Source organism: Syngnathoides biaculeatus, chromosome 7 (genome assembly GCF_019802595.1).
Source record: "Syngnathoides biaculeatus isolate LvHL_M chromosome 7, ASM1980259v1, whole genome shotgun sequence".
Classification (NCBI taxonomy): Eukaryota; Metazoa; Chordata; class Actinopteri; order Syngnathiformes; family Syngnathidae; genus Syngnathoides; species Syngnathoides biaculeatus.
Genome location: NC_084646.1, coordinates 6,391,891 through 6,669,285, shown reverse-complemented (window position 1 = coordinate 6,669,285; position 277,395 = coordinate 6,391,891). Strand labels below are relative to the sequence as shown.

The following is a 277,395-nucleotide window of genomic DNA, read 5'->3' as shown; positions in this document are numbered from 1 at the left end:
GCGGAAAAGCTAAGAGTGAGACCGGTGGAATATATGTGCCGAGGAAGTGACTTTTACCGGTCCGGCCATGTTAGCGCTGCGCTAGCGTGTCACTGGTGTGTCTCAGTGATTTTTACCGTTATGGTTTTTTTTTTTGACCGACCCTGTTAGTGTGGCGCTAGCGTTAGAGTTAACACAGCGTCAGTGTTAGCGCAGCAGCGCTTGCATTAGCGTGGCGGCGCTAGTGTTAAACTCTCTCTGTACTCAGCTAGCCTGTAGCTGCTGCGGCTGTTTTTTTTTTTCTTTTTTTTTTTTACCAGTATGGTATTTTTTTTTACCAGCCCAGTTCATGCTCCCATGTTGCTAAGCTAAGGTATTAAAACTTTGAAAACTCTTCCTGTGTACCGTCTTTTTTTGTAAATATCTCGTGTTTCAATGTGGGCACTTGCGGCTTTTACGAAGCTGCGGCATATGTATGTAACAAATGGTATTTCCTTTACAAACATACTGGGTGAAGCTTATAAGCAGGTGCGCTCTACAACCCGGTACAGTAATTTGTTTCTCGAGCGTTCCGAGACGAACATCAAATATACGGCATTATAACACCCACGTTAGATTCTGTAGGTAAAGAAGTGCGACGATTTCGCGTCGCCTGTCCGTCTGGCCAACCTGAGTCCAACTCATTTGGACGAATTCCCTGGTAGGAATTGGTCAAAGTACGAGCCCTGGAATTTGCCCGAAATGGCCTGCGTCAAATCAAAATGGCAGGCTTGTTGTTCACCTTCACAAACGTGTGCATTTTCGTGCAACCAATCCATCCATCCATTTTCTTTGCTGCTTATCCTCATGAAGGTCACAGGGAGTGCTGGAGTCTATCCCAGCTGTCAACGGGCAGGAGGCGGGGGACACCCTGAACCGGTTGCCAGCCAATCACAGGGCGGATCGAGACAAACAATCGCACTCAGAATCACACCTAGGGGCAATTTAGAGTGTCCAATTAATGTTGCATGTTTTTGGGATGTGGGAGGAAACCGGAGTGCCCGGAAGAAACCAATGAAGGTACGGGAAGAGCATGCAAACTCCATAGAGGGAGGACCGGGATCGAACCCGGGACCTCAGAGCTGTGAGGCCAACGCTTTACCAGCTGAATTGATCTACCATTTCCCCAAAATGGCTGCTTGAAAACAAAAAAATGGCTGACTTTCTGTTTAATTTAGCGCGAGGGTCCCGGAGACTTTTTTTTGCGTGCGGGCAATCATGACAAACTGAGCCGCTTATCCTCACAAGGGTCTCTGGAGCCAAGCTTAACTATCTTTGGGCGGGAAGGACGGGACTTCCTGAAATGGTTGCCAGCCAATCGCGGCCACTTCAAACCAAAATACCTCCACTCCAAAGTTTCTCCACTTTATGAAACCTATTTATTTACATGTCATTTCATTATCCAAGCCCCTTATCCTCACAAGAGTTGCGGGAAAGGTTAGAGTTACACCCTGAACCGGTCGCCAGTATTGACAGTATTTCCATTCTCTACAATTATGTTGTTGTTTTTTTTAATATACGCTGTGTTGGATTCACGGCATTTTAATTCATTTCAACGGCTGAAAACTGAGTACCTCGATTAACGACATTGGTCAGAAGTGAAATCCATAAATCAAGGTCATTTCTCAGTTGCCCAAAAGCAACAAGGCCTAGATGGGGAGTGTTATTATTCTCACAGACGCACACGGCCTGGCATGCACTTGGGTACACAGTGTTCCCAACAGTCTGGTGGACTAAAATGGACGCGCCTGACGCAGAGGCTTCTCCAACAGATCAGCAGGGCATGATGGGTACTCGATGGGATGGACGCGCATTTTGCACTCAGCGCAACCGCAGCCAATCTTCAGCTAAGCGTTGGGATGATGACGACATTTAAGAAACTGTTAAATTATTTCGTGTCCTTTTATTCTATGTGTCTTTTGCGGGATGGGAAAATTGCTCTCTGAATGTTCTGAACTTCTGTTTCTTTGCAGTGGACGTAGTGTTAATCCACACTAGCTAACGGTTGTAAAAAGGCAAATAGCATCCATCCATCCATTATTGTTTGCCGCTTATCCTCACGAGGGTCGCGGGGCGTGCTGGAGCCTATCCCAGCTGTTAACGGGCAGGAGGCGGGGGGTCGCCAGCCAATTGCAGGGCATATGGAGACCAACAGCCGGACTCACAATCACACCTATGGGCAATTTAGAGTGTCCAATTAAAATTGCACGTTTTGGGGATGTGGGAGGAAACCGGAGTACCCGGAGGAAACCCACACAGGCACGGGGAGAACATGCAAACGCCACAGAGGCGGGTCCGCGATCGAACCCAGGACCTCAGAACTGTGAGGCCAACGATTTCCATCTGAACCGCCGTTCCACCGGCATTCAATAGTAAAAACAGTATAACAGATTAAGTCAATTCAATAATCCCATTAAATAAATGAGAACTCCATTACATTAATACATATTCTATTAAATGATTACGATTTCCATACAAAAAAATATAAAATGCCTCATGAATCCCATCAAATAAAAAAATTTAAAAAATGAATACAAATCGAAAGAAACAATTACACATTAAATAATTCCATTAGATACATAAAAATGTGATTGTATTAAAAAACTAAATCAAAATTCCATCTTTACAAAAGTCAGGTATGTCGTTGAATAAATTAAAAAAATCCAAAGAAATCCAAACTCCATAAAAATATAAAAACAATTCAGGAACACCGTGAAATAAATAAAAAGGTCATAAAAAACAAATTCAATGAAAATTTTAAATCACGCCAATAAATACATCTAAATTTGGCAGAATGATTACAATTAAATCATGCAAACAAAATTAAATAGTAATGTGAATATTTTATTACATATATAATTAAACTAACTAACCCTAATAGTAAACATTTTCTATTTTTAAATAATCTACAATACAATCTTTTCACATTTGAATTCATTCGTACTTTCATTATATTTGTATAACTGTCTTGGCATTTATACAATTTCAGCGCAAAAAAAAAAATACATATTTATGACCTATAAACATTGACTCAAAAACGAAGATTCATATAATAAGATTTTGTTGCGTAATGGCAAGCGCCGGCATAACATCGGCGGCGTCACTCTGAGGCAGCGCAACGCCGCAAACTTCAAGGCCAAATGCGACCGGCAGCCGGCACGCAAAATCAATCGCCGCGACTCGAGTCACTCGCAGCTCAGCGCCACCGACTAAGTGATGCGTGGGAACTAGAAACAATCATGACTTAAGTGCACGTACACAGCGCTGACCTCATTTACCGAAAATAATGTCAGTAAAAGCTTATGTTCGACTTTGCGTGGTCCTCTTGATGGAATCGAACCGTTCTAAAAAAACAACAGTGTGGTAAAAACAGGTCACTCAGCAGTCCGCATGCTAAAAATGCTAAATTGGTTTTGACGAGGGGGGGTGGGCGGGGACATGATATTATGGTGAGGATCCGAAAGAAGGTGCAAGTGCAAAAATAATAACGCTAATATATTATAAACTCCCACTACTGAAGCTAGCGCAAAGCTGTACTGCAATTGCCTGTAGATGCCGCACAATGACAACAAAACATTACCGTGATTTCCGGCACCTGATTATAAGCTTCACCCAGTACATTTGTAAAGGAAATACCATTTGGTGCACACATAAGCCGCGCCTGTGTAAAAGCCGCAAATGCCCACATTGAAACTGAAAATAAAGATGGTACATAGAGAAAGTTTTCAAAGTTTTAATACCTTATCTTAGCTTAACTTAGCAACGACACGGTAGCATGAACTGGACTAAAAAAAAAAAAAAATAGACAACTGCGGCAGCTACACAGTGGCAACATGGTAGGACAGCACTAACGGGGCCGGTACAAAAAATATATATATACCTAAATCACTGAGACGTGGCAGTAACACAGTAGCAACGTGCTAGCATGGCGCTAACGCTAGCGCGCCGCTAACAGATAAAGTTAAAAAAAAAAATACTGGTAAAAATCACTGAGACACAGCAGTAATGGCAGCAACAGGCTAGTGCAGCGCTAACAGGGCCGGTTAAAGAAAAACATACCTAAATCACTGAGATATGGAAGTAACACAGCGGCAGCGTGGCGCTGATGGTAGCATGGTGCTAACGCTAGCACGACGCTAACAGAGAAAGTTTAAAAGAAACATACTGGTAAAAATCACTGAGACACAGCAGCAACAGGCTAGCGCAGCGCTAACAGGCCCGGTTAAAAAAAATATACCGGTAAAAGTCACTTCTCCGGCACATATATGTCACTCTTATCTTTTCCGCTCGAGTGCCCCCCTGCGGCCTTTAGAAAAAATCCACAAATTAGCCGCATCACCGCATAAGCCGCAGGGTTGAAAGCATGTGAAAAAAGCTTATAGGCAGGACATTACGGTACTTTTGCCCAAATGAAACTCCTCAACTCACTTCAGCAGTTCCTTGGCACCAAGTTTTCACCAGATTGCACCACAGCAAGACTTTTATTATGTTGGCTTGAGCACCAAAAAAATAGCAAACAATTGAGTATCTCAGCAAAAAAAAAAAAAAAAAAATGGAGGATCTTCTTTTTCTTTCGGCTTGTCCCGTTAGGTTATGTTGATAAAAAAATAATCAGCAAATATCCAAACTTGTGGGTGTTCACTATACAGTAAAGCTGCATGTGTCACTAGATGTAATCAAACCATCTATGTAATCTACAACAGTGTCGAAAATTTGGCATGCTTGGAAAAAAAATAATCCTAAATTTTAAAAAAAAAAGGCATCACGGAAAGCCTATCAGAAGAGCTGAACAAGGTTAATTGGGGAGATTTTAATTATTGGCAGGTGTGTGCTGGCTCTTTTTAAACATGGGTTCGAACGGGCTTGTTCAACTCTGAATACAGCCACATTTTAGAGGGTGTGAACACTTATGCAACCACATTATCACAGTTGTTCTTACGTCCCCTCTATAAAATACATTCTTCCTAATTATGCTGTAGAGGTTCTAGGTCACATTAATGATGGAAAAAGGTGTGAAAAGATTGCTCGCCTTATTATTATTATCATCACAAAAACCTGGCATCGGAACAGGGGTGTGTTGACTTTTTATATTCACTAGAGTTCGATACTGTTGGATGGATGGATTGGTGGGTGGCTGTACGGGTAGAAAAACAAGCCTATTATGAATGATGACACACGCATACAGCATTGTATTCCCAGCGTGTTTTTTTTGTTGTTTTTTTTTGGGGCTAAACAACAACATGGCGGCCGTCTATAGGAACAGAGCTTGTTGACCCACTTTTCTTGCCATCCCCGTGGAGAGCACGCACGTTAATGAAGCTTGATGCTCTCGGAGTGCCGACGGAGCACACGCGGCGTGTCCGGCTACCTTTGCGCAAACGCGGGATGCCGTGCTACTAGTTTAGTATTTCAGTGCTTGTGCTAGTTCTGTACCGCAAATCAAATTTCCCCATTGAAATCAAGGGAAATGCCATTAATCCATTCCAGCCCCACTATTGTATTTATTTATTTTGACGTGACTTTGCCTCTCATTTGCTCACATATTATCATAACTTAATTGCGGTATGAAAAAAAAATCCTACTTAAGTTACTAGTTGTAGCTCAAATTTTGACTCGCAAAAAAAAAAAAAAATTAATAATAATAATAATATTGACCATATTGGGTGTGAAAGTAATTGAAATTCAGGGGCCACTAAAGCCGAATTAGATGTCAAAGGGACCGGACCACAAAAATCATAATAAATATTTTCTTCCCCCTCTCTTTTAATCCAAAATGAAACAATTACATTAGAAAAATCTAATGATTTAAAAACAAAAACAAATAAAAACAACATGGATTTCTTGAAAATTTGTGTGCATAATATCACGGTAATTGTATGTTGTATGTATTTTAAGGCCACAAAACCGATGCCTCGGTTCTCAACCACAATCCTTTCCAGAAAACGCTTTGAGAAGTGATTAGTTCGAAAACCGAATCGATGTTTCCCATTACAATGAATGGAAAAAGAAATAATGCGTTCCAAGCCTAAAAAAAATTTGTTTTTTAAAGCAATTTTTTTTAGCTTTTCCTCACATTAAACTGCATAGCAGAAGTACATGTATAGTTTAAATACTTAATAATAAAATAATTGAAGAAATATATATATTTTTAGCTGAAAATGTATGGTTTAGTAGTAGAGTAGGCTCGGCTGGGAGTGCATTGCCGTATCTATAAGTGACTTGGCCCCCAGCCTTGTAAACTTTTTTTATAAACAAAAGTGCAAAATAACTTTAAACAAGCAACTTGCCTTTGGATTAGGGGTTAAATTTTTTTTTTTTTTTTTTGGGGGGGGGCGTTCGAATAGACAATAACAAAACGCGTCATGGGTGGGTCAGCCGCTTGCGCCACGCGCATTATGTTATTTCCGGCCTTTTTTTTTCGGGGGGGAGGGGGCGTGGGAATTCACAACAAAGCGCGTTGTCGGTCAGCTGGTCTGGCCGCCCGCAATATGTTATTTCTGGGTTTTGTGGGGGGAGGGGGGGGGTTGAGTACCGATTTTCGTTCGACAACAGAAGCAAAAAAAAAAACAATAAATAAATCGCAAAATTTTCGTTCAAAAACTGATTTGTTCGAAAACGGGGACGTTCGAGAACCGAGGCTTTACTCTATTTGGAACTGAAAAATGCAGTACAATATTGGACTTTAAAATTAAGTCAATCTTTGAAGACCCAAGCAATATTATCATTTCATTTTCTAAATAAACATAATAATTCTCAAAATGATTTTATGGATTTTTTTTTTTAACTTTTTGGGGGGATGTTTTGTACTGAATTACTGTCATTACAAGGGAGGTTTATAGTCAAACTCGTTGGATTTGTACATTTTTATGACTTGAAAATGTTTTGCCTCTTTCTTTCCCCCTCTTTGTGCGTAAAACGTGTAAAATCCATGGCAGGAAAATGAGACTGTGGCTTTTTTAGCCACTTAGCATTTTTTTTTTTTTTTTTAACACCAAATGTGCTCCATGGAGCGATTTGGAAGGAGCGGGTTCAAGATGTCTGACGCACGTCTCTTTTCCTTCGTCGATGCCAATTCACGCGAACAGTGTGTGCGTCGTACGGCGCGTACCCTTCGGGAACAACTGGCACACGCCGACGCCGGCCCCCGGGGGCTCCTTAGCCCCTTACTGCAGTTTCCTACTTCAATGCCAGGTTTCCTAATGGAGCCCGGCGCCAAAATTGCGGTGATAAGAGCATGAACGCAGCGCGAGAGTGGGCTTAAAAGTGCACGACCGGACAAAATATACAGACTGTGATTTAATGTGTGTGTGTGTGTGTGTGACGTGGAGCATGCTTAACAAAGTGTGTACATTTGATTTGGTTTGTGGATGGATGGATGGATGGATGGATGGATGGATGGATGGATAGGTGAGTAGATGGGCGAATGGATGATAGATTGGTAGATGGAGCAATGGATGGATGGATGGATGGAGGGAGGGAGGGAGGGAAGAAGGGAGGGATGGATGGATCATTGAGAGGTGAGTAGATGGGCGAATGGATGATAGATTGGTAGATGGAGCAATGGATGGATGGATGGATGGAGGGAGGGAGGGAGGGAAGGAGGGAGGGATGGATGGATCATTGAGAGGTGAGTAGATGGGCAAATGGATGATAGATTGGTAGATGGAACAATGGTTAGAATGAATGATGGTTCAGTAGATGGATGGATGGATGGATGGATGGATGGATAGATGTGTATCAGTAGAGATGTAAATACGGCTAGATGGATGTGTTGGTAGATTGACGATGGGTTGGTAGATGTTAGATGGGTAAATCATAGTTGGATGTGAAGTTGAATGATGGATGGATGAGGGATGAGTGGATGATAGATGGATGGGTAGATAGATAATAGATATAAGGATGTCGGATGGTAGATGATCGTAAATAATATTTGGATGACAGATGGCTATCTATACATACAGTAGGTAACTAGCTAGCTAGCTATCTAGCTAGCCTCTCTAGCTACCGAATAGATGGGTAAACATCTGACATAGCCGTGTAGGAAAGATTTTGGCTTGTTCCTATTTGGAAGCAGGCACCAAGATCGCTGGGCACGGGCCAGAATGTCGGCGCCTGAGCGGGTCCGGAGAGGGCGGGCGGTGGTTCGGGGCACACGTGCATGGCAAACAATGCCAGGCACTCGGACAGGCAAGTTCATCATCTGAGTCCGGTCGAGCATGCGCTGACCTGAGGAATGAAGCCAACACATTCTTTGGACGCAAATGCAGCGATGCCTTCACTTGTCACTTCAATTCGGCTGCTCTTGATTTCAAATCAGCCGTGGATGAAATCAGTTTTCCCGATTTAAACGTCATCACGGAGTGACTCTGCGTATTTGCGAAAAGTATTCATTTTGTCGGCCAAGAAACTGTGTTGAAGTGAGGGGAGGAACTTCATTTAGTTCATAGCGGTTTCCCGCCATCTTGTGGCACCTGCACATAGATAACTGTAAAACAGTTTAAGGGGCGCGTCACTCTGTACAGCCAATCAATGATATTTTCATTTAATAATCTATAAAAGTGAGTTCGGACACGGTACCTTTCAGAACAAAATCCTCCGTCCGCTCTTTCTCGGCGGCGGAAGCAGGCCCGAATCGTCGTACGTGCCCGCCAGATAGGTCGCGGCGAGGGGTGGGTTGGGGGGGGGGGTCGTCTGGATCGTGTCGCGCACAATAAGGCGAGGCGGACGCGAGGGCCCGCCGGGCATAAACTGTTTGTGTAAGACGACGACGCTCGTTCCTGGCGGGTGGGAAAATGAAGCCGTGTTGAGGCTGCCGGACGTGTAAAAAAAAAAAAAAAAAAAAAAATGGAATATATCTATTTTTTTAAATAATTTAAAAAAATACAAGTAAATCTTACAGTAACTGATTGTCTTAGTCAAAACTATTCTATGGAAAGCCAAAATGAAAATAAATAACAATGAGCATTTTTGCAGTATTTTTTTTTTTTTTTGGGTGGGTGGGGGAATTCATTCTTTGCTGTTAAAAGAATCCCCAAAAAAATGTAACCCACAAAGAGAACTTTGTTATTAATGATTTGGTGGGGCAGTAGACCACTTGCCCCTGACGCAAACTCTTTCACCAATGACAGGCGCATTTTTTTCAAAACAGTTTTCACAAAGAAGAAAGACATTTAATTTTACCACCTTGTGTTCAACATAAAAAATAAAAAAAATCCCCCCCCCCCCGTGTTATTTCCTGCATCTGCTTGCCCCTAACTGAAATGAATTCATTACTCGACCATAAATGTAAAAAAAAAGAGGAAAATACTAACTGGAAAGTTAAATTAGACATGATGGTTCTCTTTTTTTAATTCAATGTAAAATGAAGTAAATAAAAACAATAATGGAATAGCCACCCCCCACCCCCCACCCCCCCAAAAAAATGGTGTTGTCATTTGCTGGAATTGATGGGCTACTACCCCACTTGCCAGTCATCCAAAATCCACTTCTTGTAACAAAATAATTTCAAAACGATTGATATTTGATTTATCATTTTGTATTATTCATGAAATAAGGCGGCTGTGTGGAGTTTGCATGTCCTCCTTTGTGGGATTTCTCCGGGCACACCGGTTTCCTCCAACATCCCAAAAACATCCATCCATCCATTTTCTTTTGCTGCTTATCTCCCGGGGAGAACACACAAACTCCACACAGGGGTGGCTGGGATCGTACACGGGTCCTCAGTACTGTGAGGCCAACGCTTTACCAGCTGATCCACCGTGCCGCTCATCCCAATATCATGCAACATTAATTGGAGACTAAATTGCCCCTAGGTGCGATTGTGAGTGCGACTGTTTGTCTCCATGTGACCTGCGATTGGCTGGCAACCAGTTCAGGGTGCGCCCTGCCTCCTGCCCATTGACAGCTGGGATTGGCTTCAGCACTCCATGTGACGCTCGTGGGGATAAGCGGCAAAGAAAATTGATGGATCGATAGAAATTGCCGGCAGGTGTGATTGCGAGTGCGGCTGTTTGTCTCGATGTGCCCTGCGATTGGCCGGCAGCCAGTTCAGGGTGTACCCCGCCTCCTGCCCGTTGACAGCTGGGATAGGCTCCTGTAGTCCCGGGACCCTCGTGAGGATAAGCGGCTAAGAAAATGGATGGAAACTGCCCGTAGGTGTGATTGTGAGTGCGTGTGTTTGCCTCAATGTGCCCTGCAATTGGCTGGCAACAAGTTCAGAGTGTACCCCACCTCCTGCCCGTTGACAGCGGGGATAGGCTCCAGCACTCCCCGTGACCCTCGTGAGGATAAGCGGCTTCATGGATGGACATCAAATAAACACAAAAGAAGGGTATTTGCCTCCGGACTAGTTGCTGTGGGACGGTAGCGCAAGTAAAGGTGGGTCATGACATTGTTGTTCCGCCCAGGGCTGTTCCACGCAGGTCTTGTGCCAAAAAAGCCGAAAAAGTCTTTCCCTCATTTGAACCCTGAGAATGGAATGCGGAACAACGCTGCAAGCTGACAGCGTTGCTCGCGTCTCGGGTCTCGAATGTTGAGAGTACTTCTTAGGTAGTAGGCCAAGAAGGAAAAACCAACCACACGACTTCAGCGTCCAGTCTGCCTTTCGACACCCGCGGACAAAACCGGAACGTCTGCGATTCATTAGGAAACGTGCTCACCGGGTCACAGCGATGTAACTTTTGTTACGGGGCAAAAGTATGTTTTCACTTGACTCCAGCGGCGGTGCGAGTTTGTAAATTTGGGCCGGTGACGTAAATAAAGTCAATGAATCGTATCGAGAAAAAGTCACAGGTGACGACGTCAACCGCCGCACCTCGATGGCTTCCTGGTAACGTCGCATCACGTTCAGGCTGCCGCTTGTTGCTCGACGGATGACGTATGGCGCAAATATTTCGAGACGTGGGCCGATTGTCCCACCCGAAAAAAAAAATGAACAGTTAATAATAATAATAATAATTATTCCAACATTCATTGAACTGTTTCCCACTCTTGTAGCTCACCACGTGATAATAAAACAAAGCGTCGACGGGAAACAGGATTAATCTGACAGTTTATCCATCTGTCCATTTTCTTAGCCGCTTATCCTCACGAGGGTTGCAGGAACTGCTGGAGCCAATCCCAGCTCTCAACGGGCAGGAGGCGGGGTACACCCTGAACTGGTTGCCGGCCAATCGCAGGGCACATGCAGACAAACAGCCGCACTCACAATCACACCTACAGACAATTTCCATTCATCCATCAATCAATTTTCTTTGCCGCTTATCCTCACAAGAGTCGCAGGGAGTGCCGGAGCCTATCCCAGCTGTCGACGGGCCGGAGGCGGGATACACCCTGAACTGGTTGCCGGCCAATCGCAGGGCACATCGAGACAAACAGCCGCACTCGCAATCCCACCTCACGGCAATTTAGAGTGTCCAATTAATGTTGCATGTTTTTGGGATGTGGGAGGAAACCGGAGCGCCCAGAGAAAACCCACGCAGGCACGGGGAGAACATGCAAACTCCACATAGGCGAGGCCAGGATCGAACCCGGGTCCTCAGAACTGTGAGGCCAACGCTTTACCAGCTGAGCCCACCGCGCCCGCCGCCTTGCAATATCTCAATGTTATCATTTATAATATGATAATTGGAATGTTTAGTACACGTTTTTTTTTTTAAATCATGGAAGTTGATACTGATAATTTGCCTTCGCGGGCCACATAAAATCATCCGGCGGGCCAAATCTGGCCCCTGGGCCTTGAGTTTGACACCTGCGGTTTAAAGTCTTAAAAATGTTAACCCTACGCGTCACATGCAGAGAAAACGCTCCCTTGCGTCTTCTGCTATTGCCGCAACACGAAGCGCTTTTAATCAGGCGGGGGGTGCCCGCAAACGCACACACAGAGGATAACTAGTACGCCCGGGCACGTGCACGACGGGGCCCAATTATCCGCCGCCGTGCCAGAGATCATCTCGCGGAATGTAAACAGGCGGCGTGGCATGAATGGAGATTGAATCTGGATTGAGATTTTTTCTTTTTTTAAGTTTCCTCGCAACTTTGACGGGGGAGGAATTCCTCAGGTGGGAGGTGGGCCCGTGTGTGTGTGTGTGTGTGTGTGTCAGCGGTGGGAAAAGGACTCGTACCAAAAGATTCTGCTGAAAGTACAAGTACTGGTTCAACTCCTGTACTTAAGTAAAAAAAAAAAAAAAAAAAAAGCACTGTAGATATCATTTAGTACAAAAGCAAACACTAAAGCGCTCGCTATCTTACAGACGTGCAATGCAAAACGCCTTGGACGTGCTAACAAAACCAGCATCACTGTTGCAGCTGTTTTAACACTTTAAGCAACAATATAATGACACTCAGACCCACATATTTTTTAGTCTCTGCATAAAGAAAAACAAAAAAAAAAACTTATATCGCTACATCTTTTCGAGTCCCGTAGTTGTGACTGTTTTCTTTGTGCTTTAGCTACGTGGAGATCCTCCCCCAAGTGGAGGAGTTCAAGTATCTTGGGGTCTTGTTCGCGAGTGAGCGAAGAACAGAGCGGGAGATTGACAGACGGATTGGTGCGGCGTCTGCAGTGATCCGGACTTTGTATCGGTCCGTTGTGGTGAAGAGGGAGCTAAGTCGAAAGGCCAAGCTCTCAATTTACAATTTATTTCTACGTTCCTACCCTCACCTATGGGGATGAGCTGCGGGTCGTGACCGAAAGAACAAGATCCCAGATATAAGTGGCCGAAATGAGTTTCCTTCGTAGGGTGAACCTCGGTCATCCGGGAGGGGCTCAGTGTCGAGCCGCTGCTCCTCTGCATTGAGAGGAGCCAGATGAGGTGGCTGGGGCAGCTGATCCGGATGCCTCCCGGACGCCTCCCTAGTGAGTCCCACCAGAAAAGAGACCCCGAGGACGACCCAGGACTACGTCTCTCGGCTGGCTTGGGAACGCTTCGAAGTGGCTGGGGAAATGGAGGTCTGGGTATCCCTGCTGAGGCTACTTCCCCCGCGACCCGACCCTGAAAAGCCGAACATAATGGATGGATGGATTGCTACGTGTGTCAGAAAAGTTTCGGGACTGGAGTATCTTTTATCTTTATCTATCAAACACAATCTCCAAGAATCCCCGTCCTGTATGCGCAAGCTACTAGTGAGCGGCCATTGTCATTCACACCGAATGACACCCCCCCCCCCTTCTCCTCCTCTTGCTGTTGTTGACATTTCGAGGCATGCAAATGGGGAAACGTGAGGCATTTTCGCATGTCAATCCGAACCACAACAAACGGCCTTTTTGCCTTTGCCACAAGAGGTGATCATCTGCGATATAGAGAACGCGACCGTATAAAAAAATATATATTTAAAGCCTTCCCGCACGCTTTAAACCAGCGGTCTCAAAACTGCAGCCCGCGGGCCAATTGCGGCCCCCGACATGATATTTTATGGCACTTGCCTGACTACGAAAGTTCAATGATAGTGAAAAGAAAAGGAACTAGGAAAGTTAAATGAAAAAGCACTTGGAGTACGAATACCCTCGGTTTCTGAAGTGCTTATGTAAATTACCGATGTGGTCTTTGTGAGTAATACACGCATTACGACTACTTCAATGTCCCCTAACAAGTAAAACCAATCAAACTAAACAATGAGGACGATAAGCATCCGTCATGCGCCTTCGGGCTCATGGGATGGATTCCAGTAGCCCGAGGCAGCGTCACGCTGAGGCTGGGATGCCTTCGAACTTCCTCACGTGTGTCGACAAGGACATCCTTTTGTAACCCCCTCCCCATACAAAAAAAACTTAAAAACAAACAACCCGACCCCCCCCCCCCTTTTGGATTTCACCTGAGTGCTTGCCTTCATCCCGCTAAATTATCCTCACATTCCATTTGCAAGGAATACCGCCGATGATCCTTGACAATTGCCCTCAATACAGCTAAATAGCCCCCCCACCCCCATTCCATATCGACCCCCCCCCCACCACCACCACCACCACTAACAGGCCTCTTTAGTCACATCGTTCAGTGTGAGTGACCTTCTAATGGTCTAGAGTAGAACCTTTTAGATATCATGCTGGAATGTTGACTGAGCTCCAAAGTCATGTGTGTCTGCCCCACTTGCCCCGAAAGGAAAATTAGCTCCTAAGGTCGTGATTCCGCAACAATGCCCAGTAGATCTTGAGTTGAATCTCACAGAATCAAAAAAATTAAATATGTAACTAAAACTAGATCAGTACTCTGCACTCAATTTAATCGAGAAGGCGTGCTAGTCCCGTTAAAAACATCCAGTGGGGCATTGCCCCACTTGCCCCGAAAGGAAAATTAGCTCCTAAGGTCATGATTCCGCAACAATGCCCAATAGATCTTGAGTTGAATCTCACAGAATCAAAAAAATTAAAATATGTAACTAAAACTAGATCAGTACTCTGCACTCAATTTAATCTTAATCGAGAAGGCGTGCGAATCCCGTTAAAAACATCCAGTGGGGCACTGCCCCACTTGCCCCGAAAGGAAAATTAGCTCCTAAGGTCATGATTCCGCAACAATGCCCAATAGAACTTGAGTTGAATCTCACAGAATCAAAAAAATTAAACATGTAACTAAAACTAGATCAGTACTCTGCACTCAATTTAATCGAGAAGGCGTGCGAATCCCGTTAAAAACATCCAGTGGGGCACTGCCCCACTTGCCCCGAAAGGAAAATTAGCTCCTAAGGTCATGATTCCGCAACAATGCCCAATAGAACTTGAGTTGAATCTCGCAGAATCAAAAAAATTAAATATGTAACTAAAACTAGATCAGTACTCTGCACTCAATTTAATCGAGAAGGCGTGCGAGTCTCGTTAAAAACATCCAGTGGGGCACTGCCCCACTTGCCCCGAATGGAAAATTAGCTACTAAGGTCATGATTCCGCAACAATGCCCAATAGATCTTGAGTTGAATCTCACAGAATCAAAAAAATTAAATATGTAACTAAAACTAGATCAGTACTCTGCACTCAATTAATCGAGAAGGCGTGCGAGTCTCGTTAAAAACATCCAGTGGGGCACTGCCCCACTTGCCCCGAATGGAAAATTAGCTACTAAGGTCATGATTCCGCAACAATGCCCAATAGATCTTGAGTTGAATCTCACAGAATCAAAAAAATTAAATATGTAACTAAAACTAGATCAGTACTCTGCACTCAATTTAATCGAGAAGGCGTGCGAGTCTCGTTAAAAACATCCAGTGGGGCACTGCCCCACTTGCCCCGAATGGAAAATTAGCTCCTAAGGTCATGATTCCGCAACAATGCCCAATAGATCTTGAGTTGAATCTCACAGAATCAAAAAAATTAAAATATGTAACTAAAACTAGATCAGTACTCTGCACACAATTTAATCGAGAAGGCGTGCGAATCCCGTTAAAAACATCCAGTGGGGCACTGCCCCACTTGCCCCGAAAGGAAAATTAGCTACTAAGGTCATGATTCCGCAACAATGCCCAATAGAACTTGAGTTGAATCTCGCAGAATCAAAAAAATTAAATATGTAACTAAAACTAGATCAGTACTCTGCACTCAATTTAATCGAGAAGGCGTGCGAGTCTCGTGAAAAACATATGGTGGGGCACTGACCCAATTGCCCCTCCTTTAAAAAATTGCAATACAGAAATGATTCCCCAGTGGAATGTAACTCTCTATTGAATATAAAAAGATATCTTCATAAAAGTAGGATGCCAAGATTTTTTCCACCTTAGAATTCGAATTACTGCTCTGTATTAAAATAAAATGACCTTTTCCTCATGGTCATAAGGACCTTCGGGCGCGGTTCTCGCTTTTCATCGGCGCTCTTATCGGAATCGCATACCAGAGCGTGACCATCGCCGGGGGGTGGCAACACCGACATCGCTCGGGGAACCAACGCGCGAAAGGCGGACGACTGCGAGCGAGCGGCGGGAGGCCAAATAACGCAGACGCGCGGGGTCACGTTTACGTCCCGCAAATCCGAAAACTTGGGATTTCAAAACGCTTCGTCCAGGATTATGAAATACCTGTATGTAGTTTTTGCAAGTGATTTACTCTGTATTAGAGAATCTATAATAATCTCTGTATTAGAAGCGGAGTACAAAGATGTTGGGTCGATTTGGTGTTTCACAAAATTAGCAGTAAAATATAAAAAAATAGGGCGGCACGGTGGGGCAGCTGGTAAAAGCGTTGGCCTCACAGTTCCGAGGACCCGGGTTCGATCCCGGCTCCGGCTGTGTGGAGTTTGCATGTTCTCTCCCGTGCCTGTGCGGTTTCCTCCCACATACCAAAAACACGCAACATTGATTGGACACTCGAAATTGCCCATAGGTGTGATTGTGAGTGCGGCTGTTTGTCTCTATTTGCCCTGCGATTGGCTGGCGACCGGTTCAAGGCTGTACCCCGCCTACTGCCCGTTGAGAGCTGGCCGCGACCCTTGTGGGGATAAGCGGCAAAGAAAATGGATGGGTGAATTGATGGATATTAAAAAATAGAGGTTTATTTAGTTTTAGTTTTAATAGCAATAGTATAAAATAATAATAATAATATTAAAGGTTTTACTCTATTTGATATTATCATTTTACGATGTTACCGTATTTAGAAAAAAACATCATAATGTTACTGCTTTTTATCTAGAAAAAAATGTCTTTGTTGAGACCTCCCCCACTGCCCCTAAAAAATTAAATATTCTTTCATTCCTACTGGATTTCGCCTATTTTCAGTTTGCCAATGACAAAATTTCACATTTGCATTGTTTTATGGGGAATTTATCATCAGCTAATTGCTAAAAAATGTCACCGATTTCCGTCATCTCGGCGGAGTTTTGGGCTCGATACGTCACAATGTGGCGCAATAATAATAATTGGTGTCAAGGAAGTACAGCACACGAACAAGTACCGCTTTATTTAAAAAATTGTATACATGTTGGTTTTTGGTATGCGCATTGTTTTATACAATTTTAACCTTGATATTTCAAGAGTTCATGAAGGGCAAGAGATTGTTATTTTATTTTGTTTTTGTTCAGCTGCCACCTGTCGGAGCGCGAAGTGGGTGGAGCTTTCCACGGTGTGGGCGGAGCCAACAACAAGACGCGACTGCCCCAAGTCAGCCAATCAGAAGGAGGCTCCTCCGCCGGTCCTATAAAAGCCGCGAGCTCCCCTTCCCCGCTCAGTCCACTTGGAGATTTCTTGGCTTTTGTTGTTTTTGTCGCAATTCGCTCACAAAAAACAAGATTTATTTGTTTCCACCACGTGAAGCCGCTTGGCTAAGAGCTTTAAAACCCGCGGACGGTTAACAGAGTGAGGAAAAGGAGCCGAGGAGAGCGGGAAACATGCGTTTAATCCACAACATGACGACCATCGCGGAGTGCTCAACGCCGGACTGCTCGCCACCCAACCGGGCGATCAAAATCGCCGTGATCGGAGGTGGCGGCGTGGGCAAAACCGGTAAGCGACTAAACTTCCCATTCGAGTCAAATGTGACGAGTGAGTGGCGAGTGGCATTAAACAGCCGCTTGTGGTGACTTTTTTTTTTTGGTTTGTTTTTACAGCGCTCGTTGTTCGCTTCCTGACGAGGAGGTTTATTGGGGACTACGAGAGGAATGCTGGTGAGTTCACGAGCGCCGAACTGGAGTCGGACATTTGGACACTCCGGTGCTTTTCTTTTGGGGTAGAACTTTTGTTTTGGTTTTGTTTTCATGTAAAAGCTAGCAAATACGTATTTTGTGTGTGCATGTATATATATGTGTGTGTGAGTGTGTGTGTGTGTGTGTGTGTATATATTATATATATATATATATATTATATATATATATATGTATGTGTGTATATATATATATGTATGATTGTGTGTGTGTGTGAATATTTTGCGAGAGAGACAGAAACATGCATTCCAAATAAACTATTAATAAATTCATTCAGTCCAAAACATTGCAGACTTAATTCTAAATTAAAGTACATGTGGATTTTGGGGAAAAAAAATGCATTAAGAATTTTACTTAATCATATTCCTTTTTTAAATAATACATTTCACATATTTAATTATAAATGCGTGCATTAAAAATAGCATCATTGAAATAAAATATCTGGAAAAAAATCGTTTAAAAAAATTAATGTTATGAAAAATAAATGCAGTGAAATAAAAAAAAAAAAAGAATTAAAATTACCCCCAATTTTTATTTCTATAATCAGTTAACTTTTCAAATATTTTAAGTATATTTCAAATATAATTTTATTTTATTAAAAAGGAATGCATTAAATAATCTTACTTCCATATACATTCATTTCAAGTTATATAAAATATTTTGATCTATTTTAATACAAAAATCTTTGCATTAGAATAAATTCAGCGTATTCATATCACACTGTAAATATGAAAAATAAATGGATTAAAATAAAGTAATGTAACACTGCAGGCATTAATAAGCCTAAAAGTAAGATAGCTCAAAGAGACAGAAAAACTTGTCCAGTTGAATAAAAGTGTCATTTTTGTGTGTGTGCGTAGGCAACCTGTACTCCAGAGAGGTCCAAGTGGACGGCGAGCAAGTCAGCCTCCAGGTTCAGGACACGCCCGGCGTTGAGGTACCGACCGACGCCATCCTCAACTTTTCTCGACCTGTTGACCTCTGCCCCCAAAGTCGTAATTGGCGTCAAGGCTCGGATAGGAATGTTTTAGGCTTTCAAGATGACCCGAAAATGCGCCGCAACCTTTACAGGTGAACTTAATTTGACCTTCGCGTCCAATTCTGTAAACTCTTCTTCTGCGGTTAGCTGCGTTACGGCGAGTCGTGAGCATTTTGCAACTCATATACCAAAATGAACCATTATGATTAATTCAAATGGACTAGTTAGAGTGGGCGGGGTTACTGGACACCTGGGAGTTCTGCGAGAGTGGGCTAACTTTTATTCGCGACTCATCTTTTTGATCAACTCGCTTCAGTTTCATAAATTGGATCCTGGTCAAGCTCACCAGTGTATCGCAACACGGCGTCACGAGTGTTGCGGGAAAGTATCCAATTTCACTCAAGTTGTCTGCAAATTATTACTCATCAATTCGTTATCTACCTATCGATGCCAGCAACATGTATTGACAATTAAATCCTATTTCGTTGCCGCTTCATCTCAGTCATGTGATGTGACTGACGTCAATTGAGACGTTTGGTCCCAAAAATAAATGACAAAAATCTGCCGGTACAACCAATATACGTGAAAATACAATCTTTTATCTCAAAATCTTGCTAAAACTGGAAAGAAGATATGTTAAGACACAGGTGTCAAACCCAAGGCCCGGGGGCCAGATGTGGCCCCGCCACGGCAAATCCCGTGTATCGACTTCCGTGACTTTCGTTCAAATCTGGACCGAAATTTCAAATTCCGAACGATCGACAATAGTTGAAAAACGCATTGACCTTTGATTTCTGAATCCAAAGTCGGTTGATAAATTTAACGTGTAAATATGGTGGACCGATTTCAGATTTTCATGGTTTCAGTCATCATGGCCCTCTGACAGAAACCGTAAGTACAATGTGGCGCGCGATAAAAATGAGTTTGACACCCCCGCGTTAAGATATCGTGTATTTGTCATCTGTCCCACTGACGAGGTACAAAAACCCCAGTCTAGTTCTCAGGAGCTCAGTTGGTGTCGGGATTGATCTATAAAAAATGTTTTGGGGAATCCAAGTCCAAGTGTCCCTCAAAAGGGAGTTAGCCCACTCTCGTTCTCAGGGGCTCATGCGGGTTTTCCTCGGGACCCCAAAAATGTTCGCCAAGACCTGCTCGAAACTGACCTGGTTTTTGTTTTTCCAGATGAGCGACAACGGCGCGGTCCTGTCCGACCACGTGTCGTGCTCGCTGCAGTGGGCCGACGCGGTGGTGCTGGTGTACTCCGTCACGGACCGCCGCAGCTTCGACCTGGTGTCGCAGTTGCATCAGCGGGTGGCGCAGTGCGGTAGCGGCGGGCCCCCCGTGGTCCTGCTGGCCAACAAGGCGGACCTGGTCCACCTGCGGGGCGTGGACCCCCAGCAGGGCCCCCTGCTGGCCGGCGCGCTGGGCTGCGCCTTCTACGAGGTGTCGGCCAGCGAGGACTACAGCCAGGTCCACGAGGCCTTCCACCGGCTGTGCTGTCAGCTGGCCAAGCGGCGCCCGCCCGCGTCGCAGCCCGCCGAGAAACGGCGGCCCAAGTCGCCCAACATGCAGGACCTGAAGCGGCGCTTCAAGCAGGCGCTCTCCGCCAAGGTCCGGACGGTCACATCCGTGTGAGGGATTTTTTTTTTTTTCCTTTTCCTCCCCCCGTTTTCTGAGAAGATGCTTCTCAAGTGACGTCCTGAACGAGGACGACCACGACGACGAGTGTGGGGCGGTCTTCCGGTTTTGCCTCTGGAAAGGCGGCGGGCCGTTCCTCCGGACTGCTCCGCCACCACGCACGCGAACACGCACACAAGGTGGGACACAAAATGGCGGCAGGGCGTAGTAGCATGGCGGCGTTGCGATCACTGATGCACTTTAAACACTGTGGGGCCCAACGGCCTGTTGTTGTTGTTGTCGGTGGCGGTTATTTATTTGTCGACGGTTCACATGGTTTGTGTTCACAATAAAAGGATGAATATTATGTTGTCTTTTCTTAACCTCTTTCAACACTCACCATTTAAAAAAAAAAAAAAAAAAAAAAAACAAACAAACAAATTGATTTCATGAGAACTGTTTTGAATATTTTGGGGGTAAACATGGACACCAAAATACTCGAAACGGCACAGTGCGGTGTTTTAATACCACAATTAAAAAATAAATTAAATAGTGAGAATGACAAATGAGCATTATCTATTTTTATGTATAAAATACCCATTTTTTTTTGCGCTCTTAAAAATATACATTCTGGAAATATTAAAAAAAAAATTCTTATTAAAAAATATTATTTTTTTTACCGTGACAATACTCTACATATAAAACGATTAAATTTCTATATTTTATTAAAATCTACTGCTTTAACCTTAATAGAATTGCAACTACATTCGACTATAAATATGTATTAAAAATAAAAAAGTCTTTCAGGAACAAAAAAAAAATAGACCCAACATGTATTGAAAATATGTTTAAAAAAATTAAAATCACATTGAAAATATGCATTAAAAAAACATTGTAGGTCAATTGAAGATTGCGATTGGCTGGCGACCAGTTAAAGGGTGGACCTGCCCCCCAGTTGTGCCCGCATTTAGTTGAGATAAGATCCGTAATACCTACAACCCTGGTGAGGATAAGTGGCTTAGAAAATGACTGGATTTAAAAAGACGCAAACATGTAAAAACTTTATTTGATTTAAAATCTAAAAAACAGGTCTTTTTGAAATCAGTTAGTCATATTTTCATGTCTTTTTATTATTCCAAAGAATGTTCAGACAAAAAAAAAAAAAAAATTCTGTAAATTTTTTTTTTTGAAATAGGTGAAAGGCATGAAATGTATCCGGGCTGGGGGACCTTACATAAGTTCCCGTTACCCAAGTTGGCGGCGGCGTCCTTGGCTCATTTTTGCGACGAAGATGACGTGTGTCTTTTGACAGACGGCAATTTTGCGGCGCTGACCTTGTTTTGTGCAAAAGGTGAACTCAGAAGACGCCGACGCCGACAATCGGAACCGAGTTTTGCCCGAATGCGGCCGTGCCGCGGCAGCTCCACGAAGGGGCCCCGCAAGGATTTGCTGAAGGACAAGACTTTATTATTTGAGGCGCCGCTAAAATTGATTTGAAAGTGTTGACAAGTTTTGAAAAGGAGCAGCGAGAAAGCAGCCAACTAAATCTTTGGAGGGCTTTGTACTTATGTCTTAGGATTTTTTTCATTTATATTTTCTATTTTTATTATGAAAATCTGTTTTGATTGTAAACATAGGTTTAATATTCAATATATAATATTTATTTCTAACCATTGATTTAGTCTATATAGTATTTTTATTTTGCCATTTTTAAATGGTTATTGTAAGTTATTTTATTCATTTCTTCTTCAGAATGAAACAAATACTTTAATATACATTTTATTATGCTGTACTATTAGTTATTTGTATGAGTAAATTATTTGATTGATTGTTTGTAGAATGAATATGCCACTTGTATTTTTCAAAATTTTTTGTATCATTTAAAAAATAAAATTACTATTGTTTTTCATTAGAATTTTTGCATTTTTAAAAATTACAGTAATCATAATTATAATTAAAAACTATTATGACTTTTTGATAAATTGTGTTATGTATTGCCTTTATTTTTCATTCTAAAACACAATGTACATATTTATTCCACATTATTTTATGTATCCTGTTATTTAGAATGTCGTCATTATCTAAGTTTAGATTTTGATTGGTTTTGATTTAATAGTATTTAATTTTGACAAATTACAATTTGATAAATTAAAATGGATTTTTTAATTGTAACTTTGTATTATTTTAAAAAAAAAATAATATTGCTACTGTGGCAATTATTTTGCTGTTTGTCTTAAAAGATGAAATTATTTATATGGATAATCTATTGTATTTTTACTATGCTGTACGATTAGTGATATGTATTAGTAAATTTTTTTTTGGTCATAGGAATATGCCATTTGTATATTTTAAGATTTTTCTGTATCATTTAGAAAAATCTAATTACTATATTTTTTTCATTAAAATTTTTGCTTTTTACCTTACAATTATTATTATTACTATTTTGTTGCCTTTATTTTTCCTTCCAAGACAAAATTTACATTTTTATTGCACATTATTTTATGTATCCCATTATTATTTAGAATGCAGTCAATATTTGAGTTTAGATTTTGATTGAATTTAATAGTATTCATTTTTGACAAATTAAGTTTGCTAACAAATTAAAAAGATTTTTTAAATTATAATTTGTATTATTTAAAAACATTTCAATATTGATACTACGGCAATTACTTTGCTGTTTGTCATAAAAAAATTAAATCATTTACATGAACAATTAATCTTGAACTGCCATCTTTGAGATCTTTCCCCCCTATTGTTTATGTAAAAAAAAAAAAAAAATACATTTTTTTTTTCTTAAACAACACCTTAGTTCTAATTTTTTGGGGCGTGGGAGGTGGTTCAGATGTTTCTGACGCGCCTGGGACTACTTTTGACCCTTCTCTGATTTTGTGTGTTTATGCTAATGCTAATGCTAATGCTAATGGCGTGGCCTTCTTCTATTCGGGCGAGCCGCAACCTTTATCGCGCCGCGGCACTTATTTTACATTTAAAAAAATCTTCCCGGTACGCCCACCTGACAAGAAAAATGTAACAAAAAGTGATTCGACATTCCAATGACATAATTTTGCCATCTAGATGAATATTTATTTGTTCCGTCTGTCACTCACTATACGTCGCTGACGTAGATTGAAGAACAAAGATACATCGTTTGTTGTGGAAAAAAAAATATGAAGTGAAATTGAGGAGTTCTCATTGGCACAGCGGTTGAGAATCATCGTCCAATAACATGGCACCGTTAATAATATTAATTGTACTTGCTTACTTTGTACTTTAGTTAATGCACAGTTCAATGCGGGAGTCAGTACTGTACTTTTACTCAAGTACGCAGTGTAAGTACTTCTTCGGCCCGGCACCTCACACTCCGATGTCGGGCGTCAACCTTTGGGTCGCGAAGAGCAGCTCGGGAACGTCGGCGGGCCTCAGCAGTCTGGTGGACACGATCAGAACCTGCGGCGGCGGCGGAAAACACATCAGCGACACACTCGGAGATGCCAGGATTCAATTTGAGGTGGTGGAGCGAGAGTTGCACTGGATCACACTGAGAGATGATTTCAGTAGTCCGGCCCTCTTGGGGCAAAAATAAATCAATAATAATAAACCCATTAATTGGACACTCTAAATTGCCCCGAGGCGTCATTGTTAGTGCGGCTGTTTGTCTCCATGTGCCCTGCGATTGGCTGGCGACCAGTTCAGGGTGTGCCCCGCCTCCTGCCCCTTGACAGCTGGGATAGGCTCCAGCGCTCCCCGCGACCCTTGTGAGGATAAGCGGCGAAGAAAACGGATGGATGGATGGATGGATTATAAACCCCTTGCAAAAAACAAGGGATTGTTCTCGGACTATTAAAAATGAGCAGTACTGGCCTTTGTTTGTATAAAGAAAATGAAAAGATTACATCAAAATGTTTAATTGTATTCATATTATTTATTTATCATTATTTATTCATTTGTATATAACTCCTAAAATATATATTTTCAATGTATTAAAATATACTCCATTATGCGAGTTTTATCCATCCATCCATCCATTGCTCCATCTACCAATCTACTTATCTTCCATCCATCCATCCATCCATCCATCCATCCATCCATCCATCCATCCATCCATCCATCAAGCCATCAAGCCAATAATCCATCTTCCAATCTACTTATCTACCATCCATCTGCCCACCTACTCACTTATCCATCCATCCGTCCACTTATCCATCAATCCATCCATCCATCCACTGATCCATCATTCCATCTAACTATTGCTCCATCTTCCAATCTACTTATCTTCCATCATCCATCCATCCATCCATCCATCCATCCTCCATCCATCCATCCATCCATCCATCCATCCATCCATCCATCAAGCCAATAATCCATCTTCCATCTACTTATCTACATCCATCTGCCCACCTACTCACTTATCCATCCATCCATCCACTGATCCATCATTCCATCTAACCATTGCTCCATCTTCAATCTACTTATCTTCCTCCATCCATCCATCCATCCATCCATCCATCCATCCATCCATCCATCCATCCATCTACTTATCTACCATCCATCTGCCCACCTACTAATCCATAAATCCATCCATTCATTCATTTCCTGAGCTGCTTATCCTCACGAGGGTCGCGGGGAGTGCTGGAGCCTATCCCAGCTGTCATCGGGCAGGAGGCGGGGTTTTACAAAACACCGCAAAACCTCCCCACAGGAAGGCTGGAGGCCAGATCTAATCGCTTGACCACCGTACTAACCACTTAATCACCGCGCTGGCGGGGCTGATCAGAGGTAACGGGAACACTTTTGGAGGGGGGGGGGGGGGGGGGGGGAGAGAAGACGTTCTTCATTGCCTTCCAAATGGCGCACGGCATTCACCGACATGGCTCTTTCACATCGACCACATCATTTTTTCATATTTTGCTCATATTTGCTCGCATTTGTCACGTCGTGTTGCGGACGTTCCCGTAGCAACGCTGATGTCATTTGCCGTGAATTGGAGAAATCCAGAGTAGCGTTGTGCTGCGGCGGGTGCTCGAGTCCTTTTAAGGAGAGCTCGCTTCAATCCGAGTGATTGTTTTTGCTTTTTTTTTTTTTTTTTTTTTTACTCCCACAAAATAACCACCCCACACCCCCAAAAATGATTCATGTTCAAAAATGCACATTTTATAATTGGCTTAATGTTGCAAACATTTTTCGTAGCCCGACTAGGAAGATCTGCAGTGTAAAATTGAGAGTACAGACGACACTCGCTAGTACTACAATTCAGCGCACTACTAGAACGACTAAGGCACACTAGTAAAACAATCGCATGGTACTAGCCAGGCAAAACTGTGCACTAGCTGACATCTGCACACTGCTAGTAGTCCTAGTGAATGTTAACGAGTAGAATATAAAAAAATGTCACTAGCACGCTATGCAATGCAATTTGAGCATTTATCCAATATTGTCGTTTATGTACCATAATTCCCGGCCTACAGAGCGCACCTCGTTACAAGCCACACCGAGTAAATTTGTAAAGGAAATACCATTTGGTATACATACATACGCCGCAGCTGTGTAAAAGCCGCAAGTGCCCACGTTGAAACCCGCATTGAAACATGAGATATTTACCAAGAAAGACGATACATCGAAAGGCTTCAATGCTACCGCGCCGCTAACGCTAACAAGGCAGGTTAAAATAAAACTTACCGGGAGATATCACTGAGACACACCAGTAACACAGCACCAACACGCTAGCACAGTGCTAACACTAACGCTAGCCGCGCTAGCGCTAACGCTAACAGGGCCAGTTAAAATAAAACTTACCGGTAAATACCACTGAGACACGCCAGTAATACAGCACCAACACGCTGGCACAGCGCAAACGCAGCGCTAACAGGGCCGGTAAAAGTCACTCCGTCGGCACATATATTCCACCAGTCTCACTCTTACCTTTCCCGCTCGAGTGCTCCCTTGTGGCCGTTAGAAAAAAAAAAAAGTGCACAAATGAGCCGCATCACCGCATAAACCGCAGGGTTGAAAGTGTGTGAAAAATGTTGTGGCTTGTAGGCCAGAAATTATGGTAGCCGTTTGCTCTTTGTCCTCACTAGTGCAGTAAATTTAAAAAAAAACTGACGACCATAGTGAGGATAAGCGGCTCAGAAAATGGATAGATGGGCTTAGGCACAATACTAGAAGTAGTAGTAGTTTCATAGTAGTTGCTACGTCCCCCCGCCCCACAACTCTAACATTTCTGCACGTTACACATTAACTACACTAATTAGTGACGTTGAATAAAAGCCGTTTGAGCATTTATTTAATACGCATTAATGTTGCACGCGTAGGCAAAAGAAAAAAATGCTACTAGTAGCACAGTCGTTCTACTATGAGGACAAATAGTACCAGTACATGGACCTTAAAATGGATATGAAAGATATGGGTTAAAAAATAAACCCTCAAGTGGTTTTACATGTGTACGCAGTATTGGTAGTACGAAAGCGGACGCTTTGTGTTTTGACAAAGCTGTTGCAGTAAATATGGCGTGAGAAAAAGTTACAAAATGCGTATTTTGTAATGAGAGTCCCTGAAGCTTTCAAAGCTCCGCTTGCCGCCGACCTCGCTCGCCTTACAACAAGCCCCACAAGGGCCGCATCCAACTCTGCCGTCGCCCGCGCCAGCCTCGCCGCTCGGCCTCATTCGCCATCTGGGTAACGCACGTGCGCTAAGCGTCGCCAAACTGGGAAATTGGGGCTGCGAGGACGTCGCATTGTGGGCCAAAGGGACTGGAAGTGCTGTAATGTGCATGCCGGGCCAGTAGTTGGCGATGTCTACGCTGCTAGGCCCACGCGCTCAATGTTAGCAATGAAAGTCTTACACAGTGCGATGCCACGCTCTCGTTTTGGCTGCGACGCGTCACAGGGTCTGAACGAAGTATTTTTGAGACCAGTTTATCCATGATATCATATGTAAAGTTTCAGTGACTAGTTCGGATTCAGCATGATTATTAGTAAATGTATGACTTAATTTAAAAAGATTTTCCTGAGACCACAATTTGATACAGTTGCCGCCATGTTTAGCGTGCGCAAAGAATTATGGGAATGATGATGTAGAACGCAGCGTCTGCGGTGAGGCGGACTTTGTATCCCCCTTAGAGATAGGGTGAGAAGCTCGGTCATCAGGGAGGGGCTCAGTGCCGCTCCTCCGCATTGAGATGAGCCAGATGAGGTGGCTGGGGCATCTGATCCGGATGCCTCCCTGGGGAGGTGTTCCGGGCATGTCCCACCGGAAAGAGACCCCGAGGACGACCCAGGACACGCCGGAGAGACTACGTCTCTCGGCTGGCTCGGGAACGCCTTGGGATCCCTCCGGAAGAACTGGAAGAAGTGGCTGGGAAAAGGGAAGTCTGGGTATACCTGCTGAAGGTACTTCCCCCTACATTCCCCTTACGTTCCTACCCTCGCCTATGGGCACGAGCTGAGGGTCGTGACCGCAAGAACAAGATCCCGGATACAAGCGGCCGAATGAGTTTCCTCCGCAGGGTGTCCGGGCTCTCCCTTAAAGATAGGGTGAGAAGCTTGGTCATCAGGGAGGGGCTCAGTGTCGAACCGCTACTCCTCCGCATTGAGAGGAGCCAGATGAGGTGGCTGGGGCATCTGATTCGGATGCCTCCCGGACACCTGGCCCACCGGAAAGAGACCCTGAGGACGACCCCTGGACCCGCTGGAGAGACTATGTCTCTTGGCTGACTTGGGAACGCCTCGGGATCCCAATGGAAGGGCTGGAAGAAGTGGCTGGGGAAAGGGAAGTCTGGGTATCCCTGCTGAATCTACTTCTCCCGATGATCCCCCTACGTTCCTACCCTCACCTATGGGCATGAGCTGTGGGTCGTGACCAAAAGAACAAGATCCCGGATACAAGCGGCCGAAATTAGTTTGTTAGAAGAGAAGCTCGGTCATCGGGGACGGGCTCAGTGTCGAACCGCTGCTCCTCCTCATTGCGAGGAGCCAAATGAGGTGCCTGGGGCATCTGATTCGGATGCCTCCCAGACGCCTCCCTGGTGAGGTGTTCTGGGCATATCCCGCCAGAAAGAGACCCGGAGGACGACTTAGGACACACCGGAGAGACTATGTCTCTCGGTTGGCTTGGGAACCCCTCGGGATCCCTCCGCAAGAGCTGGAAGAAGTGGCTGGGGAAAGGGAAGTCTGGGTATCCCTGCTGAAGCTACTTCCCCCGCGACCGGACCCAGAAAAGCAATAGATAATGGATGGATGATGAGGAATGTCTGCGGTTAAACCGCTACGTTGGTGCTATCTGGGGAGGTAAGCTAGCCACTTGCAGAGAACTTCTATGGTCAGCGAAAAGAGTTACAAATGCCGTACTGCTCCGCTTTGGGATGCGATTTCCAATCAGGACGGAATGCAAAAAGGAGGTAAGCATTCAGAACTTTCCAAAAGAGGTCAAGTTGAGGAAACGACGAGAGGACTTGAGCTGCAGTTGTCCGAAGCCTTCAATGGGCCCCCGGCCCGTGGGAAAGCTCACCGGTGGGCGTGGATGTAAACGGCGGCTCCGATCCAATGCAGTACCGAATAGTTTTCCTCACAAGGAGCCTCGACGGCCCGCGTGTGACGTTTAAAAGCCGAGCAGAAAGACAGGAAGCGTATCTTGATCGGCCCACTTGAGCGGCAGCTGCAGCTGTCGTAAACAAACCATCGCCACCGGATACCGAGTTAGCAGTGAAACGTACAAACTCGAAACAAATAAAAACGATGCCAATTGAGTGGGTAACTTACACATTTACACATCTGTGTGGGCACCATTAAAGCTGAAAGCTACATACAGGTTTTGGAGACACATATGCTGCCATCCAAGCAACGTTTTTTTTTCATGGACGCCCCAGCTTATTTCAGATAGACGATGCCAAACCTCTACGGGCTACAACATGGCTTCGTTGTAAAAGAGTGCGGGTATAAAAGTGGCCTGGATTATGAAGCGTAAAATATGAGGGAGACCCCGGACGGTTGAACAGCTGAAGCGGTACGTCAAACAAGACTGAGGAAAGAATTCCACCGACAAAGCGACGGAAATGAAACGGAAAACAACAGGTGGCCTATTTTGAAATGACAATTTCGAAAAATACATAAATCTGGGAGTGATTATTGAAAGTAGCGCCTTATTTTTATTTGACGAAGTGGAAACAGATCATATATTACAAACGTTCACTTTAAAACAAACGACGTAGACTACGGATAATAGAATTTCCTAAAAAGAAGCACGTGAATGTCGTCGGCTCACCTGACTTTCCGGTTTCAAGGTGGCCAAGGTCTCCTTGACGAGGCGGAGCTCCGAGGGCGTGACTCCGCCCACCAGGAAGAGGAAGACCAGCGGGTTGTCGCTGGGATGTGGGCGGCTCACCTGAGGATGGGGAGTGTATTAATACGCATAAATGAAGCAATCCCGGCACAAAATGTTTGGCGCAATTTGATTTGCTTATTGTCACAGGTGTCCAACTCAAGGGCCGGGGGCCAGCTCCGGCCGGCCGCATGATTTTATGTGGCCCGCGAAGGCAAATCATGTGTGTCAACTTCCAGGATTCTTGATAAAATCTGTACAAAATTTCAAATTCTTACATCATAAATGATAACGTTGAGATATTGCAAGCATTTTTGTGTTTCCAAACATCAACACAAGTTGAAAAACCCATTCCCCTTGATTTCCGATTCCAAAACTTGTGCATAAATTTCATGTGTAAATATGATGAGGGGATTAAACAATTTTATGGTTTCACAGTCATAGCGGCCCTTTGACAGAATACATAACTACAATCTGTCCCGCGTGATACTGGATAATGTCATTTTTACAATTTTTGAAGACATTTTTGAGGTAATTTTAATCATGTATGTTTTTGTCACCCCCCTTTCTGTAATTTTCACAATTTAATATCAGATTTTTTAAATTTTTAGTCATTGTTTTTGTCAGTCTTGTGTCCTTTCTCGGTTTTTGTATTTATTTTTCCTAAAACTATTATTTATTTACATTCGTTATCATGAAGGAAAAAGGAGTTTTGTCATATTTTTGCCAGTTTTCCCCTGCCTGACATTTTTGCCCTTTTCTTTAGAAAACAAAACAAAACCTCCAAAAGCAGGCTTGCAGCAATTGTGTTTTTGTTTATTATTATTATTATGAAATATTAGCAATATTAATCAATCATTATTAGGGCGGCACGGTGGATCAGCTGGTACAGCGTTGGGCTCATAGTTCTGAGGTCCCAGGTTCGATCCCGGACCCGCTGTGTGGAGTTTGCGTGTTCTCCCCGTGCCTGCGTGGGTTTTCCCCGGGTACTCCGGTTTCCTCCCACATCCCAAAATCATGCGACATTAATTGGACACTATAAATTGCCCCAAGGTGTGATTGTGAGTCCGGCTGTTTGTCTCCGTGCGCCCTGCGATTGGCTGACGACCAGTTTAGGGTGTGCCGACATGTACTCCCAAGCCACTTTTGCCCAGTTTGTTTTGTAACTCGCGTTCGTTATTAATATTTTTTGCCGTATTCCCTTCATCTTTTAGTCTGTTCTTTGTCAGATTTCTGTTTCATTCAAGTTTTTGTCATCTTATTTTCCCATGTTACGGTGATATTTTTGGTCCTCTTTTTGATGTATTTTTCTTCCGGATTTGTAATCTTTTACGGTTAGGGTTAGTCACCCGAATTTCGAGTTCACGTTGAGAATCACCTGGCGGCGTTCCACCTGGCGCCTCTTACGCCCCCCAACCGCATGCTTAACGCGACCTGGGCGGGAAGGCGAGCGCGGGTTACCGGCACAAGGCTCCAAAACAAAACCTGGCTCTTCGCACCCTGCTGCCATGACACGTGGCTCTCATATAACACAAACATGAGGCGCCGGCAGACAATCGACGGTATTGTGCGACGCGCCACTTCGAGGTATATTTTTGGAGCGCGGGGGCTGCGCGCCATTGGCCGAGGCGGGCCGGGGCGGCGGTACACGTGAAGCGACAGACGGCGGGGATGAGTCGACATGTGTCGCCGGCGTGTTGCGCTCTCTCGCTTTGAGCGTGTGTGTCGGGGGGCACTCGGCGACACGCAACAGCCATGTGCGGGCGTACGAGCGTGACCATGTGCGCCGCCATGAGAGCTGCGGGGGGGACCTGCAGAGGAGGATGCGAGGGGGAGCGCGATACGCCTTCCCGTCGTCATTCACGCCATGTCCTTGATGTTCTCTCACTACATAAATGAATGATTGTCTGGTCTGCCCCACCGTCCTGACATCCCAGGTTCAAATCCGGGCTCACGTGTGGAGTTTGCATGTTTTCTTCTACCGCACGTCTGGGTTTTCTCCGGTTTCTTCCCCCATCCATCCATCTATCTATCCATCCATCCGTCCTTCCGTCCGTCCGTCCATCCATCCATCCATCCGTCCGTCCGTCCGTCCGTCCATCTATATATCTATCTATCTATACATCCCTACGCACGATGATTACACTTTTCATGATGTCTTATTTTTATTATATAATATGCAAAAAAATGTGACCTATAATATTTGTCAATTTTTGTATTTTGGCTATTTTATATTGTCTAATATTTTCACTTTTGTATTTTTGTGGTATATTTTTGTATAATGTTGTTTAAAATGTTTTATTTTTTTTAGGATGTTAGTTTTTTGTAAAATTTTGTATTAGTATTTTTTATTGCTTTGTATTATGATCTGTATTTTTTCTGATATTTTTACACTTTTCTTCTAAAATTTTTCATATTTTCTTTCCAATATATGGTAATTTTTTTTAAATACAAAACCTGCACTTTTTTGGATGCCGAAAGTCACAATCACATCATCAGGTAAGATTTGTGCACACAATATTTATCTCAAGTCGTTAACTTATTTCTATACTTGCAGTTAACTCACAGTCACAGAATTATTTCTGTCGTCCAAAAAAGATGATGATGATGATGATGATAGATGATGCCAAAAATCCTCCCTCCCAAACCAGATTAATTCAATTTCCACCGTAGACAATGGAAAAAAAAAAGAACTACTTAAAGGTAAAAAAAAAAAAAAATTAGCGGCGGGGGCAAATCCCACGGTGTGCTTCATGGATGGAAATATAAGAGACTTTTTGTGTTGTGTCAGCGTCCGACGCGGCCCCAAAGTGGGCCCGGCGAGCACGTAACGTGCTGACAAAAGCTTTCACTCGGTTTAAGATGACGCTTTGAGCAAAGCTCCAGCAGCTCTCCAGAACTACGCACTTCACGTGCTCGAGTAGATCCAGTTGAATAGAGAGACGAAAGTAAGTACAGTACTGAAGCTTAAAGGTCAAGTCTCATCCCTACAAACATTCTAAAATAGATATTGAAATGAAAAAGACACTTAAATAAATATGAGCGGAGGACGTGCCATGAATCCATCGCCATATTGGCTGCATCCCCTGCCCGTGACGTCACCCCGGACAGTCGCCACTGAAAACACACTGTGGCCCCTACTATGGGAGTCGAACACACCCCTTCAAATATGGAAGCTCTTCTCGAAGAAGAGAACACCTCACAATCGAGTGAAGTGACCGGCGCAATATTACCCTATCGTTTTGAGCCATATTTAGATGATATGCGGATCACTTCCAACTAACAACACATTCCTAGACAGTGTGTATGAGCCAGCCCAGCCGAAGCCGTGCTCGTCCGCGAGGCACGACGCGGAAGCCGTCCGACGCGCACATCGACACATTTAGCGGCGCTGTTATACGTACGCGGATCTTTTGTTACGTTACGAGAGACGGATTGCGAACTCCCCCCCAAAATATGATCTTTTTTAGTACCTGTATACACACCTACCAATAGAGGCCCCGTAGGTCAGTGGTTAGAGCACTGGTCATTTGTAACCCACGAAGCTCTCGTCCTTTGAACCCGTGCAATCCATTTTTCACGACGAACCGGGTCTCTCGCAAACTTATGAAGGCTAAATCCGTCCTCCCAAGTATTCGCGCAATATCCGGCAATGCAACGAGCCGCCATTTTGGCTAACACGAAGGAACAACGAGTTACCATCCCGCAGGTAAAACTAATAGACACAAACGAGTCCACTTGAGGGCGGTCCTGCCATGTACGTCACTTCCTGCTTCCTCGAAAAGCCATTTTCGTCAAAATCACGTTTAGTGGTGAAAAAAAAAAAAAAACAGATGGGTCCATACCGGCTGCCATTTTTTTCATTAACAACACACTAAAAATCATCCATTTCACGACACTTGACCTTTAAAAAGGTTCCTTGTCGTTACCGTATTTCACATCTCTGAGGGTTGCCGTCGCCCTCGCTCGTTTAGCTCACTGTAATCGTTACATGAAACATTTCCCATCGTTTCATCTCGAACTGAGGATGTGGTTAAAAAAAAAAAAAAAAAAGAACGTTAACTGCCGCGTTTTAACGGCATAAATCGACCCAAAGTTCACTTTTCCACCTTTAGCCAGCCCGAGCGGGTCCAAGTCTCTTATTAATTTGCCGAAAATCAGGCCAGAGTTATGTAAGCGCTCTAATTCGTATTCCCCGAGGGTAATCATCACTCTAAGCGGGCCCAGATGTCGGGATAAACACGCCGCGGACGGGTTTTTATTTCCCACCGGGGACGCGGTTCCATGTATATTGCGGGAAAACATCGGTGGCAAGAAGAAAAAATATTAACACAACCCGCGAGTTGAGGTCTGCGCCCCCCCCCCCCGGGGGGGGCCGTCGTGCTCCAACACAACATGGAGGAAAAACAGGAATAATCAAGGCAGGGGGTCGAACGGGGGACTCGTACTTTGAAGAAAACAAAGACGTGTTGCTGTGTGGTCTCATTGTGCATCTTTCAAATAGTAATATTTTATGTTGATTCAGGTTTGAAGTATTTTTGTACCATTCACAGAAATGTAGGGGGTGTACTAGAAGGAAACTAACAAGTGTCAAGTTTCCATTTTTGGGATCACGCTCACATCGCTCAACAAATCCATATTTTCACCAGAATGAACGCAAAATTGGACGGTCAAATGTGATTTTTTTTTTTTTTTGCCAACATTAGTACAAAGAAAATTTCATAAGGCTTTTCACCTAGCTAAAACGGCTGCGTCAAACCAATATGGCCGACTTCCAGTGTCTTTTCAAGGCACGGGTTTTCGAGATTTTTAATCGCGGTCACTCGCGTTTGAAAAATGTACGGGTGTGGTCAGTCGTGCCCGCAGATATAAAGTTGCGGGTGTGTGTTCTGTTTGTAATTATGAGCATACCCCTTTAAGAGCAGAGGGGGGCGGTGTCAGGTAAACTAGGAAGTAGAAGTAGGCCGAAGAGAGACCGTGCAACAAGTGCGAAATTGCGCAGTTGCGCAGCTTCGAGGGAACATCAAGACTACACAAAATAAGCGACGCCTTTCAATACACGTGTATTTCTACTCGTAACAAATTTTACGCACGTGATTTTTCATGCTCGATTGCGCAAATTTGCGAGTGCGACGGCGCCAGACAAATCACAGTGACCGTAATCGGTTAAGTAAAGAAAAACAACCCCGCCAAAATTTCATTGTGAAGTGAAACTGGATTCGCGGGTGCCGTCCAACTCCATTATCTGACCTTCATGAACATGCTGAAGCCCGTCTTCAGGAGATCCGTGAGGCCCGCGGACATGTGCTCGATGTCGAGGCACTCGTGCCTGTCGGGGTGGAAGACTTCCTGCAGGAGCTGTCGCAGGAAAGGTCGATAGGTGGCCTGCAAAACGGAGAGACGGGAAAACGGCAACAAAACACAATGAGAATGCACGCTGAAGCCACGGGTGGCGCTATTTAGACGCCGGCAATAGCAACGGTGGAATCATGTGCCGTAATTTCCGGCCTATAAACTGCGACTTTTTCCCCACACGCTTTCAACCCTGCGGTTTATGCGGTGAGGCGGGTAATTTGTGCATTTTTCCTAACGACCGCAAAGGGCCACTCGAGCGGAAAAGGTAAGAGTGAGACCGGTGGAATATATTTGCCGAGGAAGTGACTTTTACCGGTCCAGCCCTAGCGTGTTACTGCCACGTCTCAGTGATTTTTATCAATATGTTTTTTTTTTTGACTGGCCCTGTTAGTGTGGTGCTAGCATTCGTGTGGCACTAGCGTTAGCATTAGCTTTAAACTCTCTGTGTGCCGTCTTTCTTTGTAAATATTTCATGTTTCAATGTGGGTTTCAATGTGTGCACTTGCGGCTTTTACACAGCTGCATCTTATGTATGTACCAAATAGTATTTCCTTTACAAATCTACTGGGAGAGTCTTTTAAACAGGTGCGCTCTGTAGGCCGAGATTTACAGTAACTGGCGTGATCGTGAACTGGTGTGGCGCAGTGTGCTAGTTCAAATTTGGATATAAAAAGGTGAATGATGTTATTGTAAATTCCTCAACTCTCTTTAAAACGGGAATAGATTGTGAGCAATCCAAAGAGTCCGGATTAAAGAACTTTCTCGAGGAAAGATTTTGGAACACAAAAATTTCAAGTTATGCTGACCTATAAAAAGAAACTTTTTTCCCCAAAAAGGGGTGAGGGATTATCACCAACAAAAACCCCAAAACTATTGTGTGAAAATCTGCGCTAACGTGGGGGGAACGAATGACGAACCGCAGTATCGCAGAAGTTCAGTCCATTCCAAAAATAAAGTCCTTGCCTCTTAATAAACGCCTCTCCCCAACGACGGTTCGGTAAATAAAGCCCTCGGCAGTGTAATGAAGGCGAAGGATGTTTGAAATGACAACATATGCATATTTCTCATCTTGTAAGCAACGCAAGCGTCCTACTCATCAACGCTTTCCATGGCTAATTATATCAACTAGCACTTAGCGACGTTGCAGAATAGGTCAAAAGGCTCCTGCTAAGTGGGAGGTAAACAAAACAACGCCAACACCACAACAACATCAGTACTGCTCAAGTAATATCCCGATACCCCCACCCCCACAAAAAAAAAAAAAAAAGCCACACAACAGTAACATTAAGGACTCCCATCGGTTTCTGTTAGCAGCATGTGAGCGCCCGTTCGTATCGGTTTTCGTCCCAAGCAGGATACTTCTTGGCGCACAGATACGTTGAGTGGTGAAATTAATTCAACAAAAACAACCCATTACATGAATGCAATAGCACAGGAAAAATGTTAGGGAATGGAATGTTCCAAGAGAAAATGGAACACGGTTGACATCCAGACAAGCTACAACTTGGCTACGGTTAGCACCTGTTAGCATAATGACAAACTAGATCCCCGCTTTAGCGCACGCTGCTAAAAACCCTTTTATGAGTAAAAATAGCACTGTAGTGAATAAAAACAATAAAACAGAATGTAAAGAAAATAAACAGGTTTCAAAAAAAGTAATTTGTGTACAACCTCAGAAAAAAAGATGCCATTTTGTATGTGTGGAATTAACGGGCGGGATGTTAAGTTAGCGCTTGGAACTAACGGATATTCTCGTGTAGTAAGATCGTTAGCTTGCTTTGACTTCGAGAAAGAAAAGTTTACTTAGTCGATAAGCCGACCTAGACACTTGTAAAGTGAAGTTCGAGCTCAAAAGTACCTAGAGCGCTCGCGTTGTACGCCTGCTAGCTTGTTTTGTTCAGTGTCAAGACGACCTGCGGGCTAGTGAAGTTAATTTAGGGCTCAAAACTAACTAAAACCCCGATGCATCTAGTTTTAGGTGGGATAAAAATTCATCTGGAGCCTATTTTTCTTTTTTTTTTTTTAAGTTAAAACAAGGACAAACAGAAGCCTGGATGCAGTTAGTTTGTCTATGTAACATTTACGTAAGATGTGACTCAACGTTTACCCACACTAACCTCCACGTAGCAAGACCGCTTTTGTCTGTGAAGCATTTACAATTTTCAAGGACTAAATGTTTTTCTCTCACAATTGTTATATAAACAAAAAAAAAAAGGATGACTATGTAGATGTAAGACCAGGAGGCTGTTGAACTGATGCAAGCAGAAAATAATGGCATGACGAATATATGATTAAAAAGCGCTTTAAAGGGAAATTCCGGTGGGTTGGATGAACAATCTATCCAATAGATCATGTCATATGTAATCTACCTTGATAATGTGATGTTAATCATCTCTCGTTTAATGTTTTTTTTTGAGAAGGTTTTTATCGGCAATTACAAATTTACGAAAAGACGCTGCAAACCGGCACGGGCTTCTTCGTTGCCGCGCCTATTACGTCACATCCGCCCAAAATGGCGGCGCACATGAAAATTAGTAGTTGCCGATAAAAATCCATCGATTAGCCCTAGTAGCCAAATAAAATTGTGAAATATAGGCAATGAGTACACTTTATTTGTTAGATTTTTCTGTGTGTAATTTCTTAGTTAACTGTAGTTGGATAGCGCATAGCGCGCTGTTGGTCCACTTCACACAGTCGGCCACTTAGCGTGAGTGGGGGGGGGGGAGCATTCATTCATCATTCGAGGTAAAATTTTTCCATTCGACACCTTCGACAGGACGATGACGAACTTGAACTTGTCAGAGAAATTTGCGTAGCTACTCGTGTAACTACCTAGGTATCAGGATACTAAACTAGCTTCATGCTTATTTGCCTAGCTACCTAGCTAGCTAACAATCTACCTAGCTAGCTAAAATGGCTGACAATCAACCTAGCTAGCTAGCTGAGCTTTTTTTTTGTGTGTGCAAGAATTAACTACATTAGAAATTAAAGTTCAGATGTTCTGTTAATGTATTTTATTTTATTTTTTTGCGGAATAATCTGAAACTGAGAGTAAATTTGCAACAATAATCTGTTTCGGAGCAATTGATCAATAACTAATTTTCCAAGGAACGCCTCTTTTTCATCGCCAAAATCGATACGACGCCACGTCTTGTTGTGACGCCAGCGTTGGAAATCGAGAACAAATTTGCTGCGGTCGCTGTGGGAAAAAAAAAAAAGATTCTATTGCAAAACACAATTAAATGGGAGAGTATTAATATCATATTGTCAAGGTATAGTACATATGACGCAATCTATTGGATACATTGTTGATCCAAACCACCGGAATTTCCCTTTAATGCGAGAATGTTCCGGGACTCGCCCCGTTTGGTACCTGGTGGACGCCGTCGCTGGCCGTGTAGACGCGACGCAGTTGCTTGAGGTGATCTCGGGCGTGGCGCAGCCCGCGGAGGGTCTCGAATGCGCGCTCCATCGCCGAGTGGACCCGCTCGGTGCTCAACTCCTCCGCCTGTGTGCACCCTGGCAAAATGAAACACATTAATTAACATTTGTTTGTTATCGAGGGAAAAAACAAGTAGCTTTTTAATGAAGTTGTATATATATATATTTGAGAAAATGATAAGAATATGTATAATTTGGAGAGTTATTTGTCTTGTGACCATTTTATTATTATTTTTTTTTTTTTAGAGAAAAAAGTTGGATAGTTTTTGGAAATGCAGTTTTTCTTTTGCAAATTAAAGTCAGATGGTTTGGAGAAAAAGAAATCTTGAAGAAAATCTGAGAATTTTTTGGGGGGGGACGTTATCGAGAAAAAGATACAGTATATTTTTGAGAGGGGGGGGGGGGAACTCATGAGAATCAAGTCAAAGGAGTATTTTTGAGGTTGTTGAGGTTTCGACCGTTCTCCGAGTCACAGGCCGTTGGCCGGGACTTCCTGGTCCAGAGGCAAAAATACCGCCCGTGTTGTGTTAACCTTGGCACACACACAAAAAAAAAGCTACCACATGCAAGAAAACATTACACTGGCAAAAAAAAGTTACCAAACTAATTATGGACTAAAAAGATGCAAGCGAGAGAGGACAAGAACGCCTTTTCATTCACAAAGCAAAAACGCCGCACGAAGGAATCTGATGATGTTGGAGGATGACAGAAAAATATGCACCGGAATAAATTACGACCAGGTTTAAGGAAAGCGATTTCTTTTTTTCTTCTTTGCTGAGTGGCGTTGGCAGGAGTCAAACGAGCAATTAAAGAGACGCTCAGCTGTGTTGCAGTTTTTATACGACATCAGTAAAAAAAAACAACAAAAAAAAAAACTGCACGCTGCGACTGCGTCAGCATGTATTCAGAGGGGCTCGCAAGCAATCAGAATACTGGTGATTGCGGCGTTTCGGCTGCCGAGAGTACACAACGAGCGGGCCTCTTGACTTGATATATCCATCCATTTTCTTAGTCGCTTATCCTCACGAGGGTCACGGGGAGCGCTGGAGCCTATCCCAGCTGTAAACAGGCAGGAGGCGGGGCACACCCTGAACCGGTTGCCAGCCAATCGCAGGGCACATCGAGACAAACAATCGCACTCAGAATCACACCTAGGGGCAATTTAGAGTGTCCAATTCATGTGGCATGTTTTTGGGATGTGGGAGGAAACCGGAGTGCCCGGAGGAAACCCACACAGGCACGGGGAGAACATGCCAACTCCACACAGGCGGGGTCTGGGATTGAGAGCTCAGCACTGTGAGGCCGACGGTTTCCAGCTGAACCACCGTGCTGCCTTGACTGACATAGCTTAAAAAAAAAAAAAAAAAAATAGATATCTTTTTAAGGAAAAATATCTTAACATTTTGAAGGAAAAAGTAGTAATATGGTGTTGAATATTTTCAATATCCAAAAATATGAGAGAAGTTGTGTATTTGAAATGAAATTCAGTTTTTTTTAAAAATCAAAATTATTGATATATATATATATATATATATTTATTTATTTTTTGATAAGTTGTATAGTTTAGGGTAAAAAAAAACACTAAAAAGCTGAATATTTTCATGAAAAATACTCAATTTTAAATTATTTCAAGATTTTTTTTCCAAACACAATTACAAATTTGCTATAAAACAAGCAAATCACACACACAAAAAACTATATATATTTATTTTTTTTATTTAAATCTCAGCTCATATACAACGTATTAATGAATAGCTAGTTTTGAAATGAGAAGTCGAGGATAATAGTTTGTTCAGATATTCGTTGACGTGATTGGAAAAGGGGTTTCAAATATTTGCAATATCAATGTTATCATTTATTACATCGGACAATTTTCAATTTTGCGACAGATTTGGCCCCCGCCCCAGGCCTTGAATTTACCACCTGTGTGTTTGAGAATAAAGTTGTACATATATATGACAAAAAAAGTTGTGATTTTTATTTCGAGTGAAAAAAAAATAATTAAAAAAAAAAAAAAAATATATATATATATATATATATATATACACACACACAATATACACACTCACACAATAAATGTATTTGGTCTTAGAAAGTTGCATATTTCCAAGGAAAACAAATTGTAATATTTTTTGCAAAAAGAGGTAATAGTGTGTTGAATATTTTCAATATTCCAAATTGTAAGAAAAGTTGTGTATTTGAGATGATATTCAGATTTTTTAAAAATCAAAATTGATGTATTTTTGAGAATTTGTATATTTTAGGGTAAAAAAAACCACTTTAAAAAGCTGTATATTTTCAAGAAAAACACTCAATTTTGAATCATTTCAGACTTTTTTTTTTCCAAACACAATTACATATTTTCCAAAAATAAAAAACCCAACAATAACCTATATCTATTTTTTTTAATCTAAGCTCGAAATGAGAAGTTGAGGATAACAGTTTGATAATAGTTTGTTCAGATATTTGATGTTACTGTAAAAGTGATTCAAAATATTTGCAATGTCAATGTTATCATTTATTACAGACAATTTTCAATTTTGCTCCAGAATTGCCCGCATTGGGCCTTGAATTTACCACGTGTGTATGAGAATAATATTGTATATAGATTTGACAAAAAAAGTAGTGATTTTTTTTGAGTGAAAAGGAAAACAAAAGCTTAATCTTACAAGAAGCGTGCAGTGGAATTAAAGTTGCCACAAGGGCCAAAGAAAAGGAATTTTTTTGTTCTTCTGCCAACATTCACGTCAAACCTGAAATGAAATTGGAGCTTACATAACGTGAGCTCACGCTAAAAACATCTTCCTCCTCAGAATATATGCAACATAAACATAAAGTACATGTGGTGTATATCCAATAGCGGCAGATAAGATCGGAAACGCTGGCAGGGGACGGCGAGACATCATCGACACCCCCTCGCGCAAGGTAAAGAACGCTTTCATAACCCCCCCCACCCCCCACCCCCCACCCGCCTTCACAAATACTCTGCCTCATTTTATTCGGCCGCCGACGTTTGTCAATGTCGGCGCGGTTAGATAATGCACAGCCTCGCAACTTTGGCCTCGTCAGCCTTTAATCGGGCCGGTTTGTTCCTTTGCCTCGACGAGGTCCGACTGAACGCGGCCAGGCTTTGTTTTGAGTGGCCGCCTGTCTCTAGGAATGCCAAGCGTCTGGCAACCGCGCGCCCCCCACCCCCCCGCCCTCCCCTGACGGCTGCAAGGTAAACTTTAGTCTGGGGACAAAGTGCAGGGCGAGACCGTGGCGGGCGTTCATTCGGATGTGGGTCTTATCTTAAAACATTCGCACCCATCCGAGCGTCCTAAAATAGAAGCGGGAGTTGCACCTCCGCCCTTCTCCGAAGTTGCGTGTGAGTGCAAATGAAAGAAGGAGCGCCACAAAAATAACACACAAACCTCACGTATGCTATAGGAGGCAATAGTGCAAACTCAGTGCTCAATTGATTGGATTTTGAGAGTTAAATATGATGACTTTATTCCGGAAGTTTATGTATTTATTTATTCTGGAAGTTGTGGACCAGAGCGGTTGGGTGGCGAATTTCTGTCGAAATTTGCAAGAAAATATTTTCAATTTACCGTAATTTAGAGGCTAAAGAGCGCATCGGATTATAAACCTCACTCAGTGCATTTGTAAAGGAAATACCATTTGGTACATACATAAGCTGCACCTTTGTAAAAGCCGCAAGTGCCCAGAACACAGTACATAGTTTTAATACCTCAGTTTAGCTTAACATAGCAACAACACGGTAGCATGAACAGTGGTTTAAAAAAAAACAAAAACATACCGGTAAAAAAACAAAACAAACAGCTGCGGCAGCTACACAGTAGAAACACGCTAGCACAGCGCTAACAGAGCCGGTAAAAAAAAAAAAAACATAACTTGCCAGGTACCATCTGTTTTGACGGTTTCACAACCGAGCTAATTGAGCGAGCAATAAGACCGGCGGCCCGGTGGGTTGCGTGTCTGTGCGTTTGAAAACCTGCCAGCGCATACACGGCGCAGGCGTGGCCGCCTTGTTGACAGCGAAGTCAACCGAGCCTGAGCGAGGCCGCCAGGTGCCGATCCGGGAGCGCCCCCCCGGCTTGGCTGCCGGCCCCCAAACACCTGCAGATCAACTCATCTCCGCGCCATCCACCGTGTCGACCCAAAAGGCGTACGCCTCCCTCTGATGTCTCTCACGCAAGCGTTCGCCGCAATGGGTTCGACCAGCGAGGCCCAAAACGATCACCACTGATCCACAATTTGAACACCAGTTCCGTGAAATGAGCGAAATTAACTCCCAACTGTTTATTTCTCTTCATTTCTGATCCAATCCAACCTGTTATGTCCTGTACTATTCTAACATATTTCTCCGCCACACCGGACTTGCGCATGCAGTACCACAGTTATCGTCAGCGCCGATTTCTCGGATTTATCCTCATCTGATGAAGAAATAGCAATATCGGTTGATCGGGAAGACGGAGGAATACGACCATACAGATTTGAACCTGTGGCTGTAAATAATGTTGAATATTCGGATGGTTCTTCGCACTCGAAGGACGCAAGTCTGACGAGCAGGCTCACCCGCCGAATCTCAGCTAACGACGTCCCTGGATGCCGAAGCTTGGCTAACGGCCTCCACCACCGCCAAGGGTCGGCTAACGGCCGCCGCCACCGCCAAGGGTCGGATAACGGCCTCCGCCATTGCCGAAGCTCGGCTAACCGCCTCCGCCGCCGCTCGGCTAACCGCCTCGTCCACCGCCGAAGCTTGGCTAACGGCCTCTGCCACTGCCAAAGCTTGGCTAACAGCCTCCGCGGCCGGTGAAGCTCGGCTAACGGACTTCCCGGACGCCAAAGCTCAGCTAACGGCCTCCCCCCGCCGCCAAAGCTCAGCTAACGCCATCCCCCGCCGAACCTCGGCTAACGACCTCCCCCACCGTCAAAGTTCGGCTAACGACCTCCCCCGCAGCCAAAGCTCGGCTAACGGCCTCTGCCGCCGCCAAAGCTCGTCTAACGGCCTCCGCCGACGCTGAAGCTCGGCTAACGGCCTTCTCTGACACCCGAAGCTCGGCTAACAGCCTCCCAGGCCACCGAAGCTCGGCTAACAACCTGCCGCCGGAGCTCGCTCGTCAGATTGCGCCATTCCCGTCCGAAGAACCATCCGAATATTCAACATTATTGACATCCACAGGTTCAAATCTGTATGGGAGGCCGCGATATACATACCATATACCATATACACACCGCCATACAATTATTTCCAGTATATAGTCCCCACCTTCCTCATATTCTTCGATAAATATTGATCCTGAACCGTCCCGGATGGCGCAGTCTTTGCGTTTTTTTTTTTTTTCATTTTTCCGATAAAGGCCGCATCAAGCTCGGTTTGACGGGAAATCGCAAGTGAGCGCACGCCGCTCGATTGCCTCACCCCGCCGAGTGTATAAAAAAAAACAAAAAACATGTCTGCACGCGACCCTGATATGACTCAACGCAACAGCAATCCATTTTTGGGGTGAAATTAAAGGACACGCTCATCGCGTGTAATTGAAATACGAGGTGGCAACTTTTGTGTTAATAAGGACGACCGTCAGGAGCCCGGTTGGAGCAGTCCGAGCTCGTTGGCCGACGCGCTGCGCTTGTAAAGCTCCATTTAGCGACTGATTACACACGCTTGAGAAAACAAAATCGGAAGTAAGAAAGTCATTACGTCGACGAGAATTTTGGGTCGGCCACGCGGCTTTGACGGCGGAATAAAAACGGGCCGTTTCCTCAGCAACCCTCAAAACACGGCACCAAATCTGTGGCGGCTGCGCTTATCAGCGGAATGCATTTATTATAAATACGGCTGCCTATTTGGATGCCCGATCAAAAAAAGGGGGAAAAGAATGAGGGTCCGCGAAACAGTCACAGTCGGAAAAACGACTATTAAAAGCCTTTTTATCAACCCCCGTGAAAACCTGTCGAAGGCGGAAACCCGGGATGCGACGCTCCACTTCCACATGGCGCTAGCATGAGGCTGACGTAAGCCAAGCGAGCGCTTCTTATGTCACGCTTTAGTCCACCTCGGTGGCTTCAATTGTCTGTTGGGGGGGGGGGGGGGGGGAAGAGACCACTCAATGCTAACGCTACATAAAAATAGCACGAGGGGAGTACAGTTATCGTCAAAAGGAGTCGGGTATGATTTCTGGTTGGCGTGCGGAAATAGAGCGAGACTGCAAGCGGGCTAAAAAAAAAAAAAACGCTAATGCGGATTGAGGGTCTTTTTTTTTTTTCATATCCAAAATGAAAATATGTAAAATGTAAACATGCTAACCAATTTACACAATAACAGTATAACGAGTCGAGAAAGTGCTAAAGTAGATTGAAAGATAAAATCATTCCTGTTTTAAATTTCAAATGAAAATGAGGCGGCACGCTGAATCAGTTGGTAAACGTAGACCTTGCAGTTCTGAGGTCCCGGGTTCGATCCCGTACTGGTTCGTGTGGAGTTTGCATGTTCTCTGGATGGATGAGTAAAATACTAACATGCTAACACTTCTCATGCTAACGACTATAACACCATTGAAAACTCAAGTAGTGAAAGTGTCAATTCTGACAAAGGCTTTTCACATCATACATCCATCCATCCATCCATTTTCTGAGCCGCTTATCCTCACAAGTGTCACGAGAGTGCTGGAGCCAATCCCTGCTCTCCTCGGGCAAGAGGCGGGGTAGACCCTGAACTGGTTGCCAGCCAATCGCAGGGCACATGGAGACAGATAACAGTCGTAGTCACAATCACACCTATGGGCAATTCCCATCCGTCATTATCCAAGCCGCTTATCCTCGCAAAGTGTTGCGGGAAAGCTGGAGTCTATCCCAGCCAGCTTCGGGCGAAAGACTGACTACACCCTGAACTGGTCGCCAGCCAGTCGCCGATATCTTCAACATCACTGAGCGAAAATCGATCCCACGCTGCCCGCACCAAAGGCAGGCGCGTGTACCACTACACCATCAGTGACTCTATGGGCAATTTAGAGTGTCCAATTCATGTTGCATGTTTTTGGGGATGTGGGATGTAGTAACCGCAGTGCCCGGAGGAAACCCACACAGGCACGGACGGGGGAGAACTCCACACAAGCGGGGCTGGGATTCGAACCCCGGTCCTCTGAACCGTGCTGCCATTTTCACAGTTTTTTTTCCTTTTAAATTTCAAATAAAAATGAGTAAAATGCTAACATCTGCGATTGGCTGCTGGCAACCAGTTCAGGGCGTACCCCGCCTCCTGCCCGTTGACAGCCGGGATAGGCTCCAGCACTCCCCGCGACCCCCGTGAGGATAAGCGGCAAAGAAAATGGATGGATGGATGCTAACAGTTTCTATTTTAGACTTGTCGCTCCGTGGAACTGGTGTACCTAATAAAGTGTCTGTTAGAAGAGCGCATTGCTTGAATTCAAGGCCGAGCTGAACTCGGCTCAGTCGTCTTTAAGAGGAATAAAAAAAAAAATAAATGTCACAGTGCCCTTTTTTTTTTTTTCTTCATAAAAAAATGTAACATCTGAAAGGCGAGACCCCGCATGACTCGTCTTTCACCTTCACTTTGGCCGGTGCACGCAAGTGTGTGCGCCGCATACTTTCATGGTAGATCAGTGAAATGTAAACGCTCTTGACTCCGCGGACTGGGAAAAAAAAAAAAAAAACGAGGACTTTGCACGCAAACCAACTTGAGACTTCTGATCCACATGCGAGGGGGGGGGGCGTGGGGGAATATTATGGGATGTGACCCCCCCCATCTTTTTTTTTTTTTTTTTTTTTTTTTAAGCACACCAGGCCCGTCTGTACAGTGTGTCGGACTTCCTGCTCGGGTTTTGGGCAGTTACATAAGCGCACCGTGGCGGAGGGCCGAGTCATGATCAGCGAACACACACACGGCGCAGGAAAAGGATCAAAACGTCGAAAGTGTCAAGAGAAAAATGTGGCTCCTAATATTGCATTTCTGGGTATGTGCTGACTTCTTTCGTTCTCGCTTTCCGAGAGTTGCGATATGAATTAGGCGACGATGCCACGAGCTGATGGGAATAGAAATAGAAAAGAAATATCGGCAATATTTCACATAAAGAAGATTCCACAAGTCATACTCAAATCCTCAGTCTGGATTTACAAACTGTAAAACCAAATTTAAGATTAACATTTTACAGGGTAGAGAATTGTTGATTTGCTTAAAAAAGTTAAAGGATATTTTTGAAAATAATTTTTTTCCTTGAAAAGGCTTATTTTTTTTATATTTTTTTTTACTAAATATTTTAAAAGTTGCATATTTTAAATGTTTTTGGGAAAAAAAATTAAAAGAAGCAAGAATTTTAGTATTTTTTTTCACTGAGAATTTTAGTATTTTTTTCAAAGAAAGAAATGAGCAATATTTCTTATTTCAAACAGAAATCAGAACATTTGCACAATTAAAAAAAAATCCAGTATTTTCAAAGAAAAGGTTATTCACCTCAAAATATGAGTTTTTGACAAGGAAAAAAAATTAATACGAGTTTGAGAAAAAAATGTTTTTCCTGTGACAAAACATAGCATATTTTAAATAAAAAGACGGTATATTATTAAGAACGATACTGTATATTTTAAAGAAAAAAGAACACTTACAATAGAAAATTTGTATTTTGGGGAAAATTGATTATTTAGTTTCCAAGAAATGTTGGCGACCCCTAATGGAAAGTTTGACAAAAATGTTGCACGTTTGTGAAATGGGAAACATATTAAGAAACAAAGCTGTGCAAACAAAATTGCATATTTTACGAAAATACCAGCGGTAGCATCGCATCCTTTAGATGCCGGAAAGTTCGACTCTGCCAAATTCCGAAGACCTCGCAGTTCATCCCGAGCGTGTACGACCGGCTTGTTCCTCGACACCAAGCGCCAAAGTATGAGCCGTTAAGTTCAGCAAACATCTCATAAATTGATGAATGATACTCGTACATTTACAAAATACTTTTATACAGGTTTACAGCAAAATTGGTTTAAGTTCAAGAAAAAAAAAGCAAGGACAAGGAGCTGTTGTGAGCCACAACCCACGAACAGAGCTTCACACGGTCCAGGGAGGTTGCTATCAGGCCACGCCCCTTAAAGGCACACATCCAAGACGTTGAGCCAGTAAAGCTCGCAAGTTCACACTTTCACATTTGCTGATGTTTAAAAAAAAAAAAAAAATTAATCTTGTTTTTTAAGAGATACGGTGACGCGAGATGCGTTTCATTTAGTCATAAGTAGCGCATTGGTGCCATCTTGTGGCATCCGTGGGCAATTCCAAACCTTTACATTATTGTACAAAATGAGAACACTTGCAAGGAGCTGCTGTGGGCCACAGCTCACGGACAGACTGTTTACACGCCGACTAGCCTGGCAACCTGAGTCCCGGCTGCTGATGTCACTCTCTAGGCCACACCCCTTAAAAATCATCCATCAATCCATCCATTTTCTCCGCCGCTTATCCTCACGAGGGCCGCGGGGAGTCCCGGAGCCTATCCCAGCTGTCAACGGGCAGGAGACGGGGTACACCCTGAACTGGTTGCGAGCCAATCGCAGGGCACATAGAGACAGACAAACAGCCGCACTCACAATCACACCTACGGGCAATTTAGAGTGTCCAATTCATGTTGCATGTTTTTTGGGATGTGGGAGGAAACCGGAGTGCCCGCCCGGAGAAAAGCCACACAGGCACGGGGAGAACATGCAAACTCCACACAGGCGGGTCCGTCCCATTCCCATTGATACACATTGCCGGTGGCACGATGGATCAGCTGGTAAAGCATTGGCCTCACAGTTCTGAGGACCCAGGTTCGATCCCGGACCCGACTGTGTGGAGTTTGTATGTTTTCCACGTGCACTCCGGTTTCCTCCCACATCCCAAAAACATCCATCCATCCATCCATTTTCTTTTGCCGCTTATCCTCAGGGTCTCGGGGAGTGCTGGAGCCTATCCCAGCTGTCAACGGGCAGGAGGCGGGGCACAACCTGAACTGGTTGCCGCGGAGACAAACACTCACAATCACACCTTGGGGCAATTTCGAGTGTCCAGTTCATGTTGTCAGTTTTTTTGGGATGTGGGAGGAAATCGGGAGTGCCCACCCGGAGGAATCCCACACAGGCACGGGGAGAACATGCAAACTCCACACAGGCGGGGCCGGGATCGAACCAAGGTCCTCAGAACTGTGAGGCCGACGATTTACCAGCTGATCCACCGTGCCGCCCCCCCACCCTTAAAATCACCACCAACCGAACACAATCAGCCTACATTACTTTATAAAATCACTTTATTTCTTCATGTTCTTTCTTAGGCTACAACACAATACCATTTTTCTGTATAAAAGCATTCAAAAACCATCTATCCATTCATTTTCTTAGCCGCTTATGCTCACAAGGGTGGCGGGGAGCATTCAAAATACCAGTTGTTTTTTTTTTTTTAACGAGGTCCGGACAAGATGAATGGCATTTTAACTCGTTTCAATGAGCAAAATTTGATCCGATGTAGTAGTAAATTGCCTTACAAAGTGGTCATCAATTTTCGACAAACTAAATTCATCTTTCCTACCGGCGAAAAAGTTTTCAAAGGTGGGGGCGGGGGTTAATTGGAGGCGGAGTCCAACGTGCTCGGGTCAACGCGAAACGGGAGCGCTGGATAAACAACGTGGCGGCCTAATCAGAACGCTCTGATTTGCTTTTCAGGAGCCAAACTTAATCTTGTGATGAATTGACGGCTAAATCAAATCAAAATGTTACGCAAGACGTCTTACACAACTACGAAAGCATTCCACCGCTTGAAAATCAAACTTTTCAATCGCAGTGTTCAGCCATATTTTTCAATATATTGTTTTTTGTTCAGTGGGTGTCAATCATCAATTGTTTTTTTTTTTTTTTTTTGTTGCATGTGTGCTTGTATTTTTGTGAGTGCGCGTGCAAAGGAATGTCATTAGCCTCGTGATGACTGAACACGTACGTGCGCGTTTGCTATGTCGCTATTACAGTGATATGATTATATGCTGGAGACCCACGTTGGAGAGCAGGCCGACAGGTGTGTGTGTGTGTGCGCGCTAACCGATCACAGAACCTTTTCAACACTCCTCAATTCCAAATCATTCCCGTGGGCCGACGTCAGCCGGCCGCAGACATCAGCTCATTCCTCAGCAAAAAAAAAAAAAAAAAGAAAAAAGATTTCAATTTCAATCTGTTTTAGATTTGAAATGTGGTTCATAGAGGAATACCGTTTACTTGTTTTCCAGACAAAAATTGAAAAGAGAATTTTTTTCTTTTTTTTTTAACTTTTCTCACGCAAAAATATTCATTTTCCTGTCTAATAACACACAACTTGTTAACTATAAAAGGTTTTTTCTTGATTATTATTTAAAATAATAATAATAAAAAAAATATATGGATTTTTTTCCTCAAAACATGAAGCTTCCAGTTTGTTACTTCACATAGTTATGAAAATATATTTATTCCCGGAGAGAAAACTTTTTTTTAAATATACAGTTTTTATGAAAGTATGCAACATTTTTCCAGGATTATTTTTAAAAAATACTCAATGACTTTTGTGATGTTGTTTTCATCAAAATTATCCAGAAAATCAAAAACTTGCAATTCTTTTCAGAGAACTGTACAAATTTTCTCAGAAACAATTTCTTGCTTTTAAAAGATGATTTCCCCTCCACCCTCCAAAAATATGAAACGTTTAATCTAAATATTTTGATGTAAAAACTGTGCTCTCAAAAATATTTTCCTGAGTCCCCCATTGCCGGAAACACCTAAAAAGAATACAGTAGGTGACATTATAAAAAAAGTTCTTGTTTGGTATCTTTAAAAATATGTTCTGTATTTTTCCATAAATAAGTGCTGTACAATAAGTAGAACTTGTTTTTTTTAATCTACTTTTTTCTTCAAACAGACGTTTTCCTTAAAATTATACAGATTTTATCCTATAAATGAATCACTTTTTAGTCTCTCAAAGTGGGCTATGCTTGGTAAACACAACAAAAGTAGGATAGTACTGCCCTCCCGAGGAGGAATGGAGGTACTACGCTCACCGCCACATTTGAGACGAGTAAATGATGAATGGCAAGAGCGCCCTCGCCCGGTCAAACAGAGACTAACGCCTTCAAAGGCAGCCAGACTAACACTACTTTCTACGTCAAGATACAATCTTATAAACAACACACAAATCAATAATTACGATCGGAAAATGAATCGGAAACGATTTAGGCAAAGAATCAGTTAGTTTTATTTTTATAGGATTTTATTTTCATTTTAAATAAACTTTTTCGACGAGTGTATGTGAGCAATGTAATAATTATAATGCATATTATAATTAACTACGAAGAATAAGAGTATTTGAGTAAACCAAATTTCATTTCAATCCAATTAATTTCAAACACTGTTTAAAAAACAATTGATATAGAAAATGGACACTTCAGCCATCGAAATTGAAATTAAGAAAAATAATTTACATTATTTAAATAACTTTTCAATTGTATTCACAATTATTGGATCATATTTAAATGAACAATTATTTGATATAATACCTTTTTAATCACGTGTGTAAAATGGTTTATTTTGTAAATGTCTCAAAAAATTATTTTGACTAAACCACATAACTAGTTGCTTCATGAGATATATTAACAGAAAGTAGACACAAAATAAATACATTTTAATCAATCAATTTTAGGGAAAAACACGATTGCTAAATCAATACAATAAATATCAAAGGACTCTTAACCGTGTAAAAATACTCAATGGGGCCGAATAACGAATGGAGCAGATCTTGTGAAATATTGAAAACATTTTTTTGTTATGAGTAATAACATGAAGTTATGAACAAGTGGTACACAGCATATAGTACTACTCATACGTACATACATTCTTTATACTTTATACGCAACAAAAATTATTGCATCTTAGTTAGAAAGTTTTTTTATCGTGTGTTTCATCAGCACACGTGGAGTCGTTACTTCATTCTCAAAATATAGTTATTATGAAAATATGTTTATTCCTAGAGAAAACATTTTTTATATATACAGTTTTGATTTAAGTATGCAACATTTTCCCAGGATTATTTTTAAAAATACTCAACTCATACTGAATGATTTGTGATTTTGTTTTCATCAAAATGATCCAGAAAAGTATAGTATACTGCCCCCAAGTGGCAAACGTGTGCACACCAGAAATAGCAGCACAATGCTCATGAAATGATCACAAGGCACAAACTGTATCATTCTTAACATTCTATTTACGGCGATTGTGATTACTGCATATTTTTACACATCCACTAGACATTAGAATACTATACAGTGGTATTTTCCTAAAAAAAAACGGGGGGGGGGGAGTGGAAGGCGGAAAGATGATTTGATAGATGCGTGTTTTGCGTTACGAGCGTGGTCAGCAAATGAATGAATCATTTAAGGCAAGGCACCGCTGACGATGGTCAGTGATAAGGTCAAAGGGGGGGGGGGGGGTCGTAGTGTAAACAAGAAAAACTTCCTCCCAGAGGGTCCAAACGTGCAGCTGCACATTGCATCACCGGTGCAGATGCGCACACACACACAGAGGACCCCAAAAGTACCTGGGGGTTCGAGCCCCGCGCTCCCTGGAGTGCTGCCACACACTGGACTGGAGGAAGGGGGCCATCAATCAAAGAGGCCGCTAAAAAAAAAAATGCCCCTTTGGACAAACCAAAAAAAAAAAAAAGCAAAACTTGTCTGCGAGGCATCCTATGAGTGGCCAAGATGGAGACCAAAGTGTTTATTTTCTGTTCTAAAGTTACCACCAAACGTTGACTTTTTGCCAGATCACTGTACCCTTTTGTGGCAGTGGGGAAAAAAACAAAACAAAACAAAAGAGCTCATTTTTAAGTGGTCACAAGGAATAGGGGCGGAGCCGTGCCGCGGATAGCAAAAATCTGCAAATAACTGCGTGCGGATGCCACCAGACCGCAGCAAAAGCGCCTATAACGGAGATGATCCTAAACTTTAGAATGTGCACAATTATGAACCCATGTTACATAAACAACCATTCAATGAGTAGATTATTAAACACAAACAAGCTACCATCACAAAACGCTCATTGATGTTTTATTTTTTGTTGCTGAATTAGCCACACACCACAGCGCGCTGCCATTTAACCTCTCTACCTAACACGTACTAGTGTGGAAGTCTCCGGAATGCTCTCCGTTACCGTTTGTGTTTCACGGGCGTCTCGGGACTAACCCTTCTCGACGCTGCTATCGCGCTAACAGGCTTTGACCTCAATCGTCGTGTCGCCGAGCTAAGCTAACGATCTTAATCGATACGCTTTTCAGAAGGCCAACATTACAGTTAAGATCCTTTTTTTGTTAAATTTGAGAATTTTGTGAAATACTGGATTTGTTTATTCTTTTGTCTTTCTGCCGTTGTCATCAAATTTTACACAAATAATAAAGGTTTTGCTTTGCTTGTGGCTAACTAATATACAGGTTGGGATAAATGGAGTTTGCCTCGATATTAAATAAACTAATATTCTGACGCCTTTCATTTTCTGTATTAGCATACAGGTAAGTGCTCCTCCTTCGTAATTTCTGTCACATAGACTATAAAAGATCAAGGGCACAATACTTCAATCCCATGATGCGCGTATGCCAGCTAGCCTAATAGTCAGTCTGGGCTCGATGTGCTATCGGTCGCGTCCTCCATAAATGCAGTGCTTGCGTATTAAAGACTATTTACCATTTATTGTACCTTCATTATCTGCTTAAATATGACCTTCTACATTTAATCAACAGATAAAGTGTTGTCCATTTGCTAATCAGACAAGGATGTGTTGTTAAGCGCGGTGCTTGTCCTAGGACCAGACTGGTGGTGGTGGTCATGGGGGGGGGGGGGGGCACTTTTACCATGGACCCATACATATAAAAACTTTGTGTTACCGGGCAGATTTTGTCTTCTTCTTGGACTAGCCTGCCAGAAGAAACGCGTCTCGTGTGCGGCAGATACCTAGACGGACACCTGTATTCCATATTCTTTTGTAATAAATCACGTTTCCTCGTCTACTATCTTTGGCCATCTCTTCCCTGATCCGTGAACACGAGTAGGGTCCAAACTCGCAAATCTCTACAGTATGTACGAGTAACAGGAGCTCAGGGATCGAAAAAGGCCGCCATTCGAGGCGGCACTACGGGTGACGTGAAAACAAACCATAGTGCTAGTAGCTAGCTAGCTAGCATAGCAGCCTAAACAACGCACAGCACAAACGGGTGTTGACGTGAAAAACGCGTAAACATGCACAACAGCACCTTACACACACGGTGGTAAGGCATTAAACTCACCCATGTTTTGATATTTAACTACATAAAATAATAAATGTTAGAGAATACAAGCAAATTGTAACAGGAAAGTAGACTGACAGAGAGGAGCAGAAATATACTTGAATTATTATTTTTTAAAACATCCGCGAGGTGCACTGGGGGTCCGACGGCGGGGGCTCTTTTCAGCGCCGCGGCTGCGAAGTTTTATTTCGACCGTCCGGGAAGCACGTGTTTGTTTTTCCGAGTAGAAACATGCGAACATGTGTTTGTTGCTCGTCGGGCTCGAGTTGCGCAGCAGAATGCGTTGGTTGACACGTGAGCTCGGCGGGGCGCGCACAAGAGGCAACAATAGGGGTACAAACAAGTTGTTCATCTCGGGGGCACGACGACGACTTTGTCCCCCCCTCCCGCAAGGAAAGACGCTAGCGTGTCGCGCTAGGCCGAGCGCGTCTGGTGACTGTCAAAACACGTCTTCTAGTTGCTGTGCAAGTCTAAGAATTTAACGCAGACATACCTAGATGGATTTGGAACATAATGAAAATGTTATTTGGCCAATGGAGTTGAGTTATGCGCTTGCTCGTGGAACAAATTGAACCTCAATTTGTTCTCGCCGTCGCTCTTCACGGGTGCAGCTATCAAAACGGCCACTAGGCGGCACTGTTACACAACACGTAACCCGCACCCCCACCCCATCAATTCACCCTTCCGACTCCCCATCCATTCAAAAACAGACCTCACTCTGCCAGGAGGACCGAGAAGCCGTTTTTTCACGCTCTCCTGAGGGGGATAAGCATCTTGTTTTTTTTTTTTTTTGTAGCAGTCCAGATGTGAGGCACCAAACCTGCTCAGATTAAAAAAAAAAAAAAACAACCTTCCCTCCTCCTCCACCTCCTCATCTTACTCTGCAACTATTCTGTCCATTTTTTTAACACAAGTGTCCAAGTTTTAAAGCGGATATCGCCCTCCGCCCTTCCTCCTTCTCCTTTTTTCTTTCTTCGGCGGTGTCGCGCGTTCCGCTTTTTCCAAAATAAACGCTCTCGAACGGGCGACACGTGAGGTGGAGAACAAAAAGGCAATAAAGTGAGACATGAAGACGGGGAAAAAAAAACCATGCAGACGAGTCACAATCACACAGACGCATCCTCCACTTTTCTTCTCAAGATTATTGTTCTGCTCGTAAATTCTCCGCGTGTGCGCAAACAACATTTGTCAACGCGCATCTGGATGGAGGCAGGGGCGTGGCAGCGACGAAAATCCATACGGCGGAGAAAATATTTTGAGGGGGAAACACGGCAGAAGCTTTTATAGCGCGTCCGGCCCCCGAGGATAACCGGGACGAGCCGTGCCGAAGTGAATTTGGGATTTACGAGGCAAGGCCGCGACTCCGGTAGGTGTGCTGTCTGCGTGGATTAGCCCTCGGTTTTTTGGGTTGGTTTTTTTTCGCCACGTATGAAACGTTCCCTCTAATTTTTGACGTGTCTGAGGAAACATACGCACTGAGGTCATTTAGCGTCATCCATTGAAGTTACGTGGCCCATTATAAAAGAATATTTTTCAAAACAATTTTCTGTTTTGGCTAAGTTACACTGAAAATGTCGACAAACGAACAAAAAAAAAATACATTGCTAACGAAAACAAGCTAACTATGAACTGTACATTTGAAATGTGGCCTCCAACTTTGTTTCATTTCTTTTTTTTTTTAAACCCACAATGATATCCCCGCCTGTTTTTCTTGGTGTAGAACTGAATTATTGCTTGCAGAATATGTTTAGCAATGCATGTTGGAAGCTGAATGATGCTCCCAAAAAGTTTTTTTATGATGTCTCCTATATTTAGAATACAGAATTAGCTTTTTGGGCACTTTATCGTCTGTGCTTTCATCCTCGATCAGGCTGCGCCAAGGTGGAATTTTAACATTACCCACCATCTCATCCTGTACTTTCTACTTTGGGTTCAGAACAGACCTTTTTCCCTCAAAAAGAGAGAAACTCTCATCCAGTTTCACCACTTTTTCTTCATTACTATCATTATTATTCACATCCTCCGACAGTCATTAAAGCTTGGGTCACCAACGCGATGCTCGTGGGCACATGGTTGCCCGTGAGGACCACATAAGGGGCGCGCGAGGCGTGTTCCAAAAATAGCACGGGTCACAAATTGTTATTAATATTTGTACTTTAAATTTGGAACCTGACTTGCTTACATTAATGACATTTTCAAAATTCAACTGACTGAGGCAACCATTTGTAGCCATTATTTTTATGATCATCATAGTGCTATTTGGATCACAAAAAAATATGCATTTTCACATAACTTGGGTTCATTTTAATTTTAAAACTTATAAAACGTGGAGTATCATTTTCCTCAGTACACCACAGAAATATATGAATATTTAAATAGATTGGTATTGACATCATAAACTTGATACATGAAAACCACAGCGCACATTTGTTGCGAGATACGGTCACTAACGGGATGTACGGCTATGCTAAACCACATTTGCCAAACTCAAGGCCCTGGGGCCAGATCCGGCCCACCGCGTGATTTTATGTGGCCCACAAAGCTAAATCACGTGGATGAACGTACGAGATTATTGTTGAAATCTGTACCAAATTTTTAAATTATGATGAGAAGGCAAAGATTAAGTAATGGCCTAACGAGGGAAACCGGAACTCTAATGCGGCCCACCATAAAAACGAGTTTGACACCCCCGTGCTAAACAGTGACAAAACTTTGAAGAGTGTAGTTAGCTCTGATGCTAACATCACGAGCTTGTCAACAACTATAAAACTAAATCAACCAAAGAGCCTCATAAATAACAAGTTAGTATTTGAAAGTCAGTCAGAGTAAAAAAAAACCCAAAAGGCAAACAGTTTCGGGCAAACGCAAACGCACGATAATGCGATAACATACACGGCGGCCGAGCAGCCTCCGGTAAGGCCTCGCCGCTGCTCCGAGCTGCCACGCTATACGGCATGCGAACGAAGAGCTGCGGGGGGGGGGGCAAACTGCGGGCGTGGCCCACTGACCAGCTCGTGCTGCCCCAGCGTTCATTTCGCTTCCACGCTTGGTTGTAACACCAAACGAATGAACATTGAACACAACGCCAAAGAAGACTTTTGAGCGTAAATAGCGTGATATCTTGGCGGGGGTCCAATCGTCATGACTAGCAACACATTAAAACCTAAATTCTAACACCCAATTATTCTAAGAAATTATATAAATCAAACCTTTTGTCTCTACAGATAATTTGTCAAGTATTCAAGTAATCGCCAGCCCCCAAGTTATGATGATTATTTTTTTTTAACTACTAACTTGCATGTTCTCATTTATGGAAGCTGGACTTCTATCTTTAAAGCGCATTAGGTTGGTGCCGGGTGCATGGTATGAACTGTACAAAATTCGAGATAACAAAATCATATTTTTAAACGGTCAATATTCACGATTGACATAACACCCTAGCGATTAGCATCTTAGGTAAAAACGGGAAAAAAACAACCGCTAACTACCTTCAGCTCATTCATACGTCACATAATATGTACATTACACATTTAATAGTCAGAAAAATCCAATTTTTGGAAATGTTTTTCCACCGGCCCAACAGTGCGTGCGTCTGCAACAAATGTCCCTGTGGTAAACAGACTGTGGCCAAATGGTTCCAGGTCAAGCAAACAAGCTTTTTATCAATACTTTTTGTTGGCTCGAGGCGGAATTTTTGTGTCAACCAAATTTTGTGGTTGCCTTGGCCAATTTTTTTTTCGCAGCCCTTATTTATTCCCAACATGTTTTCATTTCATAGCGTCTCTCTTGTCTTGTGAACGCGAGATGTTTCGGCCAATCAGATTTCAGACGCTACGTATTGCTATGTGAACATGATCAGCCAAAGGCCTTCAGGATCAATATCGAACTGTTTCGTTCATCAATCAAATTTCAAATCCTGCCCTCAACGATTATTTTTAATACCCTTGTTAGTGAGTTTATGTAAAACTTTTTACACCCAAAACTTTGATGAGCAAACCGCACCCAATCTGCACGCATTACCACATTTAATTATCACCAGCTTTGATTATCCATCCATCAATTTTCTTAGCCGCTTATCCTCACTAGGGTCACGGGAGTGCTGGAGCGTATCCCAGCTGTCAACGGGCAGGAGGCGGGGTACGTCCTGAACTGGTTGCCACCTTGGGGCAATTTAGAGCGTCCAATTAATGTTGTATGTTTTTGGGATGCGGGAGGAAACCCAGCCAGGCACGGTGAGAACATGCAAACTCCACACAGGCAGGGCCGGGATCGAACCCGGGACCTCAGAACTGTGAGGCCAACGCTTTCAAGTTGATCCATCGTGCCGCCCATTTTTGATTATCTATACATCCATTTTCTTCACTGCTTATCCTAACGATGGTCGCAGGGAGTCCCAGCTGTCAACGGGCAGGAGGCGGGGCACACCCTGAACTGGTTGCCAGCCAATCGCAGGGCACATCAAGACAAAGAGTCGCACTCACAACCACACCTATGGACAATTTAGTGTACAATTAATGTGGGATGTGCTAGGAAACCGGCGTGCCTGGAAAAAACCCACGCAAGCATGGGGAGAACATGCAAACTCCACACAGGCAGGGCCGAGATCGAACCCGGGACCTCAGAACTGTGAGGCCAACGCTTTCAAGTTGATCCATCGTGCCGCCCATTTTTGATTATCTATACATCCATTTTCTTCACTGCTTATCCTAACGATGGTCGCAGGGAGTCCCAGCTGTCATCGGGCAGGAGGCGGGGCACACCCTGAACTGGTTGCCAGCCAATCGCAGGGCACATCAAGACAAAGAGTCGCACTCACAACCACACCTATGGACAATTTAGTGTCCAATTAATGTGGGATGTGCTAGGAAACCGGCGTGCCTGGAAAAAACCCACGCAAGCATGGGGAGAACATGCAAACTCCACACAGGCGGGGCCGGGATCAAACCCGGGACCTCAGAACTGCGAGGCCAACCATCTTTGATTAGTATTTCTTTATTTTATATGACAGCGGCAGCATGAAATAGTTTAGTGTGATTTGCGTAACCCTCGCCCATTTCAAGGCTTTCAATGTCAACGATTCCCCCCTCCACGCCAACCAAATTAATAAATACTTCTCTTTGGAGTCAGTGTGGGGGCTCAAAAACAAAAAAAATGGGGGGGGGGGGGGCTCAGAGAACCCCGCTCCCTCTCTTGTTCATTCGCAACTTCACACACACACAAAAAAAAGTATAAGCCACAAAACGGCGACGGCACTCAAGAGATGTCGTCACTCGGCGCGTGAATCACGTTTTACGACACTTCAACCAGCCAACGGCAACAATGGCGAGTTGGTGAGAGGAGAAACAATGGCGGAGCGCAACGGACACAGCCGTTAAGACGGGAGGAGGGCAGATGGAAGCGAGGGTGGCGCCGCTGATGAAAAGACACCAGTAACCTTTGATCCTCACTCACTTTTTGTGTGTGTCAGATGATAAGCGCGCTATGTGCACTGGCGCTCCCGAGAGACACAGATAACCGTGATGCTGCTGAGATAGGTTGTGATGTTCTGCCCGTCTGTGTGTGTGTGTGTGTGTGTTAGGTGGGGGTCGAGTCACACAAAAATAAAATCTACCCAAAAATCCAAATGGTGAACTTTCAGGATTCGCTTAAAATGCACTCAGTACTATTCAATTCAAGATATATATATATAATATATATATATATATACAGTATAATTTTGTGTACACGTGTGGCTGCACCATGTGCGTTCAAATATAAATTGCTTAAAGCCCAAGTGTCATCCCTATAAACATTCTAAAAAAGACATTGAAATGAAAAATGCATATAACTTATTATTATACTATATATACATTATCGGATCACTTCTAACTAACAACACACTACCAGACGGTATGTATGAGCCAGTTGTTACATTCTGAGAGGATTACAACCCCCCCCCCCCCCCCCCGGCCCCAGCCCCCCCCAAACTATTACTTTTTTTTCGTAGCTGTATACACACCTACCTGTCATTTGGAACCCACGAAGCTCTCGTTCTTTGCACCCGTGCAATCCAATTTTCACGAAGAACTGGGTCTCTTGGAAACTTATGAAGGCTAAATCCATCCTCACGAGTGTTCGAGTCCAGCAATGCAACGAGCCGCCATTTTGGCTAACATGAAGGAACAACGAGCTACCTTCTCGCACGGAAACGTAGTAGAAACATGCTAGAACACTTGATTGTGCGACTGCCCTTAACGTCACTTCCTGCTTCTTCTCGAAAACGAATCCCTCTAGAGAATTTTCATGGCGGCAGTTACAAAAAGCCGTAAACGTCAAAATCATATTTTGTGGTGAAAAAAAACGGATGGGTCCATACCGCCTGCCGTTTCTTTCCATTAATAACATACTAAAAATCATCCATTTCATGACAGTGGACCTTTAAGGTGGGTCACAACGATACTTGGAAAGCCGAGTATTTTTTGGGAGGTAGTACTCGGTGTGGCAATGTAAGAAGCACAGGCGATAAATGCTACTTTTACAGTGTTGGAGGTAGTTTCAATTCATCTTAAAAACTTCATCAAATTTGCAATCAGATCACTGTGAAGGACATTCGCTTATTAAACAAAACGGATTTTACAGTTGAATTTATCATGCAAGCGTACGTTGAACTTTGTTGGGGACGCAAAGTGAAGACTAAACTCAACACGTGTTGAGATAAAAGTCCCTGACTCACACATAATGTATAGAGCTCGTTTGTTTACGTCGCCATATTTCCGGTCAAGCTAAGCAATGCTCAACGCTAAGTCGGTTGGAGACGACACGGAAATATGTCTTGTAGCGCGACGCCCAGAGTCTTGTCCGATACCGTCAGACATTTAGAAGGTGAAAATAAACGACGGTACGGGGAAAAATGAGATAAACTCGGCATAGAGGACCCGTATTTAACGCCGAAATTGATGTTTTCGCTGATAAGAAAGTGGACTGTTAATTTGCTTCGGCTTGCAACTGGATATCCGCGTATCTGGTGAGCAAGTCGTCAAGATTTACACGGAAACGTTTGAAAGCGTACAAAAATCTGGACGCATACGAATACTTTGTTGCTGGATCTGTTCTCATCAGGAATAAATCCCACATAGTGACGGTTTTCATTGCTCGTGAAGGCGGAAGTGTGTCCGGCCACACGTTAACCTTTGCCGGAATCCGTCGATCTTTTCAGCTAGTATTCAATACAAATACCAATATTTAAATAAATCACCCATGGTTTTACACAAATTTGCATTCATTAAATATGATTGAAAAAAAAAAAAAAAAAAAAAGAAGAAGACGGAGCCGTCTCCATGGAACGTACACAGAAGCGATTGCGGCCACGCTTAACCTTTGCAAACCTCTGCGACAGACATTTTTTTTTTTTTAATACGCATTGTTCTCAAATGAGCCAATTTGGCATTATAAATACTTCTTGGTAATTTGAGATTGATAAGAATAATTCCTACTTGAAATGAAGCGATCGCTACACAGTTTAATTGCCAAAATCCATCGATATTTTCCGCTCTTTTCAGCTGAGTGACGTCTTTGAATATCTGTCTTGTCTGTTGTGACGACCAACAGCACAACAACTCTCGCGTATTGTAAATATTCTCCTCCGGTTCAATGTCAAGCAGCCCGGTTTGACCGGCAATATGGCGCCGTGAAAATGGTGACGACACGTGCACGAGCTCGATATAAAGATCTACGTTTCTTTCCAGCGAAGCAAATCATTCAGCGAGTTCCGCTGCGAGAACGGAGGACTCGAAACGAAAGCTGCGATGAATGAGCCGGCCGTTCCGTAAGCCCGCGCTCAACAAAGTGCAGGACCGACAAGACGAGACATCTTTTTGCAGTGTGCGACGAGCTCCCGACCGAAAACACATTCTTGTCATGATGGAGCATCTCTTCTTCATGCACGCGAGGCGGCGCGCACGCAAACGAACGCGAGAAGGAGACGGCGGAGGAGTCCGAGGCAAGACCACAAAGAGATGATGTTTCGCCTGGTTGTTTACATGAACGTGGATGTGGTGTTGACCGTCACGCCAAATGGATACAAACGCCGATGTGCTGCCCGATTATAAAATGTGTTGTTTGGATTTTATTTTAGTTATATAAACAGATAAAATTATTTTGTTTGTTTGTTTCAGATGTTTCCATGAAAACTGATGTAGTTCTGATCATTTGTTTGCATGGAAACAGCATTCTGGGTGTGTGTTTACATGGAAATTGAGACGAGCAGTGATTCTTAATATAAATATAATAATAATATAATATGAAAAGGATACAAACTGTGTTCTTTTGACCATTTTGTTTACACGGAAACATATACAAACGGTCTCATTTTTATTTTTGTTTGCACGAAAACAGATTGAAACCGTTGGTTTAGACTGTTTATATGAAAACGGTTTTCATGAAAGTCCATCCATCCATCCATCCATCCATCCATCCATCCATCCATCCATCCATCCATCCATCCATCCATCCATCCATCCATCCATCCATCTGTCCATTTTCACCGCTTATCCTCACGAGGGTCGCGGGGAGTGCTGGACCATATCCCAGCTGTCAACGAGCAGGAGGCGGGGTACACCCTGAACTGGTTGCCAGCCAATTGCAAATTGTTCTTATTTGAAATTTAAAAGAAAAAAAAAAAAAACAATGTGAAAATGGCAGCTCAGTTCTGAGGACCGGGGTTCGAATCCCAGCCCCACCTGTGTGGAGTTTGCATGTTCTCCCCCGTGCCTGCGTGGGTCTCCTCCGGGTACTCCGGTTTCCTGCCACATCCCCAAAAACATGCAACATGAATTGGACACTCTAAATTGCCCATAGGTGTAGTGGTTCGCGTGCCCGCCTTTGGTGCGGGCAGCGTGGGATCAATTCCCGCTCAGTGATGTTGTAGATATCTGCCCTGCGACTGAGTGGCGACCAGCCTTTCGCCCAAAGCTGGCTGGGATAGGCTCCAGCTTTCCCGCAACCCTTTGTGAGGATAAGCGGCTTGGAGAATGACAGCCGCACTCACAATCACACCTACGGGCAATTTAGAGCATCCAATTAATGTTGCATGTTTTTGGGATGTGGGAGGAAACCGGAGTGCCCGGAGGAAACCCACGCGGGCACGGCGGAGAACATGCAAACTCCGCACAGGCGGGTCCGGGATTGAACCGGGGACCTCAGAACTGTGAGGCCAACGCTTTACCAGCTGAGCCACCGTGCAGCCCTTTAACAAAAGTGTTCCACAACAACGGCGTACGCTTCCATGAATTCTATTTTTCCACAATTTCCAACTGGAAAGATTCCGAGAATCCCGACCATATTGGAGGATTCCATTGTACACGACCAGCGACGAGATACGGCGCCGGCTCCTCCCATCGAGGGAGGAAGCGCCCTATCGCAGGAAGTCCGATCCTCCTAATCGTGTCTCCATTTCCTGTTAGGGTCCGAGAGCTTCTTCATCTGCGGGCCCAAGAAGCCACGCGGGCAGCCGTCCCACACAAACATGCATTCATGCTGGGCTGGCGGCACGAGTGAAAGTGGATTACAGGGCGGGCCGCCGCTAGCAGACGTAGCACTTAGCGTATTATACGCAGACACCGACGTTGGGACTTAAAAAAAAAATAGCTAAAAACTGTCTCTGCAAACTATAATTTAATAGTTTTCATCCAGTCTCTAATTAAAGAGGGTGCGCGTGTGTCACGTTCCAGGTTTGAGGGGTGACGCCGGGCCAGACAGTCAACCGCCGAAACCTCTGATGATGAGATGCTAACGCGTAGCATGACACAAATAACACACACGGCCCGGCTGAAACGCGCAAACTCTGATCGTGCACACGACTCCCACACACGCTGCGACACAAGCGGAATGAACTCATCAAAACATTACAAATAATCGGAAGCAATAAAAAAATTACACTGAATCTATATCGCGGTCCATCGCGCTCATGTTGCTATTAAGCTAACAAAGTTTTATTACACAAATATACTGGCGGTGGAATATCCAATATTTCTGTTTTGTTACACACAGACAAATAGATAGACGGATATTTTATTAATCTACAAGTGGACCCAGACAGTCCAAATTACTGATAACATTAAAATATGGAAAAACAATCACATTTATACAAGTCTTTTCTTTGTTTTGTTTACCCGAACAGAGGTCATAATCCCAGTCCCGCTACTTCCGATATGAAGTCCGAAGTCACTTCGCTGATGAACCACCTTGTTTATATTCGTCAGTTAGTTTCCAACCCTTTACTGCCATTGACAGGTATACACGTCAAAGGAACGAGCGGGAGCGAGTCTGCGAAGTCCGGTTTGTAAACCACTTTAATGACGAAGACGGCGGTGTTGCATTGCTTTGGATTTGAGCTCAGAAAAGATGAAGATTTGAATCTCATTTTGTCATGTCAATTACGAGAAAGAGAAATACCAAAATGTTGGAAAACGATATTCTGCGGCTCTTGAAAGATCAGCCAAAATAGTTGGCAAGACGGGGAAAACCGTTTTGAAAGTGGCAGGCAGTGACTGAGTTATAATAAGTTGTGATGAAATGCGATACAGCCGTGGTGCGTGGTTTACTGTACAATAAAAATGTAAACACTGGAAAGTTTCATTGTTTCTGGCGGAGCTACGCAGGAGATACGAACCGACGTATTGGGACAGAAAACGATGTCGGACCTGAGAGGGGTTGGCATCTCCATTACAAGTGATTTTACTGTACTCATCTGCTCCATTGCGAAAGGCTTTCAAGATGGCCGTGCTTCCACTGCAGAGCCTGCGGTTTGCGCTGCGGGTCAAGGTCTTAGGTCTTGTCGAGACAGACCCACATGAGGGCCAAGTCTCGCCTTAGGGCAAGGGCCAACGCTCGTCTAAGGTGTGTGTGTGTATGTGAGACGTTAATCTGTTTATTTTCGGAGGTCGGCGGGGTTGGGGCTGGGGGGGGGTACAGACCGCCATTATCGCGGCACACGTACGCACGATAACACGAGCGACAAGTCCCTTCAACCAAAACGTTTCCCACGAGGGGAGAAACAGTGCTTCATTCATGCCCCCATCTCGGCGCGTCAGACACGGAAAGTCTGGTTGGACTCGAGTTGAAAGTCGTTGAGTCGACGCTCAAAGAACTGAACGGTCGTCATTATAGAAAGTCCAGCCACTCATTTTCTGAGCTGCTAATCCTCACAAGGCTTGCGGGTGTATCTCTGCTCTTTAAAGATGTGGTTCTGTTGGCTTCATCAAGGCGTGACCTTTGCAGTGGAGTGTGAAGCGGCTGGGACGAGAATCAGCACCTCCAAATCCGAGACCGTGGTCCTCAGTCGGAAAAGGGCGGCGTGCCCTCTCCAGGTCGGGGATGAGATCCTTCCCCAAGTGGAGGAGTTCAAGTATCTTGGGGTCTTGGTCACGAGTGAGGGAAGAACGGAGCGGGAGATCGACAGACGGATAGCTGCGACGTCTGCAGCGATGCGGACTTTGTATCGGTCCGTTGTGGTAAAGAGGTAAAGAAGCTCTCAGTTTACCAGTTGATCTACGTTCCTACCCTAACCTATGAGCGTGAGCTGTGGGGTCGTGACCGAAAGAACAACATCCCGAATACAAGCGGCCGAAATGGGTTTCCTCCGCAGGGTGTCCGGGCTCTCCCTTAGAGATAGGGTGAGAAGCTCGGTCATCAGGGAGGGGCTCAGTGTCGAGCCGCTGCTCCTCCCCATTGAGAGGAGCCAGATGAGGTGGCTGGGGCAGCTGATCCGGATGCCTCCCGGACGCCTCCCTAGTGAGTCCCACCAGAAAAGAGACCCCGAGGACGACCCGGAAACGCTGGAGAGACTAAGTCTCTCGGCTAGCTTAGGAACGCCTCGAAGTGGCTGGGCAAAGGGAAGTCTGGGTAAAACCTGCTGAAGCTACTTCCCCCGCGACCCGACCCGGAAAAGCGGTAGATAATGGATGGATGGATAGAAAAACTCTATTATAGTTCTTCTTTCTACATTGACACAGTTACAACAAAACTGCGGCTTTGTTAGCATCTGCGCAAACAAAAATTAATTCCCAACAATACGCGCCCCCACCCCCCCGCACACTTAAGTGTTGTCGTGACAACCCCATAATAAGTAGCGCATATGATAAACATACACAATGTGTTCTCCCCTCTCCGCTACATGGAAACCAAGCCGTGGACACAAACCGCCGAGAAAACAATCGAGTAAGTACAAACATTTGGCTCCGTAGTCCAAGATAGGGGGACGGGGCGGGGAGTGGTTGGGGGGGATTTGGGGGTCGTTGGGTTTTTGGGACTCTTCATCCCTTACTATCTGCCTCTATCTTTTGGCTTGGACCTGCATCTCTCTAACGGGGGACACTTTGATAAGACCGAACATTGGCTTGGGGCTGATTTACGACGTAAGAAACTGAAAAGGGACGTTGGAAAAGGGGGCAAAAAAGGGGGGAACGGGCTGGGGGGGGGGTGTTTTTGTTCGCTGATAGATGAGGGCGTGCAGGAGAACAAGGAGGAGGAGGAGGAGGAGGAGGAGGGGGGGGGTTCGGGCGGGGTAAAGGGGTGGCGTTCCCGCTGGCTCGGGCCTTGATTAACACCAGGCCTCCTAACAGGAAATGACCGGGCCGGCTCAGAGCGCCAGGAGAGCTTCCATCTGGTACGGCGCGAGAGCCTTGGACCGATCCCCCGCCCGGGAGAACTCAGACGAGAACAAGACGTCTGCGTACATATCAAAACCTCTGCGGCCGTTCGAGGGCACCGCGGCAATGTCGACGTCCAGTCGTTCAAAAACGTTACTTTTCTCTACGGTGATCATTTCTCAAATGAGTTTTTATAATACACGTGAAGTTGCATGACTTTGTTCGTGTTTACATTTACCATATTCGTATTAATAACATCCATACGTGTATTTAACTTTGTGCGAAGACGCCTGTCATAAAGAAAACTCTATTTTAGCAATTTCAGCTTCACACAATCCATCCATCCATCTTCCAAAATCCTCACAAGTGTTAGCGTACCGTAGCATGCACAGAAACTCCGCTATCCCGTTTTCCGTGTCGGTCACGTGGCGTTCCGTATATAGCAGATCACAGCAAAATTGATGCTAATTTCTGTATATTTGTAAATTATTGGAAGAATTTTCCTTAGGTGTGAATGGGTGTATGTGCCCCGTGTGGGCTGGGTACACACAGGGGAAGGGTGCACCCCACCGCTCAGCACCCCCACGACACTAATGAGGATGGGCGGGATACAAGGTGGATGGGTAGACATTTGGTTCTTGAAAATTTTGATTCATTTATTCATTGGAGGAAATTTAAATAACACTTGACATAATTGTTGACGTTACTGTTATTGTAGTATTTTATTTTGAAAACAAAAATCAGTATTTTGAGGGATTTATCCTGATTTTTATAGTTTTTATGTTTTAGTTATGACAAATTTATTTCTCATTATTTTTTAAATTTATTAGCTGTGTCACTACAGTTTGAGTTATATATGGGGAGTATATAATGTTGGATGATTGTTTCATTTATTTAATTTAAAATGCATAGTTCTTAAGTACTACTATTATTAACGCATCTTTTTTCACTTTTTTAAATTTAGGAATTATACAGATATTTTTTTAATGTGTCTTTTTGTTTTATTTAGTTATGATGTTGACAAAACAATGTTTTGGGCTTTTATTTTGTTACCGTTTTATTTAATGCATTTATCACAAATTGATCATCCATTCGTCTTCCAAACTGCTCATCCTCACCAGGATTGCAAGTATAATTCATCTATCCATCCATTTTCTGAGTCGCTTATCCTAACGAGGGTCACGGGACTGCTGTAGAGCCTATCCCAGGTTTCCCCCTACACCCTGAACTGGTTGCCAGCCAATCGCAGGGCACATCGAGACAGTCGCACTCGGAATCACACCTATGGGCAATTTAAAGTGTCCAAATAATGTTGCATGCTTTTGGGATGTGGGAGAAAACCCACGCAGGCACGGGGGAGAACATGCAAACTCCACACAGGCGGGGCCGGGATTTGAACCCAGGTCCTCAGAACTGCGAGGCCAACGCTCGACAGCTGCCCCACCGCGTTGTCTATATGAATTCAATTTTAATGTTTTATTTATTTATCAACAATTGATCAATTATTGCAAAAAACAGACCAGAATAAATCAATTAGTATTCTTGCGTACCGTTTTAATTATTTATGCATACGTGGTAATGTATTTCAGATCGTTGCGCCAAATGTATTTGCGAGTGTACGCGCGCACGTGGGCTGCCGTCCGCCGTCTATTTCCATCGACACGTCCCCGCCGAGTGACGGGGGCGTTTTATGACGAGCATTTCTCATCGTAAACAAGACACCGAGGAATTCTAAAAGCAAACAGAGGCGTCGACTGCACGCGAGGCGACTGCCGAAGCCCGGACGCGGCGGACGAGGTTTTCTGGAACGTCGTCATGTTGGATTTTCAAACTTGGGGGCATGCCGTTATGACGGGGTGGGGGTGGGGGTGGGGGAGGCTACCATCAACTATCATCAAAACTTTCATGATTTAGTTACACGTTGTTGATTCCCAAGGAATAACCCCACTCCTTACGTCGCAGGTGTCAAACTCAAGGCCCGGGGGCCGCCACATGATTTTATGTGGCCCGCGATTGTGTATTTTTCATTTCAATATCTATTTTTAGAATGTTTATCGGGATGACACTTGGGCTTTCAGCATTTTATATTTGAACACAAATGGTGCAGCCACACGTGTACACAAAATTATACTGTAAATATATATTCCACAAGGTGGCACAAAAGCACTACATTAGTGAATTGAAGCGCTTCACCTCACCTCACCTCACCTCACCTCAACTTGTTTCCTTGGCATCAGCCTGTTATTGCTTCGGCCTTCCTGGGAATAACAGAGGCTAGATAAGAACAACAACAAAATTTGCAGGAGTTCACTAGATTCGGTACAAACCCTTAAAAGTGAGCTTTCAACACACACGCAGAGCGATTTAACGGTAATCTTTTATCAAGACACCTGGGAACCGCAAGAAATCGCAAAAATAATTACATCAAAACATCGGCCGCACAGTTAATCGCGGTTTTGGGATGCCCCCCCCCCCCCATGGGAAAGCGGACACGAAAAAGGGAAGGCAACCGCGGTGACCGCAGTGGAGCCACGACCGCATAACTCGCCGGTTGGGGTCTTTGTGGGGGGTGGGGGGGACCACAGCTTGCTGTGTGGTCAGAGTCCGAGAAACTGGACGAGTCAGCGACGGGCCTCCATTTTTTTTAATTACAGCCCGTGCTCCGTGTCACCGGCTTATCTGATCGAGTCAACTAGCGGGAACGAGGCTAGCGGCCGCTTTGCCAACGCGTGTGCGCGTTTATGCACGACGTGCGTCTGCGAGAGGAAGTGAAAGAACGACCGCCAATTAAAAATAATTGCGACTAATTTCATAAACAAGGGTAGCATATATTTAATCAGGCGCGATCCTTGGACCGACTTCTGCCCGACTTCCTCCAGCGACGGAGGGCCCCCCCGCCCCGCGGACACTTTTCGGGGCAAAGAAGAGGAAGTTCCGTGCCGGCGGAGGAGGAGAAAAATAAAAAGGGTGCGAGCAGACGCGGAAAAGGAAACGAAGGAGAAGAAGGAAAATAAAGAGGTGGGGAAAAAAAAAAGAAGAAGAAGTTCGAGACGTAAGCAAAATAAAAAAAATTTCAATGTGACTCCTTTCATGTCGCCCAGTCGGCCCGTGCCAAGGCAAACAGCGGCCCGGGGGAGGTCCGGGGACCTCGCTGAGACGAGCCCCCTCCCTCGCCTTTACCACCCCCCACAGTCTTCCTTACAACACACACGAGACAGGATGAAAAACAAAGTTACTGTTGAATCAGCGCTAACTTTGCATCACTTTCTTGCGCATATGAGTTTTTTTTCCATATTTTGCAGGGACAGGCCGCTTCCGTCGGGGGCCAGGCGGGGCAGTGACCCACCAGATGGATCTGAAAGGTGAATTGCGTCTATTTAGAGGAATGATACGACCATATACAGTGAAGAAAATAAGTATTTGAACACCCTGCTATATTGCGAGTTCTCCCACTTCGAACTCATCGAAGGGTCTGAAATTTTCATCGTTGGTGCATGTCCACTGTATGATTTTTTGAACGTTTTATTTGTGTAATACAGCAGCAAATAAGTATTTGAACACCTGAGAAAACCAATGTTAACATTTGGTAGAGTAGCCTTTGTTTGCAATTACAGAGGTCAAACGTTTCCTGTAGTTGTTCACCAGGTTTGCGCACACTGCAAGAGGGATTTTGGCCCACTCCTCCACACAGATCTTCTCCAGATCAGACGGGTTTCAGCTCCCTCCAAAGATTTTCTATTGGGTTTAGGTCTGGAGACCGGCTAGGCCACGCCAGAACCTTGATATGTCTTACGGAGCCACTCCTTGGTTTTCCTGGCTGTGTGCTTCGGGTCATTGTCATGTTGAAAGACCCAGCCGCGACCCATCTTCAACGCTCTGGTTCTGGTTCCCCAAAATCTCACAATACATGGCCGCAGTCATCCTCTCCTTAATACAGTGCAGTCGTCCTGTTCCGGTGTGCAGAAAAACACCCTCAAAGCATGACGCTACCACCCCCGTGCTTCACAGTAGGGACGGTGTTCTTTGGATGGAACTCATCATTCGTCATCCTCCAAACACTGTTAGTTGAATTATGACCAAAAAGTTCCATTTTGATCTCATCTGACCACAAAACCTTCTCCCACGACTCTTCTGCATCATCCAAATGGTCATTGGCAAACTCAAGACGGGGTGTTCAAATACTCATTTTCATCACTGTAGTGTCTCACATTTATTATTTTACTATTACATGCCAAGCACGACTGAGCAAAGTTGCACTCCGGTTACTTTGAGGCACACGGGGGCAGCGACCCGCTCGATCCAACAGGTGGCGCTGTGGTGAAAAAAAAAGTCTGACCTTGTGCCAATCTCCTGACTCGTACTTTTCCCCATTCCCATCTAGGGAGCGGGCATTATATTCCCCATTCCCAGCAGTCAAAGTACGGCCTCATCCCACTGAGCCCGCATCCCCGGGGGGTGAGGAATTACAAACGTTTTGCTTGGCACGCTCGCCCCCTCTCTTGCCGAGAAGAGAATCTCCAAACGGAGGACGTTTGAAGGCGCACCAAAGACAATAACAAAAAAACGCGACCGCGGCTGACAGGAAACACATCCGCGGGGGCTCTGCGACATCAGCGCGCAGACCGCAACGACGGCAATTCGCGCGGCGCGGCGACGGCCGATCCAGAGACCCGGATCCAGAGAAGGATTTATACACTTTCTAAGGATCTATACTTGGGGAGGGAGGAGGTCACTTCCAGGTAAATTCCCAGGCTAACTCCTCCAAGCTAATTCTTCCAAATAAAGCAGGGATACTAGACGGATGGGTGACGCTAAATTACCAAGCTTTTGGCTGCGACCCCACTTATCAGTTTGGCACAAAACTGGGGGGGGCGGGTCTATCATACCATGATGTCGTGGACCCTAAACCGAAACTGAAGAGGAAGTCCACCATTTTGGACGAGTTCAACGACGCGTACGAGGACAAACACCTGCTATTGCTCTCATGATGACCAGGTCGCATTTGACGTCTGGTTCTGATTTTAGGGCTTTAATTTGGGGGTGGGGGTGGGGGGGAACTCCATCATACAACGATGTCTTGGACCCTGAACCGAAACTGAAGAGGAACTCCACCATTTTGGACGAGTTCCACGGCGAGTACGAGGACAAACCCCTGCTATTGCTCTCATGATGACCAGGTCGCATTCGACGTCTGCTTCAGATTTTGGGGCTTTAATTGGGGGGAGAGCCTGGAGTGGGTTTTTTTTTTTTTTTTGGGGGGGGGGTAAGTCTATCATACAACGATTTCTTGGACCCTGAACCAAAACTGAAGAGGAACTCCACCATTTTGGACGAGCTCCACGGCGCGTCCGAGGACAAACCCCTACTATTGCTCTCATGATGACCAGGTCGCATTCGACGTCTGCTTCTCATTCTGGGGCTTTAATTGGGGGAGGGGGGGAGCCTGGAGCAGGGGGGGTGGTGCGAGGGGATGGTGCAAAGGGGGGGGGGGGGGGCAATGTCACGATCAATGTTTTTCCTCCAAGAGCGTAGCGGGACGGCCGCCCGCCTCATGTTACTTCATAAAAACTCACTTTGCCGCATACTCATGGTTCCAAAAGCAAGGTCCATGTACACCCCCCCCCCCCCCACACACACACACGCACACGCAGACACGCGTACATGCTGACAAGAAACACAGCTGGCACACCACGATGGGGTCACTTGCAATGAAGTGTTTATAACGGGGGGAGTCGGCGGTTTCGACGCGCGGGCCCCTCACGGAGAACAGGAAGTCGGGACGACTTGTACGAGGAGGAAAAACAAAGAAAGGGAGAGAAGCGAACGACACGCCTTCATTAGAACTTGACATAGATTTAGCACTCCTGTATTGCAATATGAGAAGTGTGTTATTCGAGGGTGTGTCCAAAGGTGGACGGCGAGGCCACGACTCCAAGTGGCTGTAATTATGAGGCGGGGCTTTGTGTTATTGCAGTGTGGCTGCAGACAATCCATCCACCTACGTAGTCCTCCGCCAAAACCAGACTATAAATATACACTCTTTTGCAAGCGGACGGTGCAGGTATATCCCGCGCTCGTCACTGCGCCAATCGAGGGATTGTCGTTGCTAAGTGAAAGGGTATTCTGGGGCGTACGCGCATCTTTTCATTATATTCGCCCGGGGTGTTAAAAAAGAAGAAACGGGTGTGAAGGCCTAATGCAGTCCAGACACCCAACGCTTGTAAAAAGGTGACATTTCTTTTCTGTGCGTACCTCTTTTGAACAGCATGAAAATGCACCGTCTTCACATTTGTGTTTGAAACAAAAAAAGAATCAGTTAAATGTATAATCTTGAAAGAAAAAAAGTTCATAAAATAAATTAATTATACATCAAAATGAAATTTTGATCAATGAAGTCTGTGACTTTATTATGTATTTCTTTTAAAAATAAAATATACTGTGACATAATGCAAAAAGTAACTTATGAGTATTTGTGGAAACACTTAAATTTAAAAAAATATTTTTATAATCATGGAATAATTTTCCATCATTGCAACTTTCATTATTTTAACTACATGTTAAAATTAAAATAAAATGAACAAAATAAATAAATACAACTTGATGGATGGATAAAACATTCAAACAAGATAAACTACTGAATTATATTTTGATTAGATTATTTTCACTATTAATATTGCAATGCTATATTACATACAATAATAAATAAATAAATACATACATACATAACACTACAATGAATTGACAAAATAAATTGCTTACATCGTAATCCGTCATTTTAAAAATACTTAATACTTTTTAAAATGGAATTGTAATTAAACAACTACAAACATTCTGATGTATTTTTATTAATGTTAAAATAAAAACAAAATCAACAAGAAATATAATTTTAAATAATTTAGGATTTATACTTTTTTACTTATATACTTTATTATTCTGATTACATGGCATAAAATAAAATACATTTTAATTCAATACTTTTATCATTAAAATATAAAATAGATATTAAATTATACTAATACCTTTATAAAAAATAACTACTTGTCAATATCATTTTATCACTACTTATAATAGTAGTTTAACTGAAAAAGTGAACTTGCTTGATGGAACAGCTCCTCACTTGACTTAAAAGGTAGCGAAACAAACAAAAAAAAAATGGGGTTCACACACGGCAGTAACACGCTAGCGCAGCGCTACCATGGCCGGACCGGTAAAAGTCACTTCCTCGGCACATATATTCCACCGGTCTCACTTTTACCTTTTTCCGCCGCGCAAAAAAAACACACAGGAAGTCTGTCGCTCACCTGTGAGTTTTTGCATCATGGGGCTGAGCGTCGCCTCTCTGGTGATGGCCAGCGTGAGCGCTCCGATCAGCTCCCTCTCCAGCTTCTCCAGTTCTTCCTCCGGCCGGACGTCCTCCCGCGCCGGCGGTTGGGCCTCGTCGGCCAGCGAGTACAAGTAGACCAGCAGCAGGATCAGCTCGTCGGGCCCGCATTCGTCCTGCGCGAAGCCGCCGCCGCCGTCCTGGCTTCCGCGGGGCTTCGTCAACGGCAGCATCTGACTCAGCACCGCGTGGAAGTCAGAGTCTCCGAGAGCCTGTTGATGCCAGCACACGCGTGCACGTTAAAACTGTCATGAAAATATGATAAATCAGTCGAGTGCAGACCTCCACCAAGGCCGAAACTTAACGATAACACTTCCAAAAGTTGGGAAATTATTGTATATTCTTAATAGCGGGGAAATTTCACAACATGCACTCCCGCCACCCTCGTGAGGATGAGCGGCTTGGAAAATGGATGGATAGGTTTGCAAAACGTAAACAATAGTTTTTCACCATAAAGGCCACACGATTCTTAAATTTAGGCTAAACAATGCGCATTCAGTGCAAATTATAGCGTGTCAAGCCACTCAAGTGACTCGTCATTGTTTCCCGTTCTGTCGGTTTCGCAGGGCCGCTGAGCAAACTCCTTCCGGTGTCAACGTTTCGGACCAGCGAGCGGATTTTCGGGAGGCGAGAACTTGAGTTGAGCCAGGGTCCGGTGTGCCGGACTGTAGATCAGGCAGACTGTTTTGTAAAAGGCTGAGCGCTCGCCGCACAACGAGGATGAGCTCATAGGGATGGGAACACAAAAGGGTGTGGGGTTGAAACTGTCGGAAGGGGGAAGTAGGCCTGAAAGAGGCAAGAAAGAACTGAAGCAGATAAGAAGCCAAAAAAAAAAAAAAAGTCAGTCTTGACTAGCTTTTTGTAAACAACGGAAGAACAAATGTCAGAATCTGGTTGATGCCACGAGCGTGCTTGTCACTTTTGATCAAAAGTTATCGCGTGTACTTGTGTCATGGCATCAAATTTGTTATGATGGAGTCGGTATCGGCCAGATTTTGTCCTAGTAATCAAAGGACTACCTGGCTAGCTTGCTTGTCAGTTGTTATCAAAAGCACTTTTTGCACATGTGTTGTGTTATAATGTTTTACATTACAATAGTTGGGAATTTTCAGCCGGTATAGACCAGCTTTTTGGAATGAGAAGCTTGTTTGTGATCAAAAGGGAAAATGTTTTATGGATGTTATAAATTACATTAGTGGTGGATTCTTAGTGACAGTCAGTATTGGCCATCTTTTTGTAAATAATAGATTAACTCGGTTACCTTGCTTGTCAATTATGATTAGAAGGCGGGCTTGGATGTGTGCTAGATTGTGTTTTCTACGACATTCCTGGTGGATTCTCAGCTGTAATCAACACGTTCTTTGTAAAAGATGGAAAAAAAAAAGGGTTACCGTAATTCGCGGCGTACAGAGCGCCACCTGGTTATAGGCCTCACCCAGTACATTTGTAAAGGAAATACCATTTGGTACGTACATACGCCGGAGCTGTGTAAAAACCGCGAGTGCCCACATTGAAACATGAGATATTTACAAAGACAGACGGTACACAGAGAGCTTAACGCTAGCGCTGCCACGCTAAAGCTAACGGTGGCACCGCGCTAACAGGGCCGGTAAAAAAAAACAAAAAAAAAAAACAAACATACCGGTAAAAAAAAAAAAAAAAAAATCACTGAAACACGGCAGTAACATGCTAGCGCAGCGCTACCATGGCCGGACTGGTAAAAGTCACTTCCTCGACACATATATTCCACCGGTCTCACTTTTACCTTTTTCCGCCGCACAAAAAAAAAACCACACAAATCAGCTGCAACACCTCATAAATCGCAGGGTTGAAAGCGCGTGAAAAAAGTCGCAGGTCATAGGCCGGAAATTACAGTAACTGGCTCCTTTTTAGCATATTAATGTGAGACTGGTTAATTTATACTCATATTTGTGATTGTTAAAAATGAAATTTCAAGTTGCGCATTACCGCTGTAAGGACATAACAGCGTTTACATGACAATGTGCATGTGTTGAACATATTCACAGCATTTCATTTGTAACGCGAGCAAGCAGCTTTTGCGAGAGTGCTCGGACGCGGCGGGCGGGGGCGAGATCCAGTGTCTGACCCAGATGAAACGTGCATAGAGCCAAAGAGGATGGAGGGAGGCCAAAGCCCGACTGGCCGACTGACTGACCCTCATGAAGAGAAGTCACGTGAAAGCCAAGTCATCCTTTCCAAGGTCATCTCTCCGGCATTGCAACGCGCCATACCCCTCCAAAATGGACGCCAGCGATGGGGGAATTTCCAGTGAGTCAGACAATGAATAAAAAAAAAAACAACAAAGTACTACGAAATGCTAAGCGTTGGTCCAAAAACACGAGTCTGACCTTTTTCACCAAAGGCTCTGAAGTACGACTGCATAAAAAGTTCGTCGGCTGCACCTGTCACGTGAGACTTTGGAAAACCTCGCGAGACTTAGTCAAACAGACGCTAATCTTCCGCAACATTAAAGTAACTTTTTATACTGTGCTTAACGTCCTAATTTCCCGCACAGTTAAACGGCAGTGAAGAACGCGCGGTTTGTGCGGTTGATAAAGGTTTTCGTCACGGCGACAGCGGAGTGACGAAGGGCAGGAAGAGGAACCGCGTGGTGAGGAATCTTTCAGTCATTCGTCAGCCGACGCTCCGAGCGCCGTCCAAAGTGTTACTTCCTGAATACTCCAAATATTTAATGTGCGCTCCACATTTGACATATCGCCCCGCTCCAGTTCATAAGGACGCAACGTGTGCGCCTCCACACAAAGCTGTACAAAGGTTGCGGCGTATTCGTATTCTTGCTAGCATGCGCGCGCTCAGCCTGCAATCCGTTTTAAGTAGCCGTTTATTCGTCCGCCCTCGTTCGATGTAAGCCGCGGCCGATCCAAAAAGACTTGGGCCGAGAGAAATTTCACACACCCTGGATTGGTCGCCGGCCAATCGTCATGGCGCACATAGACAAACATTCACGTTCGTACCAAAGGACAATTTAAAATTTTCAATGGACATTTAACGTCGTTAACGGATCCAGTAGTGAGATGGAAACGGTAAATTTATGCTACGTTTAAAATCGGATCAAAATAATGTATTATTACCATAATAAAAGTGACTATTATTTTTTCAATGATTGAAAATACATTATTGTAATACAAAATGTTCATTTAAAAATGAAACAAAAAGAATGTAATGTAAATAATGTGACAAAATTGATAATGTGAGATATAAATACAGCACAACCTCGGTTCTCGACCACAATCCGGTCCAGAAGTCGGTTCGAGAACCGATTTGTTTGAAAATCAAATCGATATTTCCGGAATTTTTTTTCGATATTTAGAGGCTGCGTCATACAAGGCGTGTCGTGGGTCAGCTTGTAGGACCGCGCATATTGTGTTATTTGCAGGTCTTGTCGCAGGTGTTCGTTCGAGTACCGATTTTCGTTCGAAAATAGAAGCAAAAAAAAAAAAAATCTTGAAATTTTCATTCGAAAACCGAGTATTCGCCGTACTATTAAAATAACTAACAGAATGAAAGCAAAAATGAATTTTGATATTGTACACATTAAAGCTGAAAGGAAAAAAGAAATATTTTTAGTTTATATTATATTATATATAATAATATATAATATTTGAGATTTAATGATATTTGAAACAATAATACTTCATGAAAAAAAATAAAACTTTCAGATCCCCAAATTACAAATATATATTTTAGAATATTTTCAGATTTTTTTTTGTATGCACATATCTTTTGTTATTCTGCATCTACTGTATATCAAGGCTTAAATATTTCAAAGCATATTAAAATAATTCCTCAAGTAATTTATAATGTCATTTCTTTAAAAAGTGTTTTCTGAAAGCTGTATTTTTCCTTTGTCTGTGCAGATTGTCAATCATCCAGGTCACTACAGCCCCAAAAAATGTAATCGAGGCAACTAGACTCGTCTGTTGAGTATGTTTATTTTTATTTTTTTTCATTTTCCATAAACATAAAAGAATGACACAAACAAATGTGCTATTAGATTAACTTTTTTGTTGTTGTTTTAATCTATTCTGGAATTGGAGCACACAAGAGGTCCATTCTCGATAATAAATAGAGTGCCAGATTTCTTTGATTGTGTCGGTTTTTGTCTGATCAACGCGCACCCCCGTTCTGGCTCCCTTCAGCAACTTAATAAAAGCCGCCGTCAGCGCGGCCTGGCGTGATGGCGCCGCGGCGGGAAATTGGACGCATTTGGTAGAGCGAAGCCAACTGGAACCCGAGAGGAACCGACCTCGTTCCAGCCCGGCAACGGCGCAAAAATGAACGCGGACTTAAACGCGTTGAAGGTGTTCTGCTGGGAAGCGCCGCTTACCCACTTCGGATCGCGCAAATCGGGCTTTCGGGCTTACAATGTTTGCGTTTTGCACCGGGGCCAGTCGGGTGTTCGGGTTAGCCGGTTTTGCGGACAGTAAACCAGGAAGACTATTGGGACGTGTGGCCAGAACAGGAAGTAACAACGGACACTGGGAACGGAAAAGGGCTCATAACGAACCCTTGAAATGAGCATGTATAGTACTGGTTTCTAAAATGGGTTTTAAAAAAAAAAAAAAAATCCGATACATCTGCTCGTTTGGATTCTAGAAAAGTGGGTTGCCGCTTAATGAATTGAAGCGATTGTTCGGAATAGTTGGAAAAGGAGATGACATACGCTGAGGCGGCCATTTATTGAACGCAGCGACAACAAAAAAACACAAAGGACATTAAAGCAGGATCTGCTGTGGGCCACAGCTCACGACCACACAATTACCGTCATTATTTATAAAATGTTATAAATTACAGCAACTTTTTTCCCCACACGATTTCAACCCTACGGTTCATGCGGTGATGCGGCTAATTTGTGCATTTTTTTTTCCTAACGGCCGCAAGGGGGCAGTCGAGCGGAAAAGGTGAGAGTGAGACCGGTGGAACATATGTGCCGAGGAAGTGACTTTTACCGGCCCTGTTAGCGCTGTGCTAGCGTGTTGCTGCCGTGTCTCAGTGATATATACCGGTAAGTTTTATTTTAAACGGCCCTGTTAGCGTTAGCACTAGCTTTAGCTCGGCACTAGCATTAGCGGTAGTAAACTCTTTCTGTGTACCGTCTTTCTTTGTAAATATCTCGTGTTTCAACTTGCGGCTTTTACACAGCTGCGGCGTATGTATGTACCAAATGATATTTCCTTTACAAATGTACTCGGTGTGGCTCGTAACCAGTTGCGCTCTGTAGGCCGGGAATTACGGTATACGGCATCCCAACATGTCCTGCCTCTTAAAGACACACAGACAGTACAATATTAAATATAGATTCTGTGCTTGCAATTTTTTCTGTAGGGGGGGGGTGTTAACATTTTGATATAATGTGTGTCACTCATTTAAATTTGAACAGTTTTAATCTATCACATGTTAATGAATGCTTTAATGATACCCATATATCAACTCTTTAAAAAAATGTATGATATTTTAATGGCAATTGATACAAGGCTATTGACTCATTCCTGTAATAACGAGAATTATGTACTATTATAAATTTGACCATGCTATGTTGTAATGTGGTCATTACGTGCAATTATAGAAAAACAATGCTAAAACTGGAGCTTAAATGACTCAAATTTAAAATAATGTTAGATGCAAATTGTAAACGACGTCCAAGCTCAGCTTCTATGAGATTTTATCTACGTGCCCCATTGGCTCCGTGGGCCAATCATAATCATCCGTCCGCATTGGAGGTTTTCGTTTTAAACGTGCGCGCGGCTGATTGACCGACCGCCGTTTTCGCCCTCGTTCCCATCCCGGGGTCCATCGAAGCTCAGCGTGGCCCAATCAGAGCCAGGCTAGCAAAAAAAAAAAAAAAAAAAGAATCCCCCCCCCCCAGACAGGAAACCAGCTCCAGATGCAACCCCTGGAGGAAGGTAAGCGTTTCACATGCAGCGCTAACAACAAGCAGGCCTCGCTTGCCGCCTTCACAATGAACCTTTTTCTGGCTTGCCGGGTCATTTTTGGAAAGGTGGTTCTGTCGGTCGGGCTTGTCAGTCAAGTGCCAAAATGCAAAGTTGCATTCTTTGCCGAGCACTCCGCGAAGCGCTTTAGCGCAGATATGTAATCATACCCGCCAATCTGGAAGCCATACACGAGACCTCGGGAGACGGGCCGTAAATCTGGATGTCGGACTCGATCGTGAACTGCAGGGCTGCCGTTTTTGCTCGACATGTGACACCAGAGTCGTGGGCGTCATCACAGGTGGCGAAAAGCTGCTCACGCTCTCTACTTAAGTAGAAGTATTGATACAAACGACTAAAAAAAAGTAGCGATTCAACTCTGTAAGGTACAAAAGTAAAATTGAAATTATGCTCTCATTTAATGAGTTTGAACTACCAGTGATGAATGCGAGTGGGACGACACCAAAACACTTTCACGCAACTTTAATGCTCGCAAAGCATATTCCTCTAGATTTTCAAATGTTGTGAACTGGCTAAAAAAAGAAAAAAAAGCCAGTAAATTCGCTAATTGAAAAAAAGTACACCTTACTTTTTTTTTAAGATGAAAAAATACAGTTTTCATTGAATTACCGGAATTTCCGACTTATAAGGCTCAACTTTTTTTCCACACACTTTCAACCCTTATGCGATGATGCGGCTAATTTGTGCACTTTTTCTAACGGCCGCAAGGGGACACTCGAGTGGAAAAGGTAAGAGTGAGACCGGTGGAATATATGTGCAGAGGAAGTGACTTTTACCGGTTAGCTGCGCTAGCATATAACAGCCGTGTCTCAGTGATTTTTACCGGTATTTTTTTTTTTTTTTTTAACCGGCGCTGTTCGGGCTGTTAGCGCAGCATTACCTTTAGCGTGCTGTTAGCAGTAGCGGGGCGCTAGCATTAAACTCTCTGTGTACCGTCTTTCTGTGTAAATATCTCGTGTTTCAATGTGGGCACATCGCAGCTTTTACACAGCTGCGGCGTGTGTATGTACCAAATGGTATTTCGTTTACAAATGTACTGGGTGAGGCTTCTAATACTGTGCGCTCTGTAGGCCGGGAATTACGGTAGTTGCCTGGCACAAAGATACCTCAAAATGACGGCAAAATTAATCTGCACAGAATACAAAACCAGTAGAGCTCTCAGATTGTGTGAGATGGGTGGAATATATGTGCAGAGGAAGTGACTTTTACCGGTATGTTTTTTTTTTTTTTTTTTTTTTTTTTAACCAGCCCTGTTAGAGCTGTGCTAGCGTGTTGCTCCTGTGTTACTGCTGTGTCTGTGATTTTTACCGGTATGTTGTTTTTAACCGGCCCGTGTTGTTCCTATGTTAAGCTAAGGTAACGCAAAGCAAATTTATTTGTGTAGCGCATTTCATACAACAGGTAACTCAATGCGCTTTACACGATTAAAGGCATTTGAAAACAAAGAGGTAAAACATTCAAAACGGGATAAAAACAATAAAAATGTCAAACAAAATATTACAAAAAAGGTATCAAAACTCCAGACTGGTGGAATATATGTGCCAAAGAAGTGACTTTTACCAGTCCGGCCCTGTTAGTGCTGCGCTAGCGTGTTACTGCCGTATCTCAGTGATTTTTATCAGTATGTTGTTTTTTTTTTTTTTAACTGGCTCTGTTAGTGCATTAGCAAAGAAGCGCTAGCGTTAGTGTGGCGGGGCTAGCATTAACGTGGCGGCGCTAGCATTAAACTCTCTGTGTACCCAGCTAGCCTGTAGCTGCCACGGCTGTTTTGGATTTTTTTTACCGGTATGGTATTTTTTTTCCAGTTCATGCTAGCACGTTGTTGCTATGTTAAGCTAAGCTAAGGTATTAAAACTTTGAAAACTCTTCCAGTGTACCGTCTTTCTTTGTAAATATCTTGTGTTTCAATGTGGGCACAGCTGCGGCCTATGTATGTACCAAATGGTATTTCCTTTACAAATGTACTGGGTGAGGCTAATAACCAGGTGCGCTCTGAAGAATGACTCCATTTTTTTATGTTTAAGTTTCAAATCCTCAAGATCTCAATCAATCAAAGATGACTTTGCCTCTCTACCTGCTGTCCATCTTTTTTTAACGTCATCATCATTTAAAGATATTGGAAAAAGTAACAACCCTATTTTGACAAAGTATGGAGCAGAAAGGACACAGATCTGTTTTTCCCAACGTAGAGAGTAAAAGTAAAAACCCTCAAATGAAGTACAGATGCCCGAAAAATCTACTCAAAAGTCAAATTTCTGCCAAAAGTCGTCGTCATCGCGGCCTTTACCTGCCGAAACGACAATTGATGAATCCGACAGTCGGGAGCTGGCGTTCCATAAAAAGAACGTTTTCTTCCCAAAGTGGAGCGCCAACGGAAACGTAACGTTTACTTTACGCCTATGAAACTCCAGTGATGGACAACATCCCCGGCGCGGGCCACGGCGGAAACGTGTGATTTTAAACAGAAAGTGCTGCGAGTTATAAATCCGAGCAGAATTCCAAATATCAACAGCGGAAGGCCAAAAATTAAACACATTCTAACGTAAGTGTCAGCTCAATTTTGATTTATTATTATTATTTTTTTAGACATTCGCCCGTGAGAACTGTTCCCCTGCAACTCATCTAGTAAAAAAATAAAATAAATAAAAATAAAAAAATATTAAAAATTAAAATGAAAAAAAAAAAAAAGACTTAGAAGTGACAATTTAGGCATTTGTAACTAATTTCATACTGTCAAAAGTTATTGTTTCTTTAGTTAATTGTTCATTTTTAGTGTTTCTATCCTGAAAAGCACTTAAAAGTAAGTAAGGTGACCTCTTGTTACGGCTCCGTCTGTGTGTAAAGTCCGACATAAATCTCCTTTAAGGGTGGCCTGACCCGCCACACAGAGCGGGCGCTCACTCCCGTTGTGCGTCGGATCACGGCGCGCTAACGCGTTCAGCGGCGCCCACGAGCGCCGGTGCACTGGGACGTTCTCGCCCTGCACTTCCCTCGCTTCTGCGTTCGATAGTTACTGTATAATTTCGAAGCGTCTCACAGACACAAACAGCGGTCGCTGTGGCTGGAACATCTGCTTGGCACACGACCGCCCCACCCCCATCCTACTGCCAAGTGGTACAGTCCAGTTTAGTTCACCCCCCCCCCCAACACCACAGTACGGTCTGGAGCGCTAAATCTTCATCTATCTTGTGTTCGCAGACGCTATAAAATGTGTGGCTTTTTTTATTTTATTTTAGTAAGACTATAAATACAGTGATACTCTAGTTTGACTTTGAATTTGCTGTGGGAACAAGGTTGTAACTCAATTTATTCATCTATATTTATAAAAAAAAACTTAATTACTCTGGCACGGACATTGAAAAAAAATTAACTGGTTTCTCATTGTAATGAGTAACTTTCTCATGAGTAGGTTTCTCAATGTATTGAGTAACTTTCTCATTGTAATGAGTAAGTTACTCATAAGTAACTCGCTAATAAGTAACTTACTTATTACAATGAGTAACTTACTCATTACAATGAGTAACTTACTCATGAGTTAGTTGCTCATTGAGTAAGTTTGTCAGTCATGTAATGACTAGGTTTCTCATTGTCATGAGTAACTCAGTCATTAGCATGAGTAACTTACTCATGAATAAATTTCTTATTGTAATGTACGTTACTTGTATTTATATAGATCTCCAAAGGCAAACCAAAAATAATTTCTTACAATGAATAACTTACTCAATGTAATGAGTCATCACAATGAGTACAATAGTAAAATGAGTACATGAGTAGGTTACTCATTACAATGAAAAAGTGTCAAAAAACGGCTACGTACTCTGTAATTCCCGTGCTTAGCGGAAAAAAAAAAACCGTGACAGTTTCTAAAACTCATATTACTCATTACTCATGAGCAAGTTACTCAGTACAATTTGTACGGCACTGTTTTGACACTTTCTCATTGTAATGAGTAACTTACTCATGAATAAATTTCATATGTTAATGTATGTCACTTGTATTTATATAGATCTCCAAAGGCAAACCAAAAATAATTACAATGAGTAACTTACAAATACGTTACGGATTACAATGAGAAAGTGTCGAAAAACGGCTCTGTGAGCTGTAATTCTCATGCTTGACGAAAACAAACTCTGACAGTTTATAATTCAAAAAAACTTGTAGTAAGTCAAGGTGCCAATGTGATATTCAAACATCTTTCAGTCCTGGAGGAAGGCACACACGTGTGAAAAATGTCATTTTTAGCCATGTTAGAAGGCATATCATTGGTCAGAAGAATCCCAATAAACGGAGAAAGTCTTCGCATCACGAACCCGACGGCGGATCGACCCATTTCGGTGGCCTTCCCAACTTTTGACAACGGAAACCCCTCTCGGGAAAACGCACGGCCGCCAACTGCAGCACTTTAGCTCCACTCCGTAGCTACAAAGAAAGACAGCCGAGTTGTTTTGCGGTACTTCACGAGCCGATATATTTGCCACGGAGCGCTGGGACACATGACAGCGACCGACCCTTCCCCTTCCCTTCCCTTCCCTTCCCACGTACGCTGCGGGAATCTGTACGGCTCATCAGTAAACAAGCTGCCAGGACAGTTCCTTGCCATCCTCGAAGTGAGTCAGGAGGCTCCAGTGTGGGGGAAGAAACATCCGGAATCGGTAAACACACGCTTGATTACAATAAACACAACAAGAAGCCAACATGCAACATTCTCAACTTTATTTTACAGTTTTTTTTGGGTTTTTTTTTTTTTTACAGTGTACCGTAGTGTAAATCCAAGTGGCCAATTTGAATTTTATGCCTATAATCTAATTATTATTATTAAGGGTCACATTTGACTTTTTAAAAGATGTGGTAAAAATAAATAGTCTATGTAAGGAAATATACATACAATTGTTTATTTTATAACAAAACCTTTAACTCACATTTTTATTTTTTTATCTATAATTCACATAATAATGATTAACAAATTGTGGAATAAAATAAATCCACAAATATATTGTTCACACATATATATATATATTATTTTCAATACAGTTATTAACAATGACTTTGTGCACCTCTACTGGATTGCGGCCTTTAAAAGGAGTTTTGAGTATCGCTGTTGGCTCTGCATGTGTTGCTCCTCCATTTGTGTTAAAAGAGCAGTTGTTTTGAAGGGTAATAATTACTGCAGGATATTTACTAGCCCATCTATGCCATTTAGCATGACATGTCAGAATTGAATCAGCAGACTTGCATTCCATAAAAAGTCATGATTTGATTGACCAAATTGGTGTGTCAATATCCATCCATCCATTTTCTTTGCCGCTTATCCTCGTGAGGGTCGCGGGGAGTGCTGGAGCCTGTCCCAGCTGTCAACGGGCAGGAGGCGGGGTACACTCTGAACTGGTTGCCAGCCAATCGCTGGGCACATAGAGACACAGACAACAACCACGTTCACAATCACACCTTGGGGCAATTTAGAGTGTCCAAATAATGTTGCATGTTTTTCGGATCCATCCATCCATGCATTCATTGTCTTAGCCGCTTATCCTCACAAGGGTCGAGGGGGAGTGCTGTAGCCAATCCCAGCTGTGGCTCCTTCTTGTATGTACGAATTTGCCACTTGAAGGCAGTATAATAGTTATTCCGACAGCTAGGAAGAAGACTTTTCACAGTTATGTTGTATGACTACATGAGTTGCTGCACCGTTTGTTCAAATATCCGTTGCATTATAACATCCATCCATCCATTTTCTTTGCTGTTTATCCTCATGGGGGTCGCGGGGAGTGCTGGAGCCTGTCCCAGCTGTCAACGGGCAGGAGGCGGGGTACACTCTGAACTGGTTGCCAGCCAATCGCAGGGCACATAGAGACACAGACAACAACCACGTTCACAATCACACCTTGGGGCAATTTAGAGTGTCCAAATAATGTTGCATGTTTTGGGGGTGTGGGAGGAAACCGGAGTGCCTGGAAAAAACCCACGCAGGCACGGGGGAGAACATGCAAACTCCACACAGGCGGGGCCGGGATCGAACCCGGGTCCTCAGAACCGTGAGTCCAACGCTTTACCAGCTGACCCACCGAAGTGACAAATCAGCATGAAGCAAACCCACTTTTCCTCTTATTTGGAGAACTGTGATCTTTTCATGTCCTCAGACTTGTAATGTCTTGACACAAACAAATATTGTGCTCATTCAACGACGGCCACCCCTCCAATATGGCGTAATTAGGCGGCATTTAATCGTCTATCTTTTTTGGGTCAATGGGTGCTTTTCAGTGAGTTTATTTGTAGCCGTTTGGACAGACCCCAAAGTCATTTTATGAACTGTGCATCCGTGTGCCGGACTTTTATCCATATTTGGAAGAGGTCAGACTGATCTGAAGATATCCGATTCCACGTCCCCCCCCCCCCCCCATTTCTACGCTTCCATTGCACATCTCAAATGTGCCACTTGAGAGCCAAATAATCAGAATGATATCCCCCGAATCATGCGACGGAAATCCAGTCGATGAATTCTTTTCAAGTGCGTGCTTAATTAACAATTGTGTATTTTGAGAGACGAAATGAGTTTATGAGTCGCATGTGAAAAGCAGAAGGAGAAGGGTGGAGTAACCAAAAGTAGGCCGAAAGGGTGGTGGGGGGGTGACGAGAAGGCATATTCAGAGTGATTTCATTCCCCAGGACATCACGCGTGTGTGAAAGGAGATTTTGTTTTTTTTTTTGCAAGACTCCTTATTCAAACATTAGGGGGCAGTGTTGCACCACATCAAAGCCCACCGAAGTCCGCAGGGCTTTGTCGTCCGCTTTCTTTCCCCCTCCAAGAAAAACGGCTTTCGGAGCGTTTCGGCCCATTAGCTGTACCTTAGGTGCGTCCCAACTGTGTTGTTAGCCATTCTGCAGTGCTGAGAACAGCAGGCGCTTGGAAGCAGGGCGCCCGTCGCCATCTACGATCGTGTAATTGCGACAACATGGAGGTAAGGCGCACATCTGGTTGAAATCAACGCGGGTGTGAAAGACGGCTGGTTGGAGGCAACCGAGTACAAATACTTTTTTTTTTTCTTTTTACTCTTGACCAAGTTATCAAAACAGGTCTTCTAGATAACTGACAGTAACCATTCATTCCCTTATTACTTTTTCATTTTAGAGTCTGTACTTTTTATTACTTAAACGTAAATGAGTCGAATCAGGAAGGCCCGCCGCACATTGCACGACGTGCTTAGCACCCGATTGGACTGGACCGGATTATTACGCAAAAAAAAAAAAAAAAGGATCGACGGTAAATCCACACTCGCACACTGGATTTAAAAAAAAATATATATACTTTATATACTGTCCATATTTAAAAGTCTTGGGGGCAGCACGGCGGCCATTCTGTCCCTCGCTTGTAATGTATTTTTGGCATGCGTGAATGCTTACGTGCATTTTGATGAGCTAGCTGATACATCGCGCAAGGGCGATTTAAATTGTGGGGCAAAGGCAGCGGCCGACTGATCTGCCACTCACGAAAACAGTTGCCAAATGGTGGCAAAACACTACTTTTGTCAGAATAACCCTCTCTACCCTCTTCAAAGTAGTTCCTCGGGGCACCATGATGCCATAAGATGGTGGCAAAGCACTACTTTTGCGGAAATGAAGCTCCTCAACTCTCTTCAACCTAGTTTCTTTGGCACAAAGATGCCGAATGATGGCGGCAAAGAGTTTCGCCTTGATGATGTTCTGAATCATTTCAACATTGTTCCTTGGCGCCAAATCCCAGCTAATTGGCGCCAAGTACCGTAATTTCTGGCCTATAAGCTGCGACTTTTTTTTCCCCACACGCTTTCAACCCTGCGGTTTATGCGGTGATGCGGCAAGGGGGCACTGAAGCGGCAAAGGTAAAAGTGAGACCGGTGGAATATATGTGCCAAGGAAGTGACTTTTACCGGTCCGGCCCTGTTAGCGCTGCGCTAGCGTGTTACTGCCGTGTGTCAGTGATTTTTACCAGTATGTTTTTTTTTTAGCCGGCCTTGTTAGCATGGCGTTAGTGTTAGCGCGCCGCTATTGTTAGGATAGCGCTAGCGTTAGTGCAGCGCTACCATTAGCATTGCAGCACTAGCATTAGCATTAAACTCTCTGTGTAGCATCTTTCTTTGTAGATAGCGCTCTCGTGTTTCAATGTCGTTTTTAATGTGGGCACTTTCGGCTTTTACACAAGTGCGGCTTATGTATGTACCAGATGGTATTTCCTTTACAAATGTACTGGGTGAGGCTTATAACCAGGTGCGGTCTGTAGGCCGGGAATTACGGTCATACTTTTTTTCCTTTTTGTTTTTGAAACAAGTATTTGTATTTCTCCTGAAGTCCAAAGTGTGATTACTTTTGCCACCACTGGCGAGGACGCACTGTTTACTCTTTTTTTCCATAGGACTGTTATTCCGTGTGTACACCCTCCGTATCAATTATCCCGACGTCTGTCCCCCGGCACGGACAAAACATGTCGCCTACACACAGCTGAGTTTCCCCCAAACATTTAGAAAACTTAATGTGCAAACACGTATTATGGAGGGAGGGGGGGGGGGGGGAATCTGCCTGGAGTAGACACCTGGGGGGAAATGGATTTCGTGAAGAACGCCAAAAACCACAGGAACTCTCAAAAACTAAACAAAAAGAGGACAGAAACGGGGGGAAAGTCATCAAGTTTGGAATGATGGGAAGAAGAATTAAGATGGTATCACTCCCGATGTGTGTGCTGTGATTCAGAGATGTTCTATTACAAGCCAATTACACATCAATTAAGATTATTTACTGTCTGGGACTGAGCTAACAAGCCGGCCGTCCGTGTCAACATTCAACGGATGATACGATCCCAAAACAAATTTCCAAGACGTACAGTTAAGTGTCATACATCCATTTTCTTCACTGCTTATGCTCACGAGGGTCGCGGGGAGTGCTGGAGCCTATCCCAGCTGTCAACGGGCAGGAGGCGGGGTACACCTTGAACTGGTCGCCAGCCAATCGCAGGGCACAAAGAGAAAAGTGGCAGCACTCACAGTCACACCTCGGGAGAATTTAGAGTGTCCAATTAATGCCACATGTTTTTGGGATGTGGGGTTAAACCGGAGTGCACCCATCCATCCATTATCTTTGCTGCTTATCCTCACAAGGGTCGCCGGAGTGCTGGAGCCAATCCCAGCTGTCAATGGGCAGGAGGCAGGGTACACCCTGAACTGGTCGCCAGCCAATCGCAGGGCACATGGAGCCAAAAAAAAAAAGATCCCACGCTGCCCGCACCAAAGGCAGGCACGTGTACCACTACACCTATGGGCAATTTCGAGTGTCCAATTAATGTTGCATGTTTTTGGGGATGTGGGAGCAAACCGGAGTGCCCGGAGGAAACCCACGCAGGCACGAGAAGAACATGCAAACTCCACACAGGCAGCGACCGGGATTGAACCCGGGGGACCTCAGAACTGTGAGGCCAACGCTTTCCCAACTGAAACACCGTGCCGCCATCCGGCATTCAAGACAGCTAAAATCTTGTGTAACATCAATAGTCTGTTGACTATTTTGCAATTTGTAGCATCAATAGTTTGTCTTCTTCTTCTTCTTCTTCTGGAAGTGAAATCCTTGGATTTTTCATTTTTCCAGATATGTGCAACAATGGTTGCTAGAGATGGGCTCGCTCTGGTTTTGGTACTTTTTAAACAAGACTCCTCGACCGCGCCGCCAAGGAAGCGCCAAAAAAAAAAACAAACAAACAAAAAAAAAAACGGCTATGGCAACATTCGTACGCCGCATTTCAAATCAATCTGACAGTCGGTATCTCGGTCAAATCTAGCGCCACCACCTGACCACGTGCGGGGGCCCTGTTATCCATTCCTCGGCTTCCTGTCCCGATCTCGGCTTCCGGCTCGCGGCGCAACGCGATCCGCGGCGGAAGACAAACAATGACAATAAGCCAGGAAAAACACAATGGGACTCTGCGAGCCGCCGCGGGGCCTGGAAGAGCCGGCGCACATACATGCGCGCGCAATTAAATAAAGGCATTAATCACGACGTGTAGGCATAATAAACACTTGGGATTCATTTTCCCCATCCTGGTTCCACACACAGACACACACACAAAAGATAGCAAAGGGGAGGAACCAGTCAAAATTTTAAAGAAGTGAATTCACGATTTCTTTCCCACATTATTTCCATGATTATTTGCCAGGGGGTGGGGGGGATGTTTGACCTTTATTCCCAGCACATTTTTTTCACACATGAATTCCCCCCCCTATGATGAAGCGTATCACGTCAACACGGGGTTGCTCTCCTTCGGCTCTTATGAGACTTAATAACGCCGACGTGGTGGCATTCCGTGCGCACACAGCGGGCTTCTGTCGCGCTCGCACGCCCACCGAAACATTCGGTCCGACGCGCGCGCGCACACAAAGATAGATGTGTTGCGCTGGTGTTTACTCGACTGTCGCGGAGCGAGTGGACACGACACGCAATGAAAGAGTGCACACACCCGCCGTAATCCTCCTGCAGCCCGCATGTCTGCACTTGTGCACTGCGAGGATTATTAAAATAGTGAATTATTAAGGCCTTTTTGTCTCATATTTTTTTTAATAGGCTATTTTTAACGGTAGCTCTGCTAACGAACAGGAAATACGTGGCTGTGTTGGAACATTTTTAAGCGGTGGATGTTTGAATGCAAACGGCGGGGCAACATGTATCTAGACGTCAGACAACACAGGCATATTTTCCTTATCCTCTGCAAAAAACTACAAAATATTACTGCAGCTTACAGAGTCACAGTAGTTCTTTGTGCCAGTGTGTATTATACTGCCCCCAGTGGTCATGTCAAACCAGAAGCATCAGCAAAGTATGATGCACAAACTGTTAATTAGATTTGTTATATCGATGTAATAACGCTATTCTGGATGTCTTTATAAAATACAGTGAGTTTTCGATTCGATTTTTTTTTTGCTTCTGTTTTCGAACGAAAATCGGTACTCGAACGCCTTGCGACAAAACCCGGAAATAACACAACGCGCGCGGGCCGACCAGTTGACCCGCGACTCGCTTTGTTGTGAATTCCCACGTCGCTGAAAAACCCAGAAATAACATAACGCGCGCGAGCCGACCAGCCGACCCAAAATGCACTTTGTAGTGAATTCCTCCGCCGCCAAAAAAACTGGAAATAACGTAACACGTGTGGCCCGATCAGATGACTCACGACGCGCGTTGTTATTTTGAAGTCGCACGCGCCGCGAACAAACATGGAAATAACATAACGTGGTCCGACCAGCTGATCTACGACGCACATTGTTATTGTGTATAACGCAGCCTCTGTACACGGACGTGGGAAATATCAATTCGGTTTTCGAACAAATCGCTTCTCGAACTGCCTTCTGGAACGAATTGTGGTCGAGAACCGCGATTGTACTGTACACAACTATTGAGTGCTAACATAACGCGCGCGGCCCGACCAGCTGACCCACAGTGGGCTTTGTTGTGAATTCCTACGCCGCCAAAAAACCTGGAAATAATGTAACAAGCGCAACCTGATCAGCTGACCCACGATGCACTTTGTTATTTTAAATTGGAACGCACCGCGAAAAAACACGGAAATAACGTAACGCGCGTGACCCGACCAGCTGACCCACGACGTGCGTTGTTATTGTGAAGTTGAACGCGCCACGAAAAAACACGGAAATAACATAACGCAGTCCGACCAGCTGATCCACGACGTGCGTTGTTATTGGGTATGACGCAGCCTCTGTACGCGGACGTGGGAAATATCGATTCGGTGTTCGAATAAATCGCTTCTCGAACCGCCTTCTCGAACGGATTGTGGTCGAGAACCGCGATTGTACTGCACACAATTATTGAGTGCTAACATAGCGCGCGCGGCCCGACTAGCCGACCCGCAACGCGCATTGTTGTGACTTACCACACCGCCCAAAAAATCCGGAAATAACATAACGCACGCAGCCCGATTAGCCGACCCACGAGACGCTTTGTTATTGTGAATTTGAACGCACCGTGAAAAATCCCAGAAATAAAATAATGCGCGCGGCCCGAGTAGCTGATCTACGACGCGCGTTGTTATTGGGTACTGTATAACGGAGCCTCTGTACACGGACGTGGGAAATATCGATTCGGTTTTCGGACAAATCTCGAATCGCCTTTTGGAACAGATTGTGGTTGAGAACCAAGATTTTACGATACACAATTATTGAATGCTATCTTAATATACATTAACATTTTTTTGTAGGGAGTCTGGAACAGATGAATGGCAATTCCATTAATTTCAATGAGGAGAGAGGATTTGCAATTCGAACGTGGTCACGCTAAACCATACAGCTCCGCTTCTGAAAGTCACATAGATGTACGCAGACACGATTAAAACCTTTCCACGCTGGACTTGATTGACGATGGTCCCACGGTCCAAGGTTGGCTATACTTGGAAGTCCTTGCGTAAAAGCCAACTAGGCTTTTACAAACTAATACTGTGGCTTTTCATGCTGGTTGGTCTATTGTTGTTAGCACTGTAGTCTGAAATCCCTTTGGCAGACATCTTCAATTGGATGCGGCTTCTGATGTCACCGCAACCGCGCTCGAGTTAAAAAAAAATTTAAACGCCTACTTTGCTGAAGCGCTGTATTCCGGCCAGCAATGAATGGGGTTGTTGACGGAATGCAGTATAAAAAGGCGTACAACGTTTTCTACATGTTCAATTAGTTTTTGGGTTTTCAAATATATCCACAATATTTTTTAAAAAAAGTTTTAAATGGTTTAAATATTTACAAAAAATGTTTAAATGTGTTTAAAGCAGAGGTGCCGCAATTATTCATTCATCAACATTTAAATTGCTAAACAAGTTAAACGATTATTTAGAAAATAGCCAAAATAGTCATTTGCAAACATCTGCTTTCACTTCAGAAAAGAATCAACAACATATTTTCCCATTTTCTGACACATATTACGGACCAAAAGAGGAAGTAAATCATCATCAATTCATGTTTGTGCATTTTCTGAACTGTGAAATTGGAATGACCTATTTTGCAATAAGTGGATGGAAATTAAACATTTTTTAAAATCCATTTATCTATTAATTAAAATATATATATAAATATATAAAAATAATTGTCAGCTGCAGCTCTAGTGTAAAGCATGTCGGATTTTTTTTTTCAATTTATTAAATTCCATTAAAGTCTATTTCACAGGGTTTTTTTTTTTTTTTTTTACCTATTTCGAGTGATTGTGGAACATTTCCCCTGTCATAAATCGGGTTGAACTGTAAACTCATTTTGTGATTTTAGGATGGCGCCACAAGGCACGTCAACCGAACAAGTGGGTTCATGAAAAAGGGGGACGTCAGGATGCAGACGAGTCGGCTGATAATTGCACGGGTGATTTTCCAATGTGTGAAAAGAAAACAGGCTCCTGTCATGTCGATAAAGGCTCAAAACACACAGACACACAGACACACACACACAAACACACGCACATGATGAAGTCGAACAATACAAACAACATCAAGCGGAGCTTTCGCTATACAAACAGTCCCAGAGTCATAAGCCGGGTAGGCTCAGCTAAACACACGATAGCGGGAGGGAACGTCCAGGCGAATTTAATGCCCCAAATCCACCTTAACACATCCATCCTTGTGACTGCAACTGTCCAACTTTCCCCCAGATTTATCGTCTACTCAAACACAATGTCAGGAGAAGTGAAGAAAATACAAATACGGGAAAAAAAAGCACATCAAATAAGCCCGTCACTGAGTCCAGTACCCATCACAAATCAGTGCAAACAAAATCGATACATTCAGAATATGCGAGCGACTCAAACAAAGCAGTTCAATTCAAAGGGGCGTGTCGTATCTAGCTATTATTCATATCTACGATGCATGTGCTTGACCATACTATTTTCAGTTTCCAATTTCATTCAGGTTTTGACCAGTGTACTTTTACGTTGTCTACAAAGCCACCAGAAAAATAAACACTTAAGTACAGATACCTGAGCAATCTAATTAAGTACAGTAAGGAAGTACAATACTCTGAAGTAAAACAGAGTATATGTGCATGAATGAGAGGAGCGGAGGAGGAAGAGTGAAGCGATAGCGACGGTGGACGACTTCAAATACTTGAGGTCAACAATCCAGAGCAATGGAGGTAAGGAAGTGAAGAAACGGGTCCAAGTGGGGTGGAACAGTTGGCCGGAGGTGTCTGGTGTTCTATGTGACAGAAGAGTCTCCGCTAGGATGAAGGGCAAAGTTTAGAAAACAGTGGTGAGGCCGGCCGTGATGTACGGATTAGAGACGGCGGCACTGAAGAAAGAACAGGAAGGAGACCTGGAGGTGGCAGAAATGAAGATGTTGAGGTTCAACAAGTAGTACTCCAGTCTTTCAAAATCCATTGCTGACAGTTGATTCTTTCACACTACTCCACACTTTTAAGTTCCACTAGAAAAACCTAGATTCGTCTTCTTCTACGCACAACTGAGGTAGATTCACCTTCTTCTACGCGGATTGAAAGTAGAATCTTCTTCTTCTACATATTGGAGGTGTCTGCCCATGCCCAAACTCGAGTGCATTATAGAGAACGGCCATCTTTTCACCATTTTGTTCAAACAAGTTTTTGTTGTACTTTTAAACTCACAACCGCTAGCGACAAAAAAAACCAACATTTTGTCCGTTAAATATCCCGCAGAGTTGAAAGCGCCTGAAAAAAGTAGCGGCTTGTCATCTAGAAAATACGGTAAATTGTTCTGTGCGGGTACTCGGTGCACCTCTTTACCGTACCGAATATTCCTCTGTGAAAAATCCAGATCCATGTACTGTTATAATATTAATAGATATGATCCTGAGAAGTTTACATCAAATTTTCAAAATATTAGCTCGACAAAAATTTCCAATTGTGAGGATTTGTTGTATCTTTCTGCGCGTATAAATGGTGAGGGCTCTTTTATCCTTTCGGTACAGTTTGACAGCCTTATATAATTTCCTTCAATCTATAAAGGGAAGCATAAAAAAAGTTTTGGATACAGCTGTTTCCTTCCACTTCCACTGTAGCAATCATTGCAAATCAAAAGGCAAACTAAAGGACGCTTACAGAAACAGGTGTGCAGATTCCCTTCCTGTGTTGCGATGATATATTCGTCGAAAAACTGCCATTTTCCTGACTAAATCAAATTTTCTTCAACACCCATATATAATGCCAAACAACTCCAACAAAAGACAGTTTTATAAGTCCTGTAAGACGAGAGGCGCGGATGCCTCGTTGGACTGATCGTGGCAGCAAAGATGGATTGCGGCATCAAATTCTGGGCAGGCAAAGCTCATTCCTCCCCGTCTTCAGACTTTGTAATCCCTCGAGTCTAATGGATCACCTCCTCTTCCTCGGACCACAGACTATACCAACTGTACACGCCGCCAGCGTTATAAAATATACCTTGGCAAAGCTAACTCACATTGACTTCCATGAGGACGTATAAAGAGGATTACAACCGGCGGGCGTAGGATAGTAGTCTTAATAAATCAGGCACATCAGACCAAAGGATGAGAAGATTGTTTGAGTACTTCAAAATTTGGCACGAGTACTTTCTAAAAACTCTGATTAGTTGTACAGATTTTAATAGCAGTAATTTGCTGTCACTATTTACAGAGGAGATGGTTGTTGCTTTAGTTTCCACTACTGAGTTACACATACAAAAAGGGTTTTGAAATAATTATTAACATTTCTTTCCATTATGATGAAAATTGGTGACATAATGTCCCGGGGCTGCTATGCTGAATCCATCTTAGTTGCAATGCCAAATGAAATCTGGAGACTATCGAGGAATTTCGGAGCGAAACGTGCACCCAAGGTTCAGAAAACCAGGCCTCAGCCTCAGGTCACGGGTCCTCCACATTGTAAAGACCCAAAATATACAGCAAAGAAAACGTTAAAAAATGGCGACACCGAAGAGTACCCTGATTGAAACCTGACAGAGCTGAAAAAAAATGCAGTCTGGAGAAGGTCCACTTCAAACCCGAGACAGCTGCAGTGTATTAAAGAAAGGGGGCCAAATGACAACATAGACTAAGTTCTGGGGCACCTTCCCTCCATCCTGCACAGGCCGTTTTGAATATGTGATGCGTATCATGAAATCTCAAGACTGTTAAGCAAAACGGGGTGCTGAAAAGTCAAAAAGCTTGGTCTCAACTCCCAGTAAACAGGATAAAGTCCCTTTGGTCCTGGTTTGCTACACATAGCAAAGATCGTCTTGAACCTGTGCAGAGTACAATGAATGACTATTGAGGTATTCTGAAGCAAAATGCAGTACCCAGTGTCAGAAACTTTAGCCTCAGCCTCAGGTTATTGATCCTCCAAGAGGATAAACATCCAAACACACACAGAAGCTAAAAACAGTCAATGTTGGCTAAGAACAAAAAGAAGAGCCCCCTCAAAAGTAACGCACCCCCCCCCTCCCCGATCATAACCACTCCCCATGTGAAACCTTCCCCCTGCCTTTGCGGGGGGTTCAGGTCCCAGGTGGCTGCCGTCATGAAACAAGTCAGCGTCACCGACACTCTCTGACCCGTGTTCTAAATGAAGACTGTCAGGGCCGCAACAGAGGTAGCGTCGCTGTTTGACTCTCCCGAGACGTGATGGATGACGTCTCGCGGTAAAGCCTCGGAACCTTCTCCCGGTGCCTCTCCTCCCGTTCTTGCCCCTCTTCCATCACGGCCTGTCCTTCCCGAGCAGATGGTTAACGCATCGCTAATGCCTCGGCTGTCTGCTTGCCTAACGCCTGATGCGGCGCAGGAGCCCCGGCCGCCAAACGACACCAGGACGTCGTCGCCGCGTGCTCGAAAAGCGCCAAAGTGCACCACTTAGCGTACGAATGCCACTTGTGAGAATAATTCATTTTCACACGACCGCTGTTTAAACCACTCAGACAGGCGTCGTTGTATTAAGCTGTCTGGCTTGTGGAGTGCTTGCTTGAGTTTTTCCCGACTTACAAGCCACCACTTGGTTCACTTTCAGATAGAAATCAGAGAGATGGGTCGAGCTTCAGATCCGCCCGCCGCTTGATTGATGCCATTTAGCAATTATGGCGCTGTGGTGCTCTCCAACGTGGGCAAGGACAACTTTCGTCGGCGATGCATCTTCATTTTATTTGATTGTTTTGAACAGGACAATGAAACAAACCAATCCAAAAATGACAACACTCGGAAGGAGCTGCCGTGGGCCGCCGCTCGCATCCGGATCCTGACGACCAACCTGACTTCAGCTCCTGATGTCGTTTACGTCACGCCCCTTTAAAGGCACACGTGAAATTGACTTTTTATAAAATAAGGCGCTATTTTTCTTGATTAAAAATACAAAACAAAAAGTGTATATTCATTTCAATTAATTATGAGTTGTCTCACGGAATGGGCTCAATTTGAAAAGCACGGTACCATGACTTTATGACTCTTTGTCGAAATATAAAAACACGATTCAAATCATAAAAACAGTTAAAATTCAATCATTTCACCAAAGGTTTAGACTAAAAACTATGCTTTTTCAAATTATTTTCCACAGATACATAGCTATAAATAAATAGTGACTATATTTCCTTGATTCCCGATTTAAAAAAGTAAAAGGCATTTAATGGAAAATGTTTTAATTTATTTTCTTTTACATTAAAAAAATAAACAATGGAAAATATAGTACTAAAACTGCCCCCCAAGCCCCCAATCATGTGTAGCAAAATTGATAAAAAGTGAATCAAATGAAAATCTGCTCACAATTCATCAATAATTCCTAAATCATAAAATTCTACTGAATTTTTGCGGTTAATGAATTCATTGATGATTATTTTAAGTTAGCATGGTGAACTAGTGAAGGAAAGCGAGGTTCTGGTGAGGTTTGCATCTCCGACCATGTTTAGTTAATTAAATACTTATTCGCCCAGACAGTGTCGATAATTGCGCGAGGAAATGATTGCGTACATTTGCTCTGCGAACGGCCAGCAAGCAGTACTGCGTGTACCTCACCTCTCGGTCACAAGCTAAGCAAATCTAGCTCCGCGTAGTCTTTGGGTCCCAGACGACGCTTTTAATGCTCGTCGCATGGGATAACAGCTGCGTCTGGTTTTGCGCTCAGCCTTTAGCTTTTAGTCACCTTGTACTTCTTGGGATCCACAAAGTATTAAATAAACTAAGTTCATATACCCGCAGTATGCAGATGCAGTCAGTGTAGACGACAACCTGGGACATCAGGTCAGGTCTGGAGCACCAAGCCAGGAATTTTCTCTATATTTGCTATATGAATCAGTAATCTGGATCGTCGTTATGAGTCTAGGAGCTTTGAACCAAACATCTTCAAAGGGATATTTGGGGTGAGCATGCCACTCCTCTTCCCCCTTCCCTTTCAGCTTGAAACATTAGGGTGCCTATGAGTCTAAAAAGATGCCCCCAGGCTCTCTGCCAAGGTCTGGAACTGGTTGAATGTTTCTCGTATTTTGAGTTATTACTAAGTTTCAGAAAAGTTTACTTAAGTCATTGTGACGACAACTGATCATAGGAAGTTCTTGCGCCTTGACCTGGAATATTTTAACGTTTTATCCACTAGGAAATTTCTTTCGAGGAGACATTTGATGGAGAATTTACTTTTCAATGGTTGTATACAAGTACAGAATCTCAGAACTGTACAGCAGACGTGGGAAGAGCTAGGTCATAGTTTGTAACTCACACAAAAACCCTGGAGTCAGCAAACCGGGAGCCCCAAATCACATTATTTTACCTGTTTGTATTTAAAAGAAACGGGGGACTTTTGTAAAGGGGGCCTGAGACCAATTTCGCTGATGTGAAAGCACAGGCATCGAGAAAATATTCAAAAGCGAACGTGCTAGGGAGCCCTAGCCCTAGCTGCCAGAAAGCTGCGTTCGCTTAGCGCAATTACAACAAATGGAGACCAAATGCGTTCACGTCCGTAGACGAGAACACATTTCAACGGGTAACACGTCCGCGGGATCCTGTTCCACGATAAACACGTGCACGCCGAGCTCTGATTGGCCCGCCGAGGTTTGCTGATCGATTTCCACGGTCACGGTGCGCACCAGTCGGAGCCAAGACGCTAAGCCGATCCAGCTCGCGGCAATACTTTTTCAATCTAACTCCTGTCTTTCTATCTGTGTATTTATATTTTTTCGCTTTCATGTGGGGGGCAGGCGGGGACCTCATATGTCCCGCTTCTTCTTCTTCTGATCGGCTAATGTTGTTTGCTCGGTCCTAATGGGGACACATGTGGCTCCGTGCCTTCAAGAACAGGGAACGAAAGGAATCCAAAAAACAAGCACAGATACTAAACGACGAATAATGAGCAGGAGGAGGGACACACATGCTCCCAAATCGCCATTTTGTCATTCCTTCTCGCTGTCATGTCTTAACAGCCCATGAGCAACACAGACTTTATTTACATGCTGCCTATTGTGTGTTTATGAAACAGTAAATCGTGTTAATTGCTGTTAGCAAATCAAATCAGCATAGCAAGAAGTACCCGACAGTATACACGTGCAATACGTAGAATTTAGCATTCTGTAGTTAGAAGGAACTGACGGTTTAGACCGTCGTGAGACTGGGTAGTTTTACCCTCCTGATGATGAATCGCCGCGATAGTAATCCTGCGAGTACTAGTACTAGAGTCCTTGTACGAGAGGAACCGCAGGTTCAGACATTTGGTGTATGTGCTTGGCTGAGGAGCCAGTGGTGCGAGGCTACCATCTGTGGGATTATAATTTTACGCCTCTAAATCAGAATCCCACCTAGGCGCTAGGGTATCGCCGCGGCGCCCCGGCTGGGCAGAGCCGCTCGAGACCGGGACGGGGTGCGCCTGGACGATGGGCGCCCCCTCTCCGACCTTCGCACCGCATGTCCGTGGGGAGCCTGGTGCTAAATGACTTGCAGACGACCTGATTCCGGGTCAGGGTTTCGTGCGTAGCAGAGCAGCTCCCTTGCTGCGATGTATTGAAAGTCAGCCCTCGATCCAAGTTTTTTGTCAGCCGGACCTGTGGCGGTCGGTGCTACCAGGGGCGTTGGCCGGCCGGGATCCGAAAAAGTAGCAAAGTCGGACGGTGCTACCCAGGGGCGTTGGCAAATACTACGATAGAACAATGAAGAACATCCATTCATGAATTCCCTATCACGCTTATCCTCATGTCTTCATCAGGATGGTCAACAGGTTCTAAATGGGGTTTGTGTCAGGGGATGATGGTGGCCACATTGAGCTTTTCTCTGTTTGTCTATCCTTCCATGTATTTTTCTTTATACCGAGTTTCCTTACATACAGTTAAGTTGAGCTTGAGCCTGTCCAAGCTCTCTTTAGGGTAAGAGTCGGGGAATACCGGGGACTGGTCGGCAGTTAAATGCAGACAAGTGACTGCCAAGTGTCAATGAAGGTATCGTTGGGTCAGGTGTGAATGACGGTATCGTGTTGGTCAGGAAAAACACTCGCCGTTTTTTTTCCACGTCATTTGTGGTGAAGATGCAACGTATGCCGAAAGGCTCACGAAAAGTATAACATATCACTCAAATCAATGCACTTAGAAGTTTTACAAAACCGCTTTCCCCAACTTCCAAATTGTCGGAACATCGACACAATCAAACACGACGAACCTCCCCTACTGTTGAGCTATGAGGTTACTAGTAGACCGATGCCTCCAGGGAACGCATGGGTAATTAATGACAGAGCAAGGATAACCGGAGTCTGTGTCCGATTGACCCAAATTGACCCTCCTGGGTTTGTTGCCATGGCGATGAGCTATCCTTCTCTCTGGGTGACTGGTCGGATCCCTGGGGCAACAAGGTGGGCATGAGGGCGGTGGGGGACAGGAGGCTTCAGATGGGTACAATTACACGCTTAGCAAAGAGGAGTCCTTGTGTCACCTTTGCTTCACGACCTGAGGGAATTCAACCCCCCGCCCCCCCCCCACACGCCCCTTTCATCTCTACCGATGCGAATCAATGCTAACCCTGGGCTATAGGGGGCACCGTCAGACTACTGAAGCTACTGTACAGAGAAGCGTTCATCACTCGGCCAAGCACAAACTGACATGCAGCCATCACTCCGTGGCGGGCTAATGGTGGTCTACAACAGCAGTGTTTTGGACCCTGATGACATAGACCTCAAACAAACTTTGCCCCGTTCACGTAAAACTTTTTTTAAAGCATTACTTGTAAAGTGGTGCCTCGGTTCTCGACCACAATCCCCGTTCCAGAAGGCGGTTCGAGAACCGATTTGTTCGAAAACCGAATGAACCGCCGCGCAAGTTATGTTATTTTTTTTTCGGGGGTTCGTTCGAATTGACAATAACATACCGCGTCGTGGGTGGGTCAGCTGGTCTGGCCCCACGCGTTCTGTTATTTCCGGGTGTTGTTGGGGGCGGTCGAGTACCGAGTTTCGTTTGAAAACAGAAGCAAAAATTTTTGGGCTCAAAAACCGATTTGTTCGAGAACCGAGGCACCACTGTATATACAAATACCCAAAACAACTTAAAAGTGATGCTAAAAGATGTAGCTAAGCCTTTGGTCATACGTGGCGCTGTAACAGTACCACAAAAAATTGCCGTTCCTTAATCTAATACTGCAAATAATAACACATTGAATCTACAAACAAATAACCATCCAGCTCAGTCTTTGGCTAGGGTATGTCAAATTTATTGATATGCTTTGGCAGCATGTCAATCTTAATAACTTGCTCGACCAATAAATGGTCATGTATTCATACACCTTTTTTCAAATCCAGTACTTAACTTTACAAGTACAGTACATTTTTAAATCCAATTCAAATGTATTCAAAATTTGACAGCAATAACTACATGTGTATGTCATGTTTCACTGTATGTTTAAATGCAATTTTTACATCACTTTATGAGGAACATTTCATACACTTCCACAGTGTAATGCTCACACTGCATAATATGACAGTGGCGTACAGTAATATACTTTTGAAGGAGTAAAACATTTTATTTTTGAAGAACATTTAGGCCTATTATGTTAGTATATTTTAATGTTATCATTATGGTGGTATAAGAATTATTCTCTTGGGCGGTGCTTGGTGTAAAATGTTTGTGAACCAGGAGTGTAGATTATTTGTAATATTTAATTTCAGTTAATATTTAATAGAGTATATTGGAAAATTCAGTACTATTTGTAGACACAAAAGAAAAGCACTTTTACAGATGAAATCAAGCCAATCTAAATAATGGCCCGAGCTCTGGATGTACCCTTAGAAGACCCCCAAAAATCATTGTCAAATAATTTGCTTGATTTTCAAACAGTTAAATATTGTTCATTGTGTAGCAAAGTGGCCAACGAGTGTTTTAAAACGTTAAGGAGACAGTGAGGGACGGCATTACTACTACCTCGGCTGCAATCTGCGTCACAAAAAACACGCAATTATGTCACGTGAATTTCTTCTTGGAGAGCGGAGCGAGGCTGGACTTTGACGTCACAACCACTCTGGATCTAAAATGCGCCTGTATCGTTATCTAATCTGACGAAAAGAGACAGTTATCGTTGTCGGAGTGCTGGAATGCCGCCGTCTCCGTTTCAAGATGGGACACAAAGACGTGTCCTACGGTCGGCTGACCTTTGCCGGCCGATTGCTCAGCAGGTAGTGACAAATGAGCTGATAGGTAATCTGTCCTGAGGTGGAGCTTTCTCGGGGGGACGACACAGAGGCCTTGTTTGTGACAACAGGAAGTTGAGCCCCCAGTTAGCAGCGTTAAGCGCGTTAAAAGGATGACTGCACGTACGCACACGGGCCCGCCCGCACATGCGAAGCTGAGCAGGGGTATCGTACTTCAAAATATTTGTATGGAGATATGACAGGGAAGTAAACAGCACAAGTAACAACTGACAACTGTTTTTTTTTTTAATGCTTTGTGTCGTGAGACAGAATTTGAGGTACAAGCAACCTCGAAAAAAAAAAAAACTGCCTGAGAGGTGAAAAAATATGAGAAATTAACTAATTTCCCACTATCAGTTTTCAAATTTCCTTCCTTTTTTGCTAGCTGTTTATGATTTTGACTGATGCATTCAATACTGTCTTGTGATAATACCCACCTAATGATTGTTTACCAGGAAAAAAAAAAAAAGTGTACTTCATCTACTTCAGGGGCGTCAAACAAAAATTTCACAGTGGGCCAAACTTTTAAATCGAACAAAGCCGCGGGCCAAGGTTGAACAAATCAACTTTTTAATATGTAATCAAACAAGTGTTGAATACTTGGAATACCGGCGGGCCAACTGCTATATTAATTTGAAATTGCCTCACGGGCCAAATATCATGACACCAAATTTGGCCCGCGGGCCAGAGTTTGACACCTGTGATCTACTTTATTCCATTTTTAATAATCAGTTCCTTTTAAGAAATCTGACAAAAAAGCAGAAAAAAGAGCTTTTGCGAAAAGAAATTTTGAGCAGAGTCGTGACTTTGACATTTTTTTTTAATGAAAGCTCACATTATATAACAAAAAATTAATACAAATAATAATTTTTTGATGGCAAAATAAAACTGACCAGAAACAGAATTATGAAATTACATGTTGAATCTCAGCGGCTGTTTTTTGTAAATGTGTTCATTATTCACTCGAACTGAGAACTGTCTTGGTTTTTTTTCCTCATGACTGTGACACACACTTCCTATTACCTATAATGACAATTCTCTTCATATCATAATTATGCCTCATCTTTTTGAGTATCAGGAGCCAAAAGGTGTCCAACTTCCAACAAGTTGGGATTTCTTTTGGTCACGATAAACATAAGCCACAATTCACACATCTACCGTAATTTCCGGCCTACAAGCCTTTTCACACGCTTTCAACCCTGCGGTTTATGCGGTGATGCGGTGCTCGCGATAGCGTTAGCACGGCCCTAGCGTTAGCAGAGGGCTGGTGTTAGCACGACGCTAGCGTTGGTGCACCTGGTTATAAGCCTCGGTACACAGAAAGATCTTAACGCTAGCACAGCGCTAGCATTAGTGCGAGACTAGTGTCAGCACAGGGTTAGCGTTAGCACAGGGTTAGCATTAGCGGGGCGGTAGCCTACTGAGGCCTATAACCAGGTGCGCCCTGTAGGCCGAGAATTACGTTAATCTTCTACTCAAAAGCTGTCCTGATCTCAATTCCGAAGCGATCTAACGCCCCCATCTTCAGGGATAGGTAACGTCATTATGGTGCTTTACAAACCTATACTATTAATATTCACTCATATATAATAATACTAATATTCGTAATACTAATACTACAACTAATAATAATAACATTCACAATCAGAGTGGGCGAGACCCTCCTCTCCAGACCAGTCCATTGGAAAACGTAATTTACGAGACGTGCGTATTTGTTGATGGAAGTTAATGATTGGATTCCAGTTCTACTCACTTGAGACCTAACAAATCTGACTTGGACTTTTCCAATAGCCCGTTTGTTTCTTAACATTCTCCGATGTTTTGTTAACATTTACACAGTGTTATGTTTTCGGGACAGATGAATGGCATTTTGATTGATTTAAATGGGGGGGGGGAAATGAGTAAATTAGATTAGCAGAACGGTCAAGCGAGGGGACCACGTCCGACTGGTCAGTTCTGTTCAGAACACTGAGTCATTGTAGGGGCTTTCTCGCTACCGAGCCTTTTCTACGGCATCTCAAACGGTGAATGCTCGGCACTGTGGGAGTTTTGTAATTTTTTTTTTTTTTTTTTTTTTTTTTACATCCCAGAAGTCTGCGGGTGTCTTCTTGGAGCGCGCCCAAATGGAGCCTGACGCCACCAGGCCGAGTGAACAAACCACACTGACCCGATTCACTGAGTACGGAGAGCTCTGCGAGACCCTCCCCTACGACCTGCCGAGACCACCTCGTGCAAATACCACTCGGTGCCGCGGAAATATTACATGCACGGTTGATGCGCTTTTGCTTTATGGTGCCGACCGTTGTTGCTGCTTTTTTTGTCATTCTGCACATATCCGATGCGTCGTATCATATTTCCATTTTCAACTGCTCATATAGACACATTTCGAGTTTATCGCTGTAGACAACACAGACTATCGACAGTTTGTGGCACTTTTTGATCATAGTATATTTTTTCCAGATGTTTATTTCAGTCTCAACCGCTTATACAATATTTAGACTACTTATTGACACGTACAATTTGTTTGGAAACAAAGCCGCCGCAATCCGTGTCGTATGCATAGTACAGTACAACTGATGTGTTTATTTCTCAAATACAAATACATGACATTTATATTGTTTTGGTTTATTCATACGGTAAATTGTTGATGTACAATCACACTGACAAATTTAGCTGCTTTTGCTCATATCTACATGTATCATGCGCAAATGTTTCCAGTTATAGTTTCTTTGTAATTTAAATGTGGACTGTTTATTCATACTGTAAATACATTTTTTTGCAACATAGTATAGCTTCTGACTCTGCTTGCTCCTTTTGATTACATCTGCGTAGTGTAGTACAGTACTGCGGGTATCTATTTCATTAATAAACTGCTTATATAGAGCCCATTTTATGATCCTTTCTTTTGGATACATACAACTGCTTCTGTTCAAATACACGTCCATAAAGATCATATACTGTTTTTTTTTTTTAATCATCCATAAATCGGTCACTCACATTTGAAAAATATACGGATGTGGTCAGTCATGCCCGCAGATAAAGTTGCGGAATGAAATCTCAAGACTTTAAAATAAATGACGAGATTAACATAACTGTAAATTAAAAATTAAAATAAACAAATACATCACTAAAATAGAAAACAAAAATTTCAAACTGAGAAATGATCATTTCCAATTTCAACTGATATTAGTAGAACATGATATAAAACGGGGCGGCACGGTGACTCAGCTGGTAAATAATTGGCCTCACAGTTGAGGACCCGGGTTCGATCCCGGCCCCGACTGTGTGGAGTTTGCGTGTTCTCCCCCGTGCCCGCGTGGGTTTTCTCCGGGTGCTCCGGTTTCCTTCATGCGCTTTCGGCCTAACTTCAGTACGGTTAACTTGCATTTCCTGTTTCCGGGTGAATATTGATTGTTTAGGAGCAGGCTTGTTTTGAAATAATAATGTTATGAAATAAACACGTAAATTAATGCCAAGACTGCACAAAATAAGCAGCGTCTTTCAATATCTATTTTTTCTACCCGTAACAAATTTTACGCGCGTGATTTTTCGTGCTCGACTGTGCAGATTTGCGACTGCGAAGGTGCGCGAGCGTGGTCGCGCTCGTCAAGACGTGAGTGACTGCATATGTACATGTATCATATGCATACGTTTTCAGTTATAGCTTCTTCGTAATCTAATTGTAGGATGTTTATTCATACTGTAAATTGATTGTTTTTATAATTTTTTTTTTACTACATACAACTGCTTCTATTCACTCACTTCCATAAATATATTATAGTGTCTTTTTAGTCATCCATAAAGTTCAACTTTGTCGCATTGTCTGTTGTTGTAAGTATGCTAGTGAAATGTACGCAGATTTACGGATTTTGGATATCATCATACTCGCTGCTACGACCCACTTTACTGCTGTGAAAGAATTCCCCCCCCCCCCCCGCCCCATCCATCCATTTTCTGTACCACTTATCCTCACTTGAGACCAAACATATTAAAGGCTTATTCGATTTTATTTGAAACGCCATAAAGAACTTTGCCTCCACAGCCGCCATAAAATAGAATGGACATTTCCAACTTTATACAAAACAATGCAGAGAGCGATGGAGCAAAAAAAAAACAAAAAAACAAAAAAAAATGCTGCTTAAGAGTGTGGTGGCATCCAATTAAAGCTGTATTGCCTTTCGCAAAGCTAAAACTCAATTCAACAGCTATTAAAACCGAAGCAATTCCCACACGGTTTCAGTTCGGCGAGGCGGGGAACCGGGCGAGATTAATAGGAAAGACGCTTAGCGGAACAATTAAAACGCAAGCGCATGCAAATGACAATCGAGTCGTAAAGTGGTTTAATACGGAGCCGGTTGATTGACTCTCGCGTTCATTGATTTTTACCGGGGGACACGAAAACAAGTGCGCATCACTGCCAGCGGGACGGCGAGGCGATTAGGGATAAGTAATACAGAGAGCGCGGCAAGCAAGGTAATGATAACAGGAAGTGAGATGAGTTTGTCTTGCCCCCCCCCGGCCCGCCGATCCATCACCTTTGTTAAAAAGGATCCCCCTCTTATATAAACAGCCGTCTCTCTGCCTATTAAACAGATAGTACATTAGGCCTGAGCGGCGCTGAACAAAGTAAACACAGCCGTCTCAAGGTAACCGGGGGGATGTGAGGGGCGTGGGAGTAGGCGGGGGTTTGAAGAACTGGTTTTCCGGGGGTCTTCCTGGGGAGTGAACTGCATCAGCTGTGATCATCTCTGGCCAAAACACAGGAAGGAAGACAAATAAGTCGCTTTCTTGATAAACTTCTTTCCCGTTTTTTTTAGTATGGGGCGCGGTGGGGGGGGGGGCTTTAAACAGATGGTGGGGATGTGCAACAGTTGCTGCAATGTGCACGAAATTGGACAAAGGAAATGCAGAATCATACGAGAAAGATTTGAATAAATTTGAACGGGACACATTATGAAAAACTGAATTATAAGTTGAGCGTCTGGAGTGTCGGCCCACACGCCAAGAGTGAAATTAAACAACCAAATTTGTCCGAACGCGTGTTGGCTGCATCCGCCACACGCACGGATCTGCACTCTAATGGACGAGCGCAATTTGGCAGCTTGGGGATGAAGCGCTGCATTCAGTGAATTAATTGGTCATTAATATTCACCTTCGATAATGTAAAATCTTTGCTACTTTATGCATCTCAATTTTTCAAGCTTTCTGAATAGTAAAAGTGTAAAAAGAAGTACAGTGGTGCCTTTGTGATATGAGTTTTTCGACATACAAGTTGGAGTTCCTCTGATTTTTTTTTGCTTTGACTTGCAAGCACTGACGTGAACTTCACTTTGGCAGATAGTGATCAATTCTTCAAAAAAACAACCTTCAAGTTGTTTGTTGCGGCTTCCAGCTGAAGTTAACGGCAAACTAAACAGCAAATAAAGAGAATTACATGTTGTGCATTTAAAACAAAAACATAACTTTGCCTTATAGTCCGATAGCCGAATGCTAACACATCATGGAAAACGCTACAGACGGATAGCATCGGTAGTCGCCTTGAAAGTCATGGCTATTCGAAAACAAACAGAGGAGCAACACATCTAGAGAGACAATCTAACTATATTCTTCTTCTTTTCCTTTCGGCTTGTCCCGTTAAGGGTCGCCACAGCGTGTCATCTTTTTCCATCCAAGCCTATCTGGTGCAACTTCCTCTCTAAGTCACCCACTGTCCTCACGTCCTCCCTCACAACATCCATCAACCTCCTCTTTGGTCTTCCTCTCCCTCTTTTGCCCGGCATCTCCATCCTCAGCACCCTTCTCCCAATATACTCACTCTCTCGCCTCTGCACACGTCCAAACCATCGAAGTCGGCTCTCTCGAACCTCGTCTCCAAAACACCCAACTTTGGCTGTCCCTCTAATGAGCTCATTTCTCATTTTCCTATCCAACCTGATCACTCCGAGCGAGAACCTCCAAATCGTCATTTCTGCCGCCTCCAGGTCTCCTTCCTGTTGTTTCTTCGGTGCCACCATCTCTAATCCGTACGTCATCACCACTGTTTTATAAACTTTGCCCTTCAACCTAGCAGAGATGCTTCTGTCACATAGAACACCAGAGACCTTCCGCCAACTGTTCCAACCTGCTTGGACCCGTTTCTTCACAATCTAACTATACTCAATATTAGTGTAGCTTCCTTAAAATCATTGTTGTGTCTGCATGACTGTATCATAATGTTCCAAAGAGAAAGCTTGCGTCCATTCCCGTTGACTGGATGAGAGACAGCAAGTCAACCCACAGTCGCTTTACAACTCATAGCAGCTAAAGCTTCAATATAACAAATCATTTGGAGCACATTTTCAGAGGCAAACTAGGACGAGACAGCAAAGTCATTGACATGGGTTTAACCTTTCAGGCTTCTTTAAGTGGGACATTGTAGCTTGGGGGCTACAAGGGGATAAAAACAAGAGGTACCAAATGTGGAGGGACTGGGGGAGACAGTCACTTGTGAGGTTGTTAAACAGTGGGGCGACTGGAGGAGGTCAACTCTGGACAACTCGAGCCCTGGAGTCATTTACGCTCCTTTCTTGCAACAATCCAAGTTCCAAGCCGGGACGCTACCGTGATGGAGAAGTCCAGGGAATGTCTGAGCTGCGGGGACAGACTCCGAACCCTGGGGGTTTTACAGACTTTAAACCCCTCCCCTCCTGCGTGACTTCTTTTGTGGCATTCCGCTCAGATAAGATGAAAGTTAACTTTGGAACAATATCAACATTTTCCCGTGTCACCCGTCGGAATTATGCGATCCAGATGCTTCATATGCGAGCAGGCGGGCGCAAAGCGTTCTGGACGATAGCCGCGACCTCGTGAATCTTGAAATAACAGGCCCAGTGACACGGGGGTTTAGCGTCAGTCGGGAAGGTTGCTGGGTGTATACCGCAAGACTTTTATAGGTCAACGTCGGACCAGGAGAGAGGCGCAAAGGAGAAAGGTGAAGGGTCAGGCAATTCCCCGGCAGAATCCCAAACATGTAATGTGTTTTTTTTTTTTTTTTTTTTTTACAACACTCTGTAATAATACACCATAAAGAAGCATAGAGTAATCACAGATAATATTTCACGTCAAATATTCAAATCTGAGCGAAAATTAATGTAAGAATTATTAGACTACAAAATGTCCCCCCACCCCCCCCCCCCAACCAAGGAGGACACCCTACGTATTATTTTAAAAACATTCAAGATTTTGGAAAGCTACGAAAGGAGCGGCAACGTCATTATTGAGAAAGCATTTACAGATTGCCGTTTGTGATGTTGATTATCAGCAAAGCAATTCGTCACGCAGACGACTCCTTCCGAAGGCTAACGGTCCGCGGAGGTCACGGAGGCGCTCAAATCCGAGTAATTGATGACTTCTCCGGGGCGAGAGTAACAGTTTGAGTTGATTTTGGATGCTTCTGGCTGAGACTTTCCAGGAGTTTTTGGTTCAGATAGACATGTTGGATGGGAATCTAGGTTGAGACTAGAGTTGGAGAGGACTGGAAATTTCTGGGAGGTTTCTGGTAGATATTACAAACTGGAAAAGTTCCTTGGGAATTCTGTGAATTTATTGGAATGCAGAAGAATTGAACTACCATTTAATGGAAAGGTGTCACATTCGAGAATAAATACAGTTTCAACATTTTGGAGTCAAAAGCAGACATCCACGCAAAATATATTGCGCTCCTTGCTCTTAAATGGTTCGTTCAAATTTTGGCTTACAGGGCAACCCCCCCCCCCCAAAAAAAAAAATAAAATAAAAAATTGACCAAGCATCAGCTCATCACTGGAAAAACTCGTAAATTGAGACAAGGAATCACTGTACTTGAATAATATCTGGTTGATTAAGTCAGGATTGCAAAATAGAAACTAAAAAGTGTATATAAAAAAATATGGGCGGCATGGTGTGGGTAAGCTGAAAACCGTTGGCCCTCACAGTTCTGAGGTCCCGGGTTCGATCCCGGACCCGCCTGTGTGGAGTTTCCTCCCATATCCCAAAAACATGCAACATTAATTGGACACTCTAAATTGTCCCTAGGTGTGATTGTGAGTGCGGCTGTTTGTCTCGATGTGCCCTGCGATTGGCTGGCAACCGGTTCGGGGTGTACCCACCCTCCTGCACTCCCCACGACCCTTGTGAGGATAAGCGGCAAAGAAAACGGATGGATGGATGGATCTAAAAAATATTTCCCCCATGTACAATATATTGTACTTCCATAATAGACAAATTTTAGTCTATTCCAGTTAATTCCCACGTAAAATTTATAAACTATACTGCACATCGACATATTTTCAAATATTTTCAAAGGACGCTTTCACCAGTTGGTGATATCACCTTGCCTTTTTTCTCATTTTTACAGGCATAATGTAGACATGAGAACACTTTGCAAAAATACAAAAAAAGAAACTTGTATGGAAGTAAATAAGTGCCACCAGGATTTGAAATTGAAACGTAAAGTGATCACATTTTCAATAGTTGTATTTCAGTGTAAATTTTCAAATGTTAACAATTCAACTGGCCACAATTTGCTATCTGAAATTCAACCAGGTACAATTTGCCGTCTAAAATTCACCGTCTGTACAGCGTAACTGGATTGGCTGGGTGTTCGGTCCGGACCTGAAGTCACCCTCCTTGGTGGTACGGACGGTGAATTTTAGACAGCGAATTGTAGCCAGTTGAATTGTTAACATTGAAAAGTTCTACTGAAATACAACTATTGAAAATGTGATAACTTTAAATTTCAAATTTAAATCCTGTTTTCTGTGGCATTTTAAATTCAAATCCTGGTGGCACTTATTTCCATAAACTTGTTGACGCAAACGCACCCTTAGATAAGATGAAGGCTGCAGAGCTGCCGCTGTTTTATTTCCCCGGTTTTGGCGCGTATATACACAACATTTCATGTCAAACACAAGACAGGCAGATCAGAGCCAGGCGGGCGGTTAGCGCGACCCCGAGGGAGACGAGGCGACACGGGGGCCTGTGCAGCCTTGCGTCTGTTGCTGCGCAGTGACCACTAATAACTCTTGAGCTTGAATGTTTGCAGAGGCACGCTCCCCTGCTGATCCCGGCGGAGTCGTGCAAGCGGCCGCGGGCTCAGAGGTGAGCTCGTCTCCACGCGTTTGGAGACGCACTCACACCAGACGTGGCGCAGAGTACTTGCGCTTTGTACTTAAAGGGCCACTGTCATGAAATGCACGACTTTTTTTTAGTATCTTATTAATGAAAAAAACGGCAGCCGGTATGAACCCAGCTGTTTTTTTCACGTATATGGCTTTTTGTAACTCCTGCCGTGAAAATCCTCTCGAGGGATTTTGTTTTCGAGAAGCAGCAGGAAGTGACGTACAGGGCAGTAGTGCACTCAAGCGGTCTCGTCTATTTATACTAGTTTTACCTGCGGGAAGCTAGCTCGCTGTTCCTTTGTGTTAGCCAAAATGCCGGCTTGTTGTATTGCTGGATATTGTTCGAACACTCTGGAGGATGGATTCGCTTTTCATACTTTTCCAAAAGATCCGGTTCTTCGCGAAAAATGGATTGCACGGGTGCAAAGGACGAGAGCTTCGTGGGTTCCAAACGACGGGTAGGTGTGTATACAGCTACTAAAAAATAATAATAGTTGGGGAGGGGGGGCGTAATTCGTAAATAGGGGTGCTAAATGTGTCAATGTGTGCATCGGAAGACTTCCGTGCAGCAGCTGCTAAAGTCCGGCCTCCGCAGGCCTTGTGGATCGCCACCGGCCTTGTCGACACGGCTTAGGCCGGAGTGGCTCGTCGCAGTGCCGGGCTGCGGTGGCTCATCTCCGCCACGGAAGTGGATTCCACGGGGAGGCGATTTGGCCGCGGCGTAGTCGTCCCTCGCGGGCAAGCGGCGTTGTTTTTATCACCGCCGCGCGGAGGTGGATCGGGCCGAGAGGTGGGTGGGCCGTGATCCGCATATCATCTAAATATGGCTCGAAACGATACGGCAATATTGCCCCGGTCACTTCACTCGATTGTGAGATGTTCTCTTCTTCTTCGAAAAGAGCTTCCGTGTCAGAAGGGGCGTGTTCGTCTCCCATAGTTACGGTGCACCGCGTGTTTTCATTGGCGAATGTCCGAGGTGACGTCACGGGCAGGAGACGCAACCAATAGGGTGAGCGCTTGGATATCGAATGACACTTCCGCAATTTTGCGCTTGGAGGACGCACTCTTTGCTCATATTTATTTTTTCGTTCAGACATTGAAGTGAATAATGTTATATGTATTTTTCATTTCAATATCTATTTGAGAATGTTTATAGGGATGACACTTGGGCTTTAAAATCTTTGTCCAGCAAAAGAATGAATATGTCCTCTAAATTTGACAAAAATCACAGTGAAAAGTTTTCACAGCACTGCCATATTTTAATGTGAAAAAAAAAATTGACGCACTCTTTGAATGCGGTGGCATATTCACAATAACTTTGTCTTTTGTTTTGATGTGTAATTACTGAAGTGAGGTGGGGGGGGGGGCAGCGAAGCTGATACAAAAGATGAAGTTTCCACCCCAACCTTTGGTTTCGCCCAATGTTTGAACTTGTGGTGTGACCAATAAACACAAACAAAAACTAATCACCAACACCTCACTGCATAAACTGAGACTAGGTCCTTCTTTAGTAAAGCAAAATAATGTTTTTTTAAAAAAAAAAAAATCATCAAGCAGCTCATAATGATCTTCCACAATCGAACCTCTATGTGACATTTCAGGTTCGATAGATTTTCTGAACACCCGTTTTTTTTCCTGCCTCATAAAAACCCAAGATCCCAATCAATAAATATTTCAACAGCGCTTTAACTTTCCCTCTCAACCTTTTTTTTTTTGACATTTTTTTGTCTCACCATCAAGTTGAAAAAAAAAAAAAAAAGCAATGAGCCTATTTTGACAAAGTAAGGAGCGGAAAGTACAGATATCAGTTTTCAAACTTAGGGAGTAAAAGTAAAAACAAAATCAAAGAAATCAATTGAAAAAGAAATACCGAAGTAAACTGCAGACACCTGAAAAGTCTACTTAAGTGCCCGCCGCTGGCACACGCAAATCTGATGAAGGGTCAACGTCTTGCCCGTCTGCGCTCTGTGGGTGGCTTGTTGCGGTCGCGCGTGTTTAGCTTGGTGAGCTCCGGGGAGCGCAGAACGTTGATGGGAAGCTCGGTATCGCGTGCCCTGCGGTGTGCCGGGAATTGGAGAAAGAGTGCGTCTGTTGAGTTTCAACCCCAATGGCCGTGCCACCAAAGACAGGCAGGGATCCGCCCCACCCTCCTCAATTCCAGCCTTTCAGACCGTGCCCTCGTCTCACGGCAGTCCCGAAGAACTGGGGCTATTTACCAGGAGGCCTACCGGAATAAACACGATCACATTCACGTCTCAGGTCACCCGGCACGCCGGAACCGGTATGAGCTCACAACAGCATGAACCACGACTCCAAATCTCGTTTTGGCGTTGAAATATCCAATTCATAATTCTTTTTTGTTCTATGTGTGATTTTGACAAACTTCAAATGACACAAATAGCCTTGCCTCCTATGATATTCTCCCGTTTCTTCATAGTGAAAGTGCGATAACCGGCACTAAGGAATACGGTACAGCCTCGGTTCCCGAACGTCCCTGATCCTGAACAAATCGGTTTTCAAACGAAAATTTCCAGATTTGTTTTGCTCCGGTTTTCGAAAGAAAATCGGTGCTCGAACACCCCTAACTAACCCGGAAATAACAGAACTCGTACGGCCAGACCAGCTGACCCACGACGCGCTTTGTTGTGCATTCCAACCCCGTCGAAAAACTCGGAAATAACAGAACGCGCGCGGCCCGACCAGCCGACCCACCCATGACGAACTTTGTGATCGTCAATTCGAACAAACCCGCGAAAAGAACCCGGAAATAACATAACTCGCGTGGCCGTTGATTTGGTTTTCAAACAAACCGGTTCTCCAACCGCCTTCTGGAATGGATTGCGGTTGAGAACCGAGGCACCACTGTATTTAAAAAGGCCCGACGGTTCATTCGGTTTTTGAACAAACCGGTTCTCGAACAGCCTTCTGGAACGGATTGTGGTTGAGAACAGAGGCACCACTGTAGTTTAAAAGGCCAGACGGTTCATTCGGTTTTTGAACAAACCGGTTCTCAAACAGCCTTCTGGAACGGATTGTGGTCGCGAACAGAGGCACCACTGTAGTTTAAAAGGCCAGACGGTTCATTCGGTTTTTGAACAAACCGGTTCTCGAACAGCCTTCTGGAACGGATTGTGGTCGAGAATCGAGGCACCACTGTATTTGGAAAGTGTAAGTTTTAATTTTTTTAAAGTATTTGGGGGGGTGGGGGGTGGAGATGTGGAATTTGTGATTTGGATTTGGGAAAGAAATCCATGTTAGTTACCTCTTTGCTTGGTGTTTTGCTCCATGTTGGAGCAGGTTTGCAAAATAGAAGAGGGTGTAACTCAAATCCAAGCACTGAACTTGGTGGCCCTTTGCGTCAGCGGCTCGACATGCCCGCTGCACGGCCCAGAGCTGGCGTGGCCCCGAAGGAACTCCCACCGCCCAGAAGGACCCGAGTGGCAAACGCACGCCAACAGCCAGGCCCGCAATTTTGTTGTGCGATTAATCCCCCGGCACTCCTCAAAACTACCGCGCGCGCACACAACTCATTACCGCTAATAAGGGAGGCCAACGACAGCTTCTCACATTGCGAGATTGGATTTGCGAAGCACGACCGACGGCTAAAATGTTCTATCGCGGCGAGTTGGGCTGAGAAAGTTGAAACTCAGGTAGCGCAGGCAGCCAGCCATGGAAGAGAGGATCAAAGTGGAGCCACGGAGTTAATGGACGCTGGAACTTTAAGCCCCGGAGTCTTCCTCCTCGTTTTAATAAAAAGAGCCGCGGCCTCGAGCTGAGGGACGGGAAGGTTTTTACGAGCGTGTTTTCAAATTTCGACTTTTGGCACCGGGGCCTCTTTATTTTTCCGTGATGTACTTTGATTAAGTCGGTTAAGTGCGCCTCAGCCCCGCGTTAGTTTGAGAAGAACAAGACGAAACAAAAGGAGAAAAGGTTTTCGGGATGAGTTCAAGTCATAACGGGCCTTACGCGAAACATCATTGGACATTTTTCCTCCGCAGCGGTGTTTACTGGATGTGAATGTTTTCCTTCCAAAACATCCTTGGTGAGCAGGAGCGCAATCAGCGTTTGTCCCCCCCCCAACTCCCTCAGTCAACACGTTAGCCACCGGCGAACAAAACCGCAGACACCCACTTACCTGCCTGGAACGAGGCACTGCTAAATATTTACTCAAGCAGAAGGTGTGAATAGCTAATTGCAGAAATTAATTACAATTTGCTGCTGGTTTGTTGGTTTACTCATAGTGGCATCTTTAATGCCCTTCAGTGTGGGCTTTTGACATAAATTGGACCAAAAAGGACCAAGCATGAGATGGAAAAATGGTTTGTTTATTTGAACATTTCGGGGTTTGTATATCCCGTAATTCCTGGCCTACAGAGTGCACCTGGTTATAAGCCTGACTCAGTAGATTTGTAAAGGAAATACCATTTGGTACATACATATGCCGCAGCTGTGTAAAGGCTGCAAATTCCCACATTGAAGTCCACATTGAAACAAGATATTTACAAAGAAAGATGGTACACAGAGTTTAACGCTAACGCTAGCGCCGCGCTAATGCTAACGCTAGCATCACGCTAACGCTAGCGGCACGCTAATGCCAACAATTGCACCGCGCTAACGCTAGCAGGGCCGGTTTAAAAACAAAAATTATATATACACACAAACCGGTAAAAATCACTAACACTAATGCTAGCGCATCGCTAATGCTACCGCCATGCTAATAAGGCCGGTTATAAAAAAAAAACATGCTAATGCTAGCGCCATGCTAACAAGGCCGGTTATAAAAAAAAAAAAAAAAAAAACATACCGGTAAAAATTACTGAGACACGGCAGTAACACGCTAGTGCAGCGCTAACAGGGCCGGACTGGTAAAAGTCACTTCCTCGGCACATGTATTCCACCGGTCTCACTCTTCCCTTTTCCCTTGAGTGTTCCCCTTGCGGCTGTTACAAAAATGCACAAATTAGCCGCATCACCGCAGAAACCGCAGGGTTGAAAGCGTGTGGAAAAAAGTCGCGGCTTATAGGCCGGAAATTATGGTAAAATGTTCAATACTCTGTCTGTGTTTGCTGCTTTATATGCGCTAAAGCAGGAGCTTTTTAAGGCTTACAATTATGGCAACATCTATCCTAATTCTGCTTAACCTGTCTATGGCATTTTGTGATTTATCTTAAAATAAAACTGACGGACTATCATTAGACAAAATGAGATGGTTTGGCCGAACATTTTAGTGTTTAAATATACCATAATTAATACTCTTTTGTTATAGGCTCTGTATAAATTGTTGCTCGTTGTATGATAACGTAGCAGTTTTTTGAAGAGCTACATGCTAATGTCGGTAGCCAGTCTTTGACATCTTGAGCATTAAGTTTGCAGACTTTCAACAGAGTGTATTTTAATGAGTTTAAGTGTATTAAATTTGTTTGGAAGGGGGTAAAACTAGCAATAACTAAAAATCATGGCCACTATAATGTGAATTTCCACCCATCGCCGGTGGTTCTGAAACGGATCCCCCGCGATAAAATGAGGTTCACTGTCGAGTTCCGAGGTGAGCACTGACTGACCTGCAGCAGCAGCCTCTCAAAGGCCAGACAGGCGTCCCAGCGGGGTAGCAGGGGGTGTCGGAGGGTCTGCGCCGTGGCCAGGCCCAGCTGGAGCACCCCGCAGTGACTCTCTAGCGCCCCCGCCTCGCCACGGAACAGCCGCGCGTAGGAGCACAGCTGTTCCGGGGTCACCCGGCCTTGAGAGAGGGAGGGAGAAGACGGTGTTATCGCTGCAGCATATACATAATCCGCAACTTTGTGCCTTGGAAATAAACAGAGAGGCACAAGGATGGAGAGGACACACAAGTCGGGTAACGGATCCTGATGGGAACAGCGGCGTGTGGTCACAGTACAAATACATACAAAGGGGGGGCAAGCGACACCCCGCGCGCAAGTGAGTCAACACAATGCCGAGGTGCACTAATAAGAGTGGGACTAATACGCATGAAGCTGAGCCGCTTTTGGATTATTTACAGAGTCCCGCGAAGACATGCAGGGACGCGAGGGGATGGACGGCGAGGCCCGGCGTGTACGAGGACTGGGGGGGGCGCAAAGCGACTCCCCCCCCCGTAAAGACCGCATCTTCATGTTGATGCTCTGAACCAGCACCAGATGTGGGAGTATTTCCTGTCGGACTCGGGCCGGCCAGTGTTTTCTTTAACGGGGCCAAACACATGCAGCACCAGGACACATGGAGGAGAACCTTCCAGAATGCTGAAAACACGCAGGGTCCGTACAGCTCTTCGGCCAGCGTTGGGTTTGGTCATTTTGACCATATGCGGTTATCTTTTACATATTCACTGTTAAATCGTCACAAATTGTCATTTTTGAGATGGCACCAACGTATGGCTGGGTCGCACGTGACGTCACGCTTGTTCATCCGGGTACTTGACCGCCATTGCTGCAGACAAGCAGTCGGCTGTCCGCCGTCGTCGTGCCAGATTTTTGTCGCGGATGTGGAAATCGCGGAAACGGAGACATTGGGAAGCGATTTTTCCGTGTTCTAAAGATTGGATTGCATGAAGGAGACGATACGATTGAGGTATCGATAAAAACGACACAAAAAGTGGCTCTCAAATATCCGACGTGCGGATATGAACCAAGCTCGAGTACACAAGGCAAATAGTTAGCTGAAAGTCCGTTCGGTAGCGCTATGAACGTGTATTTCTAGTGTCCGGATATTCTACTTCAGGGAAATCTTTCAGATCCTTTGAAAGTACGCCGTTGTGGCGAGTATACGGATCGATATCGTCACAGAGTTTCATCTTCTGTACATATCTGGCTTTCGCGACATCATCGAGTGAATTAAAGTAGGCAGAAAACATCCGCCGCTTACGCGTGGGTCTGTGGACATTGCCATGGTGACGTCGTCTGCAACGCCTAGCTTGTCTGTCGAAATGGCGGCGAGTGTCACGTGACTGCAACCCAAGCATGGTAACGGTTTGCCTTTAAGAAGGTATATTAAAGACTGACAGGGTTTGTATGTCGGGGAGGAGCTGGCTTTAGCCTGGGTTGTTAATAGGAGTTGAACTGTTTAGTCGACCTTACCACTCAGCAATGACGGTTATCGCTTGAGGTCGATTAGGTTAAGTTTCAGTTCTGAATGTCTGCAGGCCGTGAACGGATCCCAATCTGATTGAATGAGTGAGTGTCTGAATGAGATTATATAATCGCACGTTATGATGATGACTGGGAAAAACATAAATGGCATCATCGATCCGTCAGATCAACCATCATCGCCTTAGCGTTGGCTATCAAGGAAATCTAAAGTCGTTAAACCCTGAGTAGTAACTGTCAATATCTTCATCGATGGCGGACATTAATCGTCAACTTCTGAACCCGTTCAAACTATGTTACCAAAACAGCAGCACCAAAGCAAGCAAACACCCTCTTGAGATGGGAATGGGGAGTTGTTCACGTTGTAAATGAATTTCCCATATCCATATCAAAGAGAAAGAAAAAGAAAAAGAGTCTCTACCCATAATTACCGATTAGTATAATTAGCACCAATTCCAAAAAGATGAAACAACATTTTCGAAAAATATTAAGCACCTCTGTGGGAACCTGGAATACGTGACATTTCTGATTATGTGGGCCCGAGAGAATACTTCAATTTCCTGGACCTAAATGGGGGCATAATTATGAAAATAATTTGTTTTACAGCAAACTGACAGAAAAAAAAAAAACAACACACTTTCCACTGAAACAATCTGTGCGTTTTGAGGCTAAATATGGGCGTCTACAAAAGGTAAGCTGAAGTTTCGTGCTGAAATTAAAGCATTTTCACATAATAAGCTTCAGTGGGAGAGCCTGAAAAGCTCTATTGTGAACATATCCCCCCCGTTTAAAAAAAAAAAAAAAAAAAACTCCTTGGCAGCGTACGCCGGCCTTGATGTGCCAACCATAATTCAAGCACAGAAATGCATCCAGCGCCAGGGCCAAGCAAAACTCCGCCGGCTAATGGACGGCTAAAACGGTGCGCTGTGTGTCGAGTAGAATCGACCTTTACCGGCGAGACCCCGGCCGACGTGTGCAAAACTTCCGCTTATCACAGACCTCGCGGTGAACCGTCGCGCTTATCTGTGCTCGTGAGCGTTCCGTGCGAGTCACTTCGGGGTGACTTTCGGAGAAAGTATCGAGGTTGAGGAAAAACTGAAGCGGGGAAAAGTGAGAAATAAGTCAAAATAAGCACAGCAGATATTCGTTGCCCCCCCCCAAAACTGATTACCGTAATTCCCGGCCTACGGAGCGCACCTGGTTACAAGCCTCACCGAGTACATTTGTCAAGGAAATACCATTTGGTATATACATACGCCGCGCCTGTGTAAAACCCGCAAGGGCCCACATTGAAACCCACATTCAAACACGGGTTATTAACAAAGAAAGACGGTACACAGAAAGAGTTTAATGCTAGCATGGTGCTAACGCTAGCGCTAGCACCAAGCTAACGCTAACAGGGCTGATTAAAATGAAACTTACCAGCAAATATCACTGAGACACGGCAGTAACACAGCAGCAACACGCTAGCACAGCACTAACGCTAGTGCAGCGCTAATGCTAACGCCGCGCTAACAGGGCCGTTTAAAAAAAAAAAAAAAAACACACCGGTAAAATTCATTGAGACACGGGGGTAACACGCTAGCGCAGGTCACTTAAAGGTCACTTCCTCTGCAGATATATTCCACCGGTCTCGCGCTTACCTTTTCCGCTGGAGTGCCCCCTTGCGGCCGTTAGAAAATACGCACGAGTTAACCGCATCACCGCATAAACCGCAGGTTTGAAAACGTGTGAAAAAGTCGCGGCTTGTAGGCCAGAAATCCCGGTACATTTTCCAGGTGAAGAGTAAATGCACTGATTGTGTTTTCACTTGCGGAGGAAGCACCTCATCCCCAAATTGCTGAAAAAGGTGAATTTTAATAAGGAACAGAGCATACTGGTATATTGTACCATCGTAATAAATTAATGTAAAATATTTATTGGTGCATCATGATTCATTTTTTTGTGACTCCTTCTTGTATGTACGAATTTGCCAATTGGTGGCAGTATAATAGTCACGCCGACAGCAAGGAAGAAGAGCTTTCACAGTTATATTGTATGTCTACATGAGTTGCTGCACCGTTTGTTCAAATATTGGTTGCATTCTAACATCCCTCCATCCATTTTCTTTGCCACTTATCCTCACAAGGGAAGTGGGAAGGGCTGGAGCCTATCCCAGCTGTCAGGGGGCAGGAGGCAGGGTACACCCTGGACTGGTCGCCAGCCAATCGCAGGGCACATCGAGACAAACAATCGCACTCACAATCACACCTAGGGGCAATTTAGAGTGTCCAATTAACGTTGCATGTTTTTTGGGATGTGGGAGGAAACTGGAGTGCCCGGAGAACACCCACGCAGGCACGGGGAGAACATGCAAACTCTACACAGGCGGGCGCGGGATTGTACCGGAGACCTCAGATCTGTGAGGCCCATTACTGTTTAATAATGGAAAATCCATTTTTATCCAATTAATCTGGATTTAGTGAATACTTAATTCTAAAAAAATATTCAATAGCGTTAGAGTTACCAGCTGAGCTAACGTGCCGCCTACATTATAACATTGCCACATATATGTTATTCATTAGCCTGTCTATGCCATTTAACATTATGCGTTTGTGTTAAGGTAGCGGACTTTAAAGCAAAATGTGATTCTTTTTAATGCACGTGTCATTTTTGTTTGTTTTCTGTTTAGTTTGATTGCAAAATACAACCGGGAGTGGCAGTAAACAGCTTGATGCCCCCTTTTTTCATTTTTAGAAGAATTGTTTAATGTCGTATCTCAAGGCACCACCGTACACATTGCTTAATACTTTTTGTTTGTTTGTACTTTATCGTTCAAAAACTGTTTACTATGAGATTTTATTATTATTCTTTATTACCTTAACTAGGTATAGGCACCACAATACACCGCCAGCTTCTGGAGACGCCCCAGAATCGCATGTACATATTGTAGTATTTACGCAAGGGTTGTGTTCCTTTAAGGGGCGGGGCCTTGTGAGTGACTTGCGGGACTTAGGACTCCGATTGGCCCATTCAACTGCGTGTGACCGTGAGTTGTGGCACATAGCAGCTCCTTTGTGAGTATTCAGTCAGTGTTGGGTGTTTGACCCTAATCCTGTTTGTACAGTACAGTACAGTGCCCACATGCAACAGCGTTACAGTCCGGCATATCTGAAGATTAAGAGCTGGCTCGTGACACCAAGCCAAAAAAAAAATCACCAGTAAAACGAATCTGTGTATTGCGCTGTAAATAAGTTGAGCAGCTGGATGTGCAGAAAGAACGAGCGAGGCCGAGTCTACAATCAAAAGTCTTGAGGGACGCGGAAGGGGGCAGAAGGGCAAGCGATGATTTAGTCCAGCTACTTCAAAACGACTGGAGGTGAGCGAGGGTGAGTTTGAGGCTAAGCGATGTCGGCTGTCTGCGTGCGGTGGGGGCTGCGGGGGGCGGGCATTGCGGGGTGGGCGGTTGGGCGTTGAGTTGTGGCCCACCTTAGTGGCTGGACATCGGGAAGAAATGAGAGAATGCGGGGGGGGGGGGGGGGGGGTCCAGCGTGGATACAGTTCTTCAGAGTTCTGTGTTTTGGTTGTTGTCTGGGACCTTGCTTTTCATCATTGGAGTCATTTCGTGACTGAGCAACAACAGCACCACCCTCCAATGAGGGGTGTGCCAATTTGAGCGAGTTGGCCTCCGTTACCATGACAACTGAGGCGGACCAACTTGATTCGGAGGAGTGAATGGTAAAGCACGCGCAAGCGCTCCGTTTGAAATGGAAAATTACGTTAATTATTGGAGTTCAGCAGAAATGTGCACGTTGCACCAAAGAAGGCAAACGATTGAGGTCGAATTTTACTTACATGAATATCAAAGATTTATGTCGCACTTTCCGAAAAAGACAAGGTACCGTTGTTGCACTTTTTTGAGGTCACATCAACAAAGGAAATGATTAAGATGTTTCACACATTCATTTAGATCCATCCAGCCGCTTTCTTTGCCGCTTATCCTCACGAGTGCTGGAGCCTATCCCAGCTGTCAACGGGCACACCCTGAACTGGTTGCCAGCCAATCGCAGGGCACATCGAGACAAACAGCCGCACTCACAATCACACCTAGGGGCAATTTAGAGTCTCCAATTAATATTAATATGGTCCGGGATTGAACCCGGGTCCTCAGAACTGTGAGACCAAAGCTTTACCAGCTGATCCACCATTCCGCCTTGTTTTAGTTTATTTCATATTTGTATTGATTTATTTTAAATGTCTTTACATTTGTTTACACAAAAGAATGAAGAAGCAATTTCACACGTTGCATTTGGTCCTCTCACTTGTACACTCTGACCTTATTGTTACCGATATACTGAACTGTGATTCTTGGCCTAGCGTTACACCCCTAATAAATCCACAAGATAACACAAGCGCAAGCGGATACGGACATATGGACAAATGATGATATAGCCGTTCCAGAAAAGTTCCCAAAAGCAATAGATGAACACCGGACACGACTCGGTCCGCGCACACACAAAACACACAACGTACAACACGGCGGGGGAATTTCATCATCCGATTGTGCAGCGAGAAAGCTGACGGGTCAAGCGCGGGCTCTGAGAAATGGATTATTTTCCCCGTTCTCTCGGTGGATGATCTTATCCCGTCGAAACGACAACGAGCCAAGTTGGACCGCAGTGGATGTGAGAATGTTGGCGTACCGTGTAGTAGTTAGTGAGTGGAGAGCCCCCCCCCCCCCCCCCCGCCCCATTTCTTTCTTTTATGACTGTAGAAATATGACTGATGCTTGAAAGCATCTAAGGACTAATAGAAACGTCCGCGTGTGAACATGCACATTGTTTTTCTCAGTCTTTTATCATGTGTTTGACAAGAGATATTTTTTTGCTTTGTTTTGTTTCAGATTTTTGTTCGATTTTCAATATTTCTTTGTCCGGATTTTTTATTTTTTTGGGCTTGATTTTTGTGTCGCTTCGGTTCGCTGCTTTGCTAACCGGTTCATTAAGGCACCTTTCAAAACATCAAACCGTTACGTCAGGACGGTTGGAAACTGAGGAACATGCGTGCACTCGCAAATCTGCACAGTCGATCACCAAAAATCACGCGTGTAAAATTTAGAAATTCATAGATATTGAATGACGTCGCTTATTTTGTGTAGTCTTGACCTATGTTCCCTCTAAGCTGCGCCACTGCGCAATTGCGCACATGAAAACTGATCCAGCGCAGTGAATCTAACCTTACCTGACACCGCCCTCCTCCGCTCTTAAAGGGGTACACACATAATTACAAACAACACACACCCGCACTGATGTTGTACACTCCAAAAAAAGAAGACAAATGAGAAATAATTGATTTTACACTTTTTCTAAATAGATTTTTTTTTCTTGCATGTTCCTAAAACACAATTAATGTTGAACGATTCTAAAAAGAAGACAAATGAGAACTAATTGATTTTACACTTTCCTATAAAGAAGACATTTTTTTTCTTGCACGTTCCTAAAAACAAGAAACTACTGAACCGATGTTACACTTTATAAAAGCAGTTTTGTTTCTTGGCATTTTCTTTTATGATGTTGTAATACAATTTAGTGCAATTTTTTATTTATTTATGTATTTATTTATTTGACTAAAAAACAATATTGCCATCAGTTTTTTAAGGGGTATAACAGTTTGCTGGCATTTTAATTAATTTCGATAAGGTATTTGATGAAAGAGAAAATAAAGTTACAAGTTGTTGACATGGAACAAATGATACATAAACCGTAATAAAGAATGCTTCTTCATTGACGCACGTTAAGCGTGGCAAAACTGCTCCGGTTCATCCCGTTATTATTATTCTGCTGCTCGCCCGAGAGGAGATTTGCGTCCGATGTAAATTGACTTTTAAACGGTGAGTTTCACCCCCGGGGTTAGCGTCTGTTGGCATCTTACATCGCCGTCCTCCCACCTCATTGATCGGTGTTAAATGTTCAGGTGGACCGCAAATTGCGCCTTTAAGCACACGCGCGCGTGCTAGCTCCAAACAAATCACCCAACCTGCTTGTTACCAGACACTTTTTTAACTTCAACATTACAGGAGCTGAGGGACCAAAGAGGGCCCTGCCCGTTTTTGTGGCAGATCCTAAATTCTCACCAAGTCCGAATGTGTGTGCATGCGATGTGAGTCAGAAGGTTGCACAAAGGTGAACGTGCACGGTGGGACCCGTAGACCCCTTTTGTGTGCGTGCGCATGTGTGAGCTGACTTCATTTTTGCATGCCAATACACATTTTTAGCCCTCACCTCCGCCTCCTTTGCTTCATTAACCAAAAAAAAAAAAAAAAAAGTTTGCAAACACACATGCGTGCGCATGTCACCGTTCCAACATGTGGTTCACGTTTCCTCCACAGCCACATGTGCAAACACAAGAATCCCCGGCAAAGAATTCGGCTTTGGCTCAGTGGGTGGCGCTACGGAGCTATAACAGGGGGCGACGCGGCTTCTCTTTTCGACTGAATTAGAATTTCGTACCTGACGGATTCGAACTGGGCTGGGCTGGGCGAACTTGGTTAGCACGTCTGCCTCACAGACGAGAGTTCAAATCTGGTTTTATCCACGAAATTTGACTTTCTGCCACATTTTAAAAACATGACTTTTAGGCTTGTAAAAAAATTACCGTAATTCCCGGCCTGCAGAGCGCACCTGGTGATAAGCCTCGGTACACAGAAAGAGTTTAACGCTAGCGCACTAATGCTAACGCAGGGGTGCTAACGCTAATGCAGCGGTGCTAACGCGGTGCTGTTAATGCTAACGCGGCGGTGCTAACGCTAAAACGGCGGCGGTAACACAGTGGTGCTAACGCTAGCGTGGTGGTGCTAATGCTAACGCGGCTGCGCTAACGGTAACTAGCAGCGGCTGCTTGTAGGCCCGGAATTACGGTAACTTGCTGTAAGTTGCGAATGCGAGTGTGAATACCCTGAAAGTCCTCAGTGTACCCAGATTCTTTCCACCCAATTTCCAAAGAACTACAGAACTTTAGGACCCAAGTACTATAGAATTTCTCTAGAAAATCATAGCCAAAGTTCTATAGAACAAGTTGAATTCTATAGATTTCTATAGACTTTCTAAAGAAAACTTTTAGCAGGGCAAAATCCTTCATTCGTCCATTTTCTGAGCCGCTTATCCTCACGGGGGTCGCGGGAGTGCTGGAGCCTATCCCAGCTGTCATCACCCAGGAGGCGGGGTACACCCTGAACGGTAGGGCAATAGAGACACATAACAGCCACACTCACAATCACACCTCGGGGCAATTTTAGGGTCTCCAATCAATGCAGGTTTTTGGGATGTGGGAGAAAACCGCAGTGCCTGGAGAAAACCCGCACAGGCACGGGAAGAACATGCAAACCCCACACAGGCGGGGCTGGGATTTGAACCCTGGTCCTCAGAACTGCCACAGCTGCCCCCCCATGTGGGCCCTCACAACAGACACTTCAGTGAAAGAGAACTGCGATAAGACATCCCAAGCTAGGGCGAGCAAGCGCTACAGACAACGGCTAGATTGATGGAGACATTTGTACCCATGCTCATCTTGATCGGCAGGTTCTCCTTGCCGGCCGCTTCCACGAGCTGCCGTCGGACCTCCATGACGCCTTCCTTGTGCTTGCCGGTGAGCACGGCGTCCCACAGGGAACGGGCTGCGGGTAACCTGGCAGCAAAAGAAAAAAAAACAAGGTTGTCAAGCTTTTTGTCACAGTTTGGAATTGCAAATCTTGATCGTCGTGTGAATTGTGCTTGGAGATCAAATTCTGACAATGTGGCCTCCAACTTCAGAAACTATCGGTATTTTCTTCTTTTCTTGTGACTCGATTTTATTTGATATTTTTACCATGTAAAACACCTAATGGGTCATTTCTGTGATAAAGGTACCACTAAATTAAAGACCACATTCTAAACAAAGAAACATTGGATGCCTGCTATTTGTGGCGTCCCAAAAGGCTCGATTCTTATTCACAATCTATATCTTGGGTGTCCAAACTATGGCTCTGAGCCCATTTGCGGCCCATTGTTCATTAAGAGCTCACAGCATATTTTAAAATTAAAAACTGGCACACCCCGCGTTAAAAAAAAAAAAAAAAGCTAGAGGTGGTCAACCGAAAATAGACCCCCAAAAAATTCCATCCATCATCCTGTCATCCATCCATTTTCTGAGCCGCTTATCCTCACGGGGGTCGCGCGAGTGCTGGAGCCTATCCCAGCTGTCATCAGGCAGGAGGCGGGGCACACCCTTAACTGGTTGCCAGTCAATCACAGGGCAGGTGAAGACAGACAAGAGTTGCACTCACAATCACTCCAACGGGCACACAACACCATTTGTACAAGTTTTTTTTTTTAAATTTGGTCGTCCATACATACCGGTACATTTTCTATCATGCTAATCCTCATTAGTGTGTGGTCGAGTTTACCTCAGCTGTCTTAAGAGAGGCTGGATACACCCTGGACTGTTTATTCGCCAGTCAATTACACCGCACAAAACCATTTGTAGACATATTTTCACCTAACCTTCATCTGCTTATACACTGAATTCCGAGTAAATTGTCGAATCATGAGCGCAAATGTAGAGTAGAATGATTTCACATTTTGCACGGATGTGAAATTTAACGCGGAGTGTGCGCGGAGCAAACTGGATGAGGCGGAATCTTGTCCGTCTGATAATCGGGGAAGCGTCGACTCTCCTGCGGGACCCCCGCACAGGAAAGAGCGAGCGTTAACACTGACTCAACATTTGGAATGTTCTTCCCCATCTATGTTAATCCTGTTGTTGCTCCGGAGAGCAAAGCTCCTCCTGATTGCATCTCTCTCTCTCCCTGGTCTCCTTATCTCCTCGCTTGCGGAACACTCTGATCCGCCTCGCTAATGGGACCTCAGCACTGGGGATGTTTGCGCGACAAGATCGACATCTGGCAGAACCAACATCTGAGAATGTGATCAAGCGTTAGCCAGGACTGGCCGATTAATTGAAATGTAATGCTGATTACCAGTTTGAAAAATCATGAACACGATAAGAAAACTAGAAGAGGAAAAGTACTCCAGTTGGAGTTTATTATAAAACGATGTACAACAAAAAGATTACTCAGATTGAATATTTAAATTCAAGACGTATTTTTAGAAATAGACGGTATGTGCGATCAGTCAATGGAAAACGCTATCGACGGGCTAGCTAACAGTAGAATTAGACCACAGCAGGGATTTTACCTTCAAATACACAAAAATACTGTCGTAACATACACAACAAAACATGGAACAAAACTCACGGGCGGATATTTTTCTTCTAAGCTACACAAAAAAAAGCGAGTTAAATAAAGTTTTACTGCTACTTTCTTCTTCTCTTTTTGAGTTTACGGTAATATGCAGCTCAATGCATGTACTCCACCACACTGCCCCCAAGAGGCCAAGGTTCGTGAAGCAGGAACAGCAGATGGAGTCACGGCTTTGTATAAAAAAAATGCCCCCCCAGCCAACGCCCTTTATTGTCTGACATGAAATCAGAAAAAAAGTGTTAATTAAGGTTACCAACATTATTTCTATCTCTCTTTTTGCTAAATGTCAGAATATGACGACTATTTTTTTGGGCGGCACGCCGGAGCGTTGGCCTCACACTTCTTAGGTCCCGGGTTCAATCCTGGCCCCGCCTGTGTGGAGTTTGCATGTTCTCCCCGTGCCTGCGTGGGTTTTCCTCCCACATCCCAAAAACATGCGACATTAATTGGACACTCTAAATTGCCCCTAGGTGTGATTGTGAGTGCTTGTCTCCATGGCAACCAGTTCAGGGTGTTCCCCGCCTCCTGCCTGTTGACAATTGGGATAGGCTCCAGCACTCCCCGCGACCCTTGTGAGGATAAGCGGCTAAGAAAATAGATGGATGATTTTTTTTTTGTAACACACAAGAACACACAGATGGATGGATGGATGGATGGATGGATGGATGGATGATGGATGGATGGATGGATGGATGGATGGATGGATGGATGGATGGATGGATGGATGGATGGATGGATGGATGGATAGATAGATAGATAGATAGATAGATAGATAGATAGATAGATAGATAGATAGATAGATAGATAGATAGATAGATAGATAGATAGATAGATAGACACACAAAACATATTCCCCGCAATAAACAATTTGTTCCCCCTCCATCTTGGCGAAAGCCAAGTCCAAATCGCACCTGTCAATTCCAAGCAAAATGACTCCGAAAGGACCCCAAAGATATCAAAAGGCACTCGATCTCATCCGATTTCATTCGAGCCGCAACGACTCGTTTATTGCATTTCTCCCCCCCCCCGCACTGACAGTTTGTTGTCGAGGGAATACACAAAAGACGCTTCCCGCCTTTTGCGTCTGTCTCTCTTACGAAATACTCCGAGATGGCGGCGAATGCCGAAAGAAGCGGACACAGTGAGCAAGCGAAGGTGGATGGAGGGGCGGTGGGGGGTGGGGGGGGGACCGCTTGTTGACAAATGCACTGCCCTTTTTTTTTTTTTCCTTTTCTTCGTCATCTTTTGTGCTTTATAACTGCTGCCATGTGTTTAATATCAGATGTAATCTGTTCCAGACCTCGGGGCTGAATGAGGAGGAGACTGGGGGGGGGGGGGGTTATAGCGTTGGGAGGGCAGCCATCTTTACAGAGGAGTAAATAAATAAATAAATGGGGGGGGGCACAAGCTGTTCAGTTGTTGCGGAAAAAAAAAAGCACGCAAATATCGACAAAGCTATTTCTCAACAATAATACGCATGTTTGCCTCAATTGTGGGGAATTCCAGACGTCGGTCCAGACACCATGACGATGACACGATTTCATTTCTGGAGAACATTTTTCTTTTTTTTTTTTTTTTTGGGGGGGGGGTGGAGATCATGAAGTAACAATCCCGCGTGCTTGACGTGTTTGAAATGCTACGCTTCGACCGCGTCCGTGTGCATCTTCTTCCCTAAGCGTGTTTGCAAAACATCTGAGTGTGTGTATACGTGAGCGTGTGTGTGTTCTCAGAGGACTAAAGGAGCGAGTGAAATATGGTTCTCATTTGGCTCTGTGCCCCCCCCAAAAGAAAAAAAAAACCCACCGCTTGACGCCTTCCCTGCTGGGCCATTTGGTCAGACAGGAGGCGGAGTTTCGGGTCATTCTGTTCCTGAACTAGGTGAGCAACACTCAACTTGGGAACACTCGGATCGGGGTTTGCGGGGTTGGGTGGGGGTGAGGACAATACTGGATGCAACTGCCTGAAGGGGGCACTCTTGCATTCCTACTCACTTTCTCGGAGCTGAGATTGTGTGTGAGAGAGAAAGAGAGAGAGAGAGAGAGAGAGAGAGAAAGCGCGACAAAGACAAAAGTAGCTAACATCACATAGCAGGCGGCAGAATGAGCAGGCATATTTAAGTGATGAAATAACAGATGACTGTCTGCATGCATTAATGAGTGAGTGGGGGGGGGGTCGTGGGGGAAACGAGGGTGGCGGTGCTGGGTCGGGGTGGGGGGGTGGGGGATTTGTTCCTGGAAGTGGGATGAGAAGGCAAAGAAGTATGTTTCTGTTTCCTGTATGCGTGAGTGTGTATATATTGTATTTGTGCAACATTTTTTTCTTTTTAGTACAGTGGAACCGCTAAGAATAACTAACCTACGATTTGGTCCGATTTCAAAACAATTTTGAAAAACTGTGTGGAGCATTGGGATGCGTTTGCGCTAAGCAATTTGTATTGAATTCAAGCACATTGTTTGGAGTGGGCCTCAAGAGTTTGCGAGTTTGGGTTAAAAGTTAGGGTTACGTTTAGGATGAGGCTCCATGCTATGATCGTGCATGGTTGACAGCTAAAATCTGGATTGTATGACTAATATTTACGGTTGGTCATATGGATAAAGTATTAATTGGGGTTAGGGTTTACATTTGGTTGAGGAGTTTGGAGTAAGGTTAGGGGCGAGCGTCAAGTTGAGCTCAGAATTTATATTGTTGGACTAGGACTTGGGGTTAGAAGGGTGCGTGACATAATGAGAGGGGGGGGCAGGGGGACACTACCATGAACACTTTTCATCCACCCATCCATTTTCTTAGCCGCTTATCCTCACGAGGGTCATGGAAGTGCTGGAGCCTATCCCAGCTGTCAACGGGCAGAAGGCGGGGTACACCCTGAACTGGTTGCCAGTCAATCGCAGGGCACATTGAGACAATCATCCGCACTCACAATCACACCTACGGGCAATTTAGAGTGTCCAATTCATGTTGCATGTTTCGGGCATGTGGGAGGAAACCGGAGTGCTCAGAGAAAACCCACACGGGGATGGGGAGAAGATGCAAACTCCTCACAGGTGGGTTTAGGATTGAACCCGGGACCTCAGAACTGTGAGGCCAACGCTTTCCAGCTGAGCCACCGTACCGCCTGAACACTTTTCATTATTAAGTTAAATCCAGCCAGCAGATGAAGCTAATTTGACTACCGAGCACACAAGCACACACAACGAAAATGATGTAAATTTTAGCGGAAAAAAGTTTATTCTTGGTGGCTTAGTAAATTCAGCAGTGGAATTTTTCTATTGTAAAATTGACCACTGCAGTAATGATTGATCATTGCAAGATAAGCCCAAGAATATTTATAGAAAAACTGTGTGTGTGGGGGGTGGGGGGTGAATCAAAGTTTGCGAACCACTGGGTTAAGGTAAGGATTATGGGTTAGAGTGCATGGTTAGGTGTAGGCCCAGTAGCCATTGCCTCAGGGCCTACATCGAACCATCGAGCGGCGGTTGAAGACGCGATGGTCGGCTGCAAACCGGTCGCCAACCCCCGAAGTGGACAAAACCGAAACCGATCTTCCGCGGGCCACAAGATCCAAACTGTCGCAACTCCGCTCCGGACGAAGCCGCGTGCTCAACGACTATACGGCTCGTATCGACAATCCTGTTGTCAACCTCTGCCCGAAACGCGGACGCGGCCCTCACGATACGCGGCGAGTCTTCAACTGCGCAACTACTGACCAGTGACCCGCTAAATCATTTGACGCCTGTAGTTTGAATTATCCGACCGGTACTTCAAGTTAGGATTATGGGTAGGCGTTGGGTTTCTCTCTGTTTTAAGCACAGTTGACACCTAAAGTCTGCATTTTGATGCATTCTGATTATGGGTTAGCATGATGGTGAAGCTGCGTACTGTGCTCAATCACAGTTGATCAAGGGTCCAGAAAGCTTGACTAATGTATGGATGGATTAGGAAAGACCTGTTGGTCAAATGTTCCAATAGTTATTTTTTTCTCCTGATGGGAAAATCATCAATTTGAGGGAGGCATTTATTTTGTCTTCTATCAAACGATGCGCCAAGCAAGAATGACAGAACCACGGCAAGGTGCTCTAAATCCAAGTTTAAACCTAAATAGAGACTTACAGTTTGGCTTTTATGGGTATTTGCTCGAATTCCGACGACCGTACGACATGAGAGGCATTCGGACTGTCTTCGTTTATGTATGACGCGCCCTTTTACTTGCATGCAAAGTTCATGTCATGATTCATGAGTGAGTCACGGCGCATAAATACCATCCCTAAACACTCGATTCAAATTTCTCGTAGGGGTCCATTAGCTTTCATTTTCCCGCTCACCTCTAACACAATAACGTTGTCCGTTTGGCCGCGCTTTCTGCCGCAGCTGTAACACGCAATTAAGTTTCCGGCGTTTTCTTTGTAACAGGCAACAGAACACGACGAGGAAAAAAAAAAAAAAAAAAAAAAAACAAGGTCCAATAAAAACCATAGGGGGAACCGCAGCTGGAGTGAGAACATGTGTTTGTGCGAGTCCCGTCCAAAAACAACACAGCGTTTACATTGCCTTTCATTTCAGACAGTTGTTGACCTGTCTGTTGTTGACAGCTGGGAGAGTTCAGAGAACGGCGCTTAAATCAGGGAGGGGGGCAGGGGGGGTTGGAGCGTGTCAGCACCTACGTACGTCACACCTCCCGAATCCTGACCCCGAGTGCGCGCTGATGCAAATTTAACACAACTGACTCTGCAGCAAATGTTCCGGATGAAGCCGCGCTCTGAAGTTTGTGCAACGGACGTGTCACGGGCGGGAAGACGAGAGGCAGAAACCCCCCCCCCCCCCCCCCCCGGCCTTGAGTGTCTGTGTGTCCTGGCAGGAACGACAGAAAAATGACCGAGCGGATTTATGGAGGGAGGGAAGGAGGGAAGGAGGGAGGGGGGTGGAGCAGGAAGTGAGGAGGAAGACGCAACTACAAATAAAACAAATGCACCAGGCCTCGTTCCCCCTTCTTCATGGCGAATCCTCAAACATTGGAAGGTTTTCAACCATTTGTCCATTAAAGCTGCTTCTGACAGGGGACTATTTGGTCAAATTCCCTTTTCGGAGGTCGTCGGAGCCCGAGAATTTGTCCACAACAGCTGCTTGAAATCAGAATGCCGAATTTTCGGTTCGATTTCAGGCACGGGTCCTTGAGACTCGTTTCTGTGTCTTGATAGACGCGCACCCAATTCGATGTCAACCAGTAAAACTGATGATGACTTTCCCGAACATTAATATGCTCAAAACGAGCAAACTTTGAAGGCAAACCTTGCCCAAATTAGAAGCAACCTTGACAATTTAGTTGTTCCCATCTAGCGAGGATACCTGTTCCCGATTGGGGCTCATTTCAGCAAACTCTCTCGTTGCAGTTTGTCAAACTACGAGGCCTGGAATGAGCCCAACAAGGCCGCTTTAAACTGAACTCTGACGTTCTTTTCAATTTTGAGCATGCGTCTTTAAGAGAATTTCTGCATCTTGTTAAATGGAAATTCCGGTGGTTTGGAGCAACAATGTATCCAGTAGGTCATGTATTATGTACTGTATTTTGACAATGTAATGTAATCCTCTCTCATTTAATGGTGTTTTGAGAATATATTTAATCGACAATTACGAATTTTCAGGGGCACCGCCATTTTGGCGAGTCACATGACCAGGATCGGGAAGACGGAGGAATACAGATTTGAACCTGTGGCTGTAAATAATGTTGAGTGTTCGGATGGCTCTCCGGGCGGAACGACGCGGAGTCTCGACGAACGAGCTCCGCCGAGCGGCGGGGCCGTGAGCAGGTTCAAACACAGGTGTCAAACTCAAGGCCTGGGGGCCAATTTTGGCCCGCCGCATGATTTAATGTGGGCCGCGAACGAAAATTATGACTTCCATGATTTAAAAAAAAAATCTGTACTAAACTTTCAAATCATCATATCATAAATGATAACATTGAGATATTGCAAACGATATAATGTCCCCAAACAACAAGAATAGTTCAAAAACCCATTACCCTTGATTTGTGATTACAAAACTAGTTCATAAATTTAATCTGTAAATGTGATGAGGTGGAAGATTTTCATGGTTTCGCATTCAAAACGGCCCTCTGAGGGAAACTGTAACTACAACGTGGCTCGCGACAAAAATGAGTTCGACACCCTTGCCCTAGAAAGCAGCAAAGACTGGAGCGGACAGCGGACGCCACTGGGGACAAATTCGAGGGCCCTCGGCAATATCTGCAATCCAGAATGATCACACAAAGCCATTTTTTAAATAGTTTGACCCATCCCGCGTGCTTTAAAAATGTCCAACCTTTTTAAAACACACTTTTAAAAATATTCCTCACCGCCGGTTTTCACTCTCGCGCTCACCTTGCTCTCCAAACGAGAGGCAGGACGCTAGCTTCAACCATTTGTTCCTGAAAAATTGACGTTTACTGTAAAACTAACAACAAAAGGGAATTAAACATTGCATCTAGTCATGCACCAAACTGGTCCATCAAACCAAATAATTTAATCAAACGAAACTGCTGTCTTAATGCTAACATATAATGCTAAATGCCATAGATGAGCTAAGGTAAATATCAAACTTCATGCAACTGCTGCTTTAACACACATGGAGCAGCAACACATGCAAACAGCCACATCATTTCTGTAGTCTACGGGAAAAATAACTCGAACTGGAGCCTGTTTATAGACCTTCTCTGGCTTTTCTTCTAAATTACGACCCATCTCCGTCAGTTGATCTCACTGCTGTCCGGCACACCCGTTAAAAAAGGGGCACTACACCGAAGGAATGTGAAAGTCAATTCCGACTTGACGTTACACGGTAAAACCCCGTTAAAAAATACATAAAGCAAAGAGGCGAATGATGGGCCGCGATACAGCCATCCATCCATTCGCAGTACCGCTGGCGGCCACCCGGGTGGCGGCTGTGCTGGTGGCTCATTGTAGATGCAAATAAATGCTACGATCAATGTCAATACAGACACAAAATGAATAAAAGAATGTTTTATTGTCAGTACTGCGCAGGAAGCAAAAGGATGGCTTTTAGCATTTCAAATGCAAGGCGCGGAACAGTGTGAGCTCTTTGAACGAGTCGGCCACGAGGATCTGAAGCATTATCTGGGCGGATGTTTGAGCAGCGCGTTGCTGAATAATCGCGCAGTGTCCTTTGGTGGAAACGCAATAAAAGCATCAAACGCACGCAGACCCACACACACAAAAAAAGGTTACGATTATCTCGTCCTTGACAGAAACAAGCTGTTCAAGCGAAAGTCGTCCACCGGCTTCACACGTGGTGGACGTCCTCAGCGTGCGAGGAGACGACTGCGGCGTCCATCTTTTTCACATTTTATAAATCGGTCTCGTCTGAAATTGAAGCCATCGCTGTTTATGAAATCCCTGTGATAAAATCTTAAAAGCTGGCACGGGTTCTCCGTTGATACGACGAAGGGAGGATTTTATGATTAAAGTGCACTATTTTTGTTTAATACGTACCTCTATTTATGACAAAGACTTAAGGGACGCTTACAAATATGAAATCATAGATGGAAAATGACACTGGAGGACGACAGGACATGACAACCTTCAGTGGATTAATAATTTACAGTTTCAAAAACTTTGTTCAGCCAATTCACACAGTCCATCATCAATCCATTCATTATCTGGGTTGCTTATCCTCACAACTGTCGCAGGAGTGCTGGAGTCTGTCCCAAATATTTTTAGGCAGGAGGCGGGGTACACCGTGAATTGGTTGTCAGCCAATCGCAGGCCACATAGAGACCAACAACCATAAGAATCTCACAATACTCATAATAACACACAAGGGCAATCTAGAGTCTGTAATTAATGCACGTTTTTGGGACTTGGGAGGAAAACGGAGGACCCGGAGAAAACTCACGGGGAGAACATGCCAATGCCACACAGGCAGGGCCGGGATCTGAACCTTGGTTCGCTGAACTGTGAGGCATATGCTGTAACCCGCCGTTCACTCTGCTCCGCACATCTAAAATATCACAAAAATCTATATACAGTGGTAGTGCCAGGAGATACAAGTGACCCGAGTTTTCCAAGATACGATCTATCACTTGGTCTTTTTCTTGATTTGAAATAATGGCGCGGCGAAAGGACCGCAATCCCCTCGCGTGCAGGTTACAGTTGCCGACGCACGTTCAGTTCTTGATCGAATGGAACAACCAGTGAATCAAATACAAAATGCGAAAACTTGCAAGTAGATGCTGTAGACCACGACTCGAGGCCAGACCCTCACACGCAGACTAATCGGCCGACCCAGCTCCAGTTCCTGATGTGGCTCACGAGGCTACACACCTTCAAAACATGAATCCAACACACGAGTACTACAGCATGGACTGTATTTACACTTAGACTTGCTGGACTTTCATAAAAAGAAGACAAAGTTTTGATCATACATTTTTTAAATCTATTTCTTTACATTGTCTTCTTTTATGTTTTTATACATTTTTATGAGAATGTCATTTTTCTTTGTTAAAAACTCCATCCATTCATCCATTCCCTAGCGCTTCTCCAGGTCGGGTCGCGGGGGAAGTAGCTTCAGCAGGGATACACAGACTTCCCTTTCCCCAGCCACTTCTTCCAGCTATTCTGGAAGGATCCCGAGGCATTCCCAGGCCAGCCGAGAGACACAGTCTCTCCAGCGTGTCCCTAGTCGTGCCCGGAACACCTCACCAGGGAGGCGTCCGAATCAGATCCCCCAGCCACCTCATCTGGCTCCTCTCAATGCGGAGGAGTAGTGGCTCAACACTGAGCCCCTCCCTGGGAGAGCCCGGACACCCTGCGGAGGAAACTCATTTCGGCCGCTTGTATCTAGGATCTTGTTCTTTCGGTCACGACCCACAGCTCGTGCCCATAGGTGAGGGTAGGAAGGTAGGGGGAAGTAGCTTCAGCAGGGATACCCAGACTTCCCTTTCCCCAGCCACTTCTTCCAGCAATTCCGGAGGGATTCTGAGGCGTTCCCAAGCCAGCCGAGAGACATAGTCTCTCCAGCGTGTCCTGGGTCGTCCTCGGGGTCTCTCTCCGGTGGGACATGCCTGGGAATCAGATGCCCCAGCCACCTCATCTGGATCCTCTCAATGCGGAGAAGTAGCAACTCGACACTGAGCCCCTCCCTGATGACCGCGATTGTCACCCAATCTCTAAGGGACAGCTGTTAAAAACTCACGAAAAACTATTTTTTCTTTTTTCCGTCGGCTGGAAAAGATGAATGGCATTTCAATTCATTTCAGCAGGGAAAGATGTTTATGACTAAATCGCTGACATGATTTCTTTATCCGATCACTGGATGCGTCAGTTTCCCATTTCTGGGGTTCTGTGTAACAGGCAAGTGCGAATAAACACCAGAACTTCTATTGCAGTTCAGATGTGCTTTTATCCAAACACGCACTTTTTTTTTGTGGGGGGGTGAGGGACTGCGTAACATAGAATGAGTGTAGCCCGTTTTCCTTCACCATCCTTCATTAGCACGTCTACCTCTTCTTTACATCCCACCAACGCTGCAATCTTTCCTTTTTCTTACACCAGCACGTGTACGCCAGCGTGGGACAGAAATAGGTATTTTTCACCCTGCGTAATGTGCCAGGCGGATTTGAGGGAGATGGCAGCTTCACCGTGTGTTTTCTCATGGCTAGGGTGCGGTCGGATACATGGAACCAGATCTCCCCCTTGGCCACCCGTGCGACTCACAAACACGCACTCCCCCAACAGGATCAAGGTCCGAGGAGGAGCCAGGTTAGGGGGAAAACTCTGTGCCCTCTTCCGATGGGATTCAAACGCACCACACAGGGCGAGGAAAGAACTTTCGGAGCCAAGCACAGCACAGACGTGGTGGCAAAGGTAGCCGACCGCAAACATTTATTAAACCCTGCGCTCCGGGTTTATTCAACAGCTCAGGAAATGTGAGAGAAGGTGCGCAGAGACTCGGTAGCGGGAGGACGAGAACCGCAATGTCAAAGGCAGGGTCGGCGCGGTCCTAACAACCCCCCTGGCGGGTTAGAGACAAAAACAATAAGACAATAATTGAAAAGTAAGTGCGGAGTCCAGCAACCACCCAGCGAGTATTTGGAGACGGAGGCCACGCTAATCGACGCAAAATAACCTGGAATCGCCCGAGAGAAATATCATGCTACGCTAACCTAACACGTTTGAGGCGCTTTGCGCAATAGCAACGACGTGAAAGCCTCCATCAAAACACGGCGTGGTTTAAAAATAACCCGACAAATCATACTGTAGGTCCGTCAACGTGCAGTGGGAGGAAACGCTTCGTGGAGACTCGGAGACGGCGACTGGGTTTAATAATGCGCGGCGGTCCATACAATTTTTTTTTTTGTTTCTCTTTCTTTTGCGGAGTGTAGACTTAAGGCTGAAAAGGAGGCCCAGAGAGTTGTTGATTTCTAGCACCCAGCAAATACCGAACAATACGGAGCAGTTAATCTACTTTTCTAGAAAACTGTAAGTAACATCGATACCATGTTCCTTTGCAGGAAAGAGCAAAAACTCATAGTTTGTCTTCATTTTGTTTTTTGTGAAACTATAACATGCATAGCTGAGCTTCTTTTTAAAGGAAGTGCAACACCAATTTGCAACATCCATAATTAGAGTTATTTTTCAAGGGCTATGTCAATGGACCTTTCCGACTTGAGCTCCGCCCCCTTAGTTTACAGTTGCATGTTGGCAATCGATGCAAAAAAAGTGCAAAATCCAACAGGATAAAAGAGTTGGAATCGTACTGCGAATGTAAACCAGGGTGAGTACTTTTTACTTGTTACTTGCTTGTTTGTTGATATTGTCCACATTTAGTTGTACGTGCGCTCTTCCGCGAGCCTTAATCCATCGCAGACACTTCGTCAACTGGATTTTAGGCTTTGGAAAATGAATCAAGCGGGCCCCTTGTAATCTAGACGGATTTCTTTCTTCAGAATTGCACCTTCCCCAAGCGCATCTGAGGACCATTTTCTTCGTAACATGAACTTTTCCAAGCGCCCGCTACTGACAACCAGCATTGCTTGTGGGACAATATGGCGAGAGGGGCGTGTCAAGACAATTCGGCTATCTGATTGGCTATTATTGTACGAGTGGTTGACAGGTCGGAAAAGTCGATCGTCTGTCTTACGTTTGAGAAAGTGACTCGTTGGACTTCTTTTTATGGAAGAGTAAAGTGAAAAGTTTGTTTGGGGGGAAAGTATAGTATATAAATTGTAAGTGATGTAAGTGCAGCATTAATATCTCCACTTTTTCTCAAATTGTACTATCAGTTGTCTTCTTTTTAGGAAAGTGCAACATCAGCAGATGGCCTGTTTACGAAAGTTCAAGTTTCATTCTCTTCAAAGAAAAGTACTACATCAATTGTTTGTCTTCATTCAAGCAAAGTGTAGCACGAATAGTTTGTCTCATTTTTTTTTTTTTTTTAGAAAAGTGAAAGATTAATGGTTTGAGTTCCTTTTTAAGAAAGGGCAAAATCAACAGATCTAGGTTTTTATTTTGGGGGGGGGGAGCAGGCATGGGGACAACGTGAAAAGAATTAATTTGTTTCATGTCAACATGAATGTCGACGGAAACAAAAGCTGCTGCCCCTTTTTTAAGGATTTGCACGAAAACATCAAAGCGTATCGCCTCCGAGGCGGCACTCGATTCAAATCGGGAAATCTGCGTCTCATTGCCGTGTTTTCTCCGCCGAACATCTGCGACGAGGCACGTCGGCGACATCTGCTCTGCAAAACGCGAGGCCGTAACATTCTCGCTGATGGCTCAGAACGGCTGCACACGCCACTGCTTCCTTTGAGTAGATTGGAACCGCCGAAATCATCGCTACGTCCTCGACCATTTACTCGGCTTTGGAATGTGCGGAGGTTATGACAACAAAAAAGTGACAATAACTCAACACGAGAGAAAATGCACTATTTGGGAGGTGATGTATGAATATGGCTGCCCTAGACTTGATCCTGCCTTACTGTTTCTTAAGAGCATGCTAATGCTAATGTTGCAAATTTCTGCACGGGTCCAATGTAAACAAAAACAAAAAGACACGGCAAATAATGAGGATGATAAGCATCATATTACTGCATACTTTTTCATGATTTTTATCTTAATAAACTCTGTACTCCAATGTAACACAGACCCACATTTTGGAGCAAACCTTACTTTCGCAAACAATTCAGATAAAACAAATACAATTTTTTTCTTTTAAATGGACTCTCTACTCTTTGAAGGGGAAAAAATGGATAGCAATAACATAGTCTTTGTATGGCTGATGAAAAACTCCTTTTCTGCTCAATTTTGAATGTAGTTTTACCAGTATAGTTATTTGCTAGACAAACATAAAACCAATTAGATGGATTGCGAGGGAGAAATAATTTTATGATATAGGGATTCATCTATATAGTAAAAATGTATCTTAAATTATTATCCATTTACAGAGTAACAAAATAAAACAGAAATACCAGTATAGTTATTTGCTAGACAGACATAAAATTGATTAGATTGCTTATGAGGGAGAGATAATTTTATGATATAGGGATTCATCTCGATCAAAAAAAATGTCTCTAAAATTATTCATTTTCAGAGTAACAAAATAAAATAGAACCACCTAGAATCCACTTTAATGTCAGTTTAGTTTCAGTGAACTACCGTAATTCCCGGCCAACAGGCCGCACCTGGTTATAAGCCTCAAGCAGCACATTTGTAAAGGAAATACCATTTGGTACGTACATAAGCTGCAGCTGTGTAAAATCAGCAAGTGCACACATTGAAACACGAGATATTTACAAGGAAAGACGGCACATAGAGAGTTTAACGCTAGCGCCGTGCTAACGCGAGCACCGCGCCAACAGGGCCGGTTAAAAAAAAAAAAACATATCGGTAAAAAACACTAAGACACGGCAGTAACACGCTAGCGCAGCGCTAATAGGGCAGGGCCGGTAAAAGTCACTTCCTCGGCACATGTATTCCACCGGTCTGACTTTTACCTTTTCCCTTGCGGGCGTTAGAAAAAAAATGCACAAATTGGCCGCATCACCGCGTAAACCGTAGGGTTGAAAACGTGTGAAAAAAGTTGCGGCTTATGGGCCGGAAATTACGGTATGTTGTATTTTATACGTACTTACTAGATAAATTATATTATTGGATTTCGGAGGGGTATTGCACTACAATCTGTAGAGGTGATTCTTTTAACAATGTAATATTTATTTATCTAATTACATTTTCGAACCCCCAAAACTCCAAAGTGATGGCAGGTGGCAAAATATAGCATTTGCATATGCGCTACACGACCTGAGTGTTTGTGTACGCGTCGCCATCCATTCCCACGTTCTTTTCCAGGGAGTAATAAAGTAAAAAAAGCCAAAAGGCGTCCTCTTGGCGACCACGCGAACGGGAATGGAACAAAAGATGTTTGTCCAATCCAACACGTGTTGGCCGCGCGGCTCGAGGAGACCGCTGGCACCTCGCTTGTGGCGCTCATGAGCCAGGCAGGCCTACTTCGCTGTATGTGTGAGCTTTACGGGCCCTCAAGTGGAAAGAAATCCTCATAAATGAGTTCGTTTGTGCATGTTTAGTCCAACTGTTGTTCAATTAGTAATGAATAGTACAATCAATCGCAAATTCTGGTTATATTCCAATATTTCTTCGGTATCCAGAGACGCCCCGTCTATTGAGGGGATACGTCCCGGACCCACCCAGAATAAGTGAAAATCTGTGATAAAGAGAGACCACATCATTTTTTAATAGTTTTACCTCTCCCATATGCTTGAAACACTTGAGAATGATAAACAGCTTGAAGCAAGCACAATTTACCTCTTATTTTGAAAACTCTGAGCAAGAGCGTTGAATAGGCATAAAAGAATACTTCAAAAAGTGTGTTTTACTAAGTTTAAATGTGTTTAAAGTATATCGGAGTGGCAAAACTATTAAAAACTGAAATGAAATGGCCACAGCTTTTGCGTGGCAGTACCACAAAAAAAAAAAAAAAAAAAAGAAAAAGCCTAACAAAATAAATAACATTGTTGGTGTTTTGGGGCACAGTTCAAAAAAAAAAAAAAAAAAAAATATGAACCACTCACCGTGGTTGCGCCAGGCAGCCCGGCGCCACGCAGCTTTCCGAACCAGGACCGATCAGCACGCTGGTCAGTTCTCGCATGTCGACCTGCACGTCGGTCACGTGACCCGGGAGAGGTCGAAGGACGGTCAAAATCTTCTCTGCCAGGCTGTCGCCATGGTGACCAACTGCACCTGTGTTTTTTTTTGTTTTTCACAATTTACGAGGAAAAGAAAAAGTGTTAGAGCATCTGCCGAACAACCTGTTACATAATTCATGTAATCACACAATGCACAAAAATCCCGCCCACGCCTGTGTGGAGTTTGCATGTTCTCCCGTGCCTGGGTGGGTTTTCTCCGGGCACTCCGGTTTCCTCCCACATCCCAAAAAACATGCAACATTAATCGGACACTCTAAATTGCTCCTAGGTGTGATTGTGAGTGCGACTGTTTGTCTCTATGTGCCATGCGATTGGCTGGCAACCAGTTCAGGGTGTGCCCCGTCTCCTGCCCGTTGACAGCAGGAATAGTCTCCTGGACTCCGGCGACCCTTGTGAGGATAAGCGACTCAGGAAATTGATTTTTACAAGTTATAGGTCAGATTAATAGTGGAAAAAGTTTTTAAATTACTCCTCGGGTCTCGTTTTTTTTTTTTTTAACATCACAAAAACCTGGCATTTAATCAAGGGTGTGTAGAGTTTTTATATGCACCGCACGTGACCTGGAAAACGTGAAAAAGACGTACCTGTAAGGTCCACGGTGCGGTCCACGAAGATGATGGAGGCCTTATTTGGGGCCGTTTTCCTTCGGTTCTTGGCCTGGGGGTGACCGGCCAGTTCCCCCGCGACGAGGCGGCTCATGGGGCCCACGGCGAAGCTCTCCTCTCTGCTGCCGGTGGCCTCGAACAGGGCGTTCAAGGCCCCCGCCAGCATCTTGATCTCCAACTGAAGCTCGGCCGGGAGCGCGTGCAAGTCCACGTCCAGAAGCCCGGCGAAGCGCTTCTTGTCTGGCCGCCTGGCGTTGAGGGCACGCAAATCGGGCGTCAGCAGAGGGAAGAGGCGGGCGAAGGCGGGCGCTAGGAGCAGCTGCTGGGACACGGGGGCGAACGACAACGGCGCGTGCAGGACCTCGGCCGTGTAGTTCATGTCGCCCATCCATTCGCACAGCTTGTCCTCCAGCTGGTCGAAGACGGGCACGGCGCCGTCCGAGTCGGCCGCCGGCGCCGCGTTGTTGGCGAGCAGGTGCAGCGGGTGGGACACGGCCGTGACCACCACGCAGTACTCCAGGTGGCTGAGCGAGATGATGTCCTTCAGGGTGTCCACGGTGCGTCCCTTCAACAAGGTGCTCACCTGGGAGGGGGGGTTGAAAAACATTCATAAGTACATTTCCAGAAATGTTCATAAATGCCAGTTTGACTCACTGTATATTCCGTCACGAGGGGTGTTTGATAGCATTTTTCTGACTGTTTTCCACTGAAGTCGCACACCTTCAGGTTGAGAACGCGGTCGCCATTTTGGTTTGGCGAATTTGCGTAAACAAACCGTAACCAAGCAGGAATCATTTCAGAAAGGTGCATGAATGCTACGTTATCGGTTGCTCGAACGAAAGTGGGCGTTTGTAAAGAATATTTCTTTCGACTGCTAGCTGTGATCAAGAACTAGGGCAAGAAAGCAGAGCAGTTAGCAAACGAACGGCGATAACTGTGGCTGTCTCGTATTAGCAGAACCGATCTTGCAGCCAAGCACAATACTCGTGTGTGAACGCAAAATCTGTATTGTCTGATTTATTAAAATTAAGTTTGCAAAAACGAGTTACCGCACCGCTAGCTGTTTCGTGAGCCGAGTTAAAAATGTAGCCGTGGAAGTGGAGAAACCGGTGCGGCGCTCCACTTGGGACTCGTCCCTGTCGAACCTCTCTCTCGCTAACAAAAACGAAAATAATAATTTATACCTCTTTCGTTGGTATAATCAACATAATTTAACACAACGCTGACTGTAATCACGGCGTATGTATTTAAATTGTATTGTGTGGTACGCTAACGTTAGAAGTGTAGACTGACAGGTTGCTAACAATGGACACCACTGCATCACGAACCCAGCCATTGCTGAATTACTTGTAGCCCTTTAGACATTTATAATTTTTTTTTAGTTGGTCCACGGTATAAACGCTTGGCGAGAAGAGGAGATAGTTGACGATGTCTGAATAGGTTATCGACACCCACAACTGTGTGCTCCATATGGGTCGATATTGTCGGTCAAAGCGTCGTCACGGTTTCTTGAAACAACATCTAATGAGCACCGATAACTTTCCAAAGTCTTTTTAGCCATCATGCTGTCACTTTCAGCAGTCGCTAAAAGTTGCCTCACGTGTCACGTGACTAAGAAAGCGGAACTGCGATTGGCTGCCTGTTCGGTTTTGGCCTGAGGTAACCCTGCCTGGTGGCACAAACGGTGAATTTTAGACAGCGAATTGTAGCCAGTTGAAGTGTTAACGTTGAAAAGTGACACGAATACAACTATTGGAAATGTTTTCAATTTACATTTCAAATTCAAACCGTGTTTTCTGTGGCATTTCAAATTTAAATCCTTGGTGGCACTGACTAAAGGCCCATAGTTCGATCTAAAAACAAAACAAAACTGCAACACGGCAGACAGTTTTGAGGGGAAATTTAGACACTTTCCATGAAACAATGACAATAAATGTGAATTTGGTGGCCATTTTGCGGAGTTTATACAAACACTCTACTCGTCTTATGTTGTATTTTTTAATTGTTTTATGCTAACTTGCAATCGCGCTCATTTCCACTTTTCTTCGTGCCACACAATCCCAATGGTAAGTTTTCCAGTAATTATTAGCAATTCGTATTTTTTACTCACCACAAACACCGCCTTGGGCTCGTCCTCGCTGCACGACTCGAAGCTGGAAAACCGCTTCACGTTGCGTGCTCCGGCTTCGAACAGCGCGGCGGCTCCTCCGACGCTCCAGTGGAGGACTTCCGCGCAGGGGTCATCGATGAACACCACCGCACGGTTCACCTTGGACAGAACCCGGTCCCACGCTTGCACCGGGAAGTGCCACACCGCCTCCGGAGTCAGCATTTCGGCCACGCTAAGACAGTCGGCGGGCCAAACGAGTGACAGCGCAGCCCGGAAGACAACAAACACGTTGATGACGTATACGAGCCGCGTCGCGTATATTAAACGTCACACACGCGCTCCAGCGTTGCCATGGGGAAGCAGGATTACGCAATAGCATGAGCTAGATAGATAGATAGATAGATAGATAGATAGATAGATAGATAGATAGATAGATAGATAGATAGATAGATAGATAGATAGATAGATAGATAGATAGATAGATAGATAGATAGATAGATAGATAGATAGATAGATAGATAGATAGATAGATAGATAGATAGATAGATAGATAGATAGATAGATAGATAGATAGATAGATAGATAGATAGATAGATACAAACATAACTGTTGCGTGCCCAGGATACATTTAAACATAAAATATGGTTATGATCATACACTCTAAATGCACTAAACAGTCCTGCATATCATTTTAATTGATTTGGTGACGTGTCTGCCTCACAGATTCGAGGAATGAGGCTCAAATCCCCTTTGTGGCGTTTGCTCAGATAATGGATGGATGGTGTGTGTAAAAACAAATATGTAATTGTGTAATTACAAACCTTCAACAGTGTCAATTAATATAAATTCTTCAAGTGTGCCTAAAGTTCTGACCACCATATGTTCTTCAGTACTGTATATGATGTATGTAGTTCGAATCAGCATGCCGTCCTTCTGCTGACGTCCAACTTCATAACTTAAATGGACGTCGGTGAGGTGTATTTTATTTTTAAACCTCATTATAGTTGAAGTACGCGTGAGTGGCTGCGGCCCCCTGAAACGCATCAAATGCTGACGCAAATTATGCGCGGAACAATGCGAGCTAATTCAAGTCCCGTTAAATCCCCGACACCGGGCTCCCATTCCATTAACACTTATTTCTTCCGGCTGGATTTGCGTGCCATTGAGCCGTGGTGCGTTCAGGTCATATCAGACCGTAGGAGAGCGGGAAAAGCGGCTTTACATCAAATTCCGCCTTTGAGCCGTGGCTGGCGTGTAAATGTTTGTATTTTTCGTCTTCATACAGTGGGGCCGTGACTAATGAGTTTACAGAAATTCCCGGCCTACAAAGCGCACCTGGTTATAAGCCTCACCTGGTACATTTGTAAAGGAAATACCATTTGGTACATACATAGGTCGCAGCCGTGGAAAAGCCGCAAGTGCCCACATTGAAACAGGAGATATTGACAAAGACGGTACACAGAGAGTTTAACGCTAGCTTCGCTGCGCTAACGCAAACGCCGCGCTAAGAGGCCTGGACCAGTAAAAGTCACTTCCTTGGCACACATATTCGGTCTCACGCTTACCTTTTGCGCTCGAGTGCCCCCATGCGCCTGTTTAAAAAAAAAAAAAAAAAAAAATTGCCGCATCACCGCATAAACCGCTAGGTTGAAAGCGTGTGAAAAAAGTTGCGGTTTATAGGCCAGAAATTACGGCAATCTGTTTCGTGACCACACTTGTAACGCAAAACACTCGTTATGACTGAAAACGGCATTAATACGTTTAAGCCCTACAGTAAAAAAAAAAAACTGCAAAAATGTTTGCAATGCTAAAATTTCTACAGCCCATCAATTGGTTTTTCGCATCGTGTGTTAGCATCGTAGTGGACTTTTGTAAGCTAAAGTTACGCGCTTTGATTCAATACCCGCTGTGTAATTTTCTTGAACGTTTAGTTAAACGTCAACTGGGAGCATCTTGAAGAAAACACTTTAGCAAGAAGAGCCGAGCGATGGTTCGTACGTTGAAAAATCCGCAAGTGGGGCCGCTCGTCGGCGGAGTTAGCGCCGTCCTGTATTTATTTTTATTCCCTACGCTTGACTAAGTAATCATGACAGAAAGGGGTTAGCGTCGCTTCCGTGCGCGCGTGTACCGACATGCTTGGCGGGGGTGTAAATGTGATGACTATAAAGAGCTTGTTTGGCCAAGACGAGCCAAGATGACCCAGTTAAGGAGTTTGAACGCGTTAATGGAGCCGCGGGGGGGTTGTCACGGGGACGGAAGGGAGCCGGGATCACGACGTGGCCTGTTTTCCAACCGTTCAAAAACAACAACAACAACAACCTTATATAAACGAGCGTGTGGCATCACACCCAGACGTCATTTAAGACGGACGCCATAAATTCGAACTCTGGTTCCGTTCCCGCCCTCCCCAGAGTTAAATCAGTCATTTCAAGACACACCAAACGCTATCTTTAAATCATATTTGTTGATTGTAAAACATAAATTATCAGTCAAGTGTGCGTATTGGGAATAGTGCAATTTGTGATTCTTTTGTAACACGTGTAATAAGTCCAATTGTACAGAAAACAAAAATAGAAAGGCGTAAGCATTACATTAGAAAGACATAAAAATTTATTTTACATTTGATATTCTTTGCAGTGTACGCTGTTTTTAATTGTACTTTTTAACATTTTTTTAATATAGATTTTTTATTTTATTGTCACCCCCCCAATTCTAGATGTTTTATTTATTTGTATTCAAATCCTTTTAATCCTGTAAACCACGTTGAGTTAACGTGTTTACAAAATGTGCTATATAAATACATTTTCTTCGGTTTATATTTCCTCCCACATCCCAAAAATACGCAACATTAATTGGACACTCTAAAATGCCCCTCGGTGGGATAGTGAGTGCGGCTGCTTGTCTCTATGTGCCCTGCGATTGGCTGGCGACCAGTTCAGGGTGTACCCCCGCCTACCGCCTGTTGACAGCTGGGATAGGCTCCAGCACTACCCTTGTGAGGATAAGCGGCTAAGAAAAAGGATGGATGGTTTATTATTGTTAATTTAAGTGATTCAAATTTATATTGATGTATTTTTAATTTAAATCAGCTATGATGATCAAGGCAAATCTCGTTATATTATTATATTGACTGATGTATTTCCTGTTTATTTTTTTAAAATCATATACATACAATATATGTAACCAGCCCATGTTTTTTTTTTTTAGCTAGCATGCATGAGCCCCCACAGGCTCGCGACACTGACGGATAAGAAATTCAGTGGCTCGGTGATGAAGTGCTGCTCCCTCCACAAGTGAAAAAACAATCCTGGACAGGTCGCCGGCCAATCCCGGGTTACGTAAACGTAAAGAAGAGCTGTTTATAATCGCGCTATATGAATAAGATTTCTTTACTTAAAAACAGTGTGAGGCACCAGTGAACTTAGGCTGCACTGTAAACAATGGAGATGTTCTTCATTTGCGGTGTTCCACACGGTTCGTTTCTTTTCCCCATGCTATTCTCATTCTACATGCTAATAATTGGCCAAGTTGTTCACATTGATGACAGCTGTCTATTAATCCATTTTTCATCAATTTTCCCTCGTTAGGTTAGCAGGTTAACTGGGGGTCATCGCGCACATAGACAAAAACTCACATTCACACCTGTGGACAATTTTAGAGTCCTCAACAAACTCAACGTGAATCTTTTTGTAATGCCAAAGAAAAGCTAGAGAAAACCCACGCGAACGGAAAAAGAACGCGCAAATGTCATACAGGAAGGCCCCGAGGCGGGATTCGAAACGTGAACTTCAGACTACGGGGCATTTGTGCTCACCAATGTAACAACACGCTGAACCACTTAAAGCTCATTTCACCAGATTTGCGGAGCTGGCACCGAACCCGAGCCGACAGTCCCGCTCAACAGCCTCGGAGTGGCCAATTCAATTTGGCTCACGTTCGATTCCTTGGTGCCGCAGCCTCCGTGATCGAGCGACACCTCTCGCGGCCCGAGAGACGGATTTAATGGGATTCTCCTCTGACGCGCGGTTTAGCGCCGCTTCGGGGCTTCCTATATTTAGCTCCAACGACATAATTGAGGTAGTTCGAGGACAGTGAACTGGACTCATCATTTGCGGGGGTTGGGGACCAAGACCCCCACCCCGCCCCCGGCGCAATAATTTGCAAATACCATGGTAGTTGAAACACTACATGTGCACAAAAATATTGTCAACAAAACACTTTCATTTAAATTCAAACTCTCCCTAAAACGTCACAGTTTTTTTTTAAATTGGCTTACAGACTATTTAAAGGGCTACTGACACGTAAAGCCACATTTTTAATATATTCTTAAAGGGCAATTGTCATGAAATGGATGATTTTTAGTATGTTATTAATGAAAAAACAGCAGCTAGTATGGACCCATCCGGTTTTTTTTCCCCACCACAAAACATGATTTTGACGTCTATGGCTTTTTGTCACTTCCGCCATGAAAATCCTCTCGAGGGATTTGTTTTGGAGAGGAAGCAGGAAGTGACGTACGGGGTAGGAGCGCCCTCTAGCGGGCTCGTTTGTTTCTATTAGTTTTACCTGCGGGAAGCTAGCTCGTTGTTACTCCGTGTTAGCCAAAATGCCGGCACGTTGCATTGCTGGATATTGCACGAACACTCGGTAGGATGGATTCACTCTTCACACGTTTCCAAAAGACCCGGTTCGTCGTGAAAAATGGATTGCACGGGTGCAAGGGACGAGAGCTTCGTGGGTTCTAAATGACAGGTAGGTGTGGATACAGCTATTGAAAAAAATAATAGTTGGGGGGGGGGGACCTAATCCTTCTTTCAGTGAGCGACCGTATTATATGTAATTTTCACAACAATATCTATTTTACAATGTATACAGGGATGTCAGTGGCACTTTAAATCAGATTGTTTGGGAATCAGTGACTCTTGCACTATGCCGCAATTCCCGGCCTACAGAGCCCACCTGGTTATGAGCCTCACCCAGTACATTTGTAAAGGAAATACCATTTGGTACATACATAGGCCACAGCCGTGTAAAAGCCGCAAGTGCCCACATTGAAACCGACATTGAAACATGAGATATTTACTGTTAAGAGTTATCGTTAATATATTTATTATGGACTTGCAACAAAGCCAAAGTATCATCCTTGCTTAAGATGGTACACAGAGACGCTAACGCTAGCACCGCGCTAATGCTAGCGCCGTGCTGCCAACAGGGCCGGTTAAAAAAATAAAAAACATACCAGCAGTAACACGCTAGCGCAGCGCTAACAGTGCCGGACTGGTAAAAGTCACTTCCTCGGCACATACATTCCACCAGTCTCACTCTTACCTTTTCTGCTCGAGTGCCTCCTTGCGGCCGTTATTAAAAAAAATGCACAAATTAGCCGCATCACGGTATAAACTGGAGCGTTGAAAGCATGTGAAAAAAGTTGCGGCTTATAGGCCGGAAGTTACGGTATGTTATATTTTATACATGCTTCCTAGACAAATTACATAACTGGATCTCGGGGGGGGGGGGGAAGACGGCACACGGAGAGTTTAATGCTAGCGCCGCTGCACTAACGCTAATGTGAGTGCCGTGCTAACAGAGTGGTTAAAAAAATATACTGGTAAAAAACACTGACACACGGCAGTAACATGCTAGCGCAGCGCTAATAGGGCCGGACCGGTGAAAGTCACTTCCTCGGCACATCTATTCCACCGGTCTCACTCTTAACTTTTCCGCTCGATTGCCCCCTTGCGGCCGTTAGAAAAAAAAAAACCGCACAAATTAGCCGCATCACCGCATAAACCGCAGGGTCGAACGGTTTGTAGGCCGGAAATTACGATACTCTACATTCATTCATAAAACGAAGCATTTTGGGGGGGATAAAATCAGAATAAATACGCGTCCGCGTATGCCGCTGATGGTTTTTTTTTTCTTCTTTCCGGTAAAGCGGACTCAAAGGTTCTGCTGTAAACGGGCCCCGAGTGTTTTATTAATGCCCGCGTTGCAACACAATCAGTTCATACGCATTACACACACGGCGCTTCCCTTTGAAGGCACAAACAGTCCCTCACATCTGGATACCATCCCGTCTTTTTCCACAAAGACCCCCGCTTAGCTCGCAGCAGTCCATCGGCCACACGAGGTGCGCCCGACGGTTTTGAAACCAGAGAAAGAATAATAACGTTGAACGTGTGTGTGTGTCCAGGAGAGTTTTGAAACAGGGGTTCTTAAAATTTGGGGTCCAGAAAGGGTAGACTGGGAGTCCACGAACTGCGTGATGTTGTAAAATAAGCATACCGGCGTGATCGTTAGCGTAATAGCGTACAGTAATTGTCTACATAATTCTGGAACATTTTTTTTGTTGGAAGAGAAGAAAGAAAAGCTTCTCTTTTAAGTGGACTTTCTTTGGATGAAATGGTTTGGCGGAACATTTTTGCCGTTGAAATATTTGTTGGGTTTTGTGTGTTTTACAGCGAGACTTCAAAGGACCCTGAGCTAGCGTGAGTAATCGTTTCCTACCTGTGGCGCCGTTGCAGCGCACGCTCGGCGGCGGACGAGCGCGTTAACCGCTGAGGGTTAATTGCCGCTCGAATGTGCTTGCGTGGCTTCTCGGGCTAATGCTTCACGTAGCACGCTAGGAGGTGGAGCTGGTAAGATTTCACGCGGGGTGCGCGAGGTGAACGCTACTGGCGCCGGCATCATCGGAAACACGATGCACCTTGTTTGACTTTGGAGATATCTTGTATCCATTAAACTAGGTCCGAGATCCTGGATCAGACTAATTCACGTAGGCATTCTATTTATTATGGGATGAGAACAATGGTAGGTATGAATCTTTTCCAGATGAGGCTAGGCCAGAACTAAATCTCATGATGGCCTGGTGCCAAATCCCTTGCAAATGTAGAGATGTTTCCAAAGTGGATCTAGGGATGAATCCTATGTGGACCGGGAGTCAAATCTCTTCTGGACTTGTGGCCATAATCACAGCAGGTCTTGGGGCTAATTCTCTTCTTGACCAGCGACCGTATTCCATATGGAACTGGGAGCGTATCCCATGAGGTCCCGGGGGTGTATCCATTTTGGAGACATAACAGAGTACCCTCAGGACCCCAGGCCAAATTCCATGTGAACTCGAGGCCAGAGAGCACAAGGTCCTGGTTTGAAATCTCTCGTGGATCTAGAGAAGATTTCCAGATGGATTCATGACCAAATTCTTAAGAGGCTGCCATGAAGCCCTCGGACCCAGTTCCTTGCGGAGCTCGGGAGGATTCCCATTTGTATCTGGGCACCATCCCTTGTGAACTCCTGGATAAATCTGAGATAGAGCTTCCCCCAAATCCCTTGTAAACCCGGATGCGGTTTACATTTGGACATGGTCCTAATCCCTTCTAAGATAGGGTTCATATCCCTTGTGGGATATGAAGGGAACTATTGCATAAAGTTCTAGGTCCATGTATCTTGGAAACCTGGCGAAGATTCCCGTGTAGACCCCATCTCACGTAGACCTTGGTATGATTGCCAATTCGAGTACAATCGAGAGAAACACAAAGAGAAGAGTACTGAAGAGAAAGACAAAGTCAAGTGGGTTTGTAAAGGGACGATCTCATTGTCCAGGAGGAGGACCTGATGGGACCCCAATAGTTTTGAAGACATCGTGATGACGTCTACTGACCTGGGAGTCCATAGACGTCTCTGGTACTTTGCGGCAATGTCTCCGTGGCATCTCCGCTGTGTTGCAGTGTCTTCTGGCAAAACCGGTCTCTGTGTGATCTCGCCACGGTTGAAGGCCTAATAAATATTTTGGTCTCCTGGGTCACTTCAACCGATCGGCCACGACAAGTCACCGCGACGTCTCCGCCAGCGATCTTGGCTCTTTGCATCCGTACACGGATGGCGACATGTACAATAGCTGCATCCACAAAAACAGTTTTATCCATCATAAGTTTAAGTTTCCCATCTGGTCCTGGGGCACGACCCCTTTGTGTACATGCTGAAGTATTTGGATTTTGTTACCCCCCCCCCCCCCCACTGGAACTGGGGATCCCTTCATTGTTTTGACCCAGAAACCGAAGGGCTTCCTCGCAAATGTTCCCCAATGGTTTTGGAGACATCCTGGTGACGTCTCCTGACCTGGGAGTGCGTAGACGTGCCTGGTACCTTGCGCCAATGTCTCCGTGGCATCGCCACTGTGTCTTCTGGGAAAATCTGTCTCTGTGAGATCTCACCACGGTTGAAGGCCTGATAAATATTTTTGGTCTTCTGGGTCACTTCAACTGATCGGCCACGATAGTCACCGTGACGTCTCCGCCAGCGATCTTGGCCCTTTACATCCGTATACGGATGCCGACGAGAACAATAGCTGCATCCACAAAAACAGTTTTATCCATCATGGGCTTCCCATCTGGTCCTGGGGCACGACCCCTTCGCGTACATGCTGACGTATTTGGATTTTGTTACTTCCCCCACCACTGCAACTGGGGGTCCCTTTATTGTTGTGACCCAGAAACCGAAGGGCGTCTTTCAAATGTTCAAATCCGGCATGGCTCGGAGACTGCAGCCGGCCGCGCGGGATCAACCGTGTACGACACCGTGTACACCAAACTCACAAACAAAAACATCTGACACAAAAAAAAAAAGAAAATTTGCATCTCTTTTATTTTGCTCCCGGTTGAGTCCCTGCAGCGGGGCCTGTTCAGCATATTTTCTCCCGGCAAAAAACGACACCGTCAGCGCTTTTTTTTTTTTTGTGTGTCTGTGTGTGTGTGTTGCAGGGGGTGCTATTTTTATCACACTCCTAGAAAAGAAAAAACAGGAGGCAGGCGGTATAAGTTAAAGAAAAATGGAGTGTTATGGATAAAACGCGATGTAAAAGCTCTTTAAAAAAAAAAGTGCCTTCTGCGGGGACGTTTGGCAGTTTAAGTGGTTTCAGCGGACTCTTGGCACGGCTTCACCCGCCGGCAACTAGCGGAGGGTGAAGGAGGCTCGGAGGGGATAAAAATAGGGATTCTATTTCGGGATCTTTTTGAAGATAAAGATGTGCCGTGAAGACTTCCTGGACGGGTCTGCGGATTGATTCACTCCGGAGAGGTTTCGGCTGCGCACCTGGTTTTCGGGCCCCCGTCTGAATGCACACCATCCCCCGGGGGATTGTTTATTAATGCAGCTTGTGCAACCCCGGATTGCAAAACGGTCACTTTTTGCAGCTGGACGCACGCACGCGCGCGCGATGCGACCCCCGAGATCTTCTCCACAGGCTCACGAACTCCAAAACTGAACCCGATCGTCCCCCGAGGCTCTCCAAAGACAACAATCGAGTTCCACGTGAAGAGAGACATCAGGAAAACCTTTTTAAGTGACTTTAAATGTGTTTACCTTCAAAAAGAAAGCAGGTGGAGAAATTGGATAGAGCGAATGCAAACACGAAGAATGCAGGATGCGTCCGGAAGGTCTTCGGACTAACGGGGCAACCCGCTAGATGCATTTTGAGGTTCGCCTCGCCATGACAAACGGAAAATCGTTTTCAATTCCATTCCATTCAATTTCTGACACTGTTTGCCAGAGAACTCACATCCCACTTCTGACACCGTACCGATCCCACTTCTGAAAACATCGCATCTCACTTCTGACGCTTCGTAAGCAAAGACTAAAGGATTGCACGGCGTCAATTCCCACTCCAACACTGTTTTGTCCCACTTCTGATACATTTTGTTACACCACTCTAAGGATGTAGAATAACTGCCCCTCCACTTCTGACACTGTTGCATCCCACTTCTGACAGTTTTTACTGAATCAAACGGGGAGAAACTAACATTCTGCTTCTGACACTATACACTACTAATCTATACCCCCTTCTAACGCCATTAGTCACACAAATCAAAGGCTTGAAAATACCCATCCCACTTCTGTCACCATCATATCCCACTCTAAGGATGTGGACTCAACATCCCTCTTCTCAAACAGTGCAAATGAACAAAGGATACAGATCAACGATCCCACTTCTGATACATTTTGTTACACCAGTTTAAGGATGTTTGGATAAACGACCCCTTCACGTATGACACTATTGCATCCCACTTCTGACAGTTTTTACTTAATCAGACGGATACAAACTAACATTCTACTTCTGACACTATATACTACTACACTATAACCATTCTCACACAATGTCACAGAAATCAAAGGTTCGAAAATAGCCACCCCACTTCTGACACCATCACATCCCACTTCTGACACAGTTTGTAGGGAACTCTAAGGATGTGGACTGAACATCCCTCTTCTGAAACAGTGTAAATGAACTCTGATCAATGACCCCACTTCTGATACATTTTGTTACACCAGTCTAAGGATACAGAACAACGACCTCCCGACTTCTAACACTGTTGCATCCCGCTTCTGACAGTTCTTACTGAATCAAACGGGGACAAACTAACATTCTACTTCTGACACGACTACGCTATACCCCTTCTAACACAATTTGTAGCCCACTTCTGTCACCATTACACCCCACTTCTGACACAGTTTGTAGTGAACTCTAAGGATGTGGACTGAACATCCCTCTTCAGTGTAAATGAACTCGAAGGACACAGCTGAATGATCCCACTTCTGACACAGTTTGGACGTAATTAAAGGGGCACAACTGAACCACCTCACTTCTGACTCTTATCCCCACTGTACTTCTTATCTCAATTCACCTCAAGACCACAAACACAATTCTGCACTCCACTTCTGACATCCTTGCATTCACACTTACTGCAATCTGTCAACAAACTCTTCAGCATCCCACTTCTGACATGTTTGTCAAAGACATTTAACAACACCTGCTAACCACCCCGATGTCGATACTTCGCATCCCCCTTCTGCCACCCCCCCCCCCCCCCCCCCGCCCTAATGAGCCACATGCCGCTTCACCGCGGTTCGAACCTCTCCGCCGAGGCTTCAACCTGCGTATGTGCGCGCATCCAGAGTGGGTGCCATTAGGCCATCGGGAAGAACCATCTATAAATATCTCTTATGCGTGTTTGTCACGCACACTGGTCGCCCACTTCCCCCTCAGCTGACCCACGCGCGTGTCGCGCCGCATTAGCCCGGCGCTTTAAGAAGCGGGCTCCAGGCCGATGAACGAGCACCGAGTTGCAACTTTTGACGTTATATCCCCCCCCCCCCTTTAAAAGGACGTCAACTCACTTCCACTCTGAGAGGTGCTCATGAGAGGAAATGGGAGAAACATCCCACTTCTGACACAATTTTGTCACAGAGCTTCTACGAACTGTCCAACTTCTGTGGGTTGGGTGGGGGCGACGACCAGGAAAGAGCCTCGAAAGTCAGGTAAGTGCCTGCAAGTCAAACTGGGCTTTCAATTTAAACTCAGCATAAAAATCCCATCCGTCCATTTTCTTCGTCGCTTATCCTCACGAGGGTGGCAGGGAGTGCTGGAGCCTACCCCAGCTGTCAACGGGCAGGAGGCGGGGCACACCCTGAAGTGGTCGCCAGCCAATCGCAGGGCACACGCAGGCACGGGGAGAAAATGCAAACTCCACGCAGATCGCCGGGATCGAACCCGGGTCCTCAGAACCGTGAGGCCAACCCCCTTTCAGCCGAGCCACCGTGCCGCCCGTTTCTAAATTATCCAACGCTTCATTGTCACATGTTCGATTTGCATACATGTACAGCAGGGGTGTCAAAACTCATTTTTCTCGCGGGCCACGTCGTCGTTCCGGTTTCCCTCAGAGGGCCGTTACGACTGTGAAACAAAGATATTGAATCGTCTCATCATATTTACATCAATTTATGAACTAGTTTTGGAATCGGAAATCAGGGGTAATGTTTTTTTTCCCCAACTATTCACGTTTGGTAACACAAAAATGGTTGTAACATCTTACTATTTATGATACACGACAATTTGACATTTTGGTCCCAATTTTTACAAGAATCATGGAAATTGACGCTGTAGATTTGTCTTCGCGGGCCACATAACATCGTGCGGCGGGCCGGACCTGGCCCCCGGGCCTCGAGTTTGACACCTGTGACATACGAGATCGTGTTTAAAGTGTCATTTAATTGAAATTGTGTTGACAAACACGAAAGGAAGCACCGACCTCCATTTACAAAATACATTTTTTATTCAAAATTGTATTACGTTATTACCAACAGTGGTTTATATTCATCACCCCTTGCTGTGCATTTTTTGGTTTTGGTCCACTTGATCTAGTTTTACGCGAAAGCCATAAATATACATATTTTTTTTGTTGTCTCCGTGTGGTAGGATATAATATTTATTCCGAGGAGTCGGCATTTTCCTGGCCGCACGTCTTCAGTCAACCTCAAACGGTAGCAGTTTTGCAAATTTAAGAGCAGCAAAAGCGACGCGCGATGCCAGCGCCGTTTCGACCATCTCCTCCACCCCCCCCCCCCCCCGGCTCGTATTGTTCTCTTTGAGGCCCGCAAATCTTGCGTCCACGTGTGCGCGAGGGCCGTCCGCCAGCGTGCATGCATTGAATGAGCCCAGAATAAAGCGCCCAAACGGGCCCGGTCGGCTTCACGATCAGAGGACCGCAGATGCTCGGCAGACCGTGTTAAACGTCACGAGACGTCTTCGCAGGAGATTTAAAATACGACATTTTTTTAACGAGACTTTTTTTATGGAGAAGTGGAGATTTAAGACGTTCAAGAGTTCTTCGAGAGTTCTCCTTGGTTAAATTCTCACAAACCTTGAATTATCCAAAACATTAAAAGGTCCAATAAAGTTGAATTTGGAGACTAAAATGTTTATCAAATCAAGAAATTGTACAACCATCAATTTTTCTTTTCAGTGTTGAGCTTAATAAAATATATTGTAGAAGTGGTGACCCCAAACGGGACAAGCCGAAAGGAAAAGAAGAAGTAGACAACACTGAAGTCATGAACGAACTCTTTTACGAAAACTTTTTGGGGAAAACAATCAAAAGATGCACAGAACTGGTGTGGTCAGTTGAGAACTGTGAGAAATGGTGTCAGAAGTTGGATGCTTGCTTAGATCATTAGTTAGTTGGTGAGAGCTGTGATAAATTCTGTCTGGAACAAGGTGGTCAGTTTTTTTAATTTTAAGATCATTGGTGCCAGAAGTGGGAGAGAGAGCAGAGTTCCATGATCATTTTTTTTCAGAAGTGGGACAGGTGGTGGAGTTCACTGACAAATTCTCTCAAAAGTGGGACGGTTAATTTAATTCTGCAATAAATGGTGTCAGAAGTGGGAGAGAGAGGAGAGTTTCCTGATTCTTTTTTTTCCCAGAAGTGGGACAGCTGGTAGACCTCACTGACAAATTGTTTCACAAGTGTGACAGTGGGTATAATTTTGTAATAAATGGTGTCAGAAGTGGGAGAGAGACAAAAGTTTTGATTTTTTTTCCAGACGTGGGACAGCTGGTAGAGCTCACTGACAAATTATTTCACAAGTGGTACGGTTAATATAATTCTGTAATCAATGGTGTCAGAAGTGGGAGAGAGAGGAGAGTTTCAAATTGTTTCACAAGTGGGACGGTTAATAGAATTTGTAATAAATGGTGTCAGAAGTGGGAGAGAGAGGAGCGTTTCGTGATTTTTTTTTTCCCAGAAGTGGGACAGCTGGCAGAGCTCACTGACAAATTGTTTCACAAGTGGGATGGTTAATCTAATTCTGTAATAAATGATGTCAGAAGTGGGAAACAGAGGAGAGTTTCGTGATTTTTTTTTTCCCCCAGCAGTGGGACAGCTGGTAGAGCTCACTGACAAATTGTTTCACAAGTGGGACGGTTAATAGAATTTGGTAATAAATGGTGTCAGAAGTGGGAGAGAGAGGAGCATTTCGTGATTTTTTTTTTCCCAGAAGTGGGACAGCTGGTAGAGCTCACAGACAAATTGTTTCACAGAAATGGGACAGGTCCAGCGGTGAGCAGGGGTTGGTGATTCATCTTTTTAGAGCAGGGATTATGTGAGTCAGAAGTGGGATGTCTGATTGGAAGTGTTTTGCAATAATTGGTGTCAAATGTAGCGTGCCAAGATAAACGATTTGGAAGTGGGACAGGCTCAGTGGAGTTCTGAAATTCGCAGTCCCAGAAGCGGGACGGTAGGCTAGCGTCAGACGCGGGATGCTTTCAAAGTCAAGACATTTTCATCGCCAACGAGGTTCCAAATATTCCATTTCGGAAGCAAACAAACCAAAATCCGGGACACGCAGTTTGCCGAGAAGGCGCTCGGGGGTGGTCCGCACGTAAACAAAACACAACTTGAACTCGGGTCTTGTTTTTGTTTGGCGTACTCGCGTTCCCGCGTCCGCCGCAAAATGTCCAAATAAGGCGGGCGGGACAGCGACGGGGTTTTGCGCCTCCGCTTTGCCGTTTATCAGTCGCTCCGTCCTCCCTCCGTCGCCGCCGTGTCACAAACACGTCTGCGAACTCCCACCTTCAGATTTTGGCAAAAAAAAAAAAAAAAAGTTGGCTTTGCTTCCGTGATTGTGTTTCGGTTTTTGCCGGCCGAGGCCTCGCACCCGACAAGGACTTTCTCTTCTTTCGTCTTTTATGAATCATTTCCTTTTACCTTCTGCCGACGCACACGTGCGCAACATGTCTGCAACCCCCCGCCCCCCCCACGCTGCTTCTGCCCGACTTCTCCCACCGGAATATTGGGAACAGGTTCTTCTGGCACGGGCGCCCTCCATATTTAGTGTTTGACAAGGGGGAACGCCTTCTTGTTAACCTCCAGACGCAGCCGGATGGCGTACGATGAGGCGCAAGTATGGAAACCAGGGGGTGAAAGGGGAAAAAAAATGCACTCTACCTGCAGAATGTCCCCCCCTCCATGGTGTTAGAAGTGGGATAGGTTCATAGAATTTGGTGACAAATGGTGTCAGAAGTGAGATAGGTTCAGAGAATTGGCTGAAAAACTGCCAAAAGTAGGATCGTTCAAGACTTCTGTAAGAAATAATGTCTGAAGTGGGATAGGTTAGTAGGATTCTCTGAAATTTTGTCAGAAGTGGGATGGTTTGGGAGTGCTATATAACATATGGTGTCAGAAGTGGCTTAAGCTGGTAGAATTGTCTTAGAAATAGTGCCAGAAGTGGGATGGTTTGAGAGGTCTGGAACAAATGGTCTCAGAAGTGGGGCAGGGACCAAGAGTTCTGTGATGAATGGTGTCAGAAGCGGGTTGCTTTGAGAGTTCTCTCAAAAATGATGCCAGAAGTGGCTTAAGTTAGTAGAATTTTCTTAGAAATAGTGCCAGAAGTGGGATGGTTTGAGAGTTCTGTAACTGGTCTCAGAAGTGGGGCAGGGACCAAGAGTTCTGTGATGAATGGTGTCAGAAGGGGGCGCTTTGAGAGTTCTCCCAAAAATGATGTCATAAGGGAATGTGAGGATGTGAGGATGGAACAAATGGTCTCAGAAGTGGGGCAGGGACCAAGAGTTCTGTGATGAATGGTGTCAGAAGCGGGTTGCTTTGAGAGTTCTCTCAAAAATGATGCCAGAAGTGGCTTAAGTTAGTAGAATTTTCTTAGAAATAGTGCCAGAAGTGGGATGGTTTGAGAGTTCTGTAACTGGTCTCAGAAGTGGGGCAGGGACCAAGAGTTCTGTGATGAATGGTGTCAGAAGGGGGCGCTTTGAGAGTTCTCCCAAAAATGATGTCATAAGGGAATGTGAGGATGTCAGAAGTGGCTTAAATTAGCAGAATCCTCTTGGAAATGGTGCCAGAAGTGGGATGGTTCGAGAGTTCTGTAACAAATGGTGTCAGAAAATGGGCAGTGGGGTGGGAATAAGAGGCTCGAATAGTGAATGAACAACGGGTGTCAGAATTGGAGTTATGGCAGCTGTGGTCTCAGAAGTGTAAATTAGTAAAGTTCTATGATTAAAGGTTATAGAAGTGGGACGTTATTAGACATTTGAAATGAATGGTGTCAGAAGTGGGACTGCGGGTACAGGTGATTAAGGAATTATTAGTGGAGTTTTGTGACGAATGGTGTCGGAAGCGGGATGGTTTAAGAGTTCCCCCAAAAATGATATCAGAAGGGAATGTGACGATGACAGAAGTGGGACATTAGTAGTGTTCCCTGGCAAACGGTGTCAGAAGTGGGATCTGAGTAGAGTTCGGTGACTCATGGTTTCAAAGTGGGGTGGGAATAAGAGGCTTGACTGGTGAGTGAATGAATGAATGGTGTCAGAATTGGAGTTATGGCCACTGTGGTGTCAGAAGTGTGCACTTAAAAAAATTGTATTATGAAAAGTTATAAAGTGGGACATTATTAGACATTTGAAATGAATGGTGTGAGATTGTGAGCACAGGTCTTTGAAGTGGGACTATTAGTGACGTTTTGTGATAAATGGTGTCAGAAGTGGGAAATAGAATTCTTTTTATCATTCATAGCACTCTTCAGACTCTCCAAGCATCCCACCTGACACTCCATTACATCCAATAATCACGCGTGAGCCAATCACGACGCAGTCAGACGGTTTTCGCAACTATCCCGCTGCCCGTCTGTTAGCTCGTAGCTTAGCGCGTGCTTGCGAACAAGCCCCACTTCGGCGCTTGGACTTGAAACTACCGCCTTGCTGTCCGTCCGGCACCGAAGACGGCGCGTTGCCACGGCGGCTTTTGGGCCGAGCGGCGATACCGATTTGCCCCCTCGGAGGTCGAAGCGAGGCCCACGCGAGCTCATCTGGGTCTTATCTGCGGTGGAAAAACCAGGGAGTAAAACTCCAGGATTCCTCTCCAGTTTTCCGAAAACCAGGTGTTGAGTTTCATTGCCGTCATATGGGAAACGTACATCACGCGTGTGCGGGGGGGGGGGGGGTGCGGCGGTTTCCTCGACGCCGCGTCCTCGGGGGAAGCGTCGTCGTTGCCGTGGCGACAATAACGTTCAAAAGGATAAGCCCGTCTCGTCGTCGGTCCGAATACGTGTGCCCGGGGGGCCGTGACATTCGTAGATTTCGTCCGATGTTGAACAAGCTCCCACGCGCGCGCACGTGAACATAACATATCATAAAAAAATCATAAATGCAAAATGAAAACCGACAGTTGTGTTTTCCAAATGACTTTTATTGACCACTGCACCAAGTGTACCGATATCAGAAATACGACACGGGCCGAAGCGAACGCGCACAACAACCGCGGATACGCAGCGACCGATTCTTTTTTTTTTTTTTATTATTATTATTTATTATTAATCTCTTAAAAGTAAGAAAATGAGTAAGGCCTCCACAAAGTCACCTAATTATTTAAATAGTATCTTCAAACTTTTTTCTTTAAATGTGGAAAATAACGAGTCAAACGACACAGACGACGACTTGGCAACGTGTTGTATGATAAACAGATTGAGGGTATTTTTGTTTGTTTACACACCTGACATTTACAGCGGTAGAACCTCGAGGGTTCCGCGTCCGTGTTCCGAGAGACTAGCAAGTCCGGTCTCGAGTGGGGGGAGGGGCTCGAAAGTCCGTTCACATCAGGCTCCCCGGCCAGGACACGATGGTCAACGTGATCCGCCCTCGGAGCTCCTTGAGGAGACGGACCAACGCCATGTGGGTCATGCCCCACGTGCTCTTCCCGTTCACCTCCAGCAAGATGTCGCCGCACCTGCAAACGGGCGCGCATTCATAAATACAATTATTTAAAAAAACCAAAAATTAAAAACAGCGATTTGCATCTTACCTTATGCCGCCGTCGTTGTAGGCCGGCGTGCCCTTGACGATGGAGCGGATAAAGAAGCACTGGTTGCAGTTGACCTCCTCCTGGCCGCCCACGATGCTGAAGCCGAGGCTGCCCGACATGCTCCGCCGCAGCACGATGTCCTTGCAGCTGTACAGATGCCTGCGGGGACAAGTGGAAGGGGGGGAATTGGATCGTTTTATCGTCAACTGTGTACGCGTGAACGTAATATTAGTGTAGCCGGAACGCCTTCGTCGTTCGCTTTAATTTGAGGTGTGAGTCAAAGGGGGTTTGCCACATATCTGTTGTGCTGCCCCCCCCCATAGGGTTAAAGGTCAAGTGTCGTGAAATGCATAATTTTTAGTATGTTATCAATGAATTAATGCATTTTTTCACCACAAAACATAATTTTGATGCGTATGGCTTTTTGTAACCCCCGCCATGAAAATCCTCTCAAATGGTGTCAGAAGTGGGACTCTGACTACGGGTGATTAATGAATTATGAGTAGAGTTTTGTGACGAATGGTGTCAGAAGCGGGACTCTGAGTGCACGTCTTTAATGAAGGTTTTAGAAGTGGGAGTATTAGAGAAGTTTAGTGACAAGGCCGAGGCGCCGAGTCCGCCGGTCACGGCTTCGAGTCGGGCTAGCTGATGGCGGCGGCTCTGAACAACGCTTCCCGACAATGCCGCACTCATCCGGCATGCGGCGACGACAACGCCGTAAAGCGGCTCAGCTCGGCTCCGTGATTGGCCACCTCGGCGCCGAAAATGAGCCACCCCGACCAAAGCGGCGCGTCCGCCGGTCACGGCTTCAACGAAGGCTGCCGCGTCAGGCTCGCAGACGGCAGCGGCTATGAACAACGCTCCCGACAACGGCGCAGCGCACTCAGCCGCGTGCAACGACAACGCCGTAAAGCGGCCCGGCTCGGCGCCATGATAAGCCACCTCGGCATCGAAAATGAGCTCGTCGCAGTGGGTTGTCGGCCTCGTCGGCCGGGGCGGCTCGTCCGCGGAAGTGGATCGGACAGGAAGCTGGTTTGGCCGTGATCAGATACCATCTAAATATGGCCTCAAAACAATCGGGTAATACAAGACATTGAAGTGAATAATGTTATATGTATTTTTCAATATAATATCTATTTTATAATATTCATAAGGATGACACTTGACCTTCTACGAGGAACGCTCACAAACCTGGGCAGCTGCAGCCACGACACCCACAGCGGGGAGTAGTCGCCGTTGGCCGGCGGGCTCTTGGTGCCGCCGTCGGGCGAGGGCGCCAGGCAGCGCGGCGGCTCGCCCTCCGGCGGGCCTTCGTCCGGGGGGCGCATCTCCAGGACTTTGAGCACCACGGGCGACGAGGTGTTCTTCAGGTTGGCCACGGCCTCGCTGCGCGTCACCCCCGTCAGGTCCACGCCGTTCACGTTGAGCAAGATGTCGCCTACGGGCGGCGGAGACGAGGGGGAGCCCGCGTGAATTATTCGACAAAGTCTGAACGCCACCTGTGCCTTTTGAAAAGAGCAAAGCTTGCTTTCAAGCTAGCATCTGAAGGACGTGTTGCCGTGGGAGCGTTTGCAAATATTCGAGAATATGTATCCGGCCCCCTGTTGTGTTGTGGGTCGCGTGAACCCATTTCAATTAGAATGTTAAAAGCAACGTAATTTCTGGCCTACAGACCGCACCGGATTATAAGCCTAACCGAGTACATTTGTAAAGGAAATACCATTTGGTACATACATAAGCCACACCTGTGTAAAAGCCACAAGTGCCCACAATGAGATATATATATATATATATATATATGATATAACTATATTTACAAAGAAAGACGGTACACAGAAAACGTTTTCAAAGTTTTAGTACCTTAGAGATTATCTTAACATAGCAACAACACGGTAGCATGAAGAGGGCTAACAAAAAAAAACAAAACATAACGGTTAAAAAAAAAAAAAAACAGCCAAGGCAGCTACACAGTAGCAACACGGTAGCACACTGCTAACAGAGTCGGTTAAAAAAAAAAACATACCTAAAATACTGAGACGCGACAGTAACACAGCAGAAACATGCTAGCTAACAGGGCAGGTTAAAAACAAACAAAAAAAAAAACAACAACATACCGGTAAAAATCACTGAGACACGGCAGTAACACAGCAGCAACACGCTACCATCGGGCTAACGCTAGCGCAGCACTAACAGGGCCGGTTAAAAAAAAACAACATACTGGTAAAAGTCACTGAGACACAGCAGTAACATGCTAGCGGAGCGCTAACAGGGCCGGGGCTGGTAAAAGTCACTTCCTCGGCACGTATATTCCACCGGTCCCACTCTTACCTTTTCTGCTGGAGTGCCCCCTTGCGGGCGTTAGAAAAAATGCACAAAGTCGACGCATCACCGCATAAACCGCAGGGTTGAAAGCGGATGAAAAAAGTCGCGGTTTGTCGGCCGGAAATTACGTTGTTATTCCCTTTGGCTCAGTGACAACGTATTTACAATGAAATGGTTATGATTTTTGAGATTATTTTTTCCCCCCCAGTTTTGGACACTATTTGGATCTCCTGTTATCTTAATGGGATTCAAAATAATATTCTACACATTATTCGTACTTGTTAAATTGAGGTGAAATAAGTTCGCTTTGAATCTAACGTCAAATTTTTAATCTTGAGGACATCTTAATACATATTTGTTTCCAAACTATTCTCAAAACTTTAAATTAACCAACACGGGAACGCGCAAATAGCGTCTAATTGTAGAAAAAAAAACATGATTAACCTTAAACACACCTGAAATGGGAAGAAATATATGTAATAAATAAATGTAAAAATTGAGAAAAAGGAATTATAAAGACACTTCTGAACCTCTTTGATATATTTTAACTCGCATGTGTGGAGAGATATTTGCAAATATTAACAAATATATATGAAAAAGAAAAAAAATTAAAACCATCAGAAGAAGACTCATCCATCCATCCATCCATTTTCTTTACCTTTATCTATCTATCTATCTATGTGTTCTTTTGTGTATGTGTGTTACAAAAAAAAAATCATCGATATATTTTCTTGGCCGCTTATCCTCACGAGGGTCGGGGGGAGTGCTGGAGCCTATCCCAGCTGTCAACGGGCAGAAGGCGGGGGGCACAACCTGAACTGGTCGCCAGCCAATCACATCAAGACAAACAGCCGCGCTCACAATCACACCTTGGGGCAATTTAGAGTGTCCAATTAGTATTTCATGTTTTTGGGGGTGCCCAGGCAGGCACGGGGAAGAACATGCAAACTCCACACAGGGGGGGCCGGGATCCAAGCCGGGTCCTCAGAACTGTGAGAACCCACCGTTCCCCTTCATCCTGATATTTTTAATAAGAAGAGTTTTGGGGTCGAATTGACCCAGGGACATGAGCGCTTTTCCTTCGAAACGCGCATAAAACCCAATGGCAAAGCCGACAATCATTCGTTATGCAGCAATATGAAATATTGAGCCTTCATAATCCCCAAAAGAGAGATTCATACATGGAAGGTCAATGGCACGCTTAATATGCATTAAAGACCCCCCCACGAGTCAGCAAAATCTCCCTCAGGAGTGTTGCCAGGACATAAAAGGATCCCGCAGCTGATCCCACCCCCCACCCCCCAACGTTACGCTAATGCTAATGTTTTCCCGCAGTAACAATTCACGCCGCGCGATTAACCCTCGGAATTATGCACGTGTTCGGTGCAAATCCGGTAATCGGATGGGTCGACGTGACACTTGCTTTCAACGCGAGGGTTACCTTTGCGTATGGAGCCCTCCCGGCCCACCACGCCGTCGGGGTCCACGTTGGTGACGTAGATGGGCAGGTCCCACCCGCGGCTGGACATGCCGCCGGCCACGGCCATGCCCAGCGAGTCGTACGGCTCCTTGGTCAGCGTGACCGTTTTCTCGTAGCAGGCCGGCTTCTGGCACGAATCCTAACGGGGGCGACGACATTTGAAATCCATAATCATATTCCATATTGTCGCGTCCGTGCCTGTGTTTGTGCGCGCGCGCGCGCCAGCTGACCAGCAGCGTTTGCTCGATGTCCACGGGGGAATACGGCGGGGGGCCGTCCGTGGCCCACGGCGCTTCGTGGAGGATGTCGGGCGTCGGCAAGCAGATCTGGCGCGACACCACGAAGTGGACGCCCTCCTCGCTCGCCTGACGAAAACAAAACACGCTGGCGGTTGAACGTCACGTCGATGCTAATTTCCATTAGCCTGTCTTTGCCGTTTTGCATACATGTTAGCCTTGAGCTAGCAGACTTCTGCTTTTCATGAAATGATACAGTTGGCTTGAATATTTTGCTGAAAGTTGAACTTCTTCCTGTTCTATGTGACACTTTTACTGTAAACTACAACTGGGAGTGGGCAATACATTCCTTAACTTCCTTTTATTTGGAGATTTTGGAGGAATACTTGTATATATTGAGCAAATTATTAGGATTTAAACTAGCTAGTGGTGCTTATGTCCGATCCTGTCGGTACCATTCCTGACTGACCAAGCTAACCTATGAAGGCGAGCTAACATAATCAAATATTTATACTATAATGATTCCATTTCTCACCCATCATTGATTATATGGCTAACATTAGCATAGCATGAGAGTACATAAAACACAAGCGAAAATTTGATGGGTTGAATTACTATAGTCATATGTTTGTTTTCTGGTCATCCATCCATCCATCCATCCATCCTCTTTTCCGCTTATCCTCACGAGGGTCAAGTGCTAGAGCCTATCCTAACTGTCAACGAGCAGGAGGCAGGATACGCCCAGAACTGGTCGTCAGACGGTCGCGGGGCACATAGAGACAAATTGTCGCACTTTAATAAAGAACAGAGCACACTGGCGTATTGTACAGTTGTAATAAATGAATGTAAAATATTTATTGGCGCATCATGATTAATTTTTTTTGTGGCTCCTTCTTGTATGTACGAATTTGCCACTTGAAGGCAGTATAATAGTCCTGCTGACAGCTAGAAAGAAGACTTTTCACAGTTATATTGTATGTCTGCATGAGTCGCTGCACCGTTTGTGCAAATATCCGTTGCTTAATAACATCCATCCATTTTCTTAGCTGCTTATCCTCACAAGGGTTGCAGGGAGTGCTGGAGACTATCCTGGCTGTCAATGGGCAGGAGGCGGGGCAGACCCTGAACTGGTTGCCAGCCAATCGCAGGGCACATAGAGACAAACAGTCGCACTCACAACCACACCAATGGGCAATTTAGAGTGTCCAATTAATGTTGCATGTTTTTCGGATCCATGCTTTCATTGTCTTAGCCGCTTTCATTGTTTTAGCCGCTTATCCTCACAAGGGTCGGGGGGGGGGAGTGCTGGAGCCTATCCCAGCTGTGGCTCCTTCTTGTATGTATGACTTTGCCACTTGAACAGTCATACCGACAGCTAGGAAGAAGACTTTTCACAGTTATGTTGTATGTCTACATGAGTTGCTGCACCGTTTGTTCAAATATCCGTTGCATTATAACATCCATCCATCCATCCATTTTCTTTGCCGCTTATTCTCACAAGGGTCGTGGGGAGCACTGGAGCCTATCCCAGCTATTAGGAGGCGGGGTACACCCTGAACCGGTTGCCAGCCAATCGCAGGGCACATAGAGACAAACAGTCGCACTCACAACCACACCTATGGGCAATTTAAGAGTGTCCAATTAATGGATGTTTTTGGGATGTGGGAGGAAACCGGAGTGCCCGGAGGAAACCCACGCAGGGACGGGGGGAGAACATGCAAACTCTACGCAGGCGGGGCTGGGATCGAACCCGGGTCCTCAGAACTGTGAGGCCAACCGTTTTCTGGTGATTTTCTGGTTTAAAAAAAAAAAGAAAAAGATTTCACACCTTCTAGGAAGTTACCGTACAATTGCAAATTTTCCTGACTTCCATTCAATTTCCCTCAGCCTGAAACAGGTTGTGGCAACATAATCGAGTTTCATTTCTTGAAGTCAATCCTCAAAAGTGAGTGAGTGAGCGGCTAAGCGTTCCGGAATGTCCTTTATTGGCTGGGCCGGTGTGCTATGAGAGCGTTTTTACATACACGGGAGCTACTTTTTGAAATGACTGTATCCTTATTTGCATTTTCCATCCGTTGACCCGCCACTTACTCCCACTTCTGCCCGTTTCTGCCTCTTCACCTCCCGTGAGAGTCGCCAGCGGTCCCGGCGGCGCGGAGCTCAACTCCTTAATAAGCCAATCCCGGCCCATTATTGCCATAATTGGCCTAATTTAATTTCAGGCCCGCCGGTTGTGAATCTTCGTCAGAAAGCGCCCGCTCGGGGAGACCGACGGGGGGAGAACCCACCGGAGCCGGTCGGCCGGTCTTCTCGGGCAGGAACTTCGCAGGCTCGGAGACCCTGAACGACTCAACGGCAATTAACCGCCATTAGCCAACAGACGCCGATGAGTGGCGTGGGACCGTCAGGAATTACGCGTAATCAAATGTAGACAACAGCGAGACGATTATCACAAATCACGACAATTACCTTTCATACCGCAAGGGCACAGTACCGTAGTTCCTCACATGGCAGACGCCAAATCTAATTGAGGCCACGCCCCAATCAGCACAGATCAAGATTCCCCTTTTTCCAATGATCATAGTTCATAGACCCCCCCCCAAAAAAACTGAAAAACTGAAAATGTGAAGCCTAAACTGATTTTTGGCTCAAAGTATTGACCGTTTCACTGCACGGACTTTCTTCATGACAGGTCCCTTTTAATTAGTTTCGAACTCGCATTTCTCTTGATATGAAATTTACAATACTTTTAACATTGTTACATATCAATCCGCATTTAAAGGGCCACTGTCATGAAATGGATGATTTTTAGTATGTTATTAATGAAAAAACAGCAGCCAGTATGGACCCATCCGTTTTTTTTTCCCCACCACAAAACATGATTTTGACGTCTATGGCTTTTTGTAACTCCTGCCATGAAAATCCTCTCGAGGGATTTGTTTTGGAGAGGAAGCAGGAAGTGACGTACGGGGTAGGAGCGCCCTCTAGCCGACTCGTTTGTTTCTATTAGTGTTACCTGCGGGAAGCTAGCGCGTTGTTCCTTCGTGTTAGCCAAAATGCCGGCTCGTTGCACTGCGGAACTCGAACACTCGGGAGGATGGATTTACCCTTCATAAGTTTCCAAGAGACCCGGTTCGTCGTGAAAAATGGATTGCACGGGTGCAGAGGACGAGAGCTTTGTGTGTTCCAAACGACAGGTAGGTGTGTATACAAAAAACAATAGTTGGGGGGGGGTGTAATCCTTTCAGAACGTAACAAAAGATCAGCGTACGTAAGTCAGGGGTGCTAATTGTGTCGATGTGCCCATCGGTGCCGTGTCCGCCAATCACGGCTTCGGGTGGGTTGGCTCATCTACGCAGCACGGAGGTGGATCGGATTGGGAGGTGGTTTGGCCGTGATCTGCATATCATCTGAAAGTGGCTCGAAACGATAGGTACGATACTAGCCCCGGTCACTTCCCTCGATTGTGAATGATCTCTTCTTTGAAAAGAGCTTCCGTGTCCCATAGTAGGTGGGCGGACGAGCCGCCGCCGAAGCCGTGCCTCGCGGACGAGGGCCACGGCTTCGGCCGGGCTGGCTCATACATAATGTCTGGGAGTCTGTTGTTAGTTAGAAGTGATCCGCATATCATCTAAATATGGTTCGAAACGATATGGTAACATTGCCCCGGTCACTTCACTCGGTTGTGAGATGTTCTCTTCTTCGAAAAGAGCTCGAATAGAGAGAAATGACGCGCTCTCCGCTCATATTTATTTTTTCGGCTGGACGATATTGAAGTTATGTATTTTTCATTTTAACATTTATTTTGGAATGTTTATAGGGATGACACTCGGGCTTTAAGTACACAAGCAAGCCCAGCCGCTATTTTGTCTGCCCTCCACCAACCTGTATCAGGAGTGCAGCATGTTCCGGGGCTCCGTAGCGCAGATCGTGTCCGTTGATGGCGAGCACGCGGTCCCCGACCCACAGCTGCCCGTCCCGGGCTGCCAGCCCGCCCTCCAGCAGGTCGAAGATGTACAGGCCGGGCTCCTCGGGCCTCCGCACCAGCTTGATGCCCAGCTGCTCGTCCGGCGCGCTTTTGCTCAGCACCACGTGGACGCTGTCGTCCCGGAAGGGGTGGTGGTGGGCCGGGCCGTGGGACTGGTGGGCCCCCGCGATGGCCGCCGCGTGCGGGTGGCGGTAGCGGTGGCGCTGCTCCCGGAGGATGGTGAGACGCAGGAGCTGGCACGGTTGCTTGAGGGTGGCCACGGCGTAGCAGTGGGACACGTTGCTGATGTCGATGCCGTTCACCTGACACGTCCAGAAAAATGCATTCAACCATGTGCAAAAAGCTACCAATGTTGAGTTCATTCAGTAATTAACTACTAACTACATAGTAATTAACTATTACTATTCTTAAAATATTTTAAAAGAAACATTTCTGAATTTCAAAATTTAAAACACTCTGTAGCCAATCAGGCACAGTGGTGCAGCTGGGAAAGCATAGACCTCACAGTTCTGAGCACCCGGGTTCAATCCCAGCCCTCCCTGTGTGGAGTTTGCATGTTCTCATTGTGCCTGTGTGGGTTTAAAACTATTGCCACGCTTTCCTAAAAAGAAGACAAACTATTGTCACGCTTTCCTAACAAGACAAACGATTGTCACACTTCCTAAAAAAGAAGAAAAAACTACGGTCACAGCTTCCTAAAAGGAAGACAAACTATTGTCACACTTTCCTAAAACGGAGAGAAACTATTGTAACACTTTCCTAAGAAGAAGCCAAAGTTTTGCCCCACTTTCCTAAAAAGAAGACAAACTATTGTCCCACTTTCCTAAAAAGAAAACAAACTATTGCCACACTTTCCTAAAACGGAGAGAAACTATTGTAAACTTTCCTAAAAAGAAGACAAACTATTGTCACACTTTCCTAAGAAGAAGCCAAACTTATGCCCCACTTTCCTAAAAAGAAGACAAACTATTGCCCCACTTTCCTAAAAAGAAAACAAACTATTGCCACACTTTCCTAAAAAGAAGACAAACTATTGCCCCACTTTCCTAAAAAGAAAACAAACTATTGCCACACTTTCTAAAAAGAAGACAAACTATTGTCACACTTTCCTAAGAAGAAGCCAAACTTATGCCCCACTTTCCTAAAAAGAAGACAAACTATTGCCCCACTTTCCTAAAAAGAAAACAAACTATTGCCACACTTTCCTAAAAAGAAGACAAACTATTGCCCCACTTTCCTAAAAAGAAAACAAACTATTGCCACACTTTCCTAAAAAGAAGACAAACTATTGCCCCACTTTCCTAAAAAGAAAACAAACTATTGCCACACTTTCCTAAAAAGAAGACAAACTATTGTCACACTTTCCTAAAAAGAAGACAAACTATTGTCCCACTTTCCTAAAAAGAAAACAAACTATTGCCACACTTTCCTAAAACGGAGAGAAACTATTGTAACACTTTCCTAAAAAGAAGACAAACTATTGTCACACTTTCCTAAGAAGAAGCCAAACTTATGCCCCACTTTCCTAAAAAGAAGACAAACTATTGCCCCACTTTCCTAAAAAGAAAACAAACTATTGCCACACTTTCCTAAAAAGAAGACAAACGATTGTCACATTTTCCTTTAAAAGAAGACAAACTATTTTCACACTTTCCTAAAAAGAAGACAACATCCCAAAAACATGCAAGATTAATTGGACACTCTAAATTGCCTCGAGGTGTGACTGCGAGTGCGACTGTTTGTGTCTGTGCCCTGCGATTGGCTGGAGACCAGTTCAGGGTGTACCCCGCTTTCTGCCTGTTGACATCTAGGATGGGCTCCAGCGGTCCGGCGACCCTTGTGGGCATAAGCGGCTAAGAAAATGGAGGGATGGATGGATGTAGCACATTCATGTGTCTTGAAGAAGGCGGGGCCTAAGGAGTGACATCATTAGCTCCGACTGAGCGCTGGTTAGCCTTTTTCACCCAAACGGTTAGCATCCATTGTCAAATTTTCTCATGCTCCTCGCGAGTGTTTTCATTTTGCATTCATATGTCGGACTGTGGATCGGAAGTACAAAGTTCCACAAATCCAAAAACTCAAGTCCGGCGAAGGTCCCACCGCAATACGGCCTTGTGGCGATACCTTGAGGATCATGTCCCCGGGCAGCAGGCGCCCATCTCGGGCGATGACCCCCTCCCTGTAGATGTCCTGGATGAGGATCCGCACCAGCGGCGTCTCGTTGCCGCCGACCACGCTGATGGCGAGCGGCTCGCACGGCTCGGCGCGAGTGATTTTAATACTGGTCACTTCGCCGTCGGGGATCAGGTGGTGGAGCTGCGGCAGGGCCAACACTGACGGAGGAAGAGAAGACAAAAAAGTTGGGAGTCCAGCTGTGCGGCGCGAAGGGGGGGATTAAAAAAAAGAACGAAAGAAAAACGGCCATTTTGAAAGCCAAGTTAAACAGGGGAGGAAGTCATGAGAAGATGGCGGAGCAGCTGCCTCCACTCCCTCAGGTTACTCAAACAAAGTCGCGCGCGCCAACAAAAAGGAAAAAAGGCGCTTTGGCTGATTGTCCTCGCTCGATGTTTGCGCGATTAGTCACGTACATCTGTACGCAACGTGCATGGGAACCAGCGCGAGCGTTGTTGTCAAACAAAAGCGTTTTCGAGGCCCGATTGGGAAGAAACAAAGACGGCCTTTCGTTCGGCTTTGCGTGCGACGCCTCACTTTGGATGCGTTGTAAATTTTAACGCAGAGGTGATCTGTTAACGGAATGCCGGTCTAACATCAGAAGGCTTTCCTTTTCGGGAAATTATGCAAAGTACATTAATTTGTGGTGTAAAAGTACATGCATTTGTATTTTTAGATGCATGCATTTTTCTCACGTTGTAGTCACAAATTTACTCTGTATGCAGAAACTATTCATGTTGTACTTTACTAAAAAAAAAAGGCAAGACAAAAAAAAATGATACTGCGCTTTCCTATAACGAAAAGCTTTTGTCACACTTTCCTAAAGAGAATGTAAACTATTGATGTCATACTACAAATAGTGACAACAAAATATTAATGCTGCACTTTGCTAAAAAGACGAACTATCGTCGCACTTTCCTAAAAGGAAGACAAACTATTGTCACACTTTCTGAAAAAAGAAGACAAACTATTGTCACATTTTCCGAAAAAAAAAAAAAAGCCAAAATATTGCCACACTTAGCTAAAGAGAAAGTAAACTATCGATGTCAGACTACAAATAGTGACAACAAAATATTAATGCTGCACTTTCCTAAAGAGAAGACAAACTATCGTCACACTTTCCTAAAAAAAGCCAAACTATTGTCACAATTTCCTAAAAAGAAGGCAAAATATTGTCACAATTTCCTAAAAAAAGGCAAAATATTGTCAGTTTCCTAAAAAGAAGACAAACTATTGTAACACTTTCCTAAAAAAAGACAAACTATTGTCACACTTTCCGAAAAAGAAGACAAACTATTGTCACACGTTCCTAAAAAAAGACAAATTATTGTCACAGTTTTCTAAAAAGAAGACGAGCTATTGTCACACGTTCTTAAAAAGAAGACAAACTACTGCACTTCGGCTCTGCAGGATTTGCAGACCGTTCGTGGGGACCTGCTGTATTAAATTGAGCATGAGCTGAAATCGGACAGCTTTACCGCACAAGCTCGTGAGCACAAGCACTTGAGAACGTTTTTTTTCAATGACTTTAAATGTGTGTGAAAGGAGTCAAACTATTTGAAAAATGTATTTTTTATACGTCTCCAGATCTATAATTCACCGATCGTGCTTGAGTCTGGAACATATCAAACATACTGCATTTATATCAATCAAAAATGAATTGCCGGTTTCATCCAATCGTGTTCTGGCCAGCCTTCAACGTCACCAATGATGCATCTCGGCTTTTATTTCTGTTTTGTCGGCTGGAAATGAAAAATGTCTCGGTGTCCCTCAGCGGGTGCGTCTCCCCCCCCCCCCCCCAATTCGCAATTTACACTTTCTCCACACTCCAGAGTCAATATTATGCCTGCGCCTTGCTTGAAGGGTGGAGAGCGTTACTGTACGCCCGGCGCGATTACGTAAGGCTCAGCCCTCTCAGACTGCGACGTTATCTCCCCTGCGTTTGGGGCTCGTATCGGCGTCTCCGCTGACAATTCCTCCTCCGCTCGTCTGTCATCCTTCCTTTTCAAAGACGTGCCGCACCGACGCCGGAGCGCGCGTGTTCAAAGGAAATGTTATGCTTTTTTTTTTTTTTTTTTTTTTTAAATAACGATTTAAAATAGTTCTCTGGTGTCTTTTAATAAGCTACCTGGGAAGTGCTTTTTGGCAAAAATCCCCCAAGGAGCAAGAATTCTAAAACGGGTGCGGAGTCAACAATCGTGTAACAATTTTTGCGTTGAATCAGTTAATAATGCATTGATTTAATATTCATTTGTGTTATTAGATCGATTGGCATTTGCAATTCCGCCTATTCACGAAACTGTTCGTTTTTGTGCTTAGGGCAAAACTACGCCCGAGCTGGTAAAGCGTTGGCTCTCACAGTTCTGAGGATCCGGGTTTGATCCCGGCCCCGCCTGTGTACAGTTTGTTCTCCCCGTCCCTGCGTGGGTTTTCTCCGGGTACTCCGGTTTCCTCCCGCATCCCTAAAACATGGAACATTAATTGGACACCCTAAATTGCCCCTAGGTGTGGTTGTGAGTGCGACTATTATCTGACTCCATGTGCCCTGCGATTGGCTGGCCACCAGTTCAGGGTGTGCCCCGCTCCCTGCCTGTGCCTCGTGAGGATAAGCGGCAAAGGAAATGGATGGATGGATCCCTTGATGCCGCCTTGAGGTGTCTTGAGGCCACGAAACAATGTTGAAGTGAGTGAAGGAGATCCATTTAGGCAGGCCATAGCCTTGTCTAATAGGAAAAATGGTGCTTCTGCAGGCAGTTTTAGTCAAAATCCGAATACACGCTTTTAAATAAATATCCTTAATATTTTTAAGGTACGGCTTTTGTTAGAGTGACCACCAAGTGTGACTACTTGCACTCGAGCGTCCAGAGTCGGAAGTGGCACTGACCTAGCCAGAGCCCAGATTCGAACCGAGAACCTCACGACTACGCGAAATGCGCTCACGACTTTTCCAAGCGCCCAATCCGAACACTGAAAAGTCAATTTGACACGCGTTCCCTTTAAATTTAAGTATCACTGAAGATTAATGAATGGACTGCTAACGGCTGGAGAGGACACCGTGACGGGAATTCTTCTCGTCCGCTATCCCGTCCCCCGTCCCTGTCCGAAAACGGCCCGGGGGCGATCGCACCCCCCACTCCACCGCCGTCCGTATTCGCCTCCCGCGATGCAACTGTTACGCAACGTGCAGCTGAATTATTAACGGGAACATCTGCTCGGGCTCGGAGCCGTGTCACCGTCCTTGTTCCGGCTGGGGGGGACGTCACAAATACACATGCGCACGCTCTTTTGGGGGGGGGGGGATCGGAAAGTGCACATGAGGCAGTTCGCCCTCCCCCAGGATTCGCGCTGGCATTTGCACCATGGCTGCTATAAGAAAAAAAATAAAATGTAACCATTTTAGCTGTATTAAAGTCATGAAATTCTCAGTGTTGCGTAATTTTGAATGATTGTGTAATTTCTTCCTCTCTCTTTAAATAAATCAGTAATACACTGTCGTCACCAAATTGGCAATTTCGCCTCTATTCGGGTCACTTTTTTTTTTTAATTCCTTGTTATTTACTGAATCTAATCACAGTTTGGAATTTTTTTTCCCCTAGACGCAACACTTGAAAATAAGATTTTTTTATTTTTTTTTTTCAAGTATTTTTCTACCAGATTACAACAGTCAATTTTTGGACAAGGATGGAAGGAAGATGCTTTATCAATATTCTTAAAAAACTAAGATTTAGTTTAGAAGTACTTAAGATTTAAAAACAAAAGATATCATTTAGCACAATTTTGATTTTAAGAATACTCTCTTCTATCCTTGGAGAATTTAATAAATGCCCCCAAAAAGAATATTTTTTTTACCTTAGTAACACCCATATTGACACAAAAACATCAATTCTAAAAAATGTACTCCAAATATATTATTCTATAAAGTGAAATACAACTGAATTGTATGTAACAAATTTACTGTGAAATAAAAAAATGATTAGAGCCACTATAACGTGAGTAAGAACATTTACAGTGAAGAAAATACGTATTTGAACACATTGCAAGTTCTCCCAAGAAATCGCGGAGGGGTTATCACTGGGGTTAAAAATAAAAACGTATTTTATCCTCGCTACAAGACTGATGTTGCTTCAAATATTACGATTTAAAAGAAAATATAAACCAAAAAATAAATAAAATGGCCAAAAACGAGCTCAGTGTCTGGCGGCAGGGGGAACAAAAAACAAAGACGTTTCGTCCGTTTCCGTCTCCTTGCTGATCCCTACCTCCTTGCGGCACGCTGGAATTCCTGGCGTTGTCGCGCTCCTCCGAGGTCTCGTGGTTGACGGCGGTGCCGCTTTTGGTCCTCCGCAGGACGCTGAAGGCCCGGTTGAGCCTCCGGAAGGAACGGCTCCGCACTGGACCAGAAAGTTCAAGAGTGAGGGTGAGAGTACGTGTCTGGACATGTCCGGACGGGGCTGCGGTGCCTTGCGGCTGATTGGTCGAACCGTTTATAAACAGATGATTGGTTATTACCGTTTGAAAGTAGTTATAACAATAATGATTGACATGTGACGGTGAAGGTCGTTTTCCCAAATTTTACACGTCGTAAGAACCATTCACTTCCCGCCCAAGTCCGCTGACACGTCGACGGTGACATCACAGGTGGTCGGCGTATTACATAAACGCAAAGCCAAGTCGCGGATTCACCAAAGCGGACCTAAGATGGCCGCTTAAAATGCGCCGTACCGAGCGTTCCGACTTGGCCTGCGGTGGGTGGCGTCCGCGGCGCCGGTTTGAGCGTCACTTGTGGCGCTGCGTTCAACAAGCCCCGGCGTTGATGCATCTGTTCTGGCGTGAAGAGAGGACCTGCTCGCTACCCGCCCGCCAATTAGTCAACCCCAATCTGTGCCGCGCTTACATAACTGCAGCGTGATATAACGCACCGTGCAGATTGTCATGGCGACGTTCGCTGCTACGCCCTGACAAACTGCAAGGAAGTCTCATTCAAGCATTTTCTGGAGCCCAATCATCGTATGAACTGTTTGTTTTTCTTCTTTTGAGCGCCTTCATATATTTTGTATGAGTATTAGGGGTGGACTAAAAATGTATATATTATAATACAGTAAAGCCTCGCTTTTCGAACTTCCCTGTTTTCAAATGAAAATTTGGAGATGTTTTGCTTCTGTTTTCGAACGAAAATCAGTACTCAAAGATACGGCAATGCGCTCCCAGCCGAGCGTACTTTGCTGTTAATACATACATTTGAAGCAAAAAAATATATTTCTTAAATTATTTTATTATATAAAGTATTTAAACAATACATGTATTTCTACTGTGCAGTTTATTATCAGGAAAACCTAAAAAAAAAATGCTTCAAAAAGCCCAATTATTTTTAGGCTTGGAACGCATTATTTCTTTTTCCATTCATTGAAATGGGAAACATCGATTCGGTTTTTGAACAATTCACTTATAATCGTTTTCTGGAACAGACTGTGGTCGAGAACCGAGGTATCGCTGTATAAGGAAACAAGTTGGCACTTGGATTGTAAAATATGAATTTTTGAATTGAAAATATGCTTTCATTAAAATTTATATTGATATATATTGTTTATATCAAATATTCATGATACACTAAATACACTACTCTCACAAGACTAAATATTCTAATAGTACAATTTACTATAAAATGAAAAAACATTTTGTGACAAAAAGTGTGAAAATAATTCGAAAGCATAAATTTAAAGCAAATATATTTTTAAAATTATTTTATTACATACACTAAACTATACATGTATTTCTACTATCCAGTTTATTATCAGGAGGAGCTACAAAAATGCTTTAAAAAGGCAATTTTTTTAGGCTTGGAACGCATTATTTCTTTTTCCATTCATTGTAATGGGAAACATCGATTCGATTTTCCAACAATTCACTTTTTGAACTGTTTTCTGGAACAGATTGTGGTTGAACTCCAAGGCAAGTTACAAGTTGGCACTTGTATTCTAAAATATTCATTTTTAAATTGAAAATATGCTTTCATGAAAATGTATATTTCTCCTTGTCGACGGACTGGTTGATGATCTGGCCAACACTGACGCTTGTCGTTTGTAGTTAGGTTTTCTACTAGTATACATCCTTAATGCCAAGAGTCCTGGAACTTTTATGACTCACCCTGGAAAATTAATCTCTTATCTCCGAATATAATTGTTTAAAATCGAAAAACTTGTATATTTGAAAGCCGCCCCGACATCGCCGCTCCCTCTCCTCGAGGAGACGCGATGGCTCCTGACAGCCGCATTATTCTTTAAAAGCCGCGCTCGCTTCTGGTCGTGACAGCTCGCTCAGCGTCGGTGACGCGCGCGGTGCCGACGGCCCGCGGCGCCGAGTGCCGCCTGACGTCATTTGGAGTCCCCGGTGACCCGACGCTCGAGGTATGGGCGGAGGCGGGGGTTGGGGGGCTTTTGACTGCGTCCAGATGGGAGCTGTCCCTTCAAACTCACGCTAGCACCGGCGATATTTAAACTCCATCGCTATCAACTTCGGTTTCATCTTAAAAATTGGTAGTCATCAGAAAAAATGTTTCAATATTTTGTTTGAAGGACCCCTTGAAAGTCACTGATGGTATAGTGCTACACACGCCTGACCTTGGTGTAAGCAGCGTGGGATTGACTGCCGCTCAGTGTCAATGCGCCCTGCGACCTAACGGCGACTAGTTCAGAGTGTGGTCTAAATTTCGCCCCATGTTAGCTGCGATAGACTCTAGCACTCCTGCGACCCTTGTGAGGATATGGGGCTTGGAAAATGGACAGGACCCCTTGAAAGTCACTGATGGTGTAGTGCTACACACGCCTGACTTTGGTGTAGGCAGCGTGGGATTAATTGCCCTTCAGGGTCTATGTGCCCTGCGACCTTATGGGGACCAGTTCAGGGTGTAGTCTGCATTTTGCCTGATGTTAGCTAGCATAGACTAGCACTCCAGTGACCCTTGTGAGGATATGGGGCTTGGAAAATGGACAGGACACCCCTTGAAAATGGAAAAATGGACCTATAACGGCTGCTTCAAATCAAAATGGCAGACCATCCTGTTTTGGACTTTTTTGTGGGTCTAGTCGTGACAGACACCCCTACCAAATTTTATGTTGCCGGGGGCCGAGTTCACCCCAAAGTTGTGGAGTGTTGGTAAAGCCCACGGACTTTTTCAGTCTAAGACCAGTCCAAAATAATTTCTCGAGGATCTTCAAATTAATAAAATACTGTACCGAATGATGTGTCTTTAAAGATTCAGAGTGAAATTTCCTTCGGGGGGCTGAATTTTCCCAAGATTCCAAAAGCTGCTACTGAGCAAATCTCTGAACAATTCATGGTTGGGGGACTCACCGAGATCTTTTTGGCCGTGGGTTCTTGAGACTTTTTTTGGTGGGCCTACTCATTATAGACCCGCCTACCAAATTTCACGAGGGTCACCAAAACTGGTTTCTGGGGGCTGGACTTTGGGTGGACGGAGTGACGCCAAAAGCGAATGAGACTTTATCCCAGGGCTGCTCAATGCGTCGATCATGATCTAAACTGCGCGCGTGCGCAATTGTGCACCGCTGATGCAGTCTCTTCGCAGATATTCTACGTTGCGCGACAAAAAAAAAATCCAATGCAAATTGAAATTATAATTCAGTTTGTGGCATTTTGCGATGTGATTCAATGAGTGAGGGGTGACTGGTTGCTACATCCGATGGCAAAATTCACATACGTACTGTAAAAAATGGAAAGAAGAAGCCACTGGTTTCTTTTAGGCAGCACGCGGAACTTTCTCTCGTTTACTTTATACAGACACACCCCCAACTTAAGGACGTACACTCATAATTACAAATGTTACAGTACTTACGCAGCCCATCGATGTGTTTTATAATGACAGCGTCCACAGTCTGGGCAACGTAGAGCAAAGATGAGCTAGACATGCCGCTTATGTTTACTTTCAATATTAATGGAGAAACTTGAAAAAAAAGAAATGCTGTTGTTTTCAGATGCAATGACCGTCGGAGTACGTGAATAATCGCAGAAAAAGCGGTTAAATCGGACGAGATTCTCTCTTTTCCGAGTGGGGGGGGGGTCTGGTCTGAAGCCAAAGTAGAATACAATGCGCAAAAAAATAATTCTGTATTTTAAATATAGGAGGCAACATAACATTGACCTTAAAACGGTTTTGGAGCATCATAATCATCACTCCGTCCCCCCCGTCGGTAGCTCGCGAATGGCTGGCTGCTTGAAAAGTAGAACTTCGGGTAAAAAAAAAAAAAAAAAAAGGTCTGGGAACCCCTGCTTTGTACAGCTAAAATGGCTGCCTCGAGCCAAAATGAGTTCTGAACGCTTTACAGGCTTGGGATCTTGAGACTTTTGAAATGAGTGTACTGATAGTAGACACGTCAGGCAAATTTCACGTTGCAAACCGGCTTTGGGGGTCTGAATTTTTGAAGATGCTCAACTCACACTCACTCTTCTTGCTGCCGCATCGGGCCGCCAGGCTGCCGGTGCTGCCCGACTGGCTGTGCTCCTCCATGCTGGCGTCGAAGGCCGGGTTGACCAGACCCGCCTCGTCCGACAGCAGCGCCACGGCGGCGGACGTCGGGCCGTCGCCGGGCAGCGTGGCGATGGTGAGCTCCGACGTGCTGTCCGTGCACTCGCCCTCCTGCGAGCGCCGCTTCCTGTCCGCCGAGAGTCCATAGTGAGACGCGCCTTTGCACCTTAATCGAGAAAACGGGTGGTGGTGGTGGGGGGGGGGTAAGACAACGTCAAGTATGTCAGACAAATTATGCGTGGATGATATTTTCGTGATGAATAACGGAACAGTCGGAGCGCTGAGCAGCTCTGAGTAAAAGTCAACAAATTCACGAGAGAGAAGGAAAAGGTCACAATCAAAAATTGAATCCTGGTGGTATCGATTTTAGGGGGTCCCGAACGCCACCCCACAAAACTCATTTAGTAGCACCCGGAAGGTTAGAAAAATATGAAAATAAAATAAATCTGCCCCCGACAGCAGTTTCACGAACAAAATTTAGTAGACAAGTCTACTATAACTGGCCGCACGAAAATGTCTCGAGAACCCACGCCCGAAATTGAACAGGAAGTCGGCCATTTTGGTTTGAATCGGTCATTTCTCATTCAATCGTGGCAATATGCAAGTTAAAAATTTCTCTCATACACATGCCTAAAAGTACACAAGAGGTCCTCCATTTTAGTTTGAAGCAGGCATTTTTAACGAATCGTTTGCCCAGGCGAATCAGTTGCCGAGGTGAGCCCAAAATAGAACAGGAAGTCGGCCATCTTGCTTTGAATCTCTTATTTCTTATTTGTTGGCGGCCTCGAGAGGGTCAGACACCCGTTTTCACGCGTCAACCCAAACTTTGGCGGAGACGTCGAAGCGAATTATTGGAACAGGATGGAGATTAAAAACTCGAAAAGAGCCCATGCCCCAAAGTGAACAGGAAGTCGGCCATTTTGGTTTGAATCAGTCATTTCTCATTCAATAGTGGCAGGATGAAGTTAGCCTGGACACTCGTTTCACGAAATTTGATGGGCATGCTTATCGTAACAGGACGGATGAAAATGTCTCTCAGTCTCCATTTTAGTTTGAAGCAGGTATTTTTAACCAATCGTTTGCCCGGGTGAGGCCACAATTGAACAGGAAGTCAGCCATCTTGTTTTGAATCTCTTATTTGTTGGCGGACTTGAGAGGGTCAAACACCCATTTTCACGCGTCAACCCAAACTTTGGTGGACATGTCGAAGCGAATTGTAGGAACAGGATGGAGATGGAAAAACTCGAAAAGAGTCCAACGAAGTGAACAGGAAGTTGACCACTTCAGACAAATTCCGGGGCTCGCGAAGCGTTTTTCCCCCAACGATACCCGAACAGGAGCAGGTATCCTCGATAGATGAGTGACAGCGGATTGTGAAGCTCGTACAGTTAATCATCGGCAGAGGTAATGTAGAAACGTCGTAAACGGGCTTCCCGCGGCCAGGTACCGAAGTCCCGGCGGATCGGTTTTTCACTCCGTTTACGCTTCATCACAGACAGAAAATAGCTGCGCCTCACCTCCCTCCAAATGTCTCTGCAGAGCCATCAGCGAGGACATTAACCGGGCCGTAATGAGCTGGATCAAACCCTGGCTGGGGGGGGGGGGGGGGGGTTGTAAAATCCATTCTCAGGGCTGAACGAGCGGCTAACAAAATAAGATAAAGCGAAGGCCTGGCGAGAACTGTTTAACCTGACAGTGTCTATATTTCACTTTGCTTCTGTATATCGCTGACATCTTTTACTTTCAGTCACAGATCGCAGCGGGTCGGAAGGGGGACTTTACACAAGCCCCCCCCCGAAAGTCGCCGTCGATCCCGTCGAGCCGCCGGGGCCCGCCGCCGAGACTTATTCCTGCCCGTTCGGTCAGTAAATTGAATGCCATCGAGCATGTCGCCGCGGCAACGTGGAAGTTAACCCGCTAAAGTGTTTGAACGGCGCAACGTGGGTGCGCGTCGGGCACGGGCGTTCGGGAAACATCGTTAACGGAGGCGTTTGCGCTTAATGCGGCCGTTGGCGTGCAAAGAGAACTTCTCTTTGCGTACAGACCGCGAGGAATTTCTCAAGAACTTCGACATATTGCTCGCAGGCTAAGATAAGAGTCTCTTTACAAATTGAAATGGAACAACAACATTAATTGGACACTCTAAATTGCCCGTAGGTGTGATTGTGAGTGCGGCTGTTTGTCTCCGTGTGCCCCGCGATTGGCTGGCGACCAGTTTAGGGTCTACCCCGCATCCTGCCCGTTCACAGCTGGGATAGGCTCCAGCACTCCCCGCGACCCTTGTGAGGATAAGCGGCAAAAAACAAACGGAGGGATGGATAGAGGAATTGCCCAAAAAAATTTTTCTTTAGACGGTTGTTTTTTTTTCTATTCAGAAAACAAATGAACAATTGACATTAACAAATATGTCTTAAGTATTTATGGAAAAATAGATTTATTGCACGGCAGAATATTCATATTTGCGTTGGAAAATGTTGCATTTTCATGAGAAACCGTTGCGGTTTTTAGGGAAAATGTAGTTTTTGCGTGAACGTTTTTGGGGTGATAAAATATAATAACATTTTTAAAAGGGTAAATGCTGCATTTTTGGAGGTAACCAAAGCTTTTCTTAATGGTAAAATGTAGCCTTTTGTGTGAAAAAAAAAAAAACATAAATTGGTACTGTAATTACAGGGTTTATTTGTTTATTATCATTGTTTATTACCATATAGCATTTTGTGGGAAAATAAAATGTGAAAAAATGGGATTTTGGGGAAAATATAGCACCGTGTAGCCTTTTATTAAAAACATTTAACCTTTAGTGTTATTTCCATGTTTTTGTGGAAAATATAATATTTTTATGGAAAAACATGGCATTTTGTGTGGAAAATATACATATGAATATTCTATGATATTAGTAAGTGATGAACCATCGATTTTATGTCATCCATTTTTTTTTAAGTTTCTTACTAACTTACTAACATTGATTTATTAACATAATAATAATTGTATTTAATAATATTAATTTAAGATTATTATTTCAATTGATTGGAATGGAAAAAAAATCATTGGAAAACTACCAATATAAAGTTTATCCCTCAGCTGTATACAACAAATATCATTGGTAATTACCCAAAATCAATCAATCTATCTATCTATCTATCTATCTATCTATCTATCTATCTATCTATCTATCTATCTATCTATCTATCTATCTATCTATCTATCTATCTCGGCAGTCCATCCATCCATCAGTCCTTCTGTCTGTCTATCTATATCTATCTAGCTGTCTGTCCGTCCGTCCGTCCGCCTATCCATCCATCCATCCATCTATCTATCTATCTATCTATCTATCTATCTATCTATCTATCTATCTATCTATCTATCTATCTATCTATCTATCTATCTATCTATCTATCTATCTATCTATCTATCTATCTATCTATCTATCTCGTCGGTCCATCCATCCATCAGTCCTTCTGTCTGTCTGTCTGTCTATCTATCTATCTATTTATCCATCCATCCATCATCCATCTATTTATCCATCCATCTATCTATCTATCTATCTATCTATCTATCTATCTATCTATCTATCTATCTATCTATCTATCTATCTATCTATCTATCTATCTATCTATCTATCTATCTATCTATCTCGTCGGTCCATCCATCCATCAGTCCTTCTGTCTGTCTGTCTGTCTGTCTATCTATCTATCTATTTATCCATCCATCCATCATCCATCTATTTATCCATCCATCTATCTATCTATCTATCTATCTATCTATTCTATCTATCTATCTATCTATCTATCTATCTATCTATCTATCTATCTATCTATCTATCTATCTATCTATCTATCATCTATCTATCTATCTATCTATCTAGCTATCTATCTATCTATCTATCTATCTATCTATCTATCTAAACGGAAAAGTTAGCTTTAGTGGTTGAGTGCGACATTTGCTTCATTTGTGACTTGGGTACAAAAATGTGGATTGAAACGTATCACGCGAAATTGAAAGAGTCCGCATTAAAGCGGTTCACTTCAGTTGAAGTTGCGTTGTTCCAATTTTTCACAGCAGGTGGTCCAACACATTTGCTCAGCATTTTATATTCACTCCCTCGTTCAAATTGTAGCTTCTTAATTAAAACATGCGCTTGCCCTTTACCGTTTACTGCATATTTCAAATGGAAGAATTCTGCTGTTTGGCCCTTCCGTGATCGGTTCTTTTCCAGCGTGACTTGTGGGGAAATTGAAAACCTCAGCGAAGTAGTGCAGCAATTGCATCTTTTTTTTTTTTCTTCTTCTTTTTGTGGTCACAGTCGTCAATATTTGAAAGGGGACATGCGATGTCTACTTGGATCTCTGGAGTGCTCGCCCACCACACCAAAAGCCCCCGTTGCACAGACCAAAAATGTCTTGGTAAAGTGCTGCTCCAGCTTACAAGTTTTTCCATGTTAACAAACTGTTGCTTGGGGAATTCTTGGCTTTGTGCTGGGAGCCAAAGTTGGAGTTGCAAAGTGAGCAAGAGTAAATTGGAAGGGGGGGGGGGGGGCTGAGGGGGGATGATTCCCCCCCCCCAAAAAAAATGGAGTCTTTAAAATCCTGTCATGCCTTTGCACTTTCAGTCGTTTATTGGAGAGTCAAATGTGATGCAACAACACAAAATGAGACCGTCTAGGCCACACACACCACTTCAAAACCTGAATACCACATTACATATTGTAATTACACTTTTTAAAACCATTTTTTTTTTTTTTACATTTTCCATCCATTTCCTTCGCCGCTTATCCTCACGAGGATCGCGGGGAGTGCCGGAGCCTATCCCAGCTGTCAACGGGGCAGGAGGCGGGGTACACCTTGGACTGGTCGCCAGCCAATCGCAGGGCACATCGAGACAAACAGTCGCACTCAAAATCACACCTAGGGGCAATTTAGAGTATCCGATTAATGTAGCAGGTTTTTGGAAGGTGGGAGGAAACCGGAGTGCCTGGAGGAAATCCACGCAGGCACGGGGAGGACATGCAAACTCCACACGGGCGGGGCCGGGATTGAACCCGGGACCTCAGAACTTAGCCGATCCACCGTGCCGCCCTTTTTTAAATATTGCTCCCTTTTATTGTTTTCCTACAACACAGTGCTTTTTTTTTGTATTAAAAAACATCCATATTTCCATTTAATCTCTGAACCATCAACAACAAAAAACCAAAACAACATGTTGTGATGGATTTGATTGGATTTGTGGGGTGGCTGGAACGGATTAACGGCATTGCAATGCATTTTAATGGCAATAGTTTATTTGATATCCAATTTAAAGAGTTAAGGGTTTCGTTACAAAACAAAGCACTCATAAGGGAAAGTTATCGCGACATATTTCTTGATCTTCACGGTATTATGCCAAAAACCTTTTCACCAAAAGCCTCTTTTTAAAACACCCCGCAATGACATTTCATCACGGAAAAGGAAAATACATAATTTGTCTCCAGCAAGCAAGGAGGGATATATTTAGCGCTGTCACATCACAGGCAAATCGTTGCTTTTGCTGCACAGAGAGTGCTCGTTTGATGTGAAAATATTTTTAGTAATAGCTTTGCCGTGTATCTTAAAGACAAAGCGATTATTTTCCCTCCATCTATTTTTTTATTTCAAGGTCACAGCCTGTTATGAAGAAAAGCGTGACTGACTGAATGGTGTCTGCTGCTGCGGGGTGGATGCCAGCGAAGGTTGTCACTCAGTCACTTTGACAGCGACGTCCGACTATCCGCCGTCCCCCCTCCCTTGCCGTTCAAAAATAAACATTGGAGAGCCTCACACATGACAAACTACATGCTTGCCCTCGCGGGCGGAACGGCAGATGCTCGTTAGCGTCGCTGTATCCTCGTCCCGGCTTCGTTATCGCGTCATCTCTCGGGTGAGTGGCGAGATAATGCGGAAGAGATCCTCAGTTTGCCCCCCTCCCCCTTCAAACAAAGCCACCCAGTCACAATTACCCACAGCGTGTTGAAAACACAACATCATTTCTGGCTTATAAGATGCGATATTTTTCCACACGCTTTCAACCCTGCGGTTAATTTGTGCATTTTTTCTAGCGGCCTCAAGGGGGCGGTCGAGAGGAAAAGGTTAGAGAGAGACCGGTGGAATATATGCACCGAGGAAGTGACTTTTACCGGCCCCGTTCGCGCAGCGCTAGCGTGTTATTGCCTTGCCTCTGTGATTTTTACCAGTATGTTTTTTTTTTTTCAACCGGCGCTGTTAGCACTGCGCTAGCGTGTTACTGCCATGTCTCGGTGATTTTTACCGGTATGTTTTTTTTTAACCGGCCCTGATAGCACTGCGCTAGCGTGTTAATGCCGTGTCTCAGTGATTTTTACCAGGTTTTTTTTTTTAACCGGCCCTGTTAGCACTGCGCTAGCATGTTACTGCCATGTTTCGGTGATTTTTACCGGTATTTTTTTTTTTAACCAGCACTGTTACCGCTGCGCTAGCATATTACTGCCATGTCTCAGTGATTTTTACCGGTATGTTTTTTTTTTTTTAACCGGCCCTGTTAGCGCTAGTGTGTTACTGCCGTGTCTCAGTGATTTTTACCAGTATGTTTTTTTTTTTAACTGGCCCTGTTAGCGTGGTGCTAGCATTAGCGTTAAACTCTCTGTTTACCGTCTTTTTTCGTAAATATCTCGTGTTTCAATGTGGGGACCTGCGGCTTCTACACGACTGCGGCCCATGTATGTACCAAATAGTATTTCCTTTACAAATGTACTGGGTGAGGCTCATAACAGGTGCGCTCTGTAGGCCGTGAATTATGGTATCTGTCCATCATAATGGATGTGTAAAAAAAAAAAAAAAAAAAAAAAAAAAAAAAAGAGAAAATGTAACTGGCATTGCGAATTTAAATTACAAATGTAAATGGCCGTCGGCAGCAGGAATAAAATTAAAATGAGGGAAATTTATTAGCGGCTTATGGTAACCGAAATAAAAATTGAAATGAGAAACTATAACTGCTGGAAAAAAAAAAAAAAAAAAAAAAGAAAAAATGATGTAACTCTCCGTCGCAGAAATAAAGCATAAAAACCAAAAATTCTCATTTATCCATCGCAGAAGTAAAAAGGAGCAAACACTGTACCCAACCCCCCCCCCCACCTCCACCCCCCCTTGTTATCCCTCATCTCCAAGTGCAGCCGCAATTACCCACAATGCTCCTGGGGTGTGCCTGGATGTGACACAAACAGCCACGCAAAATAAACACTCGGATCACAAGTCGTCAAATCCAGTGAGACTCTCCAATCCTCTTTGGGGGGGCGCGAACGGATTATCCGTCCTAACCCACATACTCTCGCTCTCCGATCCCGAGCATGACGACCAACACCGTCTCGCAAATTAACCCCCCCCCCCCCCCACCGCCACAGCTGCCAAGATGACTGTCGGTCAAAAGAGTCACATGTTGCGAGGGGCTCTTTATAATATCATAACCCTCCATCATCATCATCACAGATGTCGGAGAAAATGTCGAGTAAAAACAAGATTCTGTCCATCATCGTCAAATGAGAAAACGTTGTAATTGTCTACGTCACAGAATGTAGAAAACAAACGTCGGAACTGTCCAAACGAAGACAACAACCTGCAAAAGTAAAACGAGAAAATCTTTTCCTTGCAGAACTAAAATTATGAATGGGATATGAGATATGGGATGAGTTCGTTTTCGTTGCTTTCGGTTGTTCGACGTGTTTTTGTCGTTCCCCGTGAAACTGCCTCGTACACAACAACCATTTTCATTGATCAAGAGGAACACATTCGACCAATCAACAGACGTGTAGCTAATCTTCCATCTCGCTTGCAAAAGTCCGACCGCAATTTGAACGCGTGTGGATTCTGGCACGGGTTACGGTCCAAATATTGCAGAAAAAATGAGAATATATAAATTTTTTTCAAATCAATGCAATTTAAAAAGACGGAATTCCGCCTATAAACGGAAAAATCACGCCTTAAAAAGTGAAAGGAAAAAATGTTTTCCGTGAAAAAATTAAATTGTGAATGGGATATTATCGTGGGAAATTCAACAAAAATATAAGAAAATGTATTAGCTGCCCATTGTAAAAGAAATTTCATTCAAACAATCCAATTCCACTGTCACAGCTAGACTAAAAAAAAAAGAGGAGAAATTATCACGATCAATCATCACAAAAATCAAACAAAAATGACAAAACCTCAAAAGCATCAAACATTACAGAAATGCAATTTAAAAAAAATTGAGAAAATGGCATAACTGTCCTTCATCACAAAAATAAAAGACAAGACTAAAAAAAAACCCATCATGCTTTCTATCCTATCTAAACAATGGGCTGGTATCTATCTATCCATCCATCCATCCATTTTTTTTGCCACTTATCCTCACGAGGGTCACGGGGAGTGCCGTAGCCTATCCCAGCTGTCAACGGGCAGGAGGCGGGGCACACCCTGAACGTGTTGCCAGCCAATCGCAGGGCAGATAGAAACGAACAGCAGCACTCGCAATCACACCTATGGGCAATTTAGAGTCTCCAATTAATGTTGCATGTTTTTTGGGATGTGGGAGGAAAACCCCCCCCCCCAAAAAAAAAAAAAAAAAAAAAATCAGATTTTTAAGCACATTTGTACGAGACCTGATTGGGACCCAACTGAGGGGAAATGTCGGAACTGCGTCAAGCGAACCACGTCTTGTAAACCCGGCCTAAGCCACTGTTGCTTCCCTCTATCCGTATCATATTATCCATATCTGGATCAAAATGTTCCATAATACTGTGCTGGCTGAGGCAATTCGCAGTTGTTAAACAAAATCTAATAATAATAATTTCTCTCGAGTGTATGCATCCACTTTCACGTTGTGTTTTTCCGTCACTATTTTCACATGACAATATAATTTCCAAAAAAAAAAATGGCATCTTTTGTTTGGCTGCCCAGCGACGACAAAAATCGACGCACACACATCCTCTAAGCGACGTCCGCCGGCTCCTCCGTCTCTGGGGGGGGGTTATCGATCGGAAAAGTCAGCGGACGTCGGCGCCAATTTGGGACTCCGAGGCCAGTTTTGCAAAGCGGTCGGGAAAAAAACATACATCAGTGACACCTCATAGCGTAAAAAAAAAAAAAAAAAAAAGAAAAGCTGTGTTGGAAATCAAAAAAAAAATGAAAAAATACTCAAGTGAAAACATCTGCAGCGTCTCTGGCAGCTCGGAGGACGCCCGTGGCCATTTCTCGCTGAAGAATGCGCGATAAACAATATGAAAGAATAAGTTGCCAACGGTAACGAGAATGCAGATATAAGACTGCTGCAGTACTTGCGTTGACAGTTTTTTTTTTTTTTTTAATAAATTTAATTTACATCTCATTTTAAGCAACCAAGACCGCTGAACATATTTTTTTTCAAACGCAGTCAACAACTACATGAGGGTCCAGGAAAAGATTTGACATTCATTTTACTATTTTATCTATGATTAGCTACGCATTATTTAATGATTGATTCATTTTTACAACCATTTGTAAATACATTTAAAAAAATTATTTTTATTAGATTTTCCTAATTGTTTTTGATTTGAAAATTAATTTTAAATGGATAACATTTTAATCTTTTTCAGTTGAATTCGATAATCATACAAAATTTTCACCAGAAAAATCATAGAAATGCCGGAAAGACAAACTTTCTCTCACAACCCAGGCTAAACTCAGCTCCTCCCTCACACGAAGATTTTCACATAGTTGAGATGTTTCACTAGCAAACTTCCTTGACACCAATTGCTCCTTTTCTATTAGCTTCGATGCCATTTTGTGGCATCTGACATCGCAACAAAACAAAACGAGATATCGCTCGCCAGGAGATGCGCTAGCTGCACTGTTTTCGTTTACAGAGTTGACCAGGACCCAGATCGCGATGCGGCTAAACTTCTTCTCCCTTAATGAACGTTTCTGGTGTAAAACAAGAATACAGGTGGCCGTGAAAAACATAATTTGGTCAAATGAATGAATTGCTGTATTTTACGGCCAATAAGCCGCAACTTTTTTTCACACGCTTTTAACCCTGCGGTTTATGCGGCAATGCGGCTAATTTGTGCACTAACGTCTAACGGCCTCATGGGGGCACTGGAGCGGAAAAGGTAAGAGTGAGACCGGTGGAATATATGTGCCGAGGAAGTGGCTTTTGCCGGTCCGGTCCTGTTGGCGTTGCGCTAGCGTGCTACTGCCATGTCTCAGTGATTTTTACTAGTACTTTACGACTTATTACTTTTTAACCAGCCCTGTTAGCGTGGCACTAGCGTTAGCGCGGTGGCGCTAGCGTTAAACTCTCTGTGTACCGTCTTTCTGTGTAAATATCTCGTGTTTCAATGTGGGCATTTGCGTATTTGACACGGCTGCGGCCTACGTATGTACCAAATGGTATTTCCTTTACAAATGTACTGGGTGAGGCTCTGTAGGCCGGGAATTATTGTAGTTAGTCCTTCATCCGGCACTCTCCACAACGCTGGAACGGCCGCTGCGAGTGAGCGGAGGCACATAACGGCAGAGTAATCTCGTTAATGGCGAATTAGAGAGGTGTTAATCAGAGGGCGGCGCGCCGATTGGATCCGCCCGATGTGCACGTTCGTTCCATCTGCCGCATGAGGAGCAAGCAGCAGGCGCTCGGGTTGAGTTTCCGGCCACGGATTACGCGGGGGACGTTCAGGTGAGGCTCTGCGGGATCCGTGGATCATTTGATCTTTCCGTTTTCAAGTGCGGGGAAATAAAATCTCGTTAACGACGCTGCGCTAGGCTTTGAAGACCGTTCGCTCGAAAAACTGAATTTGCACATATGAAAAGAAATATACATATAAGGAAGAACAGAAGAAAAATAAAGCCAACCCATACCTTTTTTAAAATTACTAGAAAAAAAATTCTTTGCATTTTAACTTAAAAACAGGTCAAATCCATTCTCAATATACCGGATTAAAAATGGAAAAAAAAAAAAGATTATTTCAATTTGGGCATGGATCGAACATCCATCCATCCATTTTCCTAGTCGCTTATCCTCACAAGGGTCGCGGGAGTGCTGGAGCCTAATTAATTACACTTTTTAAAACCAGTTTATTGTTATTGTTAATTGTATGTCATATAATAGTCATGCCAACAGCTAGGAAGAAGACTTTTCACAGTTATATTATATGTCTACATGAGTTGCTGCACAGTTTGTTCAAATATCCTTTGCATTATAACATCCATCAATCCATTTTTTCGCCGCTCATCCTCACGAGGGTTGTGGAGCCTATCCCAGCTGTTAACGAGCAGGAGGCGGGGTACACCCTGAACTGGTCGCCATCCAATCGCAGAACTCATTGAGACAAACAGCTGCACCCACAATCACACCTAGGGGGCAATTTAGAGTGTCCAGTTAATGTTTCATGTTTTTGGGATGCGGGAGGAAACCGGAGTGCCTGGAGAAAACCCACGCAGGCACGGGGAGAACATGCAAACTCCACACAGAGAGGGCTGGGATTGAACCCGGGACCGCAGGACTGTGAGGCCAACATTTTACCAACTGAACCACCATGCCATCCTGGATCAAACATACAAATTTGAAAAATGGACCCTGGCCCTGAGATTGATCTTACTGCAGTATTAAACTAAGAGTGTTTATGTAACTTGTAACTTTGGTACTGAGGACTAGCTAGCTCTATTTTTAAGTTTATCTTAAAAATGAAATATCTTATATGAACGCGTACCTCCGTTAACGGCGACCGCAGTTTCTTTTCCTTTCCGGCGCGCTCAGCAGGTTTGGGGCGCTCTCCGGACTGAGCCGTGGCCTTCCCGGCCAATCAATACGTCCTATCATGAGCGCGAGTGACCTCGTGATTGCACTGGAAGCCGCTTTTATAGTGCGAAGGTGTCTCCTAACAGCCAACCGCGGGAAAGTCCGCAGGGAGTACTGGAAGATCCCGCAAATCCCCTCGAGGGGGCCGCACCCTGGACTGGTTAACCCATCTCAAGAGAGTAGATGGCGGGAATCAAGCCCGGTCCGCTATATGAACCACTACACTGGCGTCTCTGTGAGTAGGGCTAAAGGCCATAATCCTGTAAGATTGCTCAATCATGGAAATAAACACTGGAAAAAGGGGACCTTGTCCTTTTTTGACAAGCAACTACCGGAATTTCAGGCCTACAAGATGCGACTTTTTTCACACGCTTTCAACCCTGCGGTTCATGCGGCGATATGGCTGATTTGTGCATTTTTTACAAACAGCCGCAACGAGGGCCCTCGAACGGAAAAGGTAAGAGTGAGAACGGTGGAATATATGCGCCGAGGAAGTGACTTTTACCGGTCTGGCCCTGTTAGCGCTGCGCTAGCGTGTTACTGCCGTGTCTCAGTGATTTTTACCAGTATGTTTTTTCTTAACTGGCCCTGTTCGCGGTGCGCTAGCATTAGCATTAGCATGGTGGCACTAGCGTTAGCACTAGTGCGGCGATGCTAGCGTTAAACTCTATGTACCATCTTTCTTTGTAAATATCTCGTGTTTCAATGTGGGCACTTGCGGCCTATATGTACCAAATGGTATTTCCTCGACAAATGTACTGGATGAGGCTTATAACCAGGTGCGCTCTGTAGGCTGGGAATTACGGTAATAGGATAGTTCACCATACCAGGAGCAAAATTGGAAAATAAGAAAATGGCCCATTTTCACAGAAGTGAAACTTGGAAAAAAAAAGACAAAATGCCGTCACTGTCATCATAGTCGTAAAAACAGAAAACCAGAAAGCATCATAACAGTCTATTATAACAGAAGAAAATGATGTTTGACTCGTCCATCGTAGGAGAAAAAGCAGAAACAGTCCATCATCACAAATGCAAAATTACACAATTAGAAAATGTCCCAACAGTCCGTCCTCAGACAAAAAAAAAAAATGAACACTTTGTAAGTGTCCAAAATCACAGGAGTAAAATGAAAAAAATGAAAAACATTATCCATGCATCCATCCATTTTCTTTGCCGCTTATCCTCACAAGGGTCGCGGTGAGTGCTGGAGCTTATCCCAGCTGTGAACGGACACGAGGCGGTGTACACCTGGTTGCTAGCCAATCGCAGGGCTCATCGAAACAAACAGTCACACTCACAATCACACCTACGGGCAATTTAGAGTCTCCAATATTTTTGGAATGTGGGAGGAAACCGGAGTGCCCACCCGGAGAAAAGCCACGCAGGCACGAGGGAGAACGTGCAAACTCCACACAGGCGGGGCCGGGATCGAACCCGAGTCCTCGGAACTGTGAGGCCGACGCTTTTACCAGCTGATCCACCGTGCCGCCAGAACATTATCAAAGAAGATACATGAAAAAAACATAATCAACAAAAGAAAAAAAAAAACACGTTTATTAACTCCTCTATTGAGAACGAGAAAACATCACTGAAGAAAAATGTGATGCAACTGACCATAATCGCAGAAGTCAAACTGTCCGTTCGGCCATTTTCTCGCGCTTATCCTTATTGGGGTCGCAGGGAGTCAACAGTAAAAATTGAGAGAAAATGTACGACTTGTCCACCACCACAAAACTACTGCAAAACGGAGAACCGTGTCTCAACTGCTCATCACTCAAGTAAAACAAGGAATCGAGAAACCATCGTAATTGTCCATTTCTTTCACGTGACCGATTGAAAAGAGCAGCGAAACGGTTTGGGTTCACGCTCGACACTTGTCAAGTCCTTTTGGTCCAATCTCCACCTAAACTGTAAATCCTCTCAACATAGAAAAGAGCCATCACCGCCGTCCCGCGCGCTGACAGGCGGCCGGCCCGGGCCGACCCTGACCCCGGGAGCCCCGGCGCTCACGGCGCTCGCGTGAGGGATTATCTCGCCGCTGTCACTTACACCCTCGCTGCCACCGGCCAAAAAGAAGCCGAAGGAAAACGCTCTGAAGCGGCTGAAAAGAGCCAACGTCAACGGATTTAGCTTTTTAGATCCATCTGGGCGACGAAAAGCACTTCCGGAAATATACAGTGAAGAAAATAAGTATTTGAACACCCTGCTACATCGCAAGTTCCCCCACTTGGAAATCTCGGAGGGGTCTGAAATTTTCATCGTAGGTGCAAGTCCACGGTGACAGAGATAATCCAGAAATCACAATTTGTGATTTTTTTTTAATGATTTATTTGTGATACAGCTGCAAATAAGTATTTGAACACCTGTGTGCTCAGCTAGAATTCTGACCCTTAAAGACCTGTTAGTCCGCCTTTAAAAATCCACCTCCACTCCATGTATTATCCCGAATCAGATGCACCTGCGTGAGGTCGTTAGCTACATAAAGACACCTGTCCACCGTATACAATCCGTAAGACTGAAACGTGGCCAAGACCAAAGAGCTGTCCAACAGACACCAGAGACAAAATTGCTTAAACCAGCACATGTCAAAACCCGTCTTAAGTTTGGCATTGACCATTTGGATGATACAGGGGAGTCGTGGGAGAAAGTTTTGTGGTCAGATGAGACCAAAAATGGAACTTTTTGGTCATAATTCCACTAACCGTGTTTGGAGGAAGACGAAGCTAAAAAAAAAAAAATAAACTGCTTTAAAAAGGCAAATTTTTTAAAGCTTGGAACGCATTATTACGTTTTCCATTCATTTTAATGGGAAATATCGATTCGGTTTTCGAACAAATCGCTTCTCGAACGGACTGTGGTCGGGAACCGAGGCTGTACTGCATTTCTTTTCAGAAGACGCAGTTTTTGTTTGACGTTGACAAACTTTTAAAGGGTGATGACTTCGGATTGTGACAAACCTCGTTATATTCTCCTTTCTGAGGTATGGTCCAATATACTTTTTTTTTTTTTTTTTCATAATATCTTAGCCCTCCAAATGTGGAAATGGAGCGAGACAGGGGCCCGGCCCAAAAGTCTCCTTAGTTAAGAAGTTGCTATGACTCGGAACCTCTGCTGTAAAAGCCAGTGACTCGTACAGGCGAAGAAAAAAATCCAGCTAGCGCGTGCCTTCCGGATTGCTAATCCCGTTAGGGTGCGTTCATGCTGAAGAGTGATCAAACGCCCTGCAGATGCGGGCTGAAGGGTCGACAGTTGCCAGGGTAATGGTGGCGTTTAAGGAGTTTAAACCCTTGGGGAGCAAATCCACTTCAATTGTTGTTGTTGTTGTTTGTGGCTTTGTTAGCGGTGATGATGCAGATTACAAAACCTGCACCTTGGTTTTCGGAGCAGCTCCGTATATCTGTCGGGTCGCCACGCCACTTGCACCCAATGCCACCATATTGTGTTTATTCAAGATATATTTTTGATATATACATTTTTTTTTTTTTTAATTACTGAGACGTCTGTCTTACGCTACACTGATCTTTAAGTGTGCTTGTTTTGGCAAATGTGTGGTTCTTATTTCACACACGGCTTCAGGAGTGTTTTTTTTTTTTTTTTTTAAAACTACGAGGGTGTGATTGCTTCACACCATGCATATGTTTGAGAGTTATTGTATTCAGTAAGTGGGCATATTATTGTCATACCACAATTATATTTGAACAAGATTACTTTGTATAAGTAGGTGTGTGTGACCCGTTGTGCCGCCCCTAACTTGCACGGGTGTGTGATTGTTATTCCACAGAGAAGGGTGTGATTTTCATTCCCGATGTCGCTTTTTTTTTTTTTTTTTTTATTAGACAGGGACGTGACAAATATGTCACACCTCCCTTTGAGTGGGATTGTTTTGGTTGGCAAATGTGTGATTATTATGCCAAGCGAAGCTTTAGCAATGACGGTTTTGACGCACATAATCTTAAAGTGCCACTGTCATGAAATGGATGATTTTTAGTATGTTATTAATGAAAAAAAAGAAACGGTATGAAGCCATCCGTTTTTTTTTTCCCACCACAAAACATGATTTGGACGTATATGGATTTTTGTAACTCCCGCCATGAAAATTCTCTCGAGGGATTTGTTTTCGAGAAGAAGCAGCAAGTGACATAGATGGCAGGACCGCCCTCAAGTGGACTCGTCTGTTTCTACTAGTTTTACCTGCGGGAAGGGAGCTCGCTGTTCCTTCGTGTTAGCCAAAATGCCGGCTCGTTGCATTGCTGGATATTGCTCAAACGCTCGGGAGGATGGATTTACCCTTCATGAGTTTCCAAGAGACCCGGCTCGTCGTGAAAAACGGATTGCACGGGTCCAAAGGACGAGCGCTTCGTGGGTTCCAAGTGACGGGTAGGTGTGTATACAGCTGTCGATATGCCCGTCGGCGCCGTGTCCGCCGATCACTCGCGGATGAGCACGGCTGGCTCATTCATACTGTCTGGTAGTCTGTTGTTAGTTAGAAGTGATCCGTATATCATCTAAATATGGCTCGAAACGATAGGGTAATATTGCCCCGGACGCTTCACTCGATTGTGAGATGTTTTCTTCTTCGAAAAAGAGCTTCCATTTCAGAAGGGGGGTGTTCGACTCCCCATAGTTGGGTCCACCGCGTGTTTTCACTGGCGAATGTCCGGGGTGACGTCACGGCCGGTAGATTCCACCAATATGGCGACCACCTGGATGTCGATTAACGCTTCTGCAACTTTGCGCATGGATGACGCGCTTTCCGCTCATATTTATTTTTTCCGCATAGACATCTCAGTGAATAATGTTATATGTATTTTTCATTTCAATATCTATTTTAGAATGTTTCTAGGGGTGACACTTGACCTTTAATGTGCCACACAATTTAAATATGCCTGATTACAGTACTGTATACATATTTTATTTCTTGCTCCTTTCTTTTTGAACAAAGCCAACGATTTCTCCGTTGCAGAAATTCCACTTACTCTATATCCCCGAATTGCGTGCCGCATTCCCTAAAAACCCCGATCGAGAACACGCGCCCTCGAGGACGAAAGACCGAAAGCAGGCAAACAGAGCGAACCTCGCCCTGTCGGTTCGGACGGCGAAGAAAAAAAAAAAAAAGGAACGCGGCCGCTCTTCCAGCCAGCCGGAAAAACGCGGCGTCCGCATTTGTCCGTCACGTCATAATCGACCAATCGCGGCTGTCACGGGAGGCAGACGATGACTATTCGCCCCGAGGCTCTCCTCGCTCCGACTGACCCACATAACAGTCAGAGGCGGGCACCATTAGAAACCAAAGCGGGCGTATGTGCGGGCAGATTGAGGGTAAAAAGCACAGGAAGTGACCTTACACCCTCCTGTCTCATCTCATCTGACGACAGTCCGAGCGGGGAAGTCGACTTCTTCCGAAGCCGTCCACCCGGAGGCGGGTTACGCCTCCGAAGCCGTCGTCATCCAGTCGCAGGGCACGCAAAAGTTCATGCTCTTATTCACGGCTACGGACAATTTCGCGGCGTCGTGGAGGTTTACGGGAAAGCGCCTGGAGAAAATGTGCAAACGCTACGCAGGGACGCTCTGGTAGAGATTCAAACCCAGATCTGCAGAGTGTGAAGCAGACAGGCTAACCGCTTCTGAAGCCATTCATCAATTCTTTAACACGTCGACACATTGACTTCCATTCAAAGGGAAATGAAGGGATTTGCTTACGTTCGGCAAAACAATTGGAGCGGATTTCTTGGCGACCGATCACAGCGCGACTGTGTTTGATGTGATTTTTGCATACAAACATCATATTCAACCAACCAGTCATCCATTTTTTATACGGCGTGTCCTCATTGGGGTCACGGGTGGGCTGGAGGCTATCCCAGCCGACTTTGGGTGAAAGGGGGAGCAGACCCTTAACTGGCGACCAATCAGTCCTCGTACAAATGTGAACAAATGACTATTCACGTTCCCATTCAGGTACAAGGTAAAATCTTTTATGAAGTAATCATTTTGGGGGATGTGGAAGTGAAGCCGAAAAACCGGGCGAAAACTCCCGCACGAGCCGAGATCCAAAGCCTGAATCTCAAAGAATTGTGGAAAACGTCGCGCTATAACTATGGAACAAAGCGGCGCCGTAGCCCAAACGTGAATTCTCTGCGTGAAATTCAATCGCTCGGGACGCGTTTTGAAAAGCGCATCGTCGAGGGTGGCTCGGTGACAGTTTGGGTGGTTGCCGCCGCCAAAAGAAGCTGCGGCATCCCGAACGGTCCCGGAGAGCGCGGCGGCGCGACCTGCAGCCCCGAGCGCGTCTAACGGAACGCGCTGGTCATATTTGATGGATGGGAGGATGTGCGAGGAGGTGGAAATGAGTGTTTTCGCACAATTATGGACAGGTGGAGCGATGGAATGGGAAGGATGGGGGGCAGGGGGCGGTGAGGGGGTTGTTGATGTTATGGTTTTGACGGCGCGAGGGGCTCGTTTGTACTCACAGTTCGGAATAGAGGATGTGCAGGTTGCCCAAATTGTCGGTGTAGTTGGCCGGGCTGAGCCAGGGCAGAACCAGCAGCAGCAGAGCCTTCATGGTCGACCCCACCACCACCACCCCCACCCCCACCCCCCGCCCCCGCCGATCCTTCCCTTCCCTGCTCCGGCTGGCTCCTCGCCGCGCTCTCCCGGGCTCCCTCTTGGTCTTCTCCAACTACCGCTGGCCACCCCACCGCCGCCGCGCAGCCACCCTCCCGTCCCCTTCTCCGTCTTGCGCTTCCACCTCCGCTACTTTTCACCAGACAAACCACCACCACCCCACCCACCCCCAACCGTCCCCTTTATCTCTCCAGAATGAATCCTTTCCGTCCCGCGGAAACCCGGGCGGGTCGGTCCTCTGCCTCAGGCGGGCCAGAGGTTGTCCGGAGAGGAAGATGCAGAAAAGGACGGAGGAGGAGGTCCCGCTGTGGCACAGGAGAAAGAGGACAAAGTGCGAGGGGAAGAAAAAGAAGCAACGTGGCACATTTGGACTACGATCGGAGATGCGCGGCTCCCCCTTTAATCTGCGCCGGGCAGCGGCCGCTTGTAAGAGGATTTACGCTCGTATGCGTTTGTCTCCATCCCCCCCGTGTGTGTGTGTGTTAAGAGACGAGAGCGCAGGCTGTGACTTATACTGCAGCAGAAACCAATGAGGAGGAGGGAGGGGGGCGGCGGCGGCGGCGGCGGTGAGATGGAGCGGACCAAATTGAGGCAGGAGGGGGTTGGGGGGGGCTACCTGCTATGTTACTCCTTTTTGCTCTTCTCTTACACACATCCGCACACACACACACGCGTGTGCAACCTCTGCATTGGCCTCCGAAAGGGGAAGAAAGAAAGCGGGAGGATGAGGAAATCAGGCCCCCCCACCCCCAATCGACGGGCTCCTCGCTGTGTAGCAGATTGGTGTGACGGCTACAATGAACCTGCCTACTGGATCTACTTGGATGTGCGAAAGAGACGACAGGAGTAAAACACAACGGGGGGGGGGGGGGTGTCAATGTGGAAAATAAGGACGGCGGATGCTGTTGTCCACGGCGCGGCGGCACCTTGACGGAAGCGTTTTAAGATGGTAGATATACTGTAGTTTACAAATATTCTTTTAAAAGAAAACGTTTATTGCCACTACTACTGTCAAAGTAAATAAACATCAACTACAATTGCGCATTGTGTATTTAAAGCAGGGGTCTCCAACGCGGTGCCCGCGGGGGAACGGTAGCCCGTGAGGACCGTATAAGGCGAGGTATGTTCTAAAAAAAAAAAAAAAAAAAAAAAAAAACACAGGCCACAATTAGGGTTACTATTATTTGTGCTTTAAATTCTGAATCTGACTTGCTTACGTGAATTAAAATGTTGAAAATACCGGTAATGTCATTTGCTACAATAAATTAAAACAAAAATATGTTATGTACGTGCAATGAACGGAGTCTGAAATTTGCCGCAAGCAGGTCACGTCGCCCTTCATATGATCGTTGCTCACGAAGTAGCCCTCAGCCTCAAAAAGGTTGCTGAGTCCTGATTTAAAGCAACCACTTCGCCTCTGTCACCTGAATGCGAATGAAATGAACGGATGAAACGCTGCAGGCACCTGGGCTAAGATTTATTGGCGTGGTAGAGGTGCTAACCTTTGAAGAAGCAGATATCTGAACACAAAGGGTGCTGGAAAACATGGAGACAAGTCACTGGCATGTAATCCTTTATCGTCTGGAGATGTCCATCCCTTCTCTGAGCCGCGTATCCTCACAAGGGTCGCGGGGAGGGCTGGAGCCAATCCCAGCTGTCAACGGGCAGGAGGTGAGGTACACCCTAAACTGGTCGCCAGCCAACGGCAGGGCACACGGAGACAGACAACAGTCGCACTCACAATCACGCCTAGGGGGCAGTTTAGAGTCCCCGATTAATGCATGTTTTGGGGATGTGGGAGGAAACCATCGAGCCTGGAGAAAACCCACGCACCTCTTTTCCTATGTTCCATATAATTTGCTGGTTATTTTCCGCCGCAAGGCCTTTTTAAGTTGATTATTGATAAAGTGGATCAGTCACAAATGTACTATTATGGAATAACCACACGCTCCCAAGCTGCTGTCTTTCATTAATTGAAGAGTTACATTGTCACTCTTTGCAGTTTTTTCGACCTTAAAATTTATCTGTTTACACAAAATGAGATTTTTATTTATTTTTTTTTTTGTTGCCGTTTGTCCCCTTAAGGCAAGGGTATCAAACTCATTTTTATCGCAGGCCACATTGTGGCTCCGGTTTCCCTCAGAGGGCCGTTATGAATACAAATATTTAATTGTCTCATTGTATTAACATCATCAATTTATGATCTACTTTTGGAATCATAAATCAAGGCTAATGTGTTTTTCAACTATTCATTGTTTGCTCACACAAAAATGCTTGTAATATCTCATTGTTGACATTTTTGTACAGATTCTAGAATAGAATAATTGAAATTGACACTCAAGATTTGGCTTCGAGGGCCACATAAAATCTCGTGGCGGCCCGGATCTGGCCCCCGGGCCTTGAGTTTCACACCAGTGCCTAAAGGGACCCAACGCGGCTCGCAGCGTCGTCGTTTTCATCTCCGTGAAGTGACTGTTGACAACTCTGGAAAATAATTGGTGTCTGAAGCAGATGCGCGACAGTATCGGACTAATTGACGCACTCTGTTAAAAACGTCACGCTAAATTGGAGCCATCAAACTATGAATTATGCGGCTTTAATTGGGAAATATTTACGCAAAGATAGCAAGCAATGTACAGTGACGGCCGGGTAAGTATCACGTTACTATTCTGTTGCTAAAAGTCTCCAATTACAGTCATTTATGGAATGAAACAATTAGCTTTTTAACTGTTGACATGAAACTGCTTTTGTCAGCTAACGCGTGCACATATTTTATTCACGACCTTCTAGATAGTTCTGCACCTCTTACGGTTTTCAACAGGGCGTAAATAAACTCGCCCGCGCGGACGTGTTTCGCTCACAGACTGAACGCGTCGCAACTTCCATTTTCCTGTCCCATTTGAACAGTCCGGAGGGTACGCGAGGAAATGGAAAAATTGCGACCGAACGCGGTTCCAAGCGCCGCGGCCCCTTGAGGAGTCTTTTAATAGCTTTCTACATTAACGCGACGCGGTGGGGTGCCCGCGTCTCAATTTTCCTTGTTAATTTCTCACGCACGGCGGCCCGATTTCTCATCTTATTCACTTCGCCGTAATAATCACCCTGCCACGTCGCTATATTACCGACACTTTGACGAAAATGATATTTGAATTGAAGCCATATTCGTAATGCAAGAGTTGAGTAATTACAGTTAGGGAACAATCCATTTGCCGTCGTAATTTTCAGTTTCGGTGGGCGGGATGGTCGAGAGATAAAGCATGTGAGAGTATGAAAATATTGGTGAAAACCTGTTGAGGTGAGTTATTAGTTTCCTTTTTTCATCGTCAACCCGGGAAATAATCATTACTCTCTCACGCCAGGCTCCGCCCACATTAGATGGTATCGGCCGGGGGTGTCAAACTCATTTTTGTCACAGGGCACTGTGACACCATACAAATCTTGAACTGCATCATCATATTTACACATGAATTTAATGAACTAGTTTTGGAAGCAGAAATCAAGGGTAATGGGTTTTCCGACTATTGCTGTTTGGTGTAATGAAAAAAATGCTTGTAATAGCTCAACGTTATCATTTGTGACGTGACAATTTGAAATTTTGGGACAGATTTGAACAAAAAATCATGGAAGTTGATACACGTGATTTGCCTGCGCGGGCCACATCAAATCATGCAGCGGGCCGTATCTGGCCCCCTGGCCTCGAATTTGACACCTGTGGTATAAGCAAAGATCTTGCCAATTGACCCCTCCGTACAGGGCACTTAACCACGCCTCCTGAAGTGACGTCACGCCACGTGCGCTCACGTAAGACAAACAGTAAAAATGGCAAATACAATGCAATACATTCTGAACTGAGACAGACTCCATGCTTCTGATTTCATTAAAAAAATCAACGATATATTATAGATTCTAAACACAATACATTCTTAACTGAGAGAGACGCCATGCTTCTGATTTCATTCAAATCATTCACACGTAGCAATGTTATGCTAGCGGAGAACGTCTCATTCATTTATACGAGACGTGTATTAAAAATCAAATTTAGGGCATATCTTCGCGCAAACACAGTCTGGTTAAGCTTCGGCCGCGAGCCGGCAAGAAAGCGACACGTTTGTGCAGTCCGATCATCGCTAAATATCGCTCAACAAAGAATAAGTGTGGCAATCGTTCACACGCAGCAGTGTTATGCTAGCGAAGAACTTCAAATTCATTTACACGAGATATCTATTGAAAATCAAATATAGGGCATACCTTCGTGCAAACATATGTGTTCCGGTTGATATTAGATGGATTTAGTTGATGATGCGGTCTTCCACAACGTTTGATCCATCAAAGGCATTTTTCGTACTGGGTCTTCGGTTTTGGAAAGGGTACGAATCGACCTCCACCAACTAGCCTTTCAGGATACCTGTCGTCACTGTTACAAAGTCCGTGACTACACCTCTTAACCATATTTTTCGTTAAATAACCCAAATACGCGATAAAACGCTAACTCAACCTATACTGGACCATGCAATGTTGTCTGAGAAAATGGCGGGAGCAAAAACGGGCTTTGGTCTATCCAGATCTCTGGCCTCTGATTGGTCAGTGACGTGGATTGCGCAATATCCACGGAGGGGTCAATTGAGCACCGACGTCAGCTTCCGACCGGGTCTCGTTTGGAGGAATTCGAAAAACTCAAGACCGGCAAAACTGGCTCCTTCAAGCCAAAGTCCCTGATTGGTTCCTTTGAGACTTTATATCCATCCTATCATGATATAAACGTCCACCAGATTTCATGTTTATGGTTAAAACTGGTGTCAGAGGAAATTTGTTTTCCTATCCAGACAGCAGTACGAAGTGAATATTAGTTCCGGGGCATTAAAATCATAAATTTTCACCAGTTTACAAGACCCCAACGTAGGTCATTGACCGAGTTTGATCAAGCCATCGCTTCGGATACAAATGGCAAGTGTCCCTAATAATGTGTGCATTGGCGCCGCGCGTGTCAACAGAAACCTCCACGAGACTCGAATTCCGTGCGAGTTCCGACATGATCAGCCGCCGACTAAGATGTCCGGGAGAACCAGTACCTCGGATCAAAAGTCTGCCCGTTTTGTATTTGATTTCTGCTTTGAATAACAGTTCATCAAGCGGGATTCAACAAGCGGTGAAAGCAGCCAGAAGACCAGATGGCGCGGCCCGGCGGTCTCCGCCATGACAACACTTGACCCGCTGCCAGATATCGGGGCTGACGGTGCTGCCAGCCCCTCCCACTGTAAAATGGAAGGTCGGGGGGAGGGAGGGAAAGGGGGGCCTCATATGCAGGAATGGTTTATAATTGCTTCCTATTCAGAGTCAATGTGAGAAGGTGACGTTGCCCCCCCCTGAGAAGCAGTGAAATGTGTGAAGCGTCATGGACGCGCTGTACTTTCAAGGCGGACTGTGACAGCACTTACTAAGTTTCCGTGTGACGGTGAAGTGAAAATTACAGTAGATACTACAATATGGATGGAAACACCGGGGAAAGACAACAAAAGGAAAAAAGGCGATTAAATGACGACTCTGCCGTGCGAATGGCTGGCAACCGGTTCAGGGTGTACCCCGCCTCCCGCCCGATGACAGCTGGGATTGGCGCCACTACTCCTACGACACTCCTGAGGATAAGTGGCTCATAAAATGGATGGATGGATAAATGGCGAAGGACTAAGGTCCTCAGTTGGAAAAGGGTGGCGTGCCCTCTCCATGTCGGGGATGAGATCCTTCCCCAAGTGGAGGAGTTCAAGTATCTTGGGGTCTTGCCCACGAGTGAGGGAAGAATGGAGCGGGAGATCGACAAGACGGATCAGTACAGCATCTGCAGTGATGTGGACTTTGTATCGGTCCGTTTTGGTAAAGAGGGAGCTAATTCAAAAGGCGAAACTCTCAATTTACCAGACGATCTACGTTCCTACCGTCAATTATGGGCACGAGCTGTGGGTCGTGACCGAAAGAACAAGATCCCGGATACAAGCGGCCGAAATGAGTTTCCTCCGCAGGGTGTCCGGGGTCTCCCTTAGAGATAGGGTGAGAAGCTCGGTCATCAGGGAGGGGCTCAGTGTCGAGGTGCTACTCCTCCGCATTGAGAGGAGCTCGATGAGGTGGCTGGGGCATCAGATTCGGATGCCTCCCTGGTGAGGTGTTCCAGGCATGTCCCACTTGAAAGAGACCCCGGGGACGACCCAGGACACGCCGGAGAGACTACGTCTCTCGACTTGCTTGGGAACGCCTCGGGATCCCTCCGGAAGAGCTGGAAGAAGTGGCTGGGGGAAGGGAAGTCTGGGTATCCCTGCAGAAGCTACTTCCCCCGTGATTTGACCCGGAAAAGGGGTAGAAAATGGATGGATGGATGGATGGATGGATGAATGGATAAATGATGACCCCACTAATTTTAATACTTGTCTTTATCAATAAAGAAATTATCATCAAAACTGTCATATCAATTCAAACTAATTTCACGTTTCCTTTCCAAATCAATGGCTTACAGAAGATTTGGTTTCCAAACAAAGAAACAGGAAGTACACGTGCGTTAGCATAGATTGTCAACAGACGGTGGCGTGCTTTGACTGACGTACGACAGCGATTTACTGTTGCCAAGGTCCGATTTTTTGAGCTAAACAGAATCTCAGGATTCATTTGTTTTTCCTGTTAGCTTTTTCACATCATTAACCAGGATAGCAATAGACAAGATAAGCACGCTGTTAGCCGCTAGCGCTAAGTAATAGCGAGTCCGCCACCGGTCAAATGCTACGCTTGAGTGTCCTAGGTGGATTTTTTAAATTTCCCAACAGCGATGCAGTGTGAATTATATATAAACCTTATCTGAAAATATAACATTTTCAAAGAAAGTACGCTTCAACTGTTGTAAACAAGCCTTTTGGTTGATGCCGTTATTCGAGGTGAAACTTTGCAGTGTTGCAAGACTCCATCGTAACCGACTAGGATTTAGTTCTGTTAGCGTCAAAGGATTAAATTGATTTATCGTTGGCTTTTTTTGCAGCCTCAACAAAGGGTGACAGAATAACAACGTGACGAAAATGAATCAACACTGTTAACGTTAGCTGCTCTTGCTAACCACTTGCTAGCCTCTTTTACTTGTTGTCAAGCTTTTTAACGTTTAACAATATCTATTTTTTTCCCCACACTTTATTGTTTTATAAGAGACACTCCATGAAATTTCTTTCACTTAAAGCAGTTTCAAACTTTCTGAATAAAATGAATTTGTAAAAACAAAATTAAGCAAGATTAAGAATTACATCACACGTTTCACCCTTTTTCTAAATCTATATCTAAATCTTAGATTGGCAAATTTTGACGGGGCGGTCTTATTACATCCATACGCACTGCTCGACCAGAAAACGAACAACAAGAACCGACAAAGGTAAAAAATACGTCTTGAAAAAAATGATAGAAACCAGTGAACGAGAGTGAGGATGTGCTGATGCTCGTGCGCGCTAAACTTGCTGAGATGCACTAATCATCCCAGAAGCCTTCAGGCCAGCCGAGTGCTAATGAGCGTTAATGAAAACACGGCCCGACCGAAAGGAAACCAAAACACAGTGCGCTTAATGTTGGATAAACACGGGGGCCATGTTAGTTTGGATGAAAGCTTTGCCTTTTGGGCACAGAAGCCCGACTTTTAACAATTTAGAAGACGGTGGTTAGTCTGTTCAGCGCAGAGTCAATAAAGAAAGAAATGCGCTGAAAAGGCAGTACAGTGCCCCTTGTGAGCATCTTACACACAGAAACAAGAAACCCTTTGTTTTTTTCAAAAAAGGTTCTTTTTATACTGATAATTAAAATCACAAACAGATTATTGAGAGGAATAAAGTTAAGATCTGACGTTTCTTCTTTTGGTTATTTTTTTTGTGGGGGAAATGCCAAATTTCTGCTGTAATTGGAGAGTATTTATTGAATTAGTTTGGATTTTTATAAAGAAAATAAAATTGGTAAAGTGTTGGCCTCACAGTTCTGAGGTCCCGGGTTCAATCCCGGACCCGCCAGTGTGGGGTTTGCATGTTCTCCCCGTGCAACATTAATTGGACACTCTTAAATTGCCCGTCGGTGTGATTGTGAATGCGGCTGTTTGTCTCCATGTGCCCTGCGATTGGCTGGCAACCAAGTTGAAGGTGTACCCCGCCTTCTGCCCGTTGACAGCTGGGATGGGCTCCATCACTCCGGTGACCCTCGAGAGGATAAGCGGCTAAGAAAATGGATGGATGGATTCTTATACATTTCTATTTTTATTTAAAATGTTCCCTTTTTTAATTGTCTTTATATTTAAATTGCAGTTTATTCAATTTCTTTTCCAACTTAATTTTGTATTATGTTGTTTGCGTATTTATTGTTTACAATTTTATCTTATTTATGTGCTTATAGCCCTGTTTTTCCTTCAACTTTTATCTGATTTTTTTATTTGTATATTTCTTTGTCATTTTTTTGTATTCCTAATTTTTTAAAATGTGTGATCAGACATTTCTATTTGTTTTGATTTTTCTATATTTATCTCATTCATGTGCTTATAGTCCTATTTTTATTTTAGCTTTTATCTGATTTTTTTATTTGTATATTTTTTTGGTCATTTTTTTTTTTTAATTCAAAATTTTTAAAATCTGCGATGAGACATTTGTATTTGTTTTTATTTTTCTATATTTAATGTTTTATTTTTTTTACATTTTATTTTATTTTCTGTATTTCTCGCCTCCGGAGTTTGCTTAAAGGGCCTGGTGATAAACTTCCGCGTCACCCTCCTTTACCTGCACTTGATGTGGTCCTCCATATCACCGCGGGCCAGGACTTGAGTGCAGTGATCCTTGAAGGGGCAAACCACAGTCAGCTTGTCCAGCAGCTTGTGCACCAGCAGGCTTGGCTTCCTGCAGCTCTGCAGCATGAGGGGCGTGCGGCACACCGGGCAGAAGTCGCTCTCCAGCAGGAAGCTGGTGAGGCACTCCTGACAGTAGGTGTGCCCGCAGGGCGTGTCCAGCGGCCGGATGAGCGGCTGCAGGCAGATGTGGCACATCAGGTCGCTGTCCACCTCGTCTTTGTAAAGGTACTCGTGGTTCTCCTCCAGCTGGTGGCTGTGGCCGCACGAGACGCACAGGTCCGGTGGCGGCGAATGACGCCCCGAACCGGGTGAAGAAACTGGCGGTAGCGGGGCATCCTCAATTGGCACAGCCGATTCAGGCTGCTGGCTGAAAACGTTTTGGACAATTTTTAGAAGAATACAAACCAGCTTGCCGACTTCCCATCTTTGGACTTTGTTTGCACTTTCCCACCTGTCATTCACAGGGTTCTCCAGGTCACCATGTGTCTGGACTTCAGCGGGAGGGCAAGCAACACTCATCTTGTCCAGCATTTGGTGGACCAGCGGGCCGTCTTTCTCACATTTCCGCATCTCGAGGGGCTCGTGGCAAACCGGGCAAACGTTGCCGTGGAGCAGGGAGCTGGCGAGGCACGCACGACAGGAGGTGTGTCCGCAGGGCACGTCCTGCGGTTGGACAAGGGCCTGCAGGCAGATCTGGCAGACGGGGTCACTGAGAGTCGCTGCGGGGGACTCGGCCATCGTGAGCTTAAACCTGGGGGGTCCGGTTAGATCTGGTCAGGTGGACCACAAGCGGGAGACATCCGAGCGTGTCTTTGCTAGTGACAGAAAAGATATGAAACGGCGAATAAATACCGCACATAGATACATTTTAGATATCATCAAATTCGTAGTGGATCCCTTAAAAAAAAAAAAAAAAAAACTTCAGCTCAAGTGAGAACCAAAAGGAATGGACTATTGTTGATCAGATAGTGCAGCTAATTTGGTTAGCGCTGAACACAATCATCTGAAGTCTGGTGCATAAAGAAGGAACAAAGCCATAAGGAAGGTCAGATGCAATCGCTACATAGACCACGAGGCACGGGCTTTGGGCAAGTGCACACAATCTTATCAACCCTGGTACCTATAAAACAAGAGATCCACAACGAGGCAGTCCCTTGATGTGAACTAGTTCCGCTTGCAAGAAAGCTGTGGCACGGTGCAGTTCACTTTTAGCTAAAGCGTGATCGCTACAAGGGCCGGAAGCACGGACCACTGTCGCTTTGTCTAAATTCTTTAGCGAGGGTGGACGACTTCAAGTACACGGGGTCAACCATACAGAGCAATGGAGAGTGTGGTAAGGAAGGGAAGAAACAGGTCCAAGCAGGGTGGGAATGGTTGGCGGAAGGTGTCTGGTGTTCTATGTGACGGAAAAGTCTCCGCTAGGATGAAGGGAAAAGTTTGTAAAACAGTGGTGAGCCCGGCCATGATGTACGGATTAGAGACGGTGGCACTGAAGAAACAACAGGAAGCAGAACTGGAGGTAGCAGAAATGAAGATGTTGAGGTTCTCGGTCGGCGTGAGCAGGATTAGAAATGAGCTCATTAGAAGGGACAGCCAAAGTTCGACGTTTTTGAGACAAGGTTCGAGAGATCATACTTCGATGGTTTGGACGTGTCCAGAGGCGAGAGAGTGAGTATGTTGGTAGAAGGGTGCTGAGGATGGAGCTGCCGGGCAAAAGAGGGAGAGGAAGACCAAAGAAAAGGTTGATGGATGTGGTGGGGGAGGACGTGAGGACAGTGGGTGACTTAGAGAGGAAGTTGCACGAGATGGGCTTGGATGGAAAAAGATGACACGTTGTGGCGACCCCTAATCAGGACAAGCCGAAGGGAAAAGAAGAAGAAGAAGAATCTCGGTCCCCTTTGGAGTGAACTTTGGTGTGGTTCGGTTCACTTTAGCTCAAGTGAAACGGATCAAGGACATTGACCAGTGCTGCTTTGATAGTCTAGTTCGTTCACTTAAGAGCGTGGTTATCAGAACCGTGAGGCGGACCGATATCACTCGAAGAAGTGAGTCTCGATCATTTTAAGATTACTGTAAACCCAATTTGGACCAAAGACATGGACCAAACTAAAATGAGGTTTTTTTGGTCAACTTTGGAATATGACCATCGAAAGCCGAGTGGGCACCTAAGAAGAGAAGACTTCAACTCAAGTGTTAATCCTACATCCAGCATTGTTGCTCAGATTGTGCGTTTCATTTGGTCTCGTGGAAACGCTGTCATCTGAATCCGAATGCTCACCTAACGGGCCAAAAACTGGGACTTGGTACCCTTGCGAGCAAACGCTGGTGCAAGTCGGTTCACTTCAACTCTAGCATGCACTGTAACTCAACGTAAAATAACGTAAAAAATATTCAAATGCAGAACAGCGACACTGTTCTGCTCAGCTGTGAGAGCTTCCCGCACTGATAATCGGCTGAGCAACATGTTTGCGGCCGACGCGCCAGTTCTGCTCTGTTCTGTTCTGTCGCAACACGGGTTTCCGTCATCTAGAAAGCAGGCCGCGAACAGACGGGCTCAGTCAGACAAACGTCACCTTGGCAACGGCAATTTCGATGGGGGTCAAACAACGGGATGCCGCCTGGTTTCAGGACCCCGTTTTTTTGGTCTTGGCCGCGGCATCGGCGGTAGACACGGAACGCTCTACGGGCCAAAGAGAGGAAACTAAATAAGATCCGACTGCAAGATGTCAAATTATAGCCTGATCTGATGATACATGAAACGCTAAATGGGATTTTCCGTCTTTGAGTGAAATTGCTGCCAAATGTGCAAACGGGATCTAATCCAGATTTAGACCCAAGTAAACAGTACAAGATATTTTTACTGATTATGGATTATGGGGTGAAATGGCCTCAAAACATTATTTTGAAATTCAACTACATTTATACATACATTATAACTTTTTAAAATCTAAATTTCAACAAATATCTTCAGATCTAAAGATATTTTATTTAAAACAATGTTATGGCATGATAATACTAACACCATAAATATTATATACAGTCAGGTATGTTATAACTGGATATTTTATAATTAATTAACGAATGATATTAATTTTATAATATGTATTAATATTTAATTTGGTTTGAATATAATAGTTTCAAGAGCGCAACAATTATTTTTATTCACATTTTTGTCAACTTTATTTTACATTAAATTTCTTTTGTCAAACTGATAGAAGTCACAAATAAAACAAAATATATTTAAAAATAAAATTAAATAAAATACACAGATGAAAATTTAAATAATTAATAATGAAATTAAATAATACTATAAAGTAATACAATAAAATGTAACTATTGAAGAATATCCACTCAAAACTGATAATTCTAAAACCATTACTATATCACTGTTACTACTACTATTACTAATATTAATAATATATTTAAATTTGGTCAGTGAACAACTGTTGTACATCAAAGTAGATTAACTCCATCCTCCACACTGCACTCCGCTAATGGGAATAAACAAAAGTGACTGCTTAATGGCATACGAGGTGCATCTGGAATGAGGATAACACTATAAAAGCCTTTTTCCCATCCACACAAATGCGTGTGGAGACATGCAGACGGTGCACACACAAGTGCACACACCCGCGCGGGAGGGGGGGGGGGGGGAACGACATCGGCGTGGTCCGATAAGGTTCACCCTGCACCTGAACTCCGACGTTTAATCAATAACTCACCCCCGCGCTACGACAGACAAACACTCCGAGACTGCAAAAGTAATCACTCCTTGCTTTGTTATGTGTAATAACAAAAGGAGGAAAAGGCTCTCGCCGTGACGGGCTCGTGTTTCGGTTTGTTTAAGAGCGTCGTTTGCCCTCGTCCGTTCGCCTTTTTCAGAACGTATAGCGAGTAAAATGCAGACAGTAAGAGTGTAAAAGGTGGAGATGTGAAAAGACTCACTTCCCAGGCGCAAGAAATTATTTGCAGGCTTTTTCCTATACAGCAATTGTGAAGCAGGGTCACATGTACCAATTTTTAATATCTAAAGAAGCTAGTTGCATATCAATAAGCGAGGCTAATTTGTGTATTTTCCCTCTTTTCAGACTGCGATTGTCGGATGTCTCCAAAAGACTATCCTGAGCGATTATCCAGTGGTGTAGGGTATGCATCCATCCATTTTCTTTGACGCTTATCCTCACGAGGGTCGCGGCGAGTGCTGGAGCCTATCCCTGCTGTCAACGGGCAGGAGGCGTTGCCGGTCCACATAGAGACAAACAGCCGCACTCACAATCACACCTAGGGGCAATTTCGAGTCTCCAATGAATGCATGTTTTTGGGATGTGGGAGGAAACCGGAGTGCCCAAAGAAAACCCACGCAGGCATGGGGGGTACATGAAAACTCCACACAGGCGGGGCCAGGATTGAACATTATATATATTATATATATATATATATATATATATATATATATATATATATTTAGAGTTAAAATGGTCAGGGCCGACAATTAAATGATAAACTTAGCTAAGGTTATGTTAGGATTTAGGGTTACGAAACCCTAAAACCGAACCCTAACCCTACGCATATCCCTATTCATCCCTGTGACTATTGTGAGGATAAGCGGCAAAAAAATGAATCGATGGAAATCGAGACTGAATTGATGTCGTTTTGTATGTTGATGTGTACTAGAGTACACCACACATAAAAACACCTCCAAAAAATCCCTAACATTTTGAAAATCAGCTGTATGTGTGTATCGGGATAATTATTTTCACATTTTCCAGGGCCAAAGTCATTCAAATATTTTGCCAAACTGTAAAGAACACATTTCAGGGCAATAACTTTGTTTTTCTGAGGGTACCTGGTATAAAAAAAAATCTGGCAAGTTAGTCATGATATGTTTTGCCATGTCAGCTAATTTTCACTTAGTTTACACTCTGGTTTTGAAACCAACCTAGTATGAAACATCTTGCAACTTTTAAGCTAAGAACTAGCTGAGCTGAGTGAAAAGTACACCTCTTAGTCAGTAGCTAGTATTTAGGGTTCCCGGCACTTTTCCAGAGGGACGCAAAATGACGCTGGAATGTAAACACTTGAATAACATATGGCATTTAACCATCTTTCACTCGAGACAACAGTACTGCAAAAACGCTGCTAACGAGGCTAAGCAAGCAGCTAACATCCAAGTTCGACGTGGAAACTCTTGAAAAATGCAAATAACAAATTGATTACCCAAAGCCAGATGATAACATCAAAACTAGATTTTTGGTGCTAACTGGCAATGTATTTGATGGATGAGTGAGCAGCTGTGCTTGGACACAAAACTAAACGTTTACTCGGAGCAACAAATTAACATCAGGCGTGCCAAAACACAATCAAGTCAACTTTTGTGTTCAGGCATGTCTCCGAATCACGGAAAATTCCGGGAAGGGAGATCACTTTTTTCTTTTTTTTTTTTTTTCAAACATTCACTTAAGTTAAATCCATTTCAAGATCTTTCAAGTTCTAATTGCCACATTTTTAGAAAATGTAGATTCTCACACAAAAGACAACTTGCCTGTTATTAGAAAGCTAGCTGACTAGCAAATGGGATCGCTATCTATTATATAAATCTAGATACAGAGGACAGACAGTGAAATAGCTAGCTAGAATGATTTATGAAGATAGCTACAGTAGATAAATAGCTAGAGAACGCGTTAAGATAGATAGCCGGCTTCATAGATTTGGCAACGTGACAAGTGTCAACACTGTGGAATTTATTTTAAGTCAAGTTTTTAACGCGAGTGATTAATTTTGCCACGTTGACTTCGAGAGCCCCTTGGAATTTTGCACAGTGCGAGTTTATCGGTGGACAGGTTTACGTTAAAGTTGTCAAGACAATCGCAGAAGGGCTTCCCCGAAAAGCAGAGGAAACCAAAGGGTTGAGGAAATATGTTCAGAAAGAATAAATGTAGTTTTACTTTCACTTGTAGGCCATTTTTGACTATTGGCAATATCACGCAAAAACATTCGCCCAAAAGGCCAATTTTTCTCCTACACAAAAAAAAACAATTTTTCTGGAACGTCATCCGTCCATCCATCCATTTTATGAGCCACTTATCCTCACAAGGGCGTGCTGGAGCCTATCCCAGCTATCATTGTGCCGGAGGCAGGGTACACCCAAAACTCGCTGGTCATATAGAGACAGACATAGGGTCAATTCAGAAAGAGAAGATTTGAAGATTTTTTTTGTAGCATGTTAGCTGCTATCATGCTAGTTAGCAAAAACTATTGCCTGCTTATGACATGATAACACAGTGCCTTGATGGTTAATTAAGTAACTGACTTTTTAAGTTCTATAAAAGGTGGCTTTACACGGATTTCAAAGCAAATCCAGGCTGTTTTGTCCGATTTAAAAAAAAAAAAATGTAAACGTAGACTATGTGGGGTGAAGCACAAGTCAAGGAGCACATCTGCAGGCAAATGTGACACCCTCTTCAAATGTCTTGAACATCCAAACAGTCAACTAAAATCACAACATTGTGTACCAAACATCCTCCGATTCACACGACAGAAACCAAAACATAGACCTCATTTACGACAACTTTAAATCAACTTGTACAGCATTTAAAGAGAAACTTTCTTGTTTTTTTTTTTTTTTTTTTTTGCTTTTTAGGGAGAAAAGAGACAACGACGATATACTTACATGACTTCATGAGAAATGCAGTTCACCTGAACAGGGAGAATGTTGTAACACTAAACCACAGAAGAAAAGGGCGGAAGGAAGGAAGGACTTTGTGCCCGCGTGCTTGGGTTGGTCGGGGAAACTTTATCCCGGCAGCGCTGCTCTTTGGGGAAATTCTTTCACCTGCAGCGACGGAGGCGGCTCACCTATGACAGGCCGAGGTGAGCGTGAAGCAGGAAGTGGCGGCGCAGAAAGGGGTGGGGCCAGAGAATATGTAAACAGCCCAAGAACCGGACCGACCTGATCACCTGGCAGGGTTGATAGGGAGAATAAAAAAAAAAAAAACTGAGATGAGCATTTTGGCTAAGCTCCACTCAAAAAAAAGACAAGGTAACATGGGATCACAAAACAAAAAGTCATTATCTTATTCCAAATTATAAAAGTTGGATTGTTACTTGTATACAGTAACGATACTATGAGGAAAAAACAGAAAAAAAGAGTCAAACATTTTTGTAAAGTTAGAAATCTTACAAGAAAAAAAGTTAACTTTTTAAGTCTTGTCAATAAAAGTGTATTTAATTTTTTTACGAGCTGAAATCACAAGTAAAAAAAAATCAACTTTAAACTTAAGCATGAAATTTTATTTTTGATTTAAAGAAATCATTCTAGTAAAAGTCCTTGTATGAGATGGATTGCTTTATATTTGAAGAAAAATAAGTCTCAGAAAAATATTTTCTAAAATCTTAAAAGTGTAATATTTTTCTCATTATTTTTTCTTCTTCTTTATACATATTTAAAAGAATATTTACAAATCATATCTGCCAAACTGCTGCTTCTGGAGAAGTGAGTCGATCTTAGCGTCGCTTTCTCTTCAATTTTCATGACACTAATTGATTTTGAAAGGCTGAGAATTAACGCACCAAAACAACCCACCCGCACCCCGCTTTGCTTGTGGCGCTCTCCAAACACAAAACACATGACAAGCGTTTAGATGTGAGTCAGTCGTTGACGCAAACACAGCTGAATCATGGTTGCTACAAACGCTGGTGTTGGAGCAGTATTTATGAAGCGCTGACACAAAAATAATTGAAAAAATGAGCAGAACATAAAAAAATAAATAATACAAATCTAAATATCTGCTATCCTTAGGTAGGCTAGGTAATGCCAATTGCTGTAATACTTTGATTTATGAAAATGCATTTCTGGCGAAAAGATGGAAATCATTTTTGCCTCTAATAACCCAACATATTTTGTCAAATCAATTTTCTCCATTAAAAAGAATTGCGATGGCGCAATCCGTTCCAGCTCCCCAAAAAACACCCACAATTTTTTGCCATATGTACTTCACCCCACCCCCAAAAAAATACTGTATTGCATATAAACAGAAAAACAATTCAACGTGAAGAAATTAACTGGCTTTATTAAGTGTAATTACTGTATGAACTGTAGTATTTGTGTGCTAGATATGCGCCGTTAAGGGGCGTGGCCTCGTGGGTGACATCATTAGCAAGAGTCAGATTAATCAGTCTGTGAGCACCTGGGCATGTGTTGTGGCTCACAGCAGCTCAAGTGTTCTCATTTTGTTTTTATGTTTGATCATTTGCACCGTTCAATAAACAGAATGTGCACTGGCAACTGTGTCAATACATATTTGCAACACGGTAACAGTACCTGTACACGCCGTACTCGAAGCTCGCTTGCAACATGAATTTTACCTCGCAAAACAAAGCGAGAAAATCAAGTTCCAACCCAAATTCGCTTACTTTGCGTGTAATTTGAATTTATTTGTTCGTTATGGATGTTCCATTTCTCATATTTTTTCGCAAGTGTAATTTCTGTCAGTTCACATCTCCTGCTATTGAGAAAAAGCTTGTATTTGTTTACAAATGTGGATCCAGATGAGGGGTTTTTTACAATCCATTTCATCGCCGTAATGTGTCTACATTGTTAGTAAGCCATTTCTCAACAAAAACGCATAGACAAAAACAATAGGCGAGCACCCAAAGCTCATAAAGTTGCCAAAATTGATGAACGTTTCACATCTGGAAATGGCGGAACGGCTCATTTGAGACTACAAAACTGTTACATTGCTCATCTTTGCTTTGTTACGTGATTTATGCAATGATGCTAAACATGGGAGACACTCGGGTGCCTTTACGTTATTCATCTGCTGTTCTTCTAAGCGCGACACAAACATTAGGGTACTTAAGTGTGCTCATTTTTTTTTAAGTTCCAATAGCACAGTGTCCTCTTATCACGGAGTATTTGTTGGAATTCACTTAGCAATATTTTAATCATTTATTTTCGCGGGAAGGGCACATTGCGATAAGATCTTCCTTTTGGTCCAAGGAGGCTCGGAAGCAAACGATAAAAAGTTTCATAAACAGATACCCAATAAAAGAGTCAATCCCAGCGAGGTGGCGATGAAAAAGATACAAAAAAATGAAGTATTACTAGTAAACATTCAATTTGTTAAAAAAAAAACACTTTCACATCGCAGCTAGCAACATAGCTAATGTAGCTGTCGCGGCCGTCTGGCCTATACAACCAAAAGTAGCTCACCTGAACTGATTTAATTAGCAAATTACTGTAATTCCCGGCCTGGCGCACCTGGTGATAAGCCTCGGTACACAGAAAGAGTTTCACGCTAATGCAGAGTTGCTAACACGGCAGTGCTAACGCTAGCGCGATGGTGCTAATGCGGCGGCGCTAACGCTAGCTAGCGCGGCGGCTTGCAGGCCGGGAATTACGGTAATTTTTTATGACATGCTTGTGTCAAATTTGGGGGGATTTTAACGAAATCTACTTGCATCCCATCATCTCATTGGAAAACGTTGCTAAATGAGCCTAGTCGATTTAACTCCTGGATAGAACTAATGATTTTATTGAAGGATTCATCTGTCTGGTGTCTACTTTTGACTCAGGGGGGGAAGTGTTGAAATTCCTGCATGAGGCGTTTGTGAACACCGTCACGCGTGGGCAGCGCCGCCACTTTGGCAATTTGTTACCTGTCACGGAGGAGAAGAGGAAGGTACTAGTTACCTGTGAGACTGGCCTGACGTTAAGCGTGATGAAGCCTCGGAAGCTCAAAGACAGGCCAGCGGTGAGTCGCGGTCAGGTTTTGACCATCAAACAGCGGTCGGAAGGCCCCGGGAGTCAGCCGACGACAGGCTGCAAATGAAGATGAATCCCGCTAATTTCTCTGGTGTCAGAGACACCTTTGAGCAAGCCGACTAACACCGTCACACACACACACACACAGACGGAATTGAACACAATCTGTAATGAATGCTTGCAAGTGTTGCAAGCAAACTCCAAAACAACAGAATTTGACTCAATCCGTCCATCCATTTTCGTACCCTTTTATCCACACAAGGGTCATGGGAGTGCTAGAGCCCATCCTAGGTGTGATCGGGCAGGAGGCGGGCTACACCCTGAACTGGTTGCCAGCCAATCACAAAGCACATTGAGACAGACAACAGTCAGACTCACAATCACACCTAAGGGCAATTTAGAGTCTCCAATGCATGTTTTTGGGATCTGGGAGGAAACCAGAGTGCCTGTAGAAAACCCATGCAGGTAGGGATAAAATCCACACAGGTGGGCCCAGGATTTCAACCAGGGTCCTCACAACTGTGAGGCCAACCCTCAAACCAGTTGTTCCATTGTATCGCCCTGTTTTCACATCATCACAGAGGTAGACAAACCCACCAATTTTCAGCAGTTGGTCTAGTGGTATGCTAGTCAGCTAGCTAGTTAGCCAGTGAATCTGACTGATGGTTTAACGTCCAAGTGGTGTTTGTCACGTATTATTTCTATGCCTGTCACCACGGTAACATAACTACCAGCGCATTCCATTAACGTTCACCTCGCACCGGCGTGTTGCCGAGGCGACGTGCGATGACGCTCCTCTCGCGGTCATTGCGCCGAGCGTTGATAGCAGCCTCTTGAAGACGGCCACCGGTGAGTAACAACCCCGCTTTTGATGTGAGGCGTCACACAACACCTCGGGGCTCACTTTCACAAGCTGGCCTGCCGGGATCTGGAACGGAGCCACCTGGAAAAATAAAAGACTGCAGACCACATCATGTGCCATCTGGTACTAAATTGATGCTTTGTCTATTTCAAATGCTTGACAAAGACATAAACACAAACTGATGAATTACTCTTGCAGCGAATACAGTTTTGCGTTCTGTTGCTGGAATGCTAGCTCGCTAACTCATGAACTAGTTAGCTCGTGAATAAGCAAGGAGATTAGTTTGTTACCTGGCAAATTTTGACAAAACCTTGCAGAGCGACGTGGTAGTTAGCTAATTAGCGTATTTTCCACACCGCATTATAAGCCGCACCTCCAACGAACGGCCTATTTTAAAACTTTTTTTCATACATAAGGCGCACCGCATTATAAGGCACATATAACAGATGCTACAGTGAAAGCTGGGGTTACGTTATTCATCCATGACATGGAGCTGCGCTAAAGGCTCAACATTGATCCGTATAGAAGGCGCACTGTCCGCTTTTGAGAAATTTAAAGGCTCTTAGGTGCGCCTTACAATGCGGAAAATACAGTAGTTAGGTACTTAAAATTTGTAGTAGTTAGTTGAATTATGCTAAAACTAAATGAATGAATTCACCAGTTAGTTGCACAAAATTAACCACATTTTTAAAATGTTTGGGATGGAAGGTTAGTTCATTGTATCATGTCATCAAAATTGACTGCCTAGATAATCGGTTGTTGCATCATGAAAAATACTTTTTAAGTAAATTCTATGAAATTTTGGGTGATGGGAAGCTACTTATTTCATTTGTGACTTACTTCCCCCCCCCCCCTTATTTGTTAAATCATAAACTAACCAATAAATGTCATCAACATTTTGAAGGGGAGCAAAGCTTAGTTCATTCATCCTTTGTTCCATCCACTCATTTTCTTCACCGCTTATCCTCACATGGGTCACGGGGAGTGCCGAAGCCTATCCCAGCTGTCAACAGGCAGGAGGCGGTGTACACCCTGAACTGGTCGCCAGCCAATCGCAGGGCACATGGAGAAAAACAGCCGTACTCACAATCACACCTTGGGGCAATTTAGAGTGTCCAATTAATGTTGCATGTTTTTGGGATGTGGGAAGAAACCGGAGTGCCCGGGACAAACCCACGCAGGCACGAGAAGAACAGGCAAACTCCACATAGGCGGGTCCAGGATCGAACCCGGGACCTCAGAACTGTGAGGCTAATGGTTAACCGACTGATCCACCGTTCCTACATTTCTTAATACTTTGTTTCTTTCCTTCGTTAGTTGAATCCTGCTAAAAACAAGGTGTCATTTTTCTACATGCATTCTATTATTATCCTTTTTTTTTTTTTTTTTTTGGTATGAAGTGAATATCAACTCTTACGGGCTCGTTCTCCGGCTGACTCACCGCCATCGCTTCACACCGCTGCCGTCGCCGGAGCGACACGGCCGGAACCTTCTTCCCGCAACCCGAGGGCCGCATAAGACGTCGACTTGATAAGCAGCACGGAGAGCAGAACGTGAAGTCAAACGGGAGCACGCTAATTACGGTAAGTGAAAGCAACGCCACCAGCCGGTCAGGTGGGTCTCGTGTTCGCATCCTTCGCCCCTCCTTGACCTCTCCTGCGGCAGATCTGTGACGCCAAGCGAACGTGGAGGATGGAGGCTGGAGGGGGGTGTTGGAGGCTAAGACATAAATAGACGCTGACCTAGGGTGAACGCGCTTTTAAAATACTAATTTGACTGTATTAACATCATCTATTTAGTGTGTTTTGTGGGATTCTTCTTCTTCTTTTGTTTTCTTTTTAAATGCTTGGATCCCGGGAAGCAAGATGTCCTCCATTTGACTGTCACTGTAAAATGAAGAAAAATCTTTCATTGTATTTGAGTCAATTTAGCAGCGGTGGGAAAAGTATTTGGTGGCTCGGTCTTCAGATGAAGGGTTTATTCTACCTCTTAGTAGTACCACCATCATGTCACAATGGTAGGAAAAAAATACACTAATACATGGGTCATGTACATCTTCTGGAGCAACTGATAATCAATATTTATCTAATATGACTAAAACACAAAATGAAAAATAAGCTACGTCGAGGAGTTTTGCTCTTGCCAACCAAAGAAAAATCTCGACGTGAGGATGAATTTGAAAAGGGATCGATTGAAGAACCTGTCCCATTGCGAAAAACGGGCCAGCGCCACTGCCGCTGATGGCCTTGGGAAAATTAGATTGAGGCCGAAATTTGATTGGATAAATCCAACGTGTACTGGAAACTGAGCGGTTAAGTGAAATGCTAGAAAATGGAAAGAATCCACTGATGGGGATAGCTTAATACAATTTCATAAAACAAATGTTAGCATTTAGGTTGTAAATATAGAGCTCGTGCACCTGCGTCATCAAATCACGTCACTGCTTGGAAGCGTCGGTCAAACAAAGCATTCTTCAATGCTAAGTCGCTTGGAGACGACGCGAAAATACGTCTCACCGAGTTTTGTCCGATACCGTTAAACATTTAGAAGGTGATAATAAACGAAGGTACGAGTAAAAATGAGAGACACCTGGATTAAAGAACCCATATTTAATTTTGAAGTCGATGTTTCCACCGATAAGAAATTGGATTGTTAAGTCGCTTCGGCTTGTCTTGGACAACTGGATCTACACGTGGATCTGGTGAGTGAGTTTGAAAGTGTAGAAAAGTCTGGACGCATACGAATACTTCGTTGCTGGATGTGTTCTCAATCAGGAATAAATCCCACTCAGGCCTCGGCAGCCACTCAGATTTTCTTCAATACAAATACCAATATTCAAATAAATGACCCCTGGTTTTACACGAACTAGCATTCACTAACTATGATTGGGAAAAAAAATGCATTGTTCTCAAATGAGTCAAATGCGTATTTAAAAAAGGAAAATATGCCTCTTATATAAGATAGCCTTCAGCCTTCAGCCCCCCGTACACGGAAGCGTGTTGCGGCCACACGAACTTCGGTAAACCTTTGTGTGACCGACCGTTTATTTTCTTTTTATAAATATGCACTGGACTCATTTGAGAACCATGCATATTAGAAAAAATAAAAAGTCTTGGGGAGAGGTTTACCGAAGATTAACGTGTGGCCGCAACACGCTTCCGTGTACGGGGGGGCTGAAGCCTGTCATTTTTTTTTTTTTGATACGTATTGTTCTCAAATGAGCCAACTTGGCATTATAAATACTTCTTGGGAATTTGAGATTGAAAAGAATATTTCCTACCTGAAGTGAAGCAATCGCTACAGAGGCGTGTGTACTCGGTTGGGCACCATCCATCACGTTTAATTGCGAAATCCATCAATCTTTTCTGGTCTTTTCAGCTGGTATTCTATAGAATGATCTCTTTGAATATCTGTCTCGTCTGTTACAAAAACAAACAGCACAACAAGTCTCGGGCATTGTAAATATTCTGCTCTGGTTCAATGTCCCCCACAATGTCAAGCAGCTCTGTTTGACCTGCAATATGGCGCTGTGAAAATGGTGACGTCACGTGCACGGGCTCTATAGGTCAGCGCTTCTGATGGTGGTTAGGCCAGAAAAGAAAACTTTGGTGGCTAATGCTAATTGGGATCAGTGACGAATTGAAAGGAAACCCTTGAACACGCGCTAATCCGCATGCTAACGATGAAGCGGAAATGGCGACATCGTGTAATGGCTCGATCGGCGAAGGCAGCCATATAAAACCCAAGAGCCCACCTGGGAATCGTGCACACACGCATTGTCAATTTGCCAGACAGGATGAGCTCATATAAAAAGCAGCAGTAAAAGATTATTCACTCCCTCTTGTCGATTTCATCAAAGCGTCAGCCATTATGCTAAATTATTCAAATGGTAAACGGCTGGCGACAAAACATTACGTAACACGGCGGGCGGTGAGACGGCAACTAAAAGCACAAACGCTGCCGTAACACGGCGCCGGGACGCATGATATCGATCTGAATTTGCATCTGTAAATAAAAATTGAGTTGCCTTTCCTGCTTGGCGTGTGGAGTAAAAATAAAGTCGAATAGATAAACAGGAGAAGCGTCACAGTGCAGTTACAGTGTTCTCGGTACAGATGAATTTCATACAGCCATCCATCTTTTTTTTTTTTTTTTTTTACATATTCGCCGCTTAGCCACACGAGGGTCACGGGGAGTGCTGGAGCCTATCCCAGCTGTCAACGGACAGGAGGCGGGGTACACCTGAACTGGTCGCCAGCTAGTCGCAGGGCACATGGAGACAAACAGCCGCACTCACAATCACACCTATGGGCAATTTAGATTGTCCAATTAATGTTGCATGTTTTTGGGGATGTGGGAGGAAACCGGAGTGCCCGGAGGAAACCCGCACAGGCAGGGCCGGGATCGAACCTGGGCACTCGGAACTGCGAGGCCAACGCTTTCCACCTGAGACACCGTGCCGCCCAATTACATACATGCTGGAAAAGTATTGTTTTGAGAAGTATTGTTATATTTTTACAAAGTAAAGCAACTTGAATATACGTTTCAAAAGACACACCTTTCAGAGAAAAGGCAGATGAAGGAGGTTAAAACAAATTACAAGTCCAAAATGTGGAGAGGGGCTGTGCACCGGGGAGTCTGTTTTAGAGTGCCTCGTTGTTGCAGTGTCAAAGAGGCCCTGTGATGACCTGGTGGGTCATATGGTAGACCCCCCCACATTCATAACACCCCTCTAGTTTGAGAACTAAAAACTGAGGAAATTTCGGGGGTTCAAATGTAGACGAGCAGGCAGGAGATAAGACGCTCGACGAACTAGTTTCCGATTTTCCGGGTTGTAGTCCTGGTATTTGATCGACATTTGACAGTTGAACAGGGCGTGGTTTCAGCGCATTTAGCGTTTGAGAGCAGGCAGAGCAAAGCACTTTTTTCTTTTTAAAGCCCTGCAATTTTTTTTTTTTTTTTTTTACAGTCAAATTTTATAAGGTTGCTCACAACACCTCTATGTGTGCCAATTTTACAAGGAAATTTATTTATTTATTTTTTTTAAATGTCGCGCATCATTATTACATACATGGGCGCCGACCTTTAGCTGAGACGTGCAAGCCCGGCTGGTGCCGACGGCGTCGCTCCAGGGCCTCGCTGACACACCACCATCTTTTTTTTTTTTAAACTGCAATAGCAATTATATTTCTTTCAATTGTTTAGTTTTGAACAATACAATTTAAAACCAGCCCCTAAAATCTTCAGAGCAATAAATGTGAGCGTGATTGCTTTTTTTTGTCTCAACATGACCTATGATTGATGTCTCCTCGGCCAAAATCGGCCGGTGGTGCTCGGGAGCGGGGAACGCGGCTACGAGTATCGACGTTTCTAAGAGAAATGCACACTTACGCGAAGCTCCCCTGGAAGGCCCGAAATAGCAGAAACGAGATTTATGGAGCCGGCAGCTGTCACCTTCCTCAGGGTGGGGAGCGCCGGAGCCGGCGAGGCCCAGGCGAAGGCTTCATCGCTGGGACGCCGCAGAGGACGACAAGGTCCTGACTGGAAGACTTCATTAGGCAGCAACTAGTTATCATTGTACAAATATCTGGATCGATGAAAAAGATAGACCAATTATTTTTTGCTGACCTTATCGGGTCCTCTTGTTCCCGGTCGGGTCCATTTACGCTGTTCTCCCCCCCCCCCCCCCCCCTCCCGGGATTTTAAAAGCATACAAACTTTCGCCACCTCGGTTATGCATGCATTGTTCCACCCGGATCAAGACTCGGGTTTACGGCCTTCCTGTTAATCTGACGGTACAGAAATTGCACATATTCCATATTTTGGAGTTTAATGCAAAACCTAACCCTTTGGAAAGGCACAGTTTTTTGTTTGTTTGTTAACTTTTTCACCAACATGTCCACTTTTTTATCGTGCTTTTTTTCACCTGAGCTTTATTTCAATCATGTAATTCAAATATGGCTGTTTACAGGAATTGTTTCATTCAGTGGGAAAAGTACAAAATCTCAAGTACTGTTTTGTCTTTCAAAGTACATTTGTTTATCATCCCCGCTTAAAAAAAAAAAAAAAAAAAAAAATTCCTCTGTGACGTATAATTATATTTCTATTTCTCGCTCTGCCTTTTAATCTTAATCCGGGCGTCCCCGAGCGGATGCGTTGTCCTAACTCGGCGCTCGTCATCTCCCTTTTTGCGTCTTCGGATGAGATCCTCACGGCGGCGTCTGAGGTAACGATTGAAGTGCCTCCATCCTTCCATCCCTCTAGTGGCGTTATGTAACTGAGATGCCCCCCCCCCCCCCACAAAAAGGGGAATTTTAAACAGAGGCAACGTGAGGAGGTCATGCTGGGATCTGCATAATATTATGGTAAGTCACTGTTACCTTCATGCATATTTGCTTAACTTAAGGGGGGAATGAATAATAATGATTAAACCAGCACATGTCAAGGCCCGTCTTAAATTTGCCAATGACCATTTGGATGATACACAGGAGTCATGGAGTCATGAGAGAAATTTTTGTGGTCAGATGATACCAAAATGGAACTTTCTGGTCATAATTCCACTAAGCGTGTTTGCAGGAAGACAAATGATGAGTTCCATCCCGAGAACACCGTCCCTCCTGTGAAGAATGGGGGTGGTGGCATCATGCTTTGGGGGTGTTTTTCTACACACGGGACAGGACGACTGGACTGTGTTAAAAAGACGATGACGACCGCGGCCATGTATTGTGACCTCTTTGCCTCGGTCAGAGGATTGAAGATGGGTCGTCGCAGGGTCATTCAACATGACAATGACCCAAACCACACAGCCAGGAAAAGCAAGGAGCGGCTCCCTGAGAAGCATATCAAGGTTCTTGTGTGGCCTAGACAGTCTCCAGACCTAAACCCAATGGAAAATCTTTGGAGGGAGCTGAAACTCCATTATTTCTCAGCGACAGCCCAGAAACCTGTCTGATCTGGAGAAGATCTGTGTGAAGGAGCGGGCCAAAATCCCTCCTGCAGTGTGTGCAAACCTGGTGGAAAACTACAGGAAACGTTTGACCTCTGTAATTGCAAACAAGGTTTTCTCAGGCGTTCAAATACTTATTTCCAGCTCTATCACACCAATAAATCGTTTAAAATAAATCATACATTGTGACTTCTGGATTTCTTTCACAGTGGACAAGCACCTACGATGAAAATTTCAGACCCCTCCATGATTTCTAAGTGGGAGAACTTGCAACATAGCAGGGTGTTCAAATACTTATTTTCTTCACTTTACCTATAATTAAATGACTTGTAATTCAATTTGCATTTCCTCTCTCTTCATCGATGGATAATATATTATTATATTATATGATTGCACATTAAAAGGTATTTGACTTCATTTTCTATGCTGTTCTTCTTCAGTCTTTTGTGTATCACCAAAGGGGAGTTTTACCACATTTTGACAATCACAGTCAAAGATCGCACGTGCTGAAAACAAGTCCAACGAAACGGGGGAGCTGACTGAACGCCGCCATCATCCTCCTCATGGACGTTTTTCCGAGAGGTGCAGACGTTTCTGTGTCGAAAGCCAAGAAGAAAAAGGAGCAAAAGTGGGTTAACGCTCCCGAGAGGGACGCTGGGTTCACATTCACCAGAACAAACGCAAAGACATCAATAAGTGCCGCAGACTTCCTCCCGAGCTTATTGACTAGCAAACGGTTTGATGTATAATTCGGGAGCCAGCGAGGCAAATCGACACCTCACACGTCAACGCATCAACTCGTGCGGAATGCGGAGAAGAGTTTCACAACTACTGTGAACTCGATAAGCTGCAGACGACAAAAAATGTAGTCCTTTGAGTAGTCTGATATTGTCTGTCTAAGTATATTGATTATTGTTATTCAAATATCCCTCGCTTGAAGGGCGATACCGCAACGTCAGATCATCGTTAGCCCTTCTATGGCGTTTTGTATTGTTTACTAGCATTAACCCTAGCAGACTTATGTGTTTTAGATAAGTAATCATCCATCCATCCATCCATTTTTTTTGCCGCTTATCCTCATGAGGGTTGCGTTTTGATTCCATTTCTCACCCATCATTGATTATCTGGCTAACATTAGCATAGCATGAGAACACATAAACACAACCTAAAATTTTATGGGTTGAACTACTATTGGTCATATGTTTGTTTTCTGGTCATCCATCCATCCAATTTCTTTTCCGCTTATCCTCACGAGGGTCGCAGAGAGTGCTGGAGCCTATAACAATTGTCAATGTGCAGGAGGTGGGGTCCACCCTGAACTGGTTGCCAGCCAATCGCAGGGCACATGGAGACAAACAGCAACACTCACAATCACACCTTGGGGCAATTTAGAGTGTCCAATTAACGTTGCGTGTTTTTGGGTTGTGGGAGGATATTCGAGTGCCCGGAGAAAAGCCACGCAGGCACGGGGGAGAACATGCAAACCCCACACAGGCAAAGCCGCGATCGAACCCGGGTCCTCAGAACGGTGAGGCCGACGCTTTACCAGCTGTTCCGCCGTGCCGCCATAAGTAATCACCTATGTTTTATTTTTGGTTTTGACGGGAAACCTCAAATGGGTGTGGCAATAAATGGAGGGAACAGGAGCGAGTCTACGATGAGGGGTTCTCGGGGTGTTGAGAGATGGGGGGGGACTTGGAGGAGGGGTTGGGGTTTGCTGTATTTTTCTTGTTAAAATTTTACATTTCAAGCACTGTTTGGTTGGACGCTTTTCCAGTAGATAGAAAAAATAAAACAAGTTCCTCAAATGTTAGGGGGGGGGGGGCCGAGATTGAATTCATGTGTCCAAGAGCGTCCCCAAAACCAGCGTGAAGCGGCAACCGTGTCAATGACCCGTTTCAAAGGCCATCAACCGTCTGGTGAAACAAACCAGAAAAGAAGTCCAGATAACACAAACTTGCACACGCAAAAACAGGAAGGATGGTTCTTGTTTACACAAGGTTTTGTTTTGACACGGCGGAGCCCCTCCCCCACCTCCTCCTCCTCCCGCCCGCCGTGATGTACGAGCGTTCTTCAAACGCCTCGATATGTGAACTTTGACCCCCCCCCCGCCGGCCGGACCCCAGCGGTCCTGACGGTCCCTCAGACCACATTGACTCGTTATTTTTTTCCCCCGCTTCTCTTCCGAATCGTCTTCATAATCGAATCACGCTAAGCCGAGCGGAAGTCCGCTTCGGCCCCCGCGACCTGGAATCGGCCCTATGAAGGTCAAATGTGTGAAGGGAATACAAGCGGGTAAATAAATAGCACGTCACGTCACTGGAGCCTTGTAGAAAAATAAAATAAATGAAAGCTCCACATCCAGTAAAAATTCATTTACCGTAAGTGCACATAAATGGAACAAAGGGAATAGTTCAATAAATGAATTTTGCCGTGCCAATTTCCGAAGAAAACCAGAGAAAATGACCATATCATTAGGTACACCTGCACAGGCCAATCAGGTCATTCTATTCTGTAAAAAAAAATAAAAAGTTTGGACTTGGCACAAAAAGTCAGAATTTTCTGTGCGCTAATGTCACCTACATGACACTTAAATGAAAAGGAAATGCAATCCTTTAAAAAAAAAAAAAAAGAAGAAAAACAGGCGCAAAATTAAAAATGTCATGTTTTTGCGAATCATTTCCATTTTTTTTAATTTTTTGGAAAAGGAAAAATGAGATTACTTTTTGTTTTGAATATTTGGTTGAAATCCGTGATTTTAAAAAAAATTATATTTTGAGATTTAAAAAAAAAGAGGGGAAATTATTTTAGTCAAAAATTGGAGTTTATGGTAGTTGAAGTCCTTAACGTAAGTAGTTCTAGTAGTTAAAAAAGTTAGGAACTTGAAGAAACTAGCTTTCAAATAAGCGTCACAAAAATATATATATATTTTTTAAGTTTATTTTTAAAAAATGAAAAGAGTTGATTTGGGGGTGAAAACTGATTTTACAAGGAAATTTAAAAAAAAAAACATTTGGGGGTAAAAGAAAAATGCATCATATACAGAGAAAATAATTACAGTATGTGAGAAAATAATTTTTAGGAAAAATGTGAGCATTCCATGTTTTTTTTTTATGGGTGAAAAAAAGAAATAACTCCTTGTGATTTTTGTAAAAATTACAAAACTAGTTTGGACAGAATTTATGAAAGCGTTGGCTTGTCGACCAACGGATAATGCAGTCGAGCTTTTTTTTTTTTTTGGGACGTTTTGTGTTTGCGGAGGCGTACCTAATATTTTGAACATTGTTCAGAGCTTTTCCCCGTCATCGTGACATATCCAGAAATTTTCAGCGCTATCCGGTGTACTCAGAACGTCCATCCGTCCATCCCTGTTTGCACAACATCGCATAATCCATATATGTATATGCGTTGTACATATGTATGCATCACCACGTAGCGGGGAAGGGGAGGGGCTCGCGTCAGGGGACGTTTTCCTGCGCGTCGGGCCTCGCTTTGAAGATGAAATGTCACGCCGCAGCGCAACATGCAGCGACGGAATATTAAAATGTCCATTCTGGCTCGGTTCTTTTATTGCAAAATAAAAAATAAAATAAGACGGGACCTTTTCATGGCGAGCTGTCGTTCAAACGGAAAATTAGTAGTCCGGTCCGGTTGCTCAGCGATATCCAGCCGCGCAACGGAGAGACAATTCTTACTTTGAATAATGGATTCAGTCTTTATGCAGAGGGAATTTGAATCAGATTACATGAGGATTCTTGAAGATATGAACTATTTATTTTGTCATTATTAGCGTTATGTTGATGCCATATCAGCTGCGGCTGGATTTTCGCCCCGTGTGTTATCGGAACCATGTAAACAACGTTACACGCTATATTAAAATGATGTAAATGATCTATTAATACCGTAATTTCCAGCCTAAAAGCCGCAACTTTTTTCCACAGGCTTTCAGCCCTGCGGTTTATGCGGCGATGTGGCTAATTTGTGTATTTTTTCTAATGGCCACAAGGGGGCACTCGAGCAAAAATGGTAAGAGTGAAACCGGTGGAATATATGTGCAGAGGAAGTGACTTTTACCAGTATGTTTTTTTTAACCCGCCCTGTTAGTGCTGCGCTAGCATTAGCACTGTGCTAGCGTGTTGCTGCTGTGTTACTGGCGTGTCTCAGTGATTTTTACTGATGTTTGGGGTTTTTTTTCCCCAAATGGCCCAATTAGTGCCGCGTTACCGTGTTTCTGCCGCATCTCAGTGAGTTAGGTATGTTTGCTTTTTTTAACCAGATATGTTTGATTTTTTTTTTTTTTAACATTTTCTTTCCAAAAGTAATAAGTGAGTCCACGGTAATTACGCAAAAATCTAAAATCTGGCCAAATTCTGATGTTTTCACTTTGGAGTGTAGTTACTTTTGTTGCCAGGTGTTTTCTAGTTCAGCTGAAAAATGTGGTATCAGCGCATCCCCCTGGTTAAAAAAAAAAAAAAAAAAAAAAATGTAGAGACGTAAAAACTACAGAACACTGTGTTAGAATACATAAACTTAAAACTTTGTAAGGTTATGGGAGGACTACATAAAAATGACACAACCCTGCATAAGACTAACATGTAACAATGTATAAAATTAACTAAGAAGATGATGTAAGATTTTATGAGACAGAAAAAAAAAAAAACAATGTAATAAATCAAATGTTATTACTTGTTTTCGTACTTGGTCCGAAAGAAGTGATATCAGTCCATCCCGAGTAAAATTGAACAAGTTACAGTTCAAAGTTTCTCGTACACTATTCAAACTATACCATAAGACTACTGTACTGTATGTAAAAATTACAATATGTAGCCATTTAAAAAAAGAATGAAGAAAAAAAAACAGAAAACTGCACACGGCTATGTAAAAACGATTTAACGCAGTCTAATTCTGCCTAAAAGATAATGTAAGATTTTGCGAAACCATGTAAAAACGAAGCAACGTTTTATAAGACTACGAAAAATAAACAAAAAACAACAAATGTGTAGCGGTGACGTGTCCTACCAAACGCAGACGTGAAATATGATCTGTATGACACGAGGGAGACGCGTCCACGCCATTCGTCGCATCGACGTAAACACGGGAGGTCGCGCCTGTTGACCCTGAGGATGACCTCCAGGATGATGCGGGGGCGACCATCCATCCAGCACGGGCCCGTCGTGGCCAAGGTGAGCGTTTGTGACGGGGCCGCACGCCGAGACGATGAGAAGAAAGACGGCGAGGGCCAGGTTCAAAGGTCGGAGCCTGATGCCACAGTGGCGGAGGGGGTCGAAGGGGCCGCTTCGTGCGTTCGGCACATCGTTTGCACATTTTCCGAGAGTGTTCTTCAAACTTGCTTGCTACTGCGTACAGTAAAAAATGTACATTTTCTGATTTGAAGAGGGGATGAATGGTTGGCTATGTTGCGCCTGAAAATTCAATTCTTGAGGAAAAAGTCTAAATGAGGAGGGTTTTTTTTTTTTATATACAGGGAGTCCTCGGTCTACGAATGAGATCTGTTCCAAGAGTAGCGTTTTAACTCGAATTTCAACTTAAGTCAGATTCCACCATTAAAGTCAGAATTTATATCAAAATGCTTTGCTTAAAAAAACCCAAATTGAAATAAACAAGATAATGTACCTAGCATGACTGCTGAGAGGTGGATAGAGAAGAAGAAGGGGAGGCGGTGCTTAGCTACTGCCAAGGAACCTGGTCTTCAATCCCTCTCCATCTCAACAGGTATCAAAGAACCTCGTTTTGTGATCATTGTACCCGACATAGGAACAACGGAACCCTTCACTTGCGCTAAAATACGGGCTTTGTCTTTAATAATTGTCACCACGGTCGAGCGACTGAAGCCTTGGTGGTGTTGGTTTCTCTCCTTTCTCCAATCGTTTTATGGTCTTCATTTCCATGGTAGTGGATTTTCTTTTGGCTGCACAAGCATTGCTAAAAGACACAGCTTTCTTCTTTGGGGCGATAATGCCGAAAAAGGAGGACGAAAAATGCAAAGGCGCTCCCGGCGCACAAACACAGACAAGCATTAGCAAACAAAATGGCGGACGGGGGGGGACGGGCGTTGTAAAGTCGAAACGTCTTAGGCCGAGACCACCTTAGACTCGCTGTACTTAAAAAACTGTTCCACAACACTTAAGATGAAAAAAAATAGATAGAAAATGTCGCAATTTATGGGAATAAATTCAAACACCGATCCCAAACATGAGTAAAAAGAGACTACTTACATTACTTACGTATTACTTACTACTACTTACACATTATTTTCAATCTATTTTTAATTGAAAACACGACAAAGAAGATATCCAATCTTCAAATTAATACACTGTTGTTTTGTTAGAAATATTCACTCATTTTGAATTTGGTGCTTGCACCTGTTGAGAGCCTTCTCATTAACCCTGCAGCTACCGTAATTCCCGGCCTACAGAGCGCACCTGGTTATAAGCCTCGGACCACAGAAAGAGTTTTAACGCTAGTAGCTTATAACCAGGTGCACTAACCCTAGCGCCACGCTATTGCTAGCGCCGCATTACCTGCATAAACCGCAGGGTTGAAAGCGTGTGAAAAAAAGTCGCGGGCTGTAGGCCGGAAATTACGCTAAGTGTTATGATTATTGTATAAAAGGGGCATACCGGAAAGGCTCGGCTGTCCCTAGCAAGGATGGAGTGAGGTTCACCACTTTGTCAACAAGCATGTGAGCGAATCTTCCAACAGAACCAACCTTCCTCATACATACAATTTTGGGGTTAGGGTGAAGATTCATAATTTCCTGACTTGAGTATGTGTTTAATTCTTGAGCTCCCGCTCATGTCCTCGCTTTCACCCTCGACTTCTGCACTCGCCCCAAAACTGCCAACCCCCCCCCGGCCACTACCCTCCATCAGATGAGAGAACTCCTGCAGTGTTATTACTCTAACGACCGTCATTAGGGTTTTGTTTTTTTTTTTCCTACCCTTGAGCGTTTGATGCCTTGCGCCGGCGGGCTGCTGTTTATCTCCTGCAGACTTCTTATCAGCGAGACAGAAAGCGAGAGACAGAAAAACGAGGAGGGAGGAGAAGACCTTGTTCTAAGCAGGATGTTGACTTTTTAATTCAGGTCTCACACTGTTTTGCCACCTTTGGAATTGCCACAACCCAACTTTGACACCTACGAGATTAGCGGCACGTGAGCCAAAAAGCAGCAGACGCCAAAACAAAAAAATAAAAACAAGCCGAGTGGTAACGTTAAAAAGTCTGCGGTCCACACAAGGGTGGCGAAAAGGAAATTCACTCTCTCATAAATAAAAATGAAAAAATATGAGGACTTCTCTATGGGGGAGGCTTTTTTTAAGGAATATAATTAAAAAAAAAAAAAAAAAAATCAACATTTGAGGATTTTTTTTTTGGGCGGGGGGAGTGAAACAAATGTTTTACAAAGATAGAAATATTACCGGGAAAGTAGATCATTTAATGAAAGAAAGAAGTATATTTTGGGAAAAACAAAAGTATATAAAAGAACAAAAGTTCATTTTGGTGAGGAAAAAAAAAATTGTAAAAAATAGAACGATAGTTCTAAAAGGAGAAAACAGAGCATGTCTAATCGGGAAAAAAAGTCAGTTGAAGAAAAACTCTTAAAAAAAATTACTTTTATGAGAGCAATATTTATAATTTAGTGATAAATAATTTTAAGGAAGAAAAGCACATTACAATCATTGTCATATTTTATTATCATTATTATTATCTCGTATGTATTTTTAAATAGTTATTTTTAAGATGCCAAATATTATTATTTTTTGTTTTCTTTAGAAGAAAAATGGGACTCTGCATATTTTTAGTGAGAAAAAAAATCAATTGTAATATGAAAAATAAATTTTCTAACAAAGCAAATAAGCATTTTTTTCTTTTTTGTGAAGAAAAACTTTAATTTCAGATACTAAATTTACTGGTTTATTCTTTGTTTTAAATGAAAAAAATTATTTCGAGAGGGGAAATGTATATTTTCCTGAAAAAAAAAAGTTATTTTTAAGACAAAACTTTTTATGTTAAAAGAATTAATATGAAGAGAATAAAAACTTGAAAGAAGTTTGAAGTGGTTCTCCTCTGTTTGACCTTTGAAAAATAAAATAAAAAGCAGGTCCATCCGAGCACGTATACAAGAAAATTGTGCCCGCGCTCTGGTGGCTCTGCAGGCATGAGCTTCTGCTTCTGCTGAGCTTTAGATAAGAACGTCAGTAATCTCAGGTCTCGCTATCGCGCCGGCATCAAAAACATGACCCCAATCCCGCCGCCGATATACTGTATTTGTTATTTATAGCCCATTTATATAGATATACTTGGAAAGCATGGATTGACCTGATTGGTGGAACCGCATTGCATAACAATTTCTGTGGCCACGAACATATGTATACAAGATCATTTTATGAGGGGGGGGGGGGGGGTGGAGTTTTCATATCAAGAAATGGTTAAATAAAATTGTACATTTTCCTGAAGAAAAGGTCCTTCTATAACAATAAATATGACCATTTTAAGGAAAAACTATATATTGCATTTCAGATTTTTTTTCTTTTTTTTTTTTAGAGGAAAAAATATATCTCAACCAATTACATGTCAACCAACTCAGAAGTGGGAAAAAAAAAAATAAATGTTTTGGAGGAGCAACATCCTTTGGTGATGCAAATAGAGCATTTAGCTGGTTTGCTAACTGCCAACCACCACAGAAGAAGAGCAAGAAGGAAGGAAGAATACATTAGCCGCAGAAGCGAGTTGTGCTCCCCTATGTTCTCTTTTATTTTATTACAGTGCATTTTTTTCAGTACAATAGTTGTGAGTGCAATTTTTCTTATGACAAATAAATAAATAAATAAATAGGTTTCCAATTACCGGTAGTGACACACAAGATGGCGGACAAGGTACTGCGGTGACGTCGTCGGAAATCTACGTATTGTGATGTTTCCCGGTAGAATGTCAAGCATGAATTGCAATTCCATTCATTTCGATATGGAAAGAACGCACAACTGTCGCGTATTTCAAAGCGTCACTGCATTATGAAGCACGTTTATATCTCCACTTTTAATTTTACGACAGTATCAGTTTTGATACGATCAAAAAGCCACATTGTTACTCTTGCGATACGCCCGCTTTAATTACTCGTTCGCTCGTATACCCCCCCCCCCCCCCCGCGAGCCGCTACAGTCCTTTAACCGCGATTCATTTTTCACGTTTTAGCCGAGCACTGACGCGGCAAAGTGCAGCGTTGCTAATTTTAAACAGCGGTCAAATGTTCATGAATTCCACCCGAGGTTCCATCTTGAAAGCTCTCCGGGAAGTTCAGATAAAACGTGTATGAATATTCACCGACGTTTTAGTTTCACTTAAAGGTCGACATCGTAACGATTCAATTCCCGATTGAGATCTGCTGCGGAAAGGCTGAAGAAAAAAAAGAAAGAAAAAAAAAAAGACGAATATCTTTAGGCTAATGGCAGCGTAGCTTTCATGTTTGAAAATTTTGGAAAACGTGAAAATGAAAAAAATTTAGCGAGCACATTGGTATTTTTATTTAATTTGGAAACAGTAAATTAAAAATGCAATCAAGCTACAGTATATCTTATTTGCCATTTTTGGTTTGGATTAACAATTTCTTTTCTTTAAATATTAAAATTTATTCTCATACAATTTTGATCTTCATTTTTCTTCTGTTTCTTTTGTTTTTGTTGTAATAATCACTTTTTCCCCAGAAGTGTTGTAACGTTGTTGTTGTAAGATGACTATTTTGCAAAATATAATTGCTTTATTTTCATAAAATTGCCCTTTTATTTTCAATATTGTGACTATTGTGTTCTTAAAAGATTTCAAACTTTTTTTCTTCTATTAATGCAAAAATTTTTCTTGTGCTTTTTTCCCCCCGTGGAACTATTATGAGATCGCAACTATTTCTTGAAATGTTTGGACAAGGTTACAACCTCTCTTTTTGAAGTATGAAATATTTTGTTTAGGGGAGAAACTGCAAAAATTCGACTAAAATATGCAACTTTTTCTGGGAAAAAATACGATTTTCTTCTTGTAAAGCGAACATCTTGAAATATATGAACATTATTTGAATAAAATATTTATTTTGTAGAAAAAATGTGAATCTAGCAAGACTGCAGCATTTGTCTAATGATTTTTTTTTTTGACGTTTGGTCTCTCTAGGCCTGAAACACTTTGAAGGCGAACGCCACAAGATCCGAGCGCGATACGTCCTGGTTTTCGCCACAATTCCTTTGAGGCGCCGCCAGCGCATATTTTTGACATCATTACTATTCCGTCCACCATTTTGATTGGCACCAAATGTTGCGTAACAGCAAATATCAAAGATGTCGTTTGGGCGGTTGCCATTCCCCCCCGCCAAGAAGAGTAAAGTTCTGGAAAACTCTGGCAGCGTTCCATACGTCCTCTGCGGAGGTGGCGTATAAATAATTGAAAGGAATTATGCATATGCATCAGCGCCAAGTCCCAAACGTGGGAAATGTTGTTCAATGAATGCAGCAGCGGATCCTTGAACCTTCGTGCCCGTCGAAGCTATTTAAGAGATAAACACGGGGTGGGGCACAAATTAATGGACAGTGAACAGCTGTTTGTTGCACGGGACACATTCCTCACCCCACGGCAATTTTTTTTTTTCCCTTCCTCAAATTTTTTTTGTCCCTATCATGAATTTTTGGCTCAAAAATATTTTTTCCATCGTGAAAAATCAGAAATATAGGAAACTTTTCCTCAAACAATTTGTGCATTTCTCAGAAAGAAATACTTAATTTATATAATGTATATATATCCATCCATCCATTTTCTTTGTCGCTTATCCTCACAAGGGTCGCGGGTAGTGCCGGAGCCTATCCCAGCTGTCAATGGGCAGGAGGCGGGGTACACCCTGAACTGGTTGCCAGCCAATCGCAGGGCACATGGAGACAAACAGTTAATTTTCTCAAAAGTCGACGGTGCGCCTTATAATGCGGTGCGCCTTATATATGGATCAATATTGAGCCTTTAGTGCAGCTCCATCTAATGGATGCATAACGTAACCCCAGCCTCTACTGTAACGTCTATTCTATGTGCCTTATAATGCGGTGCGCCTTATATATGAAAAATGTTTTAAAATAGGCCGTTCATTGAAGGTTATAGTGTGGAAAATATGGTAACAGAAACAGGTGTAACTCGCCTCGCAGTTATTTGCGCTACATTTGCGTTACTTGAGAAACTAGAGGCTTTTCTATTGTATGCGTGTGATAGATAGCTGTCTTGAAGAGGTGGAGCGGGGTTGGGGTGGCGCATGACACTGGTGAGTCTATGGGAGAGCGCCGGGGCGTGAGCTGTGGTCGACAGCAGCTTCTGCGCGAGTGTGTTAAGTGTGTGAGCAATTGTACTCAAAGAGAAAAAAAAACAAGATTTCTGCAAAATAGCAGGCCTTTCAATTTGAAATCAGATTGAAAAAAGAAACAGTTCCATTGTGAATAAAGTGTCAGTTACATGCCTAACCCTAACCCAGCACAACTGATTTTGAAAATCCTGAGCAGATTACGTAACTACTGCATTGTGATTGAAATCGGATCGGGTTAAAAAAAAAATAATAACAGTCACTCAAGTTTGAAAAATGTACGGCCGTGGTCAGTCATACCCGCAGATATAAAGTTACGGGTGTGGTCCACCAGTCATACCGTAGATATAAAGTTGCAGGTGTGTGTTCTGTTTGTAGTTATGAGTGTACCCCTTTAAGAGCGGAGGGGGGCGGTGTCAGGTAAACTAGGAAGTAGAAGTAGGCTAAGCAGCAGCTCGTTTTTAGAGACCTTGTGCTTCCGTGTTGAAAAAAGAAGACGTCAGGCTGTGGTTCACTGCGCTGGATCGGTTTTCATGTGCGCCGAGTGTGTGACAAGTGCGCAATTGGGCAGTGGCGCAGCTTAGAGGGAACATTGGTCAATATCTATGCATTTATACTCGTAACAAATTTTACGCGCGCGATTTTTCCTACTCGACTGTGCAGATTTGCGAGAGTGATGGCGCGCGGGCGCAGACGCGCCCGTCAAATCACAGTGACTAACAAAACTCTAACATCTACATACACATACAGAAAACAGTGCAGCCACGAAAAAAACCCTACAAAATGAACAGTTTATATATGAATACAAAATGATTAGCCAAATATCAGAATTGAAGTTTTAAATGTCAGTTAGAACTTGTGATAGTATTTAAGTTTCCAGCAGAGAAGGTTTTGCTCATCACTGCCAATAAAACCCTAAATCAAGAGGAAATATGATTCAAAGCCCAAGTATAGTTTTTGGGACACAATATATTGTCAGCACTCGGCATCTGTAAAGCCATCCTGCAAAAAAAGAAACATTTGATTCCAAAAGTGCAAAGTCAGCAATACCGCAGATTGACGGATGGGAAGATGATTTCCGAAAAAGGTTGCCAGGCCAAATAAATATAAACGACAAGAAATGACAAATGCCGCCAGTCGTCGTTCTCACGCCGCAGCGGAGAATCAAAGCGGGAACGAGGCAGGGACAAAGTGAGCGCTGACATGAAATATGGAAAAGGCACATGGCGGGCCCACGAGCGCGTGACGAATGGGTCGCCGGGCCAGCGAAGTCCCGTAGCCGCGGAGGGTGCGTCGAGACTCGAGGGCGAGGAAAAACGGGGCCGGCTGTCTAGCATAAAAAAAGACGTTGGCGATGCGGACGTAGACTGATCATCGTAACTGGATCAAAACATGGAATGTTGACAGAGTTTAATGTAAAACAGTTTTAATAATTGGATCAAAAAAATATGGCTATGTTTTCATAAAATAACTTTTTTTTTTTCTTCCTCAAAACATTGTGACTTTTTCCCCTCTCATAAGTTTCTAGTTGTCTTGTTGAACTCCACTAGCTTAATGCTAACACATAATGGGAAAGGCCACAGACATGCTAACTATACTAGCATCACTTCCGCAGGTAATGATTATATATATATATATATATATATATATATATATATATATATATATATAATGATTCTAAAAATGAAGCCCCTCCCCCAAAATGTAATGATTGTATTCTCAACTTTATTTTTTTTTATCTCAGATTCATTTTTTCCCCTCATATGATTATGATTTATTTTGAAACATTATAACTATATTCTCATCATTTTCAGCATTTTACATATAAAATGATTTTCTTTTTCTATAATCTACAGAATTCTTTTTTGTCACAAAATCTTTACCTCTGCAATATTATTGATTTTTTTTTTAAGTAATTGAAGTATTTTTTAAGTAAGTTAAAAAAAGACTATTCCCGACAACATTAGGACTTTAAGTGATGCTTTATTTGTAAAAAAAAAAAAAATCAGATATTTTTCTTGGAAGAAGATGAAAACCTTTTTATTTGAAAAAAATATTACTTTATTTCATTCTTTAAAGATTAAAGCTAGTTTATATCGTATATAAAATTATTTATGCAGTGAAAAAAATGGAACTCGTTTACAGAAGATTACTATCTATCCTTTTTAATCACAAGATGTAAACCTTGAGACAATTCTCCATGACTACTATTATCTTATTCTCATAAAATGACAAGATTTTTCCCCCCTGATCAATTCTAATTACGTCATCGCAAGAAAATATATGTAACCTCATGCTTGGAAAATTTAGACTTGTTTCTAAAAATACATGAAAACAATCAAACAAAACAAAAAAAAAAAAACATTTGATGCACTGAAGCGATGACCAACACAGAGTATTAATAAGAGTGAGTCAGTGTTTATCGACACACGGCCACGAATTGTTATTAATGAGCGGCAGCGATGCGTATGCGCGCGGAGCGCATTAATAATAGCTCGCCGGGCCCTTTTATCTATGTGATGTAACAGCTCGATTGAAATAGCGTCAGTGCACAGAACTGAACACAAGGAAGAAAAACTGAAGGAGCAGCAGCAGCTCCAAAATGCGGCTCAAATATTCAAAACTTAAGCAAATCTCGGCGCTGCTCGGAGGAAGTGAATTTGCGTCGATGTGAACATTCTCGTTCGTGCCACCCCCCGAATGACGTGAGCTTGGTCACTCGCATCGGCTTTCCAAACGTGACAAAGTTGTCATACTCATGCCGGTCCAGTAGTTGGCAATACCACTTTGTAATTATGAGAAAATACAATCTGAATTTCATGAGAAATAGTATTCTCATAAAATATTTTTGTTTTCTAAAAAAAGCAATGACAAAAAATAATATTGTCCTTTCGAAAATGCACCATGAGAACTTTTTTCATGGGGAAAAAAATGGGCACAAAACAAAATAAGACCATATTCTTGCAAAATAAGTTGGTTTAAAAAAAATCCAAATTTGTTTAAAATGACAATGAACAAAGTGTAAAATATGACTTTTCCTTGAAAAACAAGTGCTTTTTCATTATTTTACACCCTGTTGCTCTGAAAATAATTCAAGATTAGAATTTTTTTTTTAAAAAATACAGCAATTCTTGTGATATAACTTTTTCAATTTCTTTATTCTTTTAAGACATTTTTTTCTTGAAAAATATATAGGCAAGATATGTATGACTCCTCTCAAAATTCAACGCTTGTAAAATCTTCCCCTTTTTATATTTTGGTCTCGTAAGATTCTGGCTTGTTCTTCACAAAAAAAATGCACTTTTATTTTTGGAATATTACAACTTTTTGGCTCAAAACAAATAAAAAAAAATGCCTTTACTCATGCAATGGTTAATTTTTTTCCTGAAGATTGCTGTTTTTTTTTTCCCCATAAGAAAATTCTACTTTATTTTACAAAAAAAATGATTTTTTTTTTTTCCCCTTGATAAAAATGCAACTTATTTCCACAAAATCCCGTACGAAATCAATAAAACTAAAGACAATTTAAGTCTTTTCAGCGTGGATTCTACCACCAGGTTTCTTAATCTCATTAGTGGCGTCATCATAAACAATTTCACGACATCACCAAGCAAGGGCAAGCACAGGACAGAGCGCAGAACTAACCGAACGAGCCGATCTGTCGGAAAGGTGAGCCGGGGGTCTTTCGATGATCTCAGGAAAGACTTTTTTATCATTGCCGCGGGCAGCTGCGCCGGTCGGCAAATGCGCAGATGTGGCAAATATTTACACGAGGCACGTACGGACGTTCAATCTCCGTCTGGCGCTTCCTCTCCCTCTTCCTGCGAGGTGAGGGCCTGGGGATTCTCTCCAAGCACGTTTATTGGACATATTAAAGGAAGCTAAATATTTATGGAAAATATCCATAGAGGAAGAAGGCTATCAACATCTTTGGTGACACAATTTCCTTTGGCGATGTGAAACGTGGAATCGCATTGCTTTGGATGTTTGGCACTTCTGATATTATTCAGATGCCCGATTTGCGTCCAATGGACCTTTCCGACCTGTCAATAATAGCCAATCAGATAGCCGCATTGTCTTAACCCCTGGCTTGACACGCCCCTCTCCCCATATTGTTCCACAAGCAATGATGGTTGTCAGTAGCCTGCGCTTGGAAAAGTTAATGTTACGAAGAAAATGGTCCTCAGATGTGGTTGGGGAAGGTGCAATTCTGATGAAAGATATCCTGCTAGTTTACAAGGGGCCCGCTTGATTCATTTTCCAAAGCCTAAAGCACAGTTGACGAAGTGTCTACGATGGATGAAGGCTTGTCGAAGAGCGCAGGTACAGCTAAGTCTGGAAAATATCAACAAACACAAGGCGGTATGTTCGAAGGTTAGTGAGGGAGAAGTATCTTCTCGGAGTTTGATTGAATTATTAACAGTGCAGGAGAACAACTTTCACTTTGCTAGCATATCACTGACCTGCTGAATGAAGTGTGTCATGTTTTATGCCAAAGAGTCGGTTTAGTAATACATAAATGCGCAATGTCATGCAAGACAAATGTCTATTTGCCCATTTGTATCACATCGGACTTTTAAGACTGAGCACTGGGTTTCATTACGAGCCAAGTCACTCACTTATAAAGATTACATTACAATGATATTACTTGTGATCGTTCCAAGTAAAAAGTACTCACCCTGCTTTACATGGGCAGTAGGATTCCACTATTTTATCCTGTTGGATTTCAATATGAAGTTTGTGAGGGGTCAAACTTTTTTGCATCGATCGGCAACATTTGACATTGCGCCCTGCTCCGTCCTAAATGTTAATTCCTTGTACATATCCTTGCGTGAAATAGTTGAGACCTCCCCGTAGAACTCTCTTGGACAGGTCTGACGCATTTGGCAAAAAACATACCCCAATATTATCTGGAATACGCGATAAAGAATCCACTTCAAACATGTTCTGTTCAATCGCCATTTTGGAAGCTTGTGGGACATGGCTAGGGGGGCGGAGCTTAAGATCACTATCGGAAAGCTCCATTTGGTCTTATTTGGGCAAATTCCTAAGTAGGAGTTCCTTAAAGTACGCATAAAATTTTGGGAGTTTGGGGATGTTTTTTTTTTTTTTGAGATGGCAAATCTTCAAAAATATAAAATTTTGAAACCATACCACACCCCCCTTAGAAAAGAATTTATGGGGAGGGCCGACCCACCCCAAACACCTGACAAACCTGTAAAATAAAATAAAATATAAAAACAGATACAAATTAGACAAGATAATGTGAAATTACAACTAATAAAATGTACAAAAATAGTTTTAAAAACTGACCAAAAGCTGAGAAAAATATAGTAAAAAAACTGATGAAAAAAACAAGCAAAGAAAACCTAGCAAAATATAGTAAAACCTAAACCAAAACTGAGCAAAAACTGACAAAAACGATAAAAGCATCCAGCTAAGAAAAGTGACAAAAATATGCAAATACCTTTAACAAAAAACTCTCCTCTCTCCTGATTACCCCCCCCCCCCATGATTTAAAATCTACAAAAGCAACAATGACAAAAAAAAGTAGCTTGGCCTTGGCAGAATCAAACGAACGACGTGGTCGAGTGTATAGTCTGCATTCATCTCCTGTGAAAGAAATTCAAAAGAGCAAAAATGTCACAATGTCAAACTTGTTCTATGTCGCACTGTGATTGGCCACCTGCAACTCGATTCAGCTTTAAGAATAAAGCTGATAAATATGGACCCGTTCACTTCCTGATTCGAATCATTAGGTACACTCGCCACAACGTAGCACGGCCAAACGAACGCACAAAACCGGAGGCTCGCATCCTAAACTTGCCGGCTGAAAGGAGCGCAAACCAACCGGGGGATTCTAGATCCAGTCCAATTTCCATCAAGTGATGAGGGTGGTGATTGTTCTGCTTCTCGGGCCTGATTGAAGTCCTTTAAAAAAGAAGCCAGAGCTCGTGTGGTGGCGGCGGGCGCTAAGAGTCGGGGGGGGAGGGGGGGGTGTCACTAAAGACTCTGTGTCGAGAAAATGCAAGACCGGGATTGGGAAAAGGTGGGGGGACGAGGGGGGCTCAGCGGGTTCGTGACTGTCAACTGGATACATGACAGCGTCTGTTGTGTATCTGTAGATGGCAGTGCAGCACGCACTTGCCCGCCTGCCTCCCTGGTCTGGAGGGGTGTGTGTGTGGAAAGGGGGGGGGGGGGGAAATATGATTCAAATCAGACAAAAACAGACAGAAGTCTGACAATACTTGGCAAAAACACGGGCAAAATTCGAACAAAATCTGGCCCCCAAAAAATAAACTCACAAATATATAAAGGATACAAATGTGACAAAAACCTGCCTCCACCATAAAAAAAATTACATATGTAAATCAGGTTTGAAATGAGAAAAAAAGTACATCCCAGATGAAAAAATGTAAATACATCTGGACGAGGGTCAAAGCAATTACCGATGAAACAATGAAGAACAAGAAGGAACCAGCGTTGTCAATTAGGGAAATGGCTATGCGCTGAATGAAAGAAGGAGATGGATGTGACCCGAGGGTTTGTCACGTCCCCTCGCGGGGTCCGGGAAGGGCAACCCGCCCCCTCCCCCCTTCCCGAGGGCCCCACCCTGCAACTCTGCTCCCCCGACATCTGGAGCCTGTTTAGCGTCGTCCACGCGCCGTGACACCCGTTGGAAAAATGACAAGAATCTGCACTTTTTTTTTTTTTTGTGCGGGCATGTTTTCTTTGGCAAAAGAAGGATCTGTTTTTCTATATCAACCAGAAGTTGACTCGCAAGTTAGGTTTGGATGCTGATGAATGCTGTCGTTGAGCAAAAAATAAAATAAAATAAACGAAAATCAGGAAAACAACACTGAGAATGGTGACAAAGTCGAAAAATCCAGTTTACTGACTCTTTTCATAAAGGGTTTATAATGCCACAAAATGACAGTAAAGCTCTGCTTTGTCTGAATGAAGCTCCTCCATTTAAATCAACACAGTTTATTCCACCAAGATGGCAGAGAAGCACTTTTTGCCGAAATGAAACTGATTAACTCACTTCAACATAGCTCCCTGGCACCAGAATGCCACAAGATGATAGCAAATCCCCGCTTTTGCCCAAATAAAACTTTTCAACATACTTATACATGCTACAAGATGGGGTTAATGCACTACTTTTGTCTAAACAAAGCTCCTCAACTTACTCCAAAATAGTTCGTTGCCAGAGCGAAAGCGCTACTAGACTTGACGACTGTAATGGTCTTCTGACTGGACTCCCCAAAAAGAGTATTAACCAGCTGCAGCTCAATCAGAATGCTGCAGCTCGCGTTCTAACCAAAACAAAGCGGTCAGAGCATATAATAACTCCAATTCGAAAGTCCTTGCACTGGCTTCCGGTCAGCTTTAGAATAGATTTTAAAGTTCTGCTACTGGTCTATAAATCACAAACTGATTTAGGTCCTGAATACATGGAAGAAATGCTGACGGAATACAAACCCAGTAGAGCTCTGAGATCGACTGACTCGGGTCAAATAGTGGAGCGCAGAGTCCAAAGCAAACATGACGAAGCAGCATTTAGCTTTTATGTTGCATACAAATGGAATAAGCTGCCAATAGAGGTGAGGTCAGCCCCAAGCGGGAATGTTTTTAAATCCTGGTTGAAAACTTTTCTTTTTTTCCCACATCCTTTTTGATCATTGCACTGTATAGGTTTTTGTTTTTTTGTTTTTTAAATATGCTGTCATTTTTATTGTTTTCATTCCATTTTAAATGTTTTCTTTGTTTTCAAATGCCTTTAATCATGTTAAGCAAATTGAGTTACCTTGTGTATGAAATGTGCAATACAAATAAATTTGCTTTGCTTTGCTTTACTTCAAACTAAAAGTGACTGAATTGACTTCTAAATTTCCTTTCAAAAGTTCCTTGCCACCAAGATCACCAAAGCACTACTTTTGTCTGAAGTCACTGAACTCACTTCAAGGTTATTCCTTGGATTTGTACAGCAAGTGTTTTGAAATGAGGACCTTGTTTTGTTTTTATGCTTATCATTTGGTGACCGACACTGGTTATTTTGCAGCAAGCAGCTTGTTTTTAATTGCGTGTGTGCATGCAACAAAGTAATTTTTGTCGCAAGCCACATTGTAGTTGGTTTCTCCCAGAGGGCAGTCACGACTGTGAAACCATAAAAATCTTTAATTGGTTCATCGTATTTACACACGAAGTACATGAACCTAGTTTTGGATTTAGAAATCGAGATTAATGTTGTTTTTTTTCCAACCATTGTTCATGTTTGGTCACACAAAAATGCTGAAAATGTCCCAATGGTATAAAAACGTGGCCAATTATAAAACCTGTACTAACTTATCAAGACAACTGGCAACTAGTTTAAATTAAAATGAAGAAAAAATATGAAGAGTTTGTTTTCAAAACGAGACATAGGCATTTTTTTCTGATTTACGAAACTCGCGCCAAAATTATCCATTCGGAGCTGGATAATTTTGGCGGGAGTTTCGTTTGGGTCGTTTAGGCCCAGCATGTGGCATGATGTGCTATGCTTTGGATGACGGTCGCTCAATTGATTGTGAGCCATTATCGCAACGTGCTGACTTTCTTCCTTCCTCTCTGAAATGTTTGCCTTGCGCGCCAAAAGTTTATAAAAACGGCGCCGACATGCAAATCAGGCTGACGGGTTGACATTGGGTGTTGTGTTAGCCAGGGAGGAGGTGACGGTGATGGGGGTGGAATGGCGAGCCCTCAGGTAGACCCCCACGCCCACCGCCCAAGGATTAAAGTGATAGTATCACATTGTCAATTGACAGCGAAATAACATTCCACTCACTCCCCGCAGGAAATTATTTATTATTTACCGATTCAATGAACGGCAACAACGAAAACGCAGCTGACACCTATCAAAATAAGATTTGAAAATGTATTTAACCTCATGGCTCTAAAAGATATATTCATCTCATTTTGGCTGCCGCAAATGAAGCAACCTTTTGTTTCACTTTTTTAGAATATATTCAAGTGCAAAAAAAAGAGAAAATAAATTGCCAAATTACATAATTTGACTAGAATTAAATGATGAACATATATAATGACCGAAAGCGGTGTGTATGTGTGTGTGTGTGTGTGGCAGAGACGGTGCTGCACGTGCATCAGATTCAGATAGAGGGCAGCGTTTCCCTTTCCAATCAGCTGAGGCGCCTGAAAGAAGAAAAACAACCAAGTGTTTCATCTCGATCAAAGTGACTGCATTCCAACTCAAATCTTTTATTACAGCACTTTGTCGCACGACCGCCCTCCCACCACCCTGCCTCATTCCACCCCCCCCCCTTTGCCCTACTTTGTTGTTTGCTCCTGAGAACGATTACTTCTTCATGTAATTGGCGCTCTTGCACTTTTGTGCCCCGTGAAGAGCGAGTCTCAAGACGAGGCCCCGAGTGGATCCGTCTCGAGCGACGAGTGCCGTCGTGAGCCGTCTCGTTTGCTCACTTGGGGCCGCGAGGCTGCGCAACACACATGCTGCACACGTGTAATGTTTGTTTTTAATATCTAGAGATGTATAATATTCCTATTGAAGCCGTTTTCAAACATCCCCAATAAATCAATGACATCTACTTTTATGAAAGCAGGGAAGAGAAAAGCCAACATGGCAATAACAATTTGCCCTGTCACCTACAAACGACCTCGAATATTGTATTACAGGCCCCTGTTTAAGGGAGAGAACCCCCCCACATAAACACCCTTGGGGGCCAACTTCTCCTGCAAAAAGACCAGAAGCGAGGGCATGACGCCGCAAAGCGTTTTCATATTTGGATGCACTTTGACGTGACAGACAAACGTCAACAGGATCCTAAAATAGAAGAAAAAGAATGATGAAAGAGAGAATGGGATGCTGGACCAATTTTTTTTTAAAAAAGGAAGGAAAGAACAGAGAAAAAAAGGGAAAAACAGGAAAGAAGTAAAAGGAGGAAAAAAGCAAAAGGAAGGTAAAATGGACAAAAGTAGAAAAAGAACAAAACACCAGGAAAAGAGAACCAAGAGGAGAAAAAAGGAATGATAGAAGGAGAAATAATGAAAAGAATAAAAGGAAAAAAAATAAACAAAGGAAGGAAAGAGGAAAAAGAAAATTAAAGAGAAAATTAATGAAAGAAGGAAACAAAAGGACAAAAGAACGAGAAGATTGAAGTAAAAAAAGGAAAACAGGAAAGGCGGAAAAGCAAAAGAAAAAGATACAAAAGTAATGGATACAGGAATGAAGAATAGAATGTAGGAATAAAGAGCAGAATGAAGGAAAGAAAGCAAAGAATGAAGAAACAAGCCAGGAAAAAAGAGACAGAAGGCAGAAAGAAAGGATGACAAAAAAGGATAACGGAGAGGAAGAGCATATAGAGGATAAAGAGAAAAGAAGGAAATAAGATGCATGGAAAGAAAGAATGAAAAAGTAGGATGTAGGAAGATTACAAAAGGATAAATTACTAGGAAAGGAAATGAGCAAAAGAATGAAGAACAAATAAAAGGATTGGAAGGCAAAGTAAAAAAAAAAAAGGAAAGAACAGGGAAGGCAGAAAAGCAAAAGAAAAAGATACAAAGGTATTAGACAGGAATGAAGAATAGAATGGAGGAATTAAAAGCAGAATGAAGGAAAGAAAGGACAGAATGAATTATCAAGGCTGGAAAAAAAGAGGAGACTGAAGTAAAGGCAGAAAGAAAGATGACAAAAAAGGGCGAGGAAGAACATAGAAACGATAAAGGGAAAGGAGAAAAGAAGGAAATAAGGTGCATGGAAAGAAAGAATCAAAGAAAGTAGGAAGAAGACAAAATGCTAAATGCCAGGAAAGGAAATAAGGAGCAAAAGAATGGAGAAAAAGTAAAAGGATGGAAAAGCAAAGTAAAAAAGAAGGAAAGGACAGGAAAGCTGGAAAAGCAAAAGAAAGATACAAAAGTAACAGACACAGGAATGAAGAATAGAATGTAGGAATAAAAAGCAGAATGAAGGAAAGAACGGAAAGAATGAAGTAACAAGGCAGGAAAAAAGGAGACAGAAGTAAAGGAAGAAAAAAAGATGACAAAAAAGAAAAGGGAGAGGAAGAACATAGAAAGGATGGAGGGAAAGGAGAAAAGAAGGAAATAAGGTGCATGGAAAGAAAGTAGGAAGAAGACAAAATGATAAATGCTAGGAAAGGAAATAAGGAACAAAAGAATGAAGAAAAAGTAAAAGGATGGGAAGGCAAAGTAAAAAAAGAAGGATCGAAAAATGGAGAAAGGGAAAAAAAGGACAGAATGTAGGTAGGAAGGGAAGAAGGAAAGGGGAAAACTAAGGAAAAGGAGGGAAAGATGGACAGAGGTAAAAATGAAGACAACGCTGGTAATGTGGATAAAAAGATAAAGGAAAGAAAAAAGAAGGAAAGACATGAACAGAGAAAAGGGAGAAGAAAGAAGGGAGACAAAAATGAGGAGGGAAAGACTGGGAAGGTAAGTAGCAAGAAATTGCTTTGAGGAGTCAAAACCAGTGAAATGCGACAGGCTGCCTTGCTGCTGTTTTGGTCGGCAACAGACTCGAAATGAGCTCCCCGGCGTGAACAGAGAGCCTGGATGAACTGAGCTAATTGCGCTCACTTCCTGTTTTGATTTTTGGTTATTATTAACGTCATAAAAGCAACTGAGTGAGGGGAAAGCCTAACGCCGACGAGTGCGTTTCTTGTCGGCGGTGGTCTTTGTGCTCGGCCGCGTTTTGAGGAGGATGCGCTTCCTAATTGGGACCTCGCTCCGCGGGGCCTGGGCCGCCGCCAACTCCCGGGCTGTCGGTTTAGCCGCTGATCCCTGCGAGCGGCCCAGGGAGACCGAGTCTTTGTCGGCGATTAACTCATTTGCTACATTTCACGCAAAATAACAGTTGCAAGTGGTTAAAATGAAAAGAAGAATGAAGGGAGAAAAGTACTCACTTTGTACTTCAGTTGAAGTACGAGATATGCATTAACTGTGTGGTTAATAGTTAAACGATCGCGACAGTTTGACGCTGTGATGTTTGCCCGACTCACGCGATGTAAACAATCTCGTCCGCACATGTGCGGCGGACGCGTTTGGGGCCGGGTAATCAGAACCAGCGAAGACGAACGCCGCAGCCCGAGCCAAAGCTCGCCAGACACGACACGTCGCAGACGACAATTTGTTTTTTGTTTTGTTTGCTTCCCCCAATAAAGAAAAGATGCGGATCTCGCTTCACAAGGGCGTCGTTAGCGGCATTTAAAGCTCGTCGCGTGGAAGGCAAAATGACACTCCGGACAAGTTAAACGGAGCCCAAACATCCCATCAGCCCTTGTCTGAGTCGAATAATGAGGGGACGTTCTGGGAGATGTTGGATCGTACGGTGAGACCGATGGATTTGTCATTGTCAGTCCAAAAGAAACATTAGCTGGAAATGCTCAGTAATATTTCAGTCAGTTAAAAAGTGGTAGTAGAGATGCTTAATGGTCAAGGAGGAAGAATTATGGACCAAAAGGACGGCGTTGCAAGTGGGAGCGTTATTAAGGCGTTAAGCGTTAATAGTCTTTCCAGTTCTACATAAATGGCCTCTTCACTCCTCTTTCAAACAATCCATTTTCCCTATGCAAGTGTTTTTCCTCAAGTGCCGTTTCTCTTGCAGGTGCAGTTAGACAGCAGAGTCTTGACCTGAGTCTTGACCTTGACCTGTCCGTCCCGTCTGTGGTGTTCATACACTAGATTGCTTTGTATCGCTAATACATTGGGGATGACATAGACGTGTGGGACCACCAGAGGAGACAGACCAGATGGACCCTAGAATGTTCGAACTGATAGAGACAGAAAAGGTGAACACGAGGAAGTTAAAAATGTGTTGGACACCGGGAAGAGACAGATTTGTTGGCGCGGTAAGGGAGAAAGACAGGTAGGACCCTAAAAATAGACGGATGCCTTGAACACCAGGATGATGGATCTGACTGACAAGTTAGTTCCAAGGAGTAGACACTGGAAAATAAGACAAATGTCTGACATAAGAAAAAGACACAAGGGTTTGACCCTATGAACAGACAGAGATTGGACTTTAGACTTTAGTTAGACGCAAAGAAGACAGATGGGTTGCTTGCAAGGATAAGACAGATGTGCTCAACCATTGGAAGAAACACCCTGGACATTGTAATGTTGGATCTTATGAACACATTCATTGGACACAAGCCGACAGGGGGTTGGACCCAAAGAAATGAGACGTATTGAATGCTGTCAGAACCCCGGGAACTGCCCTGAAAATGTCTGATCTCGTCCAGTCTCGAAAGCCAAGCAGGGTCGGTCCTAGTACTTGGGTAGGAGAGCACTTGGGAACTCCAGGCGCTGAGGTTGAGCAGTAGGCCAATCCCCTGCCGTTATAAAAACTAGGGATTATTTAAACCGGAATCGCAGCCTAAGAGATCTGGGGGAAAAAAAGATGGCAGATTACAATAAGAGACAGACATGTTGAGACCAACAAAGATAAAGACAGGTTAGACACAAGAAAGAGGCTACTTTGTTGGACCATCGGAAGAGAGCAAAACAAAATTTAGTAGGTTAGCTCTTTGAAAGAGACTGAGGGGTTGGGCTTTATGAAGAGAGAGACCCTAGAACATAAGAGATATGACGAGACAGGTTTTTCAAATCGGCGGACAGACAGTTTGGACCACACCAAGAAACATTCAGGTTATCTGGTAGGAAGAACCAGAATGGAAGGACCTGGGAGAAGCCAGATTTGGTGATAGGAAGAGACAGAATGGAAGACATGCAGGTTCAGTGGTAGGAGGCGACAGATATTTTAGACTGGAGGTAAAAATAGAATACAACAACCAGGGGAAGACATGCAAGTTCATCAGTCAGAAGAGATTTTTCGGATGGTACGATGAGACGGAATGAAAGGACCATAAGGGGGGAGAATCATCCAAGTTAGTTGGTAAGGAGAGACATGCTTTGGATGGTAGAAAAACGGAATGGAAAGACCACAGGGTGACATATTTTGACAAGATGGTAGGAACTGATGCTGCAGGTGTCTTTGATCACTGGTTGGCGCTGGACATTATGATATCCATCTGTGTACGGTTGGACCATCGGTAGAGAAAGTTGTAGGATTTTAGGGGAACACTAGTTCCCATCATCATCATCATCACAAAAACACCACGCTGTGACAATGTGGACCTCAGATGTGCGCTTTCTGAAGAAGCGTCTGCGAAAGCGGCCGGGACAAAAAAAAAAAAAAAAAAAAACATCCCCGTCACACGAAATGCAGCAATGGTTGACAGGCCAAAATGTTTGGGGATAAAACCACAGAAGAAAGGCTTCAAAGCACTGACGGGGTTTATTAAAAAATGCGTGACAGTTAGTATTACGCTTTGTGAGAAACTTGAAATGTCCATGATGATCTATACACTTGTCATTATCATTCTATCACCAAATAGATCTCTTGGCTTACCCTTAATCGCCGTGTGGGGCCAACACCCCCAAGTCCTGCGCCCCCCCGTAATCAAAAGTGTTATGAATGTATGTGCTTCTTAATTCTCCCGCAGCGGACGTTTGTGGGTGGCGAAATTGGGGTGGGCCGACTGAAATGGAAAAGCATGTCCAGTTTAACCGAGCTTGCGCTAAGCCAATTGTTTAAGGTCACGTTGGCACCAATGGGGGATTAGCTTGGGTCAGATCAATGTCTGATTGGGAGCTCTCTTGCCCATTGCCTCCTTGTGTCCTGGCAGAATGCCGCCTCAGTCTGGCGATTTGTACCGCCCCGACAAGAAAGCACTTTCCTCCCACGGAGGACAAAGACGCACATTAGCTCACTTTTCACGTTTTTTTATTTTTTTTTTTTTGCGCTATGCGGCAGTCCCCCCCAAAAGGATCAAACGAGCGAAGACGCGAAGATGACGCACTAGCAGGTGTCAGTTATTAGCTGTTAGCTAGCTGTAAGCAACTAATTCTCATTTACTGTGGACCCAACGGTTGGGTCGATCAGCCATCCACCCAACCATTTTCTTCACCGCTGATCCTCACGAGTGTCGGGGGGAGTACTGGAGCCTATCCCAGCTCAACGGGCAGGTGGTGGAGTACAACCTGAACTGGTTGCCAGCCAATCGCAGGGCACAGAGAGACAAACAGCCGCACTCACAAATCACACCTAGGAGCAATTTAGAGTGTCCAATTAATGTCGCATGTTTTTGGGATGTGGGAGGAAACTGGAGTGCCAGGAGAAAAACCACGCAGGCACGGGGAGAACATGGAAACTCCACGCCGCCGGGTCCAGGATTGAACCCGGGACCTTAGAACTGCGAGGCCAACGCTTTACCATCTGATCCACCGTGCCGCCTGGGTCGATCATATAACCCAGAATTTCACCAAAATCTTTGCAGAAACCCAAACGCAGACTGGAAACCAGACTTTGAAATTTCAACCCATGCTTTAAACACTAATTATAAACCCTAAACCAAGTTTGGAACACCAACACCTATTTGAAACTCTACTATGAAATAATCTTATCTCAAAATACTCATTTGAAGCCGCTCCCCTTAGCTAAAACCTTTTCAAATTTGAAACCCTAATCAATATTTGAAACCTTAACCTTAATAAAAAACCCAGACCCTGTTTTAAAACTCTATGCCCCAATTGAATCTCTCACCATGTCTTGAAAGCCTAATTTGGATGCCTAAACGGTGTTTGGAAGCCTTACCCACACTTCTTAAATGAATCTAAAATCTGAACACTTACTTGAAAGCCCTTATTTAAAAACCCAAGCCCGACTTGAAACCATAAACCAAAGCTTGCAACCTTTACTTGAAACCCTAACCCTGGCTTGAAAACTGTATTTCAAAACCATTACAATTGCTTGTCTTTCACCACATACGGACTCTGTGGTTCTCATGTTGGCTCCTGCAAATAAAATGAAGTCTGAATTTCCACTTCAATGTTTATTGTCGCAAACGACAATAAAAACATCGGTCGCATGAGGTCGCCGAACCGCCGAGTGGGTCTGAATGAAAAGCACAGCGCCGACCATGTGAATATCAGATGAGGACGCCGAGGACACCGTCGTCGCGGGTTTGAATGGTCGTCATCCGCTGACACAACAAGTCTCAAGTGACCGGGGGGCCGACACAAGTGGACGGCGAAGGCCCGCCGCCCGCCGCTTATAGAATGGACACTCCGCCCTCTTCATTCGGAGGCCATTGACAAGCTCAGCAGCTGGGAGTGTTTGTCTCCTCGTCGCAAACCGGTGGGGGCCGTGGGGGTGGGGGGGTCACAGGAGAGGGGGCGTGCGGGGTCACCGCACCCAATGGGTTTAATTGACACGGAGCTGGCCGTCACCTGTGACATCCCCGACAAAAAATTTAAAAAAAGACCAGAAAGCTACTCTAGTCTTTTAATGAGCAAACATACGCACAATGGCGGCCTTGTGGGCGGAGCTTATGACGTGAGGGACGAAAGTATTGGGACGTACTGCCAATATCCGGACAGGAAGTGAAGAACGGCTTCTATTCTCAATCAAGACTTAGTCCAACACGTCAAACCGTGTTGAAAGTCATTTAAACATGCCTTCATTCAAGTCCTAACCCAGACTTGACACCCAATCTTGAATCCCGAACCAAGGCTTAGTACTCTAAATTGAAATCCTAACTCAGTCTTGAAACCTTACCCGTGCCTCCAATCCCAACCCAATCCTTGACTTGAAACCCTAAACTATAGATCAAAACCCCAACCCAGTCTCAAAAGGGTAACTTGAAACCCTCACCCTTTTTGAAAGCATAACCCTGCCTCAAACGCTAACGTTGAAACTTCAGAACTCAATAGGAACTAAAAACCATATTCTAAAACCTTGACGCCCTACTTAGAAATGCTAACCCTGGCTTGAAACCCTAAGCCTGATTTAAAACATGATTTAAAACCCTAACCACGGTTTGAAAGCCTCCTTTAAAACCTTAACCCCAACTCTAACCCTTCCTAATTTAAGAATTCCAGGGCTTCTACTTTAACGAAAATTCACTACGGGTTTCGCCCAAATGAGCTCTAAACAGAGGTACTGTAGGTATCCCAGTTACGAGTTATCTTTGGGAAAATTATTCTCATGTATTTGTTTAGTTTTAATGCATCAATCAATTCGCAGGTGTCAAACTCAAGGCCCGGGGGCCAGATCCGGTCTGCCACGTGATTTTATGTGGCCCGCGAAGGTAAATCATGTGTGTCAACTAAAAAAAAAAAATCTGTCCAGAAATTTCAAATTGTCATAACATAAATGATCTTCTTTTCCTTTCGGCTTGTCCCGCTAGGGGTCGCCACAGCGTGTCATCTTTTGCCATCTTAGCCTATCTCCTGCATCTTCCTCTCTAACCCCAACTGCCCTCATGTCTTCCCTCACCACATCCATAAACCTTCTCTTTGGTCTTCCTCTCGCTCTTTTGCCAGGCAGCTCCAACCTCAGCATCCTTCTACCAATATATTCACTCTCTCGCCTCTGAACATGTCCAAACCATCGAAGTCTGCTCTCTCGAATCTTGTCTCCAAAACATCCAACTTTGGCCGTCCCTCTAATGAGCTCATTTCTAATCCTATCCGACCTGGTCACTCCGACCAAGAACCTCAACATCTTCATTTCTGCCACCTCCAGTTCAGCTTCCTGTTGTTTCTTCAGTGCCACCGTCTCTAATCCGTTCATCATGGCCGGCCTCACCACTGTTTTGTAAACTTTGCCCTTCATCCTAGCAGAGACTCTTCTGTCACATAACACACCAGACACCTTTCGCCAGCTGTTCCAACCTGCTTGGACCCGTTTCTTCACTTCCTGACCACACTCTCCATTGCTCTGGATTGTTGACCCCAAGTATTTGAAGTCGTCCACCCTCGCTATCTCTTCTCCCTGTAGCCTCACTCTTCCCCCTCCACTTTTCTCATTCACGCACATATATTCTGTTTTACTTCGGCTAATCTTCATTCCTCTCCTTTCCAGTGCATGTCTCCATCTTTCCAATTGTTCCTCTGCATGCTCCCTGCTTTCACTGCATATCACAATATCATCTGCGAACATCATGGTCCAAGGGGATTCCAGTCTAACCTCATCTGTCAGCCTATCCATTACTACTGCAAACAGGAAGGGGCTCAGAGCTGATCCCTGATGCAGTCCCACCTCCACCTTAAATTCCTCTGTCACACCTAAGGCACACCTCATCATTGTTCTGCTGCCATCATACATGTCCTGTACTATTTTAACATCACTGCCACACCAGACTTACGCATGCAGTACTACAGTTCCTCTCTTGGTACTCTGTCATAGGCCTTCTCTAGATCCACAAAGACACAATGTAGCTCCTTCTGACCTCCTCTGTACTTTTCCACTAGCATCCTCAAGGCAAATAATGCATCTGTGGTACTCTTTCTAGGCATGAAACCATACTGTTGCTCACAGATACTTACTTCTGTCCTCAGTCTAGCCTCCACTACTCTTTCCCATAACTTCATTGTGTGGCTCATCAACTTTATCATCATCATCTCGATGTACTCCTTTCGCCTCTCCTCAGTCCTCTCAGTATAACACTTCTTCTTCACTAATCTCTTTCCTTGTATGACTCCTTGTATTTTGGGGTTCCACCACCAAGTCTCCTTCTCCCCTTTCCTAGCAAAAGACACACTAAGTACTCTCCTGCCTGTCTCTCTGATTACCTTGGCTGTCGTTGTCCAGTCTTCCGGGAGCTTCTGCTGTCCATCGAGAGCCTCTCTCACCTCTTTCCGAAAGGCCGCACAACATTCTTCCTTTCTCAGCTTCCACCACCTGGTTCTCTGCTCTACCTTTGTCTTCTTAATTTTCCTACCCACCACCAGAGTCATCCTACACACTACCATCCTATGCTGTCGAGCTACACTCTCCCCTACCACTACTTTACAGTCAATAACCTCCTTCAGATTACATCGTCTGCACAAAATATCATCCACCTGCGTGCTTCTACCTCCGCTCTTGTAGGTCACTATATGTTCCTCCCTCTTCTGGAAATAAGTGTTCACTACAGCCATCTCCATCCTTTTTGCAAAGTCCACCACCATCTGTCCCCCAAATTTCCTTTCCTGGATGCCGTACTTACCCATCACTTCTTCATCGCCCCTGTTTCCTTTACCAATATGTCCATTACAATCTGCACCAATCACAACTCTCTCGCTGTCTGGGATGCTCAAAACTACTTCATCTAGTTCGTTCCAGAATTTCTCTTTCAACTCTAGGTCACATCCTACCTGTGGGGCATAGCTGCTAACCACATTACACCCTCAATTTCAAATTTTAGTTTCATCACTCGATCTGATACTCTTTTCACCTCCAAGACATTCTTAGCCAGCTCTTCCTTTAAAATAACCCCTACTCCATTTCTCTTCCCATCTACTCCGTGGTAGAATAATTTAAACCCTGCTCCTAAACTTCTAGCCTTACTACCTTTCCACCTGCTCTCTTGGATGCACAGAATATCAACCTTTCTCCTAATCATCATGTCAACCAACTCCTGAGCTTTTCCTGTCATAGTCCCTACACTCAGTTGTAGGCTCTGTGCATTCCTCTTTTTCTTCTGACGATGGATCCGGTTTCCTCCTCTTCATTGTCTTCGACCCACAGTAGCTGAATTTCCACCGACGCCCTGCAGGTTAGCAGTGCCGGGGGCGGGCGTTGTTAACCCGGGCCACGACCGATCCGGTATGGGATTCTTTAGATGAACGCTCATATTTGTTTGGCACAGTTTTTACGCCGGATGCCCTTCCTGACGCAACCCTCTGCATTTATCCGGGCTTGGGATCGGCCTACAGATCGCACTTGTTTGTGCCCCCATAGGGCTGCATTTCATAACATAAATGATAACATTGAGATATTGCAAGCATATATGTGTTACCAAACATCAGCAATAGTTGAAAAACCTATTACCTTGATTTCTGATTCCAAAAGAAAAAGTTTCTTTCGGCTTGTCCTGTTAGGGGGCACCACAGCGTGACATCTCAGATGAACGCTCGTATGTTTGGCACAGTTTTTACAACGGATGTCCTTCCTGACGCAACCCCTCTTGGGGAATTCTGATTCCAAAACTATTTAATAAATTTGATCTGTAAATATGATGAGGCAATTTAAAGATTTTTATGATTTCAGTTCGCCCCTCTGAGGGAAACCGTAACCACAATGTGGCCCGCGACAAAAACCAAAAACCTGAACCAATTGGATCTGCAACATATCAGGAGGTGGGAGATGGTTTTGATCACGTCTCTGAGCATCAGTGACACTTTCGATAAAGACTAAGGGCTTGTTTTTTGTTTTTTTGTTTGTTTTTGTTTTCTGCTGGGAGCAAAGACTGACAGTGCACCTGTGAAGGAGTCGGGCCTGAAAAAAAAGCTTCCTCAGCTCAGACCTCAAACCACTTCAGTTCTCACTTGAGTGCCTCTCTTTAGGCCCGGACCCCCCCCCACCAACGCTTACCCCAATCTAGCCACCGTTTCTGAAATTCCTCCACTGGCCTTGCACCGCGGCCCCCCCCCCCCCCTTCACCCTCCCCACCCTGGCATCGAGGGGCATTCAAAACGAATTAACACCCAATCAATGGGGGAACAGTGAAAAAGGGGCAAAAAGAGAAACGGGCAGAAAGGGAGAAATCTCCTTAGCAACATAATCTAGGCGGTCTGGCGAGAGGGGAGCGCTGAAAGGAGCAGAAAAGGAGTCTTGTGGGCCGCGACGCTGTTTGGGGAGGCGCGAGGAATCGGGACACAAAGGCGACGGCCACAAAATGGAAAATGAACATATAAGAAACTGTTCCCCTTTTACTCGCCCAGGAAAAGGAGCACAATTGGCCACATGAAAAAACCCAGCCAGGACTCCATCTCGTCTCCTCCTGCGGATCGACCCACTAGCGGTCGAAGGAAGACGCAACCACCTTGGCAAAGTCGTGACGGCCGTTGAACAAAAATAAAGTGCAACCTTAAAATTACAAAAATCTCCAAAATGTTTTGCTTAAAACATGACTTCAGTTCAGTTATCAATTGAAGTTGCACTTTCCCAATAATGTTAAATAAATGTTAAATATTTTAAATACTTCATTTTATTCCAGACATTATTTTGCTTGTGTAAGAATCTTTTAAGCTTTTATTAATTTTATATTTTAAATTTTTATTAATTTTATGAATTGAATAATATATATATATATATATATATATATATATATATATACACTAACAATAACCAAATATGAGCGTTCATCTGAGATCTCACTCTGTGGCGACCTCTAACGGGACAAGCCGAAAGAAACTTACTTACTTACTCCCAGCAGTATTCAAATTTTTTTCACATTTAATTTTATATTTCAATAACTCTGATCCTGTTTACACCAAATAAAAAAGCTAAATAAAAATAATAATAAAAAAGTTTTGCTTTTCCTTCCCCTACTTTACCTGAATTGAAAACCAATTGAACAGAAACCATGAATTTAAGCCTGTTAAAAAACGTCCTTGAAATGTGTTTCTATATTTTTGTGAATCATATATTAACACAAAATTTAATATTAAATATTCATTAATAATCAATTATTAATATTAAAATTTAGTTTTCATTCACAGCATTATCAGCGGCAATTAGCCAAAGTGGAAAATAACCAAAAAAAAAAGGGAATTTATCGCAGCAAGCGGTGAGAAAATGAATTCAAAATCAGGACAAATCAAAAGGCGGAAGAGATTGTCTTCACCCTATTTGCACTCAGCTAAGCGGGTTTACAAACCTTATCTTCAAGTCACTTGTTGGGGGGGGGCTTTACGATGTCTCGTCTAGCCTTTAAACAAACACTCAGAGTCCGATTTCAACACGTCGACTCGGAGTCTGCTCCAGAACAATGCAAACGCTCCCACGTGGGGTATTAACAAGCCATTAAGGTGCAGACCACATTTGCCCCAGCGGTGTTATGATATTGTTTCCATATCGAAGCGCAATTAGCAAGGGAGGGTGGGGTGTTGGGGGTGGGGGGGGTGGGGTGGGTAGCCCCTTGGTCACCAGCCGGCCCGTGAGCGGCCTTTGACCTCCCCTGCGTGATCAGCCCATTGAGAGGAGGGTGGGCTTTAATTAGGAGGGCAATAGCCCTCGTGTTCCGTTCCTTTCTCACCCACTGGGTCAATTTGACGTTAAGCTGGGAAAATTTGGCACAAATGACGTAAAAAAAAAGTCACTGGAAATTATTTGGAATAACATGATTATGTAACACGTCTGTTCAGGGTCAAATTGTCTTGCTCAAGTGTAATCAACATGAAAATGTGTATTAAAGCTAAGCACTGCCTTTGAGCAACAATTACACTTCTGACAAAAAACACTTTATTGTAAAACTACTTCGCACTATTTCATATTAACTTTAAACAAGGGTCATTTGACCAACCACATCACATGAACCAAGTGAGCGATGAAATGTTTGTTTTTCAACAATGAGAAATAGTATTAATGCATTTGGGTGGAGTAACTTTCATCTGGATTTTTCTTTTCCAACAGAAAAAATATAAATCGAAACATGGGTTGATTTGGGGGGCACAGTGACGTAGCTGGAAAGCTTTGACCTCACAGTTCTGAGGTCCCGGGGTTCAATACCAGACCCGCCTATGTGGAGTTTCATGTTCTCCCTGTGCATGTGTGGGTTTCCTCCTACATCCCAAAATCATGCAACATTAATTGGACGCCCTAAATTGCCCCTAGGTGTGATTATGAGTGCGGCTTTTCGTCTCTATGTGGCCTGCGATTGGCTGGCAACCAGTGCAGGGTGTACCCCGCCTCCTGCCCGTTGACAGCTGGGATAGGCTCCAGCACTCGCCGCGACCCTCGTGAGGATAAGTAGCTAAGAAAATGGATGGATGGGTTGATATGACCCGCCACGTAGCATGAGGCTCATGAGGCAACATGCACAAATTAGAAAAGAGTTTGCTTTACTGTTTGCTGCAATTTGAGTAAAGTAAGCTGACACTTTGCATTCTACAAATTTACTTTTAACTAAAAAATATGATCTTTAAAAATGTCTCAATTTGACGTGCCGCATAACTGGAGAGTTATGAGCTTCCCACCACACAAGTTTGTTTTTAATAAACTACTTTGAAAACTAGCTCTCAGGGATGAGAAAATAATACCTAATAATAAAATAAAATGGTAAATAAAACTAATAACTTTTAAACACCAGAACAGGATTAAGGCCAACCCCCAACCTATATCAGACTACACTGAGGAGAAAAATTCATGAAGGAGAGTGAAGTAAATTGTCAAAATGTAATCAATCCATCCATTTTCGTAGCCGCTTATCCTCACAAGGGTCGCGGGGAGTGCTGGAGCCTATCCCAGCTGTCAACGGGCAGGAGGTGGAGTACACCCTGAACTGGTCGCCAGCCAATCGCAGGGCACATCGAGACAAACAGTTGCACTCACAATCACACCTACGGGCAATTTAGAGTCTCCAATTAATGTTGCATGTTTTTGGGAAGTGGGATTGGCTGGCAACCAGTGCAGGGTGTACCCCGGCCGGAGTGCCCGGAGAAAACCCACCCAGGCACGGGGAGAACATGCAAACTCCACACGAGCCTGTCCAGGATTGAACACTTTACCAGCTGCTACACCATGCCACCTGTCAAAATTTAATACTATCTGAAAATCTGAACTTGAAACACGGGTCAATTTGACCCACCACGTAAAACTAGGATCACCAGCTAAAAACTCCCTATAAGGGAGAGGAGTTTGCATTATACGACATTGAGAAAGAGGGTCAATAGAGTGTAGTAAAGTGGCAGTTTTTCTACAAAAAAATGAGGCTAGGAGCGGGTCAATTTGACCCGCAACCAAACAAAAGCCAACCTCCAAGAGTCCACCGTGTTTGTTTTGCTAAACTACGTTGAAAAGGGGAAATAACGCACTAGAAAGGAGTCAACTCACAACTTTCATACCGAAAGAGTACTTTGAACTATTTAAAAAAATAAATAAATAAATAAAAATACATTTGACATTTTACATTGACCCACCACAAAACAAGCGCCAACACACACAAACGGGAACAGTTAGTAACGTTGACAAGTAGCATTAATGCATAAAAATTGAGTAAACTGACGAGCTTTATCCAGTAAAATTACCTTCTTTTTATAAACAAACGATCACTTTAAACGGGTCAGTTGGACTTGCCGCAGAACAGAATTAGTTACGAGACAAACTCCCCACACTGGAAAGGAGGTTCCTTTGTTGAAGGAGAATGAATGCACTGGGGTGCAGTAAACGTGACTCAAAATGTGAAACTGTGACTTGAGAAGTGAGCTGTTTTTCCCCGTTTTTCCTCCGTGTTCTACATACGTGATGTCAAGGTCACGCGTTCATTAAAAAAGAAAAAAAAAAGGGAATATGAAGGGCGGGTCAGCACCAAGAGCAGAGAAAAGCGTCTTAAAGAGGTGAGACAAAGTCAAAAGGTGGAGAGAAGAAAAAAAAATAGATGACAAGAGCGATTCTCTGCATTCAAGCGGCTGATTTCACACTGGCACAAAGACGCTTTGGGGACGTTTCATCCTTTTCACATTTCCTGCGCGTTTATTCAGCGTTTATTCGTCGGCCGCGGCGTCCGCTGGAAGGAGTCACCTCCATTCACGGCGCTCTTTTATAAATGGCCCCAGCGTGCAGCAGTAGACCGCGGCCAATCGGCCAATTACGCCCCCCCTCGGCACACCGGGGCCGCAAAAGAAGGCGGCACACAATGGGATCACAGGCCAGATAAACGACCCTTTAATGGAGTCGCCCCGCAAACAGGCCCAAACCGCGCGCCCCACTTACGTATTCCATCACGCCGCTGCCCCTCGCGTTTCCTCTTGCGGCAGGCACAGCTGGGGAGAAGCTAGCACCAGGAAAAATGACTCTTTCCCCTGGGACCCCCCCCCCCCCCCCCCCCCGCCCCGCACACCCGCGGCCCCTTTCAGACTTTTGGCCGAACAAAAGCATCTGTTGCAATACTGTGCCGTTCCCCCTCCACCCCATCCTGATTCTTTTCATAAGTTGTGGGGCAAATCGACCTGTTTAAAATTGAAAAGAAAAGTGGGGTGAGGTAAATGCTCATTTTTTTTGTCCTTTCCTTTTATTACATTTTTTTTTCTCGTAACTTTTTCACTTTTCGTGTCGGGGTAGTTTCAAACGCGTGCATCGGAGGGACTAAGCAGCCGGTGTCGACAGGAGATTTTCTTCAGGTCCGGAATCTGCGGTTCATTTGCATCTCAAGAATAAGGGACATTCCTTCGAGGACAACAACGTCCAATTTCTGGGTGGGGAGGACGGCTGATTTGAAAGAAGCCATCCACGTCAAACTACTGGAGAAAAACGGTTTCCAAATGCAGGGATGACAATGACCAATTTTGAAAAACATGTCTGCCTATGGGTGTTTCAAAGAGGGTTGCGCCCCTCTTCGGGCATGAATTCTTTTTATAAAACACACTTAAACGGTGACCCATGGTTACTTCTAACAGTGTAAATATAGGGGAATCGGAATATTTTGAAAACTTAAAATACGAGTCCAAACAACCAAAATAATTTTGCCGAACTTCAGACATAAAAATGTAAACAGTTAACTTTATATCAAATAGGCTACTGCACTGACAAGTTATACTTCAGAAATAAGTACACAAGTTATCTGTTTTATATTACATAAGAGATCATAAAATATAAAAGTGAGCGATAAAATGCGTGATCTACGGGGCCAGTGCTACAGATAGGCCTAATCGTATTAACAGTTGTCAATTATCTAATATTTGAGAAATTTCCATCCACATTTGTGTTTTCTGGTTTGGATATGCTCTTGGGTATTTTTTGCTCCTATCGGAACACAGAGTGCCGGGAACATCCACTTTTTCTACATGTTCGGTTAGACATGTTGATACCGTTTTCCTTCCGATCGGCACGGTTACACTTTTTTCAAGCCATGCCCGTCTGAAACAGTTTTTTTACCCCGTGGTTTTTATCAATTTCCCTGGCACGATCGTCATCTTTTCGCTCCACCGTGCAGACCGCTCAATAACAGACGCGTACGTATGTCTATAAGTTATAACTACGCCGTAGTAAACAGAACGCGTCTCTACGAAATGTTAACATCAGAGTGAAAATACCGACGAAATACCGCTAAAATGCTGCCGGAAATCGGAATGTCGTCGTGATTATAAACACCAAATTTAATGCAAACACATAGCAATGCCGTAAACAGATAGCAATGCCGTTTCCGATTGTTCTGACGAGCAAATTTTGTAGTTCAGTGATTCAAGTTATTATTATTTTTTTTTTTTTGGAAATCCATCCCGTCAAATATATTCTCATTTAAGTCGTGCTTGTGTCCATTAGAGTTTTATGTTCTGAAGTACTACTGTTTTTGTACATTACTCAAAATATTTTGCAGGAGTTCCTAAAAACATTTACGTGGCATTTTTGCCTTCGTATTTTTCTAAAGAAAGTAAGTCTTAATTGTTTCAGAATGGCGTGGAAAAAAAAGATGGTCTTGAAAAGGTCCAAACAAAATGATTTCTTTCTTTCCCGATGATTATACATGCAGCGGGTCACATGGACGGACATAGCAGGAGGGTTAGGATGCAGCGCGGGGTGGAACGCAGCTGAGGCTTGCTCACCTTGCGCCGCCCGCTATTGTGCGCCATCCCGGGAGTTTCTCATCCATCTTTGTGTCGCGAGCTCAAATAGATAGAAGTGAGAGAAAAAGGGATGGATTCCGAAAAGAGAGAGAGAGGCGTACAGCTGCGGGATGAATAGGAATGGGAACGGAGGGATGAGTTGGGACGGGGGCAGCTGCAGGGTGGTCCCCCGCCCCGCCACCCCACCAACCAACACACCCCACTCCTGGCCCCATGCCGGCCCGGCAGCGCCGCACTTTGTTGGGATTCACACGTCGTCGTACGACATTATTTAGTCATCATGCTGCTAAATGGGGGAGTTAACATGCTCGAACGCACAAGCAAACAGGATTTTTTCATAAGCTTTCTTTTGACTCTCACCCTTTACGATGGCTAAAATGGCCGTGTTGAATACTTTTCTTATTAGAAACGGGGTTTGATTGGCTGTCAGTGTAATAACCAGATCATAAGAACTGAGACCTACAGCGTGAATTTCTAGCAAATGCTGGCTATGTCCTACTTTTTGACAACAATCTCCCAATGTATCGGTTGACAAAATCTGGACAGCTTCTATAAGACGAAATGAGACCAGAATTTGTGTCCGACATGAGACAAAAGTGCTCAATTAACTACACGTCATCAGAAGACTCACTTTGATGATGAATTTGTCGAAAAAAAATGTAAGAAAATGGGCCAGAGAAAGTCTTGAAATATTTTTTTGTCCTCGCAGAACAGATGATATACCCGTGGTATTGTTCAATGCCCGATTTCTATGTGCTGCGTTAAACTAGTACTGCAATTGTTTGAAGGTTCATAATTGCCGTAACATGCATGGCAATTTTGGGCGGCACGGTGGTTCGGGTGGAAAACCTTGGCCTCACAGTTCTGAGGTCCCGGGTTCGATTCTGGACCCGCCTGAGTGGAGGTTGCATGTTCTCCCCGTGCCTGCGTGGGTTCTATCCGGGCACTCTGGTTTCCTCCCACGTCCCAAAAACGTGCAACATTAATTGGATACTCTAAATCGGGGGTGTCAGACTCAAATTTCACAGTGGGCCAAATTTTTAAACTGAACAAAGCGGCGTGCCGAGGTTGAAGAAATGAACCTTTTGATATGGAACCAAACAAGTGTGTAATACGTATAAAACCGGTGGGCCAGCTCTAATATTAATTTGAAATTGCCTCGCGGGCCAAATATAATTAAACCGCGGGCCAAATTTAGTTCGTGGGCCAGAGTTTGACATCTATGCTCTAAATTGCCCCTTGGTGTGATTTTGATTTGTTTCTATGTGCCTTGCGATTGGCTGGCAACCAGTTCAGGGTGTGCCCTGCCTCCTGCCCGTTGACAGCTGGGATAGGCTCCAGCATGACCTGCGACCCTTGTGAGAATAAGCGGCAAAGAAAATGGATGGATGGTCCCAGAACTGTTAAACTGTCATGTCATCTTTTTTTTTTTAACATCCATACAATTTCAGATGTGCGACACTGTGTCCCAGCTGTAAAAGCGTCGGCCTCACACTTCTGAGGACCAGGGTTCAATCCCGGACCCGCCTTTGTGGATGTATGCTGATTTCTTTTAGCCCATCTATGTATGGAAGTAAATTAGTGCCACCAGGGATTTGAATTTGAAATGTAAAGTGATCGCATTTTCAATAGTTGCTACAATTCGCTGTCTGAAATTCAACCGGCTACAATTCGCAGTTACGCTTTCTTGGTCGCGTGACGTCACATTACTAAGAAAGCGTAACCGGACTGGCTGGTTCTGACCTGAAGTAACCCCGCCTGGTGGCACAGACGGTCAATTTTAGACGGCGAATTGTAGCCGGTTGAATTTCAGACAGCAAATCGTAAAATGTGATCTCACTACATTTGAAATTCAAATGCTGGTGGCACTAATTTACTTCTATATCTATGGCATTTCACATATGTTAGCATGAATCTAATGGAATTTGATCTGGCTGGACATTTTGGTGTTTAAATACAGTATATATACATATACACACACACATGTATGTGTATGTGTGTATATATATATATATATATATATATATATATATATATATAAACACACACACACATAGCAAAGCTTGTTGAGTGGAAGCGTAAAACATAAGAAAAGACAAATTCAACTTAATGTGAGATACAAATGCAGTTAATATTTTATAGAAAAACAAAAGACATTGATCCCAGTCAGTAGATTCGAGTAAATACTGTCCAAGGACAACAGCTTGCAGCAAGCACGCATCGTCTCTTATTTGAAGACCTGTGGGGGCGAGTCTTCATTTCCTCAAATTGACTTTATACAATAAACTCCCGAGAGAGTGAGTACAGGTGTGAAGTCATCATTATAAAGGGCTGTTTTAATAAGTTTCAGAATGTTTAAAACACATGGGAAGGGTGAAAGAAATTTTTTTTTATTATTATTTTTTTTTTTGAACAAGGTCTTTCTTTAGTGTAGATTTTCACCTGTTTGGGGCGGGACTAGAACATATCCCTATTAATAAGCAGGGGTTCACTCTAATAGGTTCAGAAAAGAACAGAACACTTTGATGAATGTATAAAGTGACAAAAGCTGCAGGTGCAAAAAAAAAAAAAAAAAAAAAAAGTGTCACAAAGTTCAAATCCCTCCGCCGCCACCCTCTCTCGTGTCCGGCGGGTCGCACTCATCAGCCGAACCTCCGCCCTCGCTCCCACCTGCTCGTGGCCCCAAACGCACCTCTCGGCTTCGATTGCGCCAAACATAAAGTCGAATTAAAAAGATCTTCTCGCCGGGGGAGGTCTGGGCCTCATTTTGAATGCGGGCCGTGTCCGACTCTACAGTACGAGACATCTCCATGTCGCACTTAAAACAAATTTACTCCTGCGGCCATTGTGGAGGTTCTTTTTCAAGAGCGTGTTTAGAATTCATCAAGTCTTTGTCCGACCCGCTTGCTCTTCAAATCTCCCGATTGTCACCAGTGGGCGTCAGGGGTGGTGGTGGTGGTGGTGGGGGGGGGATCGATTTGATTCTAATCGGAGCATGAAAAGAACATGATCTAACTGCTTTCACAGGCGAGTATATTTAGGCCCCAGTCCTCGAGGCCGCCGCCCCTCCTAAGGCTCAACGCGGGGGCACAATGAAGCTGGGGCAATTTAAAAAACCTTTGAATGTCTCGTCAATGACTTTGTGAATGCAAAGTAGAGAGATTTGGAGAGTGGCGACAGGGTGGGGGGGAAACGGGGAGGGGGGGGGTGGACCAAAAAAATGAAATAAAAAGGCCAGAGAGCAAACATAAAAATTCCAAGAGTTGTTTAAGGCGTGGGTGGATTCATTTGCATGACAGCACCCGCTGAATACGACTGACCCCTCTTGGACCGCCCCGACGCTCGGGGCCGAGCCGCGGTCCGACACGCACGCTTTGACCCGGCTCATTGACTCTGAATGGAAACTTTGTACGAATGAGAAGGGTGGTACGTGTGCAGCGGAACCTTGCTCACCCCCCCCAAAGAAAACACACAAAAAAAAACAAGTTTGGTGTGGAAATCATTGAGTAACTTAAGACAATACACGAGAACCTCTCAGGGCGGACACAAGGTCTGACACGACGGTGGTAGATCAATCAATTTGACCGTGGAAATACACGATAATTTCCAAAAGGAGACGGAGAACACGGCCAAAAAATACAGGAGACGAACATGCGTAGGAAGATTGTTGTCACATTGAGGACACAAATTTCAGTTGGATTCCAAATGGGCCTTTCTGACCGGTCAATCACTCGTACAATAATAGCCAATCAGATAGCCGCATTGTCTTAACCCCTGGCTTGACACGCCCCTCTCGCCGTATTGTCCCACAAGCAATGCGGGTGGTCAGTAGCCTGCGCTTGGAAAAGTTAATGTTACGAAGAAAGTGGTCCTCAGATGTGCTTGGGGAACCTGCGATTCTGATGAAAGATATCCTGCTAGTTTACAAGGGGCCCGCTTGATTCATTTTCCAAAGCCTAAAGCACAGTTGACGAAGTGTCTACGATGGATGAAGGCTTGTCGAAGAGCGCAGGTACAACTAAGTCTGGAAAATATCAACAAACACAAGGCTGTATGTTCGAAGGTAAGTGAGGGAGAAGTATCTTCTCTGAGTTTGATTGAATTATTATCAGTGCTTTATGCATTGCAGGAGAACGACTTTCACTATGTTAGTGTATCACTGACTTGGTGAATGAAGTGTGTCATGTTTTATCCCGAAGAGTCAGGTTAGTGATGTGTAAATGTGCGATGTCATGCAAGAGAAATGTTTATTTACCCATTTGTATCACATCGAACTTTCAAGACGGAGCACTGGGTTCCATTACGAGCCAAGTCAAATTAATACACTCACTCACTTATAAAAATCACATTACAATGATATTAGTCGTGATCTTTCCAAGTAAAAAGTACTCACCCTGCTTTACATGCAGGACAAAATTGATGGCAAATCTAAACAGGGAGGTTGTTCTCACATGTAGGAAACAAATTTTGCTTCAATTCCAAATTATACAACCAGAATAGCACAACACTTTGGACTATGATGACAAAATTGGTAGCAAATGTAAGTAGGGTGAATTATTGTCACATGTAGGAGACATATTTGAGTTGAATTCCAAACTGTACAAAGTGAAGAGCATTTGACTTTGACAAAATATCTTAACACAGAGGAATCTCTAAAATTTGATTCCGAAGCTTGTGCTGCATTCTGGGACATTAGGAGATTGAGATAAGGGAGATTGTTGTCACACGTTGGACAACGTGAGTTCCGTTTTTCTAAATATTACTCTCGCTTTAGCTGTCCGCTTCCGTGGACACAGCCCTACCGCTCGCCATGCCAGTGGGAAGATCTCCAAAATCCTTCTTATCGCTCACCCCCAGGCCTGTTGTGAAGTTATTAAAGCCCACTAACATTAATCACACTCCATAACCACGCCCCCGACACACGCGCACACAAACACACGCATCCCCTCGACAGGTGCAAGCGAGCTCTTCCACGTGCACGACTTGGTGCTTGTGTCTACGATTTAATGCAAACAAGCAGGTGAGAGCGGGACATAAAGCGGAACCCCCGAGTGACGCGGCCCGCATACAAATCACTCCTACGCTCACCCTCGCCCGCGAGCCCCGTCCCCTCGCCCTCATGCGAAGCCGTGACAAAGCTCAGACAGGGGTGCAAACACTCGCCCCATTCACATGGACTGCGACGGCGCAGACAGGGGAGCTCCTGACCTCGACCTCAGCTGTCTCCGGAATGCTAAATTCACGTACTGTCGTGACTCAAAAAAAAAAAAAAAAAAGATGGTCAGGAGGAAAACGGCACGCTGGCCAAAATACACGTAAAGGAAAATCTGCACGATCTGATTGGGTCCGAAAAGCTTGAGAAAGAACATTTACATGAATATAAGGGAACAAGTTATGCAGACTACATATATTCTAATAATTGGACTGAATTTGATTGTTTTCCTCTCTTCAGATGTGAGTTTCTAGAAGGTCAGATTGTCATATCTCTAACGTATGATCCTGTGCTGTAGGGTGTGTTAACACCAATGTTCCCTGATCTGCTAAGAAAGCAAGGGTGGGTTGATCAAATTGGTAAATCGGGGGACATACGGACCAATATCAAGCCGAATTTGAACATTTTTCATCTCATCCGATACAAGTCAGGATCAAGCAGATTCTCAGAAGTCTCTAAAATGTTATTCTGAAAAATTATCCTTTGGTATGAGCCATTTTGAGAGTGATTTCCCCACACGCCAATCTTGACAATAGCAAAATCGGAGCGATTGTCCGGTCATTGTCTAAATGAGCTGCTGGACTCCACTTATTTTTCCTTCTTTTTTGAGCTTCTCCATCAGACGAGCACAAGATGAGTGCTAGAAAGCGCAACGCACTGTTGATCTGACCTACGAGGCAGGATGAAGCAGCAACAAGCGGCCATGGAAATCAACATAATGACCCGCTCAATTCATCTTGACACTTTAGCGCATTCTATTCCATTGCAGGGTGTCATTTGTTTGAGTCAATGCAGTAAATACAGCAAATGGCAGCAATAAAACTGTGCAGCATTACCTGGAACTTACCTCAGTCACACTACCTCAATCCTACCTTGAGCAAGGCACCTAAAACCCCACTGGTGTTACCTGCGAGAATCGTTCAAAAAGGTATCGGCTTTATGTGATTGTCAGACAAAGTGACCCAGGCCCGGACAGGTGCGCCTCCGCGATTGCACGACCGCTCGCTGCCTGATGAACAAGACAGCCCGAGAGTCGTCTCTTCATAAGACCACGGACGCAGCATTCCCGTCTGCTTCTGCTCCGGCAAACAGGTTCAATCGCAAGAATCCCCTTCCCACCCCCCGCCCTTGTGGAACATCTCAACTCCTTACGAGCGTCAGACCAGCGAACATGCACGCTTAGACTTGAATTATGTATTGGTACACAAGGTTTGCAGTAAATTTGAGAGCAATACAAAAAAAACAAAATGTCACTTTCACACTGAAATTAGAAGAATTTTCCCAAAGCGACCAAAACTTTTTTTTTTTTTTTAAACCTGTTTTGTACAAGTGCTACCAGGTTTGTGGACACTGAGGCCGTTCCAAGTCTACTAAAATAGATTTTAGGTGTACTGTTCACCAATGTTCCCTTTAAGCTGCGCAACTGCGCACTTGTCACACACTCTCAGCACAGAGGAAAAAAGATCCAGCGCAGTGAACTACAGCCTGACGGTTTGTTTGTTTTTTTTAAACACGGCAGCACACTGCCTTTCACAAAGACCTGCTGCTCGGCCATACCGGGGCACACACACTCTACTTCCAAGTTTACCTGACACCACCCCCCTCCATTTTAAAGGGGTACACTCATAATTACAAAACATCGGAGTATGTGAATAAATGAAAAAAAAGTGGTGAAACTGGATGAGATTTTCTCTTTTTTGAGTAAAAAAGTCTGTTCTGAAACCCAAGTAGAAAGTACAGGATGAGATGGTGGATAATGTTAAAATTCCACCTCGGCACAGCCTGATCGAGGATGACAGCACAGATGATATATTGCCATAAATGTGTTTAAATGTTGAAATGTGTGTGAAGACAGAGCTTGACACAGTTCAACAAACTGTCTGCGTTACCACCACATTTTCTCAGGTTCTGAAGAAATACCTGGTGGCCTTTGAGCGGTCATCACGGAACCTCAAAACAAAAGAGACCAAGTAAGGGAAAGCAGAGACGGCGCTCACAGGTGAGTTGGAAACAGTCCGGAGAAATGTTTCCACCACATTTGCACAAGTTCAGACAGAAAAACAGACTCGTCGTTCTTTGAGGGGCATGGGCAATCTTAAAATACTGAAAGAGGATCGATCATACATACAAGATACTAATAACTACTTGTTGATGTTTTTTTTTTTTTTTTAATTCAAAAACTTCTTGGGGGGAAAAAAAAAAAATCACTTCCTAATTTCTCTAAAAGTTAAATGATAAATCATCCATTTATTCATTTTTTACAGGCTATTACTACATTTTGAAAAGATCTGTTGTTCAAAATTTGATATCTAGATAAAGATAAATCCAAACCGAAGATCAGCGTTTGATGCAGACGTTAAAAGAGGCAAAGTGCAAACGCGACGATTTACGCAAAAAGGCCGCTCATTAACGAAGATAAACCAGGACCTTGAACAAGCAGGGAGCCCAATAACGAGTCCCGGGAAGAGCTTCTCATTACGACCAAGGCCGGAAATTGCGGCGCGTTTGACAAGTGGAGCAAGAAAAGATTGAAGTAAGGGCCGTTTTTCTTGCCGTAATTGCGTTTGCTTGCTCTGCCGGAAACAACCCGGGAGGCGGCGATGGGTGTGCGGAGCGCGACAATGAGCTTTGATGGCGACGCAATCTCGTGGGAACTTGACCGTGAGCCGCCGCCGTTGCCATCACTCGCCGTTTATCCTCATTTTTGTTTTTTGTTTTTTTGCAAGGGCCTCACTTAATTGCCAGCGATATCAGACGGGGGACATTGCAGACGACGTTGCGGGAGAAAGAGGGCACACTTCAGTCTGGAGCGTCGTCAGCGCCCGAACGGCTCTGCGAGGTTGAGGAGAGTCGTCCTAATTAGCGGGGAGGCCGACGCGGGACGTCTGTACGGGTCGCCCTTTGTTCGGCAGCCTCTTCTTCCTCTCAGCCTGTCACTTTACTTTTCTCTGAGATTGAGAAACGGGCCCTCTAACTGTCCTCCGGCTTACAAACACTTCATTTGTCAGGCATAACAATCCTTCAGGACGGCGTGCTGCCCGATCTGTTTTATCTGTAGAAGCTAAATGATGAGCCAAGAGGCTCAGGACGCAATCGAACAGTTCAAAGGCTCTCCAGTTTCTCCTAACACTGTAGCTTCAATTCACCTGAATACAAGAAATAAACATGTGCCTTTTCAGATATCTTAAATCAGATTTTAACCGGACGAAATGAAGTTGTGGATATCTGTAACTGGAATTATGACTAGTCCGAATCAAACTGTAGATCTCATTGTGCCGTTACAAATATCTACAATTCCGTTTCAAATATTTGTAAAATGCTAGCACATCTTCGCAACTCCATTTTAAAGTAGATGTGACGAGGAAGCCGGTTGTCCCAGCCAAAATTAAAAATCAGGGACATGTAACTGACTAGGAATGTTTTCATTTGTTTTGTCATCAACCTCGTAAATTACTGATCAATTCCCCCCCCCCCCCGAGTTAAATAAACTAAAAAGCCATTAATCGGTTACAGCCAGCCAAAGATACAGTTATTGCGTTTGTTAAAAGAAAAGTAGCAGTCCTGTCAATCTCTTTGGAAAATGTACGGGTGTGGTCAGTCATACTCGCAGATAAAATTCCGGGTGTGATTAGGGATGGAATCCCAAGACCTTAAAATAACTTACTGGATTAATATAACTATAAGTTAAAAATAAAATAAACAAATAACTAAAATAGAAAGCAAAAAGTTCAAACTAAGAAATGATCATTTCCAATTTCAATTGATATTAGTAGTTATAAAACAGTATTTCAAATTTTTCATCAATAAAAATTCTTGATCTGACAAACTATCTGAAATAAAGTTAAAAGCACTGGCCTGTCAAGGAATAAACATGAACCGTCTACACCCGCCTGAATCAAGTGACGAGGTGGATGATAGTCGAACATCTTTTTTTTTTTTTTTTTTTGGGCCACGCCGTCACACGATCGCCCTCAACGCATCGAGCACACCTGGTGTAACTGAATTTCCTTCGCCATGGCTAATGATGTTGATGACTTTCAACGTAAATGCGCTCGCAGTACGTGAAGAAGCTCTGAACATGCGCTCGTGGCATCACTTCCGGACATGCTCAGTACGGTTACCTTGCATTTCCTGTTTCCGGGTGAATACTGATTGTTTAGTAGCAGGCTTCTTTAGTTAACAACGTTTATGAAATAAACACGTGAATTAATGTCAAGACTACACAAAATAAGCAACGCCTATCAATGTCTATTTTTTCTACTCGTCACAAATTTTACCCGCCCAATTTGTCATGCAGATTTGCGAGCGGTCGTGCTGATGAAACGTGAGTGACTGGTACGCTATTGCAGTGATTTGCAACCATTATAGAACCAAGGCACATATTTTACAGATGAAAAATCCCACGGCACACCAACAAAAGTAAATGTCACCAAAAAATGATATATGAATTACTGTATGAAATCTGATAGAAGAGGATTTTTTTTTATTCTGTCTGTCATTGTGCCTCACTTGCATAAATAGATCAATAAAGATTCATTATTTCTTGGAAATAAATGTTTTTTTTTAGCAATTACATAAAACTGGATAACTTCACACAGCACACCTGAAGAACGCTCACGCCACAATAATGTACCCCGGCAAACGACTTGGGAATCACTGCTCTATTGTAAAATATAATGAAAATTACATTAAAAGAAGAGAACGTAAAGAAACTGATTTTATAAAGTGTAATTAAGGCAAAAGTTACACGCACACACTTCACTACATCATGTGTTGATGCGTACCTTTAAGGGGCGTGGCTAAGTGAGTGATGTCATGATCCTGGCGTCAGTCCGGTTGTTCATCTTGAGCAACTCCTCCATGTTCCTTGTGAGCGTTGCGGCTTTGCATTTCTGCGTTTGACATCAACGGCCGTTGCCCACATGCGAGGGTATCGCAGCCCCTTGAAGGATGTGAACAAAAGCCAGAGATCATTACAAAATAAAGCATAACTTTTGACGGAACCGGGGGCAGGGATTCTTGTACAGCGTTCAACGATGGATTGAGAGGGGCAGGGGGGGACTAATGCGCTTAGTTTCCAGACTGCTCCTGCCTGCGATGAAAAACTCCTGTTGCGCTTCTCTTTGTCTCTGCCTTGGCTCGTCACTTGCATTTTTGCAAAGGGCGCAATTATTTCCAACTCATTTTTGCATACAGACCCAATTATTCACTGAGAACTAAATGAGACTTTCTACCCAAGAAACCATTCACCGCCATTCACCGTCACCCCGCCACCCCCAACTTCAATCTTTCTCTCCCCTTTTGGGAGCCACGAGATGGAGAGCGGCCACTGCAGCTGCTATTCACGGCGACGAGATAATTGTCAATGAAAAGTCATCGCGCGGCATTATGTTGTCGGCAGGCTCATTGTTCATCTCATTGAAGTCTATATGGCGGAGCAGAGTGTTTTCCTTTGAGTCGGGGGCATTGAGGATCTGTTGCCCGGTAACTAATAAAGGGCCCAATCACGCACTGTATTGGCCAAAGATGGGCCGCAGACTGGCCCCGCCTCGACAATGCCACGTTTGTAAAAAGGCGGTGATACAAGTTAATGATGCTTGTTCAACAAAACATTAATGGGCTTCTCCACGCTCTAATATGGCATGGGATGGACTGTGAATGGGCTGGGATAAGGGTGGGTGGGGGGGAAAGCACAGGGCGGGAGAGTTGGGATTTCACTTTAACAACTTTGTTTTTATTTTTTTTTTTTTTACTACGGGGGAGGGGCTGGGAAGACAACGTGATCCACGTAAATGCAGACAAAATGGGTAAAAATTGTGCTTTTTTTTTTCCCCCAAATTAGCAAACTTGGGTCCTGAATAATTTTTTCCTTCAAGCCACGCTCCCCCCCTCTCCACGTTTAAATTGAATTTTCATTCGATTGAATGGGACGGTGATTAATTGCCCATCACAAAGTGAAAGGGTGAATAGTGGCGGCCAACCACTGCAGTCCAAAGTTTAACACAAAAAAAGGCACAAGAGTGAAAGCAAAAAAAAAAAGGAGGCTAACAAATGATGACTGAAACTACCACCATGTGAAAAAAAAAAATGCCGTTGAATTTTAAAAACTTCAGAAATAACTATGAGAATATGGTTAAACGAAACCATATTGTGAGGAAAAAGTTTGTTATGAGAATAAAATTATGAAAAATGGGGGTTGACGTTATGGTAAAAGAGTTGCAGCTTTTTTTGAGAAGTCAATGTCACATGAAAAAAAACAAAAAAAAAATGTGATTCACGAGAACAAAGTCGGAATGACATTTGGGTTAAAACGATCAAATATGATTTAGAATTGATCTTCCTATTGTATAGATATTTTGAATTTTAGAAACTTCAGAAAAAACTATGAGAATATGGTTAATTGAGACCATGTTGTGAGGAAAAAGTATGTGCTATGAGAATAAGATTATGACATAAAAGAGGGTTAACGTTATGGGTAAATAGTTGCAGCTTTTCGAGAAATCAATGTCACATGAAAAAAAATGTGATTCACAGAAACAAAGTAGGAATTACATATTTGGGTTAAAACTATCAAATCTTTTTTAGAATTGATCTTCCTATAGTATAGATAATTTGTTGAGTACTCAGGTTAGAGACACACCTCACCCATAAAAACAAAGTAACTTAAAAAAAAAAAATCTACTAAAATGCTTTTTATCCACATTTACGAAAAGTAAACTTCTATCCTTAACTCATTCATGGGCAGGGTGACAATTTTTTTGCCTCATTGAGATAAAAGTTTCCGAACAAGCCACAATCAAGGAAAAAAACACTCATTTTTCTTTTAACGCATAAAAGAAAGGGCAAAAAAAGATGTACCCTCTCGCGGGCAGCGTCCCAAAACTGGGACAGGTATGTTGTCAGTTCTGTGAAGTGGTACATACTAGAAATATGTTTATTAATCAATTCTTCTCTTGGAAAACGCTCCATGTGTACTTGAAGCAGCCATGTTGGGTCAGGAAGGAAACGGAAATAACTCCGTGCTAACTTTGACCCACGAGTTCTCTTCTCCTGATACCAAATTATGGCTTCAGATTAAAACATTTGAATATTTTGATAATACTTAAGGATGTAATGCGCGAAAATCATGATGTCCCCCAAAAAAAAAAAAAAAAAAAAATCGGACGCTGCCTACGAATGGGTTAAGTACTGAGTGTGTGGTATCATCGCTGTCCAGAATTTGAGAAAACCAAAATGAACTTTGCTAAGCCGTTAGCATTCACAAATTCACGCACTAGCAATGACAATTTTAGGTGGAGAGACAATGCAAACTACCATTCAGGTTACTGATAAAACAAGTTATATGTATATTACGCATGCAATGTGTCTTAAAAATCACTTACTTATGCTCTTTTGCCGTTTATGAAAATGTCTTTTTCCACTCGTCGAACAATGCGTCCGTCTGCAACAAACGTCCGTGCGGTAAACATGGACAGCGCCCAAATAGTTCCGCGGAGCCCAAATATGCTGTTATGAAAAGTTAACATTTTTGAGTCAATCACTTTTTTTTTGTGGTTGATTTAGCATAGTTAACCGATTTTTTTCTTTGTTTTCCATTTGTGTAGAAAATCAGAAATAAAAAAATACACTCATCCTTTTTTTTCTATTTGTTTTTATGAACAAAGAAAACAGCTCATAATTTCCTTTTTTTAATTTCTGTTTTTTTCTTTTTACTTTTTTCGTGGTTGATTTAGCACAGTAAAAAGATTTTTTGTCTTTATTTTCCTTTTGTGTAGAAAATCAGAAATAAAAAAATCCTTATCCATTTTTTTCTATTTGTTTTTTATGAACAAACAAAGAAAACAACTCATTATTTACCTTTTTTTAGTTTCTGCTTTATTTTATTCAAACAAATGAATGATAAAGATTCTTTTCACTTTAAAAAAAAAAAAACTTTTTTTTTTTTTAAATTATTAGTAGACACCCAAGCAGGAATGGACCTGGATTCTGAGATAAAGCAGGGCAGCCATGTTCCCCCGAGCAGAAAAAAATGGAATCATAGGATATACTCCTTTTTTTTTTTTTGCCCTTAAATGGACTAATTTTCTCCTTGAATTATGAAAGTAATGGCGAGGTAACAGCCTGTGCTGCTCGGTACCCGGCGGCTTAATGCCTCCTAAACCCTTCCACGTGGCTCCACTAGCCCTGGCAATTAGACCTCATTATAGCCTCATAAAGGGCCTCGTTTGGGGGATTACTTAATAGACAATGAAATTTTATCGTGCAGAATTA

At 44.0% G+C, this 277,395-nt stretch overlaps 3 protein-coding genes and 1 long non-coding RNA gene across 14 annotated transcripts; 1 reads left to right on the top strand and 3 right to left on the bottom strand.

Annotated features, from left to right (window-relative positions):
- The first annotated feature begins 17,144 nt into the window (after positions 1 to 17,144).
- rasl11b (RAS-like, family 11, member B) lies at positions 17,145 to 20,596 on the top strand. Its single transcript, XM_061826267.1, has 4 exons — positions 17,145 to 17,436; positions 17,541 to 17,597; positions 18,494 to 18,570; positions 19,795 to 20,596. The coding sequence occupies exons 1-4, from the start codon at positions 17,322 to 17,324 to the stop codon at positions 20,245 to 20,247; spliced, it is 702 nt and encodes a 233-aa protein (XP_061682251.1). The 5' UTR covers positions 17,145 to 17,321; the 3' UTR covers positions 20,248 to 20,596.
- A 2,447-nt stretch (positions 20,597 to 23,043) lies between these two features.
- scfd2 (sec1 family domain containing 2) lies at positions 23,044 to 145,034 on the bottom strand. The gene is made up of 10 exons (XM_061825817.1): positions 144,735 to 145,034; positions 142,604 to 143,207; positions 141,885 to 142,053; positions 126,053 to 126,180; positions 116,983 to 117,158; positions 73,599 to 73,890; positions 38,273 to 38,418; positions 34,795 to 34,929; positions 29,488 to 29,607; positions 23,044 to 23,676 (listed from the first exon to the last, which is right to left on the bottom strand). The coding sequence occupies exons 1-10, from the start codon at positions 144,954 to 144,956 to the stop codon at positions 23,584 to 23,586; spliced, it is 2,085 nt and encodes a 694-aa protein (XP_061681801.1). The 5' UTR covers positions 144,957 to 145,034; the 3' UTR covers positions 23,044 to 23,583.
- A 16,736-nt stretch (positions 145,035 to 161,770) lies between these two features.
- Positions 161,771 to 223,446, bottom strand: lnx1 (ligand of numb-protein X 1). 9 transcript variants are annotated; one of them, XM_061825449.1, is made up of 15 exons: positions 222,272 to 223,446; positions 218,884 to 220,877; positions 218,058 to 218,186; positions 215,222 to 215,323; positions 208,818 to 209,181; positions 208,299 to 208,733; positions 181,023 to 181,276; positions 176,828 to 176,959; positions 172,521 to 172,729; positions 170,294 to 170,698; positions 166,403 to 166,537; positions 166,134 to 166,311; positions 163,562 to 163,808; positions 162,371 to 162,529; positions 162,015 to 162,295 (listed from the first exon to the last, which is right to left on the bottom strand). In XM_061825449.1, exons 5-15 carry the CDS (start codon positions 209,102 to 209,104, stop codon positions 162,160 to 162,162), a joined length of 2,577 nt encoding a protein of 858 aa, XP_061681433.1. In that variant the 5' UTR covers positions 209,105 to 209,181; positions 215,222 to 215,323; positions 218,058 to 218,186; positions 218,884 to 220,877; positions 222,272 to 223,446; the 3' UTR covers positions 162,015 to 162,159. The 9 variants fall into 9 exon arrangements, with proteins under 9 accessions (XP_061681429.1, XP_061681433.1, XP_061681431.1 ...); XM_061825447.1 differs by lacking the exon at positions 222,272 to 223,446 and having other exon boundaries at positions 218,884 to 221,966; XM_061825451.1 differs by lacking the exon at positions 222,272 to 223,446 and having other exon boundaries at positions 208,818 to 209,117; positions 218,884 to 221,966.
- A 1,633-nt stretch (positions 223,447 to 225,079) lies between these two features.
- Positions 225,080 to 276,591, bottom strand: LOC133503781 (uncharacterized). Of its 3 annotated transcripts, none has more exons than XR_009795835.1 (3): positions 276,507 to 276,591; positions 273,909 to 274,066; positions 225,080 to 226,531 (listed from the first exon to the last, which is right to left on the bottom strand). It is a non-coding gene; the product is annotated as an uncharacterized LOC133503781 (long non-coding RNA). The 3 variants fall into 3 exon arrangements; XR_009795837.1 differs by lacking the exon at positions 225,080 to 226,531 and adding an exon at positions 231,089 to 231,294; XR_009795836.1 differs by lacking the exon at positions 225,080 to 226,531 and adding an exon at positions 267,789 to 267,936.
- Positions 276,592 to 277,395: the final 804 nt, after the last annotated feature.

Coding starts and splice junctions, on each gene's coding strand:
- lnx1 (XM_061825445.1), bottom strand. Junction 166,312..166,402: donor ACATCGAGCAAACGCTGCTG/GTCAGCTGGCGC, acceptor CGCCCCCGTTAG/GATTCGTGCCAGAAGCCGGC. Junction 162,530..163,561: donor TCGTGGCTGCAGCTGCCCAG/GTTTGTGAGCGT, acceptor TTGTCCCCGCAG/GCATCTGTACAGCTGCAAGG.
- scfd2 (XM_061825817.1), bottom strand. CDS start 144,956: ATGCTGACTCCGGAGGCGGTGTGGCACTTCCCGGTGCAAGCGTGGGAC. Junction 29,608..34,794: donor GCTTCAGCATGTTCATGAAG/GTCAGATAATGG, acceptor CCCCATCCTCAG/GTGAGCCGCCCACATCCCAG. Junction 23,677..29,487: donor CCTTGAAACCGGAAAGTCAG/GTGAGCCGACGA, acceptor CCGCCGCCGCAG/GTTCTGATCGTGTCCACCAG.
- rasl11b (XM_061826267.1), top strand. CDS start 17,322: ATGCGTTTAATCCACAACATGACGACCATCGCGGAGTGCTCAACGCCG. Junction 17,437..17,540: donor TGGCGGCGTGGGCAAAACCG/GTAAGCGACTAA, acceptor TTGTTTTTACAG/CGCTCGTTGTTCGCTTCCTG. Junction 18,571..19,794: donor AGGACACGCCCGGCGTTGAG/GTACCGACCGAC, acceptor TTGTTTTTCCAG/ATGAGCGACAACGGCGCGGT.